The sequence below is a fragment of the Excalfactoria chinensis genome, chromosome Z (genome assembly GCF_039878825.1).
Source record: "Excalfactoria chinensis isolate bCotChi1 chromosome Z, bCotChi1.hap2, whole genome shotgun sequence".
Classification (NCBI taxonomy): domain Eukaryota; kingdom Metazoa; phylum Chordata; class Aves; order Galliformes; family Phasianidae; genus Excalfactoria; species Excalfactoria chinensis.
In genome coordinates this window covers 23,876,236-24,164,593 of record NC_092857.1, presented here as the reverse complement: position 1 = coordinate 24,164,593, position 288,358 = coordinate 23,876,236, and the positions used below count along the sequence as shown (strand labels likewise).

Sequence of the window (288,358 nt, the reverse complement as noted above, 5' to 3'; positions counted from 1 at the left end):
TATTAAGTACAGGCAACATCAGCAAAAACTTGTCTCTAAACAAGCACTGCCTCATTGAGTACATTCATCACTGACCTTTTCCCATCTCCAGGGAATAGGTTTGCCTTGTAGAAACTCCATCTGCTGAAATCGGTCCTGTGGTCCCTCACACGGTGTGAACTTGGCCCAAAGTCACATCAGTGTTTTGTCATAAGGCACAGATTTCTACATCTGCAGCTGAGCACAGACTATCCTACGGGTTGGTGAAATCATCACATTCCAGACAAGTTTTTATATCATTTCTTTCCAAAGGTTTAACATACTTGGCATCTCAGCCACTGCAATTGGTTGTGTTGTTTTTTGGTTTCTTTTCCCCCAGTGTTGAGTTCAGAGATTAACTACTGCCAGCATGATATCATTTAGACTAGAATCCCATCTATTGCGCCATCATGTCTCCAGAGTAATTCTAAGTGAGCTCGGGGGCTTAAAACTGTGCAAAACATGCGTATGGAAGAACATTTATATACATTTCAATGAACGTGCATTTAAATCTTATCAGAATTCAGTTCTCCTACTTGCATTCATAATGTGGCTGGTGGATGCAGTATGTAATTGGAATTTTATTTCAGGTTTCTCTTTGATCTGTACGTTCCTTTTCCCACAGATTAGATCAAAGCCAGAAGGATATGAAAAAAAATGTAGAAAAAGTGCACTGATTTTGCTAAGATTTTTCCACTATTGTTTCTACGGTAAATTTATTTGAAGAAATGGGGAGATGTGGAATGCGTACACAAACAATGTATAGATTCAACTTACTCATAACTAATTGTGGTAGAATCTGGCCCACGAAGCTTAGGAAAACAGCAACACGTAAAGCTTACTCTTTTATTTTATGAGTAACATGTTGTACTTTCTGTTCACTCCTAAAGAAAACAAATACTGTTTTCCTGCAGAAATCTTGATGGACTGGAAAAACAATGGAGGGATGATCAGAAAAGCAAACAAATTCCACCAAGTGGATGTTGATTTTACCTCTCTCTGAACTGTGTCCAGGAATTAAATAACTGAACCATGATGTTACAGCAAGTAGCTGGAACTCCCTGTAACCTACGGTCATAAATTAAAACGAATGAGGAAATGCAATTGTTCACAGCAGTGAATTTGTTGTTTTTTCTAGCAATACTTTCAATCCATACTCAGTGGACCCTGGGGACCTGTGGGGCTATTTCCAGAACTTTTCAGATGAGAACTGAAAGATGGCCATTCTGCAGTCTGCACGCTTATAATCTGCCAGCGTTCCCTGGCTAATTGTCTACGGATCCTGAAGCTGCACCCAGTCGAACCATAATTCTCTATTTTATGCTACTCCAGAATGAACATGTCCCAGAAAGTCCACCAGAAGTAACAAAATAATTATCGGTTGGAGTACTGGAGTGCTGGGGATGTTTGTGTGTTTCCTTTTTTTTAACAAAGGATGCTCAGATCAGTGTGCCCAGCCCTAGGGCAGGTAGTTGAAATGCCAACATCCCTACACAACCCCTGCTTGCTGGCAGTGGGCTCCTTGCTGCTGCTGCACATGCTGCTGGCTCCTCCACACAGATGTGTGCAGCTTCATGAGCCTTCCCCAGCACATCAGAGAGGAGAAAGTTTCAGCTTGCTGCTGAGGTGTGGGTTCAGGCATTGGGAAGACAGAAGTTAATTGGGATGCAGTTCTGGCTCTGTTGGTGTACGTGGCATGGGGATGTCTGCTCTGGAGAAAGAAAATCTCTCATGCGTGTCTGAAGCATATGACTTCTGTGTTCTGCTGCAGCTCGGGGATGCGTGGCCTGGCCAAATGTCAGAGAACAGTGTGTAAACAAATGAACAGATGAGGTTTTTTTTTTTTTCTTTTGCAAGGGAGAGATACAACAGCTGTGTTCATATTTGCTTAGTACATGTATGACAGGGCTGCAGTGGCTTGAATCTTAGGGGGTTGGTTCCATCTTTTGCTGTTCTTTTCTTCAATAAAGCAGTTTTAACTTTCCCTCTACACTCGTGCATATCATGCATTGCCATCAGATTTTTTTATGCACACCATCAGATTTCTAAGAAAATAGCTTTGCTAGAGCTGCATATTTTCCCAAAACACAAAGGGTTTCACAGCATCAAGGGATGGGATTGGTGTCTTGAAAATAATAATAATAATAATAATAATAATGCTTTCAGAGTAATCTGTTGAATATGGAAAGAGAGCATCCTGTTGGGCACAAGTAGTGCTCACACCCTGACTGGTTTCATGGTACTACTTTCTAATCACTTGCTTGTTACATTACATTAGCTTTTCTTTATGGTGAAAGAGGAAGAGAAACCCATGCTACTCGCATTCTGTCACAGAAATGTTAAGATGTTCCCAAAAGTCCTGTTGTGCACAATGTTCATTTTACTTGTATTGGAATTAATACACAGAATACCACCCAAGGAACAGGCATTGGCTGAGAAAAGCAGTGGAACTCCCAATTAAGTGAGTCATTTCATGGTAAACTTCAGTCTCCCCTGAGGACAATGCTGTAGAATGCAACGTCAGGCTGGACCACAGAGCTGTGTAGAAAGTCAGCCCCATGAAGCACAGTAAATTGCATTTGACCCAGGTGCATTACTGCCCTTTTCATCACATCTTTAGTAAAAAAGAAGGCTTTTCCATACTGAGCTCCTTCATGGGAACCATACAGCTGGCATCTCCTCTCTGAGTAGTTTGTTTACCATTCCCATAAAGAGAATATTGTAAGAGATCCTTCTTTTAAAATTAATTATGACCTAAACTGAACTCCTGCTGCCTTTCGTTTCTGAAGTATTCTCATCCACACTGGCATTTTTTAAAGTCTATGTTTATCTAATCACCAATAACTTGATAATTTCAGTGAATGTTCAGATCAGATTATATATTTGATCCCAGCTAAGAATTAAGTTCAAGAAGTGTTAGGCAGGCAAAATAATTAGTATCTGTTCCTAGAGTGCTTATCTGAAACAGAAGTTCAGCCATTCAGGTAGTCCTTGCTCTCAATTTCTAGTGGCATGTCTGGAGCAATTGTCCAAAGTATTTCTATTTCATCAACAATTCCAGAAAGAATTTACTTTAAAAATGTTATTTGAAAGTAATAGCATTTACAACAACATCGTATAATGCATGATGAGTGAGTGACATGGCAACAGTAGCATCAGTGCTTTCTATTCATTCCAGTGCCTGGAAGCACTGATTGGTTTTGCCCTCTACATCTTATTTAGCACGAGTACCTGCAAAGAATGTTCACAACCTGATCCAATCAAATGGAAGAGGTTTCAGTACTGCAGAATGCACACAGATATACACAAGACTGATAACTATTTCATTTGGCTATCACACACGAACACAGAAGAATGTTTCCAAAATCAGGTAAGATCCATTGGATCACTTTATAGACATTACTTTAACTCTCACTGTTAAAAGAATGTACTTAAAATTCACTGGGGAAAATTAATAAATAAATAAATCAGAGAATAATTTATTTTTCTTTACAAGCCAAAAAACAGAGTGCGTTTCAATTAAAGGAGGGAAGAATTCAATTTCTGTTGTTATATGTAGTGACAAAATGCAGTAATTTGAAGGAAGATGGTCACCTCATGAAAAATAAAACCTGCAACTACAAAAAGTTTGTCTCAGAATCAATAATGAGTTTGTTAAAGGGAAAATTCTACTAGCAGAATTCATAAAGTTACTCACAAGGTGAAAATCTTTATCAGCACGTAGTGTTCCTGCAAATCTGGCCAGTGGCAATTGGAATGGTGTTTGGGAGACTATGGTGCTGAGTTGTTACATCTATACTTGTGACATTTATGTATTAATTTACAGGGGTTAGGTGAATGTATTATCAAGGAGCTTATATCAAATCTTTGTGGAAGTGATTTGTGTTGTCAATAACACTCTACTTAGAAGCACCAATAGTTGTTGTGTATTCATGATCCTTTTTAGATTATAAAGACTGGTAATAAAACTCAGTCTGTCTGACTAAATGCTCAGCCTCCTGCAGTCTAGATCAGTTGCTGTGGCTTTTCCTCAGCGTGAGGGTGCTTCCTTAGTTCTCTGGTGTAATTAAACCACGTAGTGGCACCCTTGATGTAACATAAATGTGACCACAAGAGGAGCCCAAGCACAGAAGCTGTGGCACTACACATTCTGGACTATTTTCTTTAGCAAGACACCTGACTGATGCATGCAGTGCTGCAAGGCAGCGCAGCAGCAGTGCTGCAATTTGAAAAGTGAGACCAAAAGGAGATGGGCAAGGCTCTGCAAAGTGGGGTTTTGCTGAGCCAAAACCTTCTCAGGTGATGAAATGGGAAATAGGATCTGTGAGCTGAAGTAAGGGGCTTACATCCTCAATCACCCGTGGAAGCACTTGAAAGAGCTGTGGACTTATTGCTGATGGCTCACATTCCAGCCCACTTATTTTTATGATGTGAAGGGCTACAGCACTTTGTGATTCCTGTTAGGGTCTGTTTTCTAACACTCCAAAATACGAGTGCACGGTAAGAGGCACATCTGCTTCTGTGCCAAACTTGTGTGGCCCTACAGTCCAGTCTGAACTTGACATAATCCCCTTGAGGCATTTTTGAGCAGTGAGGAAAATACTCTCACTGGCCTATAAATGGTACTTATATCATCTAAATACTGCAAAGATCGAATTCTTATGGAAGTTGAGAAGGTGGAAGAATGGCACTGCAGAAGGCCCCAGTCTTAGGACGAATGTGAAGATGACTCAGCACCATCTTTATTAGGCTGGTTTCAGTAGTTCACAGCACCACTTCTGCTCTTCAGTGGTGGAAGGACTTCCACAGATAGGGCACTTCATTAGGCCTTCCTAGTGTAGTCAGCCCGGCAAAGCTGAGCAGCAATTCTTTCGTAACAATCAAATGATTTACAGCAGCAGCAGTTATGACTAAGCTGGACCAATTCCAGTAAGCAGCTCTTAAACCACCCAGTGTAAACGGCAGCCAAATTCCACATACCAGTTAGAAAATTCACACAACATAGTGATCATCCAAGTGCTTAACTTGAGTGTTCCAATACTGACAAATATATTCAGTTATTCCATTTTAATTTGCTGCAGAGTCTTGGCAGAGCTTGAAATATATTCACTTCCAGACTCAGAGTCACTGCAGCCTGAGGTATACAGCAGATTATGCTCTGCTCACAGGATACGTTTCAACACCATCTATATATTTTCTTGAGTTGCGAAGATCTAACTTGACTATAGTCTGAGAATAGCCTGTTGTTTCTGAGTTTTAATGCACTGTTTATTCTGTTTGGAACAAGACAGATTCTCAGCTCATATTTAACTTTTTTCATGACTTATGTATATATATATATGTCTAATGTGTGTATGTATTCTATATGCGTATCTATACATATATATATTCTAATCTAATAATATCTAATAATGTCTAATAATCTATGATTCCATGTTATGACTACTACTGATACAAAAGTACCTCCATCAGAATTCCACCATAGATGGCACCTGAACTTTTAATTCATTGGTTACCAAACAATTCTCTTAGACTAGAAATACAATATAACTTGTGCGATGTTCATGTCATGCAATTACAGAGAGCTCTGAAACTGTGATATGCACCAGTTCTCTGCAAAAGTACTCCCAGTACCTGCACTTCCCTTTCCATTACTATGAAGGGAGTTTTTATTATTTCCATGTCTTACTGTCCGCACAGTCTCAGATTCTATGTACAAAGTATTACACATCTCAAACAGATTCTGCGTATAGACTAATTCAAAAGAGAAAAAGATATAATTTTAGTCAGACTTTTGTATCCCAGCCAATCCAGAGGCCCCATTACATCTTTGTACTTGTTAAAATGGGTTGGGTTCGTGGCTACGGAGTTATGTGCTTGTGAACTAATGTGTTTAAACATTAACTCAGATGTTACCATTTAAATCTGAAGTCAACAAATTCATAAAATGAGCACCTTCTTGTCCTTTATTACAGTGCAGCTAACAGAGAGTGCGCTTACATAGATTTACAAGTCTCATAAGAGCCCGGCATGGAAACTTGACATTGGAGTCATACTCTGATGGCTGTCCAGGTGTGGCACAATGGTTGTGACAGCAAGATCTATTACATTACCACAAAACTGGGCAATATTTATAGTTCCATATACATTTACATACTATTTTATGAATATATGTATGTGTTTATATTTTCAAACAAATAAACGTCATCCTCCTAATTTCTTAGTTAAAAAAAAAGAAGAAACAGTGTTTGATAAGGGCCATTAAAGCTAAGAGAGACCATTGAAATGGAAGGGATTTGCTTAAAGATCAAGCAACTTCCCAATCTGGTTTCCCAAATGGGAACAATCACACGCTGAGCTATTTTGAAAATTGGGCCCCATTACGTAAGATCTACTCTAGTGCGCTGTAGGAGCCTTTACTTCGTGCAGTGAGTGAGCACAGACATTCCAGCATTTATTTCCCAAGTCATGAGATTCACTTGAGGGATGTGAAAGCCAGAATGCCTCTGCTGACTCACAGCTTGGGTGGAAGTGTGCTTCTTGTCCAACCCCCTGCTCAGGCTGCTCAGGGTCACACACTGTCACACTTTGAATGTCTCCAAAGGTGGAAGCCCCATGACCCCACTGATCTGCACCTCCCCTACAGGCTTTTTTCTGTGTAGAGGTTCCACTGATGTCACTAGTGAATTTACTCATAATTCCCACTGACATGAGGCAGAAAAATGTGCTGATGGCAAGCCATTTGAGATAATAAACACCAGCTGGAAAAATGGAATAGTCCTCAGTCATTCATATTGATATCAGAATTTGGGAACCAATCTCAGATATTAAAACACTTAATATTAGAAAAGTTTATTTAGAGGCTGAGTGGGAAGGTGCCTTTATAGTATATGAAGTGCACTGTTACTATTGTTTCATTTTATTGACATTTGCACTACAATTGTCTATATCACAAGCTTTAACTGTTTAATTTCTGATGTTCTTCATCTTTTCAAATCCGTTTCATCCCCAATCCAGCTAATTCTTGATTAGCTGGGAAAAAAAAACTGCAATCCTGTATCCTACTAAGAAACATATCATGTGCTGTCTCAACATTTAGTCTGCTTTTATACCTTCAGCTTCTTCAGCTTTTATGGTTATCAAAGCAATTTTCTGGACAGGGCAAGTGGTACTGTTGTTAAATACACTGTCCTTAAAAGCTTTTCAAAACCAATTTTCTCTGTTATCGAAGTCCTGAATTTGACAGTGCTTTGCAATACCAACTACGCTCTACCCATATTTCTCAGCCCTATAAGGGAAAGCTTTATAGCCCATCTCTATAACTCGTGATAATAACAGCTTAGTAGAAAATTCCTACTTTCCTTCTAGATATGTAGTGCTTATTGATTTTAAACACAGTGATTTTTAAGAGTCATTAAGGCTGAGATTCTGTCTTTTCTGTCAGCTTTTAATGTCAGTATTTTATGTCACTGCTAGTAACATTCAGCTCCAAGTACAACCAACTACTTCTGACAAAGCTGTTCTAAAAGAAAATTAACATGAAATATTAATAACCAGAAAGGAATCCCTTTTTAATAGAATGGATTATTTTGCTTGTGAGTAACAAGAAATGGGTAAGTCTCTGAATTCTTCTGTGAATAAATTACACGTTAAAGAGACCTAACATCTTCTGATAAAAAAAAACAAAACAAAAACAAAAACAAAAAAAAAGCCAACTTCCACATTTTCAGTTTCACTAAAATTAGGATCAAAACACTGTCTTCTGCTTCGCTATAGCAGCTTCTTGTAAAACAGTTGCTGATGTCTGCAGAGCTGAGCCCCTGGAGCAGAGCAGCAGCATTCCAAAAGCAGAAGTAACTGCAGTGGCATAAGTCACACTTACTTAAGTGCAGATATAGCAGGAGTACGATTGTATTTCAAACTAAATTTCCAGCCCTTCAGGGGGAAATCCGAAGTTTTGAAGCTTGTCTTTATGGAGGCATAGTATTCAGACTCAGTTTTTATACCTAAAGCTTCAGTGCTCACATCTGATGTAATCATTTATGGACAATTGCTATTGCTTTGAGCAGCCTTGCAGGTAAATTTTTTTGTCAGCTTTGGAATATGGTAAGGTGTCAAACTCAATTTTTCTCACACCTCCTTCTTGCCAGTGCTGTGTAGTTAGAAGAGTTGTGGGGCTGAATCATTATGCTACTCTCAACATCAAAATGGACAAAGTGCTGTAGGGGATCCTCTTCTTCAAACAAATGGCAAGTATTTCTGAGAAATGCGAAACGGAGTGCCACAAAGTTCATGGTTGTTGTTCTGTTTTATACTGGCAGTGGTATTTTGTGACAAGTGCTTGCAGAACTTATCAAAAGTCCCATTGCAATGAAAAAAAGGAATGTGAGTCACACCCGACCCCTTGTTGACAACAACATGGAAGCTGGCACAGTTTTGACAGGTATTGGTGACTCTACTGTGCAGGCAGTTTTGGGGCTTTCAAATTATGATGCTTCAGAGCTGCAGCTGATGGGAGGCCAAAACAGCAGGAATTTGCATTGAGTGTGTGCAAATGTGAGCCCTCCTCTAGGATTCAGACAAGAATCAGGCATGGGGTTTTCACACAGTGCCACTGCTGATTACTGGCACAATCTCTTGGCCTTGCACAACTGCATCCCCTCCTCTCTTCAGAACTTGCCACAAGCCTGGGGAGAACCGAGGGGAAGAGTGAGAGGTTGGGGTGAGAGATCGCGGTGGAAGGAGGAATGTAGTTACTCCTTCGGTACACAGACTTGAGATGCATTTAGTATATCAAGCAACAATTTTTAAGTTGGCTCCAGTAGTACATTTTCATGTGCATTAAATAAATAAATAAATAAAGGAGCTAATTTCATTGTCATCTCATACCAAACACATCTCAGGTGCTGGCTTGAGTAACCAGAAGGGAGGATTGCAGAATCTGCTGAACCGGGACAAAACATGAAGGATAATGTGCTACACAGTGTGCGTGCTGCCGGGCATTAACGAGGAGGGGAAGAAGGAACTGACTTTAAAAAATCCCTGCTGATTGTCCCAAAATGCCATGTATTTTAACTCTCATGACATCGATTAGATGTGTAAATGGTCAATATATTTTAAAATTTCATTGATTATGAATTCAGTTTTATGTGATAGAGAAAATATGTATTGAGATCATGTGATGAGATTTTAAGGTATTCGTTGTCGAAATAGACAGGTAGATACATTATTTCTTTACCATTTTCAAGAGTGCTAAGATGGGAGTTTCCGTATTTGCACAGCTGTTTTCTTTTTTTGCAAATGCAGCATTACAAGCTCCTCTTGTAAATAATTGCAAGTATTTGCATTCAACCTACGTAGCACTGCTAAATAAAAATACAAAGATTCTGTTTCTAGGGAATGGCACCAAACTCTTTAAATGCTCTTAAGATGCTATTGCCTTGAGTGCTTTTTTTGTTATTGCTTGGTAGACAGAAAGACAGGTGAAGTTACTGGAGCAGAAAATAAAGAAGAAATATAAAAGTTTAAAAAGTAATATTCTCAAATGAGATAGTGAACATATAGCTTTTTCACATGAAAATCGAACTCTGTGGGCAAAGAATTTGATCTACACAAGAAAGTATTTAAGAGTTTGTGTGGGAATATGTTGGTATGTGTCTGCACGGACACACAGTCATGAATGAACATAAACCACATGTGAAAGCTTTTCACATGATGAGATGCAATTTGATCTGCTTATCTTGATGAGATAATGTGCTGTGGTAAACCATACAGTAGACGGGAATTCAGCTTCTCAGTCCTGACCCTGCTGCAACACATTTTAAAAATTATTGTTTTCTTCTGAGTCCTTGTTTTCTATGTAGATAATAATGTAAATTGCAAGCTTTTGAAAGAGTGTGCTGTATATCTGCAGAATGCTTTACTCTGTGGGATCCCAAGCTAGTTGAAATTTCTACGCTTTGCTGTAATAACAAGAGAAAATAAAGCTGTAATATAATTTTCAAAATGAAAGTATATATTCAAGAACTAAATGTCATACTTTCCTCAGAGCTTTGCAGATGAGCTGCAGAACACTACCAAATTTAGCCTGGTGTGAAACTGTGGATCCATGCAAGACTGCAAAGGAAATCTGGCACAACCTGCAGTAGGTTAGACGAAAGACTGAACCAGATGGCCAAGCTCGTAACTCAGGTGATGGATTTCTGAAACCTTGTAGAATAAATGATTTAAGCCGTTGCCTTTGGACCTAATGCTTTACTACTTCCTTTTCCAACATTTTTTGCTGGAACCAATAAGAGAGCTACGGAGAGAAATATATTGCTTGGAGCAACAATAGGAAGCAGAATGGAGGCCTTCGTACCAGGGAACTCTTTAACAAAATTCAACTTATATACCTCAATGATATTCTCCCACTGAAGTTAATAAGTATAGTGATAAAGGTAAAACTGATACTCTGAACAGATTTCCATGAGTTGGGCATTTAGTTCTCTGAGCTAGTTGTGAAGAATATGTCTTTTGAAGTGCCTGTTGCCCCTTAACTGGCCACATGGAGGGTGAAACAAGACAGTGCGATTAAAATGCAGATTCAGTATAATTAAAGCAAATGTAATTAACTGATGAAATGAGGGGAAAAGAAAAGGCAATAGGAAAAACTCTTCAATGCTTGGATCTGTGTATTCTGAGATTTAGTTGAGGTGGTAAATCCTTAACAGCTCTTATGTAGCATCCTGGACAGAGTTGGTGAAACTCTCTGTAAAGGAGACATGCAATACAATCAGAAGCAGACTGTCTAAGAACAAAATCCAAATGTGTGACTAAGTAAGTTTAAACTAATTGCGTTCTTCTCCACCTTTCACCAAATCTAACAGCCACTGAACTGTTTAATTAAGATGGTTTGAAAAATATTTTTAAGTGTCAGTGAAGCTATCTTCACTACTGATGCCACTACATGATTAGATTTGACATATTGTCTCTAAACCAAGCAGGATTTGAGCAGTTTGCATTTACATCTCTTTGCATTGGTTTTCCCTGTGAGAAAAATAAATGCCCTTGAGAAAGTATTTAATACATACAACTTCAGCTTGTGGGTGTTTTTCTTGTTTGGTTGAGGGCTTGGAAAGCTAAGAATTCCCATCTTCCTCACAGAGAAATCCATTTTCAAGGGCAATGCAAGTAACTACATTTTCAGAAGAAAGAAGAAATACTGGAGGAAACTGTTCCACATGCTGACTCCAATGTGAGAGTCACATCTCTGCAGTTATTGGACACTACACAGCTTGACAACCTATTCATTCTTTGTCTTCCTGTCTAGTGCCACATCTGACTGTAGACATCAGGAGACAAAGATCTAACAGTCTATTACACATTACTGTCTCCACTGTACTTAGTAAGATTTGTTTCATTCACAGATCAAAATAACACAGGACACAAGTGTGCCTTCTTGTGAAGTCAAGAACAGGGTTAAGTTGCCTCAGCCTGTAGAGTTCCTATAGGCATTTGATGGGATCAAACCAATGTACCCAGTACTCTGCCCTCCAACCAGTGCACCATGCATGTGTCACTGTCCAAATGAGGGGAATTTGGTGGAATGGAGCACGGCTATTCACTGACAGAACACTGGCTGTTCTGTAATTCTGCAGGAGTTACTCCCAGAGAGCACTGTGCTGCTGTGTGCAACCCTGAAGGGCTGTGAGTACACTTGTTTCCATCTTTCTTTCTCTGAGTGGCTATTCTGTTTTATCCATTGAATTACGTAGAAGTTCCTCATGCACATGTAATCTGCTGCTCCATAAAGCTCAGGCCAAGTTTTAGCTACCTGATGCATACATTCCAAGCACAGTGAATTTCTCTGTTGGCCTCAGAAGTTCCATGGTCCAACATATGTGCGCAGATAGGCAGTGGGAAACACCAGGCACTAGGAATTAGACATAGGCCAGCTGAGCAATGAATTAAAGCAAATTTTAGCTGTGTGAGTGTGGCCAGAGATCCTGTGGTGGATTTGGCTTTTGTGTGTACTAGTGACAGAACTAAATCAAGAAAAACATGTTTATTTGAGTAATTTGTCATTAGTTGTAATGTTGCTAATTTCATTGCCACTTCAGTACCGGGTAATTGATTCATCATTTAGGCTATGAGCAACTGGCTTTTTGATCCATTCATTCCAGTTGTCAGAGAGTCAGCTGCTTTGGTAGGCATGCTGGCTCCTAGAACAGCAAAATAGCCTTTGAGGTTACGGCTGGAATATAATGAGAACAACCAACACTAAATGAGCCCCAATTACAGGTTACTTTCCATTAAGTTTTAACATGCAGCCTAGTGGAGGCGGATTCTCTATGGCACCTTGTTTGGTAGGGGAATCTTTCATCAGAATAACGTATCAAGAGAAAATTAAAGAGAAAAGCAAAGAACTGGGCACAGCCTTGTCCCTGGGCTGATGGAATGTGAGACATTTCCACCCTCAAAGCTCTACTGGACTGACTGTACTCTTGATTTGTTACTGTTGACACTGAGACAGGCTTGGCCTTCAGAACAGCATAGCCCACTGTAAGCCCTACTCTGCAAGTTGATTATGGCGTTGGAGCAGCTGAGTGACTGCCAAAAAAGCTACATCTCTACAACTGTTGCACATGTGTTAGAGGTTTTGGGATTGACTAGACAAACTGTTCATTCCTTTCACTCACGTGCCACTCGAATTAAGTAGCAGTTTATTCTGCAAGTGCTCATGCTGTTTTCAGGGGGCTTTCTATGAGGTAACTGCTACTCAGAATGAATAACACTGGTTTGGTATTCCATATTGAGCGATATTCTGCAGCTTTAGTCTCAATAAAGGAATTCCTTATAGTAAAGTTATGCGTTTTTAGCATGACTTCACTGTGTGGGCATTAAAGGACTCAAAATTAAGGCAACAACATCCAAAATTCTCTATGAGCACCTTGACTAAGAACTCCATCTCACAATGTAAAACCAAAACATATTTAAAAGAATATTCCCCAAGGATGTTAGAAAAATTCATTTTTAGGTTCTTACCACATATGTTTTATGAGTTATTTTATTCAGCTGCTTCTTGTACAAGTTTTGACAGACATATGAAGAAATTTGTGTCTCTGCCCAGAATGCAAAGTAAGTCCCAGCTCTTCAGCTGGGTTTCTGTGACTTCTTGAGTTTTTTCTCTTTGTGACTGCTGTTACAGTACCACACCATAAATTTTCATGTGTGTGTGTAATTTATTTTAAGGAAGGTCTTTATAGAATTATGATTAAGCTACTGGCCTGCTTCAAGAGATATCATGTGTACTACTGTCAATGGATGTTTAGTGTTTTCCTCTCCCCTCAAAACTTGTGTAGCTGACTCCTTCTGTTATGTTCCCGGACGGCCCTCTATAGCACAATGTAATATCCTACCTGGGTAAATTTTGCAGTACTTAAGAGCTGCCAGAAAAGGAGAGTGCAAGAGCTCTGACATGGAAGGCGTGTATTTTGTTGTTGATCTACGTGCAGAATGGACGTACTTCCTTACTCCTTCCAAACAGAATTTCAACAGATGATTGATTTCACAGGAAGTTTTCACAACATTTTTTTTTTTTTTTTTTTTTAAATGCTATACATTTTTAAATGAATTAATGTGACCTACAGGATACTGTAAACTGATGTCCTGTTCATTCAATTACAGGAAATTAGGTTTAAAGAGAAGCAGTAATAAAACAGAAGACAGATAGATAGACAGACAGACAGACTGCTAGAAAATGCAACACTTACAGCAGAAGGCTCAAATTAATTCCTGGTTTTAGCACGGAGGATTGATATACAGTGGTATAACACTCTATCCAATTCAAAATGTCAAGCCCATGCATTGGTTCTTGTATACACTGATGTCAGGATACGTATCACATTTGTAGGATTTTAGGTCTCTATTTTGATCCTTGCAGGCCAAGTCCACAAATAATATGTAACAAAGTGAATTCACTTGAGGGAATTCTGTTAAAGAACGGGACTGAAGAACAACATTTCGTGCATAGCACACTGAGGAACCTGATTCCTATGCCCAGTCTATCACTGATTTGTTGGATATGTGCAGAGAGTATTTGATTGAGCCTCCAAGCACCGCAGTAACACAAATAGACAAGACTAGCAGCTGGCACTGTCTGTTCTCTTTATGTGCTTGAGGAATAAATATGATCTTCAGAAAGCTTTTATGTGCTAGTCAGACACCTTACTGTGCCTAGAGTCAGAGCAAAAAGCGTTTACCAGCAGCTCAGAGAAAACAATCAAATCATGGCAATGCAGGGTCAGTTTTATTTTCCTACCAGAATAAGCAAGAAACAATAAGGAAGAACATTCCCAGATTTCTTCTCAGTCTCTTCTGCCTCATTCTTATTGTTGAATTTCAAAACCATGTATCACAGTTTGATCTTCTGGAACATATATATATATTTTTCTTTTGAAGAATTTAAATTAAATTCTCTTGAAATTTTTGGTACTTCTTCAGCCTAATTAGTGAGCAAAGAAATGATCACCAGGCAGTACTCCAGCCCAGTCCAAGATTCCAAACACAATTCCAGTATGTCTCCAGACCGCACTGGCAAAAAGTATGGTGGGATGCCTGGGTGTGCAGACATGGCGTGGAGTAATGCACTGAAGCCTGGAGAAGGAAGAGACATAGTAGCATTTAGAACACGTACAGATTTCGCAGGACACAAACAAACTACAGCCTGGGAGATAGATTTCCTGAATTCATTAATAACTTCTGGTGTTTCCTCCACCAGAATACTTCTCATTATACCCCTATGGAAAAATAAAAAATAAAAAACCAAAAAGTGCTCTAAATAACTGAATGACTTCTGTTTTGTTTATGCCACGAGTATCACATGTATTTCATTGTAGCTCAGACAGAAACCGCAGCTTTGAATTGAGATTCTAATGGGTTGAGTTTTTTCAAAATATGTTCAATCTTTTTTTCACTCCTACCTCATATTTGATTCTGTTATCGCCATGTTCATGTGTTGCTGTTGGATGCACCATTATAGATGACTTTTATTTCCTTCTCCAATGCTCTCTTGCAACAAGCTTGTTCTTCTGTTTAGGTCTCTTCCAGAGACCCAGTTTATCTGTGATCTCACAGACACATTAATCAGCTGTCTTCACCACCCACATGTTCAAGATGAAGCAAGTGTCAACATTTCATATGGGAGTGTAAGAATATCCTACCTTTCTTGCATTTATTTCTTAAATAGTTCAGACAGAGAGACTTGAATCTGTGTTTTTTCTACCTAAGAGTATGTAAAGATAGGTAACAGTAACTGAGTTACTATTTGATTCTGAAAGTCCTAAACATATGTTAGCATGTCAACAACATGCATGTTGCATTCATATACGTTGTATACGTACATATTACTGTATATGTTCCTATTCACATATGTATTTATGCATACCTACCCTGTGAATATACGAAGGAATGCTTATGATGAAGCTACCAGCCTCAAAGAGCTTATTGTGTGAGAGTTGTAGCACTTCTGAATTACTATTATTTCTTTGCATTTTTGAAGGGAATAAAAATCCATGGCTTTAACACCAGCCTACCAATGTTGGTTGGTTTTCTTTCTTTTCTTCTGGGAAATAGCAGCACTGGGCTGACCGAGGCAGCAGAGACTTTATTAACTAATCACTTTGAGAGTCTGAGAACCTCTGAGTACTCAAAGCCTGCAGATCAGAGTAACCCTTTCTTCACAAGAAAAGGGCAAAATTTGACTCATTCCAGAGAACATTATCATCATTTCTCAGAAGCTGCTGGCAAGACTACTTACCTGTAAGCAAACCAGTTGAATATCATTCCTGCTTTAGGATAAGCCATCATCCTATTTTCCTACCTGCTGGGGATGACATGTGCCCTTTGGAGCCAGGCACTTCTGATGACAATGCGGAGGATCATAAATTTGTAGCGCCTCCTATTGCAGCAACTCCAGTGAGAATGAAAAAGCAAGGCGAACGAGGCAGCTGCACATCAAAATCTTAAAACATGCAGTTGAAAATACTGTAACTTACTTGGAAAGCTCTTTCTACTATGGCAAGAACGCAATGTTCTATTCTGGGAAATAGCTGCTTCCCCAAAGTGTTCTTGTTTGCCTAATGCACTCGCTGAAGGATAGGACATTATCTGCCTACGCATAAAATGCAGTAGCAGTGTTATTTCTCCAATTTGCATTATTCATCCAGAACAAAAAAGCTTTTCTTGTCAAGAGGAGTCTTGTTGGGCTGGCCTGCTCTGCTTATTATTAATAAATAACTGAAACACCATTTTAGTCATCTAAACATAGAACAATGTGTTTTGTTCATTTAAAAGCTAGAGTGAATTGAATACCTAAAAGTTACCTTTGGTAGAAAAATACAGTAAGTTCTACAGACAAGGAAGTTTGTTACAACACATTTTGACCTGTTACAGAAGGACAAGGCGAAAAAAAGAGGAGATGAGGGGCAACAACAAAGCGCTACCCCTGTGTAGAGCACTGAATCAATACTTCAAGAAAACAGCCTTTGTGAAAACAGTAGGGCTTGAAAGGCTGACAGGAGAAGAACAGGATCAAGCCAAGACAGGAGCAGAGCCAGGTGATCAACTGCAGAGTGGGCTCTCAATTATTCATTGTTACATCCCCTTAATGCTGGAATCCAGAAGCAGCTGGATCCCAGGCAGTTCAATACATCTTAAAGGGCTGCAGCATTTGGCTCTGATGGGCTTAACATGCAAAGTGTAATTTCCACATTGTTCAGAAACAGAAATCAGTGATATTACTCAGCCTGCTACAAAAACTAATTGCACAGAATTTAAATGCTTTCCTTTCTGGCACCATATTTTAACACAGTTTTACTATTCTGCTTTACTTAATTAATTCAGAGCTAAATCTTGAAGGTGTGGGAAGAAACCTTCAAAAATACAAAATGCAACTCTTCTTCACAGTATTTAACTGTGGTTTTACTGGCAGTCAAAAGAGACTAGAGGGCCTTTTATCCCTTCACCCAGACCCATTTACATGATGTAACCTCTCCGGAACAGCTGCAAGAGTCACATCTGTAACACAAACTTCTTGAAGTGAAGGGAGAACTGGACTACTTCTATCAGCAGTGATACTGGCTTGGAGAGTTTATCACATGCTAGTCCAAATATCTGCCAGTCTCCATTCTGTAGAGTTATGAGTATTCCTTTTATTTCATTTCTTATTTTGTTTTTATTTTATTTCACTGGCAAAAGTGTTTGATATTTAAAGATGTAAGAGTTTTGCAAAGAAAATGTATTTATAATTACTATTTGATACATAAATATGCAAGTTTAGCATAAACTGTGTTGGACAGCAATTTTGTTCATAACATATCTGTCTTCTGTATTTCCAACAATCTGGTGTACATATGTGCTTTTGCATCTATGGTAGCAGTAATATGTTGCGGTGACATTATGCCTGTTAACAAGTTTTTTTTGCCAGTTTTGCATGACACACATGACAGCAAATGATGGGATAGAAGAACAGTCTGCCTAAGCCTACTTGTACCAGCTTTCCAGTGGAAAGTCCCTTCTGTTTGATATTAATGTCACAGTGATGTACCATGGCTTTGACAATAGCTGTGAATATCCATGGGCTATAATGTATTTGTTCTTTAGAAGGTGCTGAACTCATGGTCAATGAGGATTACAGATGACTATTGATTTTTCGTATTATTTCTGATAAATAACATACTAAGAGTAATGGCAAAAATATGTGATGCATCCATAGAAATTCTTCAGAATATGACCAATTTAAGCAGTGGTTTGGGGAAAAATAAAATTAAAAATAATATCACAAAAGCACTTGTCATGAGTGTATGAAAACAGGAGCTATGTAGTTGCCTAAAACTACAGATATTTTTCTCTAGTTGATATGTGACATTCAATAATTTTTAATGAAATGCAAAAAATAGTACCTTTTTTGTACTGCTCATAGAATCAGAAGTTGGAAAGAACCCACAATAGTCATCAAGTCGAACCCCTGGCTCCAAACAGGACCACTAGAAATCAAAATCTGTGTCTGAGGGTGTTGTCCAAATGCTTCTTACATATAGAACATAGGACATAGTAAAGTTAAAAATTGTCAGGGTGTCAAAGAGTGTGTGCAGCAAGCATGCTACTCTGGACTTCAGGAGAAAAGACCTTGATCTCTTCAGGGAACTGCTTGACAATGTGACATGAAATAAAGTTCTGGAGGGAAAAGGGGCCTGAGGAAGCTGTTTAGTATTCAGGGATCCTCTCCACCAAGACCAGAAGCAGAAGCAGTGCATCCCAAGAAAGAGGATGGTGGACAAGAATGCCAGGAAGCCTCTGTGGGTCTACATGGAAGCTGGACTTAGGCACAAAAAAATAGGGAGTGGAAGCAAGAATGTGTTACCAGGGAGGACTACAAAGAATTTGTCTGAGCAGCCAGGGGTCAAACTAGGAAAGCTAAAGCCCAGGCAGAATTAAATCTAGCCAGGGACTTAAAGGGGGACAAGAAGATATTCTACAGGCAAATCAGTGATAAAAGGAAGGTCAGGGAACGTGTGGGCCCTCTCTGGAAGGAGTCTGAAGGACAAGTCATTACGGATTCAGAGAAAGCTGAGGTAGTCAGTGACTTCTTTGCCTCAGTCTTCACTGGCAAAGGCTCTAACTGCACAGCAAATGTTGTAGAAAGCAAAGGTAAGAACTGGCAGAAAGAAGTTCTGTCTGCTATAAGTGAAGATCAGGTTCAAGGCCATCTAAAGAACCTGAAGGTACACAGTTACATAGGACCTGGCAACATCCATATATGGGTTCTGAGAGAACTGGTGGATGAAGTTGCCAAACCACTACCATATTTGAAAGGTCTGATGAAGTTTCCACTGACTGGAAATGGGAAAACATAACCCCATTTTCAAGAAGGGAAAAAAAGAAGATACAGGGAACTACAGGCCAGTCAATCTCACCTCTGTGCCCAGTAAGATCATGGAGTAGATCCTCCTAAAGGCTGTGCTGGGGCACATGGAAAATAAAGATGAGGTGACTGGTGGTAATGAACATGGCTTCACCAAGATCAGGTCATGACTGACAAACTTGATGGCCTTTTATGATGCAGTTACAGCATCAGGGGATGTCATCTACCTAGATCTGTGCAAAGCATTTGACACAGTCTCATATGATATTCTAGTTGTGAGACTGGAGAAAAACAGTGGAGTACTTGCTGGATAAGGAATTGGCTGGATGTTAGAGAACTAACAGAAAAAATAAATGATCAGAGAATGGTAATTTTGGCATAAACTGAACAAATAGATTGTTATGGTGCTATGACTACAGACACCATTCCCATGGTCTCTCAAATGGATGTAACCTCTGAGATGTTTCAGAAGGCAACCATGTATAACAAGTGATCTGTTTTCTCATCTTTCTGCCTCCCAGCACTCCCTTACTTGGTATCAGTGGATTCTTATTGCAAAAGGCTGGCTGGTGTGAAGATACCTATTACAGCATTTCATTACAGTGGGGGTAACATTCTGCAGCCTTAGTAGCATAGTCTTTACTGAGTGCTCAAAAGAGCATAGCAAGTGCATGCCAGGAAAATGTCTTGGTTGAGAATCACATTTATCCACTGTGAACCTGGTACCTGACTAATGAGAACAGACAGAGCAAAGGTTAGGCCAGATTTGTCTGCGCTCCAGCAGACAGAAGGCTCATAAACCTGAAGAGATTTATTAGCAGATTCTTACCAAAGCAATTCAGTGATGAGAATGGAGTACATTACTGCAAAGTGAAAGTCTTTTTCTGTACTTTGTGCAACACAAGCAAGTGTACGTGAAGAGGAAGAAAAAAAATCCACACTCTCTGGCAATCTGACACAGCACTGATGCTTCACTGTTTGCTGGTATCCCTAGAGAAAGAATTTTGCAAGTGTAGGTGTATCAGCAGTAAGCAAAACAACCTGGATTTACTACTGTGGTTATTGTAAAGGCCTGGGCTATCAAAAGCCAGTCTCCCAAACACACAGTACCTGAAACAGTACCACCTTTTCTTCCATAAGCCAGATCTTGCTGTGACCTTCAGTCTTCTTGATTATGATTTCCTTGGACGTCACAGATGGAGAAAACTTGGGAAGTCTCCAGGAAGACATTTCCTCAGAGCTTCACTACATACAGTCTGACTCAGAATTGGCATCACGAAGTTTCAAAAGATAGGAAGAAGATAAGGGTATAGTTGAAGGAAGTAGAAAGGGAGATGAATGTAGATAAATGTTCTACAAAAGAAAAGAAAGTGAAATAATTTTTTAGGTAATTAACTGTACCTGTTGCATTAATCAGCTTCATGTGGCTCATTCTTCCACTAAAGCAAATATACGCCTTCTTGTTCTATTGAGTCTGTGCAATTATGTACTCTTGCTTTATGGTCTGTCTAATTTATTCCCAACCATTTCCTTTCAGATGGGATTTTACATAGTTGAATGGTTTATAACTTTAAAATTTTCTCTTTGGTTTCATTCAATACCTCATCAACTCATATTTAATTGCCCCAAAGCCTCATATTAATCTTTTAGTACCGAGCCAGTGCAAACATTTTAAGCAAATTAACTGAAAATAAAGTAAAGCTAAATTGCCTAAGACTGCTTTTTCTTTCTTATGCTCTAGAGAAACTTTCACAGATGATGGCATATTATCATTTTATTTAAAAAACAAAAAACAACAACACAACAACAACAAACAACAAACAAGAAACTGACATTTTAGTATAGAGCCCTACTTTGGTTGCCATATTAAATTAAATAATGTTGAAAAAGGAAAAAAATGCTCTTCTCAGTGTTTGGAATTTCAGTTTGCACTTCATGGTACACTGTAATTTTCTACGGCAACTGCCATTCATCATTATCTTAAGTCACAAAATTGTCAGAGTTCTGATAAGCTGAAAACCTCTTTCTCATTATTGTTATTATTGTATTGGCATTCTTCCACTGATGGAAAGGGATGAGTAGCCCCATTATAAAATTAAAATATCGATACAGTTACGCGACCATCATCCTGCCTTCTCAACAGGCTACTTTTAGGATTTATTTCATTACTTTATTATCAGTGTAAATCTATTTTTTACAACTGGAGAAAGAAGCTGTGCCTTTTTATTTATAGTAAAGACTGTTTTCTTAATCGTGTTGTTAAAAATAGCTTCATGAATGGACAGGGAGTACAGAATATAACACAGTGCAGCCTGGGTGAGGGTCATCAACAGATTACCACTAGATTATCCGGATTATATGATTACTCCTGTGAAATGTAGGTGTTTTACAAATTAAAAATTAATCAGATTTCACAAAAACTATTATTAAGTCAAGATAACAACTGTTGGCCTGCGTGTATTTAAGTCACAATGACTTTTGGTGTGAATTTCATAATTAATAGAGCAAAGTGTGAACAGGCTAGTAAAACTCACTCATTTGAAAAGGCCTTACACTGACTATCCCAAGCAGTCTTGGAGAAGGAGTTTTATTGTTAGTCAGTTTGTATCCAAATGAATTTCAGATATGTATTTCTCTTGACCGCCTTCCCCTCCTCCAACATTCCTCCAACAGCTTCAACAAAGCCAATTTCATTTGCATTTGGCAAGTAAGAATCTTGTTCTTCCTGGAATATAGTACAAAAAAAAAAAAAGCCCATGCATTTTCCCAGCTACATGCATACAAGACAGTGGGTCAAAACTGCGGCAAAGGGCAGTGGAAATCTTCCCTGTAATTTCTTCTCTGGAAATCCTTTTGTGAACCAAGATGCCCCTTCTGCAAGATCTCATGCTCTGACCAGAAGAAGTAAGCCTATTTCACAGGATTCTCAGAGATCTGTCACAGGAAAAACCTCTGCTCAACAGCAGGGAACTACTAAAACCACCATGTTTCTTGGCAATAAATAATTCCAGTAAAATGCAGGGAAGACGCAGTTCTGTGCAATGCATACATCTCAAAATCCATACAAATTGGCAATGAAATCCTGCCTATGTCTATCACAAAACAGAAGTTATACTGAAGTTAGTAGGCTTGAAATAAAACACTCACACAGAATTAAGTCTGAAACTTCTTTGCATTTGTCACCAGGAACACACTCCATATTATGACGGTAGCTTCACATTCCCTTATTTAGAAAGGATATGTAAGGTAATGTGATCACATAGATGGATATTGTTTCTCTGTATACACACTGTGGAACTCAAGCCCACTACTGGAAATATGTTTAAATGTGAATTTAGTTGGGAAGCATCGCATTTATTTCAGTCAAATTCACATTAAAACAAGTGTGAAACCAGTGGAACCTGACATAAACACACCAAAAGTAGAATGAAACACGGGGTAGGTAAAAATAGTATATTCCTATTCTTAATCATTAAAAAGGCCACAAGAAAGGAAGTGTGTTTCTCCTGACCAATTAATGGCCTATTTCATTCTGTAGGTTAGCAATATTAATATGCTAAAGGATAACAATGGAGGTGATTTGAAATCTCTTCTGTGCACAGCTAGTAACAATGTGTTGCTTTTAACTTACCTACAGGTCATTAAGTACTTCATTATTTGTAATGTGATGTGATGAATGTTTACATATTTACTCCATAGAACTTCCATGTTTCTTGTTCTGGTTTGCATACTACCTATGTTCATGGTGAAATAACAGCCACATCCCTAGGTGTGATCATTAGGAAGCACTCTGTCAGAGGTGACAGCTGTAAGAACAACCTCAGAAGTTCTGGGTGAGACTGAGAGCAGAACAGGTGGTTCAGGATGGATTAGTTCCTGTAACAGCCTGGGAACAGTGGTCATGATTATAACAAGACACCCACTATAATAATTCTGAATTGTTTATGTATTATATTCTCAAAAAAAAAAAACCAAAAAACAAAAAACAAACTAAAAAAGTGTCCTAAACTATTTTCAACGTATGTATTTGCAAAGAGCATGCAACTTTATAGTTACTTAAGCTTGGAACTTCTCTGTAGATTTTAATGAGTTATGAGTCTTTTATCTACAGTGCAGTAAGTTGCCTTGAGACATTCCAGTATATGCAAGCAGCTTGCAAATACTCCCAAGAAATTTACAAATGTCAGTACATCAGTGAATATATGAAGCATTTTTCAGGATTGCCTCTTTGGACATAAAAACATCAAGAGCTTGTTTTTTATTGCCATAATAGTATTCTTTATGTTTTAGCTATTACGAGGACAAAGGCAGTTGTCTGTTATGAAATACTAATAACTGGAAATAAAACATCATTCATATATAAAAATGTCCAGCCATTATTTTGTTGCTTTCTTGTTTTTCTTGTTGTTGTTTTCCCTTAAAAAGAAAAATACTGTTAGATTTCCTCTGCAATACTTTAACTGTGACTATGGATAGGATTACTGATATCATTTCACAGCACCAGCATGTATATCTACAGGATTTATAACTTGGTTCATGTCTGCTCTTTTGTGGATTTCATCCAAGAGACGCTTGAACACCGAGCTCTTGAAATGTCTCCCTTGTGGTGCTTCTACTGCACTGAGCTGCATCAGCAAATAGCACTGACACATAGCAACTGTTACACTCCAGCACAGTTTGACTTAGTGGTGAATTTTTATAAATGTATTCTGCTGTAACCTTTTTATATCCATTTCTTAATATGGGCCAAGTCAAAAATCAGTTTCATGCAGTTCAAAAGATTCTGGTATTCCTGTGTAATTTTATTTTACTAATATGATAAGTGTCAGTACAGAAAAATACAAGCACACAATATTTTTTAAAGTCATGTGTAATCATTTATAATAACCGGGAAACCATACATGGCCAGAAAAATTGTAAACAAATTAATTGTAATTCTAAAAATATTTAAAATATACTTCAAAACGCATAAAAACAAAAATCTTTTCTAGAAAGTGAGGCATGTGATCCATACCTGGTTGTGATTCTATGTCTGCATATTCAGTTTCAGTAATGAAACACAGAAATCACTTACTAAGCAAGCATGAAAGCATTTGTGAATGAAAAAAATGGGCGTGGAATCATGGAAACATAAATATTTGGATCTAAGCATTAAACTGGTATGTCAACATGCAGTGAAAACGAGGTTAGAGGATAGCGTCAGTGTGCTGTGAGTTCGCTAATCGGACACTGGCCTCATACCAAAAACAGCTCTCAAATCTCATTAAACTACTCTGTCTATGTGGGGGAAGAATACACATCAGCTGTCTTCACTGAGGGACAAATGTTATGTTATAAACATAGGGACAAATGTTATAACATACAAACATTATGGCTTTTTCTGCTCTCAGCATGAAAAGGAAGAACAAAAATGTAAACACAAAGAACACGTAATATCTTGAGTGTTAAATAAAGGACAACACTTGAAGAAGAAAAGAAGGAAAGAAGAAAAGAAGAAAAGAAGAAAAGACAATGGGAGAAGTCTGGTGCCAGATAAGAAGGAAGAATTTCATGGCTATAAAGCACAGTTCTCAGAACTAATAGATTTAAGTGACACTGGCAGCTCTCCCTAAGACTTTTTTGGACACTGTTGCTAAGTTATCCAGTCATCCATTTTTGAACTTCCAACACAAGTTTGAAATTGTCCTGGTTTCAGCTGGAACAGGGTTGACTTTTCCTTCATAGTGTCAGCTATTAAGCTATGTTTTCACTTTTAGGGGAAAAATAATCTTGATAACACACCAACATTTTAGTTGTTGTTGAGCAATGCTGCACAGTTTCTTAGCATCTTGTGCTGCCCTGCCAGTGAGGGCCTCAGGGCGCACAAGGAGCTGGGAGGGGACAAAAACAGGACAGCTGATATAAACTGGCCAAAGGGATATTCCAAAATATGTGACATCATGTGAAAATAACTTGAAAAACAATGGGAAGTTGGTCAGGTGTCCAGCCACCAGGGGACTAATGCACCTATTAATGGCAGCTAGTGAGCAATTGCATTGTGCATCACTTGTTTATATTATATTTTTTCCCCTTCCTTATCTGTCTTAGTAAACAGCTTTTGTCTCAACTCATGTGTTCTGTGTTTTTGTGTTTTGTTTTTTTTTCCATTCTCTCCGTCCTCCCACAAGGGAGGTGGGACAAGAGAATGACTGTAGGGCACTGAATTACCTGTGGGTTATACCACAACAGAAACAAATATAAAATACAAATTATCAGCAGGTCAGAATATCTTGCTCTAAATCTCTCAAATAAAGTCCCCACAGCAGGTAGTCTCCAATGCACATGGACCCAGAGGTCCCTGCCAACTTCAGCCATTCTCTGTACATGATGATTTGGAAAAGATTGGCAGAAGAAAATCAGTAATGTCTTAAGTTTATGTGGAAATGTGTTCTATCACCTCTTCAGAAAAGATATTTCTCTTAACTAGAGCTGCCATATGCCTCTTTCCTTGACAGCAAATGATCTGTCCATCTTTTTTAACATTCACCATACAAGAGAAAATAACAAGATAAGTAGCAAGTTGACTTACTGTACTTAAACACATTTTCTGCTGCAAGGCACAATTTTCTTTACCGTTACATGTCTTTTTTTAATTTCTAAAAAGATAGAGCACAGTGGCAAATATGTTGTCAGTCTTAAAGAATTATATCTGGAAATAAATTGTTAGGATTTAGTTTTAAATAAATGAAAACAAACATTTATCCAATTGGGCAGTAGTATAAACCAGAATGTAAGATGAAACTTCCTTTTGTGCCCTCTATGTCAAAGAAGGAATAGAGTGGGAAGAGTTGACTGTGATCCATGGGGGAATTTAAAGCTTATGGGTGAGAGAGACTGTAACAAATGGAGCCTTGCGGCTGGTGTCTACTACAGGCCCCCTGATCAAGCAGATTCTGTTGATGAAGCCTTCTTGCTCCAGCTACAGGATGCATCATGATCACAGGCTCTCATTCTGCTGGGGGACTTCAATTACCCTGGGATCTGTTGGAAAAGTAGCACTGCATGCTGTAGGCAACCTAAGAGGATCCTGGGAAATATCAAGGATAACTTCCTGAGCCAGGTAATAGACAGCCCCACCTGGGGGAATATAATGCTGAACTTACCAACACAGCTGAACAGAGTGGTGACCTCAGGACTGGTGGTCAGTACCTCAATGTCTGGATGGAGATCAGTAACAAGTGACGTCTCTCAGTGGTCAGTGCTGGGACTGGTGTTCTTTAACATCTTCATCAATATCATCAACAGTGGGATTGAGTGCACCCTCAGCAAGCTTGCAGATGGTAGCAAGATGTGTAGTGTGGTCAGCGTGAGTGAGGGATGGAATGCCATCCAGAGAGATCTATACAGATTTGAGCAGTGGGCCCAGAAGAATCTCATGTGGTTCAACAAAGCCCAGTGCAAAGTCTTGCACCTGGGTTGTAGCAACCCCTGATGTTAATACATGTTCAGGGATGTAAGGATAGAATATAGCCCTGCTGAAAAAGACTTGTGGGTACTGGTGGATGGGAAGCTGGACATGAGCTAACAATGGGCCTTCACAGCCCAGAAAGCCAAACGTATCCTGGGCTACATCAAAAGAAGTGTGGCCAGCAGGGTAAGGGAAGGTGATCCTGCACCTCTACTCTGCACCAGTGAGGCCTCAGGCCTCACCTGGAGTACTGCATCCAGCTATGAAGTCAGTCAGCTGTGAAGTAAAGGAGAAACATGGACCTGTTGGAGCACATCCAGAGGAGGGCTACAGAAATGATCCAAGGGGCGGAACACCCTCTACATGAGCTGGAGCTGTTCAGTCTGGGAAAGAGAAGGCTCAAGAAGGCTCAACTGAGAGAAGCCTTTCAGTATCTAAAGAAGTACTACAAGAAAAGAGACTTTTTTAGCAAGACAATGGGAAATTATTCCAAACTAAAAGAGGGCAGATTTAGACTGGATATAAAGTTTTTTTACAATGTGGGTGGTGAGGCACTGGAACAGATTGTCCGGAGAGATGGTGGAAGACCCTTCCTTGGAGACATTCAAGGGCAAAGTGGACAGAGCTCCAAGCACCCTGATCCAGTTGTAGGTGTCCCTGTTCATTGCAGAAAAGTTGGACTAGTTGACCTTTAAAGGTCTCTTCCAACTCAAACAATCCTATGATTCTATGAAAGAGACTGGTTCTTCAGAGACTCTTTTTCACTGCAAGGAAAGCTAAGATGTTTGATGAATACAAATGTTATTTAAAGAAGACAGGCAGAAAGGATGGTAACCTCCATATATGGTGTTGGAAAAAAACATGCAAGCACTATAAGCAAGTTTTTTTTATGGAATAGAGGTGTTGGCTGTCAAGCTCCGTTACCAGCTGCTGTCTAAGGAAATTATTTCCAAACTGAAATCATTGATGATCTATGTGAGCATGATAGTTGGGCATAGACATGCAGGGAGAAATATAAAACATAACAACAACAACAAAGTGTTTTATAAAAAAGGAATGTTAAACTGTGCAAAACAGCCTGCAAGAAAATTTGAAGGCAGAAATCTGTCAGCTTGAAAGGCTGCAGAAAAAAAAGAGTTTGCAGTAATGCCAGGAGATTGATAGGAAATCTAAGCTCTGCAAAATGTGTAGTAAGTTCCAGAGTAATTTGATATCCATTTATGACAATGGGAGATCAATATAATTTAAATGCACTGTCTGAATACAACAGAGCATGGGAATTTCTCCATATAAACCGTCCAGGGACTGTTAAGAACTTAGAGAAGAATAATAGGTTTCACAACCTTGACATTATTCAAACTAGAAATGTTGGTGTTTACATTTTTCTTACTTCTAATATTTCAAATAAAATACAATCCAAAACTGTAAAATCTTGCCAGCTGTGGATGTTTGTTTTTCTTTTCAACAATGAACACTACAAAATACCACTGTATAAAGATTGTGGAAGACTTTTATTGTAATCCAATAAGAGGGAGCCATAGACTCTATATAAAAATAGATAAAGAGTATAGACTTTCTCTTTATAAATGAAGGCATTATCTAATAAGATGGTGCTACTAAGATTGAAAGATAAAAACAGCTGTCTTTCATCCCTCACAGGGCATGTTCCTTTGGGAACTCCCACATCCCAGACACAAGTATGCCTGGAGTAGTATGAAGTACCTCTTTTAGAGCCCCTGGTTGCCTTGATGGAAGTTTCCTTTTGGAACCACAGGCTTGCAATTATATGAGGGAGAGTACTGTGGCTACCATGCCCTCCCCACTCCTCCACCTTTCAGATGGAGGAGAGAACTAGCCAAGAATAAGCAAAAGAACTAAGAAAACATCACATAGTATCACCTCTCCTTTTACATCGGCATAAGATCAACACAGTTTAGTTCAGAACAGTGAAATTATTATTGCTTTTAAGCACAGCAAAGTGTGAGTAAGAAACATCACGCAATAAATGCCTTCAGTAATCTACAGGATGATTCTGGCCAGCAGTCAGAATGCCTCTGGGGATCAAAAAGAAATACATGCCAAGAGCTCTGGTGCCACTCAAGCAAACGCAATATCTCAAATACTGTAAATTAACTTAGCTCACTTAATGACTGCTTAGAACTGTGGGTATTTTTCAGGATCATCTCTACTTACACTTCTTAGAGAAGTTTAGGGGGGATATTTTTGTCCAGGAAAGGTCAGTTAATGCTTTCTAAAACATCTTTCCTCAGCAAGAATGTTTAAAAACTGTACCAGAACACTTTCTAGGGATGTCTGTTCTTTGACAAATTTACAATATACAAATAAACACGAGTCCAATTATCCTTTTCCTTCTCCCTCCCTCCCTCCCTCCCTCCCTCCCTTCCTCCCTCCCTCCCTCCCCTCCCTCCCTCCCTCCTTTCTCCCTTCCTCCCTCCCTTCTTTCCTTTCTTCCCCCTCCATCCTTCTTCTCCCTCCCTTCCCTCCCTCCCTCCCTCCCTCCCTTCCCTCCCTTCCCTTCCCTTCCCTTCCCTTCCCTTCCCTTCCCTTCCCTTCCCTTCCCTTCCCTTCCCTTCCCTTCCCTTCCCTTCCCTTCCCTTCCCTTCCCTTCCCTTCCCTTCCTTCCCTTCCCTTCCTTCCCTTCCCTTCCCTTCCCTTCCCTTCCCTCCCTCCTTCCTTCCTTTTTTTTCTTCCTTTCCTTTCCTTTCCTTTCCTTTCCTTTCCTTTCCTTTCCTTTCCTTTCCTTTCCTTTCCTTTCCTTTCCTTTCCTTTCCTTTCCTTTCCTTTCCTTTCCTTTCCTTTCCTTTCCTTTCCTTTCCTTTCCTTTCCTTTCCTTTCCTTTCCTTTCCTTTCCTTTCCTTTCCTTTCCTTTCCTTTCCTTTCCTTTCCTTTCCTTTCCTTTCCTTTCCTTTCCTTTCCTTTCCTTTCCTTTCCTTTCCTTTCCTTTCCCTTCCTTCCTTCCTTCCTTCCTTCCTTCCTTCCTTCCTTCCTTCCTTCCTTCCTTCCTTCCTTCCTTCCTTCCTTCCTTCCCTTCCTTCCTTCCTTCCTTCCTTCCTTCCTTCCTTCCTTCCTCCTTCCTTCCTTCCTTCCTTCCTTTCTTTCTTTCTTTCTTTCTTTCTCCTTTTTGTTCCTCTCATGCATAGGCAAGTTCATTGCTCTATGTTCTGTTTGAAATCAGCTTTGAGTTCACTGTGCTCAACAGCTATTTCTATTAGAGATTAAATAAAATTATACTATCTAAATTATATTGGTTATACCCTGTTCAAGAAACTACTACATTTTTTTCAAAGGTAGATATCACTGAAGTATTTTTAATTGCCCAGAATTCCTTTGAAATATTTTTGTAAGTTAAATATAAGCATTTAACTGAATACTTGACCTCATTATTACATCTAAGTAGATACATTTTAAGTAATTTTGAGAAATACAGCTTTTTGTACTTTTTGGTCTCTAATTGGGAAATGAATGAAATTCCTAACACCATGTAAAATATGAGAATGTTACCTATAATTTCAGTGAAATCGGAGTTAAGTTAGTGGTTATGTCATAATTTTACATTTATCATACATCTTCCTGACTGTCCAGGCCTGGATATGACTTGGATATTGTAATACTTTTAAACCTTAACTGTAAAAGACATACAACTTCTTCTTAAAGACATACAACTTCTTCTTCATCGCTGTAGGTATAGCAAAAATATTAAAAAAAAAAAAAAAAAAAAAAAAAAGAGAGAGAGAGAGAGAGAAAAGGAACCTGACCCCCCTGTTCATAACATTGAAAAGTTTTATAGTATGATTCTTATTATTCATGCAATTTACACTTGTCATGTTATCATTTTGGCTTTGGTATTACATTACTTACAAATATAACTTGATGGCATCATGTTACAGAATAATTGATTATTCTTAATCATCATGGCTGAATACTTTGGGATTGTGTATCCTACTGGATCAGTGATTGCATTTCCTAAGTATGTGGGATAAGTGGGCAAATAGAAAACGTAGCTAGCACAAGTCTAGCCAACTCGATTATAGACAGAATTTCTTGTTTGTTTTCATTTCCTAGATGAGGATTTTATGACATCTCTTTGAGCAGAGATTTGAGAAAGGAAAAGAATGATATAATTTGAGCAAAATACTGCAATACGCATTTTCATCAGGACATTCTGCATGCATACTGGTGTATCCTTGGGACCCCTTTGTGTGCAGACTCCTGAAACTACCCTTCATCATTTCTAAAAGACTCAGTTATCATACTAGGACCCAACAGACACTGCATTCTCTGTGTGGGGGACCTCCAGCTATTCACATAATCCAGCAATTTCTAACAGTTTCTGCAAGTCCTAGGCCAGCCTCTAGCAAACTCTTCTAAGCTGAAAACACTTTGGAAAAACAAGCTAGACTGCCGTGTTCAGACTCCCAGATGCATTAAATCCTCTCACTAGTCCTGCTGCTAGTCCCAGCAGGGCTCTCACCAACTTTTTAGTACTTTTTCTTTCTCTGTTTTTCTTTCATTAAGATTTTTTCATCATTTTCAAATCAGACAATCACTGATTTCTAGTGCTGCTATCTGGTAGGTAAACCATACACAGATCTTTACAATTTCTCCCTATTTAATGTAGTCACTGGGACAACTTCTGAAAGCAGGGAAGGGCTACCATAACTCTTCTGCTGCCATTCTCTTTGTTGTCAGTAAGGACAAACCTTTGTATGTGCATGTACTTTCAATCCAGGTTGGGATAACCATCCTTGCAACTGCTGAAGTGAATTAAGTAGAGGAACTCCTAATCACAGTGAGATGTTTAAAGTTTCTATGGAAGATAAGAGTGTCTTGAGAAAACATGCAGTTAATTATCGTGTTTAATAGCCTGCAGGTAAGGAGATGAACCCTTTCTTAGCTGACCAATCGTAGGCCAGAAGCTGTATTGTGATAGTGCTCAAGTGATAAAAAGAAGACAGAGTGTTTCCAACCTCTGTCTCTGCTCCAGCCTTCAATAATTTTGTGATCTCCACACAATTGAGAAGGGGAGAGGAGAGGAGGGGAGAGGAGAGGAGAGGAGAGAAGAGGAGAGGAGAGGAGAGGAGAGGAGAGGAAGGAGAGGAGAGGAGAGGAGAGGAGAGGAGAGGAGAGGATAGGAGAGGAGAGGAGAGGAGAGGAGAGGAGAGGAGAGGAGAGGAGAGGAGAGGAGAGGAGAGGAGAGGAGAGGAGAGGAGAGGAGAGGAGAGGAGAGGAGAGGAGAGGAGAGGAGAGGAGAGGAGAGGAGAGGAGAGGAGAACTTTCCCAGTCATTACTTAGATCTTTTCCACTGGCTGTACTATTGTCACTTTTTCCACTCACGACAAATGAAATGAAAACTTTTGTAAAACACAGTGCTAGTGGCAACAGATTATGTTGTCAGTGTGACTCATTCGACTTCTCCAGGCAGCCTCCAAAGATCTCTTCACTTTATGAACCTCTATTGTTTCCAGATGGGCAACCACTGTCTTTAAGAAACAGGAATCCAACAGGATATGGTGTTCCATTAAAAAAAATTTTGGCTAACCAACAAAGAACAATATTAAGATGATATACTAGAGCATTAACAAGAAGTTTCTGTTAACAAGAAGTTTCTGTTAACTGTGGTACCTGGGCAGATGAATAATTTGTTTAATATGTAACTGCCATCAGTTTATATGTTGATAGACTGCTGCACACCTTTTCCCTATCCATTTATTTAGTATACCAGCTTTTAACCTTTCCAAAGTTCAACCTGCCCTCTGAAAATATATCTTTAATGGTTTGTTTCAAACACGCTAATGTGTTTTACCTTTTAACGTGCTACAGAGCATTTATATTTTAAATTCCACTTAAAACATATTTGGCATGCTATGATTACTCCTGGAGAGATGGCTGGCAAAGATTGCTTAAGGCAAAAACAACTTTAGTTACTACTGTTATATTTATCTTCAATTGTGTGTCCAAAGTTTTAGGAGAGCATCTTAGTCCTTTGTAGTGATACAAAAAGTAATTTCAGACAGGTTGCCATAAGCTAACACTAAACACCATCCTGCCCACATGTAATTGAAAAAAATATTTTCAGCTTGGGAAAAAAAAAAAAAACAGCGTATGAAATTCTCAAAAGCAACAACCTAAGTGGAAAGGGTTTGCATGTCATTTCTGACAACAGTGAGTTCACTAATTCCCTAACAGAGATAGGGTACGAATTTAACTAAAAATAAATACTTTTCTAATAGGCAAAATAGTGGCGATATTTTCATATTCTTGTAGAAAAGAAATTGGTTAGGTAATTTTGCACATTCTGAAGATCAGTGGAAAATCTCCTCTATGAAATTAATTAATCTGTGACACTTTCTGTCTGAGTATTACCTCCAGTTAATCACTTGTTTCTTATCATCAGTGATCAGGTATTTGACAAGTTATGCATCTTACTTTGTGCCCATGTATGATGCTTCCAAAAGATGTAAACCGAATGTTGTTGAACAAATCTTCCTATATGTTGTTAGCATAATTAAAAACACACAAACGCAAACATTAACTACCCAAATCTTCTGTCCTTCTTTCCTTCCTGTGTTCTTGGCAGGAAATCAGAAATCAGCACCGTCTGAAACAGATCACTAAGGTAGAACTTTCTTCTGAAAATGCACTTCTGGCTTATTTTATTTTATTAAAAAGGAGAAATCTAAAAAAAGTTAACAGAAATCTACCACTCTGTATTTACCTGAAGTTAGTTAAAATCAGACAAATGTAACACATCTGTCATTCTTTCCTCCTTTGCTCTCCTCCCAGTGAAAGGCCACTAATTGCAACAGACTTCAAAAAAGGCTGTTCTGGTTACTGTGGATTGTGAAGTACATGGGCAGTATGGTCACAATGGCTTTCCAATCACTTTCAGCAGGAATATCTGAGTAGCTGATGACGCCGGTTTTGTGGCTTTCTTGTACTGTGGAGTCATTAAAAATACCTACAGTAGGACGCAAGATGCAGCATCATAACTTAAGTATTTCTAGCTCCCTCTCTCATCCACTAAACTCCCTGTACTACTACAAGCTCCTTCCACATCTTTGCACTGACAGCAGGGCCAGAAACAGTATTAAGAAGTTGATTTCAAATTATATGTATCAGAACTGATGAACTTGCAATATATCAAACAGACAGAAAATATCCTTTCCTCCCACTCTTTCTGCCATCTCCTCCTTAGTACGGCCCCTTTCCTTCATCCAGCTCCTTTCAGTATGTCAGAAGATCTGAACTTACATACCTTTTTGAGATCCCCACTTATTAGTTTAGACTTGACTGCAGCCAACCCACAGGTTGAAAACTATTAGGAACGAAATAACAGAGGACTGGACATCCAGACAGATACCAAATCATATAGAATTATGTCATAACGAAAGCAGGCCAGGACTTGACTGATGCCACACAAAATTCAGATATGTACCTTTTGTGGATGAACTACAGAAGAATGAAAGCTGTGCCTCCCTGGATTCAAAACAGTTGCTATGTTTGCAGTGTTTATTTATGCTATCTCATGTTTTTTGTTTTGCTCGAAATCTAAAAAGTAAAAAATCCAAAGGGGCCCATTTCACTTACATACATGTGTACCATGTAAAAGTAGACCACATACCACCATTTAAAGCATACAGTATGTATGGTACACATATATTGTAAATGCATTTTTATTGCTGTATTGTTTAACCGCTTTTTAATTGGAATAGTTGTTCCCTTTGTTTTATATAACAAAGCTTGTTAAACGACTTTAATAGCTTCTACGACCAACTTTCACCCTGACCTATCTCATGTCTTACGGCCTGTCAAGTTTCATTACGAGGCTCAAGAATTTGGCTCTCATTTTCTTTTTCCTGGTCACAGCATCTGCAACTAAGGCATATGCATCCTAGCACTACAGCTCTGCGCATGACTTAGCTGTGGCTGGTGTGTTGATCCATGACACTGAAGGGAATTTACAGAACTTACATCTCTGCACTCAGAAAAGCTGAACTAGAAGACAAAGACACGTACACAACTCCATGTTTGCTGAAAGCATGGGTTTTGTGGTGTCTGTGGATATATACTGACAGAACCACAGGTGTAAGCATTAAGCTATTAGTACAATACAAGTAAGTCATCCATAATGACAACGCAATACGTTCTGAACATTACGCATGAAGATAACATCTGAGAGAAACATTAGTTCTTTAACGGGACCGTGCACGTAGAGCTTTTTAATAGCAGGGAGCATCTTGGGTGTGCACAAACATACCCTTCAGCACGAGGAGATTCTTGGCGTAGCGCTGAAGTGCTAATACTTGCCAAACCCCAGACAGCTCTTATGGGAGGCATGGAGCTGGCTAAGTGCTGCAGTCAGAGATGAGGGACCTGTTTATGTTTACAAACTCCTGGTGTTCCACCCAGTCATGGATTCCAGTTTTCCTATGCAATAACCAGCGTTAGGAAATGATTTTTAAAATAAATCAGTGCTGTGTCTGGGAGCAGCCTGGCACAGCACTGGGGCTGATGTAATGCAGCTCCACCAGGGCACTCTCTGGAAAAACAGCCATCCTACGGAAGGCACGGCTGAGCGCCTCTGGTAGGCGAGACAAAACGGCGGCGAGCAAGGCCCGGGGTGTGCGTGCAGACAGCACCGTCTGCACGAGCAACGCGTGCGGGAGGAGAACGGCTGGAGTGGGAGGACCGCGAGCAAACGGCCCCCCGCCACAGGGCCCACCTGCCCGCCTGCCTTCGCCCTCGGCGCGGCAGCACGGCGAGCGTAAGCGCGGCCGGGCGGCCATTTCGCTGCCGTCTCCATCCCGCCCCCCGGCCGCGGCCGCAGGGAGGCCGCCGTTGCCAAGGTTACCGCCCGGAGTCGCCCCCGCCCGCCCCCGCTTGCCGCGCCCCGCCCCCAGCCCGCCCCCCTCGGCCAATCGGAGGGGCGGCGGTGGCTGCGCGAGGTTCCCTTTGTTCAGCCATTTCGGGGTCTTCGCGCTTTTGGGTGCGGAGCTGCAGAGGGAGAGGACCGGCCGCTCCCTCGCCACTCCCCTTCCCCGCCGTCGGGCTCTGGGATGGTGTGGGTAGGTGTCCGGGCTGCGAGGGGCGGGCTGGGACGTCCCATCGGCGGTTGCTGCCTGCGGCGGGCGGGCGGGGGTCGGGCACGCAGCCGCCGGGCAGGCAGCCGCCGGAGGCCGAGGTCGGGGCGGTATGAGCGGGCTGAGGGTCCGCGACGGGGTGCCACCTCCTGCCCCGCTGGCTCCGCTCTCCGTGCCGCTGCGAGGCCGTGCCCCGCGGGCTGGGCGCCTCCCCCCGGAACTACGGCGGGTGCCGCTGCCCCGCCGCGCCGCCGGCCCTGGCACTGCGGCGAGCCGGAGGAGAGAAAGTTGGCTCGAAGAGAGCGACGTGGCCGTGTGTCGTGCCTCGGGTTCTGCAGCGCGTGGGCTGCGTGCTGCTCAGATTTGGCTAGCTGGGAGCTGCTTCGTTCCTGCGTCTGCAAAAGAAAGGCCAGGGAGGGAAAGAATCCCCTGCCTGTCTGGGAAGGCCCTTAGATCAGCCGCACCGATGGAGCTGGCGAAGCCGTGCAGTGGGCCCGAGTGCTTTCTGTGTCGGTTTGAATGCCTTGCTTAGCTACAGGCGTCCTGTTCTCCTGCCGTAAAGACAGTGATTCCTCTTGTTTTATTTTGTGCTCCAGACCCAGGAGATTCTCCCGCTGTGAGGGCTGTTGTGTGCCGTCTGGTACTGCAGGTTCACATCGTGTTAGCTTGCCCTCTTGCATGTTTCAGCAACGTTTAGTGTGTGGTATTTGAATACTTCGTAGTTACACTCGAATCCTTACAGTACCCACTGAACAAAAAGTGGGCTTGTCTCCCTGTAGTGCACAGGTATGTGGAAAAATAAATAATTAGGTACCCGAGACTGTGCACAGACCCTTTGGTATAGCTGAAAAGAGGGCCCGTATCACTAATCTACAGCCTCAGCTATGTTTTAAAAATACCAGCATATAGCCTGTTTCTAAAAGTTCTCATTTTGCATCTGCTGTGTGAATTGTGGTTATTTTCGAGCTGTGTGTGGGAGGATGGAGGAAGGTTGCTCACAGTTGGAAATAATAGTTTTCTGTTTGATTAGAATTTCTTTGGAATACGCTTCTTCAAAGCAGTTTATACTCAAGGCACTGTGGTGCAAAGTGAATATTATGATCTAGCAAAAAGAAAAAAAAAAAAAACAACGTTAAAAATACAGTTTATTCTGCCTTAAAAGTAGGGGGGCTGTGGTTGAAACTATTGACAAAGGACTGTGTTTACTACTGCTTACAGACAGTGACACACATTTCAGTGATTTCAGAAGCTGATACAGATGTAAGCACAGCTGCCAAACTGAGCCAAGCGTGGCTTCTGACAGGAACACGAGAATAACGTTAATTATGTGTTTACAAATGCCTGACATGCATTTTTATAGTACATAATCTTTCAGATTACAGTTTAGGAGCCCTTGTGCGTGTGTCATTATTCTAGAGAACACAGCTGCGTGTGGTTAATTTCAGGAGCTGGGCTACTTTGTGCATCCTTCTGCTGATCACATAGAGCTGTCCAGCATACTTGGCAGAGCCAGAAATCCAGTCATATTTCCTTCCAGCTCCTGCTTTGGGCACACCAAGACGCCATGGCAATACAGGATGGTGGCAGGAGGCCCACTGTCATTCTTTTTCATTGCAGCTGGTAGTCAGAATCTACAGAGTGGAAAGATCAGGGCTGAAATCAATCCTGAGATTTTATTTTTAAAGTATCTCATCAGCAGAGATATCCTTCTGTAGAACCAGTGTTGCTACTAATGCATAAAAATTTGGGACGCAAGTTTGCATATCTGGTATGGACTGTATCAGTCTGTTACTATCAGTGAAGTTTGTGCCACTGATTCTCGATGGAGGAGGATTTTTCTTTGATTGGTATTTGAGAAGGCTAGCACTGTTTTTTCCATGGTCTTCACTCTTTAATTTCATTGTGACTTTGATTTTTGTTTTTCCTTTTATTTTGGCCACAGAAATGGATTTTGTCAGTTGACTCAGTTCCAGATTCCATGAACACTGAAACATGTGTAATGGCATGTTTTTCTGTTGTTTTTGTTGTTGTTGTTGTTTGTTTTTGTTTTTTACCTATTCTATATCTTTCCGCTATTTAATAATATTGATTTGAACGACTGAGATTGAATCTCTGTATCTGTTTATCATTTTGACTCATAGGTATACAATGCAAATGATATAGGGCCCGTGATCAAAACTGCATATACTTGTTTATACCCAGTGTTGTTGGATTTATGTATATGGCATATGCTTGATAAGCAAGTGTATGTAAATAGCTGTTTGTGCACGTACATGTGGATGCAGTGGATTGTGGCATCTGCTGATGTTATAGAAATAAACTTTTAAATGGTGCCTTTATTATTCAAGGTGTGATTTTGAACAATAAAAGAAAAACATCAACAAAACAACAACAAAAAACAAATGAAAAAAAAAAACAAAAACAAAAAACAACAAAAAAAACCAAAAAAAAACAAAAAAAACCCCAAACCTGTTAATTTGTTGTGTACTGAATGTTTTTGAAATAATGAGGCTTTTTTGGATTTTTTTTTTGTAGCTTTTTGTTTGTTTTTACTGAATTAAATCTGACATAAGGCATAAAATGAAGTAAAACTCACTTAATGAAGTTTTAGCTTTTAAGCCTTGAATATAGAATAGAAAGTTGCTGTTAAATGATTCTCTATTAAATTAAATAATTTTATATAAAGCTTTTCTTTGCAAGCCTTTACAAATATTCTTCAACATACAGGATATGATATTTATAAAGAGCCTGATGTTAAGTGCTTTAATTTAAATAATTGATGCTAAATGCAAAGCCAGAGGGGAAGATGCGATAAAATGTTTTCTTTTTTATCAGGACTTAAAAAGTGGTTAGCAGGGCAGTAGATACAGAGCTTTAGGAAAGCTGTTACTGTGTGAAAATCTGAAGAGAAAATATTTGCAGAAATGGTGGTGTAGCACCCACTGGGGCTTTCCAAATCTACTTAAGAGGGTATATCGTCATCAGCAGTAACTTCTGTCACCCAGTATCGTGGTTTTCTAACCATGCAAAGCCAGAGTGTTCCTACTATGTATTCCTGTATTCCAAGCTAGGATTGTAGCCCGCTGCTTATGCTTACCTCCCCCATCCATTCATGCATATGCAGATGTTTATGCTAACTTTAAACTTCAGCTACTTCCTTTCTTCAGCACACACACAAATTGTAAATCTTCACTTCCAGAAACACAGAGTGGAACCAAACCTTCCCTCTGTGCTTGTTACATCATTTATCTTGCTTTTCCAGCTTTGCCATGTCTTGGTATTCTTCCTGTAATCTGAATTGGAGGTGCCAGCTTGCAGGCAGCAGGCTTGCTCATGGCTATTGGATGTGGGTGCTGGCCGTAGCAATCCCTAGTTGCCTCTACATAACTATCACAGGACCCAGGATACAATAACTCTTCAGCCTCTGTGAGAGCACCGAGAGCCAGGAACTGCAGCTCAGCTTAATACTAAACAAAAAGTAGACATGAGTGGTGAGTGTATTTCAGCATGTCCACTTTTAGAGAAACAAGGAAAGTCAGCAGCAGACAAATGCAAAGGGACAAGACTCTAATTTCCATCTGAGGCTAAAAGCCACTGACCTGCTGTTTAAACTAAAGAAATGAAAGTGCTAATTTCTACATAGATATGTGTACTTTAGTCAGTTAAACTTTAGTAAATTTGATTATTATTATTATTTATCTGGTGAGACTGCAACTTGAGTAGTATTTTCAGTTTGGGGCCTCTCACTACAAGAAAGACACTGAGGCCCTGGAGTATGTCCAGAGAAGGGCAATTAAGCTGGTGAGGAGGCTGGAGCACAAGTCTTATGGGGACTGACTGAGGGAACTGGGTTTGTTTGATTTGGTAAAGAAGGCTTATGGAAGATGTTATTGCTCTCTACATCTGCCTTAAAGAAGATTGTGACAGGGTGGGTGGTGGTCTCTTTTTCCAGGTAGCTCGTGGTGAGACGTAATGGCCTTAAGTTGCACTGGGGGATTCAGGTCGGATATTAGAAAAGATTTCTTCTCTGAAAGAGTGGCAAGTGACTCTGAAAAGTCAAGGCTTGAAGCAGGCTGCCCGTGGAAATAGTGGAGTCACCATCCCTGGACGTGTTCATGAGCATGTTCATGAGTGGAGATGTAGCACCAAGGGGTATTGTTTAGTGGGCATGGTGGTGATAGTTTGATGGTCTTAGATGATCTATGAAACTGTAAAAGTTGGCCTGTAAGTTTTTGATAGTCAGAGTTGCTGTTTTTGTAACCATCAAATGGTAATTGAAAGCATTTAGTTCTAATATAAAATCATATGTGTAGGGGAAAAATGTATCTTTTTCATATAGTTTTCTTAATTCTTTTATCAGCGGTAATTGAAGTAGCAGAAACGATAAGGAAATGTTAAAACAGATTTGTGAAAAGGTGCTAAGTAAAAAGATGAAGCGTTCTGTTTAGTATCACCTAGCAGAGAGGAATTTGATATCCGTGATTGAAATGATGTCAGAAGAAATTCTGTAAAAGAGGCTATAGCGTGGGCTCTAGAACTGTGGAACATCTGTTAGAGCATCTCCTGTGGAGATTACAGATATATCTCAAAATCAGAGGAAATGTATTGGAGTATGTCATATGTAGTATAGTGTCTCCATTGTAATCTAATTCTTGCATTTTCCAGGGGATGATGTGATGGATATGATGTTAATAACTCACAATGCTGTTGTAGCAGTATTGTATAGATTGAATTACTTAAGTCTAACTAGGTGAAAGATGTAAGTGAAGGCAAGCAAATGTATCCTGCTATCCTGCCTGTGCTTCAGGGAAGTATATATTAGAGAAAGCCAATATTAAGTAGTTGTTGTTCAGATTGTGCTCTTTTTTTCATATGCATGTGAGGCTGAACTCCACTTTCCTGAGTTAGTAATGTGAAATACGTTTGTTTTTAAGTAAAAGATTAGCAGGAAACACCCCCAAATATATATACATATATATATACATATATATATATATACATGTATATATATATGTACGTATATATATTTTTCCAATTGAATACATTCAATTTTTAAAATATAGTAGTAGTACGTGGTGGGTCCATGTATGAGTAAAGGCTCTAACATGTTGGGTAAATGGTGGAACTAAGTCTTTTCTGCTTGTGACTTGCAACTGAGTTACAAAAGAGAACACAAGTGATCTGTATTGGACAGTTTCAAGGACAATGAGAGCTTTGAGACAGACACAAAGTATCAGTAAACATTGCAACAGAGGGGAATTTCTGTGTCGAATTTGAGAAAGGGGGGACGTTATCTTGTAATGCCTTTTGAATTATTATTATTATTATTTATTTTTTTTTTTTATTAAGGGCACCACAGAAGAAAATGTGCTGCCTTTAAGTAAGTTAATAATCGAGGTGATGACCATTAGTATTGCCAGCAGGAGGGGGGGGAGGCAGGGGGGAAGGCCCAATTCTGCATCTTATTAGTATATAAGAACTATTTCATACATTGGAGGTGATAATTCATTCCATTGTCTGTAGTCAACTTAAACTATGTTTTCCGCTCTTCATAGTCTTACTATTTTGTCTGTTGATTACAATGTTATTAAGAAAAAGATTATAGATGGGATACTAGCAAACCTGTTTTGTGGATGTATTGAAGCTATTTTTTAATTGAAAAATATATTAAAATAGGTCTTGACGCTATTAAATGACCAGTGCATTTAAGGTAAATAACATTCTTTTTAATCATGACTTTCCGAGTAGATAAATTCCCTATACTTTTGAGAAAGAAAAAGCATCTTTGAAACCTCAAAATTCTTGTTTTGCTTTGGTCCCATTAGCAGTCCCTTTACAAGGGAATTCATTTACATATTGTAGCTATTTAGGCTAATGGCTAATCACAGCTGGGATCTTCTCCAAATACTATTCTGAACTTTCCCAAGTGAATTTTAAAATTAAATGTCTGAATGTTGATAACTTAACAACTGAAGTAAGAATGAAATTCCTCATCCAATTATTATTATTATTATTTACATCTTCCAACTCTGAAAGCCTGACTTTCCTAAATTGACTGAGTAATGTGTTAATTTTTATTGCTTCTAATATTTCTCTGTTCTTGCCATGAGGATGCTGCTTTTGAAGCAAAATGAGATAAAACCCCTCCCACAGCAGGGGGGTTGAAACCAGATGATTCTTTAGGTCCAGTCTGTGGTTCTGTAATTCTAGGAAAATGTTTGTTAAGGAGACTGATAGATTTATTTTTTTTTTAAATTTATTTTTTATTTTTTAATTTATTTATTTTTGAGATCTATCCTTTTCTTCTTGGGGCTGTATTCTTCCCATGAGGTAATTCACACAAATACTTCTATGTGGGTAGAAACAGTGATTTAGCCACTTTAATGTACAAGTTAATGCTTAGATACATTACTTGCATTTCAGACTTGCTTGTAATATCTGTTATACTGGTTCTTTATTGCTTTGAAAGCTTACAGTCTTACAGATACAGTCATGAGAATGCTCTTTAAAAAACAAACAAAAAAACACAAAAAACAAAAAAAAAACAAAAAAACAAGAGTAAAAATGAGAGAATAAAGTAACAAGTGTACATAAAGAATTAAGCATATATTCATATGTCTATACATGTATAATATACACATTATTTATAAGTTTTATTACTTCCTGTATTTTTGCTTTTTGTTTTTTTGGTTTTTTGTTTTCTTTTTTTTAACTAGACAGCATAAGGCTGTTTACCATGTTTATTCAGTGATCTCTTAACACCTGTTGCTAAAAAGGGCCCTGGAGATCTGTGTGGAAGAATTACACATGCTTTTATCTGTGACGCCTGTTGGCTTTACGATACAACAATTTGAATCCACAATTTAACTGAATGTCTAAGACTTGTCTTAAATTTTGTCTTCAGGTGTCGCAGCCAAGAGCATTTAGAATGTGACTGAATGTACTTGAATGGGAAAAGCTGAAGCATTCTCCTGTTGAAATGTCCACCTGTGTTAGAGATACACTATGTATTTATGCACTGAAATAGTCTCCATTGTTATGCTGTTTTCCTTGTTTGATCACTGTACCTAGTGAGCTGTATTGTTCTGATTGGAATTTCTAAATGAGATTCTTATAAACTAAATTCTAATAGTGTTTTAATTTATAAATGTATGATTCTTTCATATCTACCTTCCATAATTCCTGCTGAGTTAATATTGAAGTGCTTAGATACTACTGCTTTTTATATGAAGTTGAACTAGATTCAACTGTTAGTTTTATTTGCCATCTTAAAATGCTGATATTCAGAGTAAGAAAAACAGGAGGAATTTAGTGATGGTGGTAGTCCATTTTTTACCCTCTCCTTTATTTGGGCCTTAAGAAATGACTGAAGATATTTATTGTTTTTTAGGTATCACTGTGAGATCAGCTAAGTGATTTTATTACTTGCCCTAAGAGTTTCAATCTGTTATTAAACTGGTTAGGGCATCATTCCTTTTGTTTACTTGTATAATTGGATTAGCTCATTCTCCTTGCTCATGTTCACATGCGTGACTTTGTCGTCTTTTGGAAGGAACTCCATTCCAGATCATAATTATTTGCTCGTTCTTTTCCAGGAGGATAGAATTTCAGTATATTTATCTGACTTCAGAGGCTAGAAAAGGTCAGACAACTACTGGGACTCACAGGCAAAAGATTGAATTTCTGTTTTGGGCATTTCCAATGGGTCTTCCTTTTCCGTGCCTGCCAGTTCGTATGTGACTCCTGTTTGTCTCTGTGTGGGACAGATACCTGCTTCCTAGAGTCATGCAGGTACTAATAGAAGCCTAAATATTTTCATTTCCTTGCATTTTAGAAACCTGATATAAATTGCCACAGTACATGATTAACAGAACATGATTAAGTACAGTAAGTAAATATCAGTCTTCCAGGGAACAAAATATTGTAGCCTTCTAGTAAAATCTAGTGACGCTGGTTTTCTGTGTGGTATTGTCAGTAGTGCAGATATCTCCAAAGCACCATCATGATGCTACTATCATTGTTTAATAGTGGTAGTTTCACATGCAATTGTATGTTTTGATGCACAATCTGTGTGAGAATGTTTTAGTAAAGTATAGGAAAAAATGGGGAACAAGGGGAAGGAGGAGGTGTGTTTATTATACCGAATGTGTACTGCATTCTGGATGAAACACGTTTTGTTAGGAAGTAAAAATAAAACTAATTTCTGGCTAACCATATCCTTGTGCCCTGAAAACATTTTTGCCTCAACCCCTTTACTTGAATTTCTAAGCTTTACTATATTCCAGAATTCACAGTCTGAATTTTGACTGGACAGGACTTCTCACTTCTTCAAGGCGTACATCATGACTGGTGCTAGTGCACGCTGTTGGAAGGCAGTAGTCTGGTTTAAATATTATAAAATAAATATTTATTTAAATCAGAACACTGAAAATGTTAATTTTGTGCATTTCATTTTAACCTTGTATTACATTTGTAGTTTTTTATTTGTCTCATTTTTTTTTCTCTCATTAAGCATAAAAATGTACGAATATACTGTCTGTGTGTATTACTTCCCTCTACTAGCAAACAGGTCTCTTATGTGTTTGTTTAGTGTTTGATTAGATGTATAATCTTTATATTTTTATGTAAAAAGTGTCAAAGATGTTTCTACTGAAGAATATTTGCAACTCTTAAGGTGTAGTTGTGCAAAAGTACTTAAAACTATTTTGGCTAAACTGACAATGGATCTGTGATTTATGTATTTTTTGAATTAAGATTTCCTCGTTAATTAAAGTATATATTAATGGTAGTTAGAATGCAGGTGTGTTCTGTTTCATTGTGGTACAAATGTAGCTTAAAAACAGAGAGTAACTTAGTTGGGTCATTAAGATTGCTTGTTTTAAAAATAATGACTTTTTTTTTCATGAAGGAGTTCACTGTTTTCAGATTCAAGAACTTCCCCAAACGTGGCACGTTGCCATACTGCGGTCGGCTGTCCTTAGGATTTGCTGTGGAGTGCTTTTTCTCTGCTGTCTGAGCGGGAGAGTACTTCCTTTTTGAAAGTTTTTTAAAAAGGAGAGATGTCTGCCACATGGTTAGGTCACAGGACCTCCCATAAAGGCCCTATCTGTCATAGCTGAACCAGTCTTAAAGGAACAATTAACCATGAAGTCTCTCATTCCATTACCCCTTGAAATAGATCTTGTCTGTTACAGTAATGAGTGGGGCTTGTTATGCAGGACAGAGCCTTCCACTTTGACCTCCTCATTCTTAGTTATTGTTTGTTTTCCGCACTTTCAAAAATCCCTTTCATGTTAGTCAATTAAAGAGGTTAATGCAGGAAATCTAAAGTATTGTGGAATTTGGAGAAAGAAGCTCGTGTCCTGCGGGGGAGGGTAAGAAACAGATGGGTCTTCTTTTATTGTATGCTTCAGCTGATAGATATAACATCATCTGTCACAAATTCAGGAGGTGATGTTTTTCTCAAACAGCTGCTTAGTCAGCTTAAGATTTTTGTGACTATTAGGATTAAGAGTTAAGTGTTACTGGTTTAGTACATAGTATGTATGCTTACAGTGAGGGAAGACAATAGCAACATAAGCATTCTGTTTGCTATCTCTAGCTACAGAAATGAAATGGTAGCACAATTGAAGAGATAATGCCTCTGAATGTACCCTTTCTCCAAGAGACTAGTTGATCAATGGCATTTCAAATCAAGAGAATTTGCAGGTTTTCGCTATGCCTACCACTTTTTCAATCAGTTGGAGTTTTTAATTAATGATAAGAGTTGTGTATCATAGAATTATTGAGGTTGGAAAATACCTTTAAGATCATCTAGTCCAACTATTGACCCACTGCCAATGCCCACTAAGCCACACCCCTCATTGCTCATCGTATCAAATTTGAAGCATTTTTAATGATTTCCAAGTTGATGAAACCTAATAGATTTCTGTCTCTGCAGCTGATGATGCCATTTGATATGTAACTGAACCATCCTGAATAGATTTCATTTTCATTTCTTACTTGAATGTGAGCTGGTGATGTGTGTTGATGTTTCTAAGACTAAAAAATTAATCTAAAAAGCTTGAAATGTTCATGCATGTTGTGGCTGATCATTTATATGCACAGCAGTGTACTAGTTTTGAGCCCTTTGCTTATATGGAAGGTGTATTCCTCTACCCTTCTGTGCTTGTTGAGTACATGAACAATAGTCATAGATATCCATTAAAAAAAAAAAAGGGGGGGGGGGGGGGGAGGGAACATACCTTTTGTCTGAAGGGTGGAATTACAATCTGTCAGATTATCATCCAAGTGCAGGGTCCTGTACCTGTGTTGTGGCAGTCCTGTGCACAGATACGGGTTGGGTGGAGAATGGCATGAGAACCCCAAAGAGAAGGATTTGGTGGTGTCTGTTGATGAAAGACTCACTGTGAACCAGCAATGTGTGCTTGCAGCCCAGAAGGCAGATTATATCCTGGGCTGCATCAAGAGAAGTGTGACCAACAGGTGGAGGGATGTGATTCTTCCCTTCTACTCTGCACTCATGCAACCCCCTCCTAGAGTGCTTCATCCAGTTCTGGAGCCCCCAAAACAAGAAGGACATAGAGCTATTGGAGTGGGTCCAGAGGAGGCCCGTGAAGATAATCAGATGGCTGGAGCACCTCCCCTGTGAGGACAGACTGAGAGAGCTGGGGCTTTTTAGCTTGGAGAGGAGAAGGCTCCCAAAAGACCTTATAGTGGCCTTCTAGTATCTGAAGGGGGCCTATGGGAAAGCTGGGGAGGGACTTTTTATAAAGGTGTGTAGCAACTGGACAAGGGGAAGTGGTTTTCAACTGGAAGAGGGTATGTTTAGACTGGATATCAGGAAGAAATTTCGTACTGTGAGGGTGATGAGACACTGGAACAGGTTGCCCAGAGAGGCTGTGGATTCCCCCTCCTTGGAACCATTCAAGGCCATGTTGGATGGGGCTTTGAGCAACCTGGTGTAGGGGAATGTGTTCCTGCCTACACGAGGAGGGCTGGAACTAGGTGATCCTAGCGATCCCTTCCAACCCAAACTGTCCTATTATTCTATGATTGTACACACTGTTTCTATCTGTTCAGTAGGATTCCACAGTGCAGCCTTTTACATATATTATCTGTAAAAATAAACATCATTCATCATCTTTGGGGAAAAAAATCCACAGAATTTTGACAGTTATACCAAAACATGAGCCTGCTCCATAATTGCTGAAAGCAGCAGTCCAGCAGAGTGCCTGAGTAGTTTCATTATCATAAAGGTAGGTACCATCAGATGAAGCCTGAGCTCATATTCCACAGACAGCAAATCACGTTAGACATTTATTTGCCTCCAGTACTGAAATGTCCACTGTTCAAGGAAATTTCAGTTTTCTTCATTACAAACTATTGTATTATGAGATTAATTGCACACATACACAATTTCTAGTATGCCATGCAGTATAAGACAAAACCAATTATAGCTGAAATTGTCTCAAGAGGATGGGAAGCTAACATAATTCCAATTACCTTCTTCAGCTTCTTACTGTACTCTAGGCCTACCAGCTGTAGGGAGTGAATGGCAGTAAGAATGCAGGTCAAATAACTGTGCCCAAATACCTGAAAGTCTGTGTATTTTCTTTGAATATTGTGAACAAAGTGCTTCTTACAGATACAAGAAACTATCCTATAAAACACTGTTATTTTTTAAGATAGCCACAGATCAACAAAAGAAGGAGGTTCTTAGTTCAGTATATTCTACCTTTTTTTGTTTGTTTGTTTTGTTTTTTCACTTGAGCTTAAGACTTACAATTGTATCTTGGCTCATGTTGGGTTTTTCTTAGTCTTCTAGGTGGATTTCCTACAGGAACTTTCTTAGTTTTTTGTCATCCTCTGGCACTAAAGAATCCATGAAAAAAACACGTTTCTTATGTCCCTAGTTACTAGAAAAAAACATTACTCCTGCATACCTGCACATAGATAGGAGCTTAATACCATCTTTTGGAGAATAGTCATAATTTCATTTTGTACAGTGGAATAAATTAGTGTTGCATTGTTGCGTATTTGTCCACAAATATGAATCAGTTTGAGATCCCATCTTAAAAATATTTTTCTAAAGTTTCTTCACATTTCTCTTTAAAACAATCTATCAATCTACCATAGCTCTACTGTAATTACCAGTCCACTGTAACTGAAAAGTAGAAAATTAACTTCCAAGACATTTCAGTAGTGGACAGGAAAGACCTTTCAAGGCTTTCTTACTGTCTGTCTCCTCAATAATCTCTGGACCTTCACAGGGTCAAGCAATCTTCTAAGAACTGTTCAAGTAAACTACTGCATGATAAATACCAGCCTTTTATCATGTGGCTGAATTCAGGAAGACTGCAAGGAATGCTTTAGAATGGATTCTCCTTTGGCACATTTGATTTGAGAACTACCAGTGTGGGTTTTTTTGTTGGTTTTTTGTTTGTTTGTTTGTTTGTTTGTTTTTGTAGATTTTTTGTTTTGTTTGTTTGTTTGTTTTTTAGTGAAAGCTTAGGACATGTCTCCAGGCAGAAGATATTGCAAAGTAATGTAATGATAGTTATTTGACATGAGCTCCTCTGTATAGACACTTTTATTCTGTATTATGAGAGGTTTTTCCTGCTTAGCTTAATCCACATCACTCTTAAACTGAAATAGGAGGGTTTTATATGTAGGGCTATTATGGAATATCATTCATTTCTTTTGTGCATACAAATCTTCTATAAATAGAGATACAGAGAGACACTATAAGCTGTCTATGTGGAAACTTAAAAGCCTAGATTGTAGCAATGGATTAGATGATTGATTCCCATTATTAAATATCATCTTTACAGATAGCAGTGCCTGTACTTTGTGACAAGAAGAAATGTAGCTTATTAGAATTCTCTCTCTAAAAGGGGGAAAAAAACGACAACACAGGATTTCTAATGTAGTAAAATTAAAGACAGGGAAAGATTTTGTAAGTGCTAAAGTGTCTGAAGCTGTCAAAAAATAATATGAAATTGGGGCAATGTAGTAGTTTTTATTAGAGAATATTTGAAATCAGTTTTCAAACTGCTAGTAGCAATAAATTGCAGTTCCCAAAGGTACAGCTTGGTGGCTCAGGTATTTGAGGGATGTGATACCTTCCTACTACTTCAAATCATTTTTGGCTGGGTGTTAGCAGGGATTCATATCAGAATTGCCTATCTCTCTTTTCAGTGTGCTGAGACTGCTGGAAGGGTGGTGGGGGTATCTGTTAAAAATTTCCTATTTGCACTGCCTATTTTTGTATTTTAAACATTAACTGTCAATTATTTTACAGAATACTGGTTAGGAAATAATTTCTGATTAGATTTCCCACTAATATCTGTTCATTATGCTGTGGAAGACACTACAAGATTGAAAGACCTAGTGCTAAGTACTCTGTAATGTGATGGTAAGGAAGCTTTCAGAGGAGTATGGAAAAAAACATGACTTGAAGCCTGCATTTGGAGTGAGTTCTCTTAAGTCCTGGATTTTGAATGAGATATGCCACAAAAGTGACTCAAGACATTTTGCAGATATAGAGGAAATAAGACCCAAAGGCAAATGTACAAAGTTTTTGCTGAAGTTCAGCCGTGACCACAGAACTGCTGCTCCATCAGGAAATGAGAGGCAGAGCCCCACGGCAACCTGCAGTGGCTCCCACACCCCAGTCGGATGTGGTTCACACACCTGATCCCAACCCCACAGACCATCTCCCCTGCACCATGCACAGCACAGCTCCCGGCATGGGGCAGCTGCAGCCCTGGGCAGGCTCCAGCCCTGTCTGTGCTCCTGCACACATTGCTCTTCTGCAGGGCTGTATTTTTCTCAAAACAATACTGCGGGTGTTCTGTTGTGTGAGTGGTTTGTCCCGTGAAAGTGCTTGGGCCTGAGTTTAAGCCTCTGATGGAAACAAAGTAATCAGTGCCCAATTTCTAGTTCTGACAGCACTTTCCTTGCTGGCAGGGCAGAGCAGTTAGCCCTTTCCCTGCAGTCCTCCCATTTCTTGTAGCTATCCAGGCCTGACCCTTCTTGGAAAACAAATTCTTGATCTATTGTGCATTTGCTATCAAGGTGCTGCTGCAGGTCTAGAGGTCACAAAATATCTTTGTTTCTGCAAGTTTCCTGTAGCATAGCAGATATCAAAAGTGTATTTCAGGTCCAAAGAGATATTAATTTTCATTCCTTATGCTTCCCTGAAGGCTTCTGTCAGGACTATCAGCTCAGCTGCTCGAGTGCTTGATTTAATAGAAACAGGCTGCTCTTAGTACCTAATTCTGAGTCACAGTGTCATACTCTGTTACTCACCTTCTTGCCTGATCCCAAGATGTTCCATCTACAGAAGAAGTCAAGTCTGGAGCTGGCAGAGAAGAGAAAGGCTTTATCAAGAAGTGTAGTGGTAGAACAGGAAGTAATGGCTTTAAACTATAAGAGGGTAGATTTAGGTTAGACATTCAGAAGAATGTCTTTATTCAAGTGGTGAGGCACAGGAGCAGGTCACCAAGAGAAGCTGTGGATACCTCATCCCTGAAATGAAAGTGTTCAGTGCCAAGTTGGATGGAGCTTTGAGTGGCTTGTGGCTTGTGTGTGAGACACTTGAAGGTGTCTGTGTACATGGCAAGAGTGTTGACATGGATGATCTTTAAGGTCCTTTCCAACCATTCCATTGGTCCATTTCCAAATCAACAATTTTGTGATTCTTTACCTGCAAGGTCTGCTTTTATCTTTTCTTGATTTTGTGTGGCTTCTCTACAGTCATGATGTAATTCTCCTTCATCTGGTATTGGTAACAAGGAAGCCGTGGTGAAGGCACTGCATCTTCTCCAGAGGATTTTCTTGTCTCAGCAACAACAGAAATAGGTACTTCTGGAGTCTGAAAAGTCAGAACCTGTGATAATTCATTTATTTAACTTAGTTCAACATTATATGGGGTATTTACAGTCAGTGGATGTCCTAATACAGTCTTCTGATGTTTTTCTACCATCAGTGCTGCTGAGGCTATGATTCTAATACAACTCTTTCTCCTTTTTGTAACTGGGTGTTTGAGGTCTGAACAGTAAGCAGCTGGGTGCTTCTGTCCTCCCCAAGTTTGTGCAAAGACCCCAGAGCTACTCTTCTCCTTCCACAGATAAGCAAACGGAATGGTTTACCATAGTTTGGAATCTCAAATGTGGGTGCTGTCACCAAAACTTTCAACATTACAGATGCTTTCTCCCATGCCTAAAGGCCATTTCAGTGGCTCTTTAGTGTCTGTTTTTGAGGAAGCCACCAATACTGCAGCTGTTTCCCCAAAGGCTGGTATCTGGAGCTTGCAAAATACTACAGCTCCTAAAAATGCTCTAAGCTGTTCCTTTGTTACAGGCTGAAGCATATCCTGAATTATATGCATTCACTTGTTAGGTATTTTCCTGCCTTTTTCAGATAACACATATCCTATATGTTTCACTTTGTCTTTATAAAAGTGTTATTTAGCCGGGGAAGCTCAGTGGTCTTTTTCAGCAGTAGGGCACAGTAAAGCCTTTATATTTTTACGCATTTGTTTTACCTGTGACTTGAACCAGCAATTAGCAAATCATCAGCATATTGAGTGCACATAATTATTTAGTAATTCAACACACTACCAGTCTAAGATCTTTGAAAATACTGGAGGTAATCCCACAAATGCTGGCAAATGTCATCTTTTGCTCCTCTGAAATAAAAGCAAATACATGTTGAAAATCCTCTTGTACTGAAATAGTAAAAGAAGCTGCATGGAAATCAATTACAGAAAAATATCTTAGAGCTGTCATTATCAATTTTTTCTAATTATGGATCACGGACTGCTGAGAGAGATGTTACTCCCCAGTTGTTAATTACTTCCAGGTATTGCACAAATCTAAAAACTGGCTTTCTCTCTGAGCCAAGATTTGGCTTCTTTAGAGGTAATAGTGGTGTGTCAGAAGGAGTGAAAATTCCCATCTTCAAAAACTCAGTCATTGGCCACATTCTCCCCTTAATCTCCTATATGAGAGTGCATATTCCTTTAAGAAGAGTGATTTCCCTGCTTTCGTTTCCAGTGTATCTGGGGTTGCTGGCTTTAGTAGTTCCTCACATTTTAAACACCGTACCCACAAAGATGTCAGTATGTCTTTCAACTCCTGAGGGATTTTGTTTATTTTCTCCTATCTTATAACCTGATGGTTATTTTTGAATCTATTGGAAGTTTTTCCGTTATACCTTCAGGGACACATACCAATCCTGCTCACAGTTTACACACTACATCCAACTGTAATAAATTCACAGGTGCTAATTCTCATTAAAAAAAAAGTAATTATCTACTGATAGTAGACTGTCTATTGATCAACAAATAATGAGGGTATACTTTGTTCTGCTTAGGTTCTATTCCCGCAGACATTTGCAGCTGTTTCTCCAACCTTGTTAGAAAAGCTGAGGGGTGTTCCTCTGGCTCTTGATGACAATCTGTTAACTTTGTCCAATTTAGCACTCTTTATCCTCCTGCCTCTGGTGCAGTCCCTAGAACATTTCTGCATGGCCTAAGCATATCCACCCTTGCCCATGTCTATTAATTCCAACCTGATTCTTGTTCTGGCCTTGCTGTTCAGTCATCTTGGGCTGCAGTCTCATCTCTGTTCTTCTACAAAATTAAGATTGTTTCATTTGTAGTAAACAGTGTCTAACAACTGACAAACGTCCATCCATGTCAGATCATATGCTCTAAATATACTTCTAATCATCTGTAATATTTTTTCAGGATCCTCCTGTAACCGTGGCATTTGCTGTTGTCACACCACTGAGCCTGGTGGACTAAAAGGCACAAGCACCCTGTGCACTGCTACCATAGCCCTGATTTGGGCAGAGGGCAGACAACCTCCTTTAACAAGCTTTAATGGAGCTCTGCAATGTGATAAGCAACCAGAGGTGCCGAAGGGGGGAGAGAGAAAAAATCCAGAGGCAGTAGCAGCACAGTAGGAGAACTGTCAGCTTTAGCAGCAATTGGTGGAAGTCCCCTAGATGGAGGAATGTAAGGTGGCATCATTTTCATGTTTGCATTTGACTTAAATAGACCCTTTTGGTTCAGCTGCTCTGTTCCCCAAACTGTCCAAACATCCAAATAACTGTCCAGATAAGCAGAGAACTGTTCTTCCAATAATGATCAATAAAACCTTAGGCAATATGGCATTAAAACTGCCAGCGCTGTCCACCTTTTGCCTGCAGTCCCAAATACAGTCACACCATGCCAAACTTTTTGATGCAGTTCCACTGCCTTTTTCCTAAAGGTGCACCTATTTTGATCCAATTTTCCAAAGCTTACCCTATAGAAGCACCTTTCTCATTTCCAGTGCAGGATTTGTGGGCACTTAAAGTTTTTAACACACCACCACTGTGCAGAATTTATGTGGATTTACAATTTTCACACACAGTCAAATCAATCCTTTATGGCTGGCTTAAGCACTTCCAGTGAGAGGCAGAAAACAGGTGAATTCACCCAGTTCAAAGCCCAGTTCATCCTGGAAGGCTTCAGAGCTGACCGGTCAGCAGCGTCCCATCTGGGTCACCAAATTCTGTCACAAAACTGGCTTGGCACAGTCTGTATATGTGGAGGAAAGAAGACCAAAAGGCAGATGTACAAAGTTCATGACCACAGGACCCCTGCTCCATTAGGAAGCTAGAAGCAGTGCCCCACAGCAACCTGCAATGGCTCCCACACCCCAGCCAGATGCACCCCTGCCCATCCTCAACCCCACAGACTGTCTCCCCTGCACCACACACAGCACAGCTCACAGCGCAGAGCAGGCGCAGCCCTGGGCAGGCTCCGACCCTGTCTGTGCTCCTGCACACCTTGCTCTTCAGCTGAGGTGATTTTTCTCAAAACAATACTGCAGGTGTTTTGTTGCATGAGCAGCGTGTTGTTCTTTGTATATCCTGTGAAAGTGCTCAGACCTGAGATTACAGTTCTGTTGGTGACAGCAACTGGTCGGAAAGATCAGACTAACTCAGTTTTGTGGTTGTATTTTGATGGGGTTTTGTTTTGTTTTGATATGTTATTTTTGTAATAACACAATTTGATTTGATACCACTGGATTCTGTCTAGAGTGCATCTGAAGCTTGGATAACATAGAAATCAAATTCTGGCTTCAGTATTTGTGCCAGTCTTCTGCCTTTGATGAGCTTCTGTCTTGTTAATATATGTAGATGTAGTGTTTTAAGTTTATTTCTGGTACATTCCACTGTTGGAGTGGGATGAAGTAGGCCATCATATGTTTTGATGGGTAACTTTCATTCCTGTGACTAAGTTTTAACACCGATCCTGAATTTCTCTGTACATGGGAGAAGGAAGCAAGTCCTCGGAAACAAAACTGAAAAATTATATGGAAAGAAGCAATTTTCTCACTTTTTCAAAAATATTCTTTGTTTTCAGTCAGTGTTGGTTTTTGTTTTGTTTTGTTTTGTTTTTTCCCCACTCAGTTAAATTATTTTCTTCTTGCCTGCTTCCTCACAGATCTGAAATGATTAGAAATAGGCAATAACTTCAAAGCGATGATCAAGGAAAGAAGGTATCCAGCAAGATTAGGTCCTTGCTTTGGTACCTATATTGACTGAATAGTTCCCAGTGGCAAAAGATCCTCTACGAGACCTAAGGAGGAACGTATCCCTGAGGACAACCATATAAAGCTTTCAGATGTGCCCCCTAATTGCAGCAGCTCCCATTTCTAGTTTGATTTTTAGGTATTTGTCTCTTGTTTCTACAGCAGAAAGACATGGAATTAATTCTGGTCGTGTTCCTATGTCAGTTTTTCTTAGTTACAGACCCACAGCCTGCTTCTCTTCTTGGTTTTTCCTGTTCTGTCTCTCAGCCTTCCTTTCTAGTCTCTTCCCTCGTTTCTCATGTTTAATCTGATTTTTGTCTAGTGCATTTGGGTTTCCTGATCGAATTAGAAAGATGTAATCCTTGTATCATACATTCTGAACAGCAACTTTTGAAACTCTAATCAATTTCACCCAAATTTGACAGCAAGCCAAATGTTTCAAAGATAATCAAGCTTCTGAAGCCTTCCTAGTAAAGCAGCAGTTAGGGGAATGAGACTGAAATGAGCATTTTGTTGGTTTGTTGGACCTCACCTTTTGCTCCAGCTGTGTAGGCATCACTGTGGAGTGCTCTGCTGCATACATGTTGTGTACCACACGCAGAGTTCTAATGGCCTCAGTCTTTGCTGAAGACTTTTCTGTGCCAGAGGAAAACTAGTGGGAATTCTCACAGCTTACAAAAGATGTCCAATAAGTTGCTGTGCCCATCCTTTCCTAGTAACTGGTGGCAAGCCTTTACTCTCCCATGTTAGTGTCTCCAACTTGGGAGCATAAGCTCCCAAGAAGTGTACTGCTTTAACAATTGGTCTCCCTAACAGCCCTGTGGTAAATGTGTCAATTTCTTAAGCAGAAGATACTAAGAAACACGTTCTGTTTCTTTCTTTGTTGCTGTTGTTTTAAAGTATAGTTTTGTTCTTTGCAATAGCTTTGTACTCTTGCATGCAGTGCTGCATATTTTTCTGCTGTTTAGCTTTTCCTGATTCTTTTTCCAATGTGATGTGTAGATACTATAAGTACATCTATGACAGCCTGCTTTGCTATTTTGATAGAGGCAGTGCTGTGGGTGCTAGTTTTGGCTCCTGCAAGGGTGGTGGCTGGCTGTAATAGGAAGAAAGTCCAGGACACAGCACCTGAAATCGGACAGTTGATCGTGATGTAAATACTGTTTTAATGAAAGCTTTGGGGCGGCAAGACAAAGAGTCTCGCAGAAAATTACCCGGGATATGCAGCAATCAGAAATATTCCATCCTCTGTGCCTCTGGATGGTTAGCACCGTGCTGTGTGCCTGCAGCACTCATACCCAGTGTTGTGCTGCACCAGTTTCCGTTTCTAGTTTTCTGTTAGACAAGCAGGATGCTTACAAACATGGTGCCTGAAAATAAGATCGTACATGCTGAGGAACTGTTTTTCATATTTTAGACCACATTTAAGTCGCGTGTGTTTGTATTTTGGCCATTAGCATATGTATAGCCGATATAAATAGCGATATGTAAGTATGCATTATGTTAAAACATACATAAACTGCTAATTTTGACCTCAGATCTCCTCTGATACATTTTGACGCTAAAGATAATATATACGTTATATTCAAAGGGGTTTCTTTCGTGTCGCCCTCCACCCTTCCCGCCCAGTTGGCCCTACTCCCTCTTTGCACGTTGAACTGCGAACGTAGCCGGCACGAAACCAAGCCATATAGCAGAAAGCAGATGGCGGGCAGGTACCTCGTCCCTCGCTGCCGGCTCCGCTTTCTCGCCTCGCTTCTCCTTCCTCCGTGGGCGGCCGCCTCCCGGCCCGCCGCCAGCCGCAGCTGTCCTGAGGGGCCGGGCGCCGCTATCCTGCGCGCCACGAGGCTGCCGGCGCTCTGCTCCCCTCCCCTCCCCCTCGTACCGGGCTTGGGGCCCCGACGCAGTGCCGGCCGGGACTGAGGCGGGCCGTGTTTTGTCGCCGGCAGGCTCCTGGCGGCGTGGGACGCACACGGGGAAGGCTGACGGCGGCGCCGGCGGGCCCGAGGCAGCCCGGACGGGCGGAGGCGAGCCCGGCACTAGGACCCAGAAGACGCGCGGAGGCTCTGGCAAGATTACAAATTGGTCGTGACTCAGTCTCTCGGCGGGTGGCGAAGGGAGCAGGTCGGTGCCGTCTGCCCGCCCGGTGCGGGGCCGCGCTGGGGCTCGGGGCTGGTGGGGTGGTTGGCGGCCGCGAGGGCGGTTGGCGCTCCGCACGACGTCCCCCCTCCGTTCTCGTCCGTCCTCCCTCCCACCCTTCCTCTTCTCTGCTTTCTTTTCCTCCCCTCCTCTCGCCTCCCCTCCCCTCCCTCCCGCGGCCTGGCCCCGCTGCGCCGCTCACGGCCGCCTGTTGTCTGCTGTTTTCCAGGCAGTCAAGATGGAGTACGAGTGGAAGCCCGACGAGCAAGGGCTCCAGCAGATCCTGCAGCTGCTGAAGGAATCGCAGTCCCCGGACACCACCACGCAGAGAGCCGTGCAACAAGTATCCTTGGCCGGGGCCTGCGCCGGGCGGGGCGGGCAGGGCAGAGCGGAGCGGGACGGTCGCCGCGGCTCGGGCGGGCGCCGGGGAAGCCGGGCGGGGAGCGCGGCCTTCGAGGCGGACGGAAGGGACGGGACGAGGCGACGGCCGGGCCTGCCCGGGGCCCGCCGCGTTGCGGTGGGCCGAGCCTCCGCCGCAGCGGGCGGCCGTGGCGCGGCGTTTGAACCTCCGGAACGGCCTGTGGGGCCGTAGGGCCGCCGTGCCCCGCTGCGGGCACGGGCACCTGTTGCGATCCCGAAGCCAAAGGCCGCTTCTTCTTTTTAAAGCCCTCGTCCTGGCGCGGCCACTTCGGCGTCTGCCGCTTTACTGGGTTACCCCGCGCTGGGCCGCTGCCAGCGCCTGGCCGCGCCGAGGCGGGCCCGCGGCCTTCGCTGCGGCGGATCCCGCCAAGAGCGCCGGGGGCCGCTGCCTGCGGGCAGGCCGCGACGCCTCCTGCCCGGGGCTGCCCGCAGGCTCCGGGGCGCGGGGGGGGCCTCCCGAGCCCATCCCCCGCCGGGGCTCGGAGCGAAAGCCGGCGCTGGGGGCGGGAGGGCCCTGCTGGAACCGCCGGCGGCGTGCTCTCGGCGGCCTGCCGCCTCTGACACTACGCACTTTGCTGCGGGTGGGGACGTTCTTGCCTTCCTGGGAGCCTGAGTTGGCGTTGTTAGACTGTGAAATTGGCGAGAAGGGATGATCTACTGCCTGTGTCTTTTTTGGGCCAATTTGCAGCGCTTTTTACATTATTTGTTTGTGGTGGGATTTGTTTCTGATTCATTTTCCTGCCCATCGAGTCTCTTGATTCTGGAAATGATGAAAGAGAGAAGAAAATTTAAGTTAAGACTAATAGAAACATTGTCCTTGAAAAATATCTGTTGTTTCCTTCTCCCTGAGTTGGCTGTGTAAGTGCTTTGGAAAACCAAGTTGTCCTGGCATTCTTTGAAGGATATGAGTTCAGTATCGTGATCCCTTTTTGCTTAAGGCATGTGCTTCAAGGTCTTTGCAGACAGCATCAGAATTCATTAATGTAGGTAAGAAAAAGTGCTTATAGGGTTATTTTAAAAAACGAGTCTATCTTGGGATCAAATTTACTCAACCTATAAGCTTTGCTAACAGATGCAGTCAAACATAGGACAGCTTCTGTTATTATCTAAACAGTGAAGTTATTTTTCATCTTGTTCATCATGCTCTTCAAGCTGTGTTATAGATTTTTGAGATGCTTTTGCTACCTCTGGAAAATCCTTCACAGTGTGGCTAAATAACGCCTCAAATTTAAACAGGCATTCTTCTTTAGTATTTCAGATATATAATTGTTTATAGCAACAGTAGTTTTAGTGCAAAATGATTGTTTAAAGTTCTATTTTTTTATTTTTTTTTTAAAGAAAAGTAAAAAAAAAAAAAGGATTAATAGCATCTGCTTTTTATTTTGAAAAATAGCAGTGTAGGTGCAGGATGGGCAACATAATGGATGCTGTCTGTCTGAATGATGAGCAGAACTTGGTTAAGTAAAATGTTTTTAACTGATGTTTGAAATTCTTAAATGACAGCGGTAGCTCCCTGCTGTGGTCAGATACCTGTGATTTCAGAGTGTTGCTCCTATGCTGGCCTGTGAAAGTTAGAGAAATGGCACACTATGTCATCGTGTTACGCATCCACGTAGGAGAAAGTTTGATGTCTGACTCACAGTCAGCAAACTGTAACTTTAAGTAAATCTCCTTTCCAACTGTTTTCACAAACCTCTGGGATGGTTTCTTGTATTATAGGATGCTACTTAGCAGCATGTCCAAGCAGAACGATAGATCAGTGGTTTCAAATTTAAAGCACTTTCAGTCCTTAATATAAGATTGTCAGTGTGCTGTCTTGTATTTTCTGACACAGTTTTGACACATTTATGTGATTAGAACCTGATTGTAACGAAGTGGGGAGCATAGGTTAACCAAAACCCTTTGTTAATAAAGTTAAAAATCAGGAAGGCTTTCAGATGTTTTTGAGATGAAAAAAATTAATTGCTTTTTGGAGGGGAAGAAAGGAAAAATGTAGGTGAATAAGTTGTTGAGGAAAATATGGCCTTTTAGCTCTTACTTGGTTCATTGACTGATTAGTTAAATTCCTATTTAATTCTCCTCTTCCAGTTCTTTCTGTGTTTGTCTGCTGCTGCTTTGTATTTGAGCCGCTGCAATTCATTGCTATTGGTACTGTTTGACATCCTGTTTTGGTGGTCACGTTTCTTAAGCTTGGAGTAGAAGGGGAAAAAAAAAATATGAGATATGACACCCTACATTTTTGCTTCTTAAAGAGTTTTTTGGCATGGAAGCTATAAAACAGTCTTTGGGTTTGTGTTTTATTCTTAGCGGCCATGTGGGACGGCCATACTGTTTTTACTTGGCTATCTATGGTAAGTGTGCTTTACTCTTAAGTCAGATGGGCTTCTCTGGCCATTGCTTGATGTATGCAGCATAAATATCTAGAAATGAATTTAAGTTTGTGATTGGGACTAGGTGAACTAGTTGGTCATTGGAAGGAAACAGATTCTTTAGAACTAGAAGGAACTTAGTGTGCCACTGTATCCCAACAAATACATGTGGTTAAGGTTTTAATTTTAATGTTTAGCAATTCAGCTAAACAGCTAGTAAAGTCAGTGTATGTGAAGTAAATACTCTTCTTTGAAATTTTTTTTTTTGCTAAATGTCTTGTTTAACCCTTCTAGATATCTTCACTATGACTTGAAGATAGTGCTGCATGCTGATGGCTCAAAATACTGTTGTTCAGCAGAATACCAGTTAATACCAGGGTATGAGAACAGGTTATAAAGAGAATGCCAGGTGGCTGTTGCAGCCAAACAGCAGCAGATGATATAGTAAATGTCAGAAAGACAACTGCATACCTTAACGGTCCTTCAAAAAATTAATAGTTCTTCCTTCAGTTTCCACAAGGACATAGTGGGAGAGGTTGGTACTGCTAGTAAGAAGCTCATTCAGAGAGCCAGCACTCTACAAAATGGATGTGTATGCAGAGCAATTGTTTTGTAGTACTTGTTAAAGAAACAGAGAAGTTCCGTATGCAAATATCTGCCCACTTACAATTATACTAATTCTCGCTATCAAAATCATAAATAGCTTTTGTACTTCGATGCTGGAGTGCTTTTATTTACGACAAGAGAAAAACAAAGATGTGTTGTGAGATTCTGTCTCAGCTTCTGAGTGTAAACATTGAAATAAAAAACTGTACAGAAGCAGCATTTTTAGTGTTCTTACAAGCTTTTTAAGGGTTCTGTTAATTTCTCTTTCTGTCTTTGAATATTTATGTGTGTTTTTTTTTTTCCAGATTTCACAACTAAAAGGCATTCCTACAGTATGAGGACTGCAAACTTTGTTTTGGTTTGTTTTTACTCTGAGTGTTTTAAACTTGTATGTACAATTGCTTGAAGTGTTCAGAAATTTAATAGTTTTATCCAGAAGGCTAAAATACTGCATGTGTAAGATCTGACTACTCCTTAACAGTTTCTCACTTCAGAAACTAGAACAACTCAATCAGTATCCAGATTTCAACAACTACCTGATATTTGTTCTTACGAAGTTGAAGTCTGAAGGTGAGTTTTTGAAATACTAACTCTTTAATTACACTTATATTTTTTCACTTGTTTGATTATTTTTTTCCTTTACCTTTAAGGAAATAAGGAGTTGAATCCCACAGTCATTTTGCTGATTTGTTGTTCTCTGTAGTTGTTGAGAACTCATTTACCTTCTTAGGAAGATTTGTGGTAATATGTCTGAAAATGTACTGGGGCATGTAGCTTCAAAGTCTTAGCATAGATTCTGCTCCAAGTATCCTATGAAATTTTCACACTATTGTTGAAGCATCATACTTCTCTGAGACTGCTGTGAAACTAGAATAAATTTGCTCCATAGTGGTAAAATGTGACTGGAGATGGTATCAGATATTCTGGTAAATCCAGTTACAATCATAATTGCACCAGTAATTAACCTGCTAACCATTTTAATGGTCACATATCAGAGTCGTTCAGAGAGAATGGCAGTCTTTATTTCCCAATGTCTTTATTTTAGTAAAATGCAGTTAGAAATCACTTGCAGTTTGCTACTGGCTTATTTCTATGTACCCTAGTACATGCTGTGTAATGCATTCTGTGTAGCTTCTACAAATGAGTAAATTCAGGTAGTTCAGTTCAGGTTTCCTTCAGGCTCTGTTTTGGCACATCTGGTTCTTGTGTAAACATGTCATTAGTATGTTGGACTGTATGGGATTTTATTTTTTTCTCTGTGTCTTGCTATTAATACTTTTTCTGATTTCTGTTGTTTCACCTCTTGGCTTTAGAATTGCTTCCTTTATTTTTTCAGTTTGAATTAGATCAAGTGGCCCTGTAACATTCAAAGCTTCAGCAAGATTCTTTATCTACTGTTTGAACTAGCGTTTTGTTTGTTCTGTGTGTGTGCCTAGCAAGGATGGAAGGATAGCGGAGTATAATAGGTTTTTGTATTTGAAGGCGTTGATGTATCACAGTGGTTTTGGGTTTTCTTAAACATTATTAGGAAATTTCCTACATAGGTCTTGGGGAAATCTTTGAAATTTGAGAGAGCGTTTTCAGGAGCTGAATCAGCCGAGATAATAAATTACTGAGCAAAATGCTAGCATAGATAGAGAGTATTCAGTACTTTAACATTGATAAATATGGTATCATACTTCAATTGCTAGTGTGTTTTATACTGTTAACAGGAAAAAAATAAAAGGTGTTTGTGGTCAGGCTGCACCCATAGGTATGTCATGTAGGTCCTTATGAGACTGCAGAGGAGTAATTCTTGCTTCAGAGAAGATTTTCTCCTTCAACAGTGACTGAATTTGCAGAGTCATATTCTTGTCTAATACAGCTGTTCTTCAACTTTGTGTTTCAAGATCAGGAAATCTTCAGAACAAGTGGGGCTTGGTCCTGATTTACCTGCTGCAGATATCCCTGCTTAAGCAGGGGCTGACTGTATCATCTCCAAAGGTCCCTTCTAACCTCAGTCATTTTGTGATTCTGTCATAGTGAGTCCAGTGTTGGTGTTTTTTCCACAGAATTTACCAACACCTAAATGTCCTGTTGCTTTGCTATGTAGGACTACTAAGGATGGTGGCGGAACTCTTGGATGGATTTGCTATGAATCCAATGGCCAAGAGCCTTCTGTCATTATTCCTGCTCAAGCAAGGGAAAGAAAGGGACCTTAGAAATGCTATTAAGTAGTTAAGATACTTTTGCATTCTTTTTGGAACTGCAGGGGAAATGTGATGGAGTCTATCTTGAGTACAACTGGGAAAGTTTTCTTTACTTTCTCCTTCTTAAGAGGATTCTCTTGGCAGTCTGTCCTTTAAGGCTCTTGGCTAGGGAAGACAAGCACTGTGCTTTATACCACAGGCAGAAGCTGAGATACCCATGCTGTTGGAAGTTCATGCTTCTCTCTGACTGTGATCATAGCTTATTCAGTGGGGATTGAAATGTTAAATTAGCTAGTACATCGGGTGGAAGGGAGCTTAGTGTGACAACAGGTGTGGCTATCCATACATAACGTTTTTGCTACTGTTGAAGCTACTGCTGAGGAAACTGTGTAAAGATAACATGTAGGCGAAAGCTCGAGGAAGTTAGAATTCTGTAAGGATGGACTGAAGTGAATTTTAAACACCCTTATTTTATTTTAGTATGGGTTATACCATGTTGTTTTTGGCCTGAGTCCTGTGTCTCTGCAAGCAAATAACTTTGCTTGCTTAGTTGGCTGCTCCACTGAGGCCTGCAGTCAGACAGTACTCAAGCTCATGGAATAAAACACGATCCCGTTGAAGGCTGGGATACAGGTCTCTAGAAGGTACTTACCAAGAAGCACTGCGCTCAAAGGTCATCCTTATTTGGGCAAAATGAAGTATGCGTTGTCATTCAAATACTTGTATTACTGCAGCTGTTTCTTCTTGGTTTCACAAGTGTAAAACTGGCAGATAAATTTTGTGGCGCTACACTGGCTTGGTGCCTTATTGGGAGTACTAGGTGATGACAGTGGTGATTGTGGCATAGTGGGTTTATTTTATGCAATGTTGTATCAACATACTGTGAGATGGGACAGCCTGCTTGCATCAGCAAAAAATTACTATGTTGCTTCCTGGTTAACTGTTCTCTGTTCAGCTTTGAAGAGAAGCTAAACTTGAGGCTTAATAGTATCTGTGGGTGATTCCTACTCCTTTTATGCTTACATTCACTACTGAGTAAGGTCTTCACACCTCAGTTACAAAAAAGAAGCTGCCTTTATGATACGGCAGAATTCATGTGGTTTTTTGCATGGCTTAATGCAGCTTAAAAGATGATGGATGCTTTATATAAAATTGCAAGAACAGAAGTGGTGTCAGTGTTTACCACTGCTTAGGTAAGATATGACAGACCTAATACCCCTTTATCTAGAGTAAAAAGGCCACTAATATACTTGCTGTTCTAGTTAAGACAGACAAACAGTTCCTTTGTTATATTTATATTTGTTTATGTTGCTTACACGAGAGATAAAGTATGTTTATGAATACTTTCTGTAAAGCCTCGAGTCCTTCTACTTCCTTCTGCCTTTTAAGTGTTCTGCTAGACTTTTTGCCAGGATTAAGGCTAACATATATTGAGACAAACAGGCAATAGTCATGATGACTTTCTGCTGTGTAGCTGCAACAAGACAGATAACTAAGTCTTTTTGTTCTGATCTTGGATCATGTTTTGGTGACCCATGCTTCAGCCCATCCTATTGTGGGAACTCCAGTCTGTGGTCTCACTAGTCTCACTCAGTAGACAGATCATAGTTTTGTGTGAGGCTGTTGCACTCAAGGATCATAGTCCTTGTGACAAATGTATATTCCAGAGGTGGATGAGTTGGGATTGAGAGCAGTGCTTGAGGACTGTACAGTCTTTCTGGTAGTCTTTAAGGGTGGCCTTTTAAGTTCACTTCCAAAATGTTTGGATTTATAGCAATTAGAGATCAAATGGTGTCTCAACTACTCTCGATATTGTCTTGTGATGACTTAGTCATTCAGAGTATTTTACTTTCACACAGTTTTTCCACTGAATTTGGTATTTTTGTTCCACTCCTTCTACCTCCTCTCAACCCCTGCACTCTCCAGAAGCTTTTGTTTCAATTGGAAAGTCAGCACACGTGGTAACTTAGGATAACAATTCAGTCATGTTTGCAAGTGGATTTTGAAATGGCTTTTTATAAACTGTTACTAGGTCCCAGAGTAGCCCTGTGGATCTGATGTGAATATTTTCTGATAAGTTTTGAAATTTAAATTTGATCTGGTCTGTGTTTTCATGAGTCCTTTCCACTATGGAATATTTCTTTCATGGTATGTTGGTGTTAAAAGAAATTTGAATCTGAGCAAGAGAAAGACTGTATGAGAATCAAGTATTGATTAACAAACTTGCACATTTGGGAAGAAGTTTTTAATGAGCAGGATTAAACCAGAAAATAAGTTCACAGGCTTTGACTAGGAAATTAAAACTATCTCTTCTAGCCTTCCCTCCCTTCCCACCCCACTTGCCCCCCTTTACAAAATACATAATCTAGTCATTATCAGAAAGACTAAAATAGCTGCCAAGGGGTGAATCTGATATCTGATGGGATTACAGTTCAGAAGTAAAGTAAGGTTAATGTACCCTTTAAAATGTACAGTTTCAAATGCTTCATAGCATGGGTGGGGTTCTTCTAGTGAAAACTATGGCAAAATATTTTTTCCTTCAACTCTGATACATTTAAAATAAAATTAAACTCAGTATTAGTAGTCAATGCAAGAAGTAATTGAGATTCATAGACTTCTTAAGGGGAACCAAATTCTGAGATGATCGATTTTTGTCAAATCATACCATTAAATCTGTGTGGATTTTTGTCCTGTATGGCAGCCAATTCTTCCGTTCCATCCCTCCCTAGGGATATTGCAAAGCAGACTTTAGTAAAATTCTTTGCCTAAGTAGTTTTATGGCATACATACCACATGTGAGAAGTGACAGTTATTTTTCTTTTAAGAATCTTTAAAGAAGCATTGAAATTATCCAGTGGATTGCATTATGTGATTCAATGCTTCAGGAATGTTTTCTTGGAAGTCCTTAATCTGAGAGTATGGGATCTCCATTATTATCTCTTTACCTATTCCTGAATCCCATAGAAGGAAAGCATTCTGGAAGAGTAGGTACAGTTACAAGTTTGTTGATTATATAATCTGTTCTCTAGTTTAGTACCTTCATTTCCTTGTTCAGATTGGTGTATGTTCTTCAGAGGTGCTATTCACTGTAAGTAAGATCATATGGGGAGTGAAATCTTACAATATTTGTGTTGTCTGAAGTGACAGGTCAGAATTTTTCAGGCTTCCCCTTGGTTTTTAAGGTTATCAGACTATTATTATTATTATTATTATTATTATTATTATGAAGTTCAGGTAAAATTGGGTAAGGTATGTTTTAACCCTGAAGTAAATGAAACTTTATTTTTTGGCTAAGTTGGAGGTCTTCAGTCAGTTCTTTAATGCCTTACCTTAGTGTAGGTGAAGTGAATGTAGTCTACTACAGGAGTCATTCCTTGTATACCTTTGCTAAGTTGAACTCACCCATTCAGTGACACTTATTTTGTTCTTTCTCATGTTAAAAAGTACTTAAAAAGCAGTATCCAGTATCCCTGTGTGGTGTTTCCACAGAGAAAAAGGGAGTCATTGCTGGTGTGATTTCTAAATGCCCCAAGCAGAAGTATTTGATTCATTTCAGAGGTGCTTGAGCCTATAAGGACTTTTAACTGTGGACTTTCATCCTCTGTTTCCAAGAATAAAAATGCACGGTCCCAGAAGATCACAAATTTTAATACTATGATGTGATTTTTAGCAAAATTTTTAGTGGGTCAGTTGTGCTCAGCTCAAGCATTGACTGTGCAGCTGGAAAAGAGGAAGGCACATCACAGTGCTAACTCCACCTCTTGCATCTGCCACACATACAGTAAATCAAAGCTCACCATGTGTTACACATTACATATGCTTATGCTGCTTAGCAAGTAAAACATTGAAAACCACTTCAACCTACCTGCATATGTTTGTGCTTGTGAAGACACATTTTTTGTTATTAAGCAGACATGCTGAATTATTAATTAATCGTACACATTATACCACATATACTACATTTATTCAGTTTCTCTCAGAATTTATAACTTTGAGCTGTGCATTTCATGGCCACTTTTTAGGGGAGGCATGGAAGTAATATTGCAAGTTAAGGGTTTCGTGACAAAGTCTAGAACGCAGATAAAAGTGAAACACAAGAAAAAAGGGCCTGTATTTCAAAACATTAGAATTGATGTATATTTCAAGATTAGATGTAATTTCAAATCATTCTTATGTAAGCCTGGCTTTATAAGTTGTCAAGAAAGTAGCCAATATAAGGTTGTGAAACAAAACCTGATTAATAAGACTTCTGATTTATAATAATTCTGCAGATTGATGGAGTATTATTTACTAATAACATATGCTGCGTGGCAATTTTTAAGCAAAATTCTTAGATGAGTGACTGCAACATCTGTAGTGTATGCACCTCGGCACAGAAAAAAATAGTGTTGCAATCAAACATTCAACTCAACAATTTGATCGTGTCTCTTTGTTATACTTTTATGGGACCTATCTTAGCAGAGAGAAATATCCTTTACATCACAAACACGCCTTATTCATGTCATCACTTTTTGGTAATATGTACATTTGTGAACAGCTGTTGTGAAGTATGAAGCATAGGAAGTGTAAGATTAGATAAAGAAAAATCTCTGACAATCCCTAATCCTGACCTTGAGAGCTCACTGAGAGAATTGAGTCCCCTGCCATTGAAGCAGATGTCAGTGCATTAGTTTCACAAAAGCAAGTTTTATGTTCTTGTTACCCTTCTTTTTAATGTTTTTTGTTGTGTTTTTTGTTTTTTGTTTTTTTAAAAAAAAGCAGTTTTGTTATTTACATGTTAACTATATTATCTATTTTATACACAGCCCAAGACAATGCCTCCTCGCTCAGTGCAATCCAGGCAAACCAAAAGCTTGGGCACTCATAATTCATATAGTATCATCCTTTTGCTTCTGCACAAACAGGAATGATGGAGAAGTACCTTAGTGTGTTGGGGAAGGAAATGACAAGTGTTGTGGTGGGAGCTACCTATTTGGCAGTGAATGAATTCAGAGTTGAAGTAATGAATTCCTCTGAAGAAATGACTTGATTAGATGAAGTTTGTTCACTTTGAATGCATTGAAGGTGAATGTTGTATTTTAAAACAAACTTTAAAATGAGACGATCCATCATGCTAATAGCTGTTGGAACACAAGGATTAATTGGATAAGTGAAATGAGGCCTTGTCATCAATTTGAGTAATTCAGAATACTGTTCAGGCTGTTCAGTGACTATTGGGGACTACAAAATAAATGACTCCTGCCACCACTGGTGTTGTATTGGGTGCTGTGCGTTGGAAGTTTTCCTGACTTCTGCTGCTGGCATCCTGTAGATATAGCTTAATAAAAAGTTGTTTCTTTAGTTAGATGTATTAGGTTGCATTCTGGGAAATGGCAAGATATAATTTTGGCACTAGTGGAGGTGTTCCTGAAATAAGAAACTAGAGAGTAGTTATGTGCTTTTAATTAATTACTCCTCCATATGAATTTCTTCTCTCTCTTTTTTTTTTTTTTTTTTTTTTTTTTTTTGTTATTATTATTTTTTAAAATATTTTTTTCCTTGTATTTACTTCACAAGAGCTCTTTCTATGAGCAAAGGACCAATTTTCTGCCACCATATAATATATGGTATATAATACCATACCACTGAATACCAGTGAAAATAAGACTATCTAAGAAGCTTTGCTATGTGTCTCTGCTGATTTTTGTTTTTCAAGTCATTTGAAATCTGTCGTTAGTCTGTTTTCAGTTTCTACCTCAGACTTCATCAGCTGCCTTTCATTGGGGAGGAAGGAAGATAGGGAAAATCTGAGTGCAGAACAGTTGGAAGGGAACTACAGAGGTCATCAATTCCAACATGCGCTGACAGGAATGGGGCATCAGCCACCTCACTACGAAGCCTGTACCCTTACAGCTCAGAAATGTTTCCCAGAGCCACCCAGCCTGATTCTCCCCTGGCAGCTCTGTGCTGTTTCCATTCTGCCATCAGTTCCGAGAAGCAGAACCCAAGCACCACCGCTGCTTCCCTTCCTCAGGGAGCTGCAGGGTACACTGAGGTCCTCTTGGCCTCCTCCAGACTGGGTTAGAGTGTCCTCAGCCTCTTGTCACAGGTTGTGCCCTCCAGTCCTGTTACTACCCATGTTCCCTCTTCTGTGTGCTTTCAAGTATTTTAACATCCTTTATATATTGTGGAGCCCAGAACTGCGCACTGTACTCAAGGTGAGACTGTAACAATGCTAAATACAGTGAGAGAATCACATCTGACTGGCTGGCTACTCTGTATTTGATGACCCCAAGTGTGGCTAGCCCTGTGGCTGCCAGGGCATGCTGCTGGCTCATGCTGAACTTCCTCTGGAATACTTAAAAAAGAATTACTGTGCTGCCTGTGCAGCCGCAAATAGTCTGATTAAGGAAACATCCATTCTGATCTCTTGAAGTTACATGAATGCTTCTTCCTTGAAGATACTGAAATAAATATCTGTACTAGCCTGAATGGTCAATCTGTGCTGCTTCTGATGAAGCAGGTAATCTCACCAGGGAGGAATAACTTAGTCAGGTTCTGCAGGTCTGAGCTACCAGTGGAGAGCTGAATGCAGTCTTCAGCCATTATTGGTACTCAAGAGCTCGGTCTAGATGTTGTTGCCCCTCAGTATCTTCTGCAATTAGAAGGGACAGCAAAGTAAAGTCTTTTGTGGTTCTGAAGAGCAAAAATTGTCATTTAAAAAGAGGAGAAGGAATTTTTAAAATGCTTTTCCGAAAGCGGGAGTTATTCTTAGCTACTTAGAGAAGTCAGTTTTTATTAGTGTTAGGTATCTGTGGGGTTAGGATGCATTTTTATATGGCTTTTCAGATTGCTTTTAGGAAAGATACTCAGCTCTGTAGCTAGGAGTAATACTGTGGATACTGTTATTGGTGGTGGTTTTTCTGGGGTTCCAGTCCTACTTAATGCTGAAGGAGAGACATTCTTATTTGCACGTAAATATTGCAAGTGGACCAAGAGAAGTGATTCCTTTTTTATAACGCCAGATTTGGCTTCTTGAAGGTGGTGAGCTAATCAACTGTACGTGTTGCATCACTCCAAGATAACACACTGAAACTGTTCTGACATCACTGTTATGTTTAGCAGCAAGTCTGCCTTCTGACAGTCTGCAAAGAGGTCATGGTGTCTTCAGGCACCTACCTTCTTGAATAGGAGACACCATTTTTTCAGCTCTCTTTCTCTGTGAAGTTAACACCCATTAATACCTAGCTGTGTGACAACTTGTCCACTCAGGCAGGATTCTAACCTATCATCATGGCACCTATGCCAACTGCAGATATTTTACTGAAGGGAGTAAGAGATTACACGTGGTTTTATATTGTGAAGCACTTCATATGGTTTCTGTGTTGTTGCCTTTTTATTAGCTTGCTTGGACTTTCAAGTGTACTACAAAAGTCTGACTGCTTTCACACATTTGCTTGTGTCATACAGGCTGTGATTAGAGGAGGTAGGGTAGTTTGCGAATGTACTGTAGAAACATAGTTGTAAAGACACAGTTGTGGTCTTAAAAGTAGCTGATAACAGTTTCTTACAGGTATGCATTAATTCTGTTAGGCATTAAGTTCTTGAACTAGTGCTAAGGCCTCTCAACAAAGCTGAAAATCTACTGAGGGTTGAATTATGTTTGAATGGTGTAGTTTTATTGTAAAGTGAGGTGTGGTGAGAGGGAGATTCTTCTACTGATTACTTTATTTGGCACCAAAGATGCTATCAAATGCCATAAGTCTGCTTCACTTTCCTTCTTTCTTGTACTATATGTTCTTGTAAATTCTATAATGTTGACTAGGATAGAAGGAGGCAAGACTGTGGTCTTTTTTGATGGCTGAAACATATGGCTGACAGAATTTATCACAGAATCTCAGAAGACTAAAGAGTGTCTTATTCAGCTCTTAGACCATCTGCTTGTAATATTGGTGTTACAGAAAAACTCTATCTAGGCCTATATTACTGTTTTCTGTCAGTGTAGCTGTTAAGCTGTTGAACGCTCTGGATTCCATAAATATCTTTCTGCAGTCATGTCATACTCAGATTCTCAAACTCAGACTCTGACTATAGTGTGGTTTTAGAAATGCTTGAGTATCAGATTCCATGCTGCTTCTTTAACTCACATAGTTAGAGTCCAATTGGCAATCTCTTTAGCCTGTATTCATGATCTCTGCTTGCTACTTCAGCATGGTGGTGATTGGTTCTGCGTTATGTTTTTAATCTTCCTCCCTTCTGTTGCTTCATGAATTCTCTGTCTTTTGACAGAAACGTAATTTTCAGTGTGAATCCATTGAGAGAACATAATGAAAAGTAGTCTTACTCTATGTAAGGAATTTTTTTAATTTTATTTATTTATAGTTTTGTACCTGTATCTTTACTTGGTTAAACTGAAGTGACTTTTTTCTCTTGTGATCATAGCCACATGTTCTAATGAATTAATTCTTTTCCTTAATGGAGAATTTGAGGCACTACAAAAATAAACCATAGAGAGAAAATATTAATACACTGTACTCAGGTTAGACCTTTTAATCACTTTTGGAGAATTGGATTTTTTGCAGAAGTGTTATCAATGGATTAGTTATGTAAAGCAATCAGAGTTTGACATATTCAATTGATGTAATAGTAGATGTAGAGACTTTCCTTCTAGTTCAGTGAGTTAAACCTGTGACTGATAAAGCATTCAAGTGAGAACTTCTTTCATTTCATCATTTTCCACCAGGACCTTATGATGGTAACTTCAAAACTTTGAACAAAATAATGAAATTATTCAGTTTGGTTTGGCAAACAGTATTAACAGCATTACTGCTATTTGCCACAGCTCTTAACCAAGTTCTCTGATTGTTAAAAGTGTGCCTGCTCATCCAGTCTCTAGCAGTTTTATCTAAAATAACGCCTTTTAACCAGTTTTTTCCCCAGTCTTCCATAAAATCTGTTGGTCCTTGAAGTAAAGGGAAACGGTATTTATTTTTGTGCTGTTTAGAGTGTGGTAGGTATTCAAAAGACCTTCACCAAAAGGTGAAGTTTCAGAATTGTTTCAAGTGTGCATGTAAAACATTACTTCCTGGTTTACAAAGCTATTCTACTTTCTGTAAAAGCTGTGTTGTATCACTGTGTTTATAGTTATGGAACATGAAAAGCAACTCTTCTTTAACAAAATATGAATGTGGAAATTAGATTAAAGAGTGCATGATGGCTTTCTAGTTAGTTTTGGAGCTCAGGTAAAATCAGCTGGTGAGACTGAACTTCAATTTCTGAACAAAACCCTCATTTCTGAGTTCTGTGTTTTGTTTTTTTGTTTTGTTTTGTTTTGTTTTAAAGTAGCCCAGATCACAATAGATTACTTTTCCAACTGGCAGTCAGACATCGTGGGTGTACTGTGAGTCCTAGTAGTTGTGATGCAGTAACTTTGGTATTGAAATACCTTATTTTTGAGAGGCATCTCTTATTTTGCTTAGCATTACTTCTATTTGGATATTGATAGTTTTGAATGCTTGAAATAGATCTTGTGCAAGCTGTAATTCTTGATGCAAAGGAAACTTGAACATCTTATTTCTTGCCCAGATGAGAGGTCAGAGAACTTGCTGCACAGTGCCTACGTGATCTGTTGGCATTACTTCGGTGAAAGCTGGGTTGTCATCAACTTTTACAGTAACAGTATTATAACAAGTCTGTCAGTATAATCAGAGTGTTTAAAATAACCAGTTAACCAGTTTCAGGTATGAGTCTCCTATACCTTGAAAATTAAAATGTATTCCTTGCCTGTATCTGTAGAAAACTTGAAAATGTAGGCTAGGCAGTACTGATGTTTCAATTTTGAATAAACAGAAATACTGAATTCTGAACCTAAAAAGCTTTGTTAAATGAGTTGGCAGTTGTAGCTGGTAGGAGATGTAAGGAAATAAAGATTAGTATCTCACTGTAAGTTTTATTCTTGTCGCACTGCTGTACAAATCTACCTTACCCTATGAACTAATCAAAGTTTGAATGTAATTTATTTTCTGTTGCAGATGAACCAACACGTTCCTTGAGTGGTCTCATCTTGAAGAATAATGTAAAAGCACATTTTCACAACTTTCCAAATGGGGTAACTGACTTCATCAAAAGTGAATGTCTGAACAACATTGGTGATTCCTCTCCCTTAATTAGAGCTACTGTAGGTAAGTTTGCCCTTCTTGATATCAGTAACATTTTCAATATGCAGATTGGCTAAATTGGAGCTTCACTGGTGAACTGTAGAGCTATTAAACTCCTAAAACTATTTACTTTGGATTGTTCACATCTGAGTCCGTGCCTCAAACGCTGCAGTTACTGTTGTTTTTTTGTTTGTTTCTGAGCTTTTTTTTCTGTGGGGTTGTTTTCAAGCAATTCTACTTAGATTTCCAGTAGGAACTGTTTGTGAGTCAATAGTTTAATTACTATTGAGCTTTAAGTGATCCTTGCAGGGAGTATTCAGACATGTATGAACTCAGAAGATGTGTATCAACTGTTGAACTGTATGCTTACGTAAGGGTTCCTATTTAGTGCCTGCTGCGTACTTTCCCATATGAAATAAACGTTGGATCCTCCTGACTTCTGTCCAGTACCCACCAGCATCTTGATATCACCTACATGTAAATGTTTTACTACCTACCTGCATTGCTTGTTGGTATTTTCTAGTCAGAAGTGCATACAGGTTTTTGCTGTTCAGGCACAGTCAGTTTAATGAGTGACCCATAAATAGGATCTCTGGAATTCTGACAAGTGAATACAGCAGCATTGAAATAGCATAAGAGAAGAAGTAATGTGGCCTTCACTCCTTTTGTGGTCTCAGACATCTGGTGCTGTCCAGACAAAAACAGACACCTTATGACCAAGATGGAGGCAACCTGATCAGTTCAATTGTTTATAATTTCTCTGTTCTTAAGCCCTAAATGAGTAACCATGTGAAACTTCCCTGTGTAATGTGGCACAGGTTTTTAAAAACCCTTATGCCAATGTGGATTCAGATTTTAAAATGTGTGCTATATGTGTTGAAGGCCCACAAACTTGATGGGAATTGAATGCATCTACTTAGGAGATGCTTATGACAGTTCTTAAATCTTTGCAGGGATTCTAGTCTGGGCAGGCCCTGCTTAAAAGTTAACAGGCAAAATAGATGGATAAGAGTAGTGGCAGCATTGAAGAGGCTTCGCTCTGGAAAGGAAATGAAGGCAAATGATTGTCTTCAGGGGTGTGATTTTGCCATGAAATTAGCTTTAGGATGAAGGATTTTAGAAATAAAATTTTAAGAGCTACAAAGTACCACCCAAAACAAAGCAAAAAAAGAAGCAACCCATCTTTTCCATGTTGCTTTTGTAAAAGTATGGAGCTTAGCTGTTTTCTTTGTGTTATTTTATTTAATTATTATTTTTTTTTCATTATCGCGTTGATGCTGTCAGGGAAGGTTGCCTGTAGTTGAAATAGTCAGGAAAGAGGTGACAATTACACTCATGTTTTTAATGATTTCTGACATTCTTTTGGAGTATTTCACATGCTTGGCGCTCTCCTTGCTGAATAGCTGTGCTTGTTAGGTTTAGTATTTGTCAAGTGACATAGCAAAAGATTCCGTAATACTGACTTGAATTTCGTTAGACATCAAAGAGCATAATTGTAAAGATTTTTACTTTCAGATTTCTAACCTTCCTGCTTAGGTTGTTGGTGAGAAGGAAGGGTTCCTTTAGCTGTCAGCTCTTGCTCGAATACATCAGAAGTCAGAAACTGCTAAGCTGAGTATTTATTTAATTTGGTCATTCATCTGCTGTCTGCGTTTCTGTGACTTAGCATCATAGAGGAACAACTAAGGCTAATGTCTGGTGTTCCCTGTTGTCCAAATAAAGCAGGAGGCAGGAGGAGTTTCACAATGTAAAGGAGATGAAATGCATCAGAAGTTCATGTGGATTTTTTCTAATATGAGCATGACTATCTAAAGCTTAATTCTTATGCCCGTTTCCCCATTATTCTTAAAACTTTTCACACAACTTCAAATGTTATATAGTCTTTGTCTCTGCAAGTACTTGATAGCCTGTTTTTTACTTTGTGTCTACTAGTTTCTTTACATAATTTAAAAAAGTAAAAACAAAACCAAACAGACGCAACATTAAATGACTTCTCTGCAGACCTGTACAGAAAGCTCATAATGATGTGAATGGTCTGAACTATGTGTGCCTCTTTTGAATGGAGCAGCAGCCTCAAGTTTCTTCTTTCCTGCATGTTTCAAAGTATTTCCTCTTAAGTTATCCTGCTTCTGTCTGGAATAAGCCTTCATGAAAATTGCTTACTGTTTTCCACTTGCTTGCCCTCTGAAAGCACTTCTAGGACCTTTTCCAAAACTACCAACCCATTTAAGACTTGACATGTGACTTTTCTCTCTTGTTTGTCATGAAAGTTTAAGGAATTTTATACGTATGTTTGCTTCTGAACCCACGTTAATTCTACTAATTTGTGCCAGTTTTAATGTGGGGAGGCAGTTTTGCAATGCAATACTTTCTCTGGGTTCAAGAGCATTGATGTATTTTGTTCTTTTTGAGAAGTTCAGTTTACCTTCATGAGTTGGCAAGTTGACCTTCCAGAAATGAAAGCTAGTAGTATCTTAGGCTGCATTAGTCAAAACATTGCCAGTGAGTTGAAGGAGGTGATCCTTCCCCCTTTGCTTGGTGCCTGGAGTGCTGTGTGCAGTTCCATACCCCCTAGAACAAGGCAGACCTGAACATACTGAGTGCAGTCCAACAAAAGGCCAAGATGATTGAAGGGCTGGAGGAGAGGAAGAAGGCTGATCAGCCTGAAGAAGAGGAGGCTTGGGAGGAATATCATCAATGTATATGAATAGCTGAGAGTCCAAAGAAGCTGAAGCCAGGCTCTTTTGTGTGATGCCCAGTGCTACGACAAGGGGCAGTGATTACCAACTGCAACACAGGCAGTTCCTCCTGAACACCAGAAACTTCCTTACTGTGCTGGTGACAGAGCTGTGACTCGGGTCTCCCAGAGAGGCTGTGCAGTCTCTTCCTTGGAGATCTTAGAAGTTCTCTAGGTATAGGTACCCTGATCTGGGTCTTCGTGAATGGGCAGGGGTTGGGCTGGGTGGACCCAGAGGTCCCTGTGCAGACTTATAGGAATCTTTTCAGCTGCAGTTATGAAAAAAGCTGGATATAAATGAGTACTGTGAACTGTATAATTGTTTTTTACCTCCCGTTATTCTTATTTGCCTGTTGTCTTCTTGGTCTTTCCAGCACTATTGCATCAATGGAAGTGTAATGAATGTCTTCTGTTACCTTATGTCATTCCCAGAATATCTTTTGCTCTGTAAAGCTAACCTACGTGCTTATCCACTGAATGAGCATTTTAATGTTTTACCCAAACGAAGATGGTATATGGTTATTCAATTAAAGTGCTTAGGAAAGGAAAACCTCTAGCTTGTAAGATTATTAGTTGTAGTAATACCACATTCTTTAGTGTTTTTACTTACTAGAGGTAAATGTCTGCATCAGTTATATATAAATTATGCTACCCATTTCATTTTGTCTTGTACAAAGTCAGTACCTAGAGAGCTTTCTGTGTTCTTCTCCCCAATTTTTTTATTTATTTATTATTTTTTTTTTTTGAGTTTTCTGTGTGTGCTGGAAATAGAATTAATGACTTGTTGGACTGTCTTGTTTATTTGCTGGATCTGAATCAGTCAACTTGTAGAGCTGATCACCTGCCATTGTGTTCAAGCTCTTAACTAAGTATTTCAGTCGTAGCATGATTTCATAATTTGTGTAAACATGCTTAATTTGTCTGTTCACAACTTCACTACTAGATTTTAAGTTTATTGGATGACAGCCAGCCTGGTGCACGTCCTGTGTTCATGCTTTTATAACATAATAAGAGGTGTCTTAAGTGCATACTGTGTTTAGTAAATTTACAGCCAAACCTGTCTTAGTATTAGGGCGTGATTGTTTCCTTAATTGGAGTTGCTCTTACATCCTGAGCCCTTTGTGGTGAGAGGAAGGCACAGCCATCCTTTGCATTTCAAAGCCTTTCAAATACTATTTGTAATTAAATGTACTTCCTCTTTTTATGCTTGCCATTTCTTAATTCTTTTGTTCTTCTAGAAGAGAAAAAAAAAGAAAAAATAAGTATGATACCTGAGAAAATTATATCTCATTTCCCTCATTCCTCTTTTTCACTTAGGTATTCTGATAACAACCATTGCTTCAAAAGGAGAATTACAGAATTGGCCTGAACTTTTACCAAAGCTTTGCAGCCTCTTAGATTCAGAGGACTACAATACTTGTGAGGTAAGGAGACTTATTCTAAAACAGATTATCGTCTGAAGTTGATTATTTTTATCTCTTCATACATACAGCATATATTAATGGTATTTTATGCCTGTATGTGCATACATCTACAGTCTCTTCTGGTAACAGTGGCTCAAGTTTAGATATTTATTATTCTACTCTCATGCCTTGTTCTCAGCATTCATTAAAAAGAATTTGTTTATTTTACATAAAAGCAGAATTAAGGATGGAGATGAATTGTCAAGACATCTGAGATACAAAGTGTCCTGCATGGGGTGCCTAATGGTTTAAGTAAATCATCATCACACTGACATTGAATTTTCTTACTTAAACACTGTACAGTGGGAAATAATACAAGAATGGTGGTATAATAGATAGCCAAGGGTTATCTACAGAAAAAACTCACAATTCTGAGGCCTTCAGTCTAGATGGAAAAAGTTGAGGCTGGTCACCCAGACTCCACAAAGGAGCGATCTCCAAAAGAGTTGCTGCCATCATGGTGGTCAAATGAAGTCTAGGAGAGGTGGAGTCAAGCTCCACCCCTTCTGAGAGCACAGCTGGATTACCTTCACCTATGTTCCTATGGCTGACCTGACACTTGCCTCAGATGGTTAATCAGAGGTTCAGGCTGTGATTACCAGTTTCCTATACAAATTGTTCGTTGTTCATGTAGCATCATCTGGGACCATGATCCGACATTCTATTTCAGGCTAGTATGAGGTGAACTTTTTTTTTCCAGTGTGTATGAAGGAAAATAATTGAATGCCAGCCTAACTGTTTCAGACTGTGGAGAAAAAAAAGTTCTGTTTGATTTAAAAGAAATAAAAATCTATGAACACACAATCTTAGTTACTTGATGCTGTCTCCATAATCACACAATCACAGAATGACCCGGGTTGGAAGTGTGTAAAGCATTTTGTATAAAATTATTCTATCAATGAAAAGGCTGGTCTAGGGTGCTGTGCTGTTATGTAGAGTTTTGATTCTGTTTTCAGAAGAAAAAAAGGAGCTACCTTTTAAGCATTTTTAAAAATACAATTGAGCAGAGGAGCATTTAATTAGCACTTATCAGTTGTTTGACCATTCTGACATCTTAGAAGTTAAGGTGTAAAATATTAAATAAAAGGGCCATAAGTGTGTTTCAATTTTATTCCAGTTCTAGGGCAGTACAGGTACTGTAGTAATGTGCTGAAATTGCATATTCTGAGATGTTGCTGTCTTCAGAATGTGAAACAAGTGTGTGGCTTGATTTTTACACAGGGTGCATTTGGCGCTCTTCAGAAGATATGTGAAGATTCTGCTGAAATATTAGATAGTGATGTATTGGACCGACCACTCAATATCATGATACCTAAATTCTTACAGTTCTTCAAGCACAGCAGTCCAAAAATAAGGTAGGTTTAAATACTGTACTACAGATCCATGTTGAAATATTATTTACATGAGAAGAAAGGTTGATGTTTTATGTATCTGCTTAAATTACTCTGATTTTAAAAAGTAAAGTGTATTAAGTTCTAACCACCACGTTAAATTTTCATAATATTCAAGATGACTTTGGTATGGGATATCATATGCTGATGGTAGATTTGAAAGATGTATAAGGCAGTGAATAGGTTTAATCTGTTAACCAGGTAGGTCAGTATGATGATTACTGGTGCATGGGATCTCTGTGCCTTCTTACATTTACTTGTTCATGATCATTTAAAAAGGAAAAAAAAAAAAAAAAAAAGCTGTCTTACATGCTTCATTTGTTTGGTAATGGCTGCAGCAATGGGAGAGTGAAAATACCATTTACTGATAATGGGGTTGTTTTTTGAGTTATTGCAGGAGAAAGTTTCTGCTTTTTTTCTTTTTTAAGCTGTCCCAAAACATAGAAAACCGTGTCTTTTAACACAATCAAATTAAGTTGGAGGTTGGACCATATTATGTCCAAAGGTCCCTTCCAGCCCCTATGATTCTGTAACTCCACAAAAGGAGTTCATCTTTTCCCTTGAGTACTATATTAAACTGTTCTAACAAGCAAAAATTATGACATAGGAAGTTGCCAGCATTTACTTGCTCCTGGTATTGTTTATCAGCAAAAACAGTGGCATTTACCCTGAAATGAGCCAAAGATGCACCCTTACTGCAAAGAAGGCAAGTACTGTTCTAGGCTGCTTTAGCCAAAGTACTGCCAGCAGGTAAGAGGCATGATCCTTTCTACTCAACACTGGTGCGGCTGCACCTGGTGTACAGTGTCCTTTTCAGTCTTGCCTCCAGGTGATCTTTCATTGTGTGGTTTCCTGCTGGATGATTTTTTATATCTATGTACAGTTTAGAAAATGTTCTTAAGTCACAGAAAATGTATGTTTTAACTACTCTGTTTCTAGATCTCACGCTGTTGCATGTGTCAATCAATTTATCATCAGTAGAACTCAAGCTCTTATGATGCACATAGATGCTTTTATTGAGGTGAGTGAGCATTCTTTTCTGGGAGAGGCAAGAGTAAATCATAGCGCATGTCTGACTTACCAAGAGTTTTAGATAATGTTTTATAACTGTCTCTGCTTCTAACTGCCCTACTTTGGGCTTCCTGTTCTTGACTTTGTATCCACCCTTTGCATTTAAGTTTATTTTGCATGCTTGCAATCCAAATTGTTAAGTCTAAATACTGTCGCAGCATAAAAAAATAATATTTTGAAAAATATTTCCTTTTCCTAAGTGGAGGAAATGTATTTATATAAAGGTGCAGCAGTAACAATATCAGTCTGTAACTACCTGTGGTGGAGAGTTCAACACTGGTATCCTCATGTCATTTAGTCTGTCTTGGTAACTGGTGGCATTAGGTGTTAGTCATGAACATGAGCTAGAATGGTGGTAGTTCAGGTTATCTGAAGTATTTGATGTGCAGCTGTTGCACCTTGAAGCATGGCTTTAGAACTTTGAAGAAAAGAAAAAGTCGGGAAATAATGTTTTTTATGCCAATATCTAACATTACCCAATGTTTGGTCGTGTGTTCTATGTGCACTGAGAGTCTGAAAATATAATTTGCTGTAAAGAAAATATCTGTAAGAAGTAGTAAAGTGTTCTCAGGTGTGGGAATGGATAGTAGCAATTATATTATTGTATACCTTAGTTTGCCAGTAATATAAATTTAAATGCAAGTCAAACTAATTGAATTGAGACTTATGAACTGATACTGCTTTCCAATAGAATCTTTTTGCACTGGCTACTGATGAGGAGCCTGAAGTACGCAAAAATGTTTGCCGTGCTCTGGTAATGTTGCTGGAAGTTCGAATGGATCGTCTTCTTCCTCATATGATTAGTATAGTTGAGGTGAGTCTCATTTTCTTTGTTTCATGCTGAAACTGGTTTGGGGTTGCAGAGATAAGTACAAATAAAAAGTGTTCTAAGGAATGCTTTTTCTTGGAAAAATGGTAGAGCAGCTCATCCTGGAAACTGTTTTCAGGCACATGAAGGACAAGAATAAAGTTATGTGGATGTTGTTCTGGGGCAGCCTGCTCCACACATCCCTGCTTGTCTGAGGGCATCAACCTGGTGGTATCACCACACAGATAATCCAGGATTGTATTCTTATTATACTTGGTATTTTGTTGCTGAGAACAAAATACAGTAGTAGTGAATTTGTGTTCTAAAAGAAAGTCTAGACTTCCTTTTTTCCAAATGTGGGATAACCATGTACAGTTACTGTTTTCATCAGTTCTGTGCAGATCTAGATGAGTGCAAATGCAATACCCCAGAACTGTGACTATTTTTTAGCGTTCAGGTGAAGTTGCTTTTGCCCCTTTGAAGGTTGGCAGTTTCTAAGCTGAATGCTGCACATACAGAGGCTGCTCTGATTAAGTGAAGAAGGTCTTAAAATAAGACAAACTTGTATGCACATAATGGTCTTCATGGTAATGGTGAATCAGTTTTTAAACTATTAAGAATATTGATGATCCAGTAGTGACTCTAAAACAGAAGATCTTGGCCAGTATTGTGTTTTTAAAACAGACAAACTTAGTGATAATTTGTGTGCCACGTAGCTGGAGCATAAAGGAATAGATTTGTTTGGGTTTTGTTTTGTTTTAGTGTGCACCTCCAGGTGCGCAGAGGCAAATGAGTGGGCTGATTCTCTTGTTTTTATCTGAAAACTTTATAACAGATTTTGTCAGGAGTAGACCCTAGGTTTTCAGTTATTAAATTGCACTTATATGCTCATGGCTGGTATTTATCGAAACATGTGGATCATAGGATCTCTGTCAGTAGAAAGTCAGATTTTTTTTATCATATAATGCACAATAAGATTACTTGTAATAAATGAATAGTGTATTGATGATATGAAGAGATAATGAAGAAATGTACTGCAGTCATAAGATTACTTGCATCCTGTTGCTTTCTTCAGATAAAGACGTGTCTGTTAACACTAAGGGGGAAAAAATGTTACCTCTAGAAAAAAGTTGGAAAAAAAACCAGTAAACTTCTGGGAGGCTTCTAGAATAAGAGTCATAGAACAGTTTCGCTTGAGAAAGACCTTCAAGATCATCAAGTCCAACCAGCTACCTGGCATTACAAAGTCCACCACTAACTCACCTTCCTATTCACCACGCCCACATGTCTCTTAAATACGTCCAGGGATGGAGACTTCACCACTGCCCTAGGCAGCCTCTTCTAATGCCTTTCCATCCTCACTGTAAAGAAATTCCTCCTGATGTCCAATCTAAATCTTACCGTGTGTGACTTGGTGCCATTTCATTGCATCCTATTGCTTGTCACCTAAGACAGGAGACCAGCACCCAAGACCAACATCCATCTCACTGCGACCTTCCTTTCAGGTTGTTAGAGAGAGCAAAGAGGTTTCTCCCTCTGCCTCTTCTCTGGGCTAAACAACACTAATTCCCTTGGCCATTCCTCCGAAGTCTTGTTTTTCAGTCCCTGCACCAACTTCATTTCTCTTCTCTGAATGTGTTCTAGCAGCTGTATTTCTTGTAGTGAGGGACCCAAAGCTGAACACAGTACTTGAGGTGACATCTTACTGGTGCTATAGACAGAGGGACCATCTCTTCCCTAGTCCAGCTGGTCAGTCTGCTTCTAATACAGGCCAGGATGTCACTGGCTCTCTTAGCCAGGTTGGCAGACTTCTGACTCATGTTCAGCCAGCTGTTGACCAGCACTCCCATATCCTTTTCTGCCAGGCAATTTCTCAGCCACTTTCCCCATGCCTGTACCAACGTATGGGTTTGTTATGACTGAAATCATCTAACATTTAGCCTTGTTGTTGTCATGGGTTAACCTAAAATCTACCTGCACCCATGACAGGGGAATAGATGGCCTACAGGGCTGCTATCCCAAAAGGAAAAGGGAAAAAGGGAAAAGGAAAATAAATACAGCGGCAGCAATCTAAGGAGGCACACTTATTTACTAAATACTATATCGGAATACAGAATAACACAATATAATACAATATAATTGGAATTAAGGCTAACGAATCAAGTAAAATAGGAGAGAGTGAGTCCTGAAACCGAGAGGCCTACTGTAACTCTAGGCGAAACGGCTGGAACGCTTCCACACACTCCCCCATGGCTGGCAGGATCCAAGAGAGCGAGTCCAGCACTGAAGTGAGATATATAGAGTCCGTGTCATATGACTAACTGTGATGTTCTCTGGGACATTCAGTCTTCTTTTGTGAGCAGCACATTCATCAAAATCATACATGCTTTATCATGATGTTATGATGTGGAATACTGATAGCAAAATTACAAAATTGCAAAGCCATGACAGTTGTATACCAAAAGACCCAGCCTGTCCAGATCTCTGCAAAGTCTTCCTAGCCTCAAGCAGATCAACGCTTTTGCCCAACTTGATATTATCTGTGAACATTCTAAGGGTGCACTCAATCTGCTCGTCAAAATCACTGATAAAATTGTTACAGCAGACACTAATACTAAGAGACCAACCTTTTCAGAAATAAGTGGCAGTATGGAAAAATCGTAAGCATTACTGCTTTGGATGTTGCAACCATCTTCCTAGCATTGTTCTGTCAGTTGTCTGTAAGAAACTGATTTAGTAGTGGTATACAAATACATTCTGTTTATGCTTATATTTCATTTTATTTTTGTTTAAGTGTGGTTAAAGTTTCATACCAAGTTTACAGATTTGATAGCGGGTCTATGAATTACCATTCATGCTAGAAAACACTGAGACTTCGGTTCATTGATTTATTATCCTGTTAGTTCTACTTATTCGGGTAGTCACATTGTCAGTTTTTGGAAGTAACAGTACTGGAATTTTAAAAATTATTTCCATTTTGAATATATTTACTTGTACCTTTTTATTCAAAAATGCAGGGGAAGTTGTTTTTATATTCACCAGAAACTTCATTGTATTCTCGTCTATATCTTCTTTGTTCTTACTTAAGTAATGCACAAATTTGGTCTGAATGATATAGGATTAAGAAGTCTCACCGTAGCCTCACCTTCCCACCTTATCAAAGAAACAAAAAGACTGTGGTGGCATACTCAAGTTTTTATGGGTACACTTTCCAACATTAGTGGTTTATTTTGGTCACCTAGAACTTACACAAGTCATTTCTTTTTGCATTGCATAGTACATGCTTCTAAGGACCCAGGACCAAGATGAAAATGTGGCTTTGGAGGCCTGTGAATTTTGGCTGACTTTGGCTGAACAACCCATTTGTAAGGATGTTCTATGTCGGCATCTTACTAAGTAAGTATTGGTAATTACAATTAATTGTTTCTGAAATTGTCATCTTTAAACATCAATGAACTTGTTCCAACACTGTCTTAAAAAAAAATGAAAATCTTTTTTTCTTTTTTTGTTAAAGCATTATTTTGATGTATATCAATATCCTTTTGTAGGCTGATACCTGTGCTGGTGAATGGTATGAAGTATTCGGAGATAGATATTATTTTGCTGAAGGTGAGCATCGATTTCTTTCATTCTGTAGAAATATCTGGTTAGTTTCTGAGCTGTGAATTGGAATGATTCATAGGTGTATCCAGTCTACTGTCTATTCAGTGGAGAATTGGCTCGCTGGGGCAAGATGTTGTTGGGATACTAAATGCTATCACTACCGGGTTTGTTGGACAATAATCAATGGGGTTTCCAGCTTTGCTTCTGTCCCCTCCCATCCAGTTTGGGTGTTGACATACTGTTATTCATGACCCATTCCTGCAAGGAAACCTTAAAATAAATAAATAAATAAATTCATCTGTTGTAATACGCTTCTAGGTTGAAGGGTATCCCAGCATTTTAGAGTGCATCTCTGTGCCTTTTAATTCATTCCTATCAGTTGCAGCTTCTTAACAAGAAGGATACCTAGTACTTTTACATCAGTTTATCTTGTTTAATTTTTCACTTAAATACTGCAGCAGAATGCAGGAACAATGGCATTTTTAGTTAGCCAAGCAGCACAAGTGAGCTGTGAATCTTTCATATGGATATAAAATCTTGAACTGAAATTTTACCATACATTTTTAATTTCCTTGAGTAACATAGTTGTATTAATGAAACCATTTTGATGACAGGGGGATGTTGAAGAAGATGAAGCTATTCCAGATAGTGAACAGGACATAAGACCTCGTTTTCATCGTTCACGAACAGTAGCTCAGAAACACGAAGAAGATGGCATTGAAGATCGTGATGATGATGATGATGAAATTGATGATGATGATGCTATTTCTGACTGGAATTTAAGTATGTCAAAGCAATGTGTGAAATGTGTTAAAATATAGTTGCTTGTGCAATACAAGGATTGCAGTAAAAAGATTTTGGGTATGGAAATATTAGGCTTTGCTTTTGAACAGGAGGAAAGTAAATTCTGATGTAATTAGTGGTTTGGGTAGAGCAGGGGTGATACTGTTTTTTGGGGTGGGCGGGCTAGGGAGGCAGGAGATTATTTCAGACAGTATCATTGTTATTACCAATATTTTCTTTTATAGATAAAAAAATTTCTTCTGACCAGAATAGAGTGCATGAGCTATCAAGAGTGGACGTAGCAGTGAGGAGCTTTGCCATTGGTTTTTTACACCAGTAGGCCATATGGAAAGGAAGGAAAGTGCCACAACCTGAGATACATGATATTTTTTGTTAGCTTACTCATAGAAGGTAGTGACTTCCAGCAAATGCAACTAAAATGTATTTTGCAAGTAGCCTTGTTCTGCAGCAGGCAATGGATTTGTCTTCTGACTATATTCCCCATGAGATGAATTTACAGCTGCTACTTTTTTCTCTTTGTTGGTTCTACTGCTGACTGCCTGAAAAGGAAGAACAGATTCTCTAGCTGGTTATTCCTTATCCAAAGCTGACTTCTCAGTTATGAACCTGAAGACTTTGGATAGTAAAATGAGGAAATATGATTTCTATGGAGCAGTAGAAATTAGCTTAGATTTGTTTGATAGAATATGTATTTATTTTTTTAATCTAGAAAGTCAGAAATTAGATTTGCTTATGTAAATAGGGGATTGCACTGTAGGTTTTTTGACAGCTTCATTACTTGACCTTCGGTTACTTCTTTCAACTCCTGCAAAGTCATAAAAATGAAATACCTGGTTTTATTGGCTGCCTCATTTCTTGTTCAAAAAATTTCTCAAGCCATGTTGTTAGACTGTTCTGTTCTTCTCACTACATAATGAAACATTTATTGTAGAAAAGTTTGTTCCTGTGGCCAGGGGGTTGGAGTTGGATGATGTTAAAGGTTCCTTCCAATCCAAACCATTCTATGATTCTATTAGAGAGCCTTTTCAGCAGTTTGGATATTCAGACGTATCCACATAAGGTTTTATGCCCAGAGTTTTCATCACAAACAAAACAGTTCTTTGAAGTTTAGGAATGAAACATTTTTAAGGCTTGTCTTGTTTATTTAGATCGGTATTATTTGTAAAGAAATAATAAATATAAGTAAACTCACTTTTTATAAAGTATCTTATTAAAAAAATAGATAGCTTTGGGCTCAAAATAGAGAGTTTTGGGTTCATTGCACTTTTCTTGTCAGTGTTGTTAGTAGAGATTGCACTATCAAGTACAAATTTTCTGATATTCTTTGGCTATGAAAAGCATAGCTGAAATTGATAGAGTACCTTGTGGTCCAGAGTTGTAGTGAAGATGGTGTGAAATCCCAGAAGAGCAGAAAATCTGGGGAAACCTCCATTAGCATGTGTAATCCAGACTAGAGGTAATTTGGATTATCTGAAATTCAGAATTGGCCCCTGTTTCTTAGTAGTGTTCTATATTAGACTTTCAATTTTAACAGAGAAGAGTCAGCTGTGTAGTCTTACTAGTAGCAGCACTGTTTGCTATTAAGACCTGTTAAGTTATTTTGGGAACACTCTCTTCTTCCCTAGTGAAAGCTGAAAGTCTTACCTGATGGTTGGAAGTGCAGATCTTTGCTGGGAGTTTGTGCTGTTATTACTGCTTTGCAATTGAGATGTGCTGCAAGTTGAGGATTCCTTTATTTAATGCAAACATTTTGAACTTCGTGTAGGAGCAGAGCAGGAAGTCTTGTATTTATTCTCTGTTCTAGTAGCTATTACCTCCCATCTAGAATTTACCTATATGGGCCCGATATCTGTTTAGATCTAGGTTAGGATTTTTATATGTTATCATATGCTTTGTATATTTTGCCCAATGTCTATCTTGTATATAATTCTGTTCCCCCTGGAACTTTTTTTTGACAGATTAGTAAGGATCTGAGATCCTTAGTGCAATATTAATTCTGTAATACACCCATTCTTTATAACAGTTCTTTATTTTTTCTGTTAGTGTACAGGAGTTTGTTGTATTGTTGTTTTTGTTTTTAGAAGGGTTCAGAACAGAGGTGTGCAGGTTGCTTTCATTCTGTAGGGGTTGGTGTTGGTTGCCTTGGGACATGAATCGTGTTGCTTTTTTTTTTCTTTTTTCTTTTTTTTCTTTTTTCTTTTCTTTTGAAAATCAAATAATGTTTTTTTGGGGGTTTTTTAATTTATTAGGCAATTTTTCTATAGTTTCTCCAGATGTTACATTCAAATCTCAGACCTTTTCACTTCCTAAGTGTTATGCAGTCCTGAAATTACACAGTGTGTAGAATGCTGCAGTATAATGGTGTGGTTTCTGTCAGTGAGCATTTAAATGTCACTGCAGTGTATGTCTTTTTAGTGGGTATTTAAGTGCTGCAAAACTGGATTTCTAAAAGCTGTACCCTCACACGAGAGGGAAGGGCCACACTATATATTGTAATGAAATTGAAGTTTTCTTTTCTGTAGTAATGCCCTGAAGCTGCACTGACAGCTCAAAGTTAAAATGAGGATTATACTGGCTGACTGCAACTGAGATTAATGCTGTTAATTCCCCTCAGGGAAATGTTCTGCTGCTGCTCTAGACGTTTTGGCCAATGTATTTCGTGATGAACTTCTGCCACACATCTTGCCCCTTTTGAAGGAATTGCTCTTCCATCCCGAATGGGTAGTTAAGGAATCAGGTATCCTTGTTCTTGGAGCAATTGCTGAAGGTAAGGCAACAGTGAATATCAACTTAGTAAACCTATTGTCTGGCTCTGAGGCAGGTCTGTGATTCCTTCTATGTACATTTACTTGTGAAAATAAATGTCTTTCACTGATCTAGTTTCAGTGATGAATCTCTACACCTACTAGTTGGTGACTGGTGTTATTTAAATTTTAAGTTTGGTATGTTTGGAAGACTAAATAACTTACATTTTCATTCATTTCCCTTTTCCCACCTCTTTAGAATGTATTTATTGGTCACTAATTAGATAATAATTTGATTTTGTACAAGTAAAATATTTAATAATCTCAGCCCTTAGATTTTATTCGTTGTTTTCAGATATGGAAAAGATCACTCTTCTGACCTCAGTGCCCTGAGCCACTTTTAGTGGATTATTTTCTGTTTCACATTTGATAACTTAATTTTCTCAGTGCTTATGGGCTTTTTGGCTTTTTGGCTGTGTTTCCAGCATCTTTGTCCTTTTGGCAGATGGTAGAAATATGTTTGTGCCTGTATCTGCCTGCATTATCTTTCATTTTTCCATAGTGCCTACTAAGTACGTTTTCTTTGTTGCTGAAAAATCTTTTTCGTTGGTTTTGATTTCAGCTCAAGCAAGGTGCAAGTTAGTACTTCTGGTAAATCTTAATGTGTTGTTCTCCTCAGTGGCATGAAAGGTCAGCTATTGCTGATCAGAAAAAAGAAATTTCTGGGGAAAAAAAAAAATAAAAAAATGTTTTTAATGATGTGATTATTTGTTATCAAGGTTGTATCTTTCTGTATTTGTTATTTTGGTCACTCTTGGGTAGTCTGGCTTAGGATTTTGAAGCTTTATAAGCTCATTTAATAAAACAGTGTTTCTAGAGATTGGGGAAGCATTGAAGCAGAAATACAGTTGCATATAAATTTAACTGGGGAGGCTTGACTGTTTATGGTAAGGTTTCTCTAGATTAGATGGACTTGCTTTGTATATTGTTAAAATGTACCATTATGCGATAGAGCATGACAGTGGCCTTTCTAGGAAGCATTTCTTCTCGTTTATTCTGGTACTGAAGTAACTAATTTTTGTTGGGTTTTTTTTCTTACAGGCTGCATGCAGGGTATGATTCCATATCTTCCTGAGCTGATCCCTCACCTTATTCAGTGCCTCTCTGACAAAAAGGCTCTTGTGCGCTCCATTACATGCTGGACTCTTAGTCGCTATGCACACTGGGTAGTTAGTCAACCCCCAGACACATACTTGAAGCCATTAATGACTGAGTTGCTACAGCGTATCCTGGATAGCAACAAGAGAGTACAAGAAGCTGCCTGCAGGTGAGCTAAAGCTTAACCTAAAAGCACTGTCTGTGATACTGCTTCTTCACTGGAAATTTTTTAATGGTTTACTACTGAATGCATGGCCTCATTTTAGCACGTTGTATTGGTATTTTTCATTGAAACAGGAGTAGATTCAGCTTTACAAATTATTCCAGATTCTAATAAAATATAGAAGTTTTATTCACGTTTCCTTCATTTTTCAAAGTATATTAATAATCAAGCTAAAAAACGTGTTGCAGTAAAAGAAACCATCTGTGTAACACCTGTTTATTTTCATTATTTGAAGTTTCATTGGCTGGAAATCTGTTTTTTATATGCCTTGGAATAAGATCAATACTGTTAACAATAGAAAACTATCCTAACACGACACTGTGTTGTAGCTGTCTCAGTATTACCAAAAGATTCGAGTAACTCTTACAGGGGATATTCCTTTTTCTCTTGAAAGGAAATCCTGTGAGATAACTTTTTGTTCTTTGTCTTGCTTGCTGATATTTGAAAAACAAAACAAAATTAATGGCTTTGCTACCGGATTCAGTGTTAATGAAATGAGAATGGTGCTCATCTTGTCCATGAAGCTCATCTGTGTCAGTTTATGTGTGGGGCAAGAATTTATGCAATAGGCTGCTAAGGAGGTTTCTTCAGAAAGCGGAATTAGATCTCCTTGTGATTGCATGCCTAACACTTGGAGAGTTGTTGGGTGCATTTTAGGTTGTTGGGTTTTTATTTGTTTGTTTTCTTAGATTTCAGCAGTACCTGTCAACACACTGTTCTTGTGCTAAGCTTTGCTCAGTAGATATGTTATTGTCTGAGACAAACATAATTAATTTAATGAAATGCACTAAGTAAGTTTTGCATATTAAACAAATGTTCATTTTTGTCTCTGGGACTTTACAAACCTTTGTCTAGCACATTTCTTCAGCTTTAACTTCTGCTCATATCCACCTGTCTTTTCACTGTGATGACCTTCTGTTCCTTCCAGAACAAACAGGAACATAAAACAGAGTCCTTTCTTCACAAATTTTCAGATCCTATGAATCAGATTTACTTACAAAGTCTGGGGAAAAAAAAACAAAACCCCTCCACATTCCTGTTCACCTTGTCTAGAAACATGGTTGAAGTGTATGTGTAGTTGAAATACAGCTGTGCTACACTTACTCAGTGCCCATATGAAAAGTTTATGAATGGTGTAACATGCATTGGAAACTGCTAGAAGAAACAGAAGTATTTCTCCTTTCAGGAGAGCTAAAATGGAAATATTACAAACAATGATGCACCTGATTTTTTTGGTGTGTATTTAGCCAGTATTAGATTTATACTGTACTTTGAAATGCTCTCTTCGCAGTAGAGATGATCTAATGCCTCGTTGCAGTTAAAATAAATAGCTTAGGAAATTCCACTTTAAGGAAGATGTAGAGCTGTTAAAAATAAAAATGCACTTAGTAGTTTTATAAATAGCAGAATAATGGCTCTTCTTAGAGAGAAGCTAAAACCTACATCCTTACAGCAGCTATATTTAAAATTGCTCACAGAATACAAGATGTTTTCATCGCTCATTCTTGTATCATTGCAGATATTTAACTTCCATTTCTGTGATATTGAGGGAAGTGTTACTTTATTTGGAGACACTTGAAAAGATATTTTATGGAAACATTTTTTTTGCTTGCATTCTATGCCTTTCTGAAAGAACTCATCAAAATAATACAGTAAATAATTTTATATAATGTTAGTGCTTTAATTATATAAGTAAAACAGCCATTTAGTGTCACAGTTGCATTGTTTTAAGTGAAAAGCATTTTTGTATTTGGTATCGGAGTAGGAGGGGATCGTTCACCTCTTATAGTGTTGCATACATTTTTACTCTTCAGACCAGCTGATAGTCTTCTTGACACGAGTTACACCAGTAAATTATCAGTAACTCTTCATTTTTTCCTTTAATTGCTTTTCTGAAGCAGCATGTCTTTTAATGCTGTCATTCATAAGTACTTGGTGCTGTGAAGTTTTTTTTTTGACCAAGGGTGGCTGAAATTATTTATTCATCCCTCATTTTTACTTTTGTTTTCTTTGTCTCTCTGTACCTGTTTTTCAGTGTAGTGTACTCCTGTGAATGGGGTCCCAGCATTGTACTGGACCAAGAGCATGTAGGCTTCAGGTGTAGATACAGTACATGTTAAATATAGTAGGCTTCTTTTTAGCTCATAATGAGCAACTTCAGTTGTTTTCTGCTATTTAAGTTAAAACACTGTAACTTGTACACAGTAATGCTTTTGGCAGCACAGTAGGCTTTCTGTGTATACATTACAGTTTTTACAGCAATTATTTGAATTTTCTTCATCATAATGCAAGATCCTTAGGTCTTCAATCAAAATATTACTGCAATAACCTCAGTCTAACAGTTTGGAAAATATACCCAGGATGAATAAAGTTTTATGTTCAAAGGAAATAGATAATGTGGGGTGTTTGGGGTTTGCACTGTAGTTTTTGGTGTGGATTTTTTTTTTTCCCCAAAGGTAATAACATTGTTTTTGGTTTTTATTCTTGTCCCTCAGTGCCTTTGCTACCCTAGAAGAGGAGGCTTGTACAGAGCTTGTTCCTTATCTTGCATATATACTTGACACTTTGGTCTTCGCATTTAGTAAATACCAGCATAAAAACCTACTTATTCTTTATGATGCTATAGGAACTCTAGCAGATTCTGTAGGCCATCATCTAAATAAACCGGTGAGTACACCTTACATTCTAATAAATTACTCATCATACTTCTATAGTATGTTTTACACAATGCAGAACAGATACTGACTTTTCTTTGTAGGTTTTGATGGTACTAAATATTTGCTTACAAATATATATAAACTGCATTTACTTTACCCACTGTGCACATGTTCCAAATTTTGTAAAAATTGATATAAGTGTACTGTTTTCTTTAATGTGCTTCAAGTCATGATTATTTAATTCATTTTCAGATTTTTTTCAGCTTTGAGATATGTGTATCAATATAAGTATTACACGAGACTTAAGGGGAATTACTAGAATGTATGCTAATTTCTAATGACCAGTTTTCTTTTTTTAAACTACTTCCAGCTGCTCTGTGTGTCTTTTCCTATGCAGTGGAGCATATCATTAATAGAAATTGTATGAGAGTGGAACAGACATGCAATTCACAAAAAAAAAGCACAGACAATGCAAAGGCCAATACTCTAGTATGAAGCTCTTTGCTGTTTTCTCTTCAACGTACATTTGTTAGTAGAATATGTGTATGTCACATATTGTGTGCATCTTCTTATGACGCTGTTTAAATTTATTTTGCTGTAGTGCTTCTTTCTTTCATAAATCTACTAGAGTAAATCAGCCCAAGTTGTTGCTATGGCACTTTGCTTGCTGTTCAAGACATCCCACTATGAAAAGGACCTCTCTTTTGATCTCTTTGTCCTTTTTGTATAGCCTAGAGGCAAATAAATGGGAGCTCTTGGTGATGGTGAGACTTTCTTCAGTCACTTAGAATATTGTGGTTTTGGACATAGCATTAGCTGACAGGTTTCGTTGGCTACTCAACTATCTTCTGGGGGCTGTAGCACTAATATAGGGATGCTTTACTTAATGTCGTTGCAACTGAACAGGAACTCCTGAACTGAAGCAGGAGAAGATCAAACAGCTTGTTTCAGTAGTGACTAAGTTTATTCTCCTAGATGGATAGAAAGTGACTTTCCTCATGCGTGGTTAAAGGATAACTTGAGGATAAAGTTTCAGAAATGTAGGGTAGCTGGGTTGTAGCAGCAGGGTAACGTGAAAAATTGAGAAATACAAGTGGCAATTGCATTGCTGATTGAAAAAAAAAAAAAAGTAAAGAAATTCATAGGCCCTACAGCAGTTAAATTTATAACAACACAGACAGCTCTGGAAAGCTGCAAAACTGAAAACAAACGTGGAAGAAAAAATACACTCTTTAAAGGTGATTACATGCCTCAGTGGAAAAAAAAGTCTTTGAATATACTTTATAAACTCTAATATTAAGCTAATTGTGCATATTACAATGATTGGTCTGCAGCACATCCATTTTCTTTTATTGAAAAAGTAGAAGTGATTTTTATTATATCCATGTTCTGACCTTGAAATAAACCAGCATGCAATCAAGTATTTCAACATCTGATGCATTTTCATCCTGAACAGGAATATATTCAGATGCTAATGCCCCCATTAATCCACAAGTGGAACATGTTGAAGGATGAAGATAAAGATCTCTTTCCTTTATTAGAGGTAAAAGTTAAAATTTGAATATCATAGATCAGCTTCTTTTATGGGAAATGCTTTCTGCTCAAGAAACTACCTACTAGGAAGTGTTAACTGCAAAAGCTTACAGTAAAGCTTTGTATTGGTTGTTAATATACAGATGGTAGCAAAGATGGTAACAAATGTACAGAAGTAATAAGCAAAGGGAAACTCGCCAGTGGTGATGCCTTAGCCAAAGAAGCTGGGGCAGTCCTCACTGAACAGCGATCTCCAAGAGTGGGAGTCAGCCCTTAAATGAGGTCTCAGAGGAGGTGGAGTTAAGCTCCACCCCTTCTGGGAGCACAGCTGCATCACTCTCACCTGTGCTCCCGCAGCTGACCCCACACTTGCCTCAGCTGATTAATCAGAGGTTCAGGCTGTGATTACCAATCTCCTGTACAAGCTTGTAGCAGAAGCCACTTAGATTGATTTTCTACCACTCCCATGTGTTTTCCATGAGAATCTCCTTTATTTAAAAAAAAAAAAAAAAAAGTTTTTTTTAGTGGTTATGTTTTCTCCTCAATCTCCTTTAATACCTCTATTAAAACTACTGTGAGACAACCTGAAGGTATGAACCAGACTGTGTGGTCTATTCTTTGTGCATTTCAAGTGTAAAGCAGGACAAAGCTTTTAGATAATTAGTTTCAAAACTTTTAAGCAATGTTAAGGCTTGAGCATGACCAAAATACTAAACCTTAGTGTAACTCCTGAGGTAAATTACAGTAATGTAAAATAAAATACAGTAAAATATGCTTAGAGATGGCCAAGAAAGAAGATAGTGCTGCCTGAGAAATCTTGTTAACTGTTATGTTTGAGAGAATAGCAGTTCACTGGCATTTCCCTTAGCTGAGCTAACTGGCACAGTCATTCTGGATTGTGCATTCACTTAACAGTTATATTGGACAAACTTAAAATGCTACTGTATTTTAATTGACCTCTCACAAGTAAAAGGCTATTGGGTGAGGTGAGGAAGATTTGACTTTTCTTTCTCTCACTCTCTCTCCCCTCTTTTTTTTTTTTTTTTCTTTTAATTTCAGTGCCTGTCGTCAGTTGCTACTGCCTTGCAATCTGGCTTTCTTCCATACTGTGAACCTGTGTACCAGCGTTGTGTAAATCTAGTGCAAAAGACCCTTGCACAAGCCATGGTAATTCTCTTTTACTATTCCAATGTTTTCAAAGTAATTCATTAAAACAGTGTATGGTCCAGATAGGCTCAAGCGGTGGGTCCAGGAGAACCTCATGAGGTTCAACAGATCCATGTACAGGGTCTCGTACCTGGGTTGTGGCAACACCCGCTGTCGTTGTAAGCTGGGGAATGTAAGGGTGGAGCACAACTTCACTGAAAAGGACCTGGGGTACTGGCCAAAAACAAGCTGGATGTGAGCAAGCAGCGTGCCCTCACAGTCCAGAAGGCCAACCACATCTTGGGCCACATCAGAAGAAGTTTGGCCAGCAGTGCGAGGGATGTGCCCCTCTGACCCTCTGCTGTGTAGTGGTGAAACTTCACCTGTAGTACTGCATCCAGCTGTGGAATCCTCAGTATGAGAGAGATATGTGCTGTTGGAGCATATTCAGAGGACAGCCATAAAAATCATTTAAGGGGTGAAACACCTCTCCAATGAGAGCTGTCTGTCCAGCCTGGAGAAGAAAAGGGAGACTGTCAGGTCTCTCTGGGGAGACCTGATAGTGGTGTTTGAGTATGTGAAAGCGGGCTGTGAGAAGGAAGGGGTCAGACTCTGTAGGAGGGTCTGGTGCGATAGGACAAGGACATGGTTTCAAACTTAAGAAGGATTAGATTGGGTATAAGGAGAAAATCTTTTACAGTGAGGGTGGTGAGGCACTGGAACAGGTTGCCCAGAGGGGTGGTGGGTGTCCCGTCCCTGGAAACATTCAAGATGAAGCTGGATGAGGCTCTGAGCAACCTGATTTAGTTGTAGGTATCCCTGTTCATTGGAGGGGACTCCAGATGATGTTTAAAGGTCCTTTTCTACTCAGATGATTCTGTGTTTCTACAAACTATGTAAAGTTAGGGCTTGCCAGGGTCATCTGTAGTATAACATTGAATCTCTGAAACTGTTATAACAGTTTTGCGTAACCCTGAGAAAATGTAATTCTCATTCTGAAAATGCATGTTTATTTTCTGCAGTTGCACAATGCTCAACCAGACCAATATGAGGCTCCAGATAAGGACTTCATGATTGTGGCTCTTGATTTACTCAGTGGTTTAGCTGAAGGTCTTGGAGGCAACATTGAGCAGCTGGTAGCTCGGAGCAATATCCTGACACTGATGTACCAGTGCATGCAGGTGAGATGAGAAACTGATTTGTCCAAGGATTTTCTTTAAGATTATCAGAAACACATTTAAGAATTGTCATATTTCTTCTTTTTCTCCTTAGGATAAAATGCCTGAAGTACGACAGAGTTCCTTTGCGCTGTTAGGTGATCTGACAAAGGCATGTTTTCAGCATGTTAAGCCTTGCATTGGTATGTTTCCTTTGTGTACTAAACAATTAACTTGTTTTACAGACTGATAAAAGGCTCCTTTAGCCACTGTTAATCTCATTTTTTCTATGTCTTCCCTGTCATGTTGTATATTTTCAGATTTCTTTATCAGTAAGGGACTGCAGCTTTTTTTCCTTCAGACTGTGTGTTTAAAAGGTTTTTTAGACAGTGTAAAGCATTCATTTTGCTGCTTGATTTTTACAATGTAAAAGCTGCTTGTTCTGCTGGAGTACATAAAAATATTTACTTAATTAGAACAGTTGTTCATTTGATAAATTTCTGAATTTCTACCTTTTACTTTGCTTTTTTAACTAGAATCTACATTAAAATTATAGATAGATGTACTATATATACTTGGCACCGCGCTGGCTAGCTCATCGCTAGGGCTTTAAACAAGAGCTGCTGGGAGAAGGAGCTGTGCTGCAGAAAAACAGGGAGACAGGGAGCACAGTCACTTCAAGAAGCAGCAGGGGAGAGCCTCAGATTTGTCCTGGAAGCTTATGGGAGTACTTCTGTAGGAAAGTAATGTGTCTTAAAGCTTCTCTGGAGTGCCTCTATTCCCTTGTGTGCAGTGTATGAAATAAACAGGAGAAGCTAGGAAATGTGCACTTAGAAAATTATGATCTTATCGCTATCACAGAAACATGGCAGGATGACTCACATGACTAGAATGAGGGCTATGAGCTTTGTAGAAGGGATAGACGAAGTAGGAGGAGTGGAGAAGTTGTTCTCTGTGTTAAGACTGTGTTATAGAATGCTCTATATATAGATATATATATAATCTATAATAATAATAGATATAGATATATAATATAGGGAGCTCCCTCTGAGAAGGAGTCAGGAACAGACTGAGATCCTGTAGGCTAAAATTAGGGACCGAACCAAAAATGGACAGCTAGTGCAGTCTAACACAGGCTTCCTGATCAAGGGGAGCCTATTGATGAGGCGTTCTTGCATCAGCTGCAAGAGGTGTCATGATCACAGGATCTCATCTTGATGGGAGATTTCAACCACCAGATATCTGCTGGGAAAACACCAGAGCGAGGTGCAAACAATCCAGTGTTAGACAGTCCTACCAGAGGTGAAGTTTAGCAGTGCGTAAGGGATTGTTAAAGAGGTTAAGACTGAAGGAAGCCTGGACTGTAGAGACCATGTCCTGGTTTGTGAGCTTGAGGAATGTGAGCCTAGCAGGATGGAGTCAGGACTCTGAACTTCAGGAGGTCAAACTTCAGGCTCTTTGAGGAATTGCTGGACAAGATCTCCTGGGAAACTATCTTTACAGATAGAGGAGTGGAGCAAAGCTGGCTTTGCTTTTAGGATGCCTTTCTGAAGCAGGAAACCAGCATGGCTTGGCAAAGATGTACTGATCAAACTGAGAGAAAGAAGGGCATGTACAGGCAGTGGGAACAAGGACGTGTTATCTGGGAAAAATGTAGGAATGTCCAAACATGGACAGATGGGGTCAGGAAAGCAAAGACACAGATGGAATGGATATTGGTGAAGGATATTTAAAAACAACAAAAAGGGGCTTTATGGCAGAAGAGACAGGCCAAAGACAGTGTACCTCATTTGGTAAATGAGAAAGGAGAGCTGGCTATAACAGATATGGAGAGGGCTGAAGTACTTAATGAGCTCTTTGCCTTCAGTGGCAACCAAAATTCTTGTAGATGTCACATCTCTGAACTGCTTGATGGGAACTGGGGGAGCAAACTGCCCCTCGTTGGGAGGACAGAGCAAGTCAGAAACCACTTCATGAGACTGAAGTCCACGGAGCCAGATGACAGGCATTCCAGGGTTCTGATGTGGAACTGCCTGATGTGATTGCCAAGCTGCTCTCCATCATATTTGAAAAATTGTGGCTGTCAGGTGGCCAGAAATAGGGCGACATCACTCCCATTTATCAGAAAGGGAGGAAGGAGGACCAAGGGATCTATGGGGCGCAAGCCTCACCTCTGTGTAAAGTTTTGCACTTGCATCAAAGTAATCCCAGATATGTATACAGACTGCGAGAACTCCTTGAGAGTAGCCTTGCTGAGAATGACCTCATTACAGCCTTCTGCTGCTTAGGGGGTGATTATAAACAGGAGGATAATCAGATTTTTACACAGGTAGATAGTGATAAGATGGAGGAAAACGGTTTTAAACTAAAGGAGGAGTGATCTAGCTTAGAAGCTGGTAGTGCATTTTTCCTTGAGATACTGAAGAGGTGCTGGAACACGTTGCCTAGAGGGGTTGTGGGTGCCCTGTCCCTGAAGGTGTTCAAGGCCTGGTTGGATGGCCTGGGCAGCCTGATGTAGTACTTGATCTAGAAGTTGGTAATCCTGCCTGTGGAAGGGGGGTTGGAACTTGATGGTTCTTGAGATCCCTTCCGACCCAAGCCATTCTATGATTCTGTGATCTATATAGAAAGTGGAGAACTTGGCTAGAAGATGTGTTTTGACTTGGGTATTGTTTGTTTTTTGTGTTTGTTTTGTGTTCAGTAGGAATGTAACATCAATTATATGCTTCCACGATATTTGTTATCTCATCCTTCAAATGTTCTTGACATACACTTTGCCAAATGTATTCTTTGATAGGCTTGGGAATGTAATGTTCTAGTGGCAGATGTTATAATGATAGATTTGATTGCCTTCTGGGTTCTTCTTTTGTTGTTAGCACACTTGAATATGTAGATATCTAAGTGATTCAAGGATTGTTCAACTATGTTATAAAACTACAAGTGCTTGTAATGGAGTTGAATTTGCTTTTTCCCCCCTACTTCAGTTAGGGAAGGGGAGAAAGAGTGTTTATAGAGTTGCATAAAGATAAAGCCTATTAAAAGCATTTTAGAGTCATAGTTTGAAAAGATTTATTAATCTACTTGGATTCTAAAATCCAAGTTTATTTGATATATAGCAGAAATGCAGCTCTCATTAATAAGTGTGTGATATTTCCTAGGTATTTAAGTAGGCTTACGTAATTAAAAAAAAAAAACAACAACAAAAAAAAAACTTTTTTTTTTTTAAATGTTTTTTTTTAGCTGATTTCATGCCCATTCTGGGAACCAACCTAAACCCTGAATTCATTTCTGTGTGTAACAATGCTACCTGGGCAATTGGAGAAATCTCCATTCAGATGGGTAAGATAATTTTTCTTTGAATCTCTGCACATTTAGCATGGTTAGTCTGTTTTGATATTGTTTGTTTGTTTTTAGTTTTTACTGATACTTCCACGTTAAAACTGAATTTAAGATTGAGATTTGTCCTTGATAATTAATTCAGTGTATCAAATGTGCTTAGATTATATGTATTGACAATCATTTTCTTCTAAATATTTCTTTTTGACTATTTCAGGTATAGAGATGCAGCCTTATATTCCAATGGTGTTGCACCAGCTTGTAGAAATAATTAACAGACCCAACACACCAAAGACATTGTTAGAGAACACAGGTACCCAAAAACTGAAGCGTTTGTGCTGAAGGAATTGCAGATTTTTTTTTTTAATGTTATTTTTAAAATTACGTAGGGGTATAACACCAGAACTGATTGTGTTGCAATATATTTGGCTTTTTAAAGCAAAAACAACTCTGTTTTGCAAAAGCTCTTACAAGTCTCAGTCTTGCATCAAATTTTCTATTGTATATCTGGAATCTTAAAGTTGTTGCTTTCTCACCTCCAAAACACTTAGTATAATTGTCATCTATTTGATTTTCTTAAGTATTCTTCCAATGTTACGTATAAATTACAGATAACAAATATATACAGTAACTCTTATGGCTTAATATTAGCCTTATTTAAATATATGCAAGTTCTTATGCAGGCGCACCTCTCTAGTGTTTGAAACAAATATGATTGGTATTTATAAAACAAAGAATAGATTATCTGAATTTAAAACGAACAAACAAAACTTTTTTTAAAATTCTGATCTGTGAGATCATCAAAATCTAGATTTGTGATGGCATTTTTACCCTAACATAGCTGAAGTCACATACAACTTCTGTTTCGTGGTTACAGTAGATTAATAAGTAATTCTGAAAGCAAGCCTAAAACTGGCACACATGTTCTATGCTCTGGCCAATAGCTGTGCCTCCCAAACTGGAAGTAGTTCCCAAACCATGCTGGAACTTCTGAGGCTTGTTTCTTTTGCATTTATGGAGTGCACGTTCTGGTAGGAAGAACACCTTCCATACTTCAAACAGAATTTTATTAATAATCTGACAGGTTTCTCATTTACTAATTGGGAATCCTTTTCTTGTCTGTTTGAAAACATATTGTCCTGTAAGAAAATATTAGCTTAGTCATTACAACATGACATGACTGAAAATTATGGAAGTTTGTGTTATGCTTAGCATGAAGTAAATTGGCTACAGATTTTCAGTGTGTATTTCTCCTCCAGTGTTCTCTTAATGTAAAAGCTGTGCTATAGCTACATCTCTCCTACCATTCTCAGTTTAGTATGGAAGGTGAATTTGAAGGAAAACTACATGGTTGTGGGATAAAAGAGATACTGCCTTTTGAAAAGATAATTTTGGAGCAAATATGTACTTGTTTTCAAATAGACCATGAAATTGTATGTCAGCATAAATTCCTTCTCCCCATACTCCCAGCCCCCTTTCCTCTTCACTGATGGATGTGTAATACCTGTAACTGGGAGGCATCCAGTGCTTAAACTTTTGCTTCTATCACTGTTGTGGAATTTTTGGAAGCATCCAAACACTGACACTTTCTTTATTCTCTTAATAGTTACTTTAAATGTGGATGCATAACTGCAGATAAATGTTGAGTGTGGTGTACTTATAATAAGTTTGTTGTGGGATATTGTGCTGCATGTCACTGGTATGTGCAAGAGTATTACTGTTTTCTGCTTTAGCTTGCTACGTAAGGAGCCATGAGCACACATTTATAGAAACAGGAGACTGTTAAATAAAAGTAGTAGTATTGAAAGGGAGAACGTGTCAGAAACTTGGTTTTTGACAGAAGTTTCTATTCCTTGTACAAACTGCAGTGGTGAAAACTTAAGTGCATTTCAATTTGAAACTTGTATTTGAAAAGCAATTCAAATACATTTTAATGAGTTAGATATGCTGAAAATTTTAGATCCCGAGTTTTGAAATAGTGCATTGCAAGTGAGCAACAACTTTCTTGGAATGGTTGAAATTCATACTACTAGTATATCCTACACCAAACTTTTATTGGAGAAAGCATCATCTGCTTTATTGCATGTTTCATGAAACTGTTCACAAATGCCTGTTTAATTAGAGTGTTGCATAGTATGTCCCTTGAACATAGGTTTCCTTTCTCTGCTTCATATAAATCTGCTGGATTTTAGTATTATTCATGTATTTTGCTTCAAGTAATCCTGATACATTATTCCCCACCCTCTCCTTTTTCTAAAGATTAATCTTTTGTGAGTTGAGCAAACACCATTAAAACACAGTTATAAAATGTTTTTTCTGTCTGTCCCTCCATAAAGGACTACCAAATCATATGAAGAAGCAGTTTTGCTTTTCATGTGTATTTATGCCTTTGCATCAGAAATCAGATAATCATATGACTGTTACGATTAAGTCTGTTGTGAAAGGAAGAAATTGGTATTAAAGAAGTAACTTTGAAGTTAGTTGCTGTAGAAACCACTTGAAATTATCTACAAGCGTATAAAGAGAACAGGGTTTTTTTTTTTGTTTCCTTAAATAATTTTCATCTATATAACATACATAGACAGGTCACAGTGTATTCCATGTAAACACACTTCTAAACATACTGTTAGTCATAGATAAGCGTATTAAAAACTTGAATTCTAAATATTGAAAAAATGTTTAGGATACTTTATAATGAAGATGAAAATTCCTTTTTGTTTAGAGAATCCCTAATAGTACACTTTAATAAGATCTCAGTAGTGCATGACAGGTAAATTTAACATAAAGTAAGCGGAGAGGGCAGAATGACTGCGTACATCAGAAAGCCTTTTGTTTCTAAATTGTGTTTTTGGTGTTCTCTCATTTACTTCTTTAATTTTTCTTTTACCCTGGAAAGTATACCATGTATGTTGCTGCCTCTTATTTAGGGGGTGGTAATAAACAGCACTGGTGAAATCTTATGTTTATTATCATACACAGATTCTGTTGGTTTCTGTTTCTGAGTTATTTGTTGTTTTTTCTTTATTTTTTCTCCTCCCCCCTCATTTGCTCATGTCTTGGTTGGCGTTTGGTGGTGTATAACCGTGATTGCGTTACCTTAGCAATAACAATTGGTCGTCTTGGTTACGTTTGTCCTCAAGAGGTGGCCCCCATGCTACAGCAGTTTATAAGACCCTGGTGTGTATTATTCAATCTTTTTTTTTTTAATTCATTTTTCTTCACTCTCTTTCTTTCTTTCTTCTCTCTATCTCACTTTTAGATATATTTTCAGTTGGTTACAAAATCTCAATCCTTAATCATTGCCAACCATGTGACTAATCTTGTCCTATCAGGTTTGTGAGTTTTTAGTAGCACCGTCATGTATTTTTTTTATGTTGTGGCTAACGACTAATTTATGCATGGGATAAGATTGTCACATGCTTGCTGTGTTAAAGCTTGACTATGAAAGAGCGTTTTAAAATCCACCAGAATGATAATACAATGCATGCCAATACCGTAAAATTTAAACTGCACATTACTTTACTTAAAAAAATCAGTCCGAGGCTTGAAATGCTGTAAGGAATCTGTGTTTATAGACCTGTTTTATGTATAAAATAGCTTGCTTGCTGCTATAAAATTTAAATAACTGTTCTGTAAGTGGTATCTGACATAATTCATACCGTGATAGTATTACATGTTCTGCTTCTAATAATGATAGTTACTATAAGTATTTCAGATACGTGTTTCTTTTGTATTTAATGGAATACAGGTCACACTTAATAAATGGTACAAGAGAACAGGGTTCTGGAGATGATAGATAATGGGAATATGCTAGTAAACACTGCAGTAACTGTTCTACTGTTCACAATAGCATTTCAAATCATTTTATTTGTGTGGCTTATTCCATCAAATACTGTCATCTAGATCTGACTTGATTGAATGAAAGCATGATAAAACTAGCTAAGATTTTTTCTAACTTACTAGGTGCACCTCTCTTCGGAACATAAGAGACAATGAGGAAAAGGATTCAGCATTCCGTGGGATATGTACCATGATTACAGTCAACCCCAATGGTGTATTCCAAGTAAGATGCATGAATAGATCTGTTTTTTTTGTTGTTGTTTTTTTTTTTTTTTAATTTACTTGCATAAAATGTATTAGAAAATATATATATGGAATATTAAGAAGCTTAGGTTGATGCTGATTCAGTGCAGATCATGATATGGCTTTATTTTTGAGGTCAAGAAGATAAAAACACATTACAGTGATACGTATCACGATACTTCTGGATTTCTTCATCAGTGAAAAGGAGGAAAAGAGGTGTTAAAAGCCAGTTTTTTATATCTACTTAAAATGGGTATCTAAATAATGAACTCTGACTAACACTGTGAATGTTGCAATATTTCTGTCAGTGTTTTGTGTGGAGAATCTGTATGAGAACATAAGGCAAGATCTGACATATTAAATGCTATTGTTCAGATGTAATCTAGGCTTTAAATAATAAGGAACAAAAACGTTGACTACCTGTTCATTCTTATAACCTGGGAAGGGAAGATTCTGTTTCAGCATCAGATATATTGCTTGAATAGTTAATGTGACCAGGAAGGTGCTCTTTAAAATAATTGTATGTCTCAAGAATAGAGCATTACTTGCTCTTCAGTCTCCACAGCTCTGAAGTTCAGCTATACCAATGTAACAGAGGAAATAGAGGTGAATTTCCTTCTCTGCCTGAAATCGCTCTCCTTGAGACACAAGAATTGAGTCTCTTTCTTGTTCTGAACTTTTCAGATCATTTCACTTGTGTCTTGTTCCATGCTCGTCGTTTCCCTTCTTTTCTGCTGTCCATTTATTCTTTCTCACATAAGAAGAGCAGAAAATTAAGAACTCCTCTCATTTTCCCATTTCTCATTCTCTGCAGTAGTTATCTTTGGCTCTTATCAACACACATGTGCACTGCCAACCTGATTATTGGAGAGGGGTATCTTAGCAATATAGTAAGAAACGGAATGCATAACAGCAGGTGAACTATGTTGCAGGGATTATGATATAGCTTTGGTTTTGAATGTCACGTGCATCCCTAAAATTAACTGTGGCTCTGCTTGAAGAAATACAGTTGCTTTTTTTCCAGCTGGAAATGTATGAGACAAAGCTCTGAGCATGGTCTTATTTCTTGCTTGTTGTTAAAATGGTTTGTTTTGGAATTTGAACGATTGGACTGAAAGAATTGGAGTTAGCCAGTCGTGTTGCTAGAGAGGAAAAGTGCTGTGGTTTTGTTTTGCCCTTTTTTGTTGTTGTGTTTATGATTTTAGCTTTAAAATTAAATGAACCTCATCAGACAAAGATACCCCTACTCTATATTTCTGTACATGTAAGTGTAAAATAATTTACCATTATTGTCTGCTGAAAATGAGTTTTTTAATTAGTATCAAAAATCTTACGTGGTTATTAGAATGAGTTGAGCATTGCTTCCAGACCTATAAATTAGGGTTTCTAACCTGTGTGATTGTTTAATCTTATAGGACTTTATTTTTTTTTGTGATGCTGTTGCATCGTGGATTAGCCCAAAAGATGATCTCCGAGACATGTTCTGTAAGGTAATGTTTCTCCTATGACCGTATATCCTGATTATGGTTTGAGATCCTCTGTTTCTTTCTTGCTGTGTATTTCAGTCAGTACTTCTTGTGTTTGTGAAGCTTCTCTGCAAAGTCATGAACTTTCAGACAAAACATCAGAACAATCTGAAGGTTGTTGGTTTTTTTACTTATATTTATTTAAGTGCATTCAAGTTACTACAGACTAATTTTTAATGGTGTTGAAAAGTTCACTTAAAATTTTAGTTTAAAAAATAACCATCCTCAGAGAGCTTTTCATATTGTCAGTCTACTGCATTTTGAAAAACAGGGGTTTTTTTTATACCTCATTTAAGTCATCTTTGCTCTAGAAAGTGATATCTGTATAGTTGAGGATTTTTTCTTTTGCCACGAAAAAGCCCACTTTATTTAACAGAAATGTCTAGAAGAATGCAAACAGATAATATTGCAGTTCTATCCTGTTCTGTTTGTCTCCCATCTTGGATGAGCAGATCTCCAGGGAACCAGTGTACCCTGAATATAGGATATATATCCTATACAACTTGTATATAAAAATTAAACAAAAGAGAAGACTGTTTTGTGTAAAGTAAGAACAAACAAAGAGTATATTTTCCATTTCCAGAATGGAAACTAGTGTCAGAGGGAAATAACAAATATTAAAAGCTTAAAAGAAAGTCACGGATGCTGTCTGTGATGACAGTTTTAAGCAGTTTCTGTACATGTTTCAGCACTGCTCTATTGGCACTCAGTGCTTGCCTCGCTAAGTTAAACTCCTCTCAGATACACAAAACTAGACACAGTGGGTTTTGACCACTTTGTATGAGGACGTGTATGGCTTTTTACAGTGTATTCCTTTGTCTTTCTCCTTGCAAGAATGGAGACAAAGCCTTCATCGATTGATGGAGTATGACTTTTTTTTTTTTTTTTTTTAAGATTACTTTCTCATTAGACTGGATCTCTTCACCAACTGAATAACAGATTGTGCCATTTAGAAACTACAGAAAAAACATTTTTCATAGTCCCCTGAAGTCTTTTTGTGTGATTTTTTTTGTTCATCGGCCTTAGAGCTGATAGAGGAAATAACCCTTCCAAGAGCATGGGGAAGACAGCTGTCAGTGTTGAGATCTGTCACATACTCCTTAAAATTTTAAAGACAAGGCACCTAAAGAGACTAGGTGAAGAGATCTGCTAAAACAATACTGGAAAAAGATTTATTTTATTATTATTGTTTTTGTTTTCAAATGTTCCTTTTGCCATACCTAAACATTTTGAGATCTCTGGTAGTTTTGGTAGCTGGATTGGGTGAGGAAAGAAACCTGTGCTTGGATGGGATTTTCAATGGAGAAAAATAGTTAAACTCATTGCGATGTCTTTACTGTTACATCTGGTTTAAGGACAGCTCTGTTTGAAAATGTTGTATTGATTTAGAGTGAAGTCTGTACTATGAGCTTTAAATATGACAGTGCCTTTTTTGTGAAAGCATTTTCATGACAGGCCATTCCACAATTAGGTATAGTTGACTTTTTAAAAAGAAAAGAATGTTGAGACCCTGCAGTGGTTTTCTTGTGAGGAAGAACTTTTGCACCTGCTTTTGTTCTTTCTTACGTTTACCTTTCAACCTACTCTTTTCAGAGCACTAATACTGAGGCCCTTTTTCACGTAATCATTTAATTTCCATAGTTCTCAGTTAAGTTACCATATTGAAGGGTCCAGACTGAAGCCAGTAGGTGGGGGGGGGGCTTGTCTCTAAACACTGTTTTGTTTTTAGCGCTGTAGATCCTTGCTGTTTCAAGGTGTAAAATATTTTAACAACTTCTGTTTTAGTCACAGTTGTTTACAGGTTCTGTGGGAAGATGCAGCTGTTATGGGATTGCTTTTAATTTGTGCTAGAAATTAAAAGGCATTAATTCTGTAAAGTACCAGCTGTAGTTCTGGCTCAGTTTTTCTTCCGGAACCTACAACACATCTACAAACTGAATGTATATACTATAATCACAACACAGAAAATGTGTAGTTTGGCAAAATGTTTAGCATTGTGGGATGGCCTAGCTCTAACCTGCACGTCATGATATTCAATAAATGAATGTTAATTTGAATGGGTAACTATATTCTGTACATTACTTAACTGGTTCTTTTGTTTCTTTTAAGGGAGGCATTACATGTTAAAGGAAATATAGTAAACTGGACAGTTCACCTATACAACTCAGCAGTCTAGAGGATTGAAGGCTATTGCTTATGTTGCTTGTGAATAACGATCTTGTATCTTCTGTTTAGTGATTACTTTTACTTACCTCTTGTTGCTTTTAGATTCTTCATGGGTTTAAAAATCAAGTTGGGGATGAGAATTGGAGGCGTTTCTCAGACCAGTTTCCTCTTCCCTTAAAAGAGCGCCTTGCAGCTTACTATGGAGTTTAACCTCATGCATTGTAGCTGCAGTCCCATAATTAGAGGTAAACACATGAATCTTCCTTGCAAAATAGTCATATTGCGTACTTTCTTCCTGTTCCTGCCTTATAAAAATATTAGTGGACTAGATGAACATTTTGAGACAAGCTGTATCAGGTATCTTCTGAGAAATAAGAAAGGGATAATGTTGAACCAAAATCCCTGTAGCTGTAGCAAAAGCAATTGTTTCTCTATAGAACAGTATACAGTATGATTGGTCATGTATCAAAGGTTAGAAGACTATGTGTAACTGTATCTGTTTAGGTTTAAAAAGCCATGTGCGATCCTCAGGCATCCTCAGGCAGCTTAATAGACACAGGCTCCGCGCATGTCTTCTGTTTTAGAGGATAACAGATGTAATATAAGGCCAATATTTCTCTAGAACAGGAAAACAAGTTTAAGACACTTTATCCATGTGAAATCCAACACATTCCTAAGTACATGTTAGGTGGTCTTAGCAGTTAGTCGAGGATATTTCAATGGTCTGCAGGGCTGCTGTTTATAGAGGTTGATGTTTTAGGAAGGCTGATGTGTTTATTATTGCAGTGTTCCACTTTATGTACCAATTCAGAGTGGTTACCATTCTCTCTGAGAATACTTCAACTTAATCAAAGAACAGTAACTGTGGATTCTAGAATGACTGTACTGCACCACCCTGCTTTGTGTGCTTTCTGTGCAGTCTGTATAGGCAAAGTACCTGTGTATAAAGTAGTGTGATGCCATGAAGAATTCATTATACTACCCAAAAAAAAGAAGGCAGGTGGAGTTCATTCATCAAGTCACTGTATAAATGTAGTAATTGCTATAGAATATTTGCATAGAAAGTAGAGAGTGTACCACATGATTCAGTTGTAGTGTTGAATCAACATCTGTTTAAAAATCAGCCTAATGTTTTTCAGAGTTGGTGTCATAATAAATTCTATTTGATTTGCATGTTTCACCTGAACAATTGATTAAAAACAAGCAAACTTCAACCACGTTAACCAATGAGAGCATTTTAGTTTTGATGTATGATTGAATTTTTTTCCTTCAAATGAAGAATAGCACCAAATTGAAAAAAATAAATAAATTACTCTCCATTTCTGTTGGAGAGGCAGTATGGCTATCTTGTTTAATCTTCCTAAAAGTGAAATCCTTATCTTAGTGGAAGATAAGTTTAATACCTACTGAACATCAGTTTAATACCTATTGAACTGCTTCATAATTTTGTACTGAAAGGGCAAAGTCTTTTTAAAGTATATACAACTCCTTTCATCTTTAGTCTAAGCTTAGATGCAATATTGGAAATGTCGGTGTTGCCTTAAAGTTTGCGTTGTTGTCAAGAATAAGTCTTCCTGTTTAAAACTGTTTTTTTCTTTAAGCAGACTCAGAAAGGGAACATCTGGGCACAAATTCACTTCTAAGCTTGGGTTGGCACTTACTATTTTTTTATTTTATTTTATTTTTTAAAAGCAAAAAACTTTTTTATGCACAGGTCTGTCATTCAAGTTTCAAAGCAAGGTTTGACTACACCTTTATCTTTTCCTTTACAGGTCCTTCAGTCTGGGAGACTATGAGGGAGCCTCTGCACCCAGGGAAAATGTTACCCTTTACTGGGGGGAAGGGTAAACCAGTAGGGAATACAGTACAATCCCAACCCTACTGGGAGGGGCGGGAGGGAGGTGTTGCCGTCACTGTATTAAGTCGATGTTGGGAAATGTTTTAACATCTGGAGCCTTTGTGGGTGGAAATCTGTCTCCTATTACAACTCTGCACTGGATGTGAAGAAGAAAAAAAAGAACCTTTTCACAAAACAGCACATTCTGGAATATTGTGGGGATTTGTACCAAAATAAGAACCATATAATTGAACCATAGGGATACGTAAAGAGGAAAACTATTTTGCGCACAATAAAGGAAACCTAAGAATGGGGGGTCACAAACAGTAAAAGGCTTTCTTTTTCTTTTGTTTTTCTTTTTTTTAATTTTTTTTTTCCTTTTTTTTTTTTTTTTTTTTTAGTAAGGATTTTCTACATTATTTCATCCTGCTTGATGGGATTCCTAGGAATTTGCATGTTAATGAAGAACTACACAAATGAAGTTAGTACAGTTAAAATGCAGCTTGTGTCTGTATTAGGAACAGGCACTTGCAGTGTATGATAGAGAAACACCAATTAATTAGGGTTAACTTAGGCAAAATGAAGCAACCTGCAAGCTGCCAAATGAGTCACTCCTTTCATTCTTGGGGTAAAGGGAGGGACACTTCAAAGGAGAGGTTGACATCTTAATTTTTGCATTAAAAAGAATTTAAGGTAGTGGATATGATTTGATTATTGTACTTCATTAGATTTAATTTCTAGAGTAAGGCATTATTCTTAACGTGCAGTTTAAGGTTCAGGCATGCGTTATGGCTCATAGTGATCAGAAGTAATTTAAATTAGTGGGAAAGTAGCATGCTTGCATCACATAGAGTGAAATTGGTATACATTTACCTATGTTGCGCCAGTTTTGTGTTGCAGTTTACCAATTCAGTATAGCCCTGCATTTAAAGTTCCTTTTCTAAGATTCTGTGGATTTTATTTTTATTAAGAATATAGATATAAAGTACTGTAGTTAACAATTAGGCCTTGAAATACCTTTTAGGATCTGTTAAGAATAAGATTGATATTGTATTGTGTGTAACCTGCACAATGTGGAAAGCTGATATAGCTGTGCAAAATACTTGCCTCTGTGCTGTCAGTGTGATGTGCTTTCTGCATGGTTATATACTAGTGATTATATCAGAATCTCTGAAAATGAGTTACATGGTAAGACCTGTTAAAGGCTGCATAAATGTTAGTTGGCACGTAAAGACAGTTGTAGAAGTTGATGACATGATTGCTATATTTGTGTTTATTCCCACTCAACATATTATCTTCTATGCTTTCTTTTTGTTCAAAGCATGATCTTAACGAGATGTTTAAGTTAATGGATGTAATAATGCAGGGTATCTACACTGTATCGGCGCATGTTGGTGGCCCTTTGTGATGTAGTTAAATGCACAAGGGTGCAAGTTTAAAGCTACAGAGTGAAAGTTGGTTTGGATCCTCTTCATTTCATTTGTTTAGCTTTTCTGTTGTGTTTTTTTTCTCTACTTACATGTATTCCTGTGAATAAATCCTTGTTAAGTTAACCCTTTACTTTTCCTTCCATGTGTATTTTCTTATGTACTGTGAATGTGAAATTCTAACTGGTACACTTGATCTTGTGTCCATCTGAAAGTGGCAAGTCTTTATTAATTTAGATTGCCTAAAGAGTATCCCATGATGATAAAGGAAAATGGAGAGATTTTTAACTCTGCTGGTCAGAGGTGAAGCCACACCTTTCCATTTTTCAAGTGCTGCATAATTAATCCGCAAAACAGAATTAAGCCATAACAGCCTTTTTATAGATTTAGTTTCTCACCTTTGCATTGCAGAATGGATACTGGATAACAGGTTTTGTTTCGGTTTCGATTTTCCTTTTTTTTTTTTTTTTTAAATCGCTCTTCTTTGCATGGTTCTATTCTCTGAGTGCTGAATGATTTAGCTATTGCACTGAAGCTTGGGCTGTGTGAGTGTGAACTTAAAAAATTATGTTTAAAGAGGAAATTTTTTTTTAATGCATGATAGCATGAACATTTTACATGCACCGCCACCCTCCCCTCCCCCACACTTTGTCCTTTTTACGCTTGAAGAATAGTTTGGACATGTACTGTATGAAGTACATTCAGTGATGCTAGTACGTAGTATTTTTTTTTGCAAAATTGCATGTGATTAAATTGCTTTCAAATCACTTTGCTTCAGTAGCAAATACTAAACTGCTTCTGAACTAATAACTGAAATAAATTAGGAATAGCTTTAGTCACTGAAAACAATTAAAAAACCCAATTTTAGAAGAATAATTTAGCAAGATGGGATATCATTTTAGACCCAAGCTTGCTTTAATTTTGAGTGTTTAAGCATTAGGTACGAATTTCAGAGAAATGGCATTAAAAAATTCGTAAAATAAAAAACAACTAAGTAATATATAGCATTACTACTAGAATCTGAGTTTAGTTAAACTTCCTAAATTTCAGAAAGCCCCTTTAACCAAATAAAACCACGTCATCTCAGATTCATTTAGAATACCACTTTTGTACAGGCGTATTTTAATAGGAATTTGTACAGATGTGAGCTGATCTGGCAGAACAGCAAGTAAAGTAATTAAAACAAGGCAGAAATTAACATTACTGGCAAAGTAGTCTTTTGTATCAGTCAGTTCTCTCATGGTATGTTTTAAAGCAAATAAACCATATTCCTTATGCATAATGTAGTGCAGAAATTCGCAGAAGCCATGTAAGGTATAATGGGAGGTAAGAAAAGTTCCAAATCTGCATTAACAGTTACAATTCCATTATCGCATCATGGGATATATAAAAAGCATCTTAATTCTTGTGGTGTAGTCTTGACAGTTCTTGAATGTTGACTGAATGTTTATACTGGTAGAATTGTGAGTTTGTCTTTGTTACATTCCAGTGTTTTCTGCCTCTTGGCATGCTAAAAGCACGGCTTACTTCATTTGCTCCTTACACACTGAATAAAGTGCTGTTAGTGTGCTAAACTACAGAAATAGCCGCTGCTAAGTAATGGTGTAGATTTTCTACTTGAATATTTTTGTTGTAGAAACCTCAGGAGGTCAGTGTTTACTGTTTTTATATATGCCTTTCTCCTGTTTTGAGTTTCCCTTTTTGAAGGATTCTGAGAATGAACAAAAGCTGCTGATCAACCTAAGTTGGTAACAGAAAGTATATTTAAAATCCTTATAAATGCATCTTTTTGGCAGTTCTAAATCGATATTAAATTATTATTAAGTGAAGTTGGATTCTAAATTTGTTTCAATACACATTCAGGAAACTGCTCTTTTCGTTTAGGAAGAAAAGATTATAATAGTTCGTTATTTTAACCAGTGCAAGCAAAAATAATCAATTTTGTAATTTTTTTCCAAAGCTTGATTATTTTCTAAATCGGTGGATATGTATATAGTTAAATTGTATTGAGCTGATTCTTATGCTTTAGTTTGTTGCTTGTTAATGCTTGTACTAAGAAGATACACTTCTAGGAGAATGGGTTTAAAATTTATAATCATAACTTTTTAAAGTTACGAAGTAGCATAAATTTTGTAACTAACAATATTGATACACACTGTGATTTCTTTCTTTTTTTTTTCTTTTTGGATGGTTTTGTTTTGTTAGGACTTTTATGTTAGCATCAATCTTAATTACTTAAACTGCATATATTGTATAATAGTAAAATGTATATTTTAAAACTTCAAGTGGCTTTCCTCAAGCGAAACTCATTGCTACTTAGGAACACTCAAATACTAGCTTTATCTCAGGTGAATACTCTTGTACCCTTTTTGTTCAGAACACATGCTTATAAAAATGTGTCTTAATTATATCAGTTCATGTATTTCATGGTAGGCAGCTTCTCTGTCTTAAACTTACTCTAAATTAACCTTCTACTGTGGGACGATAATGACTTTTGCTTCACCTATTTTATTCATATTGAATGTATTAACAGATAAAGGTGCAAAAACATTCTTCCCTTGAGGAGAATGCATCCATATTCAAACAACTGAAATATTTCTTAAAAAAAAAAAAAATGCTTTAAATGCAACATTGTATTGGAAATCTTTTGTTTCAGATTTTGTCAAGGAAAGAAGTTGCGACTTAACACTAATTGCTTCAGTACTTTCATGGGGATAATAGATGCATAAAGCTTCTATATAGGGTCTGAAGAGTAACTTTTTATCTCAGATAAAGGTTAAGCTCAGCAGTGAAATGACTGCCGTAAATTAAAAAGTAAGAAAAATAAGAAGTCTTGCAGTTATCTCACATAGATGCTGATGTAATTTGCATACGTATTTGTTATATATTACATAAATATTTCCAGTAACCTCATCTTGAGTAAATGAAGCTTGATCAGTAGCTGTGTATTGCACTCACCTATGCATTCTCCAGATGACTTGCAACCATCAGACTAGTAGGTGTTCTTCTCCAATAGAAGCTGTTTTTTGTCTGTCACTGATGCTTGTTCTTTGCACTTACGGTTGGAGCAAGCCAGTTTTAGATTATTTTAAATGGGGAAACTCGGAGGTGAGTACTCTCGTTGCTTGCCTTACGGAGTATATTCTGTTAAAATAATAAGGATGCTTACTCACTTGAATGTATGTATGTGAGGGAAGTTAAAATGGCTCTATAAAATATGTATCCCTTTGTGGTGTTACAGTATACTTTTTAAGTAAGCCAAATCCACATCTCTAAGAATTCAGCACTTATAGTATCGTTTTTTCTATAATCAATTCTATTGTGCTACTTTCACCTTAGGTATCTCTTTACTTACGTTAGGTGAGAAACAAAACAGAGAAGGCCTGGGTGATTTTTATGGGGATATTTAAAAATATTAGTACGACTAGGTATATTTGGCTGGTGAAGTCTTTAGTGTAATAATATCTTTTTTCATGGGAATAGATAGGTAGGTATGTTGTATGCTGTCTGACTTACTAAACACTTCCAAAATCTTAAATTGGATGCAGTATAGGAACAGTTTAAAGTGAAAGATGACTGGATCTTTCTGCTGACAACTTAGGTTGTATGTTTTGCTTGAAAGCTTTAAATCTGATGTTTCTGTATCAGCCACAATGTTGGAATGTTTCCTTCAAACATATCCTGCAACTTCTCAAACTGTACTAAATTGAGTGATCTTTCTTGAAGTCTGCCTCTGTGCTAACAAAACTTCATTTTGAATAGAATATGGTTTTAATTTTTGATAAGCTGCTGAATTTTAAAGAGTTTTTGGGGCCACCAAATATTTTGGATCATGCAGAGAATATATATTGTACTGTAGTAATTTTGTATTTACGTTTGTATGATGTGACATAATAGATGTGAATGTTAATCACTGCTTGACTATGTTAATAAAGTTGTTTAAATATAGATCTTGCATTCCAATTTTTAATGAAAAATGAAAATTCTGTGTTTCGTTTTATATTTCCTGGGCCATTAATGGTTGAGATGCGTCAGTTCTGAAATGTGTTCTTTAATTAGGTGGATCTTCACTTTACCCAGTCTTTTCAGTAAGTTTTGGTCAACTCAGTTTAAATGCTTCACGCTGCCTAGGGTCAGATCAGTGCAGACACACGAGGTTTACCTGCTTGAATTGGTATCTTTTGGGTCATAAGAGTTAGCTTTTCCGCTGAGAAATTTTGTGGGGAATTCACTTTTATTTGAAATACCTGTTGCTCAGGAAGGGAGTGGGGGACAGAACAGATTTAGTGACTCCTTCCTATCAATAATCTGAATAAAATACAGAAAAGTATTAAAATAAAAAATAAAATTAATAAAAGTTAATAAAGTCTTTCAACCAAACCTTGCGGAGAACTTAATCTAATTTGTCTAGCTTTTATAGGAATGTGATCATGCAAGTAGTTTAAGATCTGGTCATCCACACCTATCACTTCTTGATATGGGAGTATACAAAAAGGAAGTGTAAGACAAGCAGTGATACTCAGTGGGGCAAAATCCATATAAGTTGATTGTAACAACTCATGGCAATATTTCACACTTGACATATTGACAACTTGATTGTGCATGGTTAGTACTGCCAGCTTTGATAGTGTAATGAGTAAATTCAATAAAATATGTTGTCTAAACAACAAAAACAAAAAGAAAACAGCTGAGTATGTAGCAATTAATTTCTATTCAAACTCCATTTAACAGAGGGATCTAGGTTTCTGCCTCCAAAGAGAGAAAAAAGCCTTGGAATAGCTATTAACAGCAATGTTAGTGTCCAGTCCATTAGAGAGGTGAATTTCTCCCAGCTGTAAGAACTTGATGCACTTACTACTATATTGAGTGGGTGGGACAGAGGAGTGTTTCCTTTCAAAGAGCCCCTCTTCTCCTTTTGTTATAGGGTACCTCTGGTAGAACCCTGCTTGGCATGAAGGTACATGCACTAAGTATTCAGCTCCATCGACTCAGGGCCTGTTGTTTGGCTGTGGCCTCTAATTTTGAGTCTGGGCTTAATGACTACTTCCTTACACATACAAGAGATGAGCAAAGTGCTAGCATCTTGAATAGAAGAAATGACTGTTTGCAGTCAGACTGCAACAGTGCAAAGGATTTTCCTTTCAACATCTGTCAAGCTGTTCCTCTTTTTTTAGCGTAAAATAAAGCCTTTCAGCAGGAGTATTTCATTCATAAAATATTTTCTCATGTTCACAGAATGGATGTTATCTTCTCTTATCCCAGCATGACTCAGAATGAAGCATGCTGCTTCTTTAAGTTACTAACATGTGAAGCCCATTTCTTCCAGAGTAAGTTGCCCTTGTTCTACATAAAACAAGCCATATATACTTCCAAAACCTCCCAGAAGATGCTCAGATACTGGTGTGTATGTTGGTAGACCTGACACTTTTTTCACTTCTCAGTCCACTTTAAGGAAAACAGATGTAATTATGCTGCATGCTTACTTTAGTACGTGTAAATGATAACATACAAGGATTCACTTTGGAATCACACAGCCTTGAGGGGTTTTTGTTTGCTTTTTTGGTTGGTTGGATTTTGTTTTTGCTAGGCTTACATTACAATTGTGAAAGTGAACATTCCAGTGTTCTGTTCTGTAGCTTCAGGTACAAAAATTCTTTGACACATTTTATTTCCATAGTTTAAATATGAAAGTGCTATGTTGACAATCTTTTTCACTTTTTCCTATGGCCCCCTCTTATAGTCGTGAATTTTCACTATTGAACATACCTGGGAAATCAGTCTTCCCCTTTGCTTCCAGCAAACATGTTAACTTGCATGTGTAGCTATTGCACTAATACTGTCATTAAGCTCAATTTACTTAGCTGTTCAGTGTTCCCATCTGCTCCCCCAGAACTTACTGCAGATGCCAATTACATTATTGTACACAACAAGAAGCAATGGCATTGAGTTAGCCTTTTTACCTTGAAATGATTGCTAAGGAATGTCCCATGTGCTAAACAAACTTAATTCAAAGTTTAGTCAAGATACTTTTTGGAGTTACATTCACATTGGCTTGTTTAGATGATCCTGTGGCTTCCGGATAATGAAACTGAAGGACTCCTCAGCTTCAAAACTCAGGATGAGGCTGTAAAATTGAAAAAATATTTAAATTCTGTAATTCTGAGCTTTTTTGTGTTTTTCTTCCTAGAAATGCATCTTGACACAAGATACATTGTGTTGCCCTCATTTAACTTGAAGGTATCTGAAAAGAAAAACTGAGTCATTTTTCATAATTCTGGTCATTTTCATTATGGAATGTGTTTGCTGAGATAAACATTTTTAGGTCTGTATCCAAAATAATCCCAGGTCTGAAAATACCTACACCTTATAGTGTCAGAAGTTCTTTGGAAGAGCAGATGAACTACCTGACTAAATAAGAATTCAGGTGTCTCTTTGATTCTTTACATACCTTAACACAAGAAAGCTGCATTGCTTTCTCCATCACTCTTCCAGAGGGAGAAGTAGCCAGTTTTCATTTTACTTATTCCAGTTCTTTTGACTTTTGAAGGCTTTTTACATTAAAACTGTTGTCTTGAGTGAAAAGCATACAAAAGCTGGAACCTTGGACCTCAGCTCTCACTTTGTGCAAGCATTCATTCAGCCGTGTTCCTCAGCCTGTGAAATGGTAGTATTTAGAAGGGGTGTGGTGAGATCTGAAGAGGCCAGAAGCGAGTAATTGGCCACTGGTGTAACTCACAGCTTTGTCTAATTAAGAGCTGTAGGCATCTCACAGATGCTCTTAAGCAAACACACCAAAAAAGCCCTTCATAATCTTAATTCTAAAAATGACAACAGGATGTTATGCAATGTGTGTGGAGTCAGGAGGCCCTGTAAATTATCATTAATACCCATCTGCATGTACTCATAAACATTTAGGCTTTAGGATTTTTAATCAGCGGTTCAAGGACACTATGAAGTTCAAGTCTGTTTCTAGCTGCTCAAGTTGGTACCTTCCATTAGTAGGTGCTGAGATGTCTGTCTATGGATGCTGTAAAAAAATCAAGGGTTAAATATTCACATGGCATGACTTGCTCCTAAACACAACCTGTTTATTGCCTATGCTGCCCACTACTGCTGCTCGGATTTTTAGCATGCAGCCCTACTCCAGTACCTGTACTTGTTTATTTTTACCACTTTCACGGTATTCTCAATGACTTCTTACTAAACAGCAAAAAAATTCAGTCCAGGTTAATATTTTGTCATTCTTTCATTTACTGCATTTCATGAAACTCATCCCTGAGACTACATTTCCTGTTTTGTTAGTGCAGTAATAGTTATGAGCTACGCTTGGTTTAATTTTAAAAAAGCCCAAATTCCACTATACAGCACTAAGAACACTAATGTGTAATGTTAGTAGAGCTTCGGGCTTTCTATCATTCTGCTGTATTTCATAATCAGATTGGAAAAGATCTTTGAGTTGAAGATCGCAGCTTGCTTATGTGTAGGTGCAGTAGTGCGTTTTGGTATAAAGTGAGGTTACACAGAACTTGCTCCAGTAAGTACTTAGATTTATTTGCTTTACGTTTAATTCAGACCTTTTAAACGATAAAGTCTTTTTTTCATTAGGTCATCTTTCAATGGATCACAAGCTACTTCAAGTTCATTGATTAACGTATTTTCCAGGTAAGTGCTTAAAAATATGCATGCAATATCACAGTATCACAGCTGTAATAGTTCATTGTGTTACTGCCCCACACTGCAGAGAGTGTAGATGGGAAAACTCAGTGTGGTGAATCTGCAGTAATGCATCTCTTCAATATATTAGAAATCACTTGGAATTTTTCATTCTGGGCTGAAGACTTTCTGGAGAGAGTCAAAATGAAATTGACAGCCTCTGAGCTGAAATGCTTCCGTCAGACTTAGCTGATTTGATGAAACAAGATTTTGGTAATGCAAGCAGAAGGCTAATAGAGGTGGAGTATTGGTACTCAGTGACTCACCCTGAAACGATGCTGTCGGGTTCTTAATTCAAGTAATTGAAGTAATGAATGGGATGTGATCAAGCGTGGTGACTAAATGAATAGAGGTGCACTTTCAAGTATACAGTGAGTCAGATGATGCAGCCTAATGGAATACATCATTCCAGGGATGCTGAAAGCCGTGCAGCTGAAACTTGCTAGTGGATGGTTCAACAGAGTACAAAAAGTCACTATTAGGTTTGAAAGAGCCTTTACCAGAAGTTGGAAACAACAAACTAACGTTCAGCTCATTTCTTGTCATAATAAATGTGATGATCTACAGCTGTGCATGCACAACTCTTCTTAAGTTCAGAAATAACAGAAATGTCCACTCTGCCCAGAATTGGAATCCGTGCCATAATCTCACCTGTGATCGCTCATCAGGTGACAGCTTCAGTTCATGCACACGTTTCAGAAAAGGACAGGGTATATGTTAAGGCCGTGTTGGGGCATTTCCAGTACTCTTTGAGTAACTTACACTGGACATATTTTGTTTATTTATTTATTTATTTAGTGTTTTCTCACTTTTATTACCATCTATGGAATTTCATTGCAGTTTTTGTACTAAAAAAAAAAACCAAAAAACAAAACCAAACCCAGGCTGCAATAAGTCTCCAGCAGTTAGGTCATAAGCGAGTGAATTATTAAGCTTCCAGGTAATGTCTGCAGCCAGGCAGGTACAATTGTGTGGCTAGAATACAGCCCTGCTGATTTTAAAACCTACAACATAACTTAATTCTTACCACAGTTAAATGACCCGTGAGACTCCCCTAGCAATTCACTGTCTTCCTCTTTCCTCATCTGTTCTCTGCTACAGTGGTAAAAAAGGGGTATACCCAATAATGGCGTGTGGTTATTCTGGTTGAAATTCATAATTGATTTTCAAATGGTTAAAACATGAAGCAAATTAGCTTAGCTTCCAAGGTAGAATGCAATACCTAACTTTTGTTTTTCAGTTATATTCAGGTCTGTAGTCTAGATGCACTGTACCTTTGGTGTTGTATCTTGAAAGTTCTTCCAACAAGTCTTAGCTAATATAGTGTGTTTTCTTAGATAATCTGTAGTCCTTATAAAGATTGTACAAAAAAAGTCAGCATTAATGCATAAAAGAAATCAGAAGGTGGAAGTATAAGAGGATAGGTAAACTGAGATGAAGAAAGCAAACTGTGGAACCAGAGATGCTTTTCTGAGAGAGGTACTATAGGCTGAAGACCTGCTTTCACATGTGTGTAACCTACATTAATGCCAAATGGCATTATTGTACAAAAGTGAGGACTGTATGAATGAAAAATAACTATTCATAGTATCTTAGTATCACCAAGGTTCTGCTCCTCATAAGACTTGTGCCCCAAACCCCTTACCAGTTTCATTGCCCTTCTCTGGGCATGCTCCAGGGCCTCCATGTCTTGTAGCGAGGGGCACAAAACTTAACAAGGTTCTCAAGGTGCGGCCTCACCTGGGCTGAGTGCAGAGGGACGAACTCTTCTCTGCTTCTGCTGGCAACACTATTTGTGATACAAGTCAGGATGCCAATGGCCCTCTTGGCCACCTGGGCACGCTGCTGGCTGTGTTCTGCCGAGCATCAACCAGCACCCCCAGGTGCATTTTTCAGCACAGTTTTCCAGCCATTCTGCCTCAAGCCTGTAGCACTGCTGGGCTTTGCTGAGCCCAGAGTGCAGGACCTGGTGCTTGCTCTTGCTGAACTTCATCCCATTGGGGATCCATCATGGGCTGCCTTGTAGTCAAGAAATCTGCTTGCCTCTTCATGCTTCTATTGTGAGGCACATGGTTATGGTACCCCAAGTTTATGTAGATGACAAAAATGAGAAAGTGCCTTTTAAACACTGAATTATAAATGCATATATAATACTAATCCAGAAAATTACTTGAATCTTCCATGAGCACTTGTGCTGGCACGCAGTGTGAATATTTGTTTTATTCTGAAATACATCTAGTTACGGCTATCAGAATAGCATTCCTTTCTGTCCACTCCCATTATGCTATAAGAACAAAGAAACAATTGTACTGGCACAGCAGCCAGTATCCTTCCTTGGCAACCACAGTAAACCAATACCTAGGGAAGAGATAAGACTGTCTTTTTGGACAGAGGGCAGTAAAACGTAAGCGAGGCCCGGCGGCCGCAGGCAGCGCTGTGGGAGCGCCCACTGACTGATATCACGGCCTCGCTCGCCGCCACGCTCGCAGCGCCGCCCTCCAGGTCCGACGTTACTCACGGCCCAACCGCCACAACGTTTATCCGACACCGCCTTCTGCGCATGCGCACGCTACGCACCGTCCCCCCCCCCCCCCCGGCGTGGCTCCGGCCGCACCTGCGCAGAAGGCCCATCTGCCCGCCTTGCCCACGCGCATGCGCGGAGGGGCGGAGCCGCCGTGTGGAGGGAGGCGGGGCGCCGTGACGGGAAGGGCGGCGCGTGGCGGCGGCGGCTGCTTCCTCCGTCGCGTCTCGGCGGTTGGGGCCGGGCCGGGCGAGCTGGGGCCGGGGCGGCGACGGCGGGATGATGATGGCGTACTTCGTGGAGAGCTTCTGGGTAGGGGAGCGCCGCCAGCCGTTTCCGCGGCGAAGCGGGGTGCAGAGCCCGGCCACGGCGGGGAGGCGGGCGGGATGCTGCCGCCGCGGCAAGCTGGGCTGCGGGGCTGCCCCGGGGACGGTGGTCGGGCCTGGCGAGCGGGCCGGGCGCGGGGGAGGCGAGGAGCGCGGCGGGGCGGGAGGCGCCGAGCCGAGCTCCTTCTTGGGGGCTGCCAGCTGGGGCCGGGCGGGAGACACCGGGCGGCGGCCCCGGCTCCGGCGTCCGTCCTCGCCGGCGGTTCCGGACAATACCCCGGCGGCGGCGCGGGCTGCGGCTCCATCTGCCTGCCGCCTTTGTACCGGCGTGTCCGAAGGGTCGGCGGGCAGCGGGCGGCCCTGTGCGTGACGCGGTTTGTCGCTTACTCCGGCAGTGTAGTCAGGGCTGTGGGTAGGATTCCGCGGAGAAAACGCGGAGAACGCGTTAAACGGTGAATTCGGATTGTTGCCGAGCCTTCCTTCGGAGCTCGGTCAACCCCAATCCGTTGTGGAACGGGTCTGAAACATCGCAGCCGCCGTTCTCGTAAGTCCTCAGCCTGCTTACGGTGCTGCTGCTCCGCGGTGCGTCGGATTTTACCGTGCGTCTCTACTGACGGTTGGGGGAAACGTCACAGCAAATATTTGTCGAGACAAAAAACAAAAGAAAAAGAAAATCTCGTAGATCCATCTGGTTCTGCATAAATAATGGTTATTCTCAGTGTTTGGAGAATGCTGACTTCACAAAGTGTGCTCTGCGAGGAAATAAAGCAGAGCTGCAGCCTGGCCTCGTGTTTTGTTTGCAGTTGTTTAATTCCAACTCTCCAGTTTTGTTTCAGACGAGGTATTAAAATTCAAAGAAACGATCCACCATGTGCTCCCTTGGTATAGGAGCCTGCTAGGTTTGATGTTCTGGTGTGGGAGATGAATAGGAAACAAATATGTGATGTGTTTTCATCTTGGATAAAAGTAGTATTCAGGTTAGTGTAAAAAGTCAACTTTTCATTTGAAAAGCCAGCATTTCCCCCTTGAGAATAAACCACGTGTTTTTATTCCATTCTCTCTGCTGAAATAAAGTATATGCTATGAATTTCAAGTTTTTAATCTTTGAACTGCTTCATTGGCAATGGCTCACTTTGGTGGTAAGCAGTTGCGTTAAACCAGTGGAGATGGCGCCATTCCCATACATACGTATCTCTGTATTCTGCGTACCTTTGCAAATGCTGCCAACAGATGCAAGGCAGGTGACATCTGATCAAAGTTTCCCCTTCTCTGTCTGCCTTGTGAAGCCTCTGCCTTATGGTGCTGGCCAGACTCCTACTGTGGGCTTAGAACCGGTGTCAAAAAAAGGAAGGTTTTTCTTCTGTTGGCATGTTTTTTTTCCCGCCTCCGAGAAATGACATAAGGCTGGACAAGAAGAGTATTCTTCTTGCTTGTTTTGCACTGGTGGCAAAGACAGTAGGCAGGATCTCGAACTTGCAAAACTTGACTGAGGAATCTTTGTAACGCTGTGGGCATTTTGTGTAGAAATAAAATAAAAGGGAGTGGGGACTTCTGCTTTCTCACTGATACGGCCAAATATCTTCCAAGAAATATACAGTAGTGTCTAAATATGTGCTTGTATTAATGTCAGAAGGCACTGTTGTTGTCAGAAACAAGCATAAATACAGGTTTGTGGATGTTGGGTGATGAGTCTTGTCTATCTTTTTGGAATGGGTTATTGTTCAGAATTGTTACTGCAATGTTTAGGAAGATCTTTAGCATGATCTGAGTGTGTTTTAACGTGGTGAAAAGGTAGACATGGGAAGGAGGAGATGTTAAATTGCACTGAATGCATAGTGACATAATACAACAGAGAAGAGCCCATAAATAGCAAGAGTTCTGTATTGAATTCTGGAAGAATTATCATCAGGTTTTTGGTCTTTCCTTGGCCTTCTAGGTAATGCCACGTAAAGTATTTTACTTATTTTTTCTGCTGGTTTGGTTACTGATGTAGTGGAATATTATGTTTCCTAAAGCACTGATGTGAAGGATCATAGATTCATCAATGGTGGGAAAGACCGCTGAGATCATACACCACCTCATCCCTACCATGTCTGTCAGTGCCACATCTGCACAGTTCTTGGATGCCTGGGACAGCCTGTTGGAATGCTTTACCAGTCTGAGGAGAAGTTTTTCCTTACTATCCAACCAGAACATCACCTGGCTCCACTTGAGGCCATTTCCTCTAGTCCTATTCCTAGTTACACGGGAGAACATTCCAACCCCCACATCACCACAACCTGCCCACTTAGACGGCAACAAGATCTCCTGTCAGCCACCTCCAGACTGGACAATCCCAGTTCCCTCAGCTATTCCTCATAAGACTTGTGCTCCAGACCCCTCACCAGCTTCATTGCCCCTCACTGGTCACACCCCAGGGCCTGAACATGTTCTTGTAGTGAGGGGCACAAAACTGAACACTGTGCTTGAGTCGTGTCCTCACCAGAACTGAGTATGGAGGGAAATCCTTAATTATATAGTGCACGTGTTGTCATCAGTTCACAGATGAAATGGTACAATCAGAAATGGAGCTCTGGGTCTTGTGCTTTGAAAAGCTCTCTGTTTCTTAACTTTAAGTTTTTGATAGAAATAGACAAAGGAAACCTGAAGTGATTTATTTGGAAAACTGGAGTGCTGTGTGAATGTGTATGTTTCTTGCACAGTGTTTAGCTGCTGTCTTCAAAGAACTTGCTACAAATGTGCTCATTTAAATTAAAAACAAAGCGAATTAACATCTTTACTGCAAAGGTTATCGTTGGACTTCCATGTGTCTCTGCCCACAGCACAGGGTTGGAACTAGATGATACTCCAAGGTCCCTTCCAACCCAAGCCTCTCTAGGACTGCATGTGTGTACTACTTCTAAAAGCAGTTGAGTAGATGTAATTTTATTTTTTAGCAGAGAACACGAGGAAAATGTGCTTTCTCTGTGGTGTTTTTGGGCCTGTCACTTGCTGACTGCAGGTGACTGCTGGTCACTGAGAGGTGACTTTCAGGATGTGGGGCTCAGAGACCTGTACTGTTGCTGCAAGGGCTGTGCATGCAGAGTGCTGCACACTGCGTTTTTCAGGTCAGTTGGGTACAGTTTGAGGGATTGGGAGGGCTAATTTGTTTGTGGTATCAGAAATTATAAATGAGTAGTACGGGCTATAAATGGCTTCAATTCTTATGACTGAGTTTCAGGCATTCAAGTCACATGGCCAAACATTCCCTGCTCCTAATTAGGATGTTGTCATAAAACATTGTGTGCTTGCTGCTGAGTATGTGCTGTATCAAAGCAGTGCTGTAACGTGGAGGGAATCCTGCAATATTTCCGTTATGAATAAGTAGGTTTTGTCACTTTGAATACCCTTAAATGCTGGTATCAGAGAACAAAAGGCATTTGTTAGAACTGAACTGCTGTTTTCTTAGCACGACATAGGAAATGTAGCATAAGCTTCAACGTAAGTTTGATTTTAAGTCACCTGATGCAGACTGTACTCTTACTAATTGTAAGGCTATTAAACCATTTCAGGTTAACCAAAATAAGCCATATCTAAGCCAGTCGTACATATCCACTAATTGCTTTAAACTGGTTAAACTTTTAGAAGCTTTATGTGCAGCTGAAGCTGGTCTCCATGTAATGCTGTGCATGTTCAGTTTTCAGGAAGCTTTGTGACACAAAAATACATGTTAAGATTGGCTCTGACGTTCTCCTTATGGTACTTTTTTCAATTGCTTGTGTTACCTGCAGCTTTTGAGAGTGAATGTGAGGAAGATTTCCTTTTTTTTTCTTTTCTTTTTTTTTTTTCTTTTTTCTCAGGAGTTCTTGCAACATGTGAGGGCTGGCTGTGTGCAGGGTTAGTAACCTCAGCTGTGTGAAGGGTCTTGCTCTCATTAAAGTAGGATGTATTTTCTTGCTCACCTACAGGCTGTGATTGATACTGAGACTTGTTGTGCTTCGACCTGCAGTCCCATTCACATGTTTGTGCTTGGCTTGCAGTTGGATGCTCGGTTTTCGGGAGCGTGGCTGTGCAGTATTGGTGCAGCCTCCTCCCTCTTTGTGTATTGTGTATTTAGCATGAGCTGGCAGTTCTGTTTTTGTTTTTTTTTTTTTTTTTGTCCTGGACATACTTTTAATCACCTCTGTCATGTGCTGAGAGCTTCCCTGGAGCTGGCCTTCATGTGATTTACTGAAACTAGAAGAATGGAATTGCAATTGACAGGTTGCTTTGGTGTCCAAACTTCTCAGAACGTTTCCTGCTGAGGAAGATAGGCCACCTGTATCAACACTAGGTGACCAGCTTTGGGTGTTTCAATGCACTTGATTCTGTGTAGCTCTGCCAGACACTCAGTAGCTAGCTTTCAGAAGTGTAACACCATCACGTTCATCACGGGAATATTTTTGTGTATACTAAGTAGTTGCCTGGATGGAATGTGTGAAACATGTTAATTGTTTGAAGCTGCACCAGGCTGAAACTACTTTAAAAATAAATAAATAAAAAGTATCAGGGCACCTAAAATTAGTTTAAATTTACCTGGAATTGGGATGCTTTTTAGTGTTGCTCTGTTTCTTTAGAGTTCTACTCTTTTATTAGTGAATGAAGTCAACAGTATAAATGGACAAGCCATAACAAATAGTGTATATCTAAGCTGATGGACGAAGAGCAGGGTTTTTTGTTGTTAGTGTCTGGAATTTTCAAATTAGGATTAGAGCAATGAACACACAGTCTCTGTTTATTTTTTGTTTTGGTTTGTTGTTGTTTTTTTGTTTTTTGCAATAAAATATGCAAATTAATTGCTAAATGGGGTACTTTGTAAGCTGTTTGAGTCATATCTAGTAGGCGAGACTTGTGAAAGTTGTGTGTGGTTTCAGCAAATATGAAGGCTGCTCCAAAAGTATTGCAACCTATTTCATTATCCTGTCCCACGCCATCAGAGGTGGGTGTTGCTGGTTTGTCGGTGGAGATGGAAACTTCCTGGCAGTATCCCATTCCATGTTGTTGCTGTGTGACAGATGGCAGCAGAGGGGCACTCTGACAGAATGGCATCTGACATGGAAATGTGTATGAAACAAAGGTGTGTCACTGAATTCCTTCACACAGGAAAAAATGGCACCCACTGACATTCATTGGTGTTTGCTGAATGTTTATGGAGACCAAGCAGTGGATGTGAGCAAAGTGAGGTATGGATGGTGTGTTACAGCTGTGGCTGCAGCCACATGAAAGGCAAGTCATGTTCCACAAGGCCGTGCACAGCTGTCACATCACAACATGAAGAGTAACTCGATCAGCACACCTGCATGAATCAGCATATTGTGGCAAGGGCACTGTGCACAGAGCCGACTGTTGCCTCCAGTGTGTTGGAAACGATGGTGTTAAAGTTGTATCCCACAGTTTGTGCCAGGTGTGTCCCACGAATGCTCACACAGGAACTCCATATGCTACTTTGTCAGGACCTATTGAACCGGTATGAGGCTGATGGTGACAGTTTCCTGGATTTTATCATTACTGGTGATGAGATGTGGTGTCATTGCCATGAGCCAGAGTCAAAATGATAGTCCATGGTGAGGCAACATGTAAATTACACTTCCAAGAAAAAGGTCAGGCTGCAATCCTCATTGAGAAAAGAGATGTGCACTGTCTTTGGGATAGGAAAGACCTGGTCCTTCTGGATTTCCTGGAACCCAGGTAAACTGCTGGCTCTGACCACTGTATTATGTCTCTGACAAAAAGCTGAAGGCTCGAACTTCCTGAGTCAGGCCAGAGAAGACATCTTTCTCTTGCAGCATGATAATGCCAGGCCCCACGCCAGTTTGAAGACTGAGGAGCATATTGCCAGTCTTGGCTGGACTGTCCTGCCACACCCACCATAAAGTTTGGGTTTGGCTGCTTTGAACTTCCATCTGTTTGGGTCGATGAAACACAGCATTTTCCTGGCAGTGGTGCCATTATAGCAGCAGCGAAGCAGTTGGCTTCTTCTGGTGCAGATGTTTATGAGGATGTTGTGCTGGCTGTTGTTCATTGCTGGTGAGAATGCATAGCTAATGGTGGTGAATATGTTGAAATATAGCTTTGTGGCTGAGAATTTTTCTATCAAATAGAGTTACATGCTCTTAGTATCTGTTGTAGTTTCCATGGGAATAAATAGGAGGCATTACTTTCAAAGCAGTCTTCATACTTTATTGAGAGCTGATCTTTACCCTGCAACCAAAAGTCAGAGTGTCTGAAGTCACTATGTGGCCTAACACCATGGCTCTGACAATTTGGTACAAAGTTTTTCTTCAAATAAGACTTTCAAGCCCCTGTGATTTATCTGTACGAGGGGTCTTCCAGGCATAATGTTACGTTCAGGAGTGTGATTTTTCAGTATTCCCATCTGACAGAATAACATGGGCATGCTTCTAAGTTTAAAAGTAGATGCAGAGCAGCTTCTCTAGAAATGACCAAATCAAGAGGCAGAGGATACAGATTTTCCTACTTTCACCCTAAAAGTTGAATCAGAGGACTCTATTTCCCATATTCTTTTCATGCTTGTCGTTTTTTTGTTTGTTTGTTTGTTTTTTCCTGTTTAGCTTTTATTCATTGTATGTCAGTGAGCTGATTATGATTTGAATCACTTACAGATGAAAGTGTAGTTTTGTTTTTGTTCCGTTCCTTCAGTGTGCTGTGGCAATGTGATCACATTTATAGCTGTGAATGGGGTTGAAAGATGATTGTGCATACTCAGCCACTACTAATGCATGTTGTTAAAGCATAGGTTGAAATGGTTAATTCTCTTGCTGGGCTTAGTCAGAAAAAGTTAAACTTTGTCCAGTCTTGTCTTATCAAGTTTCTAAAGCTTGATCTAAATAAAAAAGTACCGCGTGTGCCTTTTATTGTCCTACCTATTCAGTATTACTGTGAAGGCAGCGTTTGCAGCCATCCTGTTACCTCTCACACTAGCTTAACCAGTAGTAAATATCTAACTAATTGTGAAAACTTTACGGCATTGATAGTTGGGAAACATTTGTCTACACTAGGTAAAAAGAGGGTGTTGTGGTAAAGCGTGTTAGCTTTTTACACTGATACAGTTACACACATTAGCATTGAACAGTTTTAGCCCAAAGAGGACAAAGCATGCACTTAGACAACGTGATTTGAAACATGGGAATTAAATACAGCTGCAGATGGCTCAGAAATTTCTGGCTACTTTATGAAAAGAAGTCTCTTAAATTCAGGATTACCCTTATGTGCAGTGAATCATTTATTCTTAAGTTGTTGGTTGTTTTTTTTTTTTTCTAAGTCTATTAAGCAGCCTAGTAAGAGTTCCTGTAATGTGTTTCCTGTTATGTACAACTCCTGGAAATGCTGAATTCTGACTTCACAATTGCTGACAGCGTTACTTTCATTTCCATGAGAAAATTGTTGCAGATAGTGCTCTGTGGAGGGAAATGGAACAGTTGTCTGCCCTGGGGTTGTGTGGCTGCAGTTCACTTTGTATATAGTTGCTCAACTGTGGACTCCTCGTTATGGGCTTAAGCAAAGTGCTTGCTCGTATTTGAAGTCTTGCTTTCTCTTACAGCTTACTGCGAAGAAACAGCTATGCTCAATCTAAAAGAGAGCTCTCTTATGTCCAGCATAAAATGAGAAACCAACAGGAACACCAGCTTCTGAGGAGAGAGTTCTGTTAGCTTGGCGGTGAAGGGAGAAAACTACTAGTAAACATCAGAGTAATTAAATAGGGTCTATATGGATAGAGGACCACTTCAATTTCACATTCTCCTATGCATTTTTACAGTTGTCTTCTATTGAGAAGCAATGAGGTCATTCAATGGGTTTTAGTCCCAAAATGAAATTCAGGGTAGTTTTCAATCTGATCTGGAGCTCTTGCATGTGGTCTGATATATTACAGATGATAAAAGTCTCCTCTTTTTTTGAGGTCCAGCTCATAGGGGAACCTGCCTATGACTTGATGGGCAGTCTGTCATAGCAGTGGGTGAGAGGTCATGGCTTCTGAGCAGGAGTCACGATTCTTTCTGCTGTCTGTTGCATTTATTTGTTTTCAAGACAGTTCATGCTGGGCTTCTAGTTACCCTAGCTATTACTTTTGGCATCAGGAAGGAGCGGGTGGAAACATTTAATGAAGAAGAACTGTCTATAAATACAGTTTTATGCAACATCTGTGCATGGTAGTGAGGAAAAGCAAGCAAAGCGGAAACACTGTTGATGGCATGTATATGTGTGTGTGTATGTAAGCGTGTAGAGCACATATACATACATTTTTATTAACTGAGATACATTTGTTTCCTGTTAGCAGCAGCGTGCACCTCTGTGCCAAACAGAACTTTTGCTCTGACGCTCAGTACATGAATGTTTGGGCTACTGTTCTTAAAAAGAGCCTCTAAATGAAGCAGGTGTGGGTAGGTCTTACAGCTTTCCTAAATAGAACAGTGTCTTCTCTCTTCACTGAGATGGCATTCTTTATTTCACATAGGTAAGAGTATGTCTGCAGATACGGTTAGAAGATATTATAATTAGAGAATTGTCCTCAGGTTAACTTTCGGAAGTCTCGATTATATCACTTGTAATTAATCCTGCAGTTTCAAAGTCTAGGTGTTTGTGCTTATAGGTGGAGCCTGATATTGTAAGACTTGCTGTGCTTGGATTTGCAAGTGAAAATAACTCGTTGCTGTGTCTGACTTAAACCAAGTCTAGGAGCCTGCTTTGGACTTGCTGCTTCTTTTAAACCATAATAATTTTTTTGTATAGACTCTTAGCCTCTGATAAGTATTTATAATGTATGAAGGATGTTTTTTTGTTGTTTTTTTTTTTTTTTTTTTAATTTAGGAAACTATTGCTGTTTTCTGTTGTGCTGTCAACTATTCAGCATGAGAGTAGGAACAGGACTAGGACTGATTAGAAACCTTTATTTAAGTGGAAAAACTGGTTTTCTTGCATTTACAGTTTAAAATTTATTCACACTTACGGAGCAAGTTCTTGATGGGAATTGGTTGTTCTGGATCATGCAATTCTGCAAAGGTTGCGGGGTTTTATTTCTGATAGTTTGTCAGCACTTGGGAAAGCTGCAGCCAAAGGTAGGGTCACGGCTGTGCTACCCTTCCTGTGTTTCTAAACTGGCAGGAAATTTATGGAGCTGCGGTATAGGAGAGATTAAAAACATCATGAACAGCCATACTTAAATGTTAAGCAGCAGTCTATGCAGCACACTTTGTTCAATGTATTGGTTTAGGTAGGAGGAAAGCATTAAAACCAAGGAAAGAGAAAACACACCATCAAGGACAAATTCATGCATGATGTCTTCTGGAAAATGAGCGTAATGCTTATTCATAAATATTTACCTCCAGGTTTAGCACCATAACTATTAAATTAGAGTTTTATTTTGTATTCTAATTGGAAATATTTGCAAGATCTTAATTATAGAGTTATTCCGGTATTATTGTAATGTGATGGCATTTGTTGGGGTTTACTTTTTGTAAATGCTCCAGCTTAACAAGGTACATATTACTAATCAGAATTACTCTGAGCTTCAAACTGTGAGAAAAAGGTAATTACATAAGGGTGAAACTGTTTACTTCTTGCGTGTGCGGATATCTGGCTTCCTCAAAACTAATTAGCGAGTTTTTCGTTCTTAGTTTCATTTCACAAGCACGGAGTATTTAAAAACCTGTTTGTGTAGTATCTTATCATTAGTTACTCCAAAGAGTTTAATAAATTGCTGCAATTAGACTCGTACTTGAAATAGTTATTGCACATTTTCAAAAATGTGACATTTCCTACTAGTTGGTGTTCCTGTCCTTTTATTTTTCTAACTTAAAAAGACACTCTGTATGTTGCCCTTTTAAAGCTGGCTGTATTTTTGGAGCTCTCTCTTCTGCTTGCACTTTTCAGAGACTTCTCTGTAATTGTTTTTGTGTTAGGCTGATCTGCATTTTGATCAACATTTTCAGGTTGCAGCTTACTGAAGCTTTAGGAACAGTCATTTTATGTGTGTTTATTCATGCTGCTTCCTTGGCTTTTGCTTGTTTCCCCCAGTTCTTGGAGGAAGTAAGCAAAGAATTCCAACTAGTAATTTGAATGAAGTTGCCTTTCAGTCATTTGTTATTTGTAAATCTGTGTAAATGTTTGGTGTCCTTTACAAGAACCTGCTGTGTTAATGATAAGACCGATGTCTGATCCGGTGCCATTAAGGCTGGTCGGACCTGGGCCTGCTGCTGCAAGGCTCCTCCGTCTGCCTGTGGCTGCTGCCGCTTGCTCAGGCTTCCTGCTCCCCACTGCTGCCTCCTCACTCCCACCTCTTCTGCTGGACAGTGCTGCTGATCACATCTTCATCATAACCTGCATCATCGACCTTTATTTTTATTTGCCAGCTTTATATTTCAGCTGCATAACTTCCCTGATCAAGCGTGCCTTAAGGCTGTATGAACAAATTTTGTTTCTGAACAAAAAGTACAGAAAAGATTGGAGAGATTTATGACCACATCATGGTCTCCTCTTACTGGAAATGTAGAGCTGCTGTTGAGAAAAATCCAGGATTTTACTTCAGTCCCTCTTTCCTTTCTACTCTAAACATGCAGGCAGCATTCCCAAGGGCATACTACTGTGTTTTTAGCAGCAGTGATACAGATCTGAGGCATCTGGGAGGGAGGAGGGGAATGGATAGTTGACAGGAAAAGTCTTATAGTTGCTGTGCTATTTTACTGTGCCTTGCCTCGCCTTCCTTTTAGTTCCTATTGTTGCTTTCTCCTGCTCAGGGGAAGTTCACTGTAATGCCAAAGGCGATAAGCTGGCTCAGTTTATTAGTTAGTGTTTAGGGCAGTGTCTCAGTTTTAACAGTGAGATATGTCTTATTGAGTGGAAAATAATTTAACTTTCTAAACTAAACTTAAGATGAAGAGGAGATACCCCTAAAGTTGAAGATATTTGTTATTTTTACTCATTTTTACAAAACAAACAAAAACCTGTAATGGATGAAGAATTAAATAGGTGGAATGTCCTGTGATCCCAATGTCTGAATTCTAGTTCTTGGGAAATAATAAGTATATGAGAGAATGAAGAGCATGCACAGCATGAAGTATGTGTTTGATAAGATGGGAGTCAAAAGAATACAACGCCTCTAGAAATTGGTAAATGGCTTTGAATGTAGCCTAGAAATACGGGATAAAAGAGTTGTCATTAGAAAGGTGGTAGTGGCTGCTGAGGTTAATTTAGTTCAGTTTACATGTAAGGGATTGAAAAGAACTAACAACCACTGGTAAGAGGCTGAACTGTTAGAAATCATTTTTTTATAAAACATACCTCATTGTTAAAATGCATAGGTTCTATACTTACACTCAGTGCTTGCTTTAGCATTTTGTGATTCATGGTTGTGCTTTCCTTTTATTAAATCTTCAGGGGGAAAGGAACAATGGCTTTGACGTTCTCTATCATAACATGAAGCACGGACATTTGTCAACAAAAGAATTAGCAGACTTTATTAGAGAAAGGTAGGTATTCATCCTTGCAGATTCTGGATCTTTACTGTGTGGTTTGTGGCTTTCGATTCAGCTTGTCTTTACATGTTGTTTTTGACTGTGGATGTTAGAATGGAAATCTAGCTACTGCCAGCATGATCCTAAAAAATTGTCTTTTCAGGGTTAAGGTAGTAAGAATATTAAAATTAATTTTTTATTTTTTTTTTTTTTTCCTGATGTGGTGATGTGATATGTTGGGATAAGAAAATATATGCAGAAAATAAGACATATTCTTGATTATGGGACAGAAGGGACAGAAGTGAAATCTGCCTGTGTGACAACTTCCTAAACAGATGACCTAGTGCTGTTTTCAGTCCTGTTTTATAAAGAAGGGTAGCTACTGCTACTTAGGATACAAAAATTTCCATTCTGGATGAAATTAATCTGTCTGGTTCTGAGTGTTGTCTTATTCAGTTACTGACAACAGATGACACATGGAAAAATTTTGTAAGAGAACCTCTTTTAGTAAAGGTTTCTTGCAGTAAGAAGTGTCCAAAATACAGCCTTTGTTTTCTGGAATTTGTCATCAAAGTTCCAATTTCTGCCTGAAGTGACTGCAGCAAAATGTCACCACTATGCATCTGGCAGGTACTTAGAGACACTGATATTTGCATAGTTTCACAGTGACTTGTAGTGGAGAAAATGACAGAAATCCTCTGCTAAGTAGAAACAAGTGAACTTCAGGGGCCCTTTGTGATGAACAAGTTCCTGTCCGAAGCTGTAAACAAACCAAGGGATTTTGTGTTTTGAGAATTTCTTCGTCCAGAAAATATGTTATAAAGCCAGGGTTGTGGTGCAGTCTCGCTTTAGAGAGATGTCAAACTCTGTTAATCATAGAATCCTCATAGAATGGTCTGGGTTGGAACAGATCTTTAAGGTCAGCTAGTTCCAACCCCCTTGCTATTGACTGGGACACCTCCCTGTAGACCAGGCTGCTCAAAGCCCCATCCAGCCTGGCCTTGAGTGCTTCCAGGCAGGGGGCATCCACAGCCTCACTGGGCAGCCTGTTCCAGTGTCTCTCCAAACTCACAGTAAAGTATTTCTTTTTGATATCTGGTCTATACCTACCCTTTTCCATTTTAAAGCCATTTCCCCTTGTCCTATCATGACATGCCCTTATGAAAAGTCCCTCTCTAGCTTTCCTGTAGGCCCCTTTCAGGTACTGGAAGGCTAATAGGAGGTCCCCCAGAGCTTTATCTTCTCCAGGCTGAAGAACCCTGACGCTCTCAGTCCCTCCTCTCAGGGGAGGTGCTCCCGCCCTCTGTGGCCCTCCTCTGGTCACACTCCAACAGCTCCATGTCCTTCTTGAGTTGGGGGTCCTAGAACTGGATGCAGTACTCCAGGTGGGATCTCACAAGAGCAGAGTAGAGGGGCAGAATCATCTCCCTCCACCTGCTGGTCATGCTTCTCTTGATGCAACCCAGGATACAATTGGCCTTCTGGGCAGCAGAAGCACATAGCTGGCTTATGTTAAATCTTTCATCAACCAGCACCCCCAAATACTTCTCCTTGGGTCTGCTCTCCAGCCATTCTCCACCCAAATTGGATTTGTGCTTGGGAGTGCCCCAACCTGGGTGCAGGACCTTGCACTTGATGTTGTTGTACTTACTGAGGTGGGCATGAGCCCACCTCTCAAGCCTGTCCAGGTCCCTCTGGATGTCATCCCTTCTCTCTAGCGTGTCAGCTGCACCACTCAGTTTGGTGTCATCTGCAAACTTGCTGAGGGTGCATTCAGTGCCACCTAAAAAATGTTAAATAGTACTGGTGCCAGTACCGGTCCCCGAGGAACACCACTCATTACCAGTCTTCACTTGGACTTTGAACCATTGACCACAGCTCTCTGAGTTTGACCATCCAACCAATTCCTCATCCAGCAAGTGGTCTATTTGAATCTGTTCAATTTAGCTACCAGGAAGTCATGCGAGACTCTGTCAAATGCTTTGTACAAGTCCAGGTAGATGATGTCAGCTGCTCTTCCGTTATTTGCTGATGCTTAGTATTAAATGTTTAGGGCTCATGAAACTGAAATTTCTGACATCTTCACTCTACATACATTAAATGTTTTTCCTATGAATTTACTAAAGATGATTTTTTCTTACAGAACTTCCCACCTTGCTTATATTCCGTGTCTTTTGATTGTTGCAAAGTAATGAAGAGATTTTGCACAGAATTATCTATTCCATCCCTTCCTCTGCAGAATATAGAATGTTACTTTGCCCCTTTTTCTTCTAAAAATGTGAAGACAGATGAGCAAGAATCATTAGGTGCCTCCTACATGTAATGTTTTTATGCCTTGCTTGTACCTGATTTTCTGGGCTCTTCCCTGCGAAAACTGAACTTAGATGTTTGTACTCTGTCCCTTTGAACATATTAGCCAGTTCTATTCAAGTGTGGAGAGACAGGAGTACGAAAACTGAAAATTCCTGGGTAATTCACAGACTGTATTACTGATGGTACTTATAAAACTTAAGTAATGAACTACTGTAAATATGTTTGAAATGTACTCATTTAAAAGACTGTGTATGTACTGTATCTGCTGTTAAAACCCTGTACATTCCTATAAACAAAATATTTCTACCTTGGCTGGGTCCTGGATCTGGTGAGACACACTGGGAGCTACTACCTGTGTGGCCCTTGGGCCTCATCCATGTGTGCCCTACATTTGTCATTACAAATGCAACTCTAGGCTTGCTAGGGTTAGATAATTTTTCTAGGCTGTGTTTAGTTTATTTTTACTAATTCAATTTTCAACACTGTTGTTTCATGGTTTCATTTTTCCTTTTGAGTATTTATTAATGGTAAAGTTGTTAAAGATCTGAGGGTCAGTTGGATCTTTAGACAATTCTTTACTGGCTTCTGACCAATATTCTGAAAATCCAAATGGAAAAGACTTATGTAATTAGTAGCTACTGCTTTTGAGGAGGTTCAGAAGTATGTCTGACAGTGAACTGTGGTGGGCAATCTGCTTGCTGCTGCTAAATCTTGGATGGTCCAGGTTATCTATCTTTCTGCTGAAAGATAAATAGCTTTGTTCTATTCTTGATAAAGTGCATAGACATTTTGCTTTTAAAGGAGTGATCATGTTGGCACACAGTTTTCTCTTATGTAAAAATACAGACTTTACATACAGGGAAGATTTGGTAGGTCAGTTATCAGTTGTGTTTGTGTGTCTTTAGCACCTAAGATGTTTACATGTAAATATGCTCAACTAAGAACTGAATAGGTATTGTGTTGGTTTTTCTTCAGAAGTCTTTCAATCATTTTTCTGCACCAGCTGTCTGTAAGTGTAAAAAGAAACTCTTTAATTGGAAGAAATTGACAATGCACCTATTCCCATTGCAGTTCAAATGTTTTGCGTATCCTAGGCAAAGACAGATCTTTAAGCAAGTGAAAAGTAATTTAAACAGGCATTCATAGAATGTTACTAGTACATCAGAGAGCTCTAGAAAGTCAGTGGATACAACAACTGAAGATAAATGTGCCCAATTAGTCAGCAGCATCTTTTGGTTGTTAGTGTTTGTTCTGTGTAGATAACACGTAGCAAGTTTCATAACTCCCAGCTTGTAAAGGTTGTTCGTTGAAGTATTCTATAAATTGTTCTAAAGAAAAAAAAAAAAAAGGAAAAAAAAAGCACTGAGCTTTTGTTGATAATTTATCACAACACATTGCTCATTGTGGCAATTAAAAAGCATCTGCTTCATTCATGCCTGTGTCACTGCTTGTTACAGTGAGTGAAATTTACCAGCTTCTTCAGATCCTCAAGAATACTTACGTCTACTCACAGGAGGAAAAGTTTTGTTTCACATGGTGGATAAATATGTAGTTGTTTCTAAGTGAGACTTAAACTGTACTTGAGTTTCAGGGTTGTTGTCTAACCGCTCAGCTTGTCATTTTAAGGTTCAGTAGATCTAAATGTGTCCTTCAAAGTTTCAGGTGACTGTTACTACTTTGTTTCATATGTTCATTATTATTGAATATGAATTTCGGGTGGAAAATTTAGACAGTGTGTATGTTAACTTCAGTTAATAGGATGGTGAGGAAAGCTGATGGGAGGAATACTTGAAAGGCGTCACTGCTGTTATATGTTGTGTTGCTACACTGCATGGCAAGTGCACCAGTAAAGGAGGAAATTAGTGGTGACTCCTGGATTTTGAATCTCCAAAAGACAAGTGAAAATATGGTTGCCAGTGCAAGAAAACTATAGTGAAACTTTTTGTGGGGAAGAAGTTGTCCTGAGGTAATCAGGATATATTGAGAGATCCTTCTTCAAAAAGTAAGCATAATAAGTGGAACACAGTACATTTTGCTGCATATTGAATTACTGTTCAAACTCAAATGCCACTCTGCAAAGAACCTAAAAATAAAATAAAATAAAAAAAACCACACCTAGTGCTGTAAAGACAAGACCCCATGTTATGATGATCAAATATGATTGTTCAGTAAGCATTCAGTTTATTTAATGCTTTATTGCAAATGTATTTGATCTTTTTGTTCTATAAACCTCTAGTGTTAGGTCGTTATGTGACTTTGTTCTTGCTGTTACTAAAGAATGTTAAAGACAGAAGGAAACACGGACGATATAAGAAGGAAAATATTATATTTTGCAAGTCTCAGATCCTTCAGTTTTACTTGTTTCAGTTCACTTCAACATTCTGTCACAATGTTCTGAGATTTATTTTTGTTTATTTACATACTTAAGTGTTTTTGCATATAGTTCTTGAGGGATTGTTAAAATGGAGTAGTTTTCAGCTGAAGGAGAAAGTCCTGTGCTTTGCATCTTTGGAATCCATGTTAGTCTGTCTTCAGATGCCTTCAGAATTTAAGTTATGCTTTTGATCATTTTCTTTGACAGGGCTACAATAGAGGAAGCATATTCAAGATCAATGACAAAACTTGCCAAATCAGCAAGCAATTACACACAACTAGGGTGAGTAAGTGTATATGAAAGACTATAATGTAAGACTATATATGTAAGTGTATATGAAAGTAATTAACCGTGTACATGGTAAGAAGCCAGTTTGATTCTGAATATTTTATTGATGGTGCTGAAGGCAGCATAACTTTGTCACCTTTAAAAGTCATTGCTAATCTTTCAACTAATATGCAAGACGTTGTGTAGCCATGATGAGAACAAAACTGTTCTTTATTCACTGAGGAAAAAAAATAAAAAGCAAAACAAAACAACAGTCATAGACTGCTTGCTCCTCTGTGTTCAGGGTTTCATTATTAAGCTCTTTTTAGACATAGTAAAGAACTTGACTTAGTATTATGTGCTTCCAACCTAATAATTTTGAGGACATAAAATTTTATATTTGGGTTATGTTTTATAAAAGAATTTTTCTTTTATAAAAGAAAAATGCCCTCCATTTTCCTTTAACATACAACCGTATCTCTCTTGATCAGTGGCAGATGATCTTTACCGGTACATTTTTTACTGCGTTTTGCAGCTACAATAATTTACAACAAGCAGAAATATAGCTAGTCAAATAGTGTTAAGTTTCTTTGTGTTGTTGCAGTATGCACTTAAAAATATTTACACATGTTAAGTTTTTGAGATGTTCGTGCATTGTCTTTACAAATATCACTTATCTTTCTGGTGTGTAGATGACTGAGAAGTGAATCAACTTTTACATTTTACCTTTATTGCCTGTAATGTGTAAAAGCCAGAAAGTACTGCAGTTATTAAACAGTATGAAAGGTGCTCCAAAAGTAATGCCTCCTATTTTATGCTGCTGGTCTATGACACTGGGGTGAATGTTGGTGGTACAGCAGTAGAGGTTGAACCTTCCCACCTATATTCCATTACATTTTCTTGCTGTGTGACAGATGGTGGTGCAGGGATAACCCACTGATGTTCATCAACACTTACTGGACATTTGTAGAGACCAAATAGCAGATGTGAGCACAGTGGGGTGCCAACTGGTGTGTTTTAGCAGTAGCGAGAGTGGGTCACTTCTACTAGTGCAGATTTTTGCAAGCATGGCATTCAGACTTTTGTTCATTACTGGTAAAAATGAGTAATTAACTGTGGTGACTGTTTCGAAAAAGAGTGTTCTGTAATTTGCCCTCTCAAAAGATGTTATTTTGCTCCTTGTATCTGCTGTAGTTTCCATGGAAATAAATAGGAAGTGTTACTTTCTGAGTGACCTACTGTCCAGTTGAAAGATTTACAAATGACATAATTCATAGCAGTTGTTGGTGTTTTTATTTGTTTGTTTCAGTTTTGGAACACTTAATTTCTGTAAAGATATTCATTGTACTTTAGCACTAGTAAGAAAAGACTAGCTGATTTAAAGGAAGAAATCCCAATGAACATTAATATTTTTTTCCTCAACCCAGGACGTTTGCACCAGTTTGGGATGTTTTCAAAATGTCAACAGAAAAACTAGCAAGCTGCCACTTGGATCTTGTGCGGAGATTACAAGAGCTAATAAAAGAAGTTCACAAGTATGGAGATGAACAAATTAAAGCATATAAAAAGGTTATTGATTTTTTTTTTTTTTCTTTCTTATGCATATCCAAAGACTTATTCACATTGAAATTCAAATTATTTGTTTTTGACGACTGTGTAATATTTGGCAGACTAAAGAAGAAGTTTCAGGAACATTGGAAGCAGTGCAAAACATTCAAAGTATCACTCAGGCATTACAGAAGTCCAAGGAAAACTACAATGCAAAATGTCTTGAACAAGAACGTTTGAAAAAGGAAGGAGCAACACCAAGAGAAATTGATAAGGTAGTTCTGTGACATCTTACTTAAAACTAATTGTGTTGTCAGTCTAATACATACATGTTATATTAGCAAGTAATACACTCTGAAAGGGTTAAAAATAGGTAAGCTATGGTTATTCTATAATATAAATACTCTGAATGCCTTTTTATGTTTTGTTTATACTTCCTTATCTGTTCTAACTTCTCTGCAGTTCTCGTTCTTTATTCTGTGATTACCTGCATAATTTTTCTTAGTAGCCTTTACAGAAATTGTGTATAGTTATTTCATCCTCTATTACATTCTTGGACGCATTTTCTTAGATAAATATGCCAGCACTCAATGACTGTACTTGTTTTTGAATTGAGGAGTAGGAACTTTTGTGTTGTTCTTTCAACTGAGACAAAGTAGCTAATTATAGGAGTATTTGAAGTCTGTTCCATTGAATAGAAAAACATGCTAACATTGCATTCAGAATTAATTTAAGTTACTTGGTCCAAACCCCCTAGGGATGAATATCCTGATGCTGTATTTAGCACTGTCCTTGTGTCATGGGAGAGTCTGATCCATGTGCAGAATCACTGAGTGGTTAAGATTCAAAAAGACCTCCGAAGTCATCTGATTCAACCCTCCTGTTCAAGCAGGGACACCTGGACCCAGTAGCCCAGGACCATGTCCGGATGGCTTTTGAAGATCTCCAAGGAGGGGGTTCCACAACCTCTCTGAGCAGCCTGTGCTGGTAGTCTGTTACTCGCACAGTGTAGAAGTACTTTCTGTGTTGCAGTTTGTGCCTGTTGCTTCTTGCCCTGTGGCTGGGCACCACTGAAACAAGCCTTGCTCTGTCTGCTTTGCACCCTGCCTTCATATACACTGATGAGATGCCCCTGGGCTTTCTCTTCTGTAGCCTGAGGAGCCATGTCTCTTTCATCCTATCATAGAAAAACAGAATGACTGAGGTTGGAAGGATCCCTTAGCTCCAGTGTGTCTTGCACTGAAAAGCCCACCACTGAATGCAGCATTTCACATACAGCCTTGCCAGTGTCAAGCAGAGGGTAGGGAGCACCTGCAGGGACCACTGAAACTTTTTGCTGTTTTAAGAAGACAAGGTAGTAGTAGAAGAAAGTAGTCATGTATCCCCTGTCTCTGTGTCTTCTCTCGTTTTTTAATCTTGATACCTTCACCTGTTCTTAGTTGAGTGATCTTAGCACCTTTTTTCTGCTGTCTTGATGGAGCAGATAATGTTGGCTCACTGATGTTGAAAATTGTCCCGTTGACCATATTCTGGTTGTCTTCATCTCTAATACAAACCTATTCTTTCTCCTGGTTTGTGTTTTGCATGACAATCCGTATTGGACTCTAGATATGAATAAGCATTGTGTGAGACCACTGATGTTCTCTTACTAGTCCATTGAAAATGCATGCTCTTGCAAATAAATTGAAATTTTTCAGTAGGAGAAGTTGACTTGATGGAAGGCTTGCTCTCGAGATGTAACACTGCAATCCTTTGTCCAGTCAGAAACAACAACAACAAAAACTAGTGTCTGTTTAGCTGCAGAAGAAAGAAAGGGGAAATATTATAGGATAAAGGCAATGTTCTACTCCTTTATGTATCTTCCATGAGAACTTTTTTTTTCCCCAAACAATAAGGGCATGGTTGATACTCAGATAATGCTTCAAAAATGGTTTCTGCTGGGAACCTGCAACTGTGACTATCAGATCGGTTCTGTCACATCGTTATTCCAGTTTACTCTTGTAGTTTCAATAACATGATAAGGATTGCTTTCGTTTGTTTTTCTTTTGGCAGAGAATAGTTTTATTATGGCTACCAGAACATGAAAGATGTTTTTATCAAAAATGATACAATAGTCACTTTATCGCAAAGCAGGGAATCTGTGCCAGTATGCAAAGAGCTTATCATAAAGCTTAACACTCAGAGCGATACTTTACTGAAGAATCTTAAGGAAGTATCAGAGCTTGCAGTTTTTGCTGCAACTGGTAGTGGTAGCTTGTGTAATAACTTCCTGTTGTTCTCTGGCACGTTAACTTCTCTGTTTATAGTGACTTGACAAAAAATTCTTGACTGATCCTTATTCATTCAGTTACTGTTAGTCTTCTAAATAGAATTCTAGCAACTGCTGTACCTGAGAATAGACACATCCTGTTTTCAGAAAAGATTAGTAGCTAATCATTAAATGCTCACATGTTTCATTGTTTTCTCTGCCTTGTTGAATAACTGTTTTCAGTAGGTGCTCTTAAGCATACAACATTCATGATTCTTTTCATAGACAAACATGATCACCGGAGGCAGAGAATGTTTTGCTTGCCTCATGCATACAGAGTTCAGTTACACAGTACTTTATAGAGGAAACTTTAAAGTTTCCCCAGGTGAGCAAATGCTAATCCTATACATAAGATTTTCAGTTATTTTTTGTTGGAAGTTGCAGAATGGAAGAATTTCCTTCTGAAGGGCGTCTTGGTATTGATTCATTAGGAAATTATAGCTAGTTCTCAGCTCTGCAACTCACTGCAAGCTGTTTTTATTCTGGAAGCAATAAAATTCATTTGAAAGAAGATTTCAGAACTAGAATAGTAAACATGTAGTACTTACTGGTGTCATTAACTGAAACTGATTATGATTATGATTAACTGATTTATGAATTGTTAAAATCGGGGAAATTTCAGGGCAAAAAAAGGCATTCTGAAAGAAGAAGCTAGCAAAAAAGGTGATGAGAATAATCTTTGGCTTCTACCTTGGAAATAGCAGTTTCAAAGGTTCAAAAAAAACTTAATCCCATATTGAACCATAAACTTTGAAAGAATCTTCTTTTGTCATAAAGATTCACTTTGTTGTTTTCCTGTGTATGTAATAGTGGGATTCTCCTATTTTTGTTTTGTCTTTTAAAGAAAATAAAGTACATAAAAAATTTGGTTTATTACCAACAAATGATGGAAAAAATCAGTACCTTATGAACTCAAGAAAGAAGTACTACTGTAAACAAATCTGAGCTGCATGAATCTATCCCATCAGTATATTCTACATAAATTTATTGTTGAAATATCTCCTCTTAATCTGTTTTCGTTATTTTTTCCACATTCCTTATTTTCCTTCTTCTAACAGAGAACCATACCTTTTAAATAAACAAAACTAAAACCATTTGATTCTTTCAGAGTTGCAGTAGTAAACATTTACTCTGAATTTTATCCTGACTTTCTTTCTGATTTATAAATAGTTAATAAAAAAACAGTTGTAAATATAAGTAATTTCAGTAATACGTGCTTTGAAATACTGATTTAAAAATAAGTATATTAAAAGTTAGTCTTAGATGACAGGGAGAAAAGATTTAAGTTAGGTAGTTGTTCTGTTGCTTTTCCATACATGGCTTACAAGAAGTTTTAAGCCAGAAATCTATTAATAGCTTGAATCTGAGTTATTTTGTGGTAAAAATTTATTATGAGACTTTAATGTTTGAGTGCATATCAATGTTTTCTTAGGTCATCTTAGACTTTTACTTAATCCAAGCTTTGTAACATCACTATTAAATTGTGTGTGTGACATTTGACTTTTTTTTTTTACTGATTTATAGGCAACAGTTAAAACAAAGAAAGCTACAGATACCTATAAACTGTATGTGGAGAAATATGCTGCAGTTAAATCTGATTTTGAACAGAAAATGACAGAAACTGCACAAGTAAGTGTTATATTAAATGGGGTGCTTTTGAAATAGGTTCATGTGTTCTGTTTTATCTCTGTGAAGATGTCTGAAATAAAAGCTTTTGAGGAATTGTTTCAAAATAGAATGATCTCTAGAAATTGGTGTAAGCTTTGCTGTCAAAAGTAATAGGTTTGAAAGACAAACAGTGACAATGTGTATTTTGATGGAAGTGTCCTTGAATGACGTGCTGGGATATAAGCACTCCAGAGAGAATCTGAAAGAGTGAATGAAGAAATATTTAGTGAGGGAAAAAAAATGAACTTCTGAAATTGTTTTAGATACATTGTGATCACACAGAAAATTCTTTGAATTATGGGTAGGGCAGAATTCATTCATAGGAATTAGAATATTAGGACCCATCTTGTTGTTCTTATTATCATTCTGACAAAACATTTTAGTAACTGCTTGATAAGGTGTTTTCCCCTGGGGACTTAGCTGAGGTGGTCAAAAACGTTTACAGAATTCAAGCATCAAAGAAATATCTAGAATTTTAAGGAGTTTCACTATATTGCAGAGGATGTCAAGTTCTCTGTTTGCTCTTGCTTGTTAAAATTTCTTTTCCAAATCACTTCATAGCAGACTTTTTTTCACTGTCCCAGATTTCAGAAAACATAACTTACCATTTCTGCTCTTAGTTATATTTATTTGGGTTGGGCTTGTTTTTGTTTTTTTGATTCAAAAAGCAGGATATAATTTTACTTTTGGTCTGAAATTCTTTGTTGTTCTCCTTAGTTTCAAAGTTTAATTTTTAGGCACGGATGAAATTATGAGGGAAGTTAAGTCATACTTGCAGAAGTAGAAAGTGTTAGTATTTTTGTTAACTTCTTAGAAATGTAGATTTTACATGAAGAAGATTTGTGTATTCTGGCATCAAAATTACTCTTCTAAATTATAAACCACTTTGCTGCTTTGAAAACTTAGCTAGAACTTGGTCTTTCTGATATCTGAGTTTCAGATTCAACGCTGCTATTAAAGAAAGGATACCGAATATACCAGAATTGTTCAATACAACTCCCCATCTAGAGAGAAGTAAATGAGAAATGAGTCATTATCTGCTGTTCCAGTCCAAAATCCATTCACTTGAATTGTACTGGGGAGTTTAGATAAAATTATTTTGGAAGCACCAGCATCTTGAATTGTGGTAGCTTTGTTCTCAGTAATCAGGCAGTAGAGTCCTCACTTAGATGTCCTGTTCCCCTACTTAGGACTCCACTAAATTCCTTGTGTAAATTTTATATATTTTTCCCTTGTGTCATTTATTATCTTTTCTGTTAAAAGTGTTGAAGTGAAATGACTTATGCTGCATGATTTTGAAAAGTTGACTTGCAGGTTGTATTTTTTTGCTGAATAAATGTGGAAGATTGTATTGCGATTACAGGGGGATAAGAATATAGTTTGGTTTATTGCCTAGAAATTGGATTTTACAGATATTCTTCACATTGAAAGATCTTTTTTCTGAGTAAAACTGTAGTTTTACTATACAACTGCTTTGCAATTGCTAAGAAAAAATGACATCTCACCTGCTACCTTGTTAGAAGCTTTTTTTTTTAAACAACGTATTTTTAAATATTTAAATACTTTGCATAGTCTCTTGGAAGCAACCAAAATAGCTGAAAGTGCTGAATCTTCTTTGACAAAAAATATTCTTTAACAGCTTCTTTATTAGCTAGAATTGAATACAGTTGACTGTTTAAATGACTTCAGTGTTGAGCAGTCTGTGTGTAAATAAAGTTCAAGAATAAGTATTAATTTTTCGTATTGTAAAACTTAAAGAAAAATGATGTTTGCAACTTAGGAAAACTGTGTATGCTGAATTGCACAATTACAGACACTGCCAAAGATTTTTTTCATTTTTATTGTAGCAGAAGTGACTTTTACTTGAGTCTTAGCATTACAGATATGTTTCACTATATCCTTTCAAATTAGACTGATATTTCAAAACTGCAAATAAACAGCTTGGTTAATGACTGTTTGTTAATGATTCTACCTGTGATATGAACTATATAGTCATGGTGTTTGCTTAGTCCTGGATTAGAACATTTGTGTTAAGTAATCTACAAGGGTAAGATGCCTTCTCCTTCAAAGACTTCAATTAATTGAGTATTAAATAGTAAATAAGAAAGAAGAGAACTGTGAGAAATGGGGAGCAGGAAGGAGATAGTGCTATCCACTGATATAATATGAAGAGATCTCTGAAAGGTCAGTTGTTTTTATATGCATAATTGAGAAATGCTTGAAGGAGAATGGTAGTCAGTTTTGCTGAATGTCATGTTGATATCTAAAAAAACATGAGTGAAGCAGCACTGACATAATTTGAGACATATGACTGACATATTTGAGTTTAGGTCAGTATTTGGTATAGAAGCAGGCTGGATAATCACATTATATTAAAATGCTGATGCCCCGATCTTGACTGAGAATAGGTATTGTAGACATGGGCCATGGATAGATTGGAAAGCAAAACAATGTAGTTTGTCTAGTTAGGCAATCAGTGAAAGTAGTGGCATCATAAAAATGGCTACAGGGAATGTTCATATATTCTGTAATCCAGAAGGAAGGCTGCTGGAAAAAAAAGTGCTGCTTTAATCTGCCTCATTGATGGATAGAGAGGCATATAAGTGTGGCAAAAGAAAAACTGAGGGTTTAGAAGATAGAGATGTATAATTTATCTGTGTAGAATTGTGCTTACATTTGTGAATCGGAGTACAAGGAAATGGAAAGAGATAATCTTCGGATAACCCTGTAAAATCGTAGAGAGGAATTAAAGGTGCTCAAAGTTCGGGTGTGCTTGAAAAGACAATTATGGAAATAGGAAGGAAATCAGTAGAGATAAGGTGTGAAGAAAGATTAAAAGGTGATTACGATTCACTGTTAAGGAAGATTAGAACATTTTTCTTCTTGAGCTTTAGCTAGGAGTGGGCTGTTATACATCACAGAAGCATAGAATCACCAAGCTTGGAAAAGACCTCTAAGGTCATCCAGTCCAACTCTCCACCTATCACCAATATTTTCTACTAAACCATGTCCCTCAGTACAACATCAGAACGTTTCTTGAACACCTCCAGGGATGGTGACTATCACCTCAATACAGGAGGTACATGGACCTGTTGAAGCACATCCAGAGCAGTGCCACAACAATGATCCAAGGGATGGAACACATCTCCTGTGAGGATAGGCTGAAAGAGCTGAGGCTCTTCAGCCTGGACAAGAGAAAGCTCTGAGGTGACCTGATAGTGGCCTTTCAGTATCTAATGGGGAGCAACAGGAAAAAAAGGGGACAGATATATCAGCAGGATCTGTTGTGAAAAAAACAAGGGGAGGTGGCCTCAAGCTCAAATAAGGTAGAATTAGGTTGCACAGAAAGAAAGTGCCTATTAATGTGAGGCCGGTGAGGCATTGGAATGGGTTGCCTAGAGATGTGGTTGATGCCCTGGCCCTGGAGACTTTAAAGGCAAGACTGGACAGGGCTGTGGGCAGCCTGGTTTAGCTGTGCATGTCCCTGTTCATTGCAGGGGAGCTGGACTAGATGACCATTAAAGATCCCTTCCAGCTCTTAATGTTTCTATGATTCCAGTACCTAACCACTCTTCGATGGTCGACATTCAACCTGACTATCCCCTGGTGCAACTTACGGCCATTTTCTCTAGTGCTATTGCTAGTTACACAGGAGAACATTCCAACCCCCATGTCCCCACAACCTCTCTTCAGTAGTTGTAGACAGGAATAAGATCTCCTGTGAACCTCCTCTTTTCCAGACTAAACAATCCCAGTTCCCTCAGCTGTTCTTCATAAAACTTATGCTCCAGACCCCTCACCAGCTTTGTTGCCCTTCTCAAGTCACACTCCAGGGCCTGAACATGTTCTTGTAGTGAGGGGCACAAAACTGAACACAGAACTCGAGGTGTCATGTCACCAGTGCTGAGTGCAGAGGGATGAGCACTTCCCTGCTCCTGCTGGCAATGCTAATTCTGATACAAGCATTTCTGATATGATGGAACAGTAGAAAAAGTTCTGGACAAACTGCAAAGTTTACATACAGTCAATTTAAAGATCAAATGAATGAAGCGAAGTTGAAGCAAAGGAGTTAGATTTCACTGAAGGAAAAAAAACAAACTCTGGGATCAGATGAAAAAGCAGATGAAACTTTTTGGTAATTCAACTAACAGAGAAAATAATTTTTTTAAAAACAACCTTCAGTCCTATAGGTCAGATTTTTCAAAAGGCCAAGATAGTTGGAAGTTTAAAAAGACAGTGGAAAAGCTTGGTAATGGTTCCGAAAGGGTATAATAAGAAACACGCTGGTTTACTATTTTGTGGATTTTGCACCTTCCTTTGTTAAACATCATAATAATTGTAATAAGGATCTGAAAAAGTAGGTGTTTTTTTTGTTTGTTTTTTTGTTTAGAATGTTTAATTACTGCAGTTTAAGGCTTAACATTTCAAGAAAGACTTTGTTATCAATAATGACTTGTATTGGTTTACAGAAGTTTCAAGACATTGAAGAAACACATCTACTTCATATGAAAGAAATTATAGAATCATTGTCGAATACCATAAAGGATATTCATTTGCAAATAGGAGAGGTAATTTTTTTGTTATTATTTGTTTATTTGGATTAAACTATGTATTTTTTCTTAACTACTAAGTAGAACATTCCTTACTCGGTGTGGATTGCATCTTTGAAGCAGCAGTAACTTTTTAAACCAAAAGAAGATAAATAATAATGAAGCAGGGGATTTAAAATTCTTTCAAGCAGTTTCAGTTCTTTTAGCCAAATATGTAAAACACTGGATGTGTACTGAGCTTGTTTTTCAGCTGTTTGAAAGGAATTTGAATGTCTGTCAAATAGCCATTGAGGTCTTTTGAGATATGTGTATTTTCTTATTCAAGCATTTCTGAAATTTCTCACTGAGTGCATCACCTCTGATTCTGTTTATTGTACTGGGAATCTATTTTGTATCTAATTTCAGCACGAACCAAAAATTTTACAGCTTTTTGTTTCATTTATAAGTTTGAGATCACAAATTTTAAAGTACTCTGTAAAAACTTCCTAGGCTGAATACTCTATCATTGAGTTTTATGCTAACAGAGCAGAGTGGATTTTGGCAATTTGAAGAATGTTTAGTGTATTTCTAAGTCTTGTTCACTAGATACTGAATCAGTGATCATTTCACCTTTTCTTTACTTAGAACTTGAAACTTTGTTTAACTAATAATCCTAATTAATGAAATCTACACTTTTATGGATTTCAGTGCAGGTTTTTTTGGGTCCCCTTCATTTGAGTCACTATTTTTTTTCAGTATTCAGGCTTTCTGCTCGTGAAGATAGTCAGAAGGGTCATGCTATTTATTTCTAGGGCAAATATGTACTGCCTTGCTTGAAAAACTCATTAACAGCATGTGGCTGTTCCTTTGACAAACCAAAAACATTAAAACAGTAGTGTTTTACTGAAGCAGGTGGGACGAGTGATAATACAGCAGTAACTGTTCACACCCTCAACTGGTGCTGGCTTAAGGGACATCTTGTCTTCCTGACATTGTATGAAACACATTGTTGACAAATTCAGAAAATGGTACGTAGAAAAGTAGCTTAGATAGAAGAGGTAGGAGAAAGTCCCATACCTGCCATCTAGCTATATTCTTTCATTCCCCATTGGAGTCTGTATTGTACACAAATTTGCAACTCTTAAAACAATAAAGGGATTTCCTTGATATAATGCCTGTAAATTTCTGGAAGTTCTTTATTGTATTTTATTGGGAAATATTATGACATTAACTCTAGTGTTAAAACTAAACACTACTTAAAGTAAAAAATTATAATATTTAAAGTAATGTAATTTAAACTCCCGTTGTCTGTGGTGTTCTGTTGTTTTTGCTTTTTTTTTTAAGGTGCATGAAGAATTTATAAATAACATGACAAATACTACAGTTGAGAGTTTAATACAGAAATTTGCTGAGTCAAAAGGAACTGGCAAGGAAAGACCAGGTAAGAGATTAAATATAACAGAGGCTGAAATGTTGACTTGAGAAATGTAGGTTTCCACCCCTAACAAAAAGTCAAACCCTATTTGTAAAGTGTTATCTCTGTAAGACTCTTATATTTTGAGTTCTCAGAATTGATTTCTCTTTGATGTTAAATGTTTCAGAGAAGTTGGATAACACATTATTATGCAATTGTAGGGCTTATGTTTGTAAAGCATGGCAATTCGTAACTCTGAGTCTCTCAGTGTAGATCTTTGAGGAAGCTTTTAAGCTATGCCATTCCTTGGTACAAGCCTCTTTGTGCTGTATGCTTCTGCATAAATTTTATTTCCAAAATGTAATCCAAATTTAATGATATATTCAGAACAGATGTGTGTGAAGCTAGTTATAAAACTTTGTAACAGTTGGTCTGGTTTCCTTGGTTAACTCATAAAATCATGCTTTTTAATAGACTATAGTTTGGTGATTTGTTTCTTTACCTAGTATCAGACTGATCAGTACTTCCTGAAACTGTTACTTGTTGGATGTGTTGTATAAGGCTTTTCTCAGCTGGCAGAAAGGGACAGTCTCTCCAGAGTGTGCATCTAACATTACAGAAAAAACACGGAGTTCTGGTTAGTATTCAGACATGAGTATATGGTCACTAGTTGTTTGAGCACAGGAACTCAGTTTTGTTGTGCTGGGAGCCCTGTCTAGTATCTTCAGTTTTTTTCAGAGCAGAGATGTGCACAACAGTACATATCTTGAGCATTTTTGCTGAATTGTTAGATATGGTGACCAGATATAACATCGTTTGATGTTCACTCTGTGATGCTGATACCCCAGTGGACAGAAGTAAGAATGTGTGTGGAACAATCATCAAATGTTTCCTGTGTGTCTTGTAAATTTTAGATACAGAATAAGAAAGAAAAAGTATGCACTTCAGGAGTTCATGTTAAGTTGGACTGAGGTTAAGATAAAAGTGAATGTTCAGTATTGAAGCCTGTTTGACTAGCTGTGGTGATGTCATGGTTAGTGATCTCTGTCTTGCATTCAGGATTGTGACTCCCTGGGTTATAAAGACCTGTGCTAATGTATTCCACAGCGCTGTGCATTTCAGACCATACTTGCTGTTAGTGTGTTTTTCTGTAGGACAGCATAATAATCATAGGCAAAGTAGAGCTTTAGTTTTTAATATAGTGGGAGAAGTTGCAAACACTGTGTGGCTTATTTGCTGCTTTAAAAATTTCATCAAATGTCGTTTGGATTCTCTTGAGTCAAATAAAAGCTTTTACTATGGCAAATTCCATTTTTTCAATCAGTGTTTTAAGGAGGGAGCATGTTTTTAGTGTGGAAACATTTGTATGCATGTTGAATTATTTTTACAGAGTGAAATCATTTTATTTATAGCAACTTAGGTGCAGGGGGAAAATATTATCTAAAGAATACAAGTACGCAAGAAGCTATGAGATGATAAAAGTAGGATACGCAAGCCACTGTTGCTCTTAACTGTAGTCATATAACTCAGAGAATGAAACAGAAACATCTAGTGTGGGAGGGAAGGCTTTTTCTTGGTTCAAAACATGCTTTTCCACAAGTTAATGATTTAATGGTAGAAAGGTATTTTAACCCATGGTGCAAATGGTGTGTTTCTGTGATGTGAACTTAGTAATTGCCCTGGAAAAGGAGATGGCTTTTCAGAGAAATCGAAGTATTCGCTGTATAAAAATGATAAAGACTCAGAGTACAGCACAGATGTAGGAAAAAAGTCTTAGAACAGTTGCTTTTAAGATTCTGTCCTGAGTACTAATGAAAGGAATAATTTAATAATCTTCAGTAGTATGTAGGCATTCTCTATCCCGTATTAGTTTGAAGCCAATGTACTGAATTAGTTGGTGGGACACATTCTGAGGTACTGAATATTACAATAAAATGCTATGCAGAACAAAATATTTTAGTTTATTTCATTATATTGTAATTGTAATGATAACCTTATAGCAGAGATCGCTTTCATATTTCTAGAGATACAAGTATAAGTATGAATCTAAAAGGAAGTACTGTAGGCAGGCTGTTTTATTGTGTAAATTATAAACAATTTACCATCTTTTTTTTTTTTTTTTTTTTTCCTGGCAATTACTTTCTTAAATTCTCATCTGCATGTATGTAATTTTTCACCTTGCAATGATGTCCCTTATACAGGATTAAATGGGCTCCCTCTGGTGGCTAATTTCTGTTAGCTGAAGTCTTAATATGCAGAGACTGGTGGAGTTTAATATTTAATACACTGGTTTTCTTGTCCAAACATAATGTCTCTCAAACAGTAATACTTTGTGAGTTTCTTAAACTTATTTATGGACTTATTTTTTTTTTTTTAACTGCTATCTAAGTAACTTGTTCAGTGAGTTTTATCACCTAATTCTTTCTTAATCTACTTCAAATTTATTTTAAAAAGAGCACAATATCTGAAGTTCTGTTTATTTTTTGTTTTCTACTCTTATTCAGTGTTAAAATGTTGAGTTGCACATTTTAAAATTTAAATTATAAAAAAAAAAATCCCTTAAATCTTTGATGAAGAGAAAAGGAGGTGTCGGGACCTTCCATTAGCAGTCAGACTTGTGCTCACAATTTGATATATTCTCTGAACCATTTTCTGAAATTTGTTTGTTTCTACTATTTGGCCTAATAAGAGACTTGAAGTTGAACTCAGTTGGGGGATACTTTTGTCTTGCAGTGTTTATCAGAGGCGTTGCTCGCCACTTCAGATAAATCTATTTTCCATCTGACATAAGCTGCTGGATCATGTTTTTGGAAAATTTGTTTATGACATGTCAGAAAATGTCTGGTTTTCTTCCTCCCAACTAGATGTTAAACCGATACTGGAGTTTATGTAAATTCCATATTTGTGGAATGTACTTACTCCACAAATTATATATTTGTATTATGCCAGATTTGTGATATATAATTGATTTTATTTGCTTAATGTGCTAATCTTCTATAAAAAAAATTGGTTTGTTCCAGAATCAGGAGCTTCTAGGAAGTATGAGCTCGTTCTTCCAAGATTTTTCTTGTCTGAAATTGTCAGGATCATACATACTGTGTGTGAATATGCAGCCTTTATAGCTGTAGCTAGTCATGAATGTTTTTCCATTTTAATATCGCTCTCTTCTCATTTGTACAAAACTGAATGTATATGTTTGTGCTTGGATTAGTTTTCGCCCACTACATATTTTACCCAGAAACTCGCTTTGAAAGCCAAAAGAGAAGACAGCTGTACTGCATTGTCCAAACAAAAGCTAAACTTAGCTTTCTTTCATTAATTTGTTCTGATCTTATTGTTAGCGGTTGCTGGTAGTTTATTAAGTTATTCTTATTTTTGCAATTTTCTTAAAACTGAATAATGAGGAAAACAAGAATTGTATTGTAATACAGAGAACAATGGAAAGCCAGAATCCTTGCTGGCTGCATAACTATCCAATAAAACAATTATCCGCAGATGGCAATTACTATGTATGCTGTGCTATTTTTCAGTGTGAGAGAGGTGCTGGATCATCTCTTCACTAAAGTAAAGAAATATTAATTGGTCTTCTGCTGGTTTGAGCCATCTTACACAGTCAGAATTAGTTTGAATGTGATTTGCTTTCCAACTCTGTGTCCTTAGCCATGTGAGCAGAGAGTGAAAATCTGACAAAGAGGAATCAGCCACTTACACACTGTATTCTAACTCTTCCAACATAAACATCTAGAATTTATTCTGTGAAAAAAAAACAAAGAAGTCTATAAAAATACTACTCATCTGTAAAATACTTCTCCTTTCACTTCCTATTCATCCAATAAACTACAACTGTAGAAGGGTTTGATGTCTGCATTTGCTGAAACACTGTAAAATTGGTGCCTGCAATCCGTCCACTCTTTCTGTAGAAGCAATTGAGAGTATTTCCTGTCCACAATTGCTGTGGATCAGCCATCACTGGCTTTTGCATGTTTTCCTTGTCCCACTTGTCCTTTTAGATACTGGGAATAACAGTGTAAGATCTTTTAATTAAATGATGCTTCAGTAGATAAAAAGATTCAGAAAGGTCGGATGTATTGTTTTTGCTTCTTTTTCTTTCTTCAGCAGTGCCAGAAATTTGGGCAGTAATTACTAAGAATAGTAATCCTAGTATATTAATGTTTGGTCTGTGTCTTTTTGGAACTAGTGAAACCTATTTTGCTTTATTTACCAGTGCGGGGATGGGGGGGAGAAAATGGTCTTGAAGGTTCCTGGTTACTCCAGTCATCAGGAAGTTTAAATAGCAAATGTAGACGTTAATTCAGGATATATACGTTTTAAAAAATCATCTTGAAATTTTTCCCTCAGGGAAGGCTCTCAGTTTGTCTGGAGTGACTTTTAATAGCTATTGTGGCAAAATTATCAATACCACTGAAGGTGGAGAATATCAGAAAAATGTATGTTTGTCATTGTGCTGGTGATGCTTGCCTGATCTGGGAGCTCTGATTCTTAGCCAAGTTCGTATCTTAAAGTCTTAAAAAATAATTATTTGTTTAGGTATGCTGTTCCTGCTGAAAGCAGTGTGGGAATTTCAGAGACTACAAAACTATTGACAAACCATTATGTTTACTGCTTGGATTGTAATCTAAGCAGTTTAATCTGGATTCCTTACAAGCTCATTATTGCTGCCAGCATTGCCTGTTACCAGAATTGTAAAGCATCAAAGCTTCAATTTAGTAAACATTTAAACAAATTTTACCTAGGCTTTAATTCAGCTGATTCAGTTAACTCTACTGGGTCATAGATCATTTGATGTTTTGTGTTGCTGTCTATTGGCTGTGGTGGGGATTAGTGCAAAGCCGAAGTGGGAGTTTTATGACATGCTATTAAGCCTTCAGCAATTGCTTACTTCGACATTTTAAACCTAGATGTCTGTGAAGCACTACTTATTTCTTCCACAGTGAATGCAAGAGCATTGAAGTGAGTTGCACTACAGCTGCAAAGCTGGTGCAAAGTAACGAGCATAGCATATGAATGGACAGTTGTACTAACTTCATATTAACATTAAGTTAGTATTTTGTGTTAAGCTACATAATGCATCTAGCGAACAAACGGACAAGATACAAAAAGTAGAGCAGACAAACTGATATTAGGAACAATTGTTTTACTTCTACAAAAATTCAGAAACAATTTAGTTCCCAGAGATGGAGAAACGGAAGAAGAGCTGCGGAATATTGAAGCTTTCTTTGATTAAAGCTGCGAGCTTTTTGCGTCCTTCTATTACAAACTCTGCTTTGAGGGAAGGACTTGAAACACTGCTGGGTGTGGCATTAGTGTTTCCCGTAGGTTTGCTTGATAACATAATAGCTTATAGGTTTTATAAAAACACTTTTCTCAGAAGCTAAACAAGAGCAAAGTACATGGAAATGAAACGGAACATGACAAAACTAATTTTTGAACAGCTCTGCATGACATCTTTGAGCTTCTTTTTCACCAGGAGTTACAACAAAGCAAGTATTTCTTTTATGCTCTTACCATTTATTTTCCTTATATTTTTCTGTAAATATTGTTAATAACTTAATGCTGACAACAGTTTTGAATAGGTGTATAAGTAGCCAGAAGTATCTTGGTTTTTCAAAGGCTGCATCCACACATAATTCTGCACAGAAGGCTAACAGAAGAATGACTTTAGTTTTCAGCAATGACAGTGTCCAGGACATTCAGGAAAATATTCTTTGTAACAGAGGTGGTCCTTCGCTTATTTCAGAAGCTAGTGGAAGAACTACAGTGTGAATATCTCTTAGGATTTCTCTAAAAAGAGTGAAGTGACTGTTTTTTTTTGTTGTGGGTTTTGTTGTTGTTGTGCTTTTTTTTTTTTTTTTCTCACAAATATAGATATTTTTAAGCTATTGAGCATTGTTTTCAAGGTGAGGTGCAAGCTCAGTGTGTCTTTGCTCCTGTCTTAGGGGTGTCTTTATTTGCCTGCTAAAACTAGGTCCTTTCTTTGACAAAAAGTCTACCACAGCTGCTGTGGATTTAGGAAATCTCATCTACCAGCATAGGTTTGTAATAATCACATATACCTAACTTGAAAACTTGTTTTAATTGAAAGAGAATTAATGATGTAGTTTAAATAGTCTGTCTGGAGAGTCAAGAGAGTCACAACAAGAGGTTTTGTTGTGAAATTCTCTCGGTGTCTGTGGAAGATAGGCAGCATTGCACTGAATTTGTCAACCAACTGGAAGTCTAACATCGTATGACAGGCTGGGCTACAAATGTGGTATTCTGAGGAAGTTAGTTAAGGTTTTTGGTCTAGGGTGATTGTGTTTTAAGTAGAATCAAGCACAATTAGTATCAAAACCAGAAAAGTTATTGTTGTAGCATCTTCAGCAGGTATGCAATGCTGTTGTAACTTGTGCGTCTGCATTCAAAAGCTGGGTGATCATTTCCAGCTGTCTGAAAAATTGTGCCTATTCTATTTAAGAAAGAGAAGTTGATCCTGTTGGGTGAATATCCACTTCTTCTGAAACTCTCAGGGAAGTGAGGAACTGGATATGATAATTCCCAAAAAACATCTGTAAAACAAACAAAGGTCAGCTGCAGTCAATGGAAAGAGAAGTAGAAGAGCATAAAGGAGCATATGTGTCAAAAAGAACCTGTTGATGACAGTAAGAGGTTACCTAAAAATGATGTTTAAAAATGCTTTTGCTACTGCATCTGGGATCATTTGGTTGTTAGAGTTCTTTGGACTTCTTTATAGCTCTGTGAGTTCTTCCGCAGATCTACCTAAAGTACTGAAGTGAAATATAAATATGTTCAGCAGCAGGGGGGGCAAAATAATTAAAATGAAAAGTACTTCTGAAAGTGCTATAAAAGTTGGAAAAGCTTGGATACTGTATGATGAAGAAGTGTCAAGTTTACTTCAGTTTTCCTACTACAAACAAAAACAGCTGCTGACAGAGGCAGATATTATTTTGGGGACTGTGGGAACTAAGCAATAATCCTTGCAGTAACCAAAGTAAGAAAAATGTACTAATAAGAGCACATAAGAGTTCTCAGAAAACGAAGTAATGTGCAGAATAGCTACTGCTACAATAATTTTAAAAATAAATAAATAAATAAAAAGTAAATAAATAGTACTATTGAAGGGCGTTTCAACATCTGAGAATAGAAATAGCGTTGTGAGACTTGTGCTAATACAGTAATACTGGTCATATAAATAGTATAACATTATATGGAATTAATGCTGAGGAATTTGAGGGATTTTGTTTGTTTGCTTGTTCGAGACATTTCTAAGTATAAGAGGTTCTCTGGACACAAATGTCAACTAAGTAGCCGTTTCAAGCATGTAATTTTCATAGCAAGCAAAATTGGAAGTATACCCTCTTTTTTTGTGTTTGTTTGTTGTTTGTTTTGATTTTGTTTTTTGTTTGTTTGTTTTTGTTTTCCAGGTTTTAAGGTTTACCAAGAAAGAGGAAAAAAAAAAAAAAAAAAAAAAAAAAAAAGAAAGAAAAGAAAAAACCCAAGCAAAACTGCAGACAGGTCTAGTGTTAAACCTTCTGTGGTTTCATAGCGTTGAGTTCTGGACTTCAGCAAGAAGCCCTTAGCTTTGTGGTTTATGCAGTGTGCAACAGTTAGAAATAAGTGATTCTTTAAATATGGAAGATACAATTTAAAGTACTTAATGTCTGGTGTTGCAGAACCTGAGTTCATTCTTGTGTAAGAAAAACAGCATTTGTATGTATCTGTTTCTTTCATCTCTTCATACTTGCACGTTCTGCCTGCCACCTGAAGGCACAGAGCTGCGTGTTGCTGGTATTTCACGTTGTAGATGTACACACACAGTCCTGCATTTCATTTTCACAAGATGTTGCCACATTTCCCAATTTGATAGAAATGTACAGGTTGCAAAGATTTGATAAAATTGAACGTACAGGTAAAGAAGGAACACAGTCCTGTCATTTAATTGCGTGACAATGTTGGTTACCCTCTGGGCATCAGCAAAGCTAAGTGTATATTTGTTGGTCTGTTGGCTGTGCGCATCTCACATCCAGTTGTTTTCCAAACCAAGAAGAAACTAAAGAAACGTGTGCAGATGCAGAGTGAAGCATGAGATAGAAGAAGGTGAGAAAGGGAGTGTGAGTGCTGATAAGAAAGGGACTTGAGAGCAATGCATTCTGATGATTGGTCTTCTGGCTGAGGGTAGTTTCGCTGCTAATTTAATGAGTTTCATAAAACTGCTGAGATTTCCTGTGTTTATTGTTTTGTGTTCAGGCATTGCAGGATAGTTGGACCTCAAACTTTGAACTGCTTTGGATGTGTTCTTAATGTCTCTCGGTTGAAAATTCTTGTGTTGTCTGAGCAGTAAGAATGATTTTCTTTATAACTGAAGATGTCTGTCATCTTAATGTAGGGGGAAAAAAATCTACTCTCTTTTTGCTGCTGGCAAACAGCCTAATCAATAGCAATTGTTTTAAAACTATGAAGGTTAATGATTCTTTTCTTGTTTATTGTTTCTGTACAAGCCACAGGGAGATCTTGCCCCTTGAGAGTAGCATACTTAAAGTGTTTGTGGAGTTGTGTTCACAGTACCTGAAGAGCCTGAGATGAATGCTCTTTCCTTTGATCCTATGAACGGGGTGCAGGGCTGAAAGCCTTGCAGCAGAATCAGGGTAAGAATAGATTGCTTGCTCAGTGAATGTAGGCAGAGTTTGCTCTCCTTTTTTGTTAATCTCTTCGTTAAAAGAGACATTTTTTGGAAGTGATACCCATTCTGCTACTTATTATGAGCATATTTATCTGTGCTGTCACTGGGCTATCATTTTAGAAATAGATACTAAAATTCTACTGTAGTTATGGGGTGGGTTTTTTTGTTTTTCTTTTTTGTTTGTTTTTTGTTTGTTTGTTTTTCCAAAATATAAAAAAGTAGGGTTCAGTCAGGTGTTAAGAACTCTAGAAAGCTAAGCTGATACATAAGCCTGAGGACATTAAAAAAAAAAAAAAAAAAAAAAAAAAAAAAAAAAAAACAACTAGTAAAACATTTGGTGATTGTAGCGAAAACCATATATAAATTATTTATAGGATTAGGTTTAAGGATATTATAGGATTAGGTTTAAGGATATGGCTATACCTCCATTATTTCAATATTTTCTCTCAGTCTGACCTGCTTTCAGGCCTTTTTTTCTATTTTAAGTAATTTCTCCTCATTTGCAAGGTATAGCTGAGCAAATCCATGAACTAATATTTGCGTGAGTCTTCCCAGTATGATAAATACCAGGGCTGCTCTGAAAGTAATGCCTCCTACTTTAAGGTGTTGACTCATCACGTCAGAGATGGGTGTCGGTGGTACGGCAGTAGAGGTTGCAACTTCCCACCAATATGCCATTCCCTGTTGCTGTGTGACAAATGGCAGCAGAGGGGCACTCTGACAAAATGGCATCTGGCATGGATGTGTGGATGAAGCAAAGCTGTGTCACTGAATATCTGTATGTGGAAAAAATGGCACCCATTGACATCCATTGATGCTTGCTGAATGTTTCTGGAGATGAAGAAACCAAACAGTGAATGTGAGCACAGTGATGTGGTGGGCAGTGTGTTTCAGCAGTGGTAACGGTGGTGTGAAAGGCAAGCCACATTCTAAATGGCCATGCACAGCTGTCACACCACAAAATGAAGAGCATCTCGATCAGCTCAGTCAGTGGTGACAGTAACAGCTCATCTCTGCTGCTGCAGATTTTTTACAGGCACAGCATGCGGGTTCTTGTTCATCACTGGTGAAAATGCACAGCCAATGGTGGTGACCGTGTTGAAAATGAACATTTTATAGCTGAGAATTTGCTCTATCAAATAGATACGTTAGTGTGCTCTTTGCATCTGCTTTAGTTTCCACAGAAATAAATAGGAGGTGTTACTTTTGCCTGTGTATAGGAGTTTACCTCAAAGACTGTTCATCTTTGTGTAACACATTATTACAATTAGGCTGTGTTTGATTTAGTTTTACTTCTTTTTCTTTTAAACTCTAGAGTAAGAAGTTACTTTCTGCAGAAAAATAAAATTCTCCTTATCTTCTCAGAAAAATACTTCTCTTTCTGGAAAGGGCAATAAAAAAGGGAAGCTGGTGTTAGAAACTGTAACGTTGAAAAAATATTTTTTGGTTTCCTGGTTTCTAAATTTGAAAGCTTGGATCAGGATCAGATGATGGCAAGAGAAAGATTGCTTATGTGTTTGTGTACATACAAAATTGACCTTTGTGATGCAGCTTAACATCTAAACACTAAAAGCAGTCATTTGTTTTGACAGCAGAATTAATTGAGGCTAAAACAGTCGAAATTCCACTTGTATCAAGCTGTTCATTAGGAATTGCTCTCTGGCTTTAGTGCTGTCAGAAAAATAACCTGTTCTGCTATGATTAAATAGCAGAATGATGGTCGGTCCACTGAATTTGAGAGAGAGGTTGAATAAACTTTCTACTGCGGAAACAATTCAGAAGTGACACGCTGCAAGGGGGGTCAGAATGTGCATTGATATCCAGCTGAGCTGTCAACTGGCACTGGGCCAGGCACGCAAAGCTTTGCCATTTGAAGCAGTATGTGAAGCATATGCAGTTTTAAAAAAATTGTGCTCCCTTCATGCATGATTTACTATCAAAGAGAAAAGCTTTTGTTTTTATCAGAAGCGAAAGTATTGTTTGTTACTGTATTTGTAACTACAAGAGTAGATTTACATGTTTCTTTAAAAAAAAAAGCTTTTGGTTGAAACGGATATGTTAATGTTTATATGTGTACATGCATGAGTGTGAGTGTAAACTGATTCCTTGGAATGGGGGAAGGGCAGAATTTATTTTGTGCTTTCTTAAGTGCCTGAATGTTTCGAGTTACTGAAAATTAAATATAGTTAATAAAAATACATGCTTCGGTGGGGGAGCTTTTCTTCCTGCCAGGCATAGACTTCTTTAACCAGAAAGGAGACTGTTTTCAAAATCAGATACCAAGGTAGAACAGTTTTTAAGTCATTTGTTGACTGCCTGATTTGTTTGCCTTTTTAGTTTGGCAGGATTTTCCAGTTCATTGACATACTTACTGTGGGGCTCTTTACCAGAATATGACTTAATATTGTTTGCCTTCCTAGTGGTGATACTAGTTGGCTTTTTTACCTGCCATGTTTATTTAAGAATCCAAACAGTAAAGCTTCCCTTTTTCTTTTTTTTTCTTTTTTTTTCTCACCTCTGTTAGGCAAATTACCCATGATCTCAGTTATTCAATCTTAGCAAAGACTTTATTTTTCCAATGTTTACTTCCTCCTGTGTTAGAGGCAGGTGTTTGGGCTGCTTAGTTAAGAAAGAACATGGCTGTATTCAAAACAATTAGCATTACTTTGTAGATAAATCTAGTAAATGGTGTGAAGGTTGCTACTTAGGAAAACAAACCCTGTTCTGCTTTTGCCTTGTGTGTTCTCTGAGAATACTGCTCCCACAGACAGAAGCTGGATATGCAGTAGGTACTACGTTGTATTTAACAGTATAATTGCATCAGCACAATTATATTTTCTCCATTTGCCTTTGAATAAGTATCTCTGTAGAGTGTGCCATCCATTTTTCTTTCTATTTTCATTAAAAATCCATGTACTCTCATGCCTCCTGTAACAAGAAAGGTTGTACCTATATTTTTCAAATAGGCTAGGAAATGTGTCCCAATCTACAGACTGCTACTTAATTTATATTAGCGTCACTTGCTGCAAGCTGTTAGATTAATTAAAATGGAATATGTCCACTTATTCAAATTATGCTTTTCTGTTATAGCAAACCATAGCCACCTCATTTTCAGGAACCATGAACTGATTCACTGCTGGTTTATTTGCTTCAGTCTCTTGTCAAGTAGCAGCTGTTTGTTTCCACGCATCTGTAAAACCATTGCCCATTTGCCTTTCCTTCCCATCTGTGTCTGTTCCTGCAGGTGGCAGGCTGTGAACTGTAGCAGCTTGGATTTGGAAATGTTTTAGGTTGATGGTTGGTGGGAATATTTATGTACAATTAGAGTAGCTTACTGAGTTTTCTGGCCCCCTCTGTTGTAGGAATTAAGTTCTCATTACCATCCTGCAGGCTAGTTACGTATACTTAAGTGATTGAAATCCCACAGGATATCTGTATATCTGTATATCCCACAGATCTCTGTTGTAAAGGCTAATGTATATTTAGACAATACATGTTATTTTTTTCTGCCCTCTATATGTACCATATCAGTAAACCTATTAATTTTAAAGTTTATGAGCAGGTATTTCAGATATTTAAGTCACTGAGATACTGTTCTGTATGTCAACTTAGCAACAGGCAGACTTAAAGAAATTTATGTGGAGCCTGAATCCAGTCTTTTCTAGACTAGAACACTAATGCAAGGTCTTTCATTAGAGGTGAGCTGGATCTTAGCAGTTAATTTTTACTTACTTAAAATGTCTTACAATATACATTCGATTTTCACAGTTGTACAGTAGTTCTCATACAATGCCTGAGATTAGGCTTACTTCACAATTCGCATTATTTTATTTTTATGAGAAAAGGAACAAAGAAAATCACAGTGCTTGGATTGTAATACTGCAGATTATTATCATTATTATTGCAGTGTGTTAAGATGTAGAAGGCTCTTTTCAATGCTTTGGGCTATCATGTGGCAAGGACTCCTGAGACTTCAATAAAAATGTCAGCATCAGGGAATGGCTTCAGATCATCACCAATTCCTGTTAAATGTGAAATGACTGCTTTTCTTTCTTTGGATGTTGCAGTGGAAAGTCTGTTGGTATCCTTCCTTTGAAAATTTCAGAGACTAGACTGTGAAGTGTTAGGTTCTATAAGCAAAAGTATCAGTGCTGGCTGGGAAACTGCATCTAGTTATAGCAGGAGACAGTGTAGCCACAGTACATACTGCTTTCTAGCTGGATGACAATGTATTACCTCTTTGGGCTCAAAGCCATCTGCTCGCAAGAAACTCCCAGCTATATTCTGGACTACCAAAACTCGTCACAGCTATTCTGTTTTCTAAATTGGCTCACCATAGAGTACCATATAAAATGTCTATTTCTGAAATGTTATTTTGGTTTAAAAATACCACGCTCCAGGCAAAGTGTGCTCTATACAGCAGGCATATAGGGAACAGAACTGCTGAGAGATCTGAAGTTACAGAACAAAACTTGAGAAAATTTAGAGCTACTGCAGAATTCGGTATTCTGCTTAGGAAAGCAAAATATGGGAATTTGCCCTTGCTTGTTTTGTTATAACCAAGTAGTGCAACATGGCAAGAGCAGGTTAAATAGAAATTAATAGAAAATAGCAGAATTCTTCCTTGGATACTGGAAGAAAAAAATAACCCTAATTTGTTAGTCTGTGGATTCATTAGTGATAGCCATGCGTGTTGTAAACTTACGAAATTCCAAAAGATGAAGAGCTATACAGGAATTTGCATTGGGTAGAAAAAAGTTAGGATTTAATATTTCTTTAAAACTCTAGCTGTTTCACACAGGTTGTTGTGAGAGAAAGCTGTTTTCGTGATTGATATTTTGCTTTCTAGCAATAAAGCAACCAGATAAAGCCAATTGGTATAATTAGGGAGAAAGTACATTTAATATCTCCATTCATGAGCTGTAAGCCCTGCTTGCTGAAATTCATTGCACTTTTATCTCACTATGGTCTGTAACAGTTCTTAAGTAACAAAAAGTATTTCAAATCAAAGAAGAACACGTTGTTGAAAGACTGACATGAACTAAGGGAGGTATTTCAGTACTGAACGCAAGTCAAGTATCTCTTAGAATTAAGACCTTAAACCGAAATGAAAATCTACCTTCAAAGACAAACGTGTATAACTTGTGTTTTAAATGTGTTTTAACACTCAAGGTATTGATCTTTGTTCTCTGCTTGTTTTGAAGTGGAAATGAAAGGTATGTGAAATAAGGATGAGAAATTGCAGAAATTTGGAATATTTCTGTATTTTAATCATTCATTTGGAAGTCTTAACAGGATCAGTGGTAGTAACTGGGACAGATAATTCTGAAAAGGTTTTAGTGTTGTTTTCCTCTCAAAATATGTTTAAGACTCTGTTGATTACAGTTTTTCCTTCTGTTTTTGTTTTGCCAAAGAGTGTTTGTGGTAGGCTTAGCTTTTGTATTTTTTCATGGCCAAATGGAGTACGTATAGAAGAAACAGTTGGATCTCTAGCAAATTGATAAAAAGTGTACTGTCTGTAGTACTGAAGAAGTAATGGATTTGATCTTCAGCTTCCTATGTTTTATACTATATTTCTGCATTTCTTTCTCAACGTGTTTTAGAAAGTGTAGCTAAAATAAAATGCTGGTGAAATCATTATAGGTGTGTAGATGCCTGCAGTTCTCTGAATCTGTGTTTCTTCCTATTTTGTTGCTTTGCTTCATGAAGTATGCAGATGCGCTGATTTGATTAACTCACTGACTTTGCTTTACTATGAATTTAAGAAGAGCAAAGGATGAGTGATTGGAAGAGCAGCCTAAAATGTCCATATGCTTACAGTGTAGAGCAGAATGAGAGATCTGTTTGGCATTTGCATTTTGTCTGTCACACTGAAAAATTAGACTTGCATTTGAAGTTTTTCTTTAATTTAAAGAGCAGTTAGAGCAGTTAAAGATTGACATTTGAAATTGGCCTTTTGATACTCTGCTTTCAGAAGCTTCATTTGGAGGCTCAGTAATTACATTATGATAAAAATGGGATATGAATGATACTAGACTCTTGTGCTAAAGGCGATCCACACTTTTTTTTTTTAACTATCAAGGAAAAAAAATGTAGATGTAGTGATTATTAAAATAAGTGCAGATATCTGTGAGATTTCTAATTACGGACCTGGCAGATTTAAGCTAATATGTCTACAATAGCTTGATTTGTTTATCATTACTGGGTGTGGATTTACATCATCAGCTTCTCATCTGTCTTTGTTTATGTTTGATATAAGCATAACTTTTCTTTCATGTGAGAAATATTATCAAAATGTACTATTTATACTGATATGAATGCAATTTTACACTTCAAGAGTTAAATATGCATTTTAGGGATTACATTACAAATATAGCCATTTGAGGTAATTAACCACACAAATCAAGTTCAAATAAATTCCAGTTGTGTAATTCACAATTCTAATTCATAGCTAATTTTTTTTTTAATTCTCATTGTGGCATTTCTGATTGCAGCATGGTGATTTGCTGTCTTATACTACTTAAATCAAACTTCTTCATCTTCCTCTTAAGATCTGTTTATGTCAACTACTTATTTCGAGACTGAGAATTACCACGTTTATTTTGAAAAGCATGCCAGGGAGAACACTGGAAAGTGCCTGCAAGCACACCTCTTATTTTATGTGTGAACATCTGAAAATTGCATAGCCTTTTGCTTTTTAGTAGGTGTTCTGGGATAATATTAATTTCATTAAAAAGATAGATCAGATTTACTGTCGCATTTGTTTAGGATTAGGACTGAAAACAGTTTCTGTATATAAAGTTAACACAATTACTTTATTTCCAGTCCTTTTTATCAAAATTGTCAAGATTTCCGCCTCTCATGCAGAACTGAAATGTGCAAGTTGCTCCAGAAGTAATGCCTAATATTTGATCCCACAAAAAACTTCAATGGATGCAAAGATTATAATAACACTGCTATTGCAAATTCTCAGCTACAAAACACTGTTTTTCAAGCATGCTGCACTTGTAAACGTCTGTGCCACTGCCATACTGCGCCATACTCTGCCTCACTGTCCTCACATTCACTGTTTGATCTCCACAAGTGTTCAGCAAATGTCAGTGAATGTCAGTGGGTGCATTTTTTTCCACATGGAGGAATTCAGTGGCACACCTTTGCTTCCAATAAATTTCCATGTCAAACACCATTCCGTCAGAGTGTCCTTCTGCTACCATCTGTCACATGGTAAAAGCATGTCATGGAATACTGGGGGGAAGGTTCAGCCTCTACTGACAAACATCCGACATCCTCCTCTGATATCACTGGACAATATCATAAAATAGGAGGCATTACTTTTGGAGCAGCGCTGGTAAATTAAGTTAGAGGAAAGGCTGAAAATGAAAGCTCTGCTGTTTTAGAGAACTGGAAGCACATTGTTCTATAATGCATGTACCTATGAACTTGTGTGTACTCCCTGAAAATGTGAAGGTGAATGCTGTGTCACACTGTTACTGTGCTCAGTGTTGTTTACACTTCTGTGGCTGCAGTTGCAGCCTGCTCTTTCAACATGGCCAAGACCCCTGTTTTTGTTGTTATTTGCTTTCTTAACACTTGCTCAAGTGCTGGTGGGATTCTTATAACTCCCCACCAGTGTCTTTTTGAAATCCATTGCATTTCTGCCAGCTCAGTTTCCTGTTGGGTCTTTGTTGGGGCTAAACAAATTCTAGGCTTAGCTTGATTGAAGGAATGAGGGTTGAAATTGCCCTTTGCAATGACACCTTGTGTCAGATGTAACAGGACATTATAATCGAAGAATCAGGAAATTATAAAAAAATAAGAACTTATTTAGATACTCTACTTAAACAGTACTGATTTTATTTTGTTTTGTCTTGCTCAATCTTTGTGATTTCTTTAAAGATCTTGCCTTTTTTATTGCTGTGTTTAAGGTTCTCTACATCCCTCCTAATTGTCCAAGTAATTGGCCATGAAGAAGAAGCAGAGGAAATAAGTTAGGAAGAATGTGGATCTCAAGATCAGGGCTATAGCTATCCTTTTTGACTTTCTGTGCATAGCTCTTCTTCTATTAGAAGAAGATAAATTTAAAGCTTTATATTGATACTATGCTGCAGATACAGTTTGGACTGAGAGAAGGAAACAGAATAGTTTCACCTGGTTATAATAACATAAGATATTAAATTATATTTGATCAGCGTGCATTAGAGTTATAATTTTTCACTGTGAAGGAGTAAAAATATTTAATGATATGCCTTCTGTATAAGATTTTATCAACTGTTTGACCATTGACTTTGCCATTGTGGTTTTCTTTTGCCATTTAAAATTTTAAATAGATTACCTAATGTTTTCAGGAAATATTAGTAGTGGATAAAATATTTTAGTGTTTGACTTTCACTTGGAATTAAACTTAATCTAACGTTTATTTTTATTCTAATTTATTTAAGGTCCTATTGAATTTGAGGAATGTAATACATCCAGCGCAGTTGAAGGTGAGTTATTGTAGCACAGTTATTTGCAGTACATAGTACCTGAAACTGAGGAGCAAACAGGGCATGGCTTGTGAATGTATTTAACTTGAAAGTATTTTAGCAGACTAAGAAGTAGTTGTTATTTTGAGAAACAAATTTAAGAGAAAATAAGACCTACAGTAATTGTTTATAAGCCTAATTCACCGTTGTCAGAGGATTTCATTGTTTATTATAAATGTACTTTTGTTGGGACCTTATGTTTTGAGAGGTTTGGATTTGGTTCAGTTATGTCTGTGTAACTTAATTTACGAGTGTCAAAATATGGCCCGGGCTATTTCCATTGTTGCTATGTTGGTTGTACCAATTTTAATGCAATGTTATGGTCACAAAGGCTTCCTTTGTTGGTGTAACTTATTTTACTTAGGGAATTGTTTAAAGTGGTTAAGAACTGTTTTGTTTGTATACACTATGTATTTAGTTTTGGAACAGAGGAGCTGACAGAATAGCTGTACTGGCCGACAGTTCTCAAGCTGCCAAGGCTGCAGCTGAGACTTAAAGCTTTTTCTTGACTGCAATAATGGAGGGATCCCTGTTAAGAAACTACGTCTGTATTCTATTGGTTGTTTTTTTGGTCTGGATATGAATGTCAGACTAGCATTTTAAAATAATTTTGGAGCTATTTGTGCCCCTGTGAGAGCAGAAGATACAGCTAAGTTTACAGCTACCTGATTTCAGAAATTTTTAGTTATTTCACATGGAAAATTTCTAGGAGTGGAAAGATTCCTTATGTACGTAAGTCACTCTAAAAGTAATGCATCCTATTTATTGCCATGGAAACTACATCAGATACAAACTGCTCAACAGCACTATTTCATAGAGCAAATTCTCAGCTACAAAACACTTTTTTCAAGAGTCACCACCATTAGCTGTGCATTTTCATCACTGATGAACATGAGCTTGTGTGCTACACTTGTAAACACCTGTACAAGTGTAGGTGACACACTGTTTCTACTGCCAGAATACACCACACACTGCCTCCCTGTCCTCACATTCACTATTTAGTCTCCATAAACATTCAGAAAGTGTCAGTAAATGTCAGTGGGTTCAACCTCTACTGACAAACCACCATATGCCTTTGATATCATGGGACAACGTCATTGAATAGGGGGCCTTACTTTTGGAGCAGCCCTTGTAGTGTATTTCTATGAAGGGAAACAGAATGTTATTTCACTGATGAACTATCAGTTGTAAACTTTTGAAAACCAAAATGTGTTTACCTTTCTGCTGGAAAGCTTGGTGTAGACAATAAGTCACAGAATCACAGAATTATCAAGGTTGGAAAAGACCTATAAGATCATCTAGTCCAACCATCACCAATACTTCCCAGCTAAATCATATCCCTCAACACAACATCCAAACGTTTCTTGAATACCCCCATGGTCGGTGACTCTACCACTTCCCTGGGCAGGGCATTCCAGTGCCTGACTATCCTTTCCGAGAAGTAATATTTCCTAATGTCCAGCCTGAATCTCCCCTGGCACAGCTTGAAACCATTCCCTCTAGTTCTTCCACTGATTACACGAGAGAAGAGGCCGACCCCCAGCTCACTACAACCTCCCCTCAGGAAGTTATATAGAGCAATGAGGTCTCCCCTGAGCCTCCTCTTCTCCAGGCTGAACAAACAAAACTCATTGGATCTGATGTTTGCACTTAGCTGTACATTTTGTTTAAAGTGAGACAATATGCTTAGGTACAGGAAAAAGAAAAAAAAAAAAAAAGAAAAAGAGGAGAGAAGCAGAAATGGCAGTGGTGGAATATTTAAATGTATTTTGATTTTAGCATGTTAAATGGTTATGAAGGAATTTATTTATTTTTTTCTATAGTGTAGTTAGCTGTATCTATCCATGCTAAAAGTAGGGAAAAGAAGACAGGAGGAGAGGCATTACTCCAGACTCAGTACTGGCTACAGCACTGGAAAGCCATTAAGTCAGCATAAGCAGGAAAGCCAAGTGATGTTCACTTTTTTGTGGGCCACAGATCCTACTCCTCAGGAGAATCGATGGCTGACAGGGACAGATTTGGCTTCTGATCCAAGTGCTATTCTGTCCATGATTCTGATCCACTGCTGTTCAGTTGGAGGACTAGCTCCTGTTGAGTTTCTGTCAGCAGACTCCCTTTCTTCATAACTAGAAGTGCTTCAATCTTTTGTAAAAGAGTTAATGGTCTAGCATACTGAACACTGAGAATTGTACATATGCTACAAATCAGTTTTGTAATGACTCACATTAGTAATGCTTAGTTTTAACTGTATTTTACTTTTTTTATTGGTGTGTCACTTAACAGCACATGGGAATGATATTACAGATATTTTGTGTTTCCATTGTTTTGCTTGGTACTATTTCCATTGCTATCTGTTTGTGTCAATCTTTATATCAGTGTTTAAAAGGTATTGATATTGATAAGCACCAGTGTTTGGAGGTGCTAGACATACACTCATCTCCTTGGTTTCTAAATGATAGATGTTCTGTTTTGCAGGAATAAAACCAAGGAAGAGGAAGGCATTTGGTTTATCAGGAATAATGAAAAAAGAAAAAGATACTGAATCTGTGTAAGTGTATTTCCAGCTTGAAGTTTTGTTTTGTATGAAAACTTGTGCAACTGTGGATGTGAGCTGATGCCTAATGAAAATTTGTGTTATAACATGTTTAGAAGATTGCTGACAGTAGGAAAATGTCATAGCTGTTTACAATTTTTGTAGCTATTTAAGCTTTTCAGGAAATAATTTTTTTAAGATAGTGCTGAACAAAATTAATTACCTAAGGTCTGATTTTTTACACATATTAAGTGTCTTATAGATATTTTTCTTTTCGTGTTTAATTTTAACAGTTATATACTTCTGAACCATATTTTTTTTTCTTCTTGCTGTGAAGATGCAGTTAAGGCTCCAGGCTGTCACATATTTTAAGTCCTTCTTCTATATTTCCATTCTGTGATTTAGTCCTCCTCCTGCTCTCTCTTCAGTATTTTCTTATGCTGAAGTAAATGCTGAGATAAATGTATAAAATATGGTTTTGGTCAGCAAAAGATTAAGAATACAGTTGCACAGTATGAGGTTTTTTATGATGATTTAGTTTAGAATACTTAAATTAGAATGTTATAAATCTTTGATTTTAGTGTTTTAAAGTTTCTTTTTACATGTTTTAGAAATTGCAGTCTTTGTAAAAAGTGATTTACTACACATTTTTGGGATGCTAGACTTGCAACTTTGAGCAGCAGTATGCTCATTCATTTGCCTTTTGTTCCTTGCATTTACTTAATTGCAAAGTTGTATGATTCTTCATATTGAGTTTTGAATACTGTTGTGTGTTTGAGTTTTGTACTTTTCCTGTTCCAACAACAAAAAATTGCCACAAAATGGGTTATTACACAAGCTGATCTCTTGTGGTGTATGTCATTAACTTGCTTGCAAACCAAGTATCTCCTTCCGTTCATTCTTTATCAGATAACGAGATGAGTTTAACCTGCCTCCAGGAAAATTTAAGGCTCAGTGTTACTTTTCTGGAGTCAGTAAAGGCCAGGAAGCTCCAGATTCATTCATCTCAGATGTATCCTTGACCCATAACAGAAGGAAATTCTCTTGGTTCAGAATGCTTTTATAAAAGCTATCTTTTCCCAGATACATTATACTTAATATTGGAAAAAATAGTGCTTTTGTCTTCTTTCTGGAAGAATTTTTGGTTTTCATTACATAGTGATGTAATCGGAGAACTAAAATCTGAAATGGAAAAATATGTTGCCTTACTTGCAACAATTTGAAGTTAAACTTGATTTGTATTATAGTTTTTGTTTCTATTTTTACTCACAATGCAAAAATGAACAGATGCTGAGGTTAGTAAGAAAGAAGTATACCTGCATGATACTGACCTACTATATAACACATGGCATCGATTCAAAGATCCTTGCATTAGTCCGTAATTTATCATATTACATATTTAGAACATCATGTATTAGAATATTTGGTTTCTAAGTTATAGAGTCTCCATTATGTTCTTCAGTAAAATATTTTAATAGTCATTTATCATCTCCTTATTGCTTGTCTAAATTTTGCTTGATTTCCTCTTCAGCTGATGATCTGCTTGCAGACTCTGCATGACAGAACTCTATATAAGAAAATTTTCTGCACACAGAGGTCAAGACCTTTCCTAATGTCATATTAAATTGGACTGGCAGCTTGTTTAGCTTGTGTGGAGCTCCGAACCTAGAATAAGTAACTCAAGGTTTCTAGGCTTTTCAATTTATCAGTATTGTGAGGATTTTATCAGTCTCTGAAGAACTAACACCCAAACTGAGCATTGTACCTGGCAGTATTTTTGCACAGGTAAATCTCATACATGGTATACCTTATTGCATCTTTCTGTACAGGTTCAATCAAGTATTTCACTGCTATTCATTATTTGTTTTAGTTATTAGCTAGAATCCTTAGATTCCCTCAAAAAGTCCTCGTTTTCTGAAATATATTACCTTGTAGTCAAGGCATGACCTGGTCCTTTAATCTTAAACGGCCATGCATCTAGCAGTGTAAAAGTACATCCATCTAAAACCTGATGTCTTTGTTTTCCACCTCACCAGCACTTAGAATCTTTTGGTTACTTTGTCTCTTTAGGCTGCAGAATAGCTTTTAAAATAGCGTTTTCTGTTACTCTTGTTTCAACTTAACCAGTAGGGGGAGATCAGACATAGGAGGATTAGACTTTAGCAAGTTTTCTTTTGTGCTCAGCCTTTCAGGAAAAAACAGAATCCTTCATTTCACTGTCAGTACCATAACAGGCTGCACTGAATGCTGTATTCTTCCTTCCATATTATCAGGTTATCATACCTGTTTTGAAAGATGCTGCAGCTTTTACATCTAACCCATTTAACCTTTCAGGGAATCATAGAATGGTAGAATCATGGAATCATCAGGATTGGAGCAGACCTCCAACATCGTCTAGTCCAACAATCCAGTTACCACTAATACTGAAATAATGAAAGCTAAGCTTTCTCTGCAAGAGTAATGAATCACCTAACAACAAATAAGATTCGCTACATTAATCAGCTGTACAACATTTAAAATTTCAACCTCACAGTATCACAGTATCACAGTATCCTGTGAGTTGGAAGGGACCTTAGAGATCATCGAGTCCAACTCCTGGGTTTCGAGCCCCCTGTGTAGCGAAGTGGCACTTCTACCCCCTGTGCCACAGGGGGGATTCGAACCCCGGGCCACCGGTGTTGCAAGCAGCAATTCTACCACTGCGCCACCGGGGCACACAAGTAGTCATAAAAGCCAGGTGATACAAGGCAGTCTTAGGCCTGATCCATGTTGAATTTAATGAGCTAAATCTAAATCTAAAGCTTAGTTAAGTAAGTTGCTTAGTTGAGTAAAGTTTGTTGTATAGTATACATACAGTAACTGTAGTGTAAGGTACATCATTTCCAAATCTGCATTTTATTTGCCTGAATCTGTTGTTAACGTTGATTTTTTGCATTAATGTGGCATGATTTTGGGTAAGCTTTATGCGCATGTTTCTTGCTGAAGAGCATCTAAAGCAATAACAACCACAACAAAAATAAGCTGTGTCTTTGTATCTTTGTTCCCATGCTCTGTGGCATGTCTGCTTGTTCTGCTTGTTTTCTTTTCTGTTTTCCTTAAGTAGATTTTCTATTTTTTTTTCTTTTTAATTTGACTGCATCAAAATGTTGTTTTTCAATTGCATTTGCATTTAAAGTGTTATTTGTCAAGATGCAGATTAGAGAGGGCCTGTATACTCCTGAAGTATTACCACATACTTTAAATGTATTTCCTTCTCTTTCTGTATACACTGGTTACTGCTTTAATCCAGGTTAGTGCAGAGGGTTATAATATACACAAATAATGCTTTTGTAATCACTACCTTCCTATCAAACACTTTTTCAAAGTGTTATTTAAGATGCATTTTATTTTTTCCAACATTTTCTGGTGCTTGACCGTAAGTGTGCTTAACAAACATGAACTAGAAATGAAATTCCCAAGGAGAAAATATCTGAATTCCTTCAGGAATAGTGTTTATTGCTTTGAGAGCTGGTTATTGTACAAAATGTTTCATTAGGGTTGGTGACTTTTACTTACTGCGTACATAATCTGCAGAGACTTGCAGAGTGTATCCATCCAAAATACGATGTGGAACTCCTGATTCTTTGTGTCTTCACTGTGATATGAGTTTGGTTTTTCAGCAGTTACTGTGAATTTTTCTTCTGTGGAGTTTCCAGCATAAATTTGTAGGGTTTTTTTGTTTGTTTGTTTATTCTCATCCAGTCATATGTAGATAATATAGTGAAAATTTTAACAGACTTGGTGAGACAAATGAGACAAAAATCAATGTTCCAAATTAATTGAAAGTATTAAAGGAAGGACAGTATGAATGAAACCATCTATATGTTGTGTGATTATACCTTGTCTTTTTTTTTTTTTTTTACAGGGAGTGTCCAGATGCAGACTCAGTTGTAAGTAGACTTAGTTATAACACAAATGTGTGTGCTAACATATGAGTCATGGCAATGTAATGGAACATGATTTACATACAGGCCCTGCTAAATGTTATTTATGTGATAAAGGATTTAGTATTTCACCAATGTAATTGAAGTGTTACTTTCACTCAGAACAGTCTTTCACAGTACATAAAGATGTTCATCTTTAATACGTTTATATTTCCTTCCATTTCAGGTTTTAAACAGAGTGTTTTTACAACAATGATTTGCTATTTATTTTGCAAGTTAGTGGCTTGAACTGCTTGTCTAGTAGATTCTAAGGGAGTTAAAAGTTCAGTATGTTTTCATGAGGATCCAATTATGCATCATCATATTCCTCTGCATTATCACTAACTCCTTATACAACCCTTATGAAATTAACGGAGTTCTGCTTGACTGCTTGCAGCAGAGTATAGCAGTATACTTTTTAAAATATTGCCTTAAGCATAGTATTTCTAGATGCAATTTTTACATGGTCTGGCTCTCAGTGTCACATTTTTTTTATTTATTTATTTTTTTTATTTTATAAAAATAAGTAGCAATTGCAAATGTCAACACTTTTTATTTACTTAATTAAGCCTTTTGTTTCTATTGATACATGTAGGTTGTCTTGAATTATATGTAATGGAGGTAGGAGCTTCCTGTAGCTGTGGTAGGAAGTAATTTACAGAATGGTTTGAGTCGCTTTCTAGAAACTTAAGCGTGTTTTGGTTCACTTACATGCCAACTGTACTGAGCAATTTAACTCTCCTGATTCACCTGTTGTAGAAATTTCTTCCTTGTGTATGGTGTCTGTAGGTTCTGGTACCTAGTAGAAAACTTCCTTTTGAGTAATTTGTTTTTTTTAAATAATCTACTCTGACCTTTTTTTCTAAATAAAGGAAGGTTAATTTTGCTATGTAGTATAACTGTCTGTTTATGAAGAGCTTTGTAAGCATTATATGAGACAGTTGTTTCATCCTATACAAAGTCATCTTGGTTTAAACCAAATGTTTTTTTCTTGAGTACGTTTAAAGCTAAGTAAGTTTAGAATTATCCCTATAATTATTAGGCTTTTCAGGGAAATAATGTCTTTTGACAGTTCGGGTTGAGTCACTGGAGTGAAACACAACTGGGTTTGACTTGCAGTGTTTATTTTCTTCCTTACTTATTTTGGTCTCCACATTTTCAGAAAATAATTAATTCAACTGTAAATTAATCTGACGTTCTTTCAGGCTGCATGAGGAAGACCACTGCAATCATTTAAGTTAATTGTTATATCTAAATACATTTTTTTTAAAAAATTAACTTTCATAGCATTTAACAACAAGGCTAACAGTTTCATAGCCTTCTCTTTTTTCTAATGCACAGGTTGTTTTTTTTCATGCACTTGGCGTTCAAAATTTGATCTGTCATTTCTTCCTGTTTTTTACAAGCAACAGTATTATTCTAAGCGGTAGAATGTTTTAGTAGCAAAATCTATTACTGCTATGAAAAATGATGCAGTGTGCTATAGATGAGATCCATTTCACCCCTCGCAATCAAGTTGTCCCCAGAGTGATTCATTGCTTAGAACTGGTATCCTCATTTAGAAAGTCACATTTCACTCATTTTTCTCTTTTTCTTGTCTTTTACCTTAAGGTAAGCTATCCTTTCTGTTTCTTTTTTTCAAACTTAAAAGCAGTTGCTGCTATCCATATTGATATCTCAGTGTCAATTTTTTTTGTATACATCTTTAAAATGGATTATGAATATCAAGAAATTGGTCTTGGAATACTATTACTGAAAAAGGAAAATAAGCTGTTGTTACTTTTTATCCGATTGCTAGAAAATACTAAGGGTGACTCCTCAGAAAATTCAGCTTACTTAAGGTGCTCCTTAATTATGATTAAGACTGTGACTTCCATCTTTGGTCACTCAGTAAAATCTCAATGTTTGGATTTTATATTAAAGTTATCATTTCTAAAAGGCAGCATATGTTAATTTGTCAAGAACTTTGTTTTTCTCTTTAGAGGAAGGGTTGTAGGAGGTAACCATGCTGCAGTTATTTGTTATTATACACACTGTGTTACATACATTGCATTTTTAGAAACTAAAGATCCAGTAAGAATTGACTTAAATACTCAGTCTACCAGTCCTACATGATACTGTGGATCTTTGAACATACGTTAAGTAGCCAGTTCCATCTGGCTCTTCTCACTACTCCAGAATGAATAATGCAGATTAAAAATTCCTGCGTTGTTATGTGTCAGTCTACATGTAATTCCCATTAAGTTCTGCCTTGATAATTAAGAAAGAAGAAAGCTAACAGCATGTATACAAGAAAGTGATAACAGCTGAAGTTTGGTTGTGTATATCTGTTCATTACCTACCAAGTTGCTATGTGGGCCGAACTAATTGTCTTGTTTCTGGTCGGTTTGGCATGTTCTTAGGCCTACGGGAAGTTAAAAGCTCTAGCAGAATTTTTTCTTCTGGTAAAGCATTACAAGATTTTACTTGTATCCACTAAGGTCTGAGTTTTGATTGCAGACCTTCCCCTGTTTGGAACATGGGCAAGATCTCACTCTTCTACTTCACTGCCTTTTTTTGTGAAAACTGTAGTAATGCAATTATCTTTGAGTCCTCTGTTCTGTCAAATCCATTTGAAATTGTCCAGTAAGTTCAAAAGTAATTATGGAGTCACAAATGCGCAGAATGTAATGCTGGACCTTTTTATTAAATAGGAAACTATAATGAAAACAAATACTCTGAGGCATCCAAAAGTTTTCATTAACCTCATATCTATAATATAATTCAAATTATATAGGTTTATAGACTTTTTATTGCTAAGAATGGCTGGATTTGGAAGTAGCATACTCTTAATTTGTGGAGAATAAGTATAAACGTAGTTATATTTCATTTTTTATTTTCAGTCTTTACTTACATTTTGTAATGAGTAGTTCTGACCTATTTAGAATAGCTACTGCTATTACAGAATATGAGCCTTTCTAACCACAGTGCAGGTGGAACACTCCAAATACCTTGTTTTTCTATTTACATCTCTGTCAGTGGGACAAAATGATTGGCTACTCTCTTCTTCCATGTTTCATTGTGGGTTCTTGTGTGTGTACGTGCTATAGGTATCCTAAAGAGAGGAGGCTGAGAATGTAATTGAAACCTTTGCACTTTGGGGTATACTAAGGTCCAGTTTGCATCTCACAGTTATTTAAAGTGGAGAGGCTCCTTTGACTTCTCTTTCAGGTTACAAGCTTCAACTGCTTACTTTGAGTTTTCTCAACCTAAATGTGCAGGAGGAAGTCAGTCTTCTTCAGTAAAATGACGGAGAATTCATCTGGCAAAAAAAGAAATAGTAAACTGTTCTGCTCAGTAGTAATTTGATGCATACTTTGAGAAAGATGAGATAAGAAGCTCTCATAACCACTGTAGATTGCCAAGGAGAGAAGAAAGACAGAAATATTAGTGAAGTTCAGCTAAGGTTCTTTGGTTTTTGGCCCACTGACTGACCTATGAGCAGTGCTGATGATGATGATGAAGGGACAAAGAAAATAGACAGATTGCAGAATACTTCAGATGTTCTTCTCTTTACTTCCTATCTACCTTGGAGGAATCAATAACGTGGTAGCAGTTTGGTTTCTCTCCTTGTTTTTAAATTGTATGTGGGATTTATAGTTTATATATATTATAATAATTATATAGTAATATAATAATTAATTAACAAAGTATTAAGTGAAACTCTGAAAATGAGTTTTGACAGTAGAATTCTAAGCCCTCATGCTTCTTGTATATGTAGTTCTACTTCGTTATTTTTTGTGTCCTTTTGGTATATTTCTTCAAAGCAAAATTCAGCCCAGAAAGTTTATGAAATTTACTAAGGCCAAGAGAAAGTTATAAATGTAGTTTTTATACATGAATATACATGTATACCTATGTATATGTGTGCATGTATGTATACATATACTTGAAATATATTACCTGAATCAGTAATGTGTTGTATCACATCTTAAACATCCAGGATTCAAGTCATATCCATACTGACTTTTTTTTTTTTTTCCTGGAAACAAATAGATTTATTACAGAGGAGCTAAACCTGAATTCCTAATCATACTAATAACTACCTCCTATGGAAAAACAAAGCTTATAAAGATTATCTTCCTCTGTGATTATGGATTTTTTTTGGGTTTTTTCCTCATTTCTGTTTTAAGAATGATCAGAGGTTTTTATAAGATTAAACTGAATCACTGAGAAACGTGGAAATATAAAGCTAATGATTTCTGATTCTACTTGCACTACACAAAGTCTGTAACTTTAAATTATATGTTTATATTTCAAGACAGGAAGAAAGAATGAAAAGTCAAATTCTGTTATGAGCGTTATCAACTGACGTTTTGCCTAAAGTTATGCACACCAGCTATGTGCTGAAGTGGCGTTGCTGATAAACAGTAGTTACAAATATTTTTGCTAGATCAGAAGTAGTGAAAGCAAAAATACAAAGAAATCAAAGACTTCTAAGTACATTAAGATTTAATACCTTTGACAAATGCAATTTACCTTAGAGAATGGATTAAAATAATGCAATGAGAACATTTTCTGTAAACTGAGGGGTTTTTTTTTCTTCCCACTTTTAAATCAAAGCAGGCATATTTTCCAGCTCTGTTGTTTGTGCTGTGTTTCCCCAGTAATAATATCTTTTACATATATGTCCAGGCTGGAAGAAAAACTAAATGTTGTACTTTTGTAGTTTTTCAATTCATCTTAACCATGAATTATCCTGATCTATTGAAAATTGACTATTATGACAACTAAAGTCACTTCAGAGTTTGGAAGTTGCAGTAGGAACATGCAAGAACCCTCTAGCTATATGTTTTTGTTCTGTTTACTTGGATGTCAGGTTTCATTAGTGTTTTTTGGCATATAAACAAGGTCGGCCTGAGGTCAAGCGTAGCTAAGAACCCAGATTTGAGCAAGTAGAGCTAAGGTACTGGACCGTGTGATCCTACTCTTACTACATTTTTTTCTCCAGTTATTTTCTTCTTCTTCTTTTTTTTTTTTTTTTTTTTTTTTTTTTTTTTTTTTTTTTTAAGTCAAGTAGTGGTGAAGGCCACATCTTCAAAGTTTAAAGAAATTGCATCTAAATGTTCTGTATTTAATGGTATGAGTTTATACATTTTTACTGTCTTTAGTTTGATGTGCCTTCTAATTATCACCTACCTTGAACAGCATCGTGTTTCTTAATCTTTTTTGGCAAAAAGTTTGATCTTTATTTAAGTTTGTTTCATTTAATTCACAACTGCTAAGGTTAGGAGGATATACAGAGGAGTATCTCTCGGTAAAATATAGGACCACCCCATTTGTGATTTCTAAAGGACAGCAATTTTATGCTTGTCTAAACCTTTTCAAGCTGAATTTGTCTTTAAACCTGAGCTAAAATTTTAGGTTCAATGGCTATTTGCTAGCTCACTCAAAGTTTCTAGTGTAAGTTATCTTCTTGTATCTCATTGCTTATTTCAGAAAGATGTATTTTGGCCATAATGTATACTTCACTTTCATTCAGACTGCCTCCCCCTACCTGTTTTCAAATACAATACAGATAAACTGTTGGTACATTAGAATAAATGTCTTTTTCTTTTAAATATGTATCTTCATGTTTTTATTTAAATACTTGAAACTGGTGCAATCGGTACGTGTTAAAGATGTTCGGGTTCTGTTTTATTATATAATAATCTTAGCTGTGGTGTCTCAGTTCTCAACGTCCTTCATGGTCTTTTCATTTATTCTTGTTTTGAATGGCATAGTTAGCCTCATACAAAAGTATATCGATCTACATACAATGTTCACAAGTGTGGCCTTTTTTCCCCCACATTGTTATCATTAAGATTATCATACTAGGAACTTGTTTCTCTTTGTTTTAAAGTGCTTTTACAAAACAAACTCCTTCGCTAGGCATTCTAAATGATTTTTATTGTAATTTTCTCAATTTACATTTAAATACCTGCAAAATCTGAAGAATGGAAGTTGCCAGTTGTTCAGTATCTTTTAAAGTCCAGGACAGTGCTGGAGATGTATTTTAAGTTTCATCCATGCTTTTTACTTAATGTAGACTGCTTTTGCTGAAGCACCAGTACAGTCTTGCTGACTCTTCAAGGGGGAGAAATTTTGCAAGCTATACAGCTTGTATATATAATGTACAACCTGGGGTGCTATTACTCACATACTGAGGCTTTGACTAGTATTAGTAAATAGTGTGTTCCTGCATCAGTAGAGCTTCAGTGGTTTAACTGAGGAAATTAGAAGTAGAAACTGGGAAAATATTTGGAGCGGAAAGAACTGTGGGCTTATTTACCTAACATACTTCTGTTGTTTTCTGGCTTTTTTGGTAGCATACCAGTAAAAGCAGGTGATTAAAACTCATAAGAAATGGGTTTTCATAGGAAATGTGGAAATTGTTTTGTTGCATTTTCTAGTTTTGATCTATATGAATAACTTGGGATAACTGCAATAATCAGTGTTAAATAGTGATCACTTTAATTAGCCATTGTAATCAAATTCTAATTTGTCAGTTATGTGAGATCCAGTTGAATGTAAGAATTTTTTTTCTAGTTATTTGTCAATACCATTTTTTTGTTATTTGCTTTTAGAACATTCCTGATGTAGACGATGAAGGATACAGCATTAAACCAGAAGCCACACAGGATATCCTTTTCACTATTACTGTGCTAATGTATTTGGTCTTGCAACAGTTTTTTGAAGGGGGAGAATACTGCTTAAACGGTTAAGTAGAGTAAGATGTCATTGTACTTGTGTTTCAAATTTGCATCCTTCTGTTCACGGTTTCTGCAAACTATGTAGAATTTTGTCTAGCTTCGATTCTGTACGTCTGTGTAAATGTTAACATTTAAATCTGATGTATTAGGAATGGCAGAAGGATGATCTTTGTCTAAAGACAGCAAAGATGTGAACAAAATCTTTAAGGTAGCCATGCAGATCTTTCTCTGTGAAAAGCTTTCAGAGAGTTCATAAAGTAGAACTGTCTTAAATATGATGAACAGTTAGCTGTTCTATATCTAAACCCTCCACACAGCCTTATAACATAGTCAGAAAGATAAGCAGTACCAATAGTCCAGAAACAGAACTTCTGTTTGTTATTGAAGTTTTCCTACCAAACACAGTTTTTATTGTACGTTCATGATTGTTTTGCTAAGTAGATAATGTTTTTGCCATGAGTCATTTTTCATGGAAACTCATGATTTTTTTCTGCTCTTTCTCTGAAGAAAAAGATTTTTTCCTCTTTCTCTCAGCAGAAACAGGCTGTGCTCAGGGCCTGAGATCTGGCTTGTGATAGGTCTAAGCAAGCCCTTAGCAAAATCACTAGTTTTTAGGAATGTATTCTGCTTTTCTGGGGAGAGACTAGAAATAAAAGGTAAATTTACACTCGCATTTACCTTAAATTACCTTTTTTTTTTTTTTTTTTTTTTTTTTTTTTGAGTGGAAAGCTCCTTTAAAAGTGAGTCAATCCTTCAAAGCTTCTCTGCTTTTATCAGCTTTGCAGAATGTTCTTCATTGTCCCCAGGGAAGTTTGCTTTGCTGGTAAAAACAGTTATTTCTTATTTACAAAACCAATATAAAAGTGAAAGACTATTATCCAGTTCTGGGGGGGGACATTACTTTATGTTTTATATATAGTTATGAAGTGGAGACAGGAGTGAATAACGTTCATTCTTAGTAAATGATTCACCCAGACATTCTTTTCTCCATTATCCTTTCTGCCATGAGGAAATGGAAAATTCTGTACATCTAGTGACAAAGCTCAGTGATTTGCAATCCTTGTCAGCTAGGCTATACCACAGCTTCAAAAAATCTTGGCCAGATTCAGGAAGTCATCAGTTTTCTTCTTTTCCTTCCAATAGCATCCAAGGATGATTATTTATTCTGCATATGGGAACTCTTAAGATGATTTGTTGGCAGTCGGGCTTTGTAAAGCCAGTCTTAAGTGTTGAAAAAACTTTAATGAAATGACCTTTCGTTTCATGGCATTCACATCTAAACTGATCTTTGCCTGTAAGTATTTAATAGAGTTCAGTGGTCAGCCTGTGCCACTTTACAAGAGCTGTGTACAACAGCCCGATAGGTAGGAAATGAATCTTGGAACTCAGGACCTTTCAAAACAAAGCAATTTACTGAAATAAAAAATGGCTTACCTTTAAAATAGTGTTTTCCAGATCTGATTGATTTTTGAGGATGGGTAGACTAAGATGGAGATATCTGAATATTGCTTCATCAGATCTCAAGGAATCTTTTAGTCCAAATGGATCTGGAATGCCCCTAGGGTTTAGAGTTTTGACATTTGTCAGGGAATGCTTTGAAGAGATTTCATTCAAATGGCTGACTTATTTCAAAGTGAAAATCACGGAAGCAACATACAGGCTATGTGTTCTACACCCAGATGGCAAGAAACTTTTTGTGTTAAGAGCACAGGAAATCTTTCATTTTGTTTCTTGTAAAAATAAATGCATTTTTAAGAATTAGAATATACCTTTCGGAGCTTTTGCCCAGTGGAGTTTATATGCATTTGAAGAACCATACAAAGAACCACTGCTATATGTATTTTGCTTGTTTTGACGGCTGAGTTGTCATTGTGATTCCTCTGTAGGCTGACGGTAGTGTTTCATTTACCGGACAGCCTTCTGTGTAACTGGCATCCTTTGCTGTGAAACTGTCAGTACCACTCTGCAGAAATGGCAAGCTGTGATGGCTGCTGCTCCTGCGTCCTCTGCAATTATGCTTGGCAGAGGTACCATGGACACTCCATTGTCATTTCCACCTTAACTGAGAAAAACATATCAAAGAGAACCATTTCTATTCATCCAGTGATTCTGACTCTGAAGATGATGAACCCAGGAGGTTCCATATAGAAATAAAGCCTGTACAGCCAAATAACAGCTCTCAATACACTATGCCTTCATTGGATGAATTAAAAGTTTCTATAGGAAACATTGCTCTTTGTCCAGCAACATCTGTAAGTAATTTTGTTCTTTGTATTTTTAATGAATAAAGAATAAAAGTCATGAGGAATCTTTACTGTAAATATTCAATTCCCAGAATTTATTCTATTCACTCTTTTCATTGCAGAGTAAGTTTCTCTTAGTGCACTTTATTGCAATATAAAATAACTCTCCCTTAGATTTTAACTTTACTGTAAGTCTTGGGAGTGCTCAGACTTTTAAAACTGGTTATATAGTGTGGATATATGCAATTTGTAAGGTGCAGCTTTGCTGTGTGCATTCTGCCTAGTCACAGAATAATGCCTCATATCAAGCTGTGGTACTACAAATGGTTTTGAATTAATCTAGCGTGATATTTAGATCAGGATTATGCTGGCTTTGATTACAAGGAAGATACTTTACATAACATCAAAATACTAACAGTGATTTTTCTGTTTTTCCTCATGTTTTGAAAGCAGAGACACAGTTCTGTAAGTACGAAATGGCTTTTTATTCATCTTTTTAATTTAAAATCAAAAGAGCACAAATACTATGTGTGAGAGTTATTGAGAAGAGCTTATGAATGTGGTTTTTTTTTTTAATCTGTCAGATGTACAGTGTGATGTGAAAACTGTTCAGCCTTACTGACCTAGCCTGCAAAATGGTTTTGTAATACCGCTGACTTTATCAGCTCAGCAGGCTTCTTTCCTGCCTTTTCTTGTCCCATGGGGTGGGTGTGCATTGGTTCTGTCACAGCTCATGTTCTGGTTTTCTATAAGCTCTGGAATGTTTTACCTGGCATTGAAAGCAAAACCTCTCATAGAAAGTTGAGTAGAAATAAGAGCACTGAGACTATTAAGCATTCTATTTAGAAATTGTTTAAAAAACTAAAAAAATTTAATAAATGTTTTTTCTTCTGTTTCAGGCACAAATGAATAGAAATTCATCCAGTAAGTGTGACTGTTAAACTTCTAGTATGTTTATGTTAGTTTTTTGACATAGCGTGAAAACAGATTCTTTTATTGTTTAAGAAATAAACTTACTCGGTATTTTAAATAGGAAAATAATTATTTTGTCAATTCTGGATACCTTTTTGATATTTTCCTTCAAACAAATTACTCATAATCAATTCAAAGGACAAAATCAGCTTATCTGGTCAAAATTTTAAAGCAGCTAGAAGCCTCCATAGATCTCTTCATTTTCTGTGTACTTAACTGTTCCCTGTGCTGGGAATCAGATGTCTGTGACTGTGATGAAGAACAAGTACAGGAGTCAAATGGAGATTATTTTTGTGTAAGTTCATGGAGCCCTTCCACCGTCTTAAGTATGATCCACAAAGTTGCAAAGTACTCTGTTTTAAAGTCAAAAGCACAAAACCTGACCATGAAGGCAGACCGTACAAGTCTCAGTCCTCTAGGTTGTTTGGGGTTTTTTTCAGTGAGAAAACAAGCCAGAATTGCTGAAGAATAAAATTGATGTAAGCAGAGTAATCTGAGGAGGAAATTTCAGGTGGTCTATACTTCCTTCCAAAATGCATTGCTCTGTATAGTCCCTGTCCTTCAGAAGGTATCTCAGGAGCATCTGAATTTACAATATCTGAAATAATACATTTTTTCCCTTTCTGTTTTAATAATTCATAATTAGCTTTGAACAGCAATGGTAAACATTTACTATCATTTTATGATGAAGCAAAAATGTTTATATTTTAGCATGCCATAGCTTTGGTCATACCACTCTATTGTCTTTTGCTTAGGTGAGGAGTTAGCAAAATCGAAACTTTCAGCTCCAACAAATGAGTAAGTTCAACTTTTAATTATGTCAAATTAAGTTCAGGAAGGAGGGGGAGATGTGGTCTTATTTTGTGCAGGTACTCAGAAAGTCACTGGAATTTTCAGTTGACTGCTATTTTAAGCATCTCTTGCATTATAAGAATTAAAGAGTAATAATGTAACACTGAAGATTTCTGTTTACTTCCTTTTCCCCTTCTAATGCATTTTCTTCTTTGTGGTGTCTTGGTATTTAAAATTACATGAAAATTAATGCATGTCTTGCTTAGTTTCCATTACACAGTGTTCCACTGCAAAGTGCTTGAGATCACAACCTCAGGATTTGGGCGGCTTATACATTGCTTGTATACATATCTGCTGAAACAAATCAGTTTGTAGATGTATGTCTTGCTGGGAGTTCATACTAGCATAATGACATATGTGCACACATAAAGTTGCACCAAAGTAATAAAGGTGTTACTTCAGATAGTTTAACTGTATGTGAACTAGTTCTACAATGTGTACATGCATTTACTTTTAGATGCAAAGACTAACAAATACCAAAGATGAACTATCAGTGCTGTAATTTGATTGTTATGTTTGTCTTTGATCTGTATTCCAATTGTAATTCTTACTGTAGAAAGGGGAACAGTGACCTTCTGGCATGGGATCCACTGTTCAGCAGTTCCATTGAATCTTCCTCTTCAGCCTCCTTGGCTTCCTCATCCTCCTCAGGTAAGATATTTGATAGCAGGGAAGTGTTTTCTGCATATTCTTCGGGATGTTCTGTGGTTATTTCTTTAGTAATCGCATGTGTTTAAATCATTAAAATGAAAGAATTTTTAAAGTGGTATCCCATGTTATAAATAATACTGGAGGTATGATATATCAGGCTTTCAAGTTTGGGAGCAAACAGGGAGGGTGAACACAAGAAACCTCTGGAAAATTCTATCTTGCTTTTGTTTTTTTCTCTCCTCATCCTTTCCAAAATTGGCCATTTGTGCTGAAGGAATAATACTGTCAACTTTTTTTGCTGGTAGGGCAAAAAAGACTAAATGGAGGTGGTTGTTGCAGCAACTATGAACCAAGCTGAGCATCCGTTTTGAACAGGAATAGATTTCTTCTTTCCAGATAAGGCTGCTGGACTGTCTAGTACAAAGCCTCCATAACACTTTGCAGTGAAGGGCCTATTTTCCATATGAATTCATGATTCCGTTATGAGAGATGTGTGGACAGAATTGGGGTGCAGTGGGAGAGAAGTGGCAAGAAATCTCAAACTTGTGTTTAATTCCTCGTACTTTGTACTTTGGTGTACAGGCACTTCATAGAGGTGCCCCAACTTGAACAGTTAGTAGAAAGGGTTTGGGGAATCTCTCCATGATAGAGCCTTGTAGTCCTTTCCTTGCTTACATGTGAGCACCGAAGATGACCCTACTTAAGCCTCGCATCGTTGATTTTGTGATTTCTTCCTCTGCTGTTAGCTCCACAACTATCACCAGCTCCCTTGTAGGACCGCTCGTTACTCTTTCCATACCCCATCATCCCTCTGAGGTCAGCTATGCTAATGGTAAAAAAAATATTTGATGTAAGTGACGAGGTGTATCCAATCTTTCCCAAGCAGATGCTGATCTATATACAAGGTTTCACGGCCACAGAACTCCAAGCCCTGTCACCACCACCAGTTTTGCAGTCATTTTCTGACTTCTTTTATTACTGCCCTTCTGATGCTCTTTCCCCTCACTGGTGAAATTGAGTAGAAGACAACCTAAGCCCCATGCTGTTGACTACTGCTCCCAGATAGAGCTCTGTATTTAGTGCTGATGCTATGAATTAGAAGTATCGTGTGTGCTTCATATGGAAGAACAGAGAGGTTAGTAGTCACAGGATTCAGCAGTCTCTGCACAATATCCTAGATTCAGGCTCCCAGCAGGAAGCAAACCTGTCTAGTTGATAGCCTGAGTTGAAAGATGCATGCCTTTGTCCTCTATAGCAGGGAGTCACCCCTTATAGTGACTTGGCCTTTTTTTCCAGGTAGTCCTCCAGATGGCATTGTTAAGGAGTGCTAAATTCACTGCAAGTAGGCTCATGTGTCTTCTCTTCAGCTGTGAGGGCAGTGAACCTCCTCAATTGTAGGCTCTCTGAGGAGAGGCAAGAGCTTTCCTTTTAGTGTCCGAAGTCACCAGCTTCTGTCCTTTCCCTCTGATGTTACATAGCCTGCTCATTTCTTGTAACTTCTCCACTTGGTGGCATAGCTTCTTCAGGGCAGCCAACAACTATCCTGCAGGACAGGTGATCATCTGTTCAGGAGTTAGACAGAGGCCTACACACTGCCTGAAGTCTGGGACTTGGTGGGGGGCACATCTACAGACTGAAGCTTGGTTTGTGATTAGTTGATTTTTTGCTACTCGTGGGTTGGAGAGTAAAGCAGATTAGAAAAAGTCGATACAGTCCCTCCTGTCAGCAGAACTGTGGAGAGAACAGCCTCTGGCTGATAAGCAGTGACAGATCATCGGGATCAGTAGCCAGACTTCAGGGGGAGTCTGCACATGGCCTTGCTTTTCCTGAAAGTGGCTTATGTGCAAATCCCTATATTTGATTTAAACTGGTGGAACGTAGTGCCTTGTGGGCAAAAGTCAATCTTAGATATGAAAGTCAATTTTAGATATGAGAAATATCTAAATATCTGAATATATTGACTTTGTAATATTTCTCTGCTAAATAATTATTAAAAGGATTGTTGTTCTAGGAATTAACTAAGCTGTTTACATTAGTGAAATGATCCGTGCAGTTAAGTAGAAAGAAAGTGTACTAAAATATATCGAAGTAGTAATGCATTTTGAATTAAATTTTTTTTTTACTGAGTTTCAGTGGTTCATATTGTTGTTTAAGCCAAGTTAGCTTCTCATGCTCATTAACCTGCAGCTTTTAAAAGTATACAACTTTGATCTTATTCTCTTTTGAAACCTATAGGAATCATTGCTTTATTTCCGACTTGAATGTTGATATAGGTAATTTCTTTCTGTTGAAAGGTTTTGACAGTTTCAATCCAAAACTTAAATTGCTTAAATATACAATAAATTGTTTGCTTTTTGTACAAAGTATGATCTATCTTGTCCCATAGATACTTTTGGTTTTTTCACGTTAAAGCATTTCTTAGGATACTGCTTCATAACTCTGTGTTAATCATTGAACACCTAAACCACTGTGGTATTTTTGCAGGCTGTGGTTTATGCAGCATAGAAGTAAACTTTGGTCATCCATGAATAGTCCTGTTTTATTAGATATTTAAGCTAGCTTTGTTATCTTGAACAAACACAACGTACATTTTTAGTGATCTACTGATATTTTATAAATGCTTTTTTTATTTATCTTCCCCATTCTTATAAACAGGCATTTTATAAATAATCCTGCACATTTCCCCATAGTTTTGGTATGGGATTTAAAGTTGCATTTCAAGGGTCTGAATGATATTTTAAATACTTACGTACATAAAATACATTAAAAACGTCAGAAAGAGAAAGCTATGTTAAGTATCTGTTTGTCTGGTCTTAGATAATGTACTTGTTCATGACAGAAAGAAAACTTTAGAGACCTGTGCTTCTAATGTGAACTTTTAAATTTATTACTCTCTTTTTAATTCTCTATGTCATTTTGCTGTTGCTCTTAGCTTTGCCAGCCTGCAAGACATTAGAGAGTTGACTAACTGCATTTGCTGCTTCTGTTGTCATCTACTCCAACAGGCAACAGCCAAGTTCAGGGAAAAGTAGTGGAAGACTCATTTTCTGGCAGGTTGAAGAATCTGGGATGAGAGAAAATAAACTGGGGTAGATAATGACTCATGCAAACTGTGACTCACCAAAAATGGGTTGATGTAATCAGAGAAATAAGAAGCAGGAACTCATGACTTCAGTGTCATGATCACTGAACTGCCATTTATGTTGGGCCTTTCCATTACAGGTGTGGGTAAGAGCATAAATGTTTGGAGGGAACGTAGAAGAGTAAATTTGAATAAGTTGTTTTGAAAAAAGTTGAAAGGAGAAAGCTGTTGAAAGGAAATAAAAATGGATTAGGATACCAGAAAGGAAAATAAAAGGACATGAGGAAGTTAAACTCAACTTGATATAGAGGAAGTTAGAGAATAAACAAAATCATGAGAATTTGAGACTTAAGGGGAAAGAAAAACCATGAATTACTTCTTGGCTTGTATAAGGAATGGAGAGTGACGTGGTTGACAGTATGAACAAAGCCAATATGATATATGGCTGTTTTGTTTTTCTTTTCTCTTTTATTTGTAAGTGGTGTGATTTTTATCCTAATAGAGCAATTATTTTTCATGCTGGCCAGTAATCATACAAAGGATATTGATATTGAGTACATCTTTTAAGTCTGGATTTATATTTTATCATTTCAGTATTCCATCTTGTTTCAATTCTTACCTTTTCCTTCAGCTACTCTAAGAGAGCACAGTAGGAAATCCTCCTCATCTACCAATGACTTTCCTGGATGTAGAGTGTCTCAGTCTTTGCTTGGTCTCCAGACAGATTCTGGGTCTGGAAGCCCATCCTCACCAGACTTCATAATTAGCACTTCGTGCAAATCTGGTGTAGAAGCACCATCAGGGAGTATCAGTACTTTATCCTCTGTTTCGTGGTCTCAGAGTCAGTGGATTTCCTTCGCTGATGAACTTTTTACAATTAGAGACACAAGCACAGACAAGAAGGAGCAACAAAGATTACATTTTAAAACTGAAAATGCCTGCCTTGCCTCTTCTGCTTTGCTTGGGAATTCTTCCAACCGCTGTGCTTCTGAGGATCAGAGTGACCTTTCAAATAATACTGTATGCCATGAACAATTATTCATTGAAGAAACTGGCACTGCTGCTGAAATGTCTCCTACATCATCTTCAGCACATCTGGACTATAGTTTAGTGTCTCCTTGTGTTCGTTCAAACAAGGGTATGGCAAGCATGCGTTGTGTACTGCTCTTTGCTAATAACTGACCCCAAAAAGCAAGCCTTGGACTGATTTTTCATTTCAGTATTTTAGCTTACCTAATATTAAAATTAACTTCTTAACTTAGAATGTACTAAATTGCTTGTTAGCACCAATTTCATCGAAACTTAGGACTGAAATAAATATTTAGCTTGGCATAAGAAGAAAAATCCATTTATTTAACTGTAAAGGCACTTCTTAACTACATGTGGCTTAGCTTTTCTGGAAATACACATGAGCTTTTCTGGAATGTCAGAGAGCAGTGAAGTCTCAAAGATTAACTGCTTGATCTTGCCTAGACAGTTCCATTCTTAAACAGATGTATTCTGAACCCGCTTTCTATAGATCAGATTAAATTAAATTAATTAAATTTGACCGAGAACAGTTCCTTCCTTAACACCCAATATTTTAAGGAGTGGATCATATTAGAATAATGCTACATACTGAAAGAGCAAATCAGCAAGCATTTGAGCAAATGTACCATGATTCGCTGAGTACCTGCGATACTGAAGGAGATTTGCTGTTGTTTAGCATATACCTGGGCATATGGTGGATGTAGTCAGTATTGGCCAGATTTCTTCCCAAGTCAGCAATGGAGCTCCCTTACCTCAGTGACAGCAGTGTTATGCTGGGTGCCTGAGAAAATAGAAATTGAATAACATTAACAACATTAATATTAACATTACCTTACTTAATCAAAAAAGAACTATACAGAGTAATTTCACAGCATCATGGAATGGCTTGGATTGAAAGGGACATTAAAAACCACCAAGTTTCAACTCCCTGCCTTAGACATGTTTGCTACACACCAGCTCAGACTGCTCAGGGCCCCATCCTGCCTGTCCTTGAACTCCTGCAGGGATGGGGCATCCACATCTTCTCTGGGCAGTCTGTGTCAGTGCCTCTCCACCCTCTTCATGAAACACTTCCCCTGACATCTAATCTAAATTCCCCTCTTATACTTTAAAACCATTTCCCCTTGTCCTATCACTGTCTACCCATGTAAAAAGTTTTCCAAGTAAGTTTGCTCCAAGTACTGCAAGGCCACAGTGAGGTCTCCCCAGAGTCACCTTTTCTCCAGGCTGAATAAGCCCAGCTCCCTCAGTCTGTCTTCAGAGGAGAGGCAAACCTCTCCAACAGCTCTACATCATTCTTGTGCTGGGGGCCCCAGGACCAGACGCAGTACTCCAGATGGGGCCTAGTGAGGGCAAAGCAGGGGGGTAGTAATTGCCTCCCCCTCCCTACTGGCCACTATTCTGACAGCCCAGGATAATGTTGGAGTTCCAGGCTGTAGGCACGCATTGCTGATTCATACCCAGCTGTTAGTCCATCAGGACCGCCAGGTCCTCTGCAGGGCTGCTTTCAAGGAGTTTTCCCAGTCTGTACACATCTGGGATAGCTCCAGTCTAAACACAGCAACTTGCCCTCTTTTGAGGGAGCTGATAAGATACGCAGCAACTATAACTATATATTAGGGTTTCTGTTTTGAAGTTCTGGCGTACTCATTGGATGGCATTTAACATTTATTTTCAAGTACAGTTCTCTTCAGAAATGTGACTGTGTAAAAGTGGCATCTTTATACTGCTGTCGTCATCTGCTGGTTGTGTCTACTAGATTTAGAAGGACATGGGGGCAGTATCTTGTACTGCTTTTACTGCTTTTAAGATCTGTCAGGTTGGCTAAAAGAGATAGTAAGGAGCTACTGTGTTCTTCAATCAACAGAGTTATTTGCTGAATTATTTGTGTTAAGCTGGCATTTACCTACTGAAATCAGTGGAAATTCAGAAGGCGTGATTCGATATTAACAGTTTTGCTGTTATCAACCAGGACCAAATGTGAATTTCCACTGAATTTTTCGTTTATGGTAAGACATGAAAGATTGCCCTATATTCTGAATCTGTATAGAATATACCAAAAAAATGAACTCAGTAAAAAACATTTTTTTGCGTACAGATCTCTGAGGTTAATTGATAGAAAACAGAGAGCAATGAGAAATACTATGATGCCATTTTTAGAGTCACTTTTCAGAATATCTCATGGCTCCTTTAAAAAATTTTTTGATTTGTGCTGGATCTTACAAAAAAGAACTGTAAAACAGGAGCTTTTAATAAAGACATAACTTCAATTGTTTTTATTCAGTTGAGTACCTATTTATGTTCACCGTGGCCTTTCTAATTTTGATTTTCTTACATTTGCTTTCTTTCAGCAAGACCCACAACTCCTCTTACTGTAGGCACCATTGTACCCCCTCCAAGACCTGCTTCAAGAACAAAATTGTCTACAGGGAAACTTAGTGGAATTAATGAAATAGTATGTATTGATTTGTTAAAACATCATTGTTTGTAGATCAATTTCAGATATACCACTTGTTCACATTGTTACAATGAAGTTACGTTCCAGTCAGGGCTTTAGGAATCACATACTCAGATTCTCACCACTGCCGGACAGATATGGCCGTTGTTTGCAACAAGTGTTTTGCTTTAACAAAAATAATTCTTAACTGATCTTGGATTGTTTTTAGTTGAATAAATAAATAGTTTGAAAGCACATGGATAGCAAGTGAGGGGGATTAATTAAAAATTATTCACAATGCCAAATTCTAGCATAGTTATTAGCAAAGCTTCATTGATGTAGGAATATCACCAAAACTTTGGGGAATTAGTTGTATTAAGTAGATATTATGTTTTGATACAAGTAGACATGCTGTGACTTCACCCTGCCCTTGGTGGAGGTGACTGGTGAAGGGAGGTAGTGGATTCCAGCAGCTGCCCATCAAGAGAGGTCATTTCTGCTTCCTGCCTGCACTGCAAGTCCACCTACTTATAAGGAATGTGGCAAAGAGTGCACATACTCAGGCAGCATATCAAAACAAGCCATGCTTAATCTCTTCTATGAATATTACGATTCTTTGGGTTCTGTTACTTGAAAAAAATGTTACCGTGGTAAGATCTTCTCCCTTCCTGTGTTTCAAATTAGCAAGATACTACATGGCCTAGCAAGCCTATGGGGACAGGCTGAGAGAGATGTTACTCTTCTTCTTGGAGAAGAGAAGGCTATGGGCGGGACATTATAGTGGCCCTCCAGTATCTAAAGGGGGCCTACAGAAAAACTAAGGAGAGCCTTTTTGTGAGGGCATGTTGTGACAGGATAATGTGGAATAGCTTTAAACTGGAAGAGGGTAGATTTAGTCTGGGTATCAGGAAGGAATTCTTACTGTGAGGGTGGTGAGACACTGGAACAGGTTGCCCAGTGAGGTTGTGTATACCCCCTCCCTGGGGGTGTTTATGGCCAGGCTGGATGGGGCTTTAGGCAACCTGGTCGAGAGGGAGGGAGGTATCTCTGCCTATAGCAGGGGGGTTGGAACTAGCTGATCTTCCAGGTCCCATCCAACCCAAACCATTCTATGATTCTACAGACTCCAGGGAAAATTTCTCTTCTCTGTTCTGTGTTGTAAAGTAGGTTATACAAAGCATTAAAAGATCTAAAAAACACTTAGGCATTTATTGTAAAATGAAATGAAGATCTCTTCTACTTACAGTACTTTTCCTGTTTGCAAAATTAATTTTTAAATGACTTTCTATTTGTTTGATACTCTTGTGATCTTCTTTGTTCAGCCTAGGCCATTCAGCCCTCCACTGACTTCTAATTCAAGTCCACCACCTGCAGCTCCCTTGGCACGTGCAGAGAGCATCTCCTCAATATCCTCTTCTGCTTCCCTTAGCGCAGCAAATACACCTACAGTTGGTAAGTTGCATTAACCCTATCAAATTATTAACCATATTAATTTGCTAGGGGTGGCTTAATTCTACCACTGTGTTTTGCTTGTGTTTCTTAGGAAAATCATTCCTTGCATTTAGTTGTTCCATGTGTAAGTCTAGTCTGGGTACCTCAAGTATCCTTTGAAATACCTGCTGCTAATTGGCAAAACACTGTTCTGTCCTGTCAGAACAGTTCACTTGATTAGATTAGACCATTGATCCAATTTTGGCCTGTTCTTTAGTGAAAGCTTTTTCAAAACTGAAATACTATGATTTTGTGTTTCTGTGTATGTGCTCATCGAGCACAGCATGTTATCGTGTATTCGTTTGGAATTTGTTATTTTATAAGTGCAGAAATATTTAAGGATGCTGATAAACTCGAATGCATATGCATGTTCAAAACAGAATTTCTGTGCTATTTGTATCTGTTTTTTATTGTTGTAATTTCAGTTTAAAAGAAAAAAACACACACACACACACACAAACGTGCATCTTTTTCTTCAAATTATTGAATTATGTTACCTAAAAAGAGGTGGTTGATAAAAGCAAGAAGAATAGTCAAAAAAGATGAAGATGAAAAGCAGATCAGTGTTTACATATTGTCTCAAATGTCAGAGATTTTCTCATGTTTTTAGGGGAAAGTCCTTTTTATATTTGTTTATATTTGATTATAACAAACAGTAAGATTTCAGAAGATTTCAGTAAGATTTCAGAAGTGTTTTGTTTGCTTTTTTTGTTGTGGTTGTTTTAAATACATTTTAACTTGCTTTTGTAGCAGAATTGCAATATTTCACTCCTGAATGCTGTTACACTTCAGTCCCAAGTTAAGTCAGACTTGGAGTTAGCTGTCCATTATCTGTGAATGTTACTGATGCCAAGGATTTCTCAGCCAGGCTCAGCATCTCTGGAAAGCATCCACACAGCCTGCTAGGGGGTATTCCACCTGGAAGAAGTACAACAGTTTTCTCCTACTGCAAGTTAGTAAGGTCTGACCAGCATTAGATGCTGTGGTAGTGGCACAGTTCAATGTCTACTAATCACCAAATGCTGAGACCCATCACAGAAAGATAACTGATATTTTGATTGTCTGAGTCCATCCAGACTCACTTTCTCAAGCCTTAGCAGTTAATGGCAGCAGTCTCATTAGCTCCAGTTCCCTGCATGTGTGTGTGTATATGAGGAAGAAGGTAAGGAGGTATGCACTGCCAAAAGGATTTGGCATGATTATTAACCTGGTCTAGCAAAAATAAACGGGCTCAGTTCTGTCTGCTTAGTGTGTGGGAATTAAGTAGTCCTGGAGAGGTGGGTGCAGAATGCTGAGTGACTCTGGGACATGAAGATGCTCTGCACTACTGCCTATATTGCAGTTTTTGCGCAATCTGGTGTTTGTGAGGTGAATGTGAACTTGTAGGCATATTTCTTTTATGTGTCAGCATTATATTCATTTGCAGAGAATTTGTGTATGTAAATTAACATCTATTTTTGCTTGAAATATTTTGTTTTCTTGCAATGTTTTGTTTCATTTAAACATAATAGAGGATGATCTTTTGATTGGAACACTTCCTACAATAGAAAAGCTTTGTGACACTCCACCAGGTATTGTATTAGATGCAGATTTACATGTTAACTAATCATCCTAATACAGTGCACCTAATAAAATAGCATTTCTTTGAAAAAAAGAAGTTTCTCCAACTATTTCCAGTGTCTGGCAGATACAAGTAGCTTGAAAGCAAAACTACTTAACGAGTTATATATTATCAAAATCACCAAAACTTGGTATAAGTTGGTATGTTAAAGTATAATACATTATTATCTTCTATCTATCCCTCCAAAATAAGCCCAAACCTGGTCTTTTGCCTCCAATTTTGCATTACAACTTTCATTCAAGATAGGAGAATACATTTTAACTCTGATGATCCTCATTCTCCTAAGACAAGTTAGGTAAAATTTTTATATTTTTTCATGTAATACAAAGCCATGAAGATGCAATTAAATTAGGGTATATATATATATTTTCTAAATTAAAAAAAAAAAAAAAAAAGTCAATATTAGAACTACCAAGTCTTCATGCCTAAAATGAACTGAAACCACTTGATCAAATATTGTCCTATTTGTGACCAGTGATGCAGTCTTATTTTCTGCAGTTTACCACCCTTTTTGTCCATGGCAGTGCCACTACGTGTCAGCATAGCTGAGAAGCTCTTAGTGGTGATTAGGTTCATAGCTTAACTGGCATTGCTGAAGGTCCTACTGCTGGAAGCTTGAGCTGCAATCCAGGATGGCACAATTTTGTGGCATCCTGTCCCTCTGAGAGGTTGCAGCAAACCTGGAGAGCACTGAAGCCGGATATTGCTGCATTACATTTTTAGGCTTGTATTTTCAGCTGCAAAGCACCTTTCAGTTTATTGGTTTTTAGCAAAGTGCTTAGATTATAATTAATCATAAATGGTCTTGAAGAGTGAGGGCTGTACAATTAAGTAGTCACTCAGATACATCTCAGAGACATGCATAAACGTACGTATTTGATTTGGTGTTACCAGAAAAATGTAAACAAAAAAACTTATTGTTCCTGATGAGTTTCCATATTCAATCAATAAATGAATATTTTTCTTTTTAATGCAGAAATAATTTAAGTATTCACATTACATAATTTTCAAATATCAATGTAAAGGTATTTACAAGGCTATTATAAGATTTAGATAGAATGGATAAACTTATGAATAGTCTGACAGTTAATACTGTATAATGGCCTCTTCCTGTTCTGCAGTTGTTTGTTTTCCATCAAATGCACATTTTGGCTTGGATGGAAAATACTTCTGGAACTCAATATTTCATCAAACTTAATTGTTGAATGGATCTGGTTGCTGTAACTTTTTGTTGAAGTCATGACTTCTGGATTCCTGTGACTACTGAAAATCACTGAATTTTTTGCTAGATTTCAGGAAGTGACATAAATGCTGGAAACTTCACCCGTGTGCACTCCGAAAGATCAAATAAAAATGACTTAATGTTCATTTAAATAATTATTTTTAAACAAACAAACAATACATAAATAAATAAAACATCACATTGATTCATTCACTTAATAATTTTTTGTTTTGTGGCTAGAGCAATACTGTGCATCCAAGCAGTTCTGAAGCTGCTCTAACTCTTTTTCATAGTGCTAGGAAGTATGTTGAACTTTTTAATACCTTATGCAACAAACCTTTATGGAGAGCAAGTTATGGAAATATCAAAATTAGACCAGCTCTACTGTCTTTTCCTATCCTGTTGTTTCACTTCCACTTATCTGTGAATTTAAGGGTAAAATCTCGTATTAGACCTTCCTTGAGGAACGAGGTCCCAACTTACTTTTTGTTTATGGAAGAGTTCAGAAGGCACAGATGCTAAGTTAGAGTATATAGGATTAGTGTGCCATTGGCACTATTATACAGGATTTTGTTTCTACTTTATGTTATGAAATTAATTTCTCACTCATGACGCATCAAAAGACTATGTCTTCCTTCTGGTAGATATGTGACATAAACTAGTTCACTAGGGGTACAAGAAGTGATTAAGATGCTCTCTAGTGTGCTGCTGGTGGTGAAAAAGATGAAACTTGTAGTATTACGGTTTATATTAAGAAGCTAGCTCCACATGGAAAACACCAGGAGAAAGTAAAATCCCAGGACAATCAGCTTTGTTGGTTGCACAGTTTAAAAAAAAAAACCTTAGCATGAGGTCTACATTTGTTTTTATAGCTCTGCATTTTAACTCTGTTGTGTATGCACAGGCACCTATGAAGGCTGATACAAGCCTGATAATAACTATTCTTGTGAACTGCTGTATATGTCCAGGTATTTCCAAGGTATTCCCATAAATGTTAGAAAACTTAGCAAAATATTTTTACAGTAATTTCTGCACAGAAATTCTAACCTTATTATTATATTCAGCAATTCATTAATGCGGGATAATATTAATTAAGTTCATTTAAGTTTTAAGTTCATAGAAAACTGTAGCTGAATTCTTTGCATTTCCCTGACCATTTTATCATACATTTTTCCATGCAGTAAGCATACAGTAGGTTTTGTGCTTTGTTTTTTAACGTATTGTAGCTAATGTCTAACGTCCTTTATATCTGTTGACTTTGGTGTCATCGTTGGCCTTTTTAATGCAGCGTTTCTGTGTCTGGTGTATATTTCCTTATGTCTGTCCATTGACAATATGTCATACCAGTAGTCCTGTTTTCTTAGGCTGCTAAGCAGTGTTCTGATGATGTGATTGTACTGTACATTGTTTTTCCCCGATAGCGTTCAAGTACTACTTCAGGCTGTACTGTGACTGTGATGGTAGTAATGTCTTTTGGAAATGACAGACGTCAGCCGTTCTGAAATCTACCTATTGCTAAGCTTTCATAAGTTAAACCTATACACTGTATGTATTCTAGGTGTTTCACGTGGTCCCAGCCCTGTCAGCCTTGGAAACCAGGACACCTTGCCTGTTGCAGTAGCCCTTACTGAGTCTGTTAACGCCTACTTTAAAGGAGCAGATCCTTCAAAGTTAGTTAAATAGTAAATTGTTTTGAATGTAATAACTTTAAATAAGAAAACACTGTTTTTACTTGTAATTTATTGGGGAAAGTATATATGTGTTGGTAAGAGGTTTCACCAGGCTCTTTCCCCTAGTGTAAATGACAGCAGTGGCTCATTGCTCTCTGTTGTCTTGCTAGGAGTTTATTTTTTTCTGCTTTACAAAAATGTGTTCAGTGAGAATACTGAAAATGAGAAGGGTTTTTGTTATAGTCATGTAGGTACTGTGTGTAATTTTGGGCAGCTGTAAAAGCACCTCATTCACCCTGTCACGTCCCTTTCTATGCTACATAGGCTTTGCCTGAGCATAGTTGTGCCACATTTTCAAAGCCTGAAGAATATCCACTGAGGCTACTGTATGCTTAATCAGCTGTACTTTCATTTTCACTTACTTCACCTGACTTTCAATGTGAAAGTGATAATGCACTGTCACATGTGATAGTTACAGTGCCACATTATCCTCATTTTAAATTGATGTTTTGCTATAAATTCATCTTACCAGATTGTGAAAGTATAGTGATTGCTTTACAGTCAGTATTAAAATTAGGAAGTTAATGAGTTGTAATAAAAACAATATTTTCATTTTCCTAGATGTATTGTGAAGATCACTGGTGATATGACAGTATCATTCCCAAGTGGGATTATTAAAGTCTTCACCAGCAACCCATCTCCAGCTGTGCTCTGCTTCAGGGTAAAAAACACAAGCAAACTAGAGCAGATTCTTCCAAATGCACAACTTGTATACAGGTTTTGTATTATTTTTTTTATATATATATAATAGTAAATTACATGATTTCTTGTTGTATACATGTCAGTCTATATACTTGATTCAGTCCCATTAATTAATCTTGTTTACCTCATTTTTTCTCTTCTGCCACCACTAAAATTATCAGCAATTAACTGGTCCCAGAACTTACACTGATTATAACAGGAACCATTAAAAAGTAGTTTGCAAATGTAGCTGTGCTTTTGCATGTGTTTTATAGATGAAATGATTTCTAAATAAATAAATAAATAAAAATAAAAATTTTAAAAAAAAAAACAAACTTTTTTCCAGTCAAACTACATGAACAATGTGATTAGATTACGGATATGAAGAAAATATCAGATTAGATAATGCTTCTTCTAGAAGACCCTTTTTACATGACCTCATGCACATTCTCACGGCACTTGATAATATTATGAATGGATTTTACTAAATGTAAAATCTGAACCTGGGTGTGTCAGTCATCAGTGGAGAAAACTCGTTGCTCCATGACTGGAAGGAGAATTTTAACCAAGCAAGACAAGCAGATTATTTCCCTTAATAATAAGAAAAGCACAACAATGTGATATAAAACACTAGAACAAACAGTTGCTTTAAGTTGTGAAGAAGGGGAAAGATCTATTCTTAATTTTTAGACATCAAAAATAAGAGATTTCAATGCTAACACCTACCTTTCTTTTTCTTTGTAGTGATCAGTCACAAAGTGACTCCACTACAAGGGATTTTTGGATGAACATGCAAGCTATAACTGTCTACCTCAAGAAATTATCAGAACAGAACCCATCTGCATCCTATTATAATGTGGATGTTTTAAAGTATCAGGTAATCATTTTTATCCTTTTGGAATTTTTTAAGAAATGCTGGCTGATTCCATATCCATTCAGAAATTAGAACTGTTCTTTGCCTGATGGCATGCAGATGAATTGTCATCCTGCATCTACCTCTGTTCTGGGTACGTCACTGTCTCTAATGTATAGGCTCTACCCTAGCTGAGTACATTCTTGTAATGCCTTATGTCATTCCCTTGCATTCATGACCTGTTTTATCTTGTTAAAACTTCTCTACAGTTCAAGTATGCAAATGCTAAACAGTGCTACTTCTAGGTGTTTATTAGCAAAGCCAGGTTTTCCTTGAATTTAGACATCTACAGGTTTTTGTTTGAGTTCATAGTTCAATAGTATGAGCTTTTGTAATTGCATAATTTTTGGATTCTGTCTTTTATCAGATGTCATACATGAGAATATATGATGTTCTTTCTCTTCATAATAAAATGAAACAGCTCATCCTGGAAACTGTTTTGAGACACATAAAGGACAGAGAGATCAGTAGTAGTTATCAGACTAACTTGATAACTTTCTGTGATGAAATGGCTGGCTTCATAGATGAAGGGAGAGAGAGGGGATATTGTCTGCCTAGACCTCAGTAAGGTTTTTGGCACTGTCTTCCATCAGATCATCATGGAGGAGCAGTTGAATTATTGGCTGGCTAAGAAAACAGTGAGGTAGATTAAATGGCTGAATAGCTGGGCACAGAAGGTGGTGATCTGTAATACAAATTCTAGCTGGAGGCCTGTAAATAGTGGCCTCAGTGGTCAGTAATGGATCATGCCCTGGTTCACAGTATCTTCCAGGGGTTGAAAGGGACCTCTGGAGATTATCCCTCTGCTAAAGCAGGAACAGACACCTGGAAAGTAGCTTGTCAGAAAAGACATGGGAATCCCAGTGGACTGTATTGAAATGAGCCAACACTGTATCCCTGTAGAAAAGAAGGCCAGTGGTATCCTGGGCTGTGTTAGGAGGAGCACTACCAACAGGCCTAGTGAAGTGATCCTCCCTTTCTGCTCAGCACTGATGCAGCTGTAGCTGGAGTTCACTCCTGGACTCCTCAGTATTAGAGAGACTTGCAGACATCCAGCAAAGGGCCACACAGATTATGAAAAGGGAAGGGTTTGGAGCACCTTTCCTGTGAGGAGAGGCTGAGAGAGCTGGGACTGTAGAACTAGGGATGAGGAGCCTCAGGGCAATCAATATATATAAATATCTGAAGGGAGGGTGCAAACTGACCAGAGCCAGACTCTCTTCATTTGTTCCCGAGGACAGTAAAAACTTCAGTGCCCAGAAAAAGGACAGGGAAAAGGTTGGGGTACTGAATAGGTACCAATTAGAAGTTTTGCCTGACCATATTTATTATTGCAAGGATAAACAAGCAGTGGCACAGACTGCCTAGAGAGTCAGTGGAAAATTCCTTCTAGACAAGCTGTCTAAAGGTGGGCTACTGGCTCTAGGATACCCTGTTTGAGCCAGAGAGATTGAACCCAATGATCTCCAGAGGTCCCTTCCAACCTCAGCCACAGTGTGATTCCATGGGAAGATGTTCTGGCTGTCAGCAAAAAATCTTCATAAAAATTAAGGTTCATCTAGAAGAGAAAACACAGATTTCCTACCCCTGCATTGAGATGGTTGAATTTCTGAGCCAACTGTCTTGACATTTAAAGAACAAAAATTAAAAAAAAAAATAAAAAATGAATGCAGCTATTAATACTACTGTAGGTTTCTATATCTACCCAATATCCTGCCAGACTGAGTTTGTAAAAAGTATGCTGAATTCAAAGAGAAATGTTGAAGGAAGAGAATTTTTCTTCAGACTACAGAAATGAGCACTGTGGGAGATGGAGAGTTATATAAGGTCTTTACCATTGGGGTAAAATAAGGCACAGGCATAAAGAAGCCAGGGTAGATGGAACAAGTCCAGAGCTGCAAACAAAACAAAATGGGAAATGGAAGGTTTCTCAAGTAGATTGGGAAGATGACAGGGGTGTGTAGCAGGGCGGCAACATGATCTCAACTACAGAAGCAACAGCTACCAACTCTCCTGCACCAGAAAAATAACACTTTGAATAAGTAAGAACTGTTCTGCTGCCAGCATGTTCAGTGATGTGTATTGCCCTTTGCTGCTTGCTGTTCAGACATCTGAAATGATATGCCATGTAACTGCTAAGGATTAATTAATTTTGGTACAGGCAACTTTCTTGTGTGAGGTAGAATACAAGACTAAAGCAAAACTGTTTTGACCAAAGAAAGCCAAAACAGGAAGAAGTCCCATGGGTCAGAAGGAGCTTAACTCATTTTTTAAAATAACTTAGTTTAAATGTAAAAGAATGGGAAGTACTGTAAGCTGTGACAGTCTTCAGAATTCTGAGATTAAAGGCTGAGAGGTGAATTGTTCTTTTGATCTTTTGTCAGAATTTATAGCTATTACAATCCTTCCATAATTCTACCCGGAAAAGGAGAGACTTTAATTAAGCTGCTTTCAATGGTTTATTGTTTTAAAGGTATCTTCAAATGGCATCCAGTCCACTCCCTTGAATCTTGCAACTTACTGGAAATGTAATGCTAACACTACTGATGTGAGAGTGGATTACAAGTACAATCCAGAGTCTATGAATGTGCCTAGCATGCTGTCTAATGTACAGGTTGTGGTACCAGTAGATGGAGGAGTTACAAACATGCAGTCACTTCCACCTGCAAAATGGTAACGTTTATACTTTTCTTTCTGTTATTTCATATTCTTTTCAGTGTATTCATTAGTTTCATAGCTGGAAAATATTCACTGAAGGAAACAGCTATTTTTGTTTTTTCTTCTTTGCAAACAAAATGTACAGGATGTTTTCTGGTCCAGAACAGACCACAAACAACTCATTCATATAAACTGAAATGAGACTGTAAGCAACCATTCCAACCATATAATGCCTCTATGAAGTTCCCAGTGTTTGCTTTCTTTTGGTTTAAAAGACAGGACAGTTATTTTTAATAATGTGATTTGAAACAAAAATATCTTAATGGTTAAAAAATGTTATCATCATAGAAGGGCTTGGGTTGAAAAGAACCTTAACAATCATCTATCTGCAATGCAGTGGGCAGGGATGCCACACACTAGATCATATGGTTTGTTGTGTATGTGCTCAGATGTAGACGAAACACTGGTGTGATATCAGTGCTGTTGTAGCTGCAGGTGTGGGAATTGTGGGGAAAGTGAACTCCATGCCAGACAGACCCAGCACTTCCATCCCTCATTCCGTGACATAAATGTCATGCTCAGGTTCCACATTATTATATTTGTATCCTCTGATAATCATTATATCCAACCTGCAGGTTTATACATTCTCATCAGCCCTGTTCCCCTTCTCTTAATAGATACATGGATATTATTTACCCGTTTCATGTACGTCTCCCACAATATCTATGGGAACCAGCAGTGACTTAGGCCTCATCCCATGGAGGTCACTCAGTACAGGAAAAGCAGTGTGTTGGGTTCCTGGATACCAACCACCAGCTTAGCTTGAGCCATTACTGCTTCCTTGTGAAGATGACCTGCCAATGGTTCTGCAGTGTCATCCTGTAACATATAACATTCATACAACATACAGCGTCATCCCAATTATTACCTGCAACCACCTTCTAAGCTTGCAGGCTGTTTGCAGCTGCACTTGAAAGTGATAAATTATAAATTATAAAAAGTTATAAATTAAGATTCAAAGGAAGAATAAACCATTTATCAGATAGGTTTTGATGTTTCTGGAGGCAGTCCTCTTAACTGTGTTAAGTGAAGAAAGTGGTAATACAGTATCATTTTAAGTAGGAAAAAAAATGTGCCAAAATTGATAGTTGATACTGGGTTTCAAGAGAGTGAAACTTGTAACCAGATCACTTTAAGCTTATTCTACTGCCGCAGATTCAGTATGCATGCAAAACACAACCAGTACTTTTGGTGGCCCTCCCCCTGTCCAAGCTTCTTCCACAAACCCCATCAATTGTGAAACCTAAGTGAAAGCAGGAACAGCCTCCCAGAGCACCTAGTGCTAGCTAGGAAGGTTGAACAGTTACTGTCAGTTTGGCAGCAGATTCATCAGAGTAAGGGACTAAAGCCAGCCTGTTTTGCCTTTCAGCTAGGCAACAACGCAAGGATAGAAATTTGAGCTTTACAAGTTGACAAAAAAATAACTAGTCATATCCCAAACAGCTGTATTGTTTGTGTCATCCTGCATCTTTGTCCTGGAGGGTTGGGTGATGAGCTTTTGGGTTGTTTTGTTTAAGAATGAATGTTTTATAATTCTGCCTCCAGCATGTGACTGCTATCATCTGTTCTGCTTGCATGAGCATTTCTCTCCTGCTATACCAATGCCAAAGACAATTTCAAACCTGTCAGCAATTCATGCCACTTAGAGCTTTAAGTTGTTGGCTCTCCATTGCTGAAACGGCGCAAAGCGCTCCAAGAGTTCAAGTGTCTGTCTTGTTCAGAGACTACAGTGCTTGGTGCCCTTTTCTTTCCTGCCCCTCTACAGAATCAGAAGTTAAACTGTGTCATAAATGTAAATCACGCATCACATATGCCAGCTATAGTTTTATTAGAATTGAAATGGGATGTTCCCATTCATACAGCTCAGAGTCTCACATAGGTGAAAACAGTTGACACTGTTCCCACTTGTACCAGCACCATCAAGCATAAAGATTCAGCTTTCAAACTTTTTCCAGTGTGTTTGGCCTGTCCCTGCTCTTTGAGACCACACAGGTTTTGAGGTTGTCAGGTAGAGCTGTACCTGTGCAGAGGACAGTAGTGACTATATAAAAAGGTGGTATGTACGTCTGAGCTCAGCTGCAAGCTCAGGTGCAATGCACATGTTTGCTTTGTGTAGCTCTCCACAAACCCATGTTGAAATGATCGGTATTTCTATAAACCTCCATTTAGAAATGTGGATGATGTGTGCTCAGTCTTGTAATGGACCCGGGTAAAGTTAGAGAAATTAAATTCTGAAAATTGGTGCTTGTGACTAACCAGCCTTTCTCTCACAGGAATGCAGACCAGATGAAAGCTTACTGGAAAATATCTAGCATTTCAGAGAAGTCTGAGAATGGAGGCAAGTTGAACTTTTTTTTGTTCTACAGAAGAATGATAACAGTAAAAACGTAATCATTTTAGCTGCTGCACCCTCGTGCATTTTATCTCACCTTGTATCCTGTTGACCAGTTCAGCTTCTTCTCAGTGAAGTTATGAAGTTCCTCCTGAAAGATTTTGTTAAAAGTGAAATGTTTAAATATAAATAATTTGTTAATTATAAAAGGAAAATGGGTGAAATGCTGGGAAGTTGTTAGCTCTAAAATGGATATTAAACTCAGTAAGGAAATAACTACGTTAGTGCTATATTTAATAAATTGTTTTGCTTTTTTTCACATACTGACGATTGAGATGAAGTAGAAAGTGTGGAAGAACTGGAATGAAAATGCTGTGCTAAGACAGGCTCAACTACAGATTGCTCTTTGTTTTGGCAAATGACTCCAAAAGCAAACAAACAGCAAAAAAAAAAAAACCTATGCACATCTGCTCAGAGTAGTGCCTTGTATAATATTATTTTGTAAGGAAGCAGTAGATATCCTCTGTCCAGCTGCCTTTCCATGAGGTTTAGTTGATATCACAGTCCTCAGTACCTTTGTAGATATGATGTTTTTTTAGGAATTGGAAAAGCAGAGACAAAAGGAAAGCTTCTCATTCACAAAGCCCCTGTGGATAAATGGCCTTTTGGTGTTAGGAGTTTAACAATGGGCATTATGAAAGCATACATTTGGCATTAAATATGCTGGTTTTCATATAGGAATGGTAAGCCTGGGAGGGGAAGACCTCTTCTATTGTGGCAAAGGCTGCAGAATTGTGGTGGTCATTCAAACAAATTTTGAGGGAGTTTGTTCTGCCAGAGGTTGTTGCTGATTGTATACTTCAATCATTCAGTGACCTTACAGTCGTTTGCTTCCTGTCTCCCACTTTGATTATGTAGGGATAGCCTTCTCATTTTTCCTTTTTGTTACCAAATCTTCTAAAAGAAGGAAATTGCACTAAAGCATGAATGCAGCCAGATGAAGAACTACTCCACACCTGCAGAACAGTATGAAAAGGGCTGTCATTGAGTCAGGTCACAAGTTGTGTGTGTTGAATAGATTTGTATATATCTCACTAGGTCTGTTACCTTATCTTCTCTTACTGACATATTTTTTCTTGAGCATAAATATTTTGTACTCACAACCCAGTGAGGATATAATGCTACAAGAAGTTGCAGAAGGACTGTTACTATTAGGACAGATGGCTTGAAGTACATTTTGTTCTGGTGCATGTGGTGGTAAGATGTGTATTTTTTACAGTCCAGCACATTATGTGAGCTGTGAATTGCAGACATGTACAACACAAAGCCAACTTTGAAATACTTGAATACATGAGTATCCAGTTACCCAAACTATGATATATCATTGAAGAAATGAAATGGACTTTGAGGCAAATTTATCAGGAACAAGTCATTGCATAAAACAATTTCATTCATTAATTCCTGTTTTTACCCCAGTAACATTTTAGTCACTAACTTTCCTCATCAATCAGCAGTTCCTACTGACTAGGAATAGCAAGTTATTTGAAAGAAGTAAAGATGCTGGACTTTTACTATTCCAGTGCTATTTAAATCTCATTTGATCCCCACTAGATAGTACAAGAAAACCCACTTGCTTAAGAACTCAAAAAAGGGAAAAATAGCTGCTTTTCAATACCTTGTGCTATACTACAGCAGTGTGACTAAAGTAATCTTGCACTATTACTGCTGTGTAGCAGCACTGAACTGAGCTTCACTGCTGTCTGTAAAAAAATCAATTGAATTTCTGGGGGGAAATGTGTTTAATCAGATCTTGTCTTCGTTAGAAAACTGAGATTTTCCTTACTCCTTTCAATAGGTTCTGGATCCCTCAGGGCAAAGTTTGAACTTTCAGAAGGACCCAGTAAACCAGCAACACTTGCAGTGCAATTCATAAGTGAAGGAAGCACTCTTTCAGGAGTAGATGTAGAGCTGGTAGGCACTGGCTACCGGCTTTCCCTCCTTAAGAAGAGATTTGCCACTGGTAAGATGCTGACATATTTATATATTTAAATTAATATGACATACTCTACAGGACTATATAATAGAACATTAAACTGTTGAATGAATACTTACCTCTCCTTAAAACATGGCTGAAAACTCCTTTGTGGTTTTTCATTTCTCCAAAGCTAGTTGAAATGCTCACAGGAAAGCACTGACAAAATCTGTTTTATCAGCTGACTACAAGGAAGACCCTGTCTTTGTTTTTCAGGACGGTATATGGCAGACTGCTGATGAACCTGTGAAAGTCATGTCATTAAAGGAGTACAAGAGACCCACTCTGCCCCCTCTACTTTTCAAACACTATTTTCACATGCATTAATTTTTTTTATTTTTTTTTTAAATGTTGACCTTCTTTAAGGCTGAACTACAGGACAGAACATGCACTTTCAAAAGTCATTTTGCAGAGCTTGTATTACTTTATAATAGCACTGAAGTTAACTTCAACACTGTCTGTAAATGATCATCTGCAATATTGGGGAAACTTTGTTAAAATTTCGGTAAATTTATATAGAAGTCGAAATAGGAATCAATAGTTGTAATGGAAGTATGAAACTGTATGTTATACTGTAAACATTAAACGTAAAAATGTAGGAGAGCAAGTAAAAATATCTGAGCTTTCCATCATAATACTCATTTTTCATTTTCCTTAGTTGCCAGTTTTTAAGGAAAACAGGGGCAAACTCCTATGTAGTTCTTCCATACATTTGTGCCATAAAAATATTTGAGTTAGAGATGTATAAAAAATGTAACTTGATGCCCATGTATCATATATTATTAACGTGTATGTTGTTTTATATAGTGTTTTTTTTCTCCTAAGTGCAATGTGTTACAAACTTGCAAAAGACAGAAAAGATTTACTTCTGCAGTTAGTGAATTTTATGGGCGTTGTGATTGTTTGAATTAATGCTGTAGATTTAATTTATTTTTATATGAATTTCATAACATTTGTGCCTTTAAAAAAGCCTGTGCCTATCCAATTTGTTATTCATGTGCCTCACTTCCTCTTTCAAAGTTTGGCCATTCATGAAGAAAGTGTGGTGTTTGTATAACACAACTTCATAAAAATTCTTTTGATGGGGATTTATAAGGGAGATCTGCAGAAGCTGGAGGTTGTTTTAAAGGACATTAAAATAGTGGATTACTCCCTCATGGGGTAATTGCAATAAATGCATCCATGGTAAAGGGAGATGCCTCATGCAGGACCTTGAAATTTTGATATACTAACTTTAATGTCACCAAAGATGAGAATCTTGAAAGATGGTAATGCGCGCTTTTAAAGGAAACAAGCATTTCCCTTTACATTGACTGCATTAAGTGCTTTTGGAATTGTGTGATGTGAATGTAAACAGTACTTTGGGAGGAATATCATTTAAGAAGGGGATATTATGGCAGCAAGGTGACTATACTGCCATTTCTATTAGTTTTACTTTTTTCTGTAACTAGCAGTTTTAATATTTCTTCTGCTCTTCTTGCTGCAGCCTAAGCACAGAAAAGTGACACGTTAGTAACATTTTTTAAAGCAAGTTACTAGTTTAGAAAATCTTCTATGTATTTGTATTATCAAATGATTTTTTCAGTACAAAAATCAAAAGTATTGGGGCAAAGTAATTTAATAACCTTCAAGTGGGAATTTTATATCACCGTTCTGAATACCGAGATCTATTTCAAATTATCTACTAAGACAGTAAAACTTGCTTGAATTAATTCATGCAAAACCAGTGATGAATTGGACTGCTGAAGCTTTACAATAAATCAAGCTTTAGAGAGGCTACATAAAATCTAACGTATGCTATACACTTGGCAGATGAGATTTCCGTTATTAGCTCTAAGGAGATATTGGACTTTACACCTGCTTGGACAAGTATATCTGGCTTTTAATTTGGTGATCGTATTGAATGGGGAATTTCTAACAGATGTAAAATGGTACAGCCTTTCTACTGGAATCTTAATTGTAATCTGCTTTGCAATCAAACTGTGTTTAACATGACAGCGTTTCATTAATGAAAACCCAGAAGTGTACAGCTGTTTTTAATGGACTATTACTTCCATTTCTAAGTTAAATGAAGTAGCTACTTTTCAGCACTTTCAAACTAGTCTTCATTCGGATGATTATACATACATTTGCATTGGGTGCAGGTTACAATTTTGAAGCCATACAAGTTTATGTAGACTTTTTTGTAAAGAAATTCAAAAACGATGTAAAAAGCGCATGTAGCAATCTGATGGGGAAGACAGAAGAAAAAACATGTAGCAAGCTGGTTCTTGCTTGTGTATACAGCAATATCCTTTGTAGCTGCCTCCGAAAAAAGAAACTGATTTGTAAACACAACTCTAAAGGATCTGAGTTTTTATGGATTATTACTACGTCAGACTGTAAATTAGAGCACACAACTTTATCTTACAAAAAATTGTAAATACTTCTGATTTTTCGTAAAATGTAAATTTTAAGAAAATGTTGCATCCATAATAAACGTGTAATATATAATTTAAATGCTGGTTTATATTGCTTATGATTTTGGAATCGATCCCACCGGGTTTCCAAGCAGTACAAAAATATGACGAAACGGTGTCTGTACTAAATGTTTGTCAAGTGTTAAGTGGTTTGTAAGTAATACGTAGTAGAGATAATATATGAGCTGATTCCTATACCTAAACAACAACACAACAACGCTGGGTGGAAAGACAGCTTCTGCAAAGAGCTGCATCTTTACTGTGCTTGGGAAAATGTCCAAAATGCGTTGTGCCTTCACTAACTACATGGATCTTCATTAGGGTTAGGCAAAACTGCAGAGACGCTTGTCAGAAAAACACTGACCTTGTAGACATGAGCTAACTTGTTGCTGCTGCCTCTTAGTGGAGCTACCGAATGCTGTACATTCTCTGACTTCCTTAATAATTATTATTTTGTCAACTGTGCAGTTCCACAGAACAGGAGGTTATTTAAGTGATACTTTTTCCACAGTCTGAGAATAGTTCTTGGAAGTTGCAAGGACAGAAACAGAAGTTGGAGCTCAACAAGCAGATGTTAGAATCCATTTCTTTCCCAGTCCCACAGCCTGTATAGTTTAATAAGTAATGACTTATTAAATTGACTTCCTCAGCTGGCTGGATATCATTTCAGTAAGCACCATTCTTGTCATGCTGGAAAGTAATAGTCCGAGGGTTTGATTATTATCTTCTGCCGCAAGATGGGAGTGGAGAATGCAAGTGCCCTGTGGCCACTGCCCTGCAGCCTGAGCAAACGTCTTCCTAGCTCAGGACTCCATCTTCAGCAAAGGCAGAATGATGGACTGTGGCAAGAACTTCAGAGTCTTGTGCTTTCTACTCACCAGCATCCTCAACCATTGGCTACAGATGCAAAAGGGTACAGCTCTGCACAGTCCTTCTAGTAGGCATTTAACTCACTGCCCTGGCATTTCTGTTAACATTTGACTTGTTACTGTAAGCCGGTGCCCAAAAACTACTCAGAACTGGATTTATACTGCTCAAGCAGGGTTGTCATTATCAAAGTGCTTTATCAGGAAGGTTTTTGGGGGATAATGGGCTACTTCTGAAACTGCCAAATAACATTTATGCGGGGTATTTGAAGCAGATAACCACTGTGGGAGTTACAGTGTTGTGGGTTTTGCCATCTACCAGAAAGGGAAGGTCTTGCATCATGCCTGAAAAGCATTATATTTGCACGTTTGAGAACCTTAAGATGCATATCTTAATATCCGTGCACCTTTTGTTTTCTTGGCATTGCTAGATAATTGGTTTCCATTTCAGTTGTCATGAAAGTGTGGTTTTACTTTAGAGCACATAAGATAAAATTCGAATTCCTGCAAGGTCAGAATAAGCTAAAAACAGTTCAAGGAAGTAAAGCAGCAAATAGCACAGTTGGTAGGACCAGTTTCCAGGGCTCTCTATTGAAAAACTGATGTTTATCTACAGCTGTGCATATTATTCCACTACTGAGTATTCCTTCTCAATGCTGTTTGACCTCCATGCTTCCTGATATGTTGATTTTTAAGTTCTCCTTTAGTTAATACCAATAGAAAGCATCCAGCCTTCAAAGAATAAAGTCATCTACAGAAACACTAGAGGCCTCTTCTGAATTACTTACAGTTACTACCCAGATCCTGCATTTTCTTTATCTGCTTTCACTTCAATTTGAATCCACTATTTCTGGTTTTAGGGATGAGTATTTTAATTATTATAACCCAAAGAATTATTTGGTTTGCTATTGTCCTAGTTGTATTTCTTGCTAAGACTTTTGTTCTGTAACTTAGCGTGTCTTCCATTCCTAAACCTCAGCTATTTAAAAACAAATACTTACCGGCGAAGGCATCAAATATAGAATCATACTTCGTGTGAAGATGCCTGGCTGGATGGCAGAACCAAATAATTCTGACAGGCTGCCATGGTTTTGTAATGTTGCTGTCAATATTCCACACCATAATATCATGTACATCATGGATCATCAACATTACAAAACCATGGCACAGGTTAAGTCCCATTACTGCACTGAATTTGTTGTTTGCAATCAGTTCAAACTAATCCTACAGGCAGGTGGTGCTTCAAGGTCAACTGGAGATTTTGTTCATGCTTATAAAGCGACAATCCCATGTCCGACATCTCTATGCTAATTAAAAACAACTAAACTCAGTTAGATTACAGCTTCACAATGTGCCAGCCGGGCAGCCCACTACTGCCAAAACACAGAAGCCACACTTCTCTTCACCCACCACACCTTGCGCCAGCTCCAACTTGCTATGTACCTTAATGGGAGCCAACTCCACTCACTGACCAGACATAAAGCAGATCTACGCTAGGTGGCTGGACCAGCCAGCATCAGGGTCTGGCAAACACCCCATCTAAGAAGGGGCAGGGAACAAGATCTTGTTTTTGCAGCAACGCATTGTACTCCTGGATCAAATGCTCACTAAACCACAACCGGAGAGAACTGAAAGCAGCCAGTTCAGGTGGGATAATGGAAGACTTTTCTTAATAGTAGCTATAAAACCAGAAGTTATAAACCATAAGAGACCGATAAGAAAAGCAAATAAACATGGGGGGGGAGGGGGAGGGTAAGGAAGACCATGTAGATAGTTTAATCAAAGGTGATGGAGCTTATTCCAAAAAAAATAACAAGAATCTTTTCCGCTGCCTTACTGGACCCTCAGTAAATTAAAATGCCAGAATCAGGAAGAAGACAAAATACGAGAAATAAAAGTGCTTAATAATTATTTCGCCACGTTTGTTAAACAACACGTAGATTACACGGTGAAAATACTTTGCAACCCAACAGTATCTAAAAGAATGTGAACAACTCTCCTACTAAATATTTTTAAACCTGAAGATCAGATAACGCTGAGAAATTTAGGAAGATGGATAAGACGTGTTATGGGCCATTACTTTTCATTTCTTGAATATTTAAGAAAGCGTAAGAAGATTGGAAGGAAGCAGATACTGTATCAGTACAAAAAAAGGATCACAGAATATCCCAAGCTTGTAAGCTGACATCATCATAGTAGTTTGGGTGAATCATCTACACAACTGGAAAACCTTCGAGGGAAGAAATGGTCAGATGCTCTGCACATATCCATCTCCTTCAGATCAAATTAATTAAGAAAAAGTGTTGAAGAGATGGACACAGAATGTCAAAGTTGTATGACATGACAGTCAATAGCATTTTACTAACAGAACTGTTCCTTTGCATAGAGTCATGGAATCATAGAATGGGTTGGGTTGGAAGGGACCTCAAGGATCACTGAGCTCCAAGACCCCTGCTGCAGGCAGGGTCACCAGCCTCCACATTTAACACCAGACCAGGCTGCTCAGTGCCCATCCAGCCTGGCCTTGAACACCTCCAGGGACAGGGCATCCACAGCCTCTCTGGGCAGCCTGTGCCTGCACCTCACCACTCTCATAGTAAAGAACTTCCCTCTGACATCCAACCTAAATCTTCCCTCCTTCAACTTAAAACCATTTCCCCTCGTCCTGACATCCCCTCCTGTTTATAGGCCCCTTTTAGGTACTGGAAGCCACAATTAGGTCACCCCACATCTCCTCCAGGCTGAACAAGCCCAGGTCCCTCAGCCTGTCTTTGTAGTGGAGGTGCTCCAGCCCTCTGATCATCTTTGTGGCCGTCCTCTGGACCCTTCCCAGCAGCTCCCTGTCTTTCTTGTATTGTGGGCCCCAAGCCTGGACACAGTACTCAAAAGGGCATAGAAGAAGAGAGGGACAGTCACCTCCCAGGACACTGCTGATGGAGCCTTTGCCTTCATATATACTGATTAAAACACCATTAAGCCTACCAGGGATGTGCATTACATGGTAGCGTGCCCAGCATGATGAGGTTCACAGCCTGGTCGTCTCAGAAGGCATACTAAACCTTATGGAACCAATTTTATTTATCCAAAACAATCCAGTTAATCTTGCACAATGAAACCCAGTGAGATCTGGATTTCCCTGCAAAAGTTCTCTTAAAATAATGACCTCTGCCTCCCACTTCTACTGGGGAAAAGAACGGGTGGACATGGCTTCAACAGCACCCACAGCTTGAGTGCCCATCCAGACACAGCTGCTGCTGGACACCTCTCATGTACAGACACATTGCAGCCTTTGAGAGAAGTTAAAGCAGATTCAAAGAGTTCATGTGTGAATGTGTGAATGCAATCTTAAAAGCAAAGCTAAATACTCACTTAGGATGCTTAGAAAACAGTCGTTACTTAGAACACACAAGAATTCATTAGATACTGAAATAAAATCTAGGGAAAAAAAAGAGATGCTATTTGCCACTTGGTGCATTAATACCCAAGGAGTATCCTTATCTCTGATACAAGATGCTGGTGATACACAATGTCACTGTATCTCCTCTCTCAACACTGATGCTTTCACAAAGGGCTGCCCTCATTCCTCACCCCATGCTATGACTGTTCAGTGCCATGGGATCTCAGCAGCACCAGCTGGAGAACCACCATTCCCTTACTCTTCACATTGAATGCATGTATGTATGATGAGAGAACCCAAAAGATAAAGATGAGGATATGAGATATCAGACTGTCTCTACTGGCCAAAACAAAGTTATTTTTGTTGGGTTGTTACGTACCTCCTCTTCATTTTAGAGATTTTTAACCAGGCCACCACACAGCCAGCCTAGCTGTGAGCACTCCCAGCTGAAGAAAGCAGCCTCCAGGCTATTTTGTTGGGGCCTTTCTTGCTCTCCTGCAGGAGGGATCCTCATGGGGCAACGGAACAATACCGCAGACCCAGGATGCTGTTCTGGGGGTGTCTGTCAGGCTCACTCTCCCAGTCAGCACAGTACTCTGTTCTGTGGTCCCCTTGTAACTCTCTGCCAAGTGGCTGCAAAGGAACGCTTTTGGGTTTGGTTATGTTCAGATCAAAGCTGACTGACTGTGGGCACCAATGTTTTTTGTCATTCCTGTGCCAGTGAACTGGCACTTCTAACAAAACACAAACATTTTTTTTCCCCTTGTATTTCTAAGTATAGCTCTTCTGAGTCTAGCAGAGCTCAAATAAACAAACACACGCCGTTCTTTGCTATTCAGCTGAGCTTTGCAGTAACCACGCACACCGCGTGCTTACTGTGAGTAGGCACTACAGAGATCAGTGTAGGCTGGAGAACTGCATCTTCTTCAACCTCTGTGCCATCATCCAATTTGTTCTGCACTGTCACAGTAAGCAAGCTACAACCTACGAGGTACAATTCACTGCGCATTACCTCCATGTGTGTTTGAACATCTCTTGCTTCAAAGCACACCAAGAAACACTGAAACAGAGCAAGTGTCCTGGTTTTGATTGGAGAAAGAAGATTGTCTTCCTAGCAGCTGGTATGGTGCAGTGTTATTGATTTAGGATGAGGATAATGCTGATAACACAGACGTTCTGGCTGTTGCAAAGCAGTGCTGCACAGACTCATATCTCTGCCCACAGGTTTTATGTTTTGCTAGTTCTCTCATGCATTCCACTTAGGGGGAGTGAGAAAATGTCTGTGCGGGGCTCAGCTGCCCACCAGGTTAAGACACAACAGCAAAGCTTGTGCTAACACACAACGGCATCCATCCAAGGATCATGTCTGGTTTCAGGAGAACAGAACAGCAAAACTTCCAAGTGTATTGCAGACTATGAGAGCTGAATGTTTCTCATCAGGCCACAGTAGCACAGCCTGGCTTCTCGCTGTGTTTTCATCTAGGTTGTGCAGATCACATTTAGTGTCTTGAACTGAAGCACAGTCTCAGCACATTCAGTATTTCACATGGATAATCTCTAGAGAGACAAACTTTCTCCAACAGCTGTGATTTTATCAATCTCACATTGCTAATGACACACTAATTCACCTTCTGCAGTGAGGAATTTTAGTGTATGAACTGTGCTTGGCCTCCTCTGCAGTCCCTGTGCTTTCATTTCCCCAGCAATAAAATAGAAACAGCTGCGATTCCCTGCTCACCACCCCAAAGGTTTTGGGGGTATTTCCACAGGTGTCCCTGACTTCCCACAGTTCTGGGCTCCCTGTCACACTCCACTTGTGAGTGCACCATACCTTTCCATGGCTCTAGGACAGCTTTATATACCAGTCCAAAATACTTCATTTTCTCTATTGGCAACAGCGTCTAAAATCAGTGTCCTACAGCAGCATACAGGCTTTGCACCACCAGCTCTCTGGGTGCTTTCTGGTATGGGGAAAACCAAATTCATTCTGGAAATAAAATATGCATAACTAACTATGCACAACTCACAGTTAAACAGTTACTATGCTAAAAACCAAAATAATTCTTATCTGAAATCACAAGGTCTGGCTCAAGATTGCAGTGTTATGACTATAGTGGTGCTACAGAAATCAGCATCCACTCAGTCCACTGAGAAATGAAAGAAGGCTGAACGAGGAGCTCGTGGCCTGAAGAACATCATCTTGTCCATCATCTGATGATCCTCGAGGTCCTTTCCAACCCAAGCCATTCTATGGTTCTGGTGTCCTGAAGAGCAATACTACAGCATGCCCAACTGGCAGATGAAGGGGAAAAGCTAATTGAAAGCTTAGGAGAGAAATACTGTCTGCACGTGCACACAAACCAATAAACAGCTCCTCTTGAGCTCACAACAAAAGGATTTCATCCCCTTTGCTCTCCTCAGGCATTTTCTCCCTGCTTTTTTCTTCACAGAAGGCAGAAATCATTTCCTCCCAGTCTCTTCTTACTGCAGCACGTTTCACAACCACATCTGAGCACTTCACATCTGATGCCCAAGTTGGAGGCAGCTGAGCTGGGACACAGAGTAACATCCTGAACCCCAAATCTCTAGGAGCTTGGAGCCCCATGACAGGTTACACCCCACACAGATTCTTTCTTCTGGTAAGTACCCACTCCTTTTCACTCTGCTTTTCCACAGTTCTAACCCAAATCCAGAGGCTCTCCAAAACCACACATACCTCACCTTCCCCATTCTCCTTGTCTAACAAACTGTCTCCCTATCAAGAAAGACTTTACCTCACTCCCTTCCCTCCTGCCACCCGCTTTGCATGCACCATTCCACCTTTCACCCCGGCTCCTCTCCTGACTCACACACAGCCACGCTTCCCTCGCTGCTCACCAGCCACCAGGCTGGCCCCAACCAGTGGAGCAGCTTCCGTCTCATGGCCATTCAGGTCCAGGCAGTGGCACACGCTTACACGCTTTCCTTCACCCCTGTCCTCTTCCAGAGTTGCTCCCACCTGTCTGTACCTTCGCCTGCCCAACTTTCTTCCTGTTGGCTGCTGTTCTCTGACCCTGTACCCCCGTGAGAGTTCAGCGCTGTACTTTTATCTGTGGCTGAAGCCATCCTCCTCCTCCAAAGCTGCCTGCACCCAGGAAGCCGGACAGAGATCATCCCCTCCCGCTGCCAGGCGCTGAACCACCGGAGGAAACCCACAGGTTATTTCGTGACTCATTCCGTGATTTTTAAACGGTACCAGTCAGACTTTCAGACCACGGGTCTCAGAGATGTGAGCTCATAGAACCGGGCACAGAACCCCGCCAAACTCGCGACGCCTCCCCCCGCACCGCCCGCACCTCGGCCTCCCACGGGACGGGCCACGAACGGGCGGCTCCGGCAGTCCAGCGTCGAGGCGAGAGGAGGGGGAGGGCGGCCACCGGGCGGGGCGTCCTGAGCGGGGCAGGCGGGGACGGGGCGGTGCACGACCGCGGTCTCTACCGCTCGTGTGCACGTAGCCGGGCCAGGGCGCTCGAGAAGAGGAGCCGGCTGAGCTGTGACAGCTGCTCGAGGGTCGGCCGGGCAAGAGCGGCAGGCAGGTAGGAGCTCGCCCTCCCGCCGGCCCCTGCCCGCACCTGCTCCGCTGGCGCTCGGGGCGGTGCGGCGCGTGCGGCCGCCGCGTGCCGCTATGGCGGGGTGCGGGCAGCGCTCCGGGCGGCGGGAGCGGGAGATGGAGGAAGGGGGGAGCGAAGATGGCGGGCGGTGGTCCCCGCGCTGAGGGGCCGCTGCGACGGGCGGTGGCGGCGGCCGGGGGTGCTCGGGGGGAGCCGGCGGGGCTCCCTGCAGGGCGCCCTGCAGCCCCGACCCGGGAGTGCGGTCCTTCCCCTACCGGACCTTCGGCGCCCGGAGGTCAGCCCGCTCGGGGGGAGCCCCGGGGATGGTGCTTTTCCCCAACGGTGTCTTGTCTGCGGTAACCTCAAGAAACTCGTGCGAGGAAGCTCTGGGCTGCTTTTGGGGTTGTGCGCTTTCCCGATGGTCTCAAATGTGTCATCTCGAAGGACTGTAAGTCTGCCTGCCTTCTGCTTTCTGTGGGTTGATGCCCATCACCTCCTTCTAGAAGTTGCTCTGCCTCGCCGCCTGCTAAAATAAAACCTGGCTGTGGCTCTAATCGTGTGCGTGGGCCGCACCTCCCTCTCACATCTCCCTGTTCTCCCTGCAGGTGCTCCTGAGAACAAGTGCTGCTTTGCCCCGCTCTGCTGCGAGTGTCATGTAAACAGCATCCCACCGCCAGGGACCTTGCAGAGCTCTCGTTAAACGTGAGTCCTATTCTTGTTTTCTGTATGGCATCCAGCCTGTCAGCTGGTGAGCTCTGCCTTGCAGGCTCCTGGCTGTGGCCACGTACCCTCCCTTGTGTTAGTGTCAGGGCACCTTCCTAGCCAAAGAAGGGAGTGGGGACTGCTTGTAGACCAGTTTGTATTTCAGCTATTTTTCTCTTATAGCCTGGTGGGATGATGTTGACAGCTTCTTCGGGAACTGTAGCTGTGTCTGGCATCAGGCAGAATCCCTGATGCTCTGCCGGGCTGTGGTGAGAAGGATTCCTTGTTGCACGTGTGTCTGAAGACTGGCAGCATCGTCCTGCTTTCTGAAGTGTCCCTCTGTAGCTGCTTCCCAGCACATCCCCAGATGCTTATTCTGTTCCACCTGCAACATTCACAGATAACAGTGCAGTGTTATCCTTACTCTGTGAGCTGATAACTTGTTTTGTCAACTCGTGCAGACAGTGTTCCTTTCTGTGGCATCTGCTGGCTGCTAAGAGTCTTTGTGAATAAGCTTCGAAAACCCTTCTCCTGGGATGTCAAGAGTTGTATGCTGTATGAGGTCAGAATAGTGTCAGGCACTAATTAGAGACTGCAAATTGGCATCTCAGAACTTGTTAGTGCCTGTAGCCTTAATGCTGCTTGAAGGTAGGGAACTGGACATATATCCAATCAGGCTGGTTGGCATTTACACCTACCTTTACACACAAGTAATTAAAACATCAGAGGCAGGGAGGTGCATGGGAATAAGGTGTTAAACTCCAGCTTACCTTAAGCTGACCAGCTGTGCTCACAAAAGAATGCCTCTGCTGCCCTTGAAGCTAAGTCTGCAATCTGGGGTAAAAGCTGTGACATGATAACAGAAAATGTGGTGGATGCAGAAACAGGTGTGGTAATTTCCCAGTAGGAGGTCAAAATTGGGTTATATGGGGGAGAGATTTAAAAGAAAAACTGGAAGAGGGCATGTTACAGCTGGGGACAAACAGTTTTTGAAGTCCTGGGTTTATAAGAAAAAACTGTACATTTTAATCTGTGGAGATGCCCGTAATGTGGAAGCTGTAATACAAAATGTTACACACAAAAACAACAGCATTACTTCCTCTTCTGTACACCTGACATGGGCCAGACTTATGAAAGGGTAAAGCACTTTATCATTCTGTTTTATAACCAGAGTTGCTTTACAAGTGATGTTTCTGATTGCCTCTTCCCTTGTGCTTAACTGCTTCTGCACTGCTGGATTCTGTTCTAGTGGTTTCTGACCTGGTGTTTCTATGTCTGCTCTCAGGCTTGGAGTAGATATAAAGAGAAGAGGGAAGACTCCCTTGCATCAGGTATATGTATGTTTGGAGATACCTGATCTAGTGGAAAGACTTCAAGCACACAGTCAGTACAAGCTGCTTCTTAAAATACTTCTTGAAATGCCAGGGGTGCAGCTTAATGTAAAGTTGGGTTTGCTATCAAGATTTGGCGGTAGCACAAATGAAAATTAGTCTCCCCTTGGATTTTGTAGAGTTAAATGTCTTTCTTCTTCAGAAGCACACCAGAGTGTTCTGTGTTTTAACTCACAGAACAGAATCAATGGAAGTAAAGCAGGCAGTGTGTTGGAACAGTGAGATCATTGACTATTCTACCAAGTCAGCCTCAGCTCACAGTTATTTCAGCCATTCTTAGCCATGAAAGATTGTCCTCAGAACAGGGAAGAGGTAACTAACAGGCCTAATTGACTGGAGCAATGGGTTTCATTAGGACAAGTCCCTTACTGTTGCTATTTGAAGTAATGAGCCAGGAGATTTTGTGGCTTCCTGCAGTGGCCTTACTGCTGTTGTACAGGAGCAGCTTGTTTCTTGCCCTTCGTGTCCTGATCTTGCTGTGCCTTTTGCTGGCATGCTGTTCTTTGCTTCCTGTGCTGCTTGTGATCCATCAGTAGAAGGTCCAATAACTTCATCACTTGTGTCTGTCTGTTCACTCCCTTCTGCTCCTGTGAGTAAAGTGACTCAGTGTGTAGTAGTAGTGAAGACAGATAATTAGTTAATTATGTATGTGAGTGACTGGTGGGTTTTATGGTTCTGTTTTGTTTTTATCCCAGTGGGGCACTGCAGTTACTGGGAAGTGACACAGAGCTTGTTGTGGCTGACACATGTTCAACAGTTTGCTTCCAGAAATCACAGAATACTTTCTTGTGGAATGACTGCTGTTGAGGCATGTGTAAGGAGGAGTTGGTCTAACTTGACTTGTAGCTTGCAGTTGTCTTGGTGCAGGGCAGTGGAAGCTAGGAGAGGAGAGGCTGAAGGTTAACTAATGAACAGCTGTAGCTAAACCTGTTCTTTATTTCCATCTGTGACAAGCTGCTCCAGTACCCGTGTTCTTCATGATATTTCCAAGTCATAATAAAGAAGACTGACCTGGGAAAGTGCTGGTGTGAGGAAGAAAGCCATTAAAACAATGCTGTGTGGGCAGGCCTGAGTGCCTCCTTCTGTCAGCAAGAGATAAGTTGGTGCATCCAGACTTGCTGTTTTCCAGTCTGAAACTGCTTTCCAGGTAGCACCTTGTGCACAAAATTCACACTGTGATTGCAGGTATCGTTCTGATCTCTGTGTCAGAGCAATACAGACTTCCCTGTTAGTAATGCCAGCAGTGAGTTCTTTTTTCTAGAGCTCACCAAATAGCACTCTGTCCTAATTTTCAGTAAGGCTTTCCCTGCCCTGGTATGTCCACATCAGCAGATTGGTTGTCCATATGCACAAAACTACTACTGGCCTCAGCACTAGTCTCTGTTCTCTTTTGCTTCTGAATCTAGGCTCTGACAGGCCAATAGGCTTGAAACCTTCTGGGACCAACTTTTTTATTCTATTTAAGGCTTTCTTGCAGCAAAGGGAAAAGGTTTTGGAGCAGGGGAGTTGAATGAAGTGTTATGCATGTGTTTTGTTTGTCTGTTTTTTTTCTTCCTTCCCTGCAGAACTGAACCAAAAATCATCCATGTACTTGCTCTTGTAGTTATGTAGGAGAGGAGACTGGCAAAAGAGAAGCTGAGAAGCCTCTTGTGCCTCTGGAAGGAGAAACAAGATCTATATGCTCTGAAGAGGTATGTGTTGCTATGTTAGAAGATTTATTTGGTAAAAAGCCTGGTAGTTATCTGTACTCAGTTGCATTCAGGTTCTTTCTTTCCCTGTTTTTCTTTTCCTACTGCATGCTACAGAAAATTTGCCTAGCTTTCTTCAAGGGTAAAGTTAGCCTCTCCTTGTTCCAAATATTCAGACTTTGATATTAACGTTCCATTAATTATACAACTGTATTTTCAAAGATACAGTTCACTGAATTGTGCATCAGCAGTTGTGTTGTTTTCAGTCTAACTGCAACTGACCTGTCTGTATTCAACAGCAATGAACTTAATCAGGCCCTTTATTCCATAACAAAGTTACAGCAAAAGGGGGAATGTACCAAGAGCATGCAATACCAGTAGGCTGAGTACCAAATGTAGCAGTAAGAGCCACAGTGTAATTAATTATGCTATTTCTTTTCTTCTTTTGACTTCTGTATTTTCACATTCACAGGTCTGCTGTGGATTTCTGACACTGAATGCTAACAGGAAGAAAGAAAAAAAAAAAAAAGGACAAAAATCAATGCATCAGTTTGAGGAGATTCAGTTGTAATGTATTCAGTGACTGTTCCAGTACCAGTAGGTGAAGCAAGTAATGGACAACATAAGAAAGCTACTTTTTTCCTTTTTTCTTTTTGGGGCCATACTGCTCTGTAGCGGATTTATTCTTTCAGTTTTTACCTTACAGATATGCCCTTTTGAAACCTTCAGTGACTGTAATGTGGTCCTGAAGGCTTCTGGGCCTGTGTTGTCTGTAACTGGATTGCTTTGCATTTTAATTGCAAGATCAAGGGCCAGGCTTTACATAAGCCAAAGACAGTTGCAAAATGAGCAAATTTGTAGCCTTTTTTTTTATCAAGGAAACTGTCAGTTTGCCCAGTTTCTTATCTTCGGATTCCTGTTTTTGACAAGTGGGATGCTAATTAGCATCCTGGGCATTTGGGTCCCTGGCTGCAGCCCTGGTTGGCCCAGTATACAGCTCAACCAGACTAACAGTTCTGATGGGGACCGCCAGGGCTGTGGAATCCTGTCATTTCAAATCCTGGGGCCTTTGATTGTGCTTACTGGGTTGTGTTTCTTCGTGATAGCTCATGTTAAAAAGAAGCAAAACTTAAATCTCAACGAAGAACCTTTGGAAAACGAGGAACATTCTCAGAGCCCCGAATCTTTTCAGGTTACACTAGGTGAGTAAATAATGTGTGAAACTTTAAACTTTCTATTCTCCAGGGATTTACCTCCAAGTGTCGTGTGTCTGAGCAGTAAACACATTGATTCTGTCATCTGCCACCAGAGAAGCTGGTGGGAAGGTTGATTTGTCTTAGATGTTTTCTGTGTGATCAGTTCAGTTGAACTTCTCTTGAGGAAATAGCCTTTCTTTTGGCAGCATCTGAATGTCTGCGTGAACAAAATCACATAATGTAGCACAAATGAGTCCAGTCTCGCTTCCTTTCCAAGGAAGTGTTGCTCACACTCCAAATCACACGTCTCATGGCTTCTGTGACTGTATCTTACACTTAGATTAGCCTGAAACTCTGATCCCCCTCCTAGACAAAAGCTTAGGAATCTGATTCATAAGCTTTGTATTGTATTTACTTGAATAATGGCCACCTCTTTTATCAATCTTCAGATTTAATTGCAACATGGTTTTGTTAATTGTAGAGCATACTGTACTTAATGAACTATTAAGAGGGAATGATGCCCTAAGTAGTACCCTGCTGCTAATAAACCATGAGTATACTCAATATATAGATTATTCTGATAACTTTCTAGTTCAGAGGAAGGATAAATGGGTCAATTATAACATTGCTCAACTGTTATCTGTCAGGATTTGAAGTCCAGTAAGCACGGATTTTGCCTTTCTCTCTGTCAGACTGATGTACAGACCTTTATAACCTGATGATCCTCAAAAACGATGATGGTTTAGTGTCAGTTTTTCAAGATAAAGGGGCTTAGAGAATCAGTCAGATTACTTTTTAAAGACAGTAAATTTTTTGGATTCCTTCCTTTCATAATTCCATCAAGAAGCGTAAAACTCAAAGGTTAAAAGATGACAACTTAATGACAGTCACCGCTGTGCCAGATTGTGCCCCTGCCTAACTCAGTATCTATTATGTTCTATGACTTGTCAGTGCAAATTGAAAGGGAAAAACAATGAACAAATAAAAGAGGTGTCAGGCAATAATTAATGTTTATATGAATTATTCAAGCTCTGTGACTGATACAAACTTTATTTAAAAAAAAAAAAAAAAAGTGGAAGCTCCTCAAATACAAAACTGAGTTGACAGATAAGCAACACAGTACACCTAAAACTGAATTATTTATCTATAGCTTTAGCTTTGTGGTACTTATGTTAGTAGTGTGCCCGAGTAATTTGGGAGAGGAGCTGTCAAAGCATTCAAAATCATAGAATCGTTGTGGGTGGAAGGGACCTCTGGAGATCACCTCATTCAGCCCCCGAATAAAGCATGTTCCCTACAGTAGGAAGCACATGAGAGAAAGTCAGTACATGCTAGGGGATGACATGTGTGGTTATTCTTCCCCAAATGTAGGACTGTACACTTGCCCTTGTGGAACCACATTAGATTCCTCTCTGCTCAACTCTCCAGTCCATCCAGATCTTGCTATATGGCAGCACAGCCTACTGGTGTGCCAACCACTCCTCCCAGCTTTGAATTATCAGCAACCTTGCTCAGACTACACTTTATCTGTTCATCCAGGTCACTGATGAAGATGTTCAGCAACATGCAGTCAGTAGTCAGGGCTATCTATGACTCAAATGTTTTTTATTCTGTCAGTATCTACTTCAAGGCTATACTTAGAAAACCCCTCTTTTAGATGCATGATAAAAAGCCAACCACTCTTCTGCTCTTAAATGGAGCTAATAGTAGCTGTTGTCTTCATGCTTGTTGTTTCTGAGGACAACCAACATGTAAACACATAAGAGATTTGTCTCTTAGCTAGGTGGATCACTTCCTCCCACTTAGTGGTTGTTTTTTGTTGTTTTTTTGTTTGTTTGTTTGTTTATAGAATCTCAATTTATGATTATGTTGCTTTTCTTCTTTTTAAAGTACTCCTGGTTTTGAATGAAACTTCGGTGTACTTCTGCATTGCAGAATATAACAGATCCTTAGGCAGCATCATTGGTTTTTATCTTGAAAGGTAGACAAGTACCGATACCATAATTCCAAAGATGGGAAACATTCTGAGATACAGTTAGAACAGACAGGGGAGCTCAGTTTTCCAGAGGTAGTAATTGGTGTTTCTTTTTCACAGGTGATGCTGTGCTGATGTTCCCACCTCCACCACCACCTTATTTTGCTGACCCTCTGTCTCCAGCTGTGACACATTGTCTTGTGTCAAGTGGTTTGCCTGCAAGTCCTCCACCATACCATTCTGTATTCGGTGATGGGTAAGACTGTGTTATTGTATGTTTTACTGTTGTTTGTTTGCTTTAAATCAGAGATGGTTTCCAAGAATATGTTCTTAAATAATCACCATTAACTCTATGCTAGGCACTATGAAGTTTTCTATTACATCACCAAACTTCCTTCAGGTGCTTTGCTTTACTGGCGTTAAAATATCCTAGTATAAAAGAGGAATCACATTCCAGAGTATCTTCCACAAAAGTTAAACTTTTCAAGTTTAATACTGGAAGGGGTGTCTGATGATATTCTGTGGGTTGCTGGGTTTTTTTGTTTGTTTATTTGTTTGTAATAAGCCTGTAATCTGTGGCCTTATTTAGATGTTATTTGTTTGGAGTTCCTCCATAGACTGTCAAGGAAAGGTACTCCTCACAGCAGTGCCCCAGTGACATGATATCCATGCTGCAAGATCCTAGGAAGCCTCTGTAAAACCAATGCAGTGAGCACTTCACAGTATCTGTCCAGCTGCCTCGTGACACTAGGGGTGCTAATTTAGTTTGTGTCCTGTTCTCTTGGTGACTCTTTTGGAAAGGTCTGTGCTTTCTTTCAATGATCATTCAGTGACAGTGTGGTGTGACAGGATATACTGATAGTGTGGAGAAAAAGCAGAGGAGGTTCCAGGGAGCTTAAAGGGAAGATTGCAAACCCAACTTCATCCTAAGATGAGGAGGCTGTCCCATGCAGCTGCTTTTCCTTACACTGAGCATAGGTGACTTGCTCAATGCTGCCATCACCAAGCTTGTGCAGCAAGAGTTTCTCAATGACTGAAGAGTTGCTTGCAACGTAAGCATTTGCAGGGATATCTCTCTGTGGGATCCAATCAGTGGGTTCCTATCTTGAGGGTGAAAGAGGCCATGTACTAGAACTAGATAAGGCCAGGAACTAGATGCCAACATACCTAGAGCCCTCAACTTATTTTCATGCTCTTGATGATTCAGAATTGAGTAGGTTTTACCCTTTGGAAGGTCCACTTTAAGTTTTTTAGGATTTGTTCATCAGGATGTTTTTAGTCTACAAGGCTACATAGCATATGAAGCACTGCAGCAAGAACCCCAGTCTGCATAGCTGTGTCCACACAGTAGTAGCTACTGGGTCATTTCTGTAACTGCTTTCCACTCTACTCCAGACTTTTCTGCTCTCATGGGGTGGTAAATACCATAAACAGCCATACCAGCTGTGTGCCTCATGTCAGTACTTTAAAATCCTACCATCTTCCGCTCAAAGCAAGCAAGTACAACCTCAAAGACCTAAATGCCACAGGAGAAGGTTTGTGATAGCAGTGGTAATTATTCCTGTTACCATACTGTTTGAATCCACGTTTGTGCTGTTCTACTGTAAATGCACACACATCTTCATTGGTGTTACTGAGAGATGAGGTGACTATGCTGTGTTCCTGCTCCCTTGTGCAGAACTGTTGTGAGTAGAAGTGTACACAGAAACATGAGATGGCTCTGGGAGTAAAGCATAACGAATGAGTTCTCTGCTTTTCTTGCAAGCTACTGAAGTGTAACATGCTGAGGGCCATCTCTAAGGTGAGATGAACAGGGTACCAGAACAGTGTTGGTTCCAGAGATCTGTCTGGTACCATAATGGTCAGAGGAGGGTTGTGAATACCTCACTGCTTACTTTGGCTTTCAGTGTGAGCTTAGTAGTCCACTGGTGTCCATTTACTTCTGATTCTCTGTCTCCAAGCAGCAGTGCAATTCCATATGTCTAATGCTTTGTTTATTAAAACTTCAAGTTCCCTGTAGTTGAAGATCTCAGACAGCTAAGAATTTTTGTTTTGGTTAAGTGGTTCTAATTCTAGTAACTGTTTCTCACAAGAGAAGAGGAGAATGGACTGTGGTAGACTGCAAAAATGAAGATGCACTAGGAGCAAAGGTTTGGAGGTTTTAATAGGATTGCCCTGCTAGAAGTGGCTAATGCTCCTAAGTCAGGCTATGATGTGAACTAGAAGGGAGCTTGTTTGCTCTTTCCTGCTGAAATAATGTGACTTTTGAGTCATAATATAGCATATAGTATGAAACTGTAATGCCTATGTAAGGTTTTTCAGGGATTTCTAGGAGTTGTGCATTTGTATATATTCATGTAAGTCAGGGGTGAATTTCACTTGCTATAGCAGGAGGAACTATATTAATACACAATTTTCTGTTTTATAGAGTACAGTTTGCAGACGACGGAAGAACAGCTGCTGTCAGAGACGATGAAACTATATATACAATTTCGGTGCGCAGTTCACCTTTGGGTAACTCTCCAGCACAGTTTTTCTCCTCTGAACCACCTCCAGACTATGAAGAAAAAGCATCGGTGGAAAGTAATGAATGTTCCCATTCTTCTTCTCTTTCATCTTTTTCCTCAGTGACTTCTGACACCAGCTTATAGAGGCCTGTCAGATAGACTGTGTTTTCATATGAAATTGTACACTCAGATTTATGATCTTTAAATTTATTTACATTTTCTAATAAAATCAGTAACGCTGCCTCTGTCTGTTTTTTCATTAACAAGCATAAATGATGAGTTTGGGTTTTAATAAATACGAGATAATGCTGGGCTTCTCAGTTAGTGGTAAGAAGGGATTCAGTTCACTACAAGAATGTTGAATGTTTATCTTGTTCTGTTTTACAGCTTCAGTTTCTATATTCAGTTCCTTATATAATGGAGGCAGTAACTTGAGACTATTTTTTTGCTTATTTTAGTTAAACCTGCTTGGAGTTTCAAAGAAGAAATCATTAGGAAGTGCTTTTGTTTCTATTTTTGTACTACTTTGTGGAAAATACTTGCCTGCTGTTACTGACTTCATATGTTCCCTAGAGCATCAATGATAGGGATCTTAAAATACCAACCACTGTAAGATGGGGAGCTAATATGCTATGGAGACCTTAGGTGGTTACTTCTTGATCTGCCTGGTAGCAAACACTGCATGGCTTAATTTAGACTCTGTCTGGTCCTTTTGTAAATATAGTGCCCAAGAAAATCAGTTTTATCCAGCAGAAGAGTCATGTAGCAACACTGAGGATGGTTAATAGTCTAACAGTTTAATTGCAGTAGTGACTGATTTGAGGGAGATTATACTGCTGTTGTATTTTGTTTGTGGTTTATACGAGCAGTACCAATTAACTCCAAGAATGAGATCCACTTAACGGGCAAACATTATTTACCAGCTAGTGCAGGAGATGCTAGTTCATGGGAACACATACAGCATGTGTTTATAGCTGACAAAGCACTTCCTACACTTCCCTGTATTTCTCTCAGAAATACAGCTTTCTTTTGGCTCATCCATACCTGTGGCTCCTTAAGTCAGTGGTTGCTGCCTACCTTCACCATGGATTGACAAGAAGCTGCAGGTCCACTTTAGATGTTCGCACCTGCTCCCAGATTGAAAGCTGTGCCTGTAGGAGTTGAGGATAATAAGCAGGAACTAAGCTGCCGCTGGCCTTTGGTGCGCTGTGACTTGCTGTGAATTCTGTTGCATTCTCCCAGTATGAAGAAAAACTGACCTAATTCTGTTCCCAGAAACTGAAGGTGCCAAAGCTACTATTTCTGCTAGATTCAGCATTAACTTCTACCAGTGTCAGGGCACCCCACAGAGGAGGTCTGTCCTCAGCTGTGTCCTGGGATATCTGCATGCTATGGGATCTCAACTGCAGCAGCACTTGTCTTCTGTCAGGGTGAATTCAAGGAACTTGACTGTAACAGAACACTTAAGCTTTGAATTAATCAATCAGGTTCCCTCCTCTGCCCAGGAAAAAGTATTTGCCTTGTATTTCATATGAACATGCTTTTCACCAACAGTACTGCAGGGAGATGTTTAGTAACTTCTGTATTTGGCCACTTACTTCTACTTAGGTGTTATTCTCTCAGTCTTGCTGGGGCAGCAGTTTTTGCAGCAACATGAAGAAAGAAACTGGTCAGTGATGTGGAGCTGTGTTTAGTCAGCTCTAGTACTGAAAACCAGCCAGTGATGAGGGAGGTGTACTTAACCAGCAAAGGAGCTGAAGAAATTGTGGATACTGAGTAATGAACAAGCACAGAGAGGAGGGTGTGGGAGACAGTTGCACTGACATGACTCAGCCATAGGAAATGTCCATGTGGAGGAGAACACAAAGCCAGCAGGCTTTTTGTCCATTCTCTTTCCCTCGATGTTTTTATGCAGTGAGTTCTTCAAGGACACCGTCCCTTGCATGCCTTCATGGTCTTTTAATTTTTTTAATTGTTTTTATTTCTAACTTAGTTTTTAACAGTGCTGCCCTACTCCTGTGTGTGCGTGTTCTTGTGTACAAAGACATCTGCATGTCAAAGCAGCTTGTCTCTGGGTCTGTCATGCTATTTTACAATGAATTCAGAAGCAGAGATGTTTTGCCTTAGAGATCATGTGCAAACAAAGATCTGTTTGCTTTTTCCTATTGTTTTAGTTACGAGTGATCACTCAGTGTCTGTCAAGGATAAAAGTCAAAGACTGCTTAATCTAATACAGAAATATATATTTAATTATGTCATAATATCTTCTTTCTTCCTTTAAATATATATATATATATAGGCATATCTGATTGCTATCTGTAAAGGTACTAGCCTTGTGTGCTGCCTGCAATTCATTCAGTCAGTTTTTCCCTGGATGTATCAAAGAGATCAGGCACATCAAGTAAAATATGATGACTCCGAGCTGAGTCTTCAGCACATGGAACATAATCTTACTATTTTTCTTCAAAGTTATTATACTTTGGTCTTCTACTACAGACTCTCCCTTCTGGTTCACTTACTTTATTTCTGAAAACCAGGCTGCAAGGAAAGCTGTTGGCCTGGCTCCTTGGAGTCAGCTGAATGCACCTGAATTTCCTGGGAGAGGTGGATTTACTTACTCTTTAAAATGAGACTAGGTAATTTTCCTGTGTATCATCCAGAGAAAGACGCCCACTAAATAGTCCATCTTACAGCTGGGTCAGCACCTTCTATTTATTTTTTCTTTAATTGAATGGTCATTCCTTTAGAATTCCCTGGGTGTGCTGAGCGCATCTCCATGGCTTTTTGAACACTGACAGCTAACAAAGCCAGGGCAACAGCATTTGCTTACTGAGGTATCAAAATCTATTTCAGCAAGGTCAGAAAACATGGAAATAAAAGGCTGGCAGATCCGCGTCCACCACTGATGGCTGCCACTGCATGAACAACGTTAGTGGGAGGAATGTTTTTATGTGGGAGTAGGGGTTAAACATCCATAATAGAAAGGAAGCAACACCTTGTAAAACTATAAAAGTAGTTTAAAATAATACAGAATAGCAATCTTATTGAGGAAGTGACTTACTTTACTATCATAGTAGTGATGTTATAACCCCCTTAATACCTTAAGGTTAGCTTAAGTGTTTGACGTGCAAATTCTAGCAAGCAAATCAAGTTAGTTACTGATTCACGTACTTAAACAGGCAAAGTGGGAGGTAAGGACTGCTTACCCTCTCTAAGTGAAGTTAAGGTCTGTTTGCACTGTCACTGCTTAGCTTCTAGCTGGATCAATACAGCTGTTTGGATATGAGAAGGACTCACAAATTCCTGAAGGGATAACTCTTTCCAAGGATAAGTCTCTTCCTGAATCACCAGCACCCAGAAAGTTTGAAAACAAACTGATCTGTAAAACTGGAATTACAGTGACTTTTTATTTTTTTATTTTTTAATGGTGGCACGTTTTTAGGATAGCTCCATCCTTGACCGCTGTCACTTATAGCACCATTTCACACTATCCCCTTTCCATCCTACCGCTTAGGGTCACTGTTCATGGTCACACTGTTAGGGTCACATCTGTGTCCAGGCAGACATTTCTGCCAATACTTCCATGCTTCTGCAGTTGATGTGTCGGCCTTCACGTAGAACTGTGCTCCCTCCTCAACCATACACGTGTATATCCCTGTGTTCGTCTATGGAAACACCTTTTATTTGACTGGACATCTGGCATGACAGCATTCTCTGGGAGATATAAACCCCTCCTGTAGCTAGAAGCTGCTGTGGGCAGCTGGCTGAACTGGCTCCATTTGGCATGGTTCAGCATTGGGGCTGGCACTACAGTAGTACAGGGCCACAGGATATAAGCTCACTCATGGTTAGTTGATTGTCTAACATGTAATCTGTGTTTTTCACTGAAGATGCCAAGTACAGTCTCAATTCTCTAGGAAAAAAAATTCTTTAGATCCAACCACTGGCTCTTTAGCTTCTCTGTAGTTGAAAATCATATTATTGAGTTGTATTTTGTGCCTTCTCTTTTAAAATAAAACTTAGCTTTCTTTTATGGCTTCTTTTAGAGGTTCTATAGCTAAGTCCCTGATTCTTTGTAAGAACTGTAAGAAAATAAAACCTTACTATGACAGGTTGATGATGTGAATAAACATGGAAGAATTGTTATCAGCTAGAGAGGAGAAAGGAAAGATGAGCTGAGTCAGTATCTACTAGGAAGACTCTTTGACTGGGTTAGAGAATCAAGAAGGTACAGGATGCCTCAGAAAACCTTCATCCCACAGCAAGCACTGCAGGGTAAGGCAGTTGTGTAGAAGAACAGAAAGCAAGGCAATGGCCGAGTTCAGAAGTAAGGTCCCTGAAGCAGACTGGAATAACACTGCAGTGAGGTCTGAAAACAGTACCCATTTTGAATAAGGGTCCTGAAGCCAGCCTTGGAGTTACTTGAAGATAACGGGGATATAGTCTCCCATTTCTCTGCTTGACAATACTGAGAGTAATATTCTGCATGATGCTCTACTGTAACTAAACCAGAAAGATTTTCGAAAACATATTCAAGCTCATTTCCTGGTTTCTCCAGACCATTTTCACTACCATTCATTTAGCAGTTATTCCAGTTAAAAGGGGTGTGTTTATTAAATTGCCGTCTGTAAGTAAGTTCCCAGAACACCCACTTGGAAAAGGAAAGTATTAGCCTTAAAAAATTAGTGTGATTTGGTAATCTCTTAAGACCTTGACATCTTTGGCATTTTCTGGGGAAACAGTGGGGAAAAACGTGGGGAGGGTTAGGAAAAAAAAAAAAAAAAAAAACCTCTTTACAAGGAAAAAGTGAAATTTTCACATAGATCTTCCTGTACCAAACATCACATTGTCAAAGTTGAAGTGACAATCGGTCTTGGAAGAAATCATTCGTATTCTCCAGCTTTGCTGTGCACTTCCTCAGCAAGCAATACGCCATGTGCTTGGCCACAGGGAAGGAACATAGCCCATGGGGTGCTGCAGTACCTGGACAGGAAATCTCTGACTCCATACAGCATCTGAGAACCACACCACAGGCCCAAGGAATGGCTCCAGCCCAACTCTCTTGTAAATAGCACTTGCAAAGCACTTGAATGACTAAGAGAAGGAATGTGATACTACAACTCTGCATACCATCAGACAGCGATCGTAATATATTGATTTAAAGAGGATGTTGGAAAGCTTGGAAGATTAAGCAAACAGAGGCAAGAATGATTTGTGGCATGGAAAAACCTGACTCACAGAGAGGAGTAACAGAAGTTCATTTCACTTATTTTACCAAATATAAGGTTAAAGATTATGTAGGTTTTGGCTGTAATTACCAGTGCAATGATGGCTTATCTAACATTTCAGCAGTTCCTAATTTGGTTGTAGCGATGTGAACCACTGCACCGCAAACCCTGACCCTCTCCTCAAGTCTTGACCTAGTGCTGGGATAAGGGCAGATCTGTGATCTTGTCAGAAATTTTGTTGGCACCCTGGGTAATAGAAGAGCCATTATACTGACTCTGGGAAGTTCCCAGACATTTTAAAGGGAGTTCAGCATTAGTATTTCTTGGGGTCTCTGCTGACAAATGTGAAGAGAAAGAGCAGCAGTAACTGTACTCAGCATCTCTTCAGAAAGTTTTGGTGAGCCATCGTGTTCAGAACTGATCCTAGAGCACAGTAGACTGAAGGCACTTTCATTAGTTGTGAAGCAGCAATCTGAAAGAAGGTGAGTTTTCTACAGCTATTTTTGTTCCATTAACCTCAGGATAAGCTTGCTTCCCCAGAGCTGCTGGTAGCAGGAAATAGCATTATGCTTTCCACCTCCTGAGGAGTAATCTCTGTACTGCATGTGCTTCCCTGCTATGCTAATCAAAACAGATTGAGTAGTGGAAGATTTTTCCTCCATAAGGAATTACACAGAAATGTTCTACCAGAACAGTCCGGCAGCAATTACTTTTGTCTGAAATCATTAGGAAACAGAAAGTCTCAACTTTCAATTCATCTGTCTGCTTAATATATGGGGGATGATAGGTAAGTAATCCTGGTGCTTTTCTGCATAGAGCTCCATCCTGCTGTGATATTTACTGTAGTGGGAGAAAGTGGGAACACTCACAGTTCAGGTACTTGCTGGGTGCAGAATAGCTGCCCCAGGACACTGTGTTATCTTGCCATTATCACAGTGCCAGCTTCAATCATGAAGGCCAGGTTTTCAGGGAAAAGACAGGATATACCAGCCACATATTGCTGTCAGAAGGAGATTCCAACGGATGAAATCATTCTGTAGCAAAATTAATCTTCCAGGTACTTCTTGAATACAGCGTTTACCCTACAGGTCAAGATCCCTTGCTCTGCCACATTACAGGAGACATTTCCCCACAGTGACAGCATATGTGGGCCTTACTCAGTCTGGACTCTGAGGAAGGGGTGCCAATTCTGTAACAAAAAAATATCCACAATAAAGGGGAGATCACAAAGTAATTATTCTATCTTCAAACAGACATGGCTTTTTGCTGGAGGGAAGCAACATTTCTATCACAGACGGCAGTTTCTGCAGGCTTTCCAGCACCCTGTTCTTGCTTACCTCCCCACCCACCCACCAGTCCCTCTCATCAAACACTCAGTAAGCTTCCTTTGATATCTGCATAAACCACAGAAACTCTGAGCTGCTGGACCAGCTGCAGCATGGTCCGGACGTGGCTGTAACCATCACACTTCACAGTGCTCTGAAGCACAGCAGCAAAGGCCACATATCTTCCTATAGACCTGGGCTGCCAAATTGGTGGCCTGAGGAGAGTGAGTGAGTCATTGTGCTGCTACGGAGTAATGTATGCTGTCCATATGTTGGATGCATTGGCTGGCAGGAGGCCCAGGATAAGCTGCAGGGACCTCAGCTTCCTTTCTCTCCCACCTGGCACAGGCAGGGTGAGGGAGTATTAGTGGGTGCCAAATTGGAGAAGATAAACAAAAAGATAAGTAGCCATGCAAGGGTGCAGCCATTTCGGAAGCAATGGTGGGAAAGCAAGAAGTCTTTAGTGGTCACTTCAGGCTCCACTTCCCAGACCTTTATTCTTGTAAGCAAAGTTTGTTCTTTCACATGATGGACTCTGTTAACCATACACACACAGCGTCCTTGTATAATTAACCTGAACCTTCAACTTTTAATGCTCTGCAGAGTACCTCGCAAACCTCTTTCTGCTGAGAAAGATTCGTGATACTTGGTGATGGAGCAGAACAACGGCAATGTAGAAGATTTCTCCCTGAATGTGTTTTCTGTCTCTCCATACCCACCGAGCCGATCTGATGCCCTGGTGTCAGATGGGGACAAAGCTGGTGCCACTCTGCTTTTCTCAGGTGTGTTCTTGGGACTGGTGGGGATCACATTCACGGTGATGGGGTGGATAAAGTACGACGGCCTTACTCACCTGGAATGGACTCAGTTACTAGGGCCTATCCTGCTTTCTGTCGGGGTAACTTTCATTCTGATTGCCGTTTGCAAATTCAACATGCTTACATGCAAACCCTGCAAAGAAAGAGAGGAGAACGTGTTAGACATTGACCAGAGCACAAGCGGACAGTCCTTCGTGTTCACTGGAATCAATCAGCCCATAACTTTCCATGGCGCCACCGTGGTGCAGTACATCCCCCCGCCTTACCCAGCGCTGGACAGTGGAGCCACCAGCCCTGGATACCTGCACCCTGTGCTCAGCTGCTGTGGGGCTGTCTCCCCCGGTGTCTCTCCCATTCCCAGCCCCAGCTCTGCTCACTTCTGCCCTGCCTACTCTCTGGACAACCCTGCTTTCACCTGGGATGAGAGCTGTGCCAGTTACCTCACAGAGAACATGCAGAACCAAAGGTACGTCTCCTGAAAAGTCTCAGTGTGGCTGGGCACAGGCTGTGTGTATTTTAAGGTGTTACGTATGCTTGCAAAGCAAAATGTGCCTCCCTTTGTGTGCTCTCCTCCAGACTTTCTTTTTCCCTTGGTTAGGAGTAGAGAATATTAAGACATACTTTTTCTAGAAAGCATTTTATTTCAGGTTAAGTTCACTTAAGCATTCCCTCACTTTTCTATCTATGGAATATTTTGTTGCTTTAAAAGATATTTTTGTATGTGCTCCTGTACCTATGTGGGGCTTCTTTTGTTTGTTTGTTTTGTTTTTGTTTTGTTGTTTTTCTTAATAGAATAACTGTATGATATTATATTGAAGAGAACTCAAAGCCCACCCTGTTCCACAGTCCTTCCATAGGCAGGGCTGCCTCCACCAGCTCAGGCTGCCCCGGGCCCACCCAGCCCAGCCTTGAGTACCTCCAGGGATGGGGCATCCACAGCTTCTCTGGGCAGCTGTGCCAGTGACTTTTGTTTGCTTGTTCTTAACATTTCTCTTACTACCTTTCAGAAGACTGTTATTCCATGCCCAGGCTAGAGGGTTCCACACAGGCAGAATCACAGCACAGGAGAAGTCCACAAAAAGCATTTTCATGAGAATGAAAGGGTCCCACTCAGTGCCAGGCATTCTCCCTGCCAGTCACCCCTGGAGCAATCTTACAGACACTATCACTGTCCTAGTTTTTGAGGTATACACAACATCACTGGTATTACAGCGCAGTGTGAAACTGCTTTCATCAGTCACAAGTTAATCTTGTAGTCCTTTACTCCTACAGGAGAACATTCAAATTACAGGACTTACTCAGAATTATATCCTTTCTAGAAAGTAGGTAATTCTGTTCCTTTATCAAAGTCTGTCTGCAAACGGCTGGTGGCCTCTTGTCCTCAGCACTACACAAAACAGGCATGGGCAGCAGGAAAACAAAGGTCACCACCTGACATTTTGTACTTCACACGAAGATCACAGCCTATTGCTGAATAGCAGTAAAACTTCATCTTGTAATGTTTTCCCAAGCAAAACTCGCACCGAGGTCAGGAAGTTCTTTGCCCAGGGAAGGCTGACAGGATAAAGAAAGGAAGTTACTTCATACCTTGTGTTTGATCTTCTTTTTTTGCTCCTGCTTCTCTTCCTATTACCAGGTCAGAGGACAGCTCAGACGAGCCAGAAGAACTGCTGGAAGACCCCTGTGAAGAACTATCACCTCCTCGTTACGAGGAAATATACCCACTGTCTTCATAAAGTAACTGCTGACAACAGGCCGTGTTCCTGAGAGACACCAACTTATCCTTACAAATCTTTTCTTGCATTACATGCAGTTGTGAGCAGAATGATTTCAGACGTACTGAAATGTGCTTCAGTGTCACCGAAAACATTTAACCAGCCCTTTCCCTTTGTTCCTCATGCTATTTTCTTCCTTGTTATACAGTTTGATAGCAAAACCAATTAAACTCAAAGATGTAAATTCATTCAAGTTTTTCCCAACAAGGATCCTGAATTCCAGACTTGCTGAAACAGTGCTAACAGTGAGTGCACAAGATGTCACGGTTACTCCTGGACTTTCAGCATCATTGGAAAATATTTGATTTATTCTGTGCATTACTGCCCCTTGATTAGCTGGGGAACTTCAGAAGTGTCTTCATTCAGCCTGATTCCTTAGAATGGCTCATTCATGAGCAAGTCCACTCCACAGGCTTGACTTCCTCTGCCTTGACCCAACCCCATAGGTATTTTCAGAGCACTCCATTGAATCAGAGCATCCCAGGTGGGAGAAAAATACTCCCTGTGCATCATACTCAGTTCCTTTCCCTGACAATGGGGCACGAAGCATTGTCTCCCACCACAAGTGCTAGTGATGACTAGGTTAACACCACAAAAGCAAAAGGCAATGCTCTGGAGCCTTAGCAGAAATATGTGGTCCTATCAGTGCTGAAGGCATTATTAGCAGGCTGTGCTGTGACTCATAGCAGTCCTCTCTGCAAAGGAGTCTCTTCAGAGGTGGCTCTAAAACACATAGCTCAGGCTGAGGTTTAATAAACTTTAATAAAGCTTTAGATGTGTCTTGAATTTTAGCTGCAGAGTCAGACTGTTTGGTGTGACTGTCCCCATTGGGAATTTCCCCAGTACGATTCCATTTTGTAGTATTTCCACCAGCTAATACATGCAATAGGTACAGATGTGCCCCTTACTACAGGTAGAGATGGGCACTATGTGTTTTTTAAAGCACAGAGCACCTCAGGAACCTGCCTCACTGTGCCGAAAGTCACGCGCCAAATGCATCTGCAAGCTGACAGTTTCTCTTCAGACAAAATCTAAGTCACAGCTCTGCTCTTAAGTGTTACATCTGCCGTAACTGTGAGGACTACAGGAGCCAGCAATTGCTCTCTGACAAGACCCTAATTTCACCTGCTGTCCTCATCTCTCTCCTGCTGGTGCTCCCTTGCAAGCTCCCACGCACAGAAACACAAGAGGAAACTCACGGCGAGAGATAAGGGCTGAAATCCTCTACAGCGTTATCTTTAAAATGAAACGGGATTTCGGAAACTGGGGTCTCGGGAGGCTAAATGCGAACCCTGGGTGGTTCTGCTTCCCCTCACCCACTCCCAGCGCTGCCCCGAGCCCTCGCCCAGAAAGCGTGAGCCCCGTCCCGAGCCGACCCGGCTGCGGCTGCCGCTAGAGGGCGCCACCAGCCCCCGCCGCTGCCCACCCGGGGGCTCCTCCGCCGAGAAGGAGGGGAGAGCGAATATCGCCATCTGCTTTGCGCCGCCGGGCTGAGGTTCTTCTCCTTTGCTATGAAAACTAATGGACTTAAGAGAGAGCACCCTGAGCTCTCGTGGGACCGATAATTGGCTTAGGGAAAAAAAATACCCCATGGAGTATAACGTCCTAAAATCAAAAAGGGCCCTCACTCCTTCTGTAAGGACTTCAGCCTAGGCAGAGGTGCTGTCCTCCTCTTCCTCGCCCCCCTTTGCAAGAAGGAGCAGGGGGAGGCTGAGGGTGAAGAACTAGGGCATGCTGTTTGTACACAGCACATGCTTCAGCCAGCACCTGATTTAACTATCACTCTTGGCTCCACTTTAACTGCCAGAGTGAATAGATGTCAGCAGAACGTGCTGAGCATCCCTGTGGCCACCCCATCACCAGGCAGGAAGCAACAGGTCCAGGAGCAGAGCAGGTGGGACTGAGCCAGCTGGGCAGGCCCACAAAGAGGGGCACCAAGTTCTGAGATCCCAGTATGCATGCACTGCATGTTGGAGAGCTTCTGTCAAGCTTTGTCCTGTGAGCTGGGTGCCTGCTAGTGGTTGAAATACATGAGCTGTTCTCTCAGAGTTTTCTGGCTTGCTTTACCTGCTAGGCACTGATCAGCTCACTTGCAGCCACCTGCAGTGTATTGAGACTGGAGGCATTCTGTCCGTCCTGCAGTACCCTGCAGGCTGGGACCTGGGGTCACCCACAAGAGCCTTCCTTGCCCTCACCACCACCATGTGACAACAGTACTGGGTGGGCAGACCCACACAGGCCAGCTGTCTCCTGGCAGGCTCTCCCAGTTTGCTACTGCTGCTGTCAGAATGCCTTTGGAACAAATCAGGGCACAGTGTTACCTCCTCCAGACACCCAGAGCCTGGATGCTGCAGGCCTATGTTTTCCTTCTGTATTTACAAAGTGATAGAGAGCATTTTCCTTCAGGAACAGACCAGAATGTCTCCCCTGCTCAAGCAATGAATTGAGAAATGCCATTCTTGCCCTCAGTGCCACCATGTAACAACAGCATGAGGTCAAGGGGAAATTAGTAACGCCACAGCTGCTTGTATCTGTGCCATGTGCGATAACTGTAATGAGCAATTGATTGCACACACATGCACTGTTTAGCAAACACCACAGGACACACTGCAGCAGATCAGCTGCTGGACATCTTTTAACAGTTCTAGGATGAGATTATCGCTCTCCCATTTGGATTATACTGTGTCAGATTTATTTAGAACACAGCAGGTGCTTTTTTGAGCCACCAGAAGCCACGTGAGGCTGTACTCACACTCATGTTCTGGTGTGGGGCTGGCCATGCCTACTGTATGGACTGATGTGGGGGTTAAGCCACAGGCAGGGCTAGCAATGCTCTGGCACCTGGCAGATCCACCACCATCCACCACAACACACTGTAGCTGTGTTATTAGCCTTTTCAAAGGCCTACTACCTTAATAACCAGTCAACCTCTCTCTCCTTATGCCTTCTTCAGGGTGGGAGGAAAATAACTGAAACTAGAAGGACATGGGCAGAAATTAATTTTTGCAGAACTGTGGAGGTGGTTGTTGTTGTAATCATTTTTGCAGCAGAAGAACATTTCTGTGTAGCATCTTCCATGGAAAGGGACTGAAAAAGGCAAACAAATTATTGTAAATGGTGCTGTCACGTAGCTCCAATGTATTACACGTGTAATACATTAACACTGTGGTTTCACTAATCTCGATAAAGCATTGAGGGAAAATAAAGGTTATTTTTACCACATTTACTCAAATGAGGCTTACACATTCCCCTTCCCAGATGTTCCCCAGAAAAGCAGAGGCTGTTGAGCTCTTTTCACTGTGCCAGTAATCTGTGTTACTATAGCCTGTTCTCTGCTCTGCAGGACGGGCATGCTGGGGTTGCAGGGACTGAGCAGCCCTGCACCAGGGTTGGCTTTGACCAGGAGCCTTTCTTCTCAGGCAGAATGTGCACCATTTTCTCTATGCAAGCGTGCACCTTCACCATCTTTACAAATTAGTCCTTCTTGTATTTTGAGGGCTTCATTTGTATGTGACAAATCTCGAGAGGCATGTGACCACAGAATTCCTGACAGAATGGGTGAGGGCAGGACTATGAAATGTTAATGCTTCTTCTGTGTTTGTGTTTGTAGCCAGCTGAAACCTGTGCTTGCTGGGGAAGAGTAGGAAGGAGCATGAAGAAGTAGTATCCGTGCCTTCTATGGATCTTTTCCTTAACTTTAGCAACCTCAAATTCCATCTATCACCAAGGAAACCACTGGGCAAATGCGCAAATGGGAAGGAAAGCCAAAAGACAGAGAAATGGGGAATTGCAGAACAAGCATAGCACACTGATAGTGGGGAGGGGATCCTTAAATGATGCCAGCAATCGCTTTCTCAAACAAGATTTCTTCATCTCTTGCAAAGAGACATGTTTCAGATTTTCTTCCTAGGCCTGCATTTCTCAGCCAGTTCCACTGCATTCAAAAAGATGGTGGTACAAATGTGAGAAGCACCAGAATATGTGAACATATACATACACAGACCCAAAAGCACTTGCCTACAGAGCAGAATAACTTGCTTACATCACCCATCGAAGGCTGTGCTGATGGGAACTGAACTAATGTAACAATTGATGAGTGGCTGCAGCACCGGGAGCACTGAAATGGAAAAGATTTGCACAGTTCCAGCTGGGATAAGCAACTGCACAATCACTTCCATGAACTGTTCAAGTCTTATGCTAACATTAGTTAGGATTTTTCCCTACTTTTGCTGGAAGGTATGAAAAAGTCAAGAGGAGAAAGTAAAGTAAATCCCAACAGCATGGAAAAAAGAGAACTAAGAAAAACATAGGGGAAAAAAATAAACTCCTTTTACACGTTATGCTACCTGCTTTAAATGCCTCCACCTTCTCAGCCTGTGCACTTTGTTTTGCACTTAATATTGACAGTAAATCAAAACCAAGCAATAAATGTGTTAATGTTTAATGTTTACTTAGCCCTGCAGAACAGGAGGTGGTGACCCACAGGGCAGCATTGCTAAGATGTTTTGGTTTTCCATTACATGTTCAAGTATTTTACGTTACTTCCACTATTTTCACAAAAACAAAACAAAATAAAACAAAGCAAAAAACCCTCCTCCATCTGCTTGGTAAAGAAAAAAGTACACAAATGAACTGCAGAACTTTGCCCTTGCTACAAAATGAATAATGAAACCCTATAAGCATACCTTCCACATCAGAGCCAGGCTTGTGGTTTAATTGGATAATGTTTCACTAATAATATCATATCAAAATGATTATCAGCACATGTTGTTGGTGCAGGTGTAGCTTAAGGAATTTAGGCTCAGTTTATCTGGCATTAATCTGCTAATGTTGGTACTGGGAGCATTCAGCCCCCCAGTTTTTCATAACAGGCGACAAAATCACACTTCCACAGAGAAATATAAATCAGAGATTTTCTAAGGTGCCATAAAGCAACTAACAAAAATGTTTATGGTTTCCGGATTCTCAGAATCACAGAACTGTAGGAGTCGGAAGGGACTTCAGGAGCTCATCCTGTCCAGCCCCCTAATAACGCAGGTTCCCTACAGCACATCACACAGGAAAGTATCCAGGTGGGTTCTGAATTATATCCAGAGAAGGAGCATCCAAAACCTCTCTGGGCAGCCTGTACCAGTGCTGTATCACCTTCACAGTAAGGAAAACTTGCCTCACATTCATATGAAGCTTCCTGTGTTTCAGTTTGTGCCCTCATGCTATTACTTGGCCAAGAAAAGTATGGACCCATCCACTTGACCTCTCTCTTCAGATACTTAAAAGCATTGCTAAGACCCCCTCTCAGTCCTCCCTTCTCCAGGCTGAATACTCAGAGATCTCTCATATGGGAGATGCTACAGGCCCCAGACATATTTGTAGCCCCCAGCTGTACTCTCTCCAGTAGTTCCCCGTCTTTGCTTGAACTGAGGAGCCCAGTACCCCAGGTGTGGCCTCACTAGGGCAGAATAGAGGGGGAGAATCACTTCTTTCAGCTTGTTGGCCATGCTCTTTATGATGCACCCCAGGATGCTGCTGGCATCCTTGGACACCAGGGCACACTGCTGGCTCATGGCCAACCTGCTGTCCACCAGGACACCCAGGTCCTCCTCCACAGAGCTCCTCTCCAGGAAGTCAAACCCTGACCTGTTCTGATGCATGAGGTTACTCCTCCCCAGATACGGAACCCCACTAGACTCCTCTCTGCTCAGCTCTCCAGTTCATCCAGCTCTTGCTGTATGGCAGCAGAGCCTTTTGGTGTGTCAGCCACTCCTCCCAGCTTTGTATCATCAGTAAATTTGCTGAGTGCACTCAATCTCTTCACCCAGGTTACAATACCAGACCCAGTACCAACCCCATACATCACTAGCTATAGGCTTCCAACTAGACTCTGTGCCACTGACCGCAGTCCTCTGATCTTCTGTATATCCATAAAGCAGAACTGGTTATAACAGGTGTTGCTGTCTATTTCCATGTTTTCATTTCAACAGAGTATGAAAAGCAGTGTGGAAAAGTAAGTTGAATAGTCTACTCCTGAAGAGCTCTGTCGAAGACATAGAGTTGACAACTTGAACCTGAATGCAAGTCCTGCTGGTAGCCTTTACTGCTGCAGTGGAACTTGTGTTTTAGACAAGTCACATGCACAGAATGAGTCATGAGGACAGCAAACAGCCTGTGTGATTTCAGAGCCATGTGCCCATCCAGAGCAACTTGGGGTGCATGAGTATATGCAGCTGATCTGCACATTCATGGGCAAGCAACAGTTCACAGGCAGTAGTTCATGAGTATCATTGGCAGCTGGAGACTGATAAATAAGAACAGAAACATTTGAAGCATGTACTCTCCAATATTTGTCATAAGTTAATGTTACCAGGGCATGAATTATTCAAATTGTTCAGTTATAATAGAAGTTACTACAATAAGGGTTATGCTATACAGCATAATATTTCTAAATTTGTATCTAGCATATACACTTCCCACCTTCCACTCACTGAAGAGCTATACAGTCTTACTTTGATGCTATTCAACAACATACCTCCTCGTGTTGCTTAGTTCCTACACCCCTTTCCACCTTTGCTGAGCCTGGCACAGAGGTTTTTTGTTTGTTTGTTTCAAAAGGGGAAAACTGCACCTTGCCTGTCATGTTTCATACAAGAATACATTCTCAGCCCTCTTTGAGAATTTTTTTATGCTGTTTACCAACCATACCAGTACAAATTCAGCTGTGGTTTCCTGGGTGCATCCATTAAAAATAATGTCAGTTGAAATCAGGTATTCCTTGTCATTCACCAACTGGCCATGAGAGCCGAAAGACAGCAATAAATCCTCCAAACTACCGTTTAATCAAACATCCTTCAGAAATTGCCCCAAACAAGGATCACTGCTGCTGTTGTAAACAACCTGTAGTTAGCATACTGACAAAAAACATATATGAACTGCCACTGGCTTAGCTGTTTCCCCCCAGGAAATCAATTAAAATCTGAAGTTAGTGTTCCTTTAGAAAGTTCATTTTGTTTATAGAAATAGTCTCAGCAGTTAATGTCTGGCAAAGCTCCAAACTGAGAACTACATTGCACTGGAAATTTTAACTTCATCTTCTTAAATAGATCCCATTTTAATGTGTGAATACAAGCAAAGCAGGGCAGAGCTCAAAGAACTACCTTTAACTGGGCTTTATTGTGTCCTATGAAGATTTGTAATTCCTTCTGTTTTTATTAATAGCTGTTAAGTGCTGACAGCATGCTTGGCACAGAATAAAACACAGGAGCATACATGGTTCTTGTTAAGGGTGGCCCTCGGGAGGCCATTTACTGTGTGTAACAACAACAACTTTATTGGGGTAGTAACCTACTCATGCAGCTGCAGCTCGGGTGTCAGGAGATGTCGCTGTTTAGACAAAATAGTGATGCACACATGCATGTGGACATAACTTGGCCAGGAATTAATTTTTGTGATGGGTAATGAGGTTGTGAGCTGGGCAAACAGGACCTTTGAGGCAGTCAAGAGGAGATGGAACCCAAATTGCCATTTTTTAAAGTTCCCTCCCTCGGCAGCAGGCATATGGAGCACGGGACAGGCCAAGCAGTTGGGAGAATTTCAGGGATGGGCATGCTGGTGGGACATGGGGTGATGAAGGATGACCTGCAAGGGCAGAGTTAGGAATGATGTCAGACACAGGTTGAAGAGAAATGTCAGAAAAGTGCCAGTGGGAATTTCAAGCAGAAGAGCCTTGATGCTGCCTCACATGGTGGGCTTTGTTTTGATCCAGGAGCTGGGGAGGCATTGAACAAAAGGGATTTAGAGCGACCAGGGAGATGGCATGAAAAAACAGCTACAGACATAGGACCCAGGTGGCGTGCAGAGACAATCCCCAGTTTCTGGATCTCAAGATCCTGTGAGATGTCCCTGGTCCAGTTTAGGGCAGAGTTCTGCTACATCATCACCTGCAGAAGGTAGAAGAGAGAGGAGATGCTTTGGCACCAAAACTCTGCCTAGAAGGCTGACACTTGTGCATACACCAGAACAGTCATTATGACATTACACAAACCATGCTGGAGGAACCCAGATTTTAAGCATGAAGAGGAAAACTCCCTGGAATAAACTGTTATGTCATATAGGAGGCATTTTATCCCTTAACCTAAGTATCCTGAGCCTGATCACTGCTAGCAGCAGAAGAAAGCAGGTCCACCCAGCTCAAATGGTCCTCCTGAAGCTTCTGTTTCCTCTTGGTTTCACAGTAAATGCCTGGTTAGCTTGTTTCCTGCAGCACTAGACCCTCTCTTCTCCTTCTGCATCACCTGCTCAGGAACGTGTTCTAACAAACCTCATCCCCTCTTATTGCCTCCCTCTTAACACTGACTTCAGATATGTCTGCTTTTGGTACACCTTTGTCAAATAGCAGCTAGATTGTTAGAAAATGTCTTGTAATAACTCTATAATCTATATAGATTTAAGCTGAGTATTTCAAAAATGATGAATTCAGTTACTAGTTAATTATTTCCTCTGCCAGGAACATGCTCCCATACCTCCCATGGCAGCAGTTTCAGGCTGTATTATTCACAGGCAGTCTCCATGGAGGAGATTTATCCAAGGCACTGGAGAGACCACAGGTACCCTGCGCAGGCTGCTGGGACCTGCTGCATGATCACAGACACTGGACGAGTGGCCAGTGGTGCAGCAAGGTCACATACAGCTGGTTCCTTGGGCTCTGCAGCCATGTGGTGAGACAGCATGAAAGGCTGAGCAAACTGTTTGGAAAGCAAAGCTGAGTAAATATTCAAACAGTTCACCCATGATGCTACAGCTGGGCTAGTTGGATTATCGGAGTTGTTTTTCAGCTGTGCAGCATCACAGTGTTGTGGCTTTGGAGCTTGTGTCCCCCTCTCTCCTTGCACTGTTGATGGTGCTGATATGCTCTCCATCTAAGGAAAGATAAAAGATAAAATAAGCCAATCAACAAGGGGATAGGCACAACAGTAGAGTATATGTTACATGATAGTGAATAGGAAGTACTTTACTGAAGAGTTTGTTGAGTGACTACATTAAAACCAGCATTTGTACATCCTTGGTTTCTCCTCTCTTCCAAAGAATATTTTAAAGTTAAAAGACTTGAGAATAGAGAATTTGTCTCCCTCGCGCCCAATCTTTAATGCTGTTTACCTCATTTCTCATCATCATTGTTCCTTAAGACCAAGGCATCTAGCCAATCCCCATCTCGCTCCTCCGTTATGTATCCACTTGAAGTGTTTTTTGTTCTCTTCTGTGCTTGAGGAGAGCAGGTTTGATTTGTTTCCCTAAACACTAAAAACCACTACTACAATTACTCTGTCATTATGGTAAGGAAAGCACCCTTGAGCTTCTACCATTGGAGTAGTCTCTCTGTTTTGCTGTTGCGTTAGTAAGTTATCTAGCATTGCAGCGTCATTTTCTCACTTCTCTATTGTTGTTTCAGATAAGATAATAAAGGCATTTTCAAGCAGCCTTTGAGAAAAATTAAACACTGTTGCAAGGCATCTTTATTAAGGCACAAAAAAGTCCTGGCAATCCTCATGGTACAAGAAGTCATCTTCTTCCTATCTCTTAAACTCAATAATTTGCAAACCACAACTGTATTGGAGAGTTATATCTGCTATAACTTATGTCAACTTGGGTTCCCCCCTCCTTTTTCTTAAACAATGTTTGGCAGCCAACTGAGTGTGGAAACTCAACTGTTTTACATTAGTCAGCAGTACATTTAAATCATTCTTACCAAATGATTTACTGTGGATTACAAATTCTTATATGGCATTTTAAGTTAATGATTAGGCAAAGTAATATATCACAAAAATGATTGGGTGCACATGTATTTTGCTTTGATGATTCTAAATTTCTCTTTGTTTTGGAGGACTTCTGTACTCTTATTTTCCCTAGTTGAAGAAAAAAAAATACTGTTAAGGGAGAAGAGGGCAGAAGACTCCATCATTTGTTCATGTTTCCTTCAACTGTTGCCTAAATCAATAGAATTTTCCTCCCTGCAGGAGTGTCAGGTCAGGAGGAGATGCTGGTAAATGGCGTAGTGCTCTCCAGACATGTATTGGCAGTGTCAGTATTGCACAGCATTTCTATGTGTTACTATGTCCCAAAGGCATGAGAAAAAGCTGGAGGAGAAAAGATTAAGACATTTTTTTACCAAACGAAAGAGTGAATGAGCCATCAGGAAAATTAAAAAGGTGAGTGAGACATCAGGAAAGACCAAACATTACATCAGAATATGTGAAGCAAGTATATCACAAGAAAAAAAGAGACTGTACTCATTCTCCTTGCACAGATATTTCTGCAGGTTTATGAAAAATGTGCATGTCTTATGAGAGCAGAAAAAGGGGATTTGCTGACTGTCTAGCAAGTGGACTTTGAAACCGAGGTGAAATAAAAGTAGAGTACACTAATAAAATGATGTGTGCCAGGTAATTGGCATCCTTAAGGACAAATAGTCACATAAAGTAAAACATTTGTTTATTTTATTACTGTGGGCCAGGATTTTGCAAGTGCTCAAAGGTAACAAGGAATTTTACAATTACAACATCAGTGAAATAAGGAAAACCATCTCCTCTACTTCAACAAAAATGAAATAAAATCAGTAGAATGTTAACAGTGTGTAGCTGCATGCAAATCAGGACTTGCAACTCTGACACTGCAACCTGTTGCATGCAAACAGCTGCATAGTTATTGGGTCCCACTGGTTTTGCAGGGGTTGCTTGAGGCTGCAAAAGCCCACCTGTTTGAGCCTCACGCTTGGAGTAGAAGAAAGGACAAGACTGTGTGCTCATTTGGCAATAATCACAGCTTTCATCTGCAGTTTCAAATGGCTGACAGATAACAAGCAGGATAACTGCAGTGTTTATTTCATTTGTTCATACTCCTAGCTCTGGCTTGAAGCATACAACAAAAGCAAACAAACAAACAAACAAGATCCCCTGAGAGAGGTCTGATTTTTATCATTAGCATCTGCTTGGACTCCCTACGCTTTCTCAGGTTTCTGGCCCCTCTGTGAAAGATCAGACCCTGTACACTCCTCAGAGAAGACCATCCCTGGTCATACTACAGGAGGCAAGCTATTTCCATCATCATGGTTCTTCACCAAATGTTTTTAAAGATAGGTATCTCTTTCCCATCACTGAAGTCAGAGATAATAGGTCTTCCTCCTTAGCCAGCACCAATACTGAAGAAGCCACAGGAGGTGGGAGGTAGTAGCTAGGACATAATTTCAGATCATCAGAGCAGGCCAACACTCTGAGTTGCTCTTAGGACAAAACTGAAAAGTACAGAAAGTCAACGGCACAATGTTGTCTGATGGAGAAGCAGACTGGGGCAAGAGTTTAGGAGTATCTGAATGAAGAGAGCTCAAGAGGAACTGAACCCTGAAGTGAACAAAACCAGAATAATTATGGTAATGTGAGCCTATTAAGGAAGAATATCATAGATTCTCAGTCTGAAAATGATGAGATGGTGGTACAGTAAAGAATGAAAGATGTCATAGATGATGCACATAACGCAGTTTTGAACTGAAATCCAGAATCCAGCCTGAAGTGTCCAGGCCTTAGGAATGCATAGACACCTAAGAAGAGGGCCCCAGCTCTTCCAACATGAAGCATGGTGCTGTAGAGAATGGACTGGCAAGGAATGATAGAGACAGCAGGTGTGTGACAACCTGTTGGAACTTCTGCAGTCAAAGCACCTATGAATACCAATGTAAGAAGCCACCTTTGCCTATGTAAGTAACACAGCCCAGCAACCTTTCTGGGCCATATGGTTCAGAGGGAGATGTGGGTTTGCCTCAGGTGAAAAGCATGTCATCATTTGCTGTATAGTTAAATAATAAAATAATAATATTTTTTAAAGTGCATTATAACATTTACTTCGGAAGAGGGAAGACTGAGAGAAGGATGCCTTTATTTCCTATTTTAGCCCAGTGAATAATGGCTTACATCTACATCTGTCTTATTCATACAAGAGTCAACTTGTATTCGTCAGCTGTATGGAACGAAGGATTTATGATAACAGTGAAGGAGCATGACCGTAGCCTCAAAACCAGCTCACTCTGAGTGTATGAGATATCTGACATTTCAAGTAATAGCAGGCCAGGAAGCAGGTACCAGAAGCGTCCCTGGAAGCTCAAAGCACAAAGTTCAGAGTTGTGCTTCATCCCATGGAGTTTTGGATTAATTTCTGCATGTTTCTGCAGTACAGCTCAGTTTAAGGTGGGTAGTGGCTAAGGTGCTCCTATGACAATTAGGAACATAGATCTCCATGAGACCTTTCAGCCCCTTTGGCTGGGTAGAACATCGAACTCAGGCCTCTCACTTCTGTCTCAGCATGGTTCAAAAAATGGGCTCCATCAATTAGTCCAAGCTTTCAAGGATATTTCATCCAAGATGAAGTCAAATCTTCCTGCCTTTGTTTTGGAGGACTTCTGTCTTCCAGGACAAGCTTAGGTGAGCCTGAAAATTACGTACTCAAAACAGGATGCATAGGGCAGGACTATTAAGGAGGAAAGCTTGAGGAAGTTTAAATTGGTATTTTGAGCTGAGACTGAAGTCTCAGGAACCATATTGCACTCACTGGCACCCAGTAGGGCCAAGGAGGAAAAAGGGCAGTAATCTCTTGGAAAATTTTGTGATGGTGCCCATAGTGGCTTCAAAGCCTCCTACCACACCAGCTCAGACCACCATTGGTTGGAACACCCAGGTTTCTGAATTTTGAACAGACACAAATAAGAACAATGGACTCATGTTCCAGAGTAAAGTGGTGTGGGGTAGGGATTGTAAATGTAAACATCTGGGGTGTTAGGCCGCCACAGAGATGGGGTTTTGTGGGACCCATTAGGCATACAGTTCCTTCTCAGCCCTCTTTCCCATACCTATGTATTTTGTTGTGTACTGGCCCAAGAGATTGTCGAACATTATGCAATGAGACAGTGATGACAAATAGATCTCGGCATTAGACTGCATTGCTTCTGCTTCCAAAAGGTAAAGTCTGTTTACAGCTTAGTATGCACCACTCTGTGAGTTAAAAGAAGGATAATATTTGCTGGATAGACTCTCCAAAAAGGCCTAAGACACAATCCTCTTGGATTTTTTTTTTTCCCAGCTACGACAGCAGGATCCAGCCTTAAAGTATCTTTGTTAAACTAGTTAATAGATTATTGTCCAAAGTAAACATATTTCAGTAAGTGCAAGACTGTTTTTTTTTCCTCCCTCTTTCCGTCTTTTGTTCAACTTCAGCTCAGCTATTTATGATTCATTTCATGAGACACTAGGTTTTCTCTGAAGGCACTAAAACCGGCCAGAGCTATCAAACAGTTTTAGTGACTAGTACCAACAAGGAACTGTTTTCCTCCATGCTATAAAACAGGCACTGTCAATAGACTACAACCGGCAATAAACTATTAAAAAAGGAATTTATGATGGCTACTTATTATCCTCCTGAAATAATGTTGTTACAAGGCTGCCCTTTTCAGTCAGCTGCAGGGATCACATGGCCAATGCCTAACAAAGGGTAAGGCCCAGGTCCACAGGGAATGGCTGCAAACAGCCCCGGAATTGCCCTGTGTTACATGGGCACACACTGCACCAAGGTTTCAAAGCAACAGAGCTATTGCCTCACACTGGACCTACACTCTTTATACACAGGAGCTTGATTTAAGGTGGAATCTTAATTAGGTTATGAGTAGAAGTTGTTGAATCATTTCAATGGATAAATATGAAATTATGTAGGAACATCTATTATTGTTTAGCGAGGAACTGGTGAACCACGAGGATAAAATAAGAAACGGTGCAAATCTCGAATGGAATCAGATCTGCCCCCCTCCTTGGGTTTCAAAACAGTTCCAGTTCCAGTACTCATCCCTTCCCCTTCAATCCCATAACAGGCTTTCTGCTTTGCTGAAGTGTCTGACTCTGCTAGCTGACATGTGAGTGTGGTACGAATCTGTTGTGCTATAAATTGTGGTATACCACTGGCAGCAACAGAGCTGCACTATCTTACTCCAATTAATGAGCAGTTGTCTTTGATAAAGTCTGTAAAAAGAAGGGTGAAATTATACAGTTCAGCTTTCAGAATCATTTCAGTTATGTTATCTGGACCTTTCTCCACTGTGCCTATAGAGTGAAGAACTTCTCACAGTTCCAGGCTGGAGTCCTGCAGGCTGTGGTCAAAGCTGAACACATAGCATTAAGGAGATGACTACAGATAAGAAGTGATAGAGTATGTCCGAAAGTCTGCAGGGAATAGAGGAGGTTGTTTTGAAGAGCAGAAGGAAAAAAGAATTTTGAGGTTTAAAGAAGGGAAAGACGGGGGGGGGGGAGGGGGGGGGGAGAAAGCAAAAAGGAGATACGGAAGAATGAGTTGAGAAGGGCATAGTCACAGGTAAAAGACAAAATACCATTGCATCATCAAGCTTTCTGAATGTCCTTGTCACTACGGTAGTGTTATACAGAGGGAGTCTCTCTCATCTGTTACTGAACACGGCTACTCAATATCTGAGCCTGCAGGTAGTTCATCTGGGGAAAAGAACAACGTATTGTAATGCCGGCTATTTATCCTGAGTACATAAGGAAAAAGGAAAAAAAGAAAAAGAAAAAAAGAAAAAGGAAAAGGAAAAAAAAAAAGAAAAAGAAAAAGAAAAAGAAAAAGAAAAAAAGGAAAAAAAAGAAGAAGAAAATAAAGGGGGGGGGGGGGGGGGAGCTATTAAGGATTGTTAAAACCCCTTTCTGTTAATTTTATTACTTCCAAAGAAAGAACGTGCATTATAGAAAATCGAGACATTACGCACGAAGGGAACTCAAACGAAAACGATCTATTTCGCTATGGAGACATTGTTACAAATAGAGCCTCTGTGCTAAGAGCGCTGGTGAGCATGAGTTAAACTGCTGCTGAGGTTGTAGCCCTGTGTTTACCATGTGCTGGTTATCATTGCACAGCGAAGGAGACAGCCCTGCCTGTGATTGTCTCTTGCTGGTTTCTTGATTTAACAACGCAGCTGTGTCAAGACCGCATCTCTGCAGCATGGGGAGCAACAATTAAAACACCAAGTCCATATGAGAAGCCATACATCCCGCAAAGCCACCGAAACCAGAAGTTGTCATTTGCACCTCGGAGTGCCTTTTTATCTCACTGCCTCTCAGGAAGTTTAATGACGATAATGACAAAGCCACCTTTCGTTCCCCGCCCCTGCGAGGCTCCCACGCTCCGTGCGCGGAGTGAGAGTGCGGGGGACGCGGCCACGCACGGAGCTCAGCGAGTGGCGGAGCGCTCGTCCTCGCCAGCCCCTGCCCGAAACGCGCTCGTTAATCATCGTGTGTCTCTTCTTGCCTTCGCTTCGACGTCCGAATTGAAACCATCACCTTTCGTTTATCCCTAAGAGAAGTGCAGCAAAAACAAGCCAGCCAGCAAGCAAACAAACAAACAAGCAAAGGACTCTGTGTCATGGCAGTATTTATTTTAAGTTTTAAGGGGTTTTGGAGAAGAGTTTAAAAAAAAAAAAAAAAAAAAAAAAAAAAAGTGTTTAAGTATGCACGAACAGAGAGAACCGTTTAATTGAAAGCATGAAAGAGGACGAAAGACCACACTCGTTCCCGCTTTTTGGTAACATATGCCTATCCTATAATTGCCTGTAAATAGCCACCGCAAAAGCAACTCAGATTAGTGGCTTTCTGGGCGAGGGATGGAAACTTTGACGACTTCAGCTCTCGAAAGCTTACGTGAACTTGTGCTACACGAAAGGAAAAAGAAAATAAAAAAGAAAATAAAAAGAAAATAAAAAGAAAAAGATAAGAAATAAAGGAAGATGAAAAGAAAAAGAAAATAATCTATGGAAACGCTGGCTAGCAGGGATATTTTTCCAATTATCACCTTGGCAAGATACAGACTCCTTCTTCCAAAGCCGAGCTCTTCCCCTCGGCGCGGGTTTTGCACTCTCCCGAGTCTGCTTCTCTCCCTCCCTCTCCCGAGCTTTCTACAGACTGTACAAATCTCCCACAGAAATGCCCCCTGGTCTCGCCCCGCAGTGCTCGGCGCTGTGTCAGAGCCTTCCCTTCCCACCGCACGGTCGCATCCCCGGGTTCCGGCGAGCTGCAGGGCAGCCACAGTCTCGGGCACCCGCGTAGGGGCGAAAGCCTTTGCCCGGTGAGAGGGGAGAGGTACCCTGTGCCCAGAGCCTCGGAAAGATGCCGCACATTCGAGGGGAGGGCTGCGGAGGAGAGAGAAGGAAAAGAACAGGGATGTGCCCACGAGCGGTCCTGCAGGAGCTTTGCCAAGCCCGCTGCTCCTCGAGCGGGCACAACCACTGCTCCGCAGCCGTGGGGCCCCTGCAGCATTCACTCCGGGTCAAGCCGGGGCAAAGCCGGGCTCTCGTCCCTCGCCGCGGGGCTGCGGTGGGGCCGTGGGGTGGGTGGTTCGCCCTGCGGGGCTCGGTGCTGGCGGGAGCCGCGGAACACGGGGTGCGGGCGGCCCGCGGGGCAGCAGCCGCGGACAGCGCGGGGCTCCGTGCCTCTCTGGGGCTGCAGCGGCGGCTGCGAGCGACGCTTTGCGAGCAGCACCGCGGTACGCACGGCCCTGACTGCCTGGCTCTGAGCTACGTTCTCCCGAGGGCACCGAGCTGGGAGATCGGAATTTACTCCGAGTGGTTCATACAGTACAGCGCTGTATCACACAAGAAGCCACCAGATTATGTGACCAAATCGGCAGTTTGCTCCAGGCACAAATATGACTGAGGATGCCAGGCTGGCACGAACTGCCTGCTCCCTCCGCCTCACTGCTGCGGTTCCTCCACGGATGTTCGGGATGACATTAGCTGCAGAAAATTCAGCTGCGGGTCATCGGTACGAGCTCCTGGTTCCTGAAAGACACAGTCGAAATGTTTCCACAGTACTTGCGGCATCGGGCAGGTCCCAGAGCTCGCAGACCTCGGCTGCACATCTGACCGTGAAAATCCGGTCCCAAGTACGAGTTTTTTTGCAAGAAAGTTTTCCATTACCTGTTGACTGGGAACACGTATACAGAAGAAAGTTTCGATATAGTGCTGTTTTCGCTCCCATATGTTGCAGACAAATTCTTACCAGCTGGGAGGGCCAGAGCAGTAAAATCCAGTAATTCTGTTTCATCATAAATCAAGTTTATGAACTGTAGCACAAGGTATATAACTCTGGAAGTTGTGCTTTTTAGTGGTAAATGGCTGTTGAAATATTCGTCTGTGGCACTGTCAAATTTCCTTTTCCACCTAAAACTTGACACAAGCTAGTTCTTACAGCGATCAGCGTCTCTTACTTAATTTGGAAGAAAACCGCCTGGCATAAATTGTATTAGACAAATAGAAAAGGAAACCTCAGAGCGGAGCATGTGGAATAAAATCCCCGGGCTGGATGCCGCAGCCTGCAGTTCTTTTCCGCGCATTTGTAATCAAATGTGTGCAGGCTGCCGGCAGCAGTAGGCTGCCACGTAGTTACAGCCAAAAAAGAAGTGACCTCATTTGAAAAGAAAACGTAAAAATACGCGCTCGAATTTCGTTTTAAAGAGGTCTTTCCCCCGTCTCTACGCTTGTAATGTGTACAACAAGACTGAGGCAGAATGATGCCCGCGCAATATATTCAAGACATATCTCAGCACACTGTAGGTGGTATTTTCTCCTCGCTTTTTATCTCCTACTGATTGATTCCGAAGAACATCAGAAAAAGAGGAGGTGCAGGAACGAACCCGTGGCGTCCTCCCATTCCTGGTCGCAGGTTCCTCTCCAGTAGATTGAGGTGACTGTGTGTCTCTCTCACTCAGGCTTAAGATTAGCGACTACACTGAATATCCTTCTTTGTTTGATGCTACATTAGGTGGGAAGGTTCTCAAAGAGGTTCTGGAGAAAAGTAATTTTGCACATTATTTGCTCTTGAATTTTTCACAACTATACTCGTTATTCTTGAACATTTTTCATAACGAAATACTTTGTTTAGAAACACACCAGCGGTTACTATTCATATCATTTCAACCAACTACTACCAATAAAACACATCGATTCCACAGCTCAGAACACCGCAGCACAGCGAGATAATTAAAGATTTCAGCAGACTTCTCCGGGTCCCGGGAGACAGGGTAGGGTCTCCATCGGGGCTCTGCAGCTTGTCAAAGCTTGTCTCATCAAAGGAAGCGAAAGTGGGGAGGGAAAGGATCGGGATTTTACCGTGCAACTTTGGAGCTGGGTTGGAGATAAGAGTCGAACATGGCTTGCTTATGCCAAACCGGTGAGGCTGCGGCGGGCACTTCGGCCAGGAAACACTGCCGATACGTTGTCGATTTTTTTCCCCCCTTAGAATTATCCCAAAGATTCTCGTGTGAAAGCGGCCAAAGGTTTATCCTTGGGGGAATGAAAAAAGAAACCACATGCCACACACCCCCGCACCGCATCTCAACAACCTGCTATATGCCGGGGACCCCCGGCACTCTCAAGGAGGTGTCTCTAAGCCTTCGAACTAATTCAGAGACATTTCCAACCAATTATTGTTCTCTTTAATAACGGCTCACAGTTCTCGTGCTGTAGAAGGAGATGCGGTCACAGAAAAGCTCCGCAGACATCCCCCACCCTCCTCGAGAAAGCACAGGGTCGTGCTGCATTTTTTCCCCTTCTGGGGATGAGTTTTGCCTTTTACTCGTTCGAACACAGCGCTCATCGCTGCTGTGCGGCACCCCGAGCAACACGCGGGCGCTGCGGAGCGCTCTGCGGTGTGCGGTACCCGGAGCTGCTGGCGGAGCTTCTTGTACGGGCTGCTAAGGGGCTGCGCCCGCCGAGCGCTGCCGAGGGCGGCTCATGTGCTGCGTGCCTGCGAGCTGCAGAAATAGAGGCGTTGTTTATTATTATCGTTATCACTATCATCGTCATTATTATTTCTCTAACGCAATTCTTTATTTAAAAAACATTTATGGCGGTCACAGACTCTCTGTACGGATTAAGAAGTCCAGGATACACAGAAAGAGAGCTGCTATCTTTTGTAAGATCGTCATAATACTGTAAAACAAGATTGGGAGATTAAAATCCCGCAATCCTTTTTATTTCTTGCTGCGCTCTCAAGTCGTCAGGCTCCTCGGTGTCTGGGGATGCAGAAACGTCACATTTTTTACCGAGACGAGCTCTACCAGCGGGGTCTGCTCAGATGGAATTAGATATGTGACCTTTCCCTGTTCCTCGTTTTTATCTCTCTTGAATTTAATCTGAATTACAGTTGAGCCTGCATTAACGCAGCACAGCCTCTAGAAAGCCCACCGACACGCCCTGCTTTGCGTTGTCGGACGGCAGTCCCGCAGCGGCGGCGGTGCTGCAGCGCCCGCGTACGGCTGGCAGCGCGGTGCCGCGTCCATCCCTCCGGGCACGCAGCTCCGGAGCAGCGACGGGGCTCCCGCTTTGCCTGCCACAAGCGACCTCGGAGCGCACGGAGCTGCCGTCTGCTGTCCGCTCTCCCGACGCGGCGCACGGAAGGCTCTGCCCAGCAGCGCACACACCGGCTTTAGTCGGAAAGGCGCAGCGAGCGCCGGCTGGGCACTGCTGTGACGGGAGCGGGCGAGGGACGGGAGGCGACGGGAAGGGCTTTATAGGATAAGTGCGTTAATCTGGATCCCAGCTGCACTCGCAGTGTTTTCCAAGAATCCTTTCAAAAATCTTTCTTGTCGGATGTGGGTTTCCCTAATTAATCACTCATGCCGTTGTATACATTACAGCTCAAGAGTGTAATTTTAGTCAGTTGTTTTTGAAGCGCTCAGCCCTCCCCATCTGATCTGCATTTGCCGGTTAAGCCTACACGAGACCCAGCGCCTGCAGACGGGAGCCCGCTACCCGGCGGCGTGGAGCCTGCGGCCGGAACGCCCCGCGCCTGCTGCCGGGCGGGCACCCACACAGCCCCCGGGGCGCCAGCGCCGGCGTGCCGTAGGCGAGGCGAAGCCAGCACAAGGCCCTTTATGGGGCGGCCAGCCGTCCTCGGGGCCGTCTCGTCGCCGGGCTACAACGCAGCACCGCGGTCACCCCACGCGCTCAGCCCGCCGCGCGTTCCGCCCGACGGAGCGATGCCCGCTGAGACGGAGCCCTGTGGAGGGCGCGGCCATCTTGGGGCGGCGCGGCCATCTCGGGGCGGCGCGGCCATTTCAGGGCGGCGCGGTGACTCCGCCCGCGGAGGGGCGGTGTGAGGTGGCCCCTGTCGCCCGCCCAGCCGCGCCGTGCATGTCTGGGGACGTCTCACTTCATCTGTCACCAGTTCTGCTCGCCTGCCCAGCTGTCAAAACAGGGGGTGTCTTTTTCATTCCAGCTCACAAAGTACCAAAGGGGAAAGGGGCTTTAATGCCTGTGTTTGGACACAAGCAATTATCCCTAATTATTGTTTTTCTTTTGAGCCTGCCCGTCCCGCTGGAGAGCCAACAGATGAGCATGCCCTAATCCTCCCCAGTCGGTTGATCTCAGTGGGTTTTGCGGGACAAACCGGGCGAGAAGGCTCCGCGACTTTCATCTCGATGTGAGTTTTGAACTGATTGAAACTCGTTGCGATGGGAGAATTAACCTCGGAGCCCAGGCTTTCAATGGCCCCTGATAAGAGATTATACGTGTTGATGGCAAGCTTTTCTTGGCAAAACGTTTTCAAAGGGCTTGGAGCTGTTAAATCAAAGCACCATTGAATTGGTGGTAGGCCTCTTTACAGCGTTCTCTCCTTCTTCATTCCCTGGTACTATGCGTTGGTAATTACTGGCAGGGGTGGGAGAAGGAAAACAAAATCCTCTCGGAGAAGCACACGCATGCAGGCAGGGTGAGAAGCAATGCTGGACAGAGAGCTACGGGGAAGCCAAAGGAGAATTTTCCTTTGAGTCTGGAATAGCCTGAGAGCCAAAGCAAAAGCTGTCTGCTTCTGACCAGGGAATCTTTTCTGCACTCATCCACCCTGTAGCTCATAAATGAAAGACCGCTTGTTAAGTTTTGGGATAATGGATGTAGCCTTGATTTTCATTACGGAAGGCTAAGGCCAAACAGAAGAAAAAATTAGCAGTAATTGAGGAGGAGGTAAGCATTTTCTGTTGGACAGATCATACACTTCAAGAGGAATGCCTACAAGAATGAAGCACACACTGCAGAAAGCCATTGAGCTGGAAAAAGAACATTCAGCTCTGTACTAGAATCTGTTGGCAGGCAAGGAGAGGTGTTTGGGCCAGACCTTTTTTATGAGATTATTATAGAGGACTTAAGGACATTCTTATTAAAATAACATTCTGGTTTGATGCTGGGAGAAATAACAAAATAACACATTGATATCAACTTCCAGAAGATGTGTATGCAAAAGGTCTGCTCAAGTTGCCAACAGTGAGACTAGCCTCTCCAGTACTGTGGATGCAGTGGTAATGGAGGGGCAGTGGAAGCAGCAGCCATATGGCAATAGGTAAAGTGCAGCAAAGGAGGGTGGGGGTGGAAAGCTAGCAGCAGGCAGTGGACAAGCAGAGGGCAACTGGGGTTTGAGGAAAGCTATTTTTCAGGAAGTTCTCGCGCTGAATCCATCAAGAATGGCACTGCAGAGCTGGAACTCATGTGCAGGTCTCTCTGTGCCTTATATTATTTTCTCTTTGTCTGCTTTATAGGAGGGAACCTGGAAACTGACTTGGAGAAAAGAGATGAGCCCAGCCAGGAGCTGGTTGGCCTAGACAAGGACCAATGAGGCACTACAGCTAGCTGCCTCAGCAGATGGATGCTTCTCGCTGAAGGAGGAGACCTGGGCTCGGAACTCTTGGAAGCAGTCATGGAGGGCTGATAATCACATTGATTTGGGGTGCTAGTTTTCCAGACGGATATTTTATTATGTTTGGCTTTTTTTTTCTCCAGTGATGTTGTGTACATACCTGAAGTGAGGAAATACTGTTTTTTGAGTGCTATGCCACTGTGCCTTAGGTTTTCAGCTCCTGATCCAAGCTTGAGCCAATGCAATATACAGACAGCCCCTCTACCTTGAAATCAGCCTTTCCCAACATCTATAAATATTTGCCTGAAGAGAAACATTCATTTGTTTGTTTGCTTGCTTGCTTGTTTGAAAGCTTGAACAGTAATTATTAAAATATTAAGATTAATGTGGCAGCAATTTCACAGGCACTATCTGTCCCAAAACAATAACCTTTAATTTTTTAAGTGGCATTCAATTGAAAAATAAATAAATAAATAAATAAAAAGATAGAATCCAGGTTTTGGGGAGATCCTGTTCTTACAAAACCATTCAACTTGCACCATACCATGAAAGTTTCCTGCTGTGAGAGTGTTTAGTTGGAGGTTTGGTAGTAATTGGAAAATAAGTTTTGGGAATGAAAATTGGTAGGTTTTTCATTTGTTTTTGTTACATTATATCTTAACAACAACTGGAATGACAAAGTGCATGCTTTGGCTTGTTCAGCTCCCACTGTTGATTGGGCCTGTGAGTATTATGGAAAAATTAGGAAGAATAATAATAGCCTTATTTGTTCTGGTTTGATTGTTGTAGTGTTCTGCAAGGGATCCTAGGCAGTTCACGAGCTGTGTATGCAGAGTTTCATTAGAGTTTGTACATTGTACAGGACCTCTTCTTTTGTGAAGCACCCAGATCATCAGCAAACTGTTGCAAAGCTTGTCAGGAAGAGAGTACTTGCAGTTTATACTCTCCACAGGAGCAAACAGCTGCAATGTGGGTTTTATAACTTGAGTGGGATGAAAGAAACCTACAAGAGTTAGAGTGTATAGAATAAAGTGGCTTTATATATATTTGGCAACCCTGAAAAGGCATCTGGGGCCAAGGCTGCTTCATTAGTCACTGCTACTTCAGAAATGCCTGTAAGTCCTGTATAGTTAGAAAGTTTGCCACATAAAACACTGTGTGTCCAATTTGTAAAATTAAAGAGGTGGTTTCAGCTCCAAAGACCTTAACATTTATATATTCAGTAAGAAGCAGCAGTTGGATCCAATAAACATATGGTGGAAATGTGGTGTAACAGCTACACCTTTATCAGACCCAGAAGCCTCTAGCTGCAGCATGCAAGCTCTCAGCCATGGTTGCAGACGGACATCATCCCCATCACCAGAAGAGAAAGACTGCCAATGTTTAATACACAGATGGAGCTTAATACACAGATGAGGTGTAATGTTTGTAGTGTTATTACTTGTTCAAGGAAAATTGTACCAGGCAAGACAGTTGTGTTTCTGTATAGCTTGATACACTGTATCAAAACCATGCAAACTGGTTTGCAGTCTTGACATACTTCTCAGTGGAGCAGCCTATTGCATATCTCATGTGCTCTGTTTCCATCTCTTCAGAAGTACAGGAATATATGATAAATGTCTTTTAGCTGCCAGTTCCTGAAGATCCTGGCATACCACTTGTAGCATGAGGTGCTGCTCACATCTGGCTTGAAGTTAGAGCTCAAAGTTGGGAGGCCTGTCACAGGCATAATGTGAGCTTTAATTTTTCATTCATAAACCCAGCAATCTCTACTCTGCATTAAAAAAAAGCAAGGAATAGAATTTCAGCAAGCCTGCCAAATGAAGGTGCTACTTGAAGGCACCAGCCCAGGCTTGAGTCTAGCCCCCTGCTGTGACCACTGTCTGAGATAAGGAGAAGTGTCAGCCTTCCCAAATAGAATATAGTAGCTGTAGAACGCCCTAAAGGAAAAAAATACCTTTTTTTTGTTTTGTTTTGTTTTGTTTTTGTTTTTTTTCCCATTGCTGAAGCCATGGCACGTGACATATTTGTCTTCAGTTGAGTTTTGGCACATCCTTTCAGTGGATTTTGTATTTCAGATATTTTCATTTGAAACAACAGCGAGTGATATAACTTGAGAAAAAGCTCATAGTTACTAAGAAAAGTTCATACCTCTATGGTAGAATGTTAACTAAGATGCTTATACAGTTTGTGTAAGTCATGTTTTCTTTACCTCAAGATGACAAAGTACTTTAATAGTCAATGATCCAGAAACAAATGCCCAAGTGCACTGGCAACAATTGTTTTAAGACTGCAAAACCTGTGTCCTTTGATCTATAGGACTAGCAATGCAAAACTTCTCCTTTTAGATGATAGTAAATGATTCACTCAATTGCATTATTTCAGTTTAAATATTTAGCCTTTCACATCACTGTCCAATAAGTGTTTCTGCATGCAAAGGAGCTCGAAGATGCACCATAGTTAACTGTGTGAATAATAACAAAAAATAATTAATGTGAAGAATGTTGCCCTTTTATCTCAATTCCACTGGAATTATTTTAGCAGATGTTGGCATTTTAGAAACAGTTTTTATTAGAAGTGGCTGAGCATATCATACCTTGTGAAATAATTGTTGAACTTTCAGCTGTTATGATCATCTGTTGTGATCATGTGCTGTAGATAGCAGATTGCTTTAGATACGCTCAGCTTATGGATGCAGCTCTATTAGTTTTTGGTGCTACTTATCTTGTTAGGGCATCAGATGCTTATATCTTCTTGCTCTGTATGCCAAAACGTAGTCAAAATTTGCTATAATTGCATGAACTGGAGACCCTTTGATCTAAGGATAAGATGGTTAAATCTTTTCTAAGTAGCAGATGATCTTAGTATACACTTAAGAATTCAACATAGTATTCTGGTTATTACACAGTAAACATGACAAGCATGAAATAAAGCAAAAGTCCAAAAAAAAATTATCTTGAAATATCAAACATCCTTTAGAAATGATATTTATTTAAATATTTTTACATTTCTAAGTCTCAGGGAATTTAAAAATGCATTTTTTCTCATCCTTTGGAAAAAAGATTCGAAGTCTCACTACAACCTGTAAGCTGAAAATTCTGAGCGCCCTTTTGTTTTGACCATGCAAAGTATTTGATACAAATACCAAAGAGATGCAAGATACAGGAAATATAGGGAACTTTTGGAACACATCTCTGAAAAAGACAAGGGATCCTCTAAAAGTGAGCGTAATTGAAACAATAGGAGGAGGAGAAAAAGCATGGAAAAACAGAGAGGAGGAAGGCAACAGCTAAGCTTATATACACAGCAGGTGTTGTAGATCAGGTGGGAATTAAGTAAATATTTTGTGTACCTTCATGTTTTTGGCAGAGCTGAGAAGTGGCTCACAACAATTAGAGATCTTTGAGATTTTGTTGGTTTTTTTTTTAATTTTTTCACTTTTTCCTGGGAATATCCACAAAAGTGCTGCTTGCAAATGCACTTGTTTAACAAATTGCTTGAACCCATTTGTCACAGACTGAACACCCAGCTGCTCTCAACACTGTGTCCAGCCAGCAAAAGTGATTGCCAACCTCCCCTGGGTCAAAAAGGCCCCATTAGAAGCACTGTTCTTCTACCCATCTGCTGAAACTGTTATTGGTGCAGCTAATTACATGTTTCATTCTTTCACTTCCAGAATCAAATACATTTCTCATCCTCTATATCATTGATTACATTAACTGGAAATACTTTCTGTAATCATAGACAGTGAACTTTATTTCACCCTTGAAAATAGGAGGCAGTAGACTTTCCACTTCTTACTTTATTCACTTTCTAAAATTGTTTGGAACACATAATAAAAGCAGGAACAGTAAACACACCGTAGACAAATAAATAATAATAAATAAGTAAATCTGACTGTTGCTTATAATGAGTTTTACCTTCTAGATAAACTCACACTTATCCTTCATTTTCATGCTTTGCCACCTGTGCAGTAGTAGCGTTTTTTTATCTTTTCAGTACGTATTGCCACGTTTCTTGAGATAGCACAGAATAGTCCTGATAATACTGTGTGCTGAAACAGGTGAATACATCTCTGGGCTGTGAATTGTTAGTCTCAACTTAAAATGGATTCATTGTATGGATGGGAAAAATTTGTAGTGCTGCGTTGCACTTAAACCAATTTTCCTGAACTGTGCTGAGAGGCAGTCCTGTACAGAAGTATCTTGGGTACCCACCTTCACCCAACAGTGAGATGCCCAAAAATCCTGCAGAAAATGGCTTTATGCTGCTGAGAGATGCTATCTTTGGTTAGAATAAGGCTGCGATCATTCATGCTAATTGAGGCTGGGGTTATAATTTTTAAAGGAAGGAAAGAGTTCTCCAGATGGTCCAGCTAGAGTTGGATTGAATTCCTGTCTGCTTTTCTGCCTCTCTGGTGTCCCACTCCTGTTTTGGCTTGTCTTACCACACATACCTTTCTGCCCCAAACTCTTCTAAACAGATGTGACTCACTTTGTTTTGCTCAATAACATACAGAGCGTTGATCAAAGGCATTTCATATAGTCAGTGTCCTACTACTTGTTCAGGAAAAATGTTTCCAAAAAGGCAAGCTATTTTGTCTACAAATTATAGTGCTGTCCCAATTCCTTGCACATGCCGCTTAATAAAAAGGTCAATTACCTGTTATCTCTAATATAATTCATGTCTGACTGACAGTTCTCAGTATTGCTTGTGAGCTGATAACATGAAACATGTTCTACCAGATCATTTATACAGGGCTATTTCTTTGTTTTCCCTTTCCTTGTTTAGCAGTGTGTTTCTGTGGTGCATGGCAGCAGTAGGGGACTCACTGCTATGCATGCGGCAGCATTCCCAAAATGCAGTTATTTCCACAGAGTGGGCCAGCAGTAATGATTTGGGGATCTGAAAATCGTCCTGGGAAATCTTTGTTAGAGAATTTTGCTGGTCACAGATGAGCAAACAGGACTAGTGGTAAAGCTAAATCCCTGACAGTGAGCTGTTACATACAGCTTAAACTGCTATCAGGCTCTTTCACAGTCATTATACACTTTAACCTTCATGACCAGAACGGTATTATCAGACACAAGGTAGCTGTCTGGCACAGCTGACTGAACATTAGAAATAGTTAGCTAATAATAAGACATCAGGGCATTGCTTGCACAGTTTCCAAGATGCAATCTTAAAAGAAGACCATGGCTTAAACCCAGAAATTAGTACAAATATGGTATGCTTTCCTCTGTGGAGAGCTGGCCATTTGAGTCCTGTTAGAGAATGGAAGTATTTGCAAGCTCCCTTAATATCATTTACCATTCTCATTGGACAAAGAAATATAAGAGGTGGGAAGTAGCATATATTTTATGATTTTTTATTTTTTTTTTATTAGGCTATTTTTTCCAAGGGAGCTTCATGGAAAATGCCCAAGTGGAGATGACATGAAACCAAGGATTTCTGAAGTCATTGTCTTAAGCTAGATTAAACATGCAGATAAAACTCCTGTCTTTCTCTGTCAGGTCTTCTTAGATTGGATTTATAAAGCTATTTACGTTCTCTTATTTTCACTTCTAGTGTACAGCGTGGTTTTGTTGATATTTTGGTTTTGCACAATCTGATGGAGTCTTACGCAAATTAACAAAACAGGGCAAGATTGAACACTTTTTTTTTTTTTTTCCTAGGAAGAAAATTTTATTCATCTTTACATTAAACTTAAACATTGCATGTGATGTTCTTGAAATTCTTCAAGAGAAAGCTAGAGAAGATCCTGGGGAATCATAGAATCACCAAGGTTGGAAAAGACCTAAAAGATCATCTAGTCCAACCGTTCACCTATTACTAATAGCTCCCACTAAACCATGTCCCTAGAATGCTCATAAATGCTACTTCTGCATTGTATCAGAAATAACTGAAGGAACTTATTACCAGAATGGAGTTGGAAACACGCTTTTTTGTGAGCCAGGGAGCCAAAACTGTGTTAAAGTTGGCCCCACTTAAGGATGACTAGATTAGGATCACAGGAGAACTATAATTTGTTTTAAATGCTTTGCCTAGTGTCCTGTTGAGTCTTCAGACATCATATCTGAAATCCTGTGATATGAAAGGCATAATTGCAGACAAAAGCTGCTCACAATAAACTCATGAAAAACTTGCTAAATCCAGTGGGAGGAGAATAGCTGAGCAACTCTAAAAAGAAGGGAAATGCGCAACTTCTTCACTATGCAGTAGGTCAGAATTTAGTTAATCACACCAGCATATTTTGCTTATCTGCTGGTAGATGTGTGTGTTATCAGCCGTGAAATTGGTTACAGCACTGGAAACAACTTCTTTCAGAACAGACTTTGTATACTTGTTCTCTCCACTGGAATTTTGGAAATACTCCTTACCTGTCTGCTGGCAAATATTTGTAATACTTGCTGACACATCAGTAAAAATACACGTGAAATCAGTTTCAAGATTTTACACCAGATTTTACCCTTTGCTATACTAATATGAGAAGAATACAGAAAAGACCTATTGCTTTCTGCTTTGGTAACCAAAAGCAGAGTTTTGCCGTAAGCAACATGAGTGCAAATGGCAAGGTATTAAAAACACAGATGTATAAAGAGAGGTCCATGTGTGGGAATGCTTTATGTTAAGAGGCAGTTGCTGAAGCATATGAATGTTAGCCACGCAAGGCCCATTTGGTCCAATATTTGTCTTTGTGAGTAGGAGTTTTATAGAGGTCTGCCACAGAGTAAATTTGTTCTGCCTACCTGTTTGTGCTTCAGATCACTGCCCCTCTCCTTGCACCATTTTATATTTTTCCAAACTGATGCTGGACCAGTCCTGAAATCATAGAATCATAGAAAGGCCTGGGTTGAAAAGGACCACAATGATCATCCAGTTTCAAGCCCCCTGCTATGCACAGGGTCGCCAGCCACCATACCAGGCTGCCCAGAGCCACATGCCCAGCCTGGCCTTGAATGTCTCCAGGGATGGGGCACCCACAGCCTCATTGAGCAACCTGTTCCAGTGTATCACCACCTCCTGTGTGAAAAACTTCCTCCTAACATCTAACATAAACCTTCCTTGTCTTAGTTTAAAACCATTCCCTCTTGTCCTATCACTATCCACCCTCATAAACGGTCTTTCCCCTTCCTGTTCATACTCTCCCTTCATGTACTGGAAGGACAAAATGAGGTCCTAGTAGTCTAGTATATACAGTTAACATTAAAACAGCGTATCACTTACTTTTTCACATCATCATTTCCAATGAGTCAGAAATGTTGTCTGTTGTGACAAACATCTGTGGAGACTCCATGAACCCTTTATTTTCCATGTGTGTTAAAGGCCTGCTAAGTTATCTGCACAAAATGTCAGTGTTTGTTTAATTTTCAAATCTGAAGAAATTTCTGAAAAGAAAGTTTCAGTGTGAAATGAATTCATATCCCTTCATGTTGAATGAAGGTGATATAAAATATTAAGCAGACTGATTTCCATTTTTGATTGCTTGCAGGCAACTTTGTCATCTCACTTAAGAACCTCTAATGACAAGTTGACAACAGGTGACTAATAGTCCAATAGCAGAGTAGTACTCTAAAAGTGAATGAATAATATCTTCTTTTTTAGTTACCATTCTGAGATGTATGTTTTGGTCACTGTGATCATAGCTTCCTTCATTAAGTATTTCTCAGGATCATAGCTGCCTGTGTAAAAGAAAGTGTCAAACATGGAGTCAATGACTGGATCATAAGCAATTGTCATAATTCTAAATTTTGCATGAGGGGCTCAAGAAACCTGCAGCTGTGGTAGTTAGGGACATGACCCAGAGAGCATGGTATTGGACTAAATGATCTTAGAAGTCTTTTCCAACTTTAATGCTTCCATAACTCTTTAAAGTTATTGAGCATTTGATTTTTTTAGCCTGATGTTCATTTCACACAATTCCAATATTAGGAAAACAGCATATTTACTTCTAAGATGTTTTGTGCTGCATGCTCAGTCACAGTGTTCTGTGCTGTGTTCATTGATTCAGTCATACTTGCATCTCCACATAGGTAGTAGCCATTACATGATCTCTGTGCCTGGAGATTGAGTCACTGCTAATGTACTCTGCATTGAAAGATACTATCATGCCTGTGGTGTGGGTGGATCTCTTGTTTTCATTTACTGCCAGACTGAGTTTGAGTGTTCTTTGAGGTGTGTGCGCATATGAGTGGGTAAGGAAAATGAGCAGAGTTCTAGGCACATACCAGACATCTTCAACTTGGCTTGCTGCTAGTACTCTCTACTGTAGGAAAACAATAATATATTTGCCTGAAAACCATGCACACAGTAGAGAATAATATTTTATTCATAGTAACTCAAATCTATAGGCTCCAATGATGAAGAGAAGAAAGTTATGAAAAGCAGAAGTCATGCCTCTCTTCTTGTTTAGCTTCAGATCTTGTTGGTTTTGCAGTATCTTATCTGAACTGAACAGCCTAGAAAATTCAGGAAGCTGAAGTGAGTTCCCTGCCAAATACCGTGATCCTTGTGGCAAGTGGCTTTCTGATTCTCCTATCACGGCAGCATCACACAGACAGGTAGGACACACAGAGGTGGCTAGTCAGACAGACATTGCTAGGGCTTACCCACAGTACAGGACAGCATGCTCCTGAGTATGTTTTAGTGCACACACAAGATTTTCCCTGAGCCATTGTGAAAGGCACAAAACTGGACCAAATGAGATTTGATTTTGGGGGGTGTTTGTTTAACCTCTATCCTTGACCAATAATCTGAGCAAGTAGCCAGAAACCTCTCATTCCTAATCAAGGAAGAAGCAGTAACCTGTGAGTTTGAGATATCTGCACTAGTATAGACTCTGTATATACTTAATTATTATCATAAATGGCACCATCTAGAAGCATATGCAGAATTGCTCATTACATGGGTGATTCAATAAAGCTGCTATTATTTCTTGCAAATATCTTTCTGAGTGTGTCTCATAGCGTGGCGCCAGAAGTGAAATTAATTTCACTGCTTAGCTTCTTTACTGTGGCTGTCTGAATGACTTCAGGCATGGCTGTGAGCAATACTTCATTCCCAGATGAAATGTGTATACATGGGTTATTTGTGAAAAACTGAGGTTTTCCAGAGATGCATGGAAAACTGTACAAAATAGATAAAGGAGGGAAAGTAATCAGGGTGCCACACTGAATCTATAACATATGGCAAAGGATGTTTTTGACTGTAAAGTCTTAAACACTTCTGAAAAGTAATAGGTACCTCAGAGATATGTAATGTTTCTTATTACATCAACTGGCAATAAAACTGAAATCAGAATGAAGAACATTTATGTGAAAGTTTGGCATATGTACAGATGAATTTCTCAAATACTGAGAAATGACAAGTTAGTAATGATGAAGCTACCAAGCTTACATTGTCATATAACTGGACTGTATTACTGATCAGCTTACGTGCAGAGAAACCCTAGGACAGAAAACAGCTGAAATAACAGACTATTCACACAGAAGGTCAAGTACAGACATAAACATAAAATGAAACAAACCAAAGAAGGTTTTGTTCATAGAAGAAGTTGTAACATAGATGTTCCAAGAAAGCATTTAACAGTCACTTTTCTCATGATCTTGCTTCCAGAAAAAAAAAAAAAAAAAAAAAAAAAAAAAAGAACAAACCACCAAACAAAAAGGTATATGTAATGTTAGAACCATTCCCCTCTGCAGCAAGTGGATGGCAGGGGCAATATCTTTTTCGGTGGGTTTCCCTTCCCTAAAATCTGCAAATGTTAAGCAATGTGTACAAGCACTGTTTCAGCCACGTGGCTTAGTCTATAGCATGGTGAGCTTTAAGAGTAACAGAAGGATGAATTTACAAGGGAAATATTTTTGGCAAACTGGCACAGAGGTATTTATGGGCAGGTGTTTTGGAGTGACGTGCTAACAGATCTGATCAAATATATGTCCCACAGACAGCACCTCCAGACCAAAGCTGGGAACCACCACAGCTGCCATTTTAGAGGCAGGAAATGGAATGAAGAGCTTCAAACAATGCAGCGTAACAGTAATGCCATACCACATATGAATCCAGCTTAGTATATTTTACTAAAGACTATACTTCACATGTGCAGGAATGCTTTTTAATACAACTGATACCTTGAAGAACACCACCAGAAAATCAGGTCTGAGTTGAAAGGAATAGAATTGCCATCACTGAATGGCAATTCCATTCAATGAGAAAAAAAGATATGTTGTCAGCCATGTGGAGATGCATGATCTTGAATGAAGGCATGCAACTAATAAAAGGGATGAGCAAAATGGTAGCTATTAAAAAAATAGAGAAACGATGCATGTATGCTGGTTCAAATCTACAATAAAATCACATGATGTGGAAGAGAAATAGAATTGCCCTGTTATTAAACTGTTAATTGAATGTTCTCAGTTTAATACAGGAAAAGAGATGTATACTGGTTTTATACATCAAGTATACTACTCCTGCATTTGTATTGTTCGTATTCATTTTAACTATTTATTGACACACAAAAAATATGTAGGAGTGTTCATATCTGTAGGTTAAGTTGAAAAATGTTTCCTGAATGCATCTGCATGTGCATTTCTATTGTCTGTAAAGCTTTTGAAGGAAAAAGAAAATACAAAAACAAGGAAAGAAAGTTGCTGCAAACACCCTTCCTATGCTATTAAAGGAAGAAGGGCATTCTGCACGTGTGATCCGAAGCACAAGCTGGACCCACATGGATCCATTTCCAAGCTCTTCCTCACAGCATGACTGAAGAAGGCTGTTCCTTCACCTGTTGATTCCTGAGCCAGCAGGGTGGATCAGAGGCACACAGTGAAAGCCTCAGCTCAGTGTCTGGAAAGAGTAAGGTGTCTCAGGAAGCTGAGCCACAGTGACACACAGACAGGAGGTCCTCACAAGGTGGTTGCCAAAACCAAGTGTGGAGCATTGCTGCATGTATGCTTCTGCTCTGCTCTGGAGTGTGGCACTTGCGTTACTTGGGATTCAAACTCCTTGTCTGCCCAACTGAGTCAGCTGCCTTGTCTTCAAAGCACAGACTCCAAAGCTACTGGCTGCCTGCCCTTGGTAGCCCATGAGTCTGATCAGATGCTGGTGTGCCGCCTGTGAAGAGAGGGGCCCATCTCTTACATTCCGGTGCAGAGGAAACGTCAGAAATCAACTTTAACTGTAGAAATATACAGCTTGTGTAGCTGCTACATTGCCAGAACCATGGCAACTAAAGCATGGGCATTTGGAGATAAGAAAGTTGGTACACAGTTACTCAAAGCCCATTGCAGTAATTACAGTATATATTCTTGACTTAGTACTTATATCATTTTGGATGCCTCTCTGCTCTTTGACCACTTCCCTTTAACTGCTTCATCTACATCTGCTCAGTCTCTCAGAGGTTAGACAAGGGGATCACCCAAAGCCTTGTGTGGTTTCTGACCTAGGCCCTATTCCCATATGAAGCTGGTGAGACTTGAGCATTTCCAGCGGTTGTCACCCTGCAGTACCTCCACATTTGGATGACATTACCACACGGGAGCCTTCCTGCCAAAATGTTCTCCCTAGCGTGCTTCCCTAGGAAACTTCACTGTGAGGAGAAACCCCTGCCCCATCTGCTGTGAGATGACAGTGACATTTTAATACCGCATTTAAAAATACGATGCAGGCTGCAGAGCCAGGCTACAGACTCATGCAACTTTATTACTTGTTTAATTTGAAAACAACCTAGAAAAAAAATCAGTTCTACTCACTTGTGGCTTCCCCATCTGGAGGGCATTGAGCTCATCTCTCTGAGAGAGCTGTCACAAGCATATTGGGTGGATCAGATCCCTGTTAATGTCAGTGGGACGTGCACACTATCACTCACTGATTCTATGGGAGTTTTTAGTACAAGCATAGAGGAGGGACTACGCTCTTCCACTAACTGACATTGCCATATAAATTAGGATCTCCCAGTGTTTTGAATTTATAAGCTAATTAAAAACAAAACCTACATGTACTCCTCAGTTATACAACTTACTGGCAGTTTCACAATCTTTTCTAGTTCTAGATACAACTATTGCAACATGCATTTCAAGCACAGTAAGAAAACCAAACAACTGAGCGAAGTGAGAAAACTGCAAGACATAATTCCACATGGCTAATGGAGAGAGCCATGCACAGAGATCTTGTGCCATTTAGCAGGGCCAGGACCCTCATGGTCCCAGAGCTCCGCTGCGGCTCAGTGCTGTGCACCAGGGCATTCAGTTCTTTGCATCAGGGCACTCAGTGATTCATGACTGCTGCACCATGATGCTAGGTGCTTCATGGAAACTCAGATGGACATCTTTTCAGCTGACCTTGGGCACCTCCCAAACATAGATCTGTGTCCCAGCTGGAGATGATCGTTAGTGCTGGCCTGCAAAGTAACAGATCATTCTCAGAACTTCCCTCACCCTGATTTAGAATGAGGACTGAACTCAGCTCCCCTACCCCTCAAGAGAGCAGACCTACTACCAGTCTCTCTTGCAGAAGCTGTTCTGTTTTGTATGAATAATTACCTAGTTATTGAAGAAGAGGTTTGGACCTGACTTGCTAACATCCCAGATGAGCAAGCTAACCAGAAGGCTGGAGAATCACTGGTTTGCGCTTCCCATTCCTTTTCTTGGCCCAGTGAATGCTTAATTATTTATACAAAGGGATTTAGGTAGTTTAAGGAGAAGAAAGGCTAATTTTGGGATGGCAGCCACTAATCTATGTCTTTATTCTAAATCAAGTCAAAAGAGAATTTGTTAGCTGGTCTCACATGTCAGATAAGCTCTTGCATTGGGAACCACTGAGTGTCTGTGCATGCAAGAGAACACAAATAAAGGCCTTTTTCCTTTAATTATGGTAGCAAGAAGTCTCACTAATTGATTGCAAAAGAGCTGACAGCCTTCCTTGAGGACAAACCCTTCCCAAAGTGCATGGAGGAAGTGAAAGTTCTGGTTCTGGGAGAGGAAATCCAGAGTTCTAAATCTCTGTTGGCTGTCTCCTTGTTTCTATGACTCCATAGATTGATTGCAGGGGCACAGAAAATTATATCTGAGCCTCTAGATGCTACTGCCATGTTTATTACCTGATGTGGACTTGAAGTCTTAGCTGAATGGATGCTCTTTGGCTACATCCATACCATCCAGACTCAGGTTTCTTCCATTTGACATATAAGGCTGTGCTGCATGCAGCAGTGGTATGGCAGTGCACACTATCTGTTTCTACTGCTTTTTTTCCAAGGAAGTCAGGAAAATCTTGTGCCCCTCTCCATGCTGTTGTATGGACACATGTGGGCAGTTAGGAGCTGGGTTCTCAAATAAAAATGAGGTTAACCTGGACCACACAGCCAGAAGAAAAAGCAGTCTGATGCGTGGTCATGCTGTGCACAGATACTCTGGTGTGTTGTTTTAACAAAGAAGTGTCCTCCTTCACCATGCTTTGTGGGAAGACCAGAAGAAAAAAATATTTCTGATAATGTTCTGATGTGCTCTACAGCAAGTTTGCTGATTACACCAAGCTGAGTGGTGCAGCTGACACAATGGAAGGAAGGGATGCCATTCAGAGGGACCTCAACAGACTCAAAAGGTGGGCCCAGTTGAATCTAATGAGGTTTAACACAGCAAAATGCAAGGTTTTACACTTGGGCTGGAGGAATCCCAGGAATATATACAGACTGGAAGGAGCGGTCCTTGAGAGCAACCCTGCAGAGAAGGACCTGGGTATCCTGGTGGATGAAAAACTGAACATGAGCCAGCAGTGTGCTCTTACAGCTTGGAAAGCAAGTGGTATCCTGGCTTCCATCAGAAGAGGGGTGGCCGGAAGGGACAGGGAGGGGATTGTCCCTCTCTACTATGCCCACGTGAGGCCCCATCTGGAGTAGTGTGTTGAGGTCTGGGGCCCCCAACACATGAAAGACAGGGAGATGCCTGAGAGGGTCCAGAGGAGGACCACAAAGATGATCAGAGGGCTGGAGCACCTCCCTTACAAAGACAGGCTGAGGGAGCTGGGCTTGTTCAGTCTGGAGAATAGAAGGCTGTGGGGTGACCTAATTGCAGCTCCCAGTACCTAAAAGGGGCCTATAAACAGGACAGGAGTCAATTCTTTACAGGGGCAGGACAAGGGGAAATGGTTTTAAGTTGAAGGAGGGAAGATTTAGGTTGGATGTCAGAGGGAAGTTCTTTACTATGAGAGTGGTGAGGTGCTGGCACAGGCTGCCCAGAGAGGTTGTGGATGCCTTGTCCCTGGAGGTGTTCAGAGCCGGGCCAGATGGGGCACTGAGCAGCCTGGTCTAGTATTAAATACGGAGGCTGGTGACCTTGCATGCTGCAGTGGGGCTAGAGCTTCATGATCCTTGAGGTTCCTTTCAACCCAACCCATTCTATGATTCTACGATTCTGTGATGAAGAAATCTGTGCTTTGCAGCCCAGAAAGAGTGGAAGCTCCAAATGAAACCACACTGCTAACTGAAAAAGGCCTAAGCAGTGATATATATATATATAAAGGAATTATATATATAAAGGAATTCAATTCCATTCCCTTAGAAGTGTTCGTGCCAACAAAAATATGGGGTAGGCCAGCATGTGCTTCTACCAGGTGAAGAGATGGTCCTTGAGATATCTCACAACACAGAGCAGTACCTGTCTGCATAGAAATGTTACTGCAGTGTGTGACCGTGGCGGAGCAAGGTGGTCAGCAGTCTGTCAGGACATGCAGAAAACCCATCCTCTGGTGTTAATGGTTCCTGCAAGAGGTGAAATCCATTGTCAAAGGCATCAACTCACAGCAATTTGCTTAGGTGGACAGAATACTTCAGCGGTGTCAGTAAAAGTCAGGGAGGGGCTGTATTTGTTTGTTTAAAAAGAAAGAAAAAAAAAAAAAAAAAAAGGAAAAAAGAAGAAGAAAAGGAAGTTATGCCACCCTGCAAGTGTGGAAGTGCTGGAATATATCAGGAGGCTTGGAAACATTGCACTGATTTGATGTGATCTCTGAAGTTTTCTTTTTTTCAGAGAAGTGACCTCATTCTGAATTGCCTAAAGGCAGTAAGGCTGTAGCTGCTGTCCTCCGCTAGGAGAACATGTTAAGGTGAACCCTGGAATATCTTTGGAAGTGAGCACAGGGATATCTATTGAATCAAATCAGTTGTGAAGAACAACTGCTCCTCAGCACAAGGGCTGAACCCACACATAACACTCTATAAAATCTGAACACCCAGCTGGCTGGGAAAATGCCACGCCATCTGCGTTCTTTTGAGACTGAAGATCTCCTGCATGGTGTTTTGTTGTTGATTTTAGTTGTTAACTGGAGGTTTTTTCTCATCTCTCATTGTCTGCACCTCTGAAAGCTGCTCCCTCTTGTGGCCCAGTGAGATTTATGGCACAGGTTATGAATTATGCTGTGCTTGACCCTTAATGTAGTAGGGGGAGCAAGAGAAGGGTTTCTGAACTGGAAAAGGGACCAGTTCATAAACTTGATTTGTTTCTGATTATTTTCAACATTGCAAGGTACCCACACACACCTTCCTTTGGGACAGGAGATAAATTAAAGTTACTAAATAAACATCTGCAAATCCTTCTGGGGGAAAATAAAAGATCATCCTCTTGAGTCATGATTCTCCTCTCTAGGAAACAAAAGGCAGTACTCCATTTCTCATCAGTATAATAATAATACATGGCACTTAGAAGCATTGCTTTTCTCTGAAGGAAATAACCCTATGATTGTTTACAAAGGAAGTCAATATCATAATGCCTCAGGCATGCAGGAGTGAAGGGGCTGCTCAACATCATAGTGGTTTCTTTTGATTGCTAATTTTGCATGCTGTCTTTGTGTGTATATCCAAAGCACTTGGAAATTCTGTTTTCCAAATGACCTGATGTCAATAAGTTGAGGGTGAATTTTTATTCTAGCTATCATTAGCATTGATGTCATCAGGTGCTGCTGCCTTTCATGTGGTATGTTAGAAAGTCTTTCTGAACTTGTACTTTTTTCCACACACCTCTGTCCAATAGCAGGTAACACAAAGACAAGTCCTTGTGTTCTCTCACAAATACTTGTAGGAGTATTCTTTCAGGATGTCTGTGTTAAAACAGTTCTGCCTTTGCCCATAGTTACATGTTTTGTCTCTGCTACTATCAGCGCACTTGAAACAGCAATAGAGGAAATAATGTGGGTCTTGCTCTTCTTGTTCCTATGGGGCTCTGATTGTCGTGTTTGGCAGCAGGCTAAAAAAATTGGGCATCTGTGTTCTCCACCGCAACATAAACTGGGAGTGGTGAGAAGAAACCAGCTATTACAGCTGATGCGTGGAGGATCTCTTGTTGGGTATTTCCTCTCCTGTCAGTCTCACACTGTAGTTGATCGCTGTCAGTCACAGCAGGCACTGTACCTTGTTTAAGGAAGCAAGTAGTCCCTTGCTCCACTGGCTGTGAACCTAATTCTCCATCATGCTGACATCAGGTGGGGAGGGTACACCAGTCTTTTAAGTTCTTCTCTGTCATACTCTGTGCCCTGGCCCTGGCTTTGCTCCCTCTTTGTTCCTGGTATCTGGGCCAATGCCTACTGATGTCAGCAGAAGAGTTGAGAACAAGACATCAGCCCACTACATTCCCACATGTCTACAGGCACTTGCACTGGCCTGTGTTGCCCTCCATTTCCACATGCTCTCTGGGACCTTCCAATCCCTTTCCACAGTCATTATTTTTTTCTCTCAAGCCCAAAGCCTTATTGCTTCATTCCTTCACTTTGACAGCCTACAGTTGCCAGGCCTCTCACTTTATCACCCTCCAGACTTCCCATCTGAATCACTCAGAGCCACATGCTCCGCCTCTGGCCAGGCCCTTTTCATGTCCTGTCAGCACCCCGCTTTACTTTTTCTCATCAAATTCTAGTCTCGTGTCTTATTCAGTTCTTATGCTGGTCAGCTTCTGTCTGCATTTCTTCTCGTTGCTTTTCATCTCTCCATGCCCATCAGCCTACCCACCTTGTGCACCTTACCAGCCTTCCCACATCGGGTTCTCATTCACAGCTTCCATCTGCTCTTTCCCTCCAGAGCTTTTTCCAAGCCTATTCACATGCAGCTCATCAGCCAAACCAATGAACAGTACTCTGCTCTCACTCTGCTCTCCTCTACATCCCCAGAAACACACACACACACACACACGCACATAAATATATATTAGCAAAAAAAGGAAAGTCTAAAAGCTTCTGAAAGTCTAACAGGACAAGCTCCTTAACTTTTTAAGCTTCGTTATCATTTCACATCCATGTGTCTTCCAAGGTTTACATAGTCTGCCTGATACATAACTCTGTAGGCACGTCCTCTGGAAATGATTGTTTGCAGGACCTTCCCCACCCTCCCCAGGATTGTGAGCTCTGCAGGACAGGGACAGGATTTGCCTGCACACAGTTGTGATGCAGAGCAAATGTGATGTATTGTAATACCTTAGCAATAGTGACGTCAGTTGATTATGATTAATTATAACATAATACATGATAATAAGTAATAAACCAACATAAAAAAAAATAATAGATCTGTTTTAATAAAAGGCTATCTTCCTGCCACTTGAGATTGATAGCCCATATTTTGCCCACTGTTTTTTAAACATTTTAACCTTAAACTGTGAAAATTAATTCTAATTGTACCTGTACCACATATTTACACTTCCTAAAACAGTCTACCTGTTTCTGTTCACCATGTTAAAAACAGTTATGAACTGGCGGGTAAGGAAGAGGGAAGGAAGGGTTCATACAGGGTTATAAGATATTCTGAGTCATCTATAGAACCTATCATTTTTCCACTCACTTAGAAAGCAAACAACAAAAAACTGAGTTCTTTATGCTTTCTGCGCAGTGTGATGAGGACTTCTTGTGTCATTCTGTGTAGTGTCACATGCTGAGATATTTACTGTCCTTGGATAACCTGAAGCAACACAATACTCTTAAATGTGGAACTGCAGATGACATTTCATATCTACTGTGGTAGGAATCCTGTAATGGCCACAGAAAGGTCTGAGGCATTTTTCTTCTGGGTACTTGACTAGATTTAAAATGAATGGCTGTGGCAGAGATCTGATGTGTGCTTTTAAAATGCCTTTTGCTAATTCTTTGTGTCCTCCTTGACTCTGCCATAACAAATGACATCTATAGAAGCCTGTTGCACATTGACAACTTGAAATGCAGAGTACGTATATAAAGTTATTTTGGAGATATTCATTTTCACAGTAACATGCATACAGGCCACTTAGCCTTCACCACCACCACTCAGTGCACTCCTGCCTGCTTTCCTGCTGCTGTAGTGACACGTCTCATATACCTGTACTGTCACAGCAATTCTGATGATAGGACTGCGCTGCTCGCTGCCATGAGTCTATCATGGAGCCTGCTGGATGGCCTCTGATATTGCTCTAGATGAAGTATACTAATTCCTCCAGCCCATAGTTTTCTAAACTAATCAATCTCCCATATGAGGAAGGGATGAATAATCTGGGTCTGCTCAGCCTGGGGAAAAGAAGACAGAGAATGGATCTGATCGATGTTTATAAATATCTAAAGGGAGGTGGGAGGCAAATGGATCAGGTTAGGCTCTACTCAGTGGTGCACAGTGACAGGAACGGCCTAAAACATGAACATAGGTAGTTCTTTACTAACATGGTAGAAGAACTACTTTAAGGTAGGGGTGATGGAGCACTGGAACAAGTTGCCCAGAGAGAATTTGAGGTTTCCTTCTATGGAGATATTCAGAAGATACAAAGCGAACAAATTAAAATAAAAGGTGAGCAAGGCTTCTAGCTACTCTAACCTTAGCACTGCATTAGAAACATGCAAAAGCAATAAGTGGAAAGCTGGGTTCCAGAAGTGTTTAGAAAATAAACAGTATGCCACTTGCAGTAATAAATGTTGTCAGTTGTTTTCAAAAACACAGAAAATGCCATTGAGCATAGAAGAAATCTTTCCTTTGAAGCCACTGTAACAAATACAGGAATATATGTGCTTTTCCCAAGATGCTTAAGTATACTTTCAGACAATAGCTCATCAAGAAAATTATTACAATTTATTAGGTTTTACAAACACTTGAAACAATTGCATAAATAAAAAGATTCAAATCCCTAGCTCGCATTAGTAGCACAATTATTACGAGAATGTCATTTCATAGTTGTTTTTTTACCACGTGTGTTCATAGACTCACATGTAAGTAAACGTTAGGCCTTCCTCTGAGAGGTACTTCTCAGGATTTGCCCAGAGTCCCTCTTTGCATGGAAGTGGAGTGCTGCAGCTGCTCTGATACCACTGAACTCAGTATTTTCAACTGCTTTTTGTCTGATCTGATTATGCCTCCCAAGCTGGAAACCTCCCTGGTTAGACAGCGCAGCACCTTCCATTTGCAAAAGACCACACTGAAGGCCCACCCCTAATTTGTTGTCTCATTTAGCCTGAAGGGAAAGTCCTCCCAGCTAGAGAGCAGAAGCAATGCTGTTTCTCTTCAGGGAAACGACTCAACGGTGCTGTGGCATATACTGTACACTTAATCTAAGACATATTTTGCTAAAAACCTCAAGTTATATTAAACATATGGAAGAAGATCATTATTTTAAGTATTTAAGTCAAACCAGATATCCAGTTGGAGGTGGATCTATCATGATCTGGCAACATTTTCTCTGAGTGCTCAATTTTAACAAGTGTAAAAAGGAATTAAAATCTAGGCTAAATGTGCTGAAGTGCTGCTATGGTCTCATGAGGGCTTCTTGGTTGTCTTTTATTACTGTTCTGCTACTAAAGTGACAGGGGATTGGGATGGATTTTAACGGAATTTGCCTTCATCTCGTGACTACACTAAACGAACCCTGCCAGAGGTGGCACTTGAACTCATATAAAGCAGTGCTTTTTAAAAACAAAACAAAACAAAAATCCCCACACTTCTTTGGCACAGTTATCCTGATTAAAAATACTTGGAAGTGAAAATCTACAGGGTCATTGCAGTCATTTCATGTTCCACAGGCTGAACTACATGCTGCCATTAAGTTTTGGGCTTCAGATTTGAATTGACTCAAATGGCACTATGACTCATCATCCGCAGTGGAGATAGATGAGCTTTTTTTTCGCCCTGCAATGGTGCTTGTTTTCCCCCTCTGTATCTGATTACTGCACAGCAGATGGCTGGACCAGGAAGATGAAGCAGAGAACTCAGACGCTCACTCATTCTAACCTCAGCACTCCTACCTGGCTCTCAAGCACCCATCATAAAAAGAGACAAAAATCATGTGTGAGATGGCCTGTTCACATTTTGATAACACAAATCTGATTAGGATAGCTAAGTTTCCATAACATAACTTGGATAAAACAACTGATACAATCTAAAAGGATAATCAGAGGGGGGAAAAAAGAAAGAAAGAAAAAAAAAAGAAAGAAAAAAAAAGGCAAATAAACAAGCAGACCCAAGCTTGTTGAGACAGGTGCTGTTTCCAAGGGACAGCATAAACAGCCCTGATTTTGAAAACTTGGTAACTGTCAGACCCCAAAACAACGTGTATTGTACTGGGGAATACAGTACTACTGTGAGACAGCCATACTTTATAATAAGAGGCATCCATCATGCCCAAAATACAGCAGCATATTCCAGTACGAAGCCCAGGGTATTATGATCTGTGTTTAAATTTGATCAGGATTGAATTGTACAAACTAAATTTACCTCTCATTGTGGATTTTAACTCATTGAGAATAAAGATAGCCTGCATTTAATTGCAACTCAATGCTCTCAAACATGCAAAATGTGTTTACTTCCAGGGAATCGTTCATTTACTTAAAATGCAAAAGAGACTGACCTCATGAATTCCTCAGAACTATCTCATGAGTTGTCTCCTTCCAAAAAGGGCTAACCTTTCCATTTTGAGTGCTTACTCAAAAAACGCTTTGATAAAAGTAATCTGCTAATATTTCTAATGCTAGTATTACGGTATCCCTTATTTTATTACTAATGGTGACATCACACTCCCAAATATTTCTTTGAAAATGCTGGCTTACAATTTACTGTACTTTAATAAATACTTAAAGAAATAATGTAAAAATATCTACAGTTTGTTGTGGTTGCCTGATATCAGGTACTAAGATTCAAAGTCTATAGTGAATTCAATGTTATTTGTTATTCCCATGTATCACTAAATGCCATGCAAAACTTGGGGAACAACATTCTCTCTTTCAGATTTTGAGATAGAAATTCTATTGTTTGATCTAAGGGCTTTTGCTATCCAGTTTACCTCCAGTTTGGAAAATATGTAGTGGAAAAAGATGAATGACACCTCTTTTGGGGAGTAAGGTATCCATCACATTTTATGCTCTGTTTCCTGTGTAAGAAGATGATTATTATTCCATCTTTCCTCTTCAGACATGTCTAAAATCTTCATCCTGTAACTTGCTGAGGTGTTATTAGCAGCATGCATAGACGGCGTGTTGTGTTGCAGGTGTCTGTGTTTATTGTGAAATAATAATTACAAATTAAAAAATGGCAATCAGTACTTTGTCTGTATCAGCTTTCAGCCTGGCCTCTGAGTAACCTGAATCTCCAAACCCCACAGCTGTCATCTCCCCCAGTGTGAGATCTCAGCTAGGGGCCAGGCTCTGCTCTCATTTTCCACAGTGCTATTTCTTTATGCCAGTGGAGTTATTGTAAGTCTAGGATACAAGAGAATGTATTTTGGCATGGAGAGTCACTGTGCAGTGTGAGGAGGAAGGCATGTGCTTACTGATAAGCAGGACTTCCCAGGTGCTTCTGCAGAGGGGATCTGCAGAATGGGATAGGCATGGTGAATGCTGGTGGGCTCCAGCTGTGCTGCTGTCAGCCTGTGGGTGACTTCAGTGCCATGATGGCTGGAAGAATTTCAGTTTTCCATGGGTGGGCGAAGAGCTGACTGTAGTGAACACGAAAATGTCTTCTGGTGGATGTCTCTTGTAGGTAGGAGCTCTTTGCACCTAATTTTTATTCCACACCCTTCCTAAACTAAGCATGGGTCAGAGGCCCAAAGGAGTGGGTCTGGTGGGACAAGAGGCTAAGTTACATAACCAGCTCTGCAGTGTGCAACCAGCAGCTTCCCAAAAATACTGCCTTTTTGTTTTCATTTGCAGAAACACCAGCTTAATTGCACACTCCATGTGTTTGATGTTATCTGATCCTTTTTCTTGCTTTTAGTGATGCTGCTGGGATTTCCACTTGTGCCAATTGCTTACATAAATTTGTATTTAGAAAAGATTTTATTTCTGTTTTCCTCCATCTTCACAAAAGTAGAAAATTTTCCTGCCCTCCATTTCATTATATGAAACAGAGGGAAAATGAACACTCAGACATGTCCCAGTGAGAGAACCACGGTCAGGAAAATAATGGGAGAAACTGTCAACCCGCTGGAGCCCAATGAATTTGGATCACTAAGGCTATTTCCAAACTCTGAAGGTTACTCTTTGAATGTGTTGGTTTTTTTTTTTTAATATATTTTTAAATGATCTTTTTGTTTCTTAATGATATATCAAAAACAACCAAAGAAAACTCTCCAAAATGTTATTTCTAAGCACTTTTCATCTTTGCAGTATGAGTGGTATCTAGTCTCATTCACACTTTGTCCACTGTATAATTATTTGGTGATGTACCCTGAAGTTGGGGTTTTGCATCAATCTTTCGCAAGACACTGTTTCTTCAGAATGCATGCTAAAAATCACAGTTACATTATGTTTTCTTCAGAAATTACAGAATTCCTCAATTTTCTGGGTTTTTTTGTGTGTTTGTTTTGTTGTTGTTGTTGTTGTTGTTGTTTTTAAGGATTCAGTCTTGTTAAGAATATTTTGAATCTATAAATAAGACTGGAAAGGTGTAAGTACCTAGATAATGACTTAATGACTTAGCAGGACAATGTTCTTAATTATGATTAAAAATATTTCCTTTCTTTCCCTTCCCTTCCCTTCCCTTCCCTTCCCTTCCCTTCCCTTCCCTTCCCTTCCCTTCCCTTCCCTTCCCTTCCCTTCCCTTCCCTTCCCTTCCCTTCCCTTCCCTTCCCTTCCCTTCCCTTCCCTTCCCTTCCCTTCCCTTCCCTTCCCTTCCCTTCCCTTCCATCTCTTTTCCTTCAAAGTTCTAAATTGCCTGAACTCTCATTGATACTCGCATATGATAAGAATAACTCCAGTGATGTACTTAAAACTTGTGAAGATGAAATTTAGTATCACTGTCCATGTTAAGGAGATATTTTCCACAATTTTCAGCAAAGAATCTAATGTTTAGAAGTATTAAGCATAAGGGCAAAACAACAATAACAACAACAACAACACTGGAAAGAGAGTTGCTAGGTTCAAACAAACGCAAATCTGTTTGACATAAATACAACAGCCTCTCAGAGTTCTGACACTGACAGCAAAAGTCTGCCAGCATTCCCTCTTACCAGCGTGCTCATCAATCAACATCGCATTGTGCTCATTGTTGCACAGTGCCAGAACAGTGCTTGACTGAAGAGCCTGCAACAGAACCTGGAGGCTAGACAAAGTAAGCACAAAGTAAGATAAATTTAAACAAAATCACAGAAGAGTAGCTAATTACATCTGAGCTACATCTGCATTTGCCAGAATTCTAGGGAGGACACGTGGGGATTCTTGTAGTTTCCTGCAGCTTTATGATTCTTGTTTTAGCTTTGTGTCCTCAGCAGTGATTCCCACAATGAGATTTATGGATCGCCGGGGAACTGCAAGGGCATGGTAAGTTGTATACAGAACTACAGTATTCTGTAGTGAAAAATATTCAAGTAAAACTTCAATGACAATAGAGCCATTCCTTATCACTGATGGGTTATAACTGTCTGTTGGCCTAAAAACTTCAGAAACTTTTATGTTTTTCCATTGTTTGTTGTTTTATCAGCCCACTAATATTGAAGATGATTACAGTGACCTTTTGGAGCATTTCACTTTCCATTTTAGAAAGGTTTCCCACATGAAAAAATGATGTCTTACTTTATTAATTTGTGGACTCTGTCTCATTTTGGCAACTCACTCCATAGTTCTTGAGCAACATACATCATATGTAGGCTGCTCTCAAGCAATGTATATCATATGTAGTCTGAGATGCTAATAATAAAACTTGAGCTTTGTGACATGACAGATCTCCGAAGAGCAAAAATGGATCCTAACTTGATAATCTTGGCTGTGCAATAACAGTATTGCTGACATGCTGGGTATAGAGAAATTTATCTGCACAATCCCCTGTGTATTTTCAGGCAGCCTGGATCAAAAGCTGAAACTCTGTGCTTTTCTGTCCATATGCATGTTAATGTTACAAATTTAGGGCTTCTCTAAACAGAGAATGTTTTCCTCCTTTACCTTTGTGTGTATGAGTATTTAAGCCTGTCTTTCTTAAGCCAGGCCTGGACTCCCATAGCTGAGGAGCCACTGAGGAAAATAAAGACTTTTGAGCTTTGTGACCGCACTGAAAACCAGCTAGATCAAGGGGGAAATACCTGTAATCAAGGTACTGAGGCTTTTGATTACAGAATGTTTGTTTTTCAGAGCAAGTCTCAAGAGAGAAACGAATCCTAATCTCTGCTTCTTTTGCCACAAATCGAAAGACTTGCCTTCTGAATCTGGAATATATGATGTCCTCTCATGGGGGATCAACGAGTTTTGTAGTTCACCAATAGAGGGGTCTTGAGAGACCCTTTGAAGCAATAGATTGAAAGTTCTAAAAGGCAGTTCTGTACAGCCAAGGAACAGAAAAAAACAGAGTGCAGTATGTATAGCATATGACCATCAACACTGTAGCTAAACAAGGAAGAAAACTGTAGAAAATGAGAAGAGAAAAGTAAGTTCATGCCAAACGGGGAACAGTGCCACTGATGTGGCAGCTGGCATAGGAACAGAAGATGTTCATTGATTCTCAAATCCTCCCCTGAAATATGCCAGCAAAGGAAACACGTTCATTGCCGTCCAAGCTTGGGAACTCCTCAGATGAAGGGGAAAGCACACACACACGCACACATACAGAGACAAAACGTAATGGCAACTTGTCTACATAAGGCATGCAAATGATGCTTGGGGATGCAAGTGATATTAAGGACTGCATTCCCAGGGGAGAGATGTCAGTGAAGCATTGACCCGAACAGTTCAAGTGTACCTGGTGAAGAACAGCCCCCAGCCCGGCAAAACACAAAATGGACACACTGCTTGGAACATGCTGCCTCTTGCTGCTGACATCCAGCAATTGGACTGGTGTGTAGCACACAGTATGGCACACTAAGGAGAGGCACTGTGGTGGGACAGGGACTGTCTGGAGAGAGGGGGAGGGGGCTGGGGCACAGTGCCTGCCAGACACCGCAGTGTCGGCTAATCTGAGGGGAGGAAAAACCAGCTGAGAAACTATAAAATGTGACAGCAGATGGCATTATTTGTAGGATCAAAGAGCTAACAATCTTCACTGAGGCCCTGGAAGCCATAGGGAAGAAAAGACACAGACTCAGACTCTGCGTTGACCCCAAGGAGCTGAGAAGGAACATTAAAACGAAACATTTCCACTTGCTCACAACTAACAACATGTGTGCTGGAGGGTGAGAGCCAAATTCCTGAGCAGATGTGTTGCATTGGCAGGGCCTTGGCAGATCCTCCTGGACACGAAAAGCTGGAAGTTTTGTCTTCTCAGCAAACTGCTTGGCTCAGCAAACGGCTGTACTTGGTTGACTGCTGGCACATATTGAGTATCCAAAATGGTTCTCCTGGTGCTGCCCAGGGACTGATAGCTTGCACCCTTGAAACAGCTAGCTATTTTACTCTTTGTATCACTGGAAGAAGTCCTTCTTGGAGAACTGAAGGCAAGAAGGGACTCAGAAGACTCTGCCCCTACCATGTTTTCAGGCATGCAGGGGACACTGTCTAATGAAGGATCCTTCAGCAAATGAGCTGTGGGGAGGGGACAGAAGTGTGCCGGAGTGAGAAACTGCAATACTGTGCTGAGGGAAGCTAGAGAAAGCACTGTTCTCCTCTCTCCCTCAGCTGTCATGCTGGAACTATGACAAACAGAAACATGAATGGCATTTTCCCTGACTACTGCAAGGATTACCAATACTGAGAGGAAAAATGCCAGCTGGTGTAAACTGGCCTGAAGCAGTTTTGCTGACTCACATCCACTAAAGACTTCGCCATACCAGTGTTTTAAATGAGGCATTAATTAGATAATGGCAACTCGGTCAGGAAGCTGAAAGATGTGTTTGGCATGGGTGACAGCCCCTGGCTCTCACCTCCATTTTTCTCCAGGGGCCTGAGAGCTCTGAGTGACAAGGACGTGTGAACATCCGTGCCTTCTTTTCTGTTAGCCACCCTTTCCTCCTGCCTCTGCAAACTCATCTGAACAGAGGCCATGATGGGTATAGTCTGTACGCACAAGACAAAGCATGAGCAGGTCCAGAAGCTCCTCAGCAGCCTACAGGGCCCAGGTCCTGTGGGATGGGACCACCTGAATGAGGGTTGCCACCACTTGCATGCCCATACTGTCCCAGTTGGCAGCTGGAGCCACCAAATAGGTGCCAATTAGTGCCCGTTGTGCAAGTGGTTCCTGCAGCGTGGACACCTGCCTGCTAGGAGAAGCACTGAAATCATCCATGCATCTCACAGAGGTCACCGAGCAGCCCCTCGATGCTAATAACTCTTGGTCACTACCAACTTGGACCGCAATCGAACCATTGACCTAGAGGTGAAAGGGTGTATATCCCATTACTGATCTGCTAAACCATCCAGTCTCCCTATTACTGCAATTTTAATTAACTGAGCCAACGACATGAAAGCTGAAGGGAGGGGGAGTGGGCAAGGAAGAAAGAACACGTTGGCTTTTACACAAGATTTGTTTCTTTTGAGTGGATTCTACGTTTTGCTGATCAGTCTGCATGGCCCATGAGATGCACCCTGATCTGCTATCTGTGCAGTAAGAAACAAAATAGGGGAAACGCTGTTGCAGCCCCTTGCCAGGGCAGCCCCTGGTAGAGCTGTTCCAGACATCAAGAAGGCCTGAATTTTACTCTAATTATGAACATCCCCCATAGTAAAATACAATATGTATATATATGTGTGCATGTGAATGAGTATGGGTATGTATAGATATTTAGGTTGCTCCAAAAGTAATGCCTTCTGTTTATTTCCTGAAAACAACAACAGATCACAATAACACCACTTGAAAAAAGAAATTCTCAGCTGCAAAACACTATTTTTTCAACACACTCATCACCATTAGCTATGCATTTTTTGTCAGTGATGAACAAGAGCCTGTATATCACACCGGAAAATTCTGCACCAGTGGAGGTGACCCACTGTTTCACAGCTGTTGTGATGGCATCGCTGCTAGGAAAATATTGCCCACACAGTTCTTTTTTCATCAGTCCAAACAGATGGAAGTCAAAAGGCTCCAAAACAGGCCTATACCATGGGAGTAGTAGCACAACTCAGCCATGATTGGTAGTGTGCTCCACGGTCTTCAAACTGGTGCGGGTCCCATTGCTGTTGTGTTGCAAGGGAAAACTTGTTTTCTTCTCTGGTCTGACTCTGGAAATTTGAGCCCTCAGCTTAGTCAAGTGTCATGGTGCAGCGATCAGAGCTGATGGTTTGTCAGGTTCCAGGAAATCCAGAAGACCAAGCCTTTCTTGTCGCAAAAGACAGTGCACATCCTTTTACTCACTGAGGGCTGCATCCTAAGCTTTTTCTTCAATAAGGAATTCACACATCATCACTCCTTGGACTGCCATTTTGACTCCAGTTCATAGTGGTGACACCACATCTCATCACTGGTAATGATGCATTCCAGGAAACCTTCACCTCCAGCCTCATGTTGGTTCAATAGATGCTGACAAACTTGCCTATGGTGCTCCCATGTGAGCATCTGTGGGACCTTTCTGGCAAAAGTTCACAAGTTTCTGGTGCAGAAAAATAACACACACAGCTTTCCTTTGGATGCTGATACCATCATGTAAGTGATGATGCACCCTCCCTTGATTCAGAAACAAGGGAAACTGATTACTGCTTTGACCTCTGTGCAACTCTGCAAACTCATCCTCTGCGTGGGAACCCCCATGCTGGCTGTACTCCTTCTGCACTCGTGTGCTTCATTACACAGGCACCTACATTTCAAGCAACATCTCTTCAGCTGCCAGCCCTGGAGTGCTCCATGCTTGTTCTTGCATGTGTGTTTGATAAGTCACAGCATGACTATTATTTTATTTGTTTGTGATGATTACCCACCGTGGTCTATTCCTGAAACAAAAATGACAGAGAGTCTCCGATATGCAGCAGCTCCTCAGGGTCCAGCATCCTGTGAAAACCCCACTCCTCACAGGCTGTTCCTGTCTCCAGCAGCGCAAGCACAGGGGGAGGCCAATCACAGCTTGACTCCAGACCCCAGCTGTCTGCAAAAGCCACTCTTTGCTTGGGGGCCTCACACACACAGCACAGGCCCAACCTCAGCACAAGGCTTCCCAGCAGCAGGGAGAGACGCAGCACAAAGCCTGTGCAAGCCCCCGTATGCAGGAGCCTCTTTGATGCTTCCTTGCCTTGTTATTTCAATTGTTTTGCATATGCAAAACAAGTCTAGAAACAGAAAATGAGCAGAACTCCAGCTAAACTGTGCTTCTAATTCTACCTGTTGTTAACACAGAAAGTAAAATATTTCATAAAGCTACACTACATATGTGCGCTTAAGACTAGTTCCATAGCTCTCCTGAGTCCCCCCCCAGACTCTCCTGTCCTCTCCTACAAGAAGAGAGTCTCCTCGGACTCTCTTCCTGTAGCACTGACACTGCAGCATCAAAATGCTTTCAGGAAAGACAAAACATGCAATATGGGAGACATGCTGCATTTCTAGATCAGTGTCCATGTTGCCCTATGGAGACAGTGCCTTGTGCTACTGTGCCCACTCTCCTCCTACTGTGCTCAGCCTAGCAGTGTGTGCCAAGGGCTAGGAGGCAAAAAGGGAAAAGTTCTCATTTTGCCTCTCAGGCTGGCACTGAAGTTATAAGCTCTCCTCTTCCCCTGTGTAAAGTCAAAGCGATCTGACACTTAACCCCATGTGCTTCTCATCAGCTCCAGCTCCTGGCTGTGGCACTTCTCCATGGATCAGGGGAGGAACACAACCACACAGAGAATAGAAGACTGTCCATGCTTGTCTATTCTGAGAAGACATCTCATCCACATTCAGGGAATGTTGGTGTGTGACCTATTTGGATGACCCACAAAATCAGGCAAAAGCTCAGAACAGAAGGCAGACCTACCTAACCCCATGGCTGCTTTCTTAGCAATAAAAATGATGGTTTAGACAGCCAATGAGTCATTAATAGCTCTAGCTTTCACATTTTTAGGCTTAAAGCTTCAAAGTTCACAACCTGTTGAGATGGATGAGGTGGTTCACTCACTTTAGAGCCCAGGCTGCCTGCAAGCTCAGAATGACAAATATTTTCACTTCGTACCTGCTTTTAATGTTTTTTTTTCATACCCATCATGGCTAAAAATGTGTTATCCATAGAAATGAAACTCTAGATTCCAGAGCACATTGCTTGCACAAGAGGTGGATGCCACAGACAATTCCACAAGCTCAGGAGCATAGAACACCCCAAGTTGGGCTTGTAACACGTGAGTATCTCAGTTGGGCAAAGTGTAGGTGTATTGTATGCTAATCTGCAAAGGCCTGTCAATGAGTATTAATCTCCACTTTAGTGATAATGTGCTTCCCTGTACCTCTACACAGCTGGTTATTGGGAAACACTATAGCCCTGGTCCCCAGGGGAACTTTCTCAAGTGCTACCCTACCTCCACATGCATCCACCTGATACATCACACTAAACTCTGGAGGGAAGCACCTGGCTCAGAAGCCTGCTTGCAACAGTGACACAGCCTCCCCTGACTCGGTGCTAGACACAGCTGGATGGGTGAAGACAATCTCAGCTGTAGCGGAGCATGGGATGGGAGACTTAGCACTAGAGATCTGACAGGTCTTGCTCTTGCTTCTAAGAGTTTCATCCATCAGTCTTTCTAAGAATATATAGAATGGCAAATACTTTTGTGAAATGACCATGTTTGTGTGTCCTTGCTGCTCCTCCACCTTCCTCAACTGATGCGTGGATTTCTGCACCAAATACTTTCAGTCCTTTCCCACCCATGTATTCAATAACTGTGGTTTTTAGTTATCCCCCAGAAGCCTCTGATGTCTGTTGTAGAGTGGCTTGGGCTCACATACCATATCCTGTACTTTAATGCTCACCAGATTTGGACTTTACCTGCTGCTAAACACTGCACATGACATCCACCAACCAAGGACACCCCCAGATTCCCACCCCTGAGAGTTAGGCTCATTCTAAACACCAGGCAACCAGGAGAGAGATTAAATCCTTGGCTAATACTGTCCTGGACTGTAGACAAGAACCATGTATGATGTCATCTACCTGAAGGTTTCTCACCACAAAACCAGTAAAGGTCAAGGATGCAAACTGAGTGTTTGAAGTGGAGCTGGAGCAGACAAGAAGTCCCAAGGCACTGGAGAGACAGACTTCCTGCTGCTGACCATATTTCAAACAGGATGTGAATGCTAATCATACTGCTTGGACTTATAGAGGATTTCTTTTGCTGCCCACACACTAGAGATTTGAAAATCATCATCTGCTTTTAAGCAAGGAGAGGAAGATCAGGGCACTGAGAAATGAAGACCACTAAGAATGTGCAGAAGAGGCGGTCCTGTAGTCCTCATCCCTTCCAGAGCTTGCCACCAGTTCCTGAGCACTTTCCCACAGCTCACAACCAGGCCTGCTCCTGGGATGGAGAAATGTCGTAGTTCTAGCACCACCATACCCGCGACATGATGACCCCTTCCAGCCCCCAGTGCCTTGCTCCTGAGCTTGCCACTCTCAGGCTACACAGCAGCAAAACTGTGGAAACACAGCCACTGACCCAGACATTTCATTTCCCAGGGGGAATGCCATTGCTACAGCACGGGCTTGTGTCCCTGCCCAGCATGTAATCACCAGTCATGCGTTAAATTTCAGCTAATGCATCAAGGGTTACCAAACTAAATTTTAGCTGAGAGAGTAGAGAGGAATCCCCTGTTTCCAGGACAGCAAGCTCATTTCCCAGGGTAGCAGGTTCTTGCACAGATCACTGCCCCTGTCCTGGAGTCAAGCCCTTGTGAAAGTATACTTAATTGGGTTTCCCTCAGCCTGGATGACAGCAACACCTTTTATTTGTCTGGAGTGTTGTGTCACATCAGTCTGTGAGACTGTTACCTGCTCACCAGCACAGCAGACTTAGCACTGTGAAGCACATTTCATCCTGCTTCATCTTCTCCATGACTGTGTGTTCTTCTCCTTCTGACTTGGGCCCAGTTTCTGTCCCTCCTGACCCAAGGGACGAGTAGACATGCTGTATCAGTGCAGCACACGCTTATCAGCAAACAGGTTCCCTCCTGGTGCTTTACTCAGTGCTCCTAATGTTATTTCTGGTCTTTACTTTCCATGCATGGGTACACAGACCAGAGCAGCACCAGGGAAAAAGGCATGATTGCTAGAGCAAACAGACTGGGCAGTCAGCTTTGAATTGTTTGAAGTGGTGAAATGTGCTGGCACTGCTGTACTGTAAGTAAGGAGGAGGAAACGCACATTATCTGCCTTCCTACAGCCCCCATTTTCTTGTTTAAGGGGTTTTTGGTTTCCTTGGGTGAAGCTGGACCACCCAAGGATGCAGTTGTGCTCTGGAGTGTGGAGGAGGATGAACATCTGCTGGCAAATACAGAAGGGTGGAAAGGAGGGGCAACAACAACAGGAATCAGTAAATGCTTGCAGTTGGAGGCTGCAGACAGCAAGGCAGCTCAGTGAATGTCTGCAGAATTTGAAAATGCCCTCTGTCAGGCAGTGGTGGTGTGCTCATGGAGTGCTTTACGGCATGGCACTGATAGCCTGCTGGGACTCTATCTAACTCCAGGCTCCTGCATTTCAAACCTCTGCATATCTGCACATATATATATATATATATTTTAACAGATTTACATGCATATTCTCTGTAAACAAGAGGGCTTTTGTTTTGTTTTGTTCTGTATTTTCACTTTCTCATCTTCGGTGAAGAATTTTTCCTCCATTCGGTTTTCATTGGCGTCTCTAGGAATGAAAGCCCAAAGGCATAGGCTACAGGAGGCAATGGCCAGCTCTTCGAAGCCTATAGGCTGGGAGCATGGGTAAAACTGTAGAAAGCAAAATTTGAGATCAGGAGATGCCAACAGCAATGTTTAATTGCATGCCAAAATGCGGTGATACCACACATGCACCAAGGATTTTTATACAGTTTGCCAAGGCACCATTCTCAGTTGTGCTCTCGCAGAAAAGCAGTGAGCCTCAGGAGCACTCAGCTCTGTGCTAAGTGCCATACCCTCCTGCCCTGCAATCCTCAGCCCCAGCACATGGCAGCTGCCTACAGGACCTATGAGGGAGCAGCTCTGGGTCTGGGGATGAAGGCCCCTCCTGTCCTCAACAGCTGAAAGGTAGTCAAAGCTGTTTATTTTGCTTGCCTTTTCAGTGTTCTTCTGGAACAGATCTAGTTATCCCACATCAATCTAAAAACATGAGAATCACACTGTGTATTACATTATTTTTTATCAGTACTTTGGGTGTCTCAAAGCATGGCCTTGATGCAGATTTCTGATGTCTGCCACAGGGAGAAGGAGAGATTTGCTCCTCTTTCAAATCCATTCCCTACAGCTCATTACAGGGAGATCTTTCAGAGCAGGCTTTTCTGCAAAAGGAAGATATATTTTTTCCCCCACAGAAGCTGATTAAGAAGGTTTTTCAGGGTGGGGAAGTGCCACCTGTTGCTTCTGATAGTGTCTTCACCATCCTTTTCTTCTCCTGCCCTGACACCAGAGTTCTGCTGTGATACTCCCCCAAATAAGACAGGATGTGTCTTTCCCAGATCAGAGAGGTTTTGTGGCTGCTCTATGTGGGATTTACACTGAATGCAGATTCTGGAAGGGGATTATGGTGGTGGAAATCCTTGTCACTGCTATGGCTTCCCCTTTGCCTCTGCTGTGTAACTTGTCTTCATCATGATAAACTATTGCTAAATGCCATTGTCTTGAAGGTTTAGGGAGTTAGTTTCACACGTGTGTGCCTTCCTAGCTCCTTCTAGACAGTGCTTCCTCACAGATTTCCTTACAGAATATGATTTCATACTGATTCGGATGGCAGTATGAAGACCTTTTAACATTTGATCACACCTCTAAAAACAGAGCCTCTTCATGATAGTACATCCTCTTTCACAGCAGTATCCCGAAGAATGACACAAAAAGCAGTTCAGCTCTTTTATTTGCAGTGCGCTGTGCCATTTCTGTGATCACATCTAATGATACCATCTTGCAGAATTAGTTTCAGAAATTGTGTGGGCAGTGACAGAAAGAGAACTTTTTCTATCAGATCAGAGCAGGAGAAGTGTATGTCAGTTTCAATGTAAAGGGTGCGATTTACAAGCAGAAAGTAAGCTACCTACTGTTACTTGCAGTGTTAAGTTTATCCAAAGCAGCATTTGGAAACTGCAGACAAGTTAGAGAGCATGTTTAGATAGCGTAATCATTCTGAGTTCATTCTGCAGTTCATTCTGCAGTTTGGTTAAATGGTTCTATGGTGTTATTTGTTATCTTGCAGAATATGACAGCATGCAGCTTTTCTAACCTTACAGACACTCTGTTTTATCAGCTTTGTGTTCAGCCAGGAAAAAGAACAGTTAGGGAAAGTAAATTGTCTCAAAAGAGGGAGAATAGCCTCTGTGTGGAGACTGAGGTACAGTGGCATGTCCCCATGCTCCATGTACAGCTTGTATTGCTTTCTCTTAAAGTTTGGGTTAATTTCCTGCTCGGAACAGAGCAGTCCCTCACTGAGGTAAAAACCATGTCAACTTCAGCAGGAATGTTTTCTGAGTCCCCACCTGGGAAGATGATGTCTCTGAGTGGGAAAATAAACGCACTGGCCTTTGGTTGGTTCACTTACTATT

General features: G+C 39.6%; 4 protein-coding genes across 7 annotated transcripts; all 4 read left to right on the top strand.

Moving 5' to 3' along the window:
* Positions 1 to 56,050: 56,050 nt before the first annotated feature.
* On the top strand, positions 56,051 to 107,693 carry TNPO1 (transportin 1). Of its 3 annotated transcripts, XM_072359546.1 has the most exons (25): positions 56,051 to 56,187; positions 56,432 to 56,545; positions 60,092 to 60,167; positions 71,797 to 71,946; positions 75,977 to 76,083; positions 77,344 to 77,477; positions 78,453 to 78,534; positions 79,276 to 79,398; positions 82,670 to 82,788; positions 82,941 to 83,001; positions 83,610 to 83,778; positions 86,414 to 86,566; positions 87,645 to 87,870; positions 90,420 to 90,591; positions 92,038 to 92,124; positions 93,174 to 93,281; positions 94,283 to 94,441; positions 94,533 to 94,620; positions 97,658 to 97,756; positions 97,971 to 98,066; positions 100,855 to 100,930; positions 101,717 to 101,816; positions 103,252 to 103,326; positions 105,631 to 105,773; positions 107,301 to 107,693. In XM_072359546.1, exons 2-24 carry the CDS (start codon positions 56,441 to 56,443, stop codon positions 105,736 to 105,738), a joined length of 2,673 nt encoding a protein of 890 aa, XP_072215647.1. In that variant the 5' UTR covers positions 56,051 to 56,187; positions 56,432 to 56,440; the 3' UTR covers positions 105,739 to 105,773; positions 107,301 to 107,693. The 3 variants fall into 3 exon arrangements, 1 of the variants encoding a protein (XP_072215647.1); XR_011905996.1 differs by lacking the exons at positions 100,855 to 100,930; positions 105,631 to 105,773; positions 107,301 to 107,693 and adding an exon at positions 101,013 to 101,085 and having other exon boundaries at positions 103,252 to 103,281; XR_011905997.1 differs by lacking the exons at positions 100,855 to 100,930; positions 105,631 to 105,773; positions 107,301 to 107,693.
* Positions 107,694 to 119,199: 11,506 nt separating this feature from the next.
* FCHO2 (FCH and mu domain containing endocytic adaptor 2) lies at positions 119,200 to 206,207 on the top strand. 2 transcript variants are annotated; one of them, XM_072359920.1, is made up of 27 exons: positions 119,200 to 119,338; positions 130,762 to 130,853; positions 135,733 to 135,807; positions 137,220 to 137,361; positions 137,463 to 137,615; positions 141,173 to 141,277; positions 145,786 to 145,884; positions 147,190 to 147,286; positions 164,396 to 164,440; positions 166,955 to 167,027; positions 170,917 to 170,941; positions 177,580 to 177,639; positions 179,784 to 179,957; positions 180,399 to 180,413; positions 180,848 to 180,872; positions 181,676 to 181,718; positions 182,329 to 182,423; positions 186,137 to 186,643; positions 188,886 to 188,989; positions 190,294 to 190,423; positions 194,864 to 194,975; positions 195,597 to 195,752; positions 196,461 to 196,593; positions 199,103 to 199,302; positions 201,621 to 201,685; positions 203,535 to 203,699; positions 203,928 to 206,207. In XM_072359920.1, exons 1-27 carry the CDS (start codon positions 119,306 to 119,308, stop codon positions 203,948 to 203,950), a joined length of 2,946 nt encoding a protein of 981 aa, XP_072216021.1. In that variant the 5' UTR covers positions 119,200 to 119,305; the 3' UTR covers positions 203,951 to 206,207. The 2 variants fall into 2 exon arrangements, with proteins under 2 accessions (XP_072216021.1, XP_072216022.1); XM_072359921.1 differs by lacking the exon at positions 186,137 to 186,643.
* Positions 206,208 to 213,876: 7,669 nt separating this feature from the next.
* On the top strand, positions 213,877 to 223,723 carry TMEM171 (transmembrane protein 171). The gene is given in 8 exon segments (XM_072359757.1): positions 213,877 to 214,008; positions 214,629 to 214,725; positions 214,909 to 214,994; positions 217,720 to 217,807; positions 218,277 to 218,449; positions 218,451 to 219,006; positions 221,096 to 221,231; positions 223,404 to 223,723. Coding segments are annotated over 4 exon segments (990 nt in total). The 5' UTR covers positions 213,877 to 214,008; positions 214,629 to 214,725; positions 214,909 to 214,994; positions 217,720 to 217,807; positions 218,277 to 218,374; the 3' UTR covers positions 223,627 to 223,723.
* A 6,964-nt stretch (positions 223,724 to 230,687) lies between these two features.
* TMEM174 (transmembrane protein 174) lies at positions 230,688 to 232,589 on the top strand. Its single transcript, XM_072358806.1, has 2 exons — positions 230,688 to 231,319; positions 232,490 to 232,589. The coding sequence occupies exons 1-2, from the start codon at positions 230,688 to 230,690 to the stop codon at positions 232,587 to 232,589; spliced, it is 732 nt and encodes a 243-aa protein (XP_072214907.1).
* The last annotated feature ends 55,769 nt before the right edge of the window (positions 232,590 to 288,358 follow it).

What these genes read in the sequence shown, in the direction of transcription:
- TNPO1 (XM_072359546.1), top strand. Translation starts at nt 56,441, where the DNA reads ATGGAGTACGAGTGGAAGCCCGACGAGCAAGGGCTCCAGCAGATCCTG. An exon ending in TACGAAGTTGAAGTCTGAAG is followed by an intron (nt 60,168 to 71,796) that starts GTGAGTTTTTGA and finishes TTTCTGTTGCAG; the next exon opens with ATGAACCAACACGTTCCTTG. An exon ending in AGACCCTTGCACAAGCCATG is followed by an intron (nt 93,282 to 94,282) that starts GTAATTCTCTTT and finishes TATTTTCTGCAG; the next exon opens with TTGCACAATGCTCAACCAGA.
- FCHO2 (XM_072359920.1), top strand. Translation starts at nt 119,306, where the DNA reads ATGATGATGGCGTACTTCGTGGAGAGCTTCTGG. An exon ending in GGCTTCCTCATCCTCCTCAG is followed by an intron (nt 182,424 to 186,136) that starts GTAAGATATTTG and finishes CTTTTCCTTCAG; the next exon opens with CTACTCTAAGAGAGCACAGT. An exon ending in TGGATGTTTTAAAGTATCAG is followed by an intron (nt 196,594 to 199,102) that starts GTAATCATTTTT and finishes ATTGTTTTAAAG; the next exon opens with GTATCTTCAAATGGCATCCA.
- TMEM174 (XM_072358806.1), top strand. Translation starts at nt 230,688, where the DNA reads ATGGAGCAGAACAACGGCAATGTAGAAGATTTCTCCCTGAATGTGTTT. An exon ending in GAGAACATGCAGAACCAAAG is followed by an intron (nt 231,320 to 232,489) that starts GTACGTCTCCTG and finishes TCCTATTACCAG; the next exon opens with GTCAGAGGACAGCTCAGACG.